Below are 286,226 nucleotides of genomic sequence, written 5' to 3' on the forward strand. Positions count from 1 at the left end.
ACAAGGTCTATCTGATGCGACGTCTGTTTAATTTGAAGATGAGCGAAGGTGCGTCTATTGCTAATCATATCAATGAATTCAATGTGATCGTTAGTCAATTGAGTTTAGTTGATATTGACTTTGAAGATGAGGTATGTGCTTTGATTCTATTATCTTCATTGCACGATAGTTGGAATACTACATTACTTATTTGTTAGTAATTCCTGCGGGTCAACAAGTTTGACGTTTGATGGTATTCGAGATTTGATTTTAAGTGAGGATATCCGTAGAAGAGAATCTGACGAATATGTATCTACCGCTTTAGTAGGTGAAAATAGAGGAAGAACCGATACTCGTGGCGGTAGAAGTAGTATGAGCTCGAATAGACGCAGTCGATCTAGGACTGGTGGTGCTGTCTATTAGAACCGTGGCAAGAGGGGGCATCTTAGAAGGAATTGCTTAAAGCTGAAAAACGAAACGGGTAAGGAAATTAGAGTTGAATCTACAGATAATGTTGCAATTGTAGCCGATAATTCCGATGGTGTCGATAGGGTCTTGTCCGTCATCGAGAATTCGTCATTTGACGGATGGATTATGGATTCCGGTTGTTCTTTTCATGCTACACCAAACAGGAACTGGTTTGCTACTTATCGGTGCACGGATAGTAGTAAAGTGCGGTTGGGGAACAATGCTGAATGCGATGTTGTAGGTGTTGGTGATGTTAAAATCAGGGTGCATGATGGTATTGTGAGGACATTGACCGGAGTAAGATACGTTCCAGAATTGAAAAAAAAATTAATTTCCTTGGGTGCTCTAGATTCATTTGGATGCAGGTATTCTTCACAAGGTGGAGTTCTGAAGATTGTTCGAGGTGCTCTGGTGATAATGAAAGGAATCAAGCATGGTGGCATGTATGAACTTCAAGGTGAGACATTGACAGGTTTCGCTCCGGAGACGTCGGTATACATTCGAGGGTCTAACGATTGCTCGAGGAAGACTTGGGTAATCGTGCCGAAGCACGAGTTTGATGTTGTTGTCAAGAATACACGATCGAGAGCTTTGATTGAGACGGAAACCGGTAAGTCGATCAAGCATGTGCGAACCGACAAGAGCATGGAGTTCTACTCGAAGCTGGTAAATAAATTCTGCATGATAAAGGGCATAGTGAAACACCGCACTAGTGCCAGTAGACCACAACAGTTTGCGGAATTGATGAGTAGAACATTACTAGAGATGGCCCGTAAAATGATCTCTAGTGCTGGTATGGCTAGAAGAGTTCTAGCGGATGCGCTTCGTATGGCGAGCTACCCGATAAACGGATCTCCATCGATTGCGATCGGATTTCGGACTCTCGAAGAAGTGTGCTCGGGTAACGTTGCTGATTATTCTATTTTTAGAATGTTTGGTTACTCGTGTTATTATCGAGTAAGTGATGGTAAGCTCGATGTGAGGGCAAAGTGCATATTCCATGGCTATGCACGAGGTGAGCGGGGCTATCAATTGTGGTGCTCAAATATAAATTCACCTGTTCGCAACGGAAAAGTTACATTTGACGAGTCTTCAGTACTTCAGGCTAGGAGTGTTTATGGCAGTATAAATACGGATCCGGACGGTGTTCGGCTTGAAGTGGAGTTGCAACCGTAAACTCCTAAGGTAGCGGATACTAGCACGATAATCGACACAGATGGTGCTTGTAGCGAGGTGGAGCCTGTAGAGCCAATAGTTGCTGTTATTGCTAATATTGACAAGGTACGTATTCGATCTCCCGACGGATATAGATGCAACGGTGGTTTTGCTTTATTTGCGATTAAGGAGGTTGTGTCAGAATGTCCTTGTAGAGCGGTTAAAGGTGCATGTTTAGTTGGTATTTTGATGAGATTCACGGTTATGGCGAAGTTCGAGCGCGACTTGAACTTGAATGATATCTGTGGCGGTTGAGCCCATTGGGGCTGTTGGGGAAGTAGCAGATGATGTTCGGATTATAGCGAAGCGATTATGACTTGACTCAAACGTCGAGCCAATGTGGAAATTGTTAGAAATATGTCTTGAGTTTGAGCTTGAAGCGAAATTATAAATATTTCAAATTGAACATTTTACGAACATCCAAAATCGAGCAAACTATAATATCTTGCGTTGAATAACTTTTGGCAAGATTGGATAAAGTTTGAAATCTACTAAACCTATTGCACATTGAAATCCACGGTTTGATCGTGAACAAGAAGGAAAAAGAAAAGGGAATCTACGTTGGAGAGTTGGGCAATTTTTTGAAAAGTCCAGCTTGGACTTGGTCAAAGAAGAAAATGGATAAGTCCAAGCTTTGAAGTGGTTGACCGAATATTACATGAAGTTATCTTTTCTGGTTTCATGTGAAGTTATCTTTTCTGGTTTCACGAATTGACATATATGTATATATGCTCGTGGTTGGAGGATGATTATGGGCATGCAAAGAATTCTCCGTGAGTTGTGCGCCGTTGTTGATCGTACGAAGTCTTGAAGCGCCGATTTATGATCGAGTGCTTGGCAAGGGTTTTCTTCGTGGGTTTTGTTCGCGGAATTACATCAAGAATTCAAGTGTCGAAGCCGATTAAATCTTGAGGTTAGATTTGTGTTAATTCCTTTGCGAGATTGAGAAATTATTTCGTTAGGAATTTGGGGGCTAAACATTGTGTGCGTTCTTGAATGTAATTGGGGCTGGGAAACACCGAGAGTGTTTGAATTACTCGAGTTTGGTCTGTAATCTCCGTATATCGCTCGTTCTATAGTGGAATTCGTTGTTGCTCTCCCCGTGGACGTAGGTCTCTACAACCGAACCACGTACATCTGGTGTCCGATTTATTTTCTTGTTCTGTCTATTTTATTGTTCGATTACTTGTTTCGCGCAATAGGTATGGTGTCCAAATCCTTGACACATAATTTAGTAGTTTTTTTTTTTTTCGTGTCGGCAATATGAAGTATCCGGACCGTTCGACCCAATCAAATGTCGCGATCTTTCAACGCTCTTAGGCTGCCTGGAAGTGGCCTTGCCCGCATGTTTCCCCTTCAAATATGGGCCCTCCCAAAGCTTAGGCACCTCGACTTGTCCGACAATTACCTAACCAGTGAGTTACCTCTTTGTCTCCAAAACCCCACCAAGGGACAATCAAGAAAACCAAACTTGACCGCACTATTGTCCTTTCAAGAAGACTTTGATTCTTCGTATCTATAATTAAGTGCACCGCTGTCCTAGGGCCATTGCGCTCGACCGAAAAAAACATGGAGTTCTACCACACCCTGTGTCTTCTGTTTCCCTTTCTGTACAAATATTGCTCGACCTCCCTTTCACAACAGCACAGTCGTGTCATCCTGTCCAAGGCAATGCCTTACTTCAGTTCAGCAATTCTTTCATAGTCCAAACTGATATGTACCTGTACTGTGATCCAAAGACGACTAGATGGGAGAACGGCCTCGAATGCTGCTTGTGGGACGGCGTCACCTGTGACAATGTAACGGGTAATGTTATCGGCCTCGATCTTTCATTCAGCTGTCTTCAGGGCACCCTCCGTTCTGACAGCTCACTCTTTGGGCTTCGACATCTTCAGAGCCTCAACCTTGGTGTTAACAATTTCCTTACCTCACCCATTTTGCCCGAACTAAGTGTGTTCACTGAACTGAGGCACCTCAATCTCACTGACTCGAACTTTTCAGGTCTAGTTCCTACCGAAATTTCTTACCTTACTAAACTTGTTTTACTTGATCTCTCTGTGAACTTTAATGGTAAAACCACAATTGTCCCTAGTCTTAGGATCGCAAATACGGATTTCAAAGTCCTTGTTCAAAATTTGACAGAGTTGAGGGTACTTAAACTTGATCTAGTAGACATGTCTGCTGTTTCACCTAGTTCCTTCGTGAATCTGTCATCATCCTTGACCGTCTTCAGTGCATCTATGTGCCAATTACGAGGGGAACTTCTACCAAACATTTTCCGCTTTCCAAACCTCCTTGATCTCGATTTGCAAGTCAATGATATCATGGTTTCTTTTCCGAAGTCTAACTGGAGCAAGTCTGTTGAATCCTTAGCCCTCTTGGATACAAGCATCTCAGGCAAAATACCTGATTCAATCAGTGAATTGAAGAATTTAAAAATTCTGGATCTCAGCAACTGCAAATTGATTGGATCGATTCCCTCATCCCTTGCGAATTTAACAGAATTGACCAGGTTGGACCTTTCTTCTAATAATTTTACCGGTGTTTTAGACTTCAGAGTCTTTTCAACACTGAAAAATCTTCAAGTCCTTAGTCTTACAGTAGAGCTAAATCTAGATTACAACAATATGAACTACATATTTCCAGAGCTTGAGACTTTGGCATTGTCTTCCTGCAATTTGACCCAGTTTCCACTTTTTCCGAAATCTTCAAGAAAGCTAAGAAGATTGGATCTCTCCAAAAACAAGATCAGCGGTCGGATACCGAGATGGTTTTGGGATTTGGGGAAAGACACTATTGTCTCTTGATATTTCTAGTAACCTTATTGAGGGAGATATACCACAATTTCCCTGGAAAGAGTTGGTCATTGTTGAACTTAGTGATAACTTATTCCAGGGACAGCTTCCAACTCCACCACTTCCCATATTCATCTTTTGGGCCAGCCAAAACGGCTTCAGTGGAGAGATTCCATCTTCCTTTTGCAAATTAAGCTCCCTTAGATATCTACGCTTGGCTAATAACAATCACTCTGGCTCTATTCCTCATTGTTTGGGAAACTTAACCGAGCTCTCTGAACTAGACTTGGGTGCAAATAAGTTTGAAGGGACATTACTGCAGTCTTTGGACAATTGTTCATCATTGTGGCAGCTAAACGTAAGTTACAACAAAATCAATGATACTTTTCCAAAGTGGTTGCTAGAAGCACCCTCATTGTGGAGTGTCGATCTGCAGTTCAATGAATTCCATGGCCAAATCGATCCTCCAACTGCTCCATTTCTTCCCCCCACCCTTCAGAGTTTTTCCATAGCTAACAATAAATTTGAAGGTCCTCTTCCAATTCCACCACCCTTGACTCTATTCTATTCCATTGCAAACAACAATTTTAGTGGAGAGATTTCGCATTTGATATGCAATGTCACTGAGTTTGTAATGCTTGACTTGTCCAATAATAGTTTGATGGGCACCTTGCCAGAGTGTTTGATGAGCTTTAGCAAAGATCTCTCTGTGCTCAACCTTCGAATGAACATGATTCAGGGTGTGATCCTCGGAAAAATTGCTCGGGACAGCAGCTTAAGGACACTTGACTTCAGTCAGAATCGATTTGAAGGGACATTGCCACGATCCTTACTTCAATGTAAAAGCTTGGAAGTTTTGGATCTCAGCAACAACAGAATGGAGGATACGTTCCCTGATTGGTTGGAAATGCTTCCCAAGCTACAAGTCCTTGTTTTGAGGTCCAACAAGTTCCATGGCTTTGTGAGGAGTCCTAGAGCAGCTCGCCCATTTCCTGAATTGTGCATTTTCGACCTGTCCAACAACAATTTCAGCGGTCCATTACCTATTAGATATATTATGAAGCTCACTGCCATGATGAATCGGGAAAAAGGGCAGGGAAAGCTGCAATACATGGGAGGCTATGGTTATCAAGATTCAGTCATGGTGACCATGAAAGGATTGGAGATACGCCTGGTGAAAATTTTAACTATATTCACAAATATCGACTTATCGAGCAACCATTTTGTTGGGGAGCTTCCCATGGAGATTGGAAGCCTGAAGTCACTCAAAGGGCTAAACATTTCTCACAACAATCTTACAGGCTATATCCCTCTATCTACTAGGAACTTGACTGATCTTGAATGGCTAGACCTCTCTTCGAACCAGTTCATCGGAAGGATTCCTCAAGAACTAGCGAATTTGACATCTCTTGCATTCTTGAACCTCTCGGAGAATCGGCTCATCGGACCTATTCCCCCGGGACCGCAATTCACCACATTCAAGAGCGACTCGTTCGCCGGTAATCCTGGATTATGCGGATTTCCATTGCCGGAGACATGCGAGAGCGGTTCACGGGAAACTCCACCGGAAACCATCCTGCAGGAGAATGATACAGAGCATGGAGGCTGGTTTGAGTGGAGAACCATATTGATGGGTTATGGGTGTGGAACCGTGGCTGGAATTTCTCTGGGATACATCATTATCGATTCCGGGAAACTCGAACGGCTTGCGGGATTGTTTGACGGGAAAGGAGCTAAAATGAGAAGGAAGTCAAAGAGGAATGCTCGGAGATCTTACCAAAGATGAGAGTCTGGACTATTTGTTCTTTGTATTGTGAGATGAAGAATAAATCCGTTGAAACTTTCATAAGACGGATAATATGCTTATTACTTTGGCCTTTTCACTATTCCGAGTGTACTCTCATCTGAAATATTTTTCTTTATGAACAAAATAATCTTTCCAAATTTCGTGACTCGTGCATTTTAAAATTTATTTAATGTTGGAAAAACCTAATGGTCACAAATTATAGAAATAGACACGTGATTTGCGCATAATATAAATGTTTTTTTTAAGTTGTTGACATCTAATTTTGGCGGTCTCGTAGTTTTATTTTTTCGCAAAATGTACTATGTCAAATTTTTTAATTATGCATCTTTTCTTGTTTATTGCAAAATAGAAAAGCAAAAAAAATATATATAAAATGATAAATCAAAAAATCGGATCTGGCCGAGCGACTTGAATCCACGTGGTCCAGCTGGGCCGTTTTCTTTTCTTGCGCAGTCTTTTCTCTTTCCATCAGCCCACTTTCCTTTTTGCACTAGCCCAAATAGGCGCATGACTCTCTTCCCCCCAACTCAACTCACGTGGCCATGTTTCACCCATATTACTTTAGGGGCGAGCATATGTAGGAACCTATCCGTTTTCAGGTTCCAAAATTGAGGAATCTATTCCAACATGGAGGTTACAAGTTCCACTTCCTAAAACCTAGAACCTACAACCTGGATTCTAGATCCTGAAATAATTTTTTGTATTTTTTGGGTATATGTCTTTACACTATCCTACAATATTCTATGGCGTCCAATGATGAGTATATAATCCGATCCAGTGGGTTGGTTTCATATTCTAAATATAACTTGTATGAAACCCGAAACTGTTCATCTCTACTTCCCCTTAGTGGTTGTAGTGTTTACTCTTATTTTACTTAACTAAAAATAAAAAAATAAAATAAAATAAATTAGTAGGTTCCCGGGTATCTTAGAACCGACTATAGAACCACCGACGGGGTAAGTTCCAGGTTTCAGGGTATAATAAGTAGGTTCCACCTGTTTCGAGGGGTAGGTTCCGGGTTTCAAGTAGGAATCTGAACCTGTTCACCATTATATCACTTCACATCACTCTCTCTTTCTCTCTCAACTCAACTCACGTGGCCTCCGGTAGACGACCACTGGCTAGAGAGAGATCAACGACCAACACTCCCTCCCGATGATCTTTCATTCCCCATCATCTTCCATCGACGCCTCATTACCGACGTCTCTTAGCATCCCCGTTGCAGTCCCGAGGTCCCGCTGTCCTCCACCGATTTGTGATCGAGCGATCTATAGTCCCTCATGATCACGGGCGTTCAACGCTGCCAAGCCATCGTGCGGTGCCTGCCAACCAACTACCGTGCCAAGGGTTCTTCCGAAATGATCTGATGATCACCTCGCCGAGAGTCTCAATGTGGCCAGCCGTCGCTGCTTCACGCCCCCGCTGTCCACCTTCCGATCGCAACCGACGGCGCGCTTTGCACTAGGTAGGCCATATCCCATGCTGTTTGCCATCTGGTCTTGCCGTCGTGGGGAGTCACGACATAGATGACGTTGCAAAGTCTGCGTATGTAGAGATCTCGTTGGAACGTTGGGCGAGGAAGATGATGTCAGTTTCTGGGCGGAGTCTATTTGGTCTGAGTATTGGTCTTTTGGGCCGCGTGAGAAAGATAGGCTTACTGGCTTAGTGAGTTTTGGTTGCTAATCTGGGCTTGTCAATTTTGGGCCAGCTTAAAGCTGGCCGGGCCTGGTCTCTATATTTGGGGGGCCTATTGCGGTCCCTCTTGTTGTTTTTTTTTTTTTAAGAATTCGGACTGGGCTCATGTCTCTAGCCCAGTCGGAGCGAGAACCCTGGCCGTGGAGGCCTGGGTTCTGTTCTATCCGGGTCGGGTACGGAAGCTCAACCCCGCCCGCTTTTATCAAGTAAATAATTCTAAAAATTCTCAAAAAAAAAATATCCCAAAATATTCATACAATCCCTGAAAACTAGAAAAATGGCTTTTTTTTTTATTGCCTTTTAAAGCCTAATTTGAAGTTTTTAGGCTCAAGATTGGTGATGATTGTAGATCGATGTCCGGTTCGGTCTGATAAATGTGTATTCGATCCATGTATGGGAATTGTTTTCTTAAAATATCGTCATTATAGATTTGATTTGCATGTGTACATTCCAGTCTAATATTTGGCATATTTTACCTGATTAAGTGTAACATGGCACTATCTTTTGAAAAATTGCATGTTAAACTACTTTCCTAAGAGCTAGGTAAAAGGTTACACGGGTAATTACACAAAATGACAGAAAAATATTATGCATGATCATTTAACACTGATTAGATACCTAGTAGGCTTTAAAATCATATGCAGAATGTGTGGTCACTAATCAACTGTTTGTTTTTTTTTGCATTGTGAGATGAAAAATAAGTCCGTTGAAACTCTCATAAGACAGATGCTATGCTTATTATTTTGGCTTTTTCACTATTTGAGTGTACTCTCATTTGAAATATTTCTTTATGTAAAATATAATCTTTCCAAATTTCACAACCCATGCACTTTCACATTCATTTAATGTTGGAAAAATCGAACGCTCCAAAGCATAGAAATAGGCACGTGATTCGCGCACAATATAAATGTTATCTTAGGCTTTTTGCGAAAAATTCAGTAAATAATTTTCAGAACAGAAGAAGGCAAAATGAAAAGTAGAGTTTGCCATTAATTTATTTTATTTATATATCATTGGATTTATTCATAATAATTTTTCTATCCATAGTTTTTGCAAAACTATTTGTTATGGACTCTTTTCGATTACGGACATAAAATCTACTTTTTACGATCATTCAACCAGAAAAAAAAAAAATTTCACGTGGACAAGCCAATAGAGAGAGAGAGAGAGAGAGAGAGAGAGAGAGAGAGCAATTTCATTACAATTACAACGAGACACAACACAAAGCAAAAGGACACTTTTAGTGCCAAATATTGTGTACGAAGATTACTTTGGTGTCAAAAGTTTCAGCCATTGTATCCCGCTAGTGGCCACCCTCGACCATACCTAGGCGAGGGCCGGCGACCCTGGTCCAGGCCCTTGCTTATGGCTGGCGAGGGTCATTGACCCCTGTCGGGGACTCGGCGACCCCGGTGGCCATGCCCTACCCATTGCCGGCGATGGTGGGGCGATGACGGCGAGGGTTACAGCAACCTTCGCCTCTCGATCTTTTTTTTTTATTTAGTTTTTTGTTAATTTTTTTAGCTTATTTCAATTTATTTTAAATAAAGTTTTTATTTTAAATTTTTATGTAAATTTTATTTTTTTAAAATCTAATTATATTTTTTAAATTTTTTTGCTGAATTTTGAAGTCCACGTGGAACCCATGTGGACTTCATCTTTTTAAAATACCAATTAAAATTCAAAAATTAATTAAAAATGCCACGTATTTTTTTTATTGAAAATTCTCGCTGGGGACACCAAAGTGATTATTTTGTGGCCGACTTGGCACTAAAGTGATCCGATTAAAAATTTTGGCACTAAAGTAATCTCCGTACACAACTTTTGGCACTAAATGTGTTCTTCTCGCCTCAGCACAAGCTCTTGAAAAGGAACAAACAAAACAATCAAACACTTTAGAATGGAAAATACACATTCAGACTTAGAAACATAATAAATATAGCAGCACCCTGCAGCTCCGCTCGGTGTCGAGACAGCGCGACGGCAGATGGCACAATTAAGAGTGCGAACAAGACGACCAGCCGAATGACCGGATCAGAGAGCCCAAGATGCCCTCACGGAAGGAGTTGAATTGCTGGCGGATGGAGAACCGGTTAGCCTTGGCGTTCCCTATGTGGGCCAAGTACACGATGGCCTCCGAGGCTGAAGCTCCCGCCGTCAACGGAGCCAAACATGGCCTGCACCATTTTGCACATTTTCCTAATTTGAGAGCTCCATTGGTTTTATCAGTATGGAGTTGTACATTTCATGCCTAATTCTTTAGGACAACTTATGTCACCAAGGAGGACATACTGCATTTGCATGTTCCTATATCCTTTAAAAGAATTCTTGAATTAGAATCAGGAGTTATGTTAGTTCAGAGCACCACAACTTGTATAGTACAACTACATATATTCTAAGAAAAATGATTCCTCCCGAACACATAATTTAGTGTATCGAAGATGACCAGGACAATTCTGCTGTTTTACGCGGCACTCCTCATGATGTGGAAGATAGAGAGCGGCAGTGAGAGGACGAGGTAGGCACCGACGACAGAATTAGCGACTACAAAAAACTGTTCCATAACTGTTAAAGATGAGGTCAGTCTTACTATTAAAGAGTGTCGCAATCACTTAAATTGCCAATGCAACTCGAACGGAAAAACAAAAAGGAGTTAAAAGCTTACGTGAATGTCGGGAGTTCATCATACTTAGCGCGGAATCTAATGAACCGAGTGAAGAAAGGGAGCGTCTCGTCCATCGTCCCCATGGCTATGGTGCTTTCAAGGGTACAGATGAACGCGACTTTCCTCAGAATAAAATCGAGAACCACCACTCCTTTGTTGACACCGCTCCTCGTGACGGAGGCTCTCGCTACCTCTCTGGCTTCAACTCCTCCCGCCTTCATTTTTTCTCCTCTCCTGTTCTTTTGAAGGACGAAATATGATCGACCGGTGTGTCGGCAGCATTCTAGGTTGGAGAGAACACTTAAAAAGAGCTCAAAGCTTGAAATATGCACGGATACAAGTAGGGCTCGTGGCCACCTCTGTATATATGCCATGAAATGTTGACAAAAGGGTCTGTAGTAGGTTTGGTTAATGATCAAACAACAACTAGAGTCCCCGCGCGATGAAGTGTCTGTATCGATTTCTGCCGAAATTTCCCTTTTACTGGCTTACATCTATTAATGAGCATATGCAATTTCCTTATATGGCTTCTAGATAAAAACACATTCATCCCTGCCCACTTCGACCTATTGTAGGTTGATAATACTTCCAGTATGGAATTAAAATTCAAAAGTCAATATATACTGCAATTGCAGGAAAAAGTATAAAAAAAAGTCCTAAATAAAAGTTATCGATAATTAAATCATCCGGCAGCCGGCGAGGGTTGCCAGCCACCCTCGCCGACCAAACTGTAATTTTCAGAAAAAAGAAGAAGAAATAACGAACTGAATTGGTATCCATGCGAAAAGGTTTAGGATTAAATTTGTCCAATTGAAAGGTTTAGGCATGGAAGCTAGTGCAATCCTTTCTTTAGCCTAAACAATTGCGAATTATTGGTCGATTGGAGCTCCCTTTATCGGCTGGAATGGGAAATACGCCTCCATACATTAAACATCAAATTGGTATACAATCCACGATTTTACATATATCTTTTCAGATATGTCGTCTCTATCGTTCTTGACGTGTATAATTATATTTTTGGTACGTCAATGGCGGAAAATTCCAAATCGATAATAACGAAAACGTTTTGCTTGAATGAAATTCTATAAAAACCAAGGCATCATGCAAAGGTCTTTGGATATTATTTTTTTTTTTTTTTTTGGGTCTTTGGATAATACTTTTAGAGAGTTGCTAGCACGACAGTTTGTGAGTCTTGTCGATTATTTCGACAACACGACCTCTCAATTAATGGTTACTTTATGCAAAACATGTGGTGATGGTATGTGAATTTACAATTGAATTGTATCGTTCCTGACAATACTGTCAAGAAAGTATTTTCCTTAATTTTTTTTTTATCATCATAAGATCAGATCCATAATGCAAAAAAGCGCCACATCTTTCAATTTCAGGGAAGGGGAGAGAAAGAGGACAAAATTTCCCAATAGACCCACCGTTTTACAAGTCGTGGCAGCATTGGCTACCTTAAGGAATTCAAATGATTTGGGCAACCTTAGTGGATCCGACGGTCGAGGTTCGAGGGTTTGTCAACGTAGTTAATCTGCCACGTCAAAGGATTATGTTAAGAAAAAAAAAAAACCCTAAGAAAGAGACAGTGCCGCCATTTGCCGACGAGGAAGCAACCGAACTGGGAACTACTTGGGGACGTGCAATTGGACGCCGACAGAAAAGTTGAAGCACCCAAAATCCCAATGTTTAGATTTTAATTGGGGTTTTCTTATTTTGACTAATCACATGCGCCTAAAGCTCCTAAGTTGGCGTGTGGGCCCTTGTCCCCCTCTCCGCCCGCTTGATGCCACGACAGGAGACAGCTACGTGGCAGCGTCCCATTGGTGGCTGGAGCTGACAAATGAGGGGATTGGTTACCAATTACGATGACTTCTTCCTACGGTCAAGCTCGAAAAGCCCATGCAAATCAAGATGTGAAAGACCGCGTAGTTTCCTTCCGCAGGTCTATTCTTATCTAGTAGTTGTCCATCGATATGATGCACATGCTTCGATCATAAATAATTAAGAGTCTATCGTCATGGCAATCTTGTTTCGAAGAGAGCTTTTGCTTGCACTTCTATCTAAGCGCTCGATCTTTTACGTGACTATCGGATATACGAGACTTGACGCGAACGCACTTTAAATCGATCTTGTCCTTGATAAGATCGCTCTGATTTGTTTGAGATTCGGTTTGGCCGTATCGCTTATTTCTAGAGCTTGGTTTATCCTATGATTAGCCGCATCAATAATTTGATGCAAAATTAGTGAGAGTGGAACATTGGATGCAAGATTTGAAGTTCTGAAATCTAGGTACTTTGACAAAAACATGAGAAAGCAGGGCCTAGATCTGAGGCAAATAGAGACTTTTGGCACATGATTATGTTGAATTATCTTAGCCTAAAATATTTAGGAGAATTAGGTGGGCATGGACCGGTCCACATCAAAAAATATATTATGTGATTTATTTTCATTCGTTGCTTTACGCACTATAGTCTAAATGAGGAAGTGGGATGAGATGCCTACTTAGTTGTTCTGATCAATAGTTGGGCCATACTTATCTTAACCCTAAATTCACGGGCTCAACCATCAATGTCGTTTGCCATCATAAGACCATACAATTCCAGCTGTTCACAAGTGTGATCTTTGGTGTCACCCCCAGAAAAGAAAGCCAAAACCAAACATGTCTTCAGAGGGTGTATGTATGATCTTATGGAGAGATATGTTTTCCGCCACGTTGTCTGCGTAGCAACCACAATAATACTCAATAGTCACGTAAGCATCCACGTCGACATTTCTCTTCTCAACACATCAAACCGTTTCAGCGATTCACCTAGGCAATTTGTCTTCTATCGAATCTCAAGTTGACTTATGTTAGGGTTAACACAACAACCTAGAGGAGGTGAATATATCGTCTAAAAGCTTAAGCAATTTTTTTTTCTTTTTGCAGAATATAACAAGTATAACTTGATAGTTGCAGGAACAAATTAAAAGTACTAAACAAGCTAGTGCTGCTGTCAGGAATATATAGACAATAATAAACATATAGAAAATAATACACCTCAATTTGTAGTAGTTCGATTTTATCTCCAAACCTACGTCCACTTTCCAAGCTAACAGCCTTAAATCAGTTGGAATTCATTAGTAATTCTAAAAAATGTTACATCCCTCAAGTATTGTCTCAATAACACAATAAATCACACTACCAAAACGCAAGTACTGTCATCACACTTGTACAAATACTGTCATCACACTTGTACAAATTTCTTATCACTGAATAACAAGTAATGAAGACTCTACAACGAAGAGAATATCAAACAGACAGTAGCATAGCTTGTGCAAGACATAAATAGACGATAATAACAGCGTAAGCTTTTTCAAATTTCCATCCAATCCCTTCGAGCTGCTATGATAATCTTTATATAGAGGTTCCTCCTCCAATCCAACCATTGGAAACACTTCTCAAGAGTTAAGAGCCTTTGGGAATTGACTGGAGCAATTGCCGAGATTTAGGCCACTTCGCTCCTATCGGCAAAAGTAAGGTTTTCCAGAAATAGTCTGCTGATAATGTTATGTCAACTATTCATTTTGACTTTTGACCAAAACCATCAACTTTGCTTTGACTCAACTCTACTTCTCCTGCAATGGTTTCCGACCTTTTTACCGGCTATATCTTCAGTTAAACGGCCATCCTTGAGATGGAAGGATGATCGGCACCTTCTAGGAGTTGTTCTTGTCAACTGTCAGTCGGTGTTGTTCATCGCATTCATTCCAGAATGACTTGCGATATATATGATCTAATGGTCTTCCTGAGCATATCAATATCCAAATGCTTTACTTTGATGGTCACCTGATCTTGGTACCTCCATGTCCTTACGAACCTCTCGTCGTATCAGACTCGGTCTCCTCTTGTCAAGGTCCTCATGCTTGTGAACATTTTCGCTGGACTTTGCGGTGACCAGCAATATTACAACGGTCTTCCTGAAATGATCACATCTTCGTCGTAATGAACATCCGCATTAATCAAGTAGATATCAAGCCAAGGGAAATTTTGGAATCATTCAAATGTCATAGGGAGTTTTCCCAACAACTTCTTCAACGACATCTTGCGCTTGAGGGGATGTAGGAGATATTTTGGATACTGCACTTGATTTTCCATATCTCTTGTGAGGTTGCATATATCCAGGAGACTTTCCGTATCTCGCTTTGATCGCATCTCACGGTCTCATTTCTTTGTACTGAACTAAAGGGGTGGAGTCGGCTAGGCACTCGAGAACTAACTCACAATAAGACTGCGAAAGGAGCGGGGGAAACTTCTTTCCCCGACTCCATTCCAAACAAACACGCCCGATGAAGCAACGTGAAAGACCGGCGGCACGTAATCTCATGAATGAACCCGTAATCGGACATAACACATGGGCGAAAAGAATTCCGTCCTGAGAGACCTGCGAACTATCAACTGCGTCTTGTCCTTCCCAGTTTTACTTGTTCGTCGTTGGCCGGAGCGTCGACAGAGCTAAACAATCCGACGCCGGTTCAAGCCACGGGGACGGTTGAGCTCGCTGATCTCGGGCGGGCCAAGGGTCTTACCTGAGCCCGTAGTTCTGGCCCCAAACAAGTTGATTTAGCCCTATACGTGAGGGTACAGATTTGGTCCAAGCCCTAAGACCCAAATGGCTTGCGAGAACCGTGAGAAGGACGGAGAAAAGGAAAGCCGAATGGATGAAAAAGCCGAAGCCGGAAAGGCCATGGACTTCGTGAACGATAGGATTGTCGAGGAGATTCCAATCGTAACTCTGAACCACAAAAAAAAGGTTCCCTCCATAGTGATATGGAATTTTCGCATCTGCAACTTAAGTTGTGTATTAAACTTTGTGCATGCTGTTTTGGAGAAGTCAACAGAGGCAGTTTACCTAGGACAGTTCCAATAAGATGGGAGTGCAGGAAAAGTCATCAAAAATTTTATTTTTTTAATAACTTTTCTGTCTTTTTTTTTCCCCTTTTTTTGAGGGTTTGGTCTGGCAAACTCATGTAGGCCGAAATCCTAAAAAAATAAAAAAAAATAGAAAAAAAATTACTAAGAAAATAAAAATAATCTAAAAATTCAAAAATATTAAGTTTTATTAAAAAATTATCACGTCAGCGCCGGCAAGTCAATGGACTGAATTGGCATAGTTGCAAAAGATTTAGGACTCAATCGATAAAAAAAAAATTTAGTACTTGAATCGACATAATTATAATAGATTTTATGACTTTTTTGGTAATTCTCCTTGAGAGTGCATGGTGAATGTAACTGGTTTGACATTTGAGCACTGCGTGTTCGTAGTACAAGGATCTTTTGCTTTCTAAGTTGAATGCTTGTTAGTCAAAAAGAGAAGAAAGGGCTGGACGGTTGGTCCATGACCTTTTCCCTTACGATGGGTTGGAAATTTTTGGGGTCGAACATCACCCAATTAAAGTGTCATAAAGACCACGACTTCTGTAGCGCGTACTGATCCAAAACTCAACAGAGATGAAGCCCCAGAAGACCTTGACGTCAAAGCTATGCCTGTTTTTCACTCTCCAAGCAAGCTAGGTACGCAACTGACTCTTTATCCATGCGAGGAGGTGATTTTGGATTAGCTCCTGGGACCTCGGGTCGTGATGGATGTGTACAAGCTCCATCCTTATATGCATGCTGGTTGAATTTCTTTATTTTTTTGGCCAGTATGCTGGTGTAAATTCTAATCGAATCATAAAACTGCGAAATTTAAAGGTTGCATGAGTAGAAAATTTTGCTTGTCGGAAAATCATTACCATAAGTTTTAAAAATCAAACACTTAAAATTACATCCGCCATTTTCCTCACTTGAAAATCCATTGTGGCATTGTTTTAGCATTAAATCATCCCACGTGAAGGGATTTCCAGCAAAAAATTTATCGGTGTAACTTAAGTGAGATGCTTTTAAAACTTATGAAAAAATTATGCTATTGTTAGTGTCCTTATCCCTTCCAATTTTATCGAGCAAGGGATGGTCGGGAAGCCATGAGATTCTAGCGATGTCACGACATTTAAGTTGAATGCTTGTCAGTTAAAAAAAGAAAAAGGCTGGACAGTTGGTCCATGACGATGGGTTGGAAATTTTTAGGGCCGAACATCGCCCAATTAAAGTGTCATAAAGACCATGACTTCCCATGAATCACTGTAGCGCGTGCGGTGCTGATCCAAAACGCAACACAGATGAAGCCCGGGAAGACCTTGACTTCTCGATGGACGTGCACAAAGTTCCATTCATTCATGCATGCTGGTTTAAGGTTTCATTTGTTTCGTGAAAGATACGACGAGGGAGTCATTTTTCAAGAAAATGACGATATTCTTCGGTGTTTGGCTGAAACTTAAAAAATTATTTGGAAAATATTTTACGCCGTTTAGTATGAAAAGTCTAATTTGATCTTCTGCGTCATCATTCGGTCGAAAATTATTCATGGTCCACAGCTCCCGTTTTCGAAGAAAATGACGATATTCTCCGGTGTTTGGCAGAAACTTGAAAAATGATCTGGAAAATATTTTATGCTGTTTGGTATGAAAAGTCCAATTTGATTTTCCGCGTTGTCATTTGGTCGAAAATTATCCACGGTCCACGGCCGAGGCCATCATCGATAATTTTTTGTAACTAAAAATAATATCTGAATTTTTCAATAATGTTTTATGTATTTTTTTTTAATTTTTTTCTTTTCTCTCTACCTTTGCTGGTCCGGACACATGTGAGGCGTTGGGGAGGTGGAGCCTCACCCGAGGCCAGCAACCATAAGAAGAAGAAGAAAGAAAATAAGAAATAAGAAAACGAATAAATGGAAAAATTAAAAAAAATTCCGATTTTTTTAAATAGTTAAAAAGAAAACAAATGTGAAGAGTGGAGGGAAGAAAGTTCCCACTTTTGAAGGTGTATTTTCCATGAGTGAAAAATATTTTCCTTGACTATCTTATTTTTCATGAACCAAACGCCGGACAATCTATTTTTTATGAAACAAACGGGGCCATTTCTTTTTTGGCCAATCGAATCATAAAACTAGCAAATTTAGAGATTGCATGAGTATAATATTTCGTTTGTCGGAAAATTACTTCCATAACTTTTAAAAACTAAGCAGCTAAATTTACATCGGCGATTTTCAACATCAACATCGGCATCAACATCACCTTTATCCCAAACTAGTTGGGGTCGACGGTCGATGAACTCAAAAATTTAAAAAAAAATAAAAGCAAGACCGATTGAGGGAAAAGAAATAATTACATCGGCGATTTTCCTCACTTGAAAATCCATCGTGGCATTAATTTAATTTTAAATCATTCTACGTGGCTCATCGGAAAGGGCTTAAGTACACTCCAAGTGCCATAAGTTGTGTACGGCGCTCACTTTAGTGCCAAAACTTTCAAATCGATCACTTTAGTGCTAAGTTTTTGTAACTTCGATTACTTAAGTACCAACTTCTTCTAAAACGATCACTTTAGTGCCAAAGCTAACATGACTTGCCGAAAATTCGACACGTGGTATTTTTTTTTATTAATATTTGAGATGACGTGGCTGGTGAATTTGACACTAAAGTGATCGTTTTTAAAAGAAGTTGGCACTTAAGTGATCGAAGTTACCAAAACTTAGCACTAAAGTGATCGTTTTGAAAGGTTTGGCACTGAAGTGATCGAAATTACAAATACTTAGCACTAAAGTGATCGATTTGAAAGTTTTGGCACTAAAGTGAGCGCCGTACACAACTTATGGCACATGGGGTGTACTTAAGCCCATCGGAAAGTAATGTCACTTAGGAGTCTCCAGCACGAAAATTATCGATGTAACTTAAGTGATTTGCTTTCAATAATTATGACAATTAGATGTTCACTTAAAAAGCAATTGCATAAAGTGAGGGCAATATGAAAAATTATGATATTGTTAGTGTCCTTATCCCTTCCAATTTTATCGAGCAATTGGTGGTTAAAAGCCATGAGATTCGAGAGATGTCACGACATCTCACTCGAGATTTTATCTGCAGCCATCGCTAGTTTTATTTTGTATGGTGTCCCAATGAACTTGAAATATAACTTCTTTCAAGTTAGTTAGAGCAGCTCGTGGGACATAAGAGCTAATTTTGTTTGCATTGAGCAATCAAACAGGTTATTAGCTCATGGGAAATAAGGGTACTTGCTATCACAACTCTGAAATCGTGGTCACGTAGTCCGGGAAAAGTACACTAGAAGTGCCATAACTTTTGTACGGCGTTCACTTGAGTGCCATAACTTTCAAAATGTTCATTTAAGTGCAATAACTTTCAAAAATTGTTCACTTGAGTGCTATGTTGACGTGGATACCGGAAAAGCCGACGTGGCAGCTGGAAAGCTGACGTGGCACGCCAGAAAGCCGACGTGGCTCGTCGAAAAGATGACGTGGCACGCTGGAAAAGTTACTGTAGCACTCAAGTGAACAATTTTGTCAAATGTAGCATTCAAGTGAACGATTTTTGAAGGTTATGGCACTTAAGTGAACGTTTTGAAAGTTATGGCACTCCAGTGAACGTCGTACACAAGTTATGACACTTTTAATGTACTTTTCCCCACGTAGTTCAAAATAAGTTGTTAGCTTTTTCCAATGATTTTTTTTACAATATAAAGTATTCAGGCCATTCGACTCAAACAAATGTCACGAACGCATACAATTCGAGCGAGATCATTTCGAATATAAGACGTTATGATGGAGGCCGTCGAATTTAAATTAAGTGTTTAGCCATTGAGCCGATAATCCAATGTTTTGAAACAAAGTGATTTGATTAAGACGAAATCTACGACCAAATTAGGTTATATCCGAACAAACATTCTTGATATTAGATGTGAAGTCCATTAGGATTAGGCCACCTCGATGGAGACCAAAGTGAAGTAGACATGGGTTCCACAGCAAGATTCAAACGCAGGAAAGTGTTGTCGCCGGAGGCTGAGGCGAACGATCATTCTCGTGCAGACGGTTCATGCAATGCAAGTGTGAATTGGATCCGCACTAAAAACCATAGGGCCCCAACGCCTGGTGTCTTGTACGGGGAGAGACCTTGGTGATGGTCATACGAGAGTTTAAAATTAGTCGATTGAAGACTTCCAAGTCGTTATGGGGAATTGCTCTCCGCAAAAGTTATTTCTTTTTGGATTGCCCTTCTCTCTATATATAATGACAGCAAACTCAGGCTTTCCCCTTCCCAAGCAAAAGAAGAGATCATCTCTCTCTCTCTCTCCCTCTCTCTCTGTATAAAGCATGAAGATATTCCATTGGATTCGCTTTAATCCTGTAAGCGAAACTGGTGGCCAGCTGATGACCGCAGCAGCCACATGGATGGTTATTGCGGTAGCTCTCTCCCACAACTTCCATGCCCTCGCCACCGGAACAGAGGTAGATGTTCTTCTTCGCGGCGGATGGTGGCCTCACCACGTTACGAGCAACACTTCCTTGTCGGAATGCGAGTGGCGCGGCATTTCGTGCGACCACTCTGGTAGTGTCGCCGAAATAAACTTGCCACTAGGATGCTGCTACGGCTGCTTGGTTGGAATTAATTTGACCAGCATGGATTTCTCTCTGCTCCCGAATCTCGCCTTTCTGGGGCTATCTTATAACTGCTTCTGCAGTATCATTCCCCTCCAAATATGTGCACTCCCAAAGCTCAGGCACCTCAACTTGTCCCACAATTACCTAACTGGTGAGTTACCTATTTGTCTCCGAAACCTCACCATGCTAGAAGCCATTGATATTCAGAGTAATAATATCAGTAGTCGCATCCCTCCTGAATTGGCAAATCTGAAGAAGCTATGGTACCTAGATCTCAGTTTCAATTTGCTTCTTGGCCCTATCCCTCCGACTCTTGGTCTCTTGTCTAATTTGATGCATCTCGATTTGGGGGGAAACCTTTTGAATGGCTCAATTCCCATGGAAATAGGGAAGTTGACAAACTTAGCATATTTGAGCATGGAAGGTAATGAATTCAATGGATCTATCCCGTCAACAATAGGTAATTTGAAGAGCCTGATTGAGTTGAAGCTGAGCTCAAACTCCTTCACTGGCCCTATTCCTTAGGAAATATGGAAGTTGACAAACTTAGCATATCCGAGCATGGAAGATAATGAATTCAATGGATCTATCCCATCAGCAATAGGTAATTTGAAGAGCTTGATTGAGTTGAGGCTGCGCTCAAACTCCTTCAGCGGCCCTATTCCTCTGGAAATAGGGAAGTTGACAAACTTAGCATAACTAAGCATGGAAGGTAACGAATTCAATGGATCTATCCCGTCAGCAATAGGTAATTTGAAGAGCCTGATTGAGTTGAGGCTGCGCTCAAACTCCTTCATTGGCCCTATTCCTCGGGAAATATGGAAGTTGACAAACTTAGCACATCTGAGCATGGAAGGTAACGAATTCAATGGATCTATCCCGTTGGCAATAGGTAATTTGAAGAGCTTGATTGAGTTGAGGCTGCGCTCAAACTCCTTCACCGGTCCTATTCCTCCGGAAATATGGAAGTTGACAAACCTAGCATATCCGAGCATGGAAGGTAACGAATTCAGTGGATCTATCCCGTCAGCAATAGTTAATTTGAAGAGCCTAATTGAGTTGAGGCTGGGCTTAAACTTCTTCACTGGTACTATTCCTCTGGAAATATGGAAGTTGACAAACTTAGCATATCTGAGTATGGAAGGTAACAAATTCGGTGGATCTATCCCATCAGCAATAGGTAATTTGAAGAGCCTGATTGAGTTGAGGCTGCGCTCAAACTCCTTTAGTGGCCCTATTCCTTCATCTCTAGCACATTTAACTAGCTTGAGGGTTCTAGATTTTGGTAGCAATGAATTTGACAGTGCTATTCCATCAAAATTAGGAAATTTGAAGAGTCTCACTCATCTCAATTTGAGCTCTAACTACTTCTCCGAAAAAATCTCTCATGAACTTTGGAGTTTGGTCATGTTAAACTATCTTGATCTTCATAATAATTCTCTTCACTGTTCAATTCCCAATTTTAAAAAGCTTTTCAGCTTAGAGTACATTGATTTGTCGTGCAATCATCTCACGGGGAAAATTCCAATTAATCTGTTCAATGTCCGTGAAAGAGATTTCCACGGCAATGAAGGTTTGGGAGGGACTGATGGTTCTAGAAGAACGTCAACGGTTACGCTAATGGTGGAATTGATACCGCTGATGGCTATACCAGTCATTTCCTTTTTGGTTCTTGCTTATGGGTTCATATTTCAATGTAGAGGGAAGAGCATGCAATCAGAGACAATAGAAAAAAATGGAGATTTTTTGTCAATCTGGAATTATGATGGGAGAATTGCATATGAAGACATAATCAATGCTACAGAAGGTTTTGACATTAAATATTACATTGGGACCGGCGGTTACGGTAGTGTCTATAGAGCACAATTGCCCAATGGGAAAATCGTGGCATTGAAGAAACTTCACCGTCTTGAAGCAGAGGACCCACCCATCATTTGACGAGAGCTTCCAGAATGAAGTGAAACACTTAACTGAAGTACGACATAGAAGCATAATTAAGCTCCATGGTTTTTGCTTACACAGGCGAAGCATGTTCTTGGTTTATGAATACATGGAAAGGGGGAGTCTATTTTGTGCTTTGAGAGATGAAGTTGAAGCGGTGGAGCTAGACTGGTCTAAAAGACTCAATATTGTTTGGGATATGGCACATGCCTTGTCTTACCTGCATCACGATTGCGCTCGACCAATTATTCATCGAGACATATCTAGCAACAACATTTTGCTCGACAACAAAATCCAGGCTTTCCTATCAGATTTCGGCACGGCAAGACTCCTAGAACCTAATTTCTCATCGAATCTCACTGCAAATATCGCAGGCACTCGTGGATATATAGCACCGGGTGATCAACAATCCTCCATGCCTTTCTAGAATGTTATAACTAGAGGTACAAAGCTAGAACGGTACACTTTACCTGCCATGTGGTAAACAACACCGTTGATGCTCTATCATGCTTACGAAATTCACCGTTCGATAGTGCAAGATATAATTGAGAACTTGGTTTCGAGCCTCTCATAATTCTTCAACTTTTTGTTCTGTTTTTCAGAGCTCACTTACACTTTGGTCATCAATGAGAAGTGTGACGTATATAGCTTTGGAGTGGTAGCAATGGAAACAATCATGGGTGAGCATCCGGCCGATATCATCTTGATATTGTCGACGCTCTTTAGAGAAGATATTATGCTACATCAAATATTAGACCCGCGCTTGCCAATCCCAAGAGAGAATTCTACTGCAAGAAGTATCGTTCTAGTAGTTTCTCTAGCGCTCGCTTGCTTAAGTAGCGATCCAAAGTCTCGACCCACGATGAAACAAGTTTCGGAAACTTTTCGAGCTCCAAAACTAGCGTTGCCCAAGCCCTTCCATTCCATCTCGCTTGCGCAGCTCCAAAAAAATAATCAAGGAGTATGGTGGGAAGGTGGATCAAGAGAAGCATCGTCAAGTCTACAAGAAGAGCAAGGACCATGAAGTACTTGCCTCAATACAAGCAGTAAGTTTCCATGGAATGAAGAGTTGATTGATAAAATGATGATGTAAATTGGTGAACGCGATTGAGGATACGAAGGATTGGGCTTGTATCATTTAAGTCATGTCAAACTTATTTTAAACTAGCTAGGTTAGAATTTACCTAAGTAGCAATAAGGAGCGAGAAGCATTTCTCGGACAGTCATTTATTTACAATTTTTTTTTTGTCTTTTCAGTAAGATCGGTATGCATGATAATTGAGAATATGTTGTTGTGGCCATGAAGATTGGGGTACCTAAGTATATTCACCACGTATTATTTCGGATACTTTCTGTTTAGTAGGCTTCCTCGTCAATTAAAGAAAGGCCAATTGACCAACGCCTTCTTTACGATGGATCAAGATCCGACATCACGGGAACAAACAAAAGAGCACGATTACGCTAGACGAACCGTGTCTAGTGGTCCAACGATCAATGCATGTCCGAAGACGTTGACTTGTTGACTTTTGAGGTGCGTACTCGACAAAGGCCTTGACTTCTTGACTTTGTCGTGCTGGCTCAAATTCTAAGTGAATCATCATTATTCAACCGTGAAGTTTACGATGGAGGGGCTGCCACTTCGCAATCACGATGTCGCGGAATCATTCAACATGGTTAGCTGGTAGTTAATGCCATGTAGGAATTTCTGGCAAGAAAAATCCCTGACATAACTTAAATGATCGTTTGAAAAAATCACCGTACTAATATGAGGATCGTACAAAAGCTAAAACATTATTAGCATCCTTATCCCATCCAATTTTATTGAGTAAATGCTGATATGAAGCCACAAAATTCGAGTGATGTCACAACATTTGACTTGAGACTTTATCTGTATGAGTTGCCATCGTTGATTTGATTTTGCATGGTGTTCGATTGAGCTGATGCTAATTTGCGGATTGAACTTGAAATTTAACTTCTGTCAAGCTAGTTTGAGTAGCTTGTATGATATAAGAGCTAATTTGTTGATATCGAGCAATCAAAGACATGCGGCAGGTGATGTAACATCATGATATAGAATTTAACGTTGGAGGAGCTCCCGATTCTGTAACGTCGGAAGTAATACAGATCCTAGAAACAAGAAGTCGTCGGCTTGAAATGTCATTCACATATTCTCTCTCTCTTTTTTTCATATTAAAAAAAGAAAAGAAAAATTTGGGTGCATAAATTTATTCCAAAATAATAAGACCCAAATGGCTTGCAAGAACAGCGAGGAGGACGGAGAAAAGGAAAGCCGAATGGATGAAGAAGCCTAAGCCGGAAAGGCCACGGACTTCGTGAACGATAGGATTGTTGAGGAGATTCTAATCGTAACTTCGAACCACAAAAAAAGACTTCATGAACGATAGGATTGTCGAGGAGATTCCAATCGTAACTCTGAACCACAAAAAAAAAAGGTTCCCTCCATGTTGATATAGAATTTTCCATGGCATTTGCAACTTAAGTCGTGTATTAAACTTTGTGCATACTATTTTGGAGAAGTCAACAGAGGTAGTTTACCTAGGACAGTTCCAATAAGATGGGAGTGCAGGGAAATTTATCAAAAAAGTCATAAATCTATTACAATTATGCCAATTTAATCACAAATTTTTTTTGCTGATTGAGTCTTAAACCTTTTACAATTGTGCCATTTCAGTCAATTTGGTTGGATCGCGCCGATGTGGCAATTTTTTAGAATAGTATTATAATATTTATGAATTTTTTTATAAATTTTATTTTTTAATAACTTTTCTGTCTTTTTTTCCTTTTTTTGAGGGTTTGGTTTGACAAACTCCTATCGGCCGAAATCCTAAAAAAATAAAAAACAGAAAAAATTACTAAGAAAATAAAAATAATCTAAAAATTCAAAAATATTAAGTTTTATTAAAAAATTATCATGTCGGCGTCGGTAGGCCAATGACTGAATTGGCATAGTTGCAAAAAGTTTAGGACTCAATCGATTAAAAAAAATTTTGGACTGAATCAACATAATTACAATAGATTTTATGACTTTTTTGGTAATTCTCCCCGAGAGTGCATGGTGAATGTAATTGGTTTGACATTTGAGCACTGCGTGTTGGTATTACAAGGATCTTTTGCTTTCTAAGTTGAATGCTTGTTAGTCAAAAAGAGAAGAAAAGGCTGGACGGTTGGTCCATGACCTTTTCCCTTACGATGGGTTGGAAATTTTTAGGGTCGAACATCACCCAATTAAAGTGTCACAAAGACCATGACTTCCCATGAGTCACTGTAGCGCGTACTGATAAAAAACTCAACAGAGATGAAGCCCCAGAAGACCTTGACGTCAAAGCTATGCCTGTTTTTCACTCTCCAAGCAAGCCAGGTACGCAACTGACTCTTTATCCATGGGAGTAGGTGATTTTGGTTAATGCTCCTGAGATCTCTGGTCGTGATGGATGTGTACAAGCTCCATCCTTATATGCATGCTGGTTGAATTTCCTTATTTTTTTGGCCTGTATGCTGGTGTAAATTCTAATCGAATCGTAGAACTGCGAAATTTAAAGGTTGCATGAGTAGAATATCTTGCTTGTCGGAAAATCATTACCATAAGTTTTAAAAATCGAACACTTAAAATTACATCAGCCATTTTTCTCACTTGAAAATCCATTGTGGCATTGATTTAGCATTAAATCATCCCACGTGAAGGGATTTCCAGCAAAAAAATTATCGGCGTAACTTAAGTGATATGCTTTTAAAACTTATGAAAATTAAATCCTCGCTTAAAAAGTCATCACATCGAAGTGAGCACAACACAAAAATTATGCTATTGTTAGTGTCCTTATCCTTTCCAATTTTATCGACCAACGGATGGTTGGGAAGCCATGAGATTCGAGCGATGTGACGATAGTTAAGTTGAATGCTTGTCAGTCAAAAAAAAGAAAAAGGCTGGACAGTTGGTCCATGACCCTTTCCCTTACGATGGGTTGGAAATTTTTAGGGCCGAACATCAACCAATTATTGTGACATAAAGACCATGACTTCCCATGAATCACCGTAGCGCGTGCGGTACTGATCCAAAACGCAACACAGATGAAGCCCGGGAAGACCTTGACTTCTCGATGGACGTGCTCAAAGTTCCATTCATTCATGCACGCTGGTTTAAGATTTCATTTGTTTTGTGAAAAATATGACGAGGGAGTCGTTTTTCAAGAAAATGATAATATTCTTCGGTATTTGGCTGAAACTTGAAAAATTATTTGAAAAATATTTTACGCTATTTGGTATGAAAAGTCTAATTTGATTTTCTACGTCGTCATTCGCTTGAAAATTATCCATGGTCCACGGCTCACGTTTTCAAAGAAAATGATGATATTCTCCGGTGTTTGGCAGAAACCTTAACAATGATCTAGAAAATATTTTACGCCGTTTGGTATGAAAAGTCCAATTTGATTTTCTGCGTCATCATTTGATTGAAAATTATCCATGGTCCATGGCTCCCGTTTTCTAAGAAAATGACGATATTCTCCGGTGTTTGGCAGAAACCTTAACAATGATCTGGAAAATATTTTATGCCGTTTGGTATGAAAAGTCCAATTTGATTTTCCGCATCGTCATTTGGTCGAAAATTATCCACAGCCCACGGCCGACGCCATCATGTATAATTTTTTGTAAATAAAAATAATACCTGAATTTTTCAATAATGTTTTATGTATTTTTTTAATTTTTTATCTTTTCTCTCTACCACTGTTGGTCCGGACATAGGTGAGGCGTTGGGGAGGTGGAGCCTCACCCGAGGCTAGCGACCATAAGAAGAAGAAGAAGAAGAAGAAGAAGAAGAAGAAGAAGAAAGAAAATAAGAAATAAGAAAACGAATAAAATGAAAAATTAAAAGAATTCGAATTTTTTTAAAATAATTAAAAAGAAAAGAAATGTGAAGAGTGGAGGGAAGAAAGTTCCCACGTTTGAAGGTGTATTTTCTATGAGTGAAAAATATTTTCCTTGACTATCTTATTTTTCATGAACCAAACACTGGAAAATCCATAAAACATTTTTCTAAAAGTTATTTTTTACGAAACAAACGGAACCGTTTTTTTTTTTTTTTGCCAATCGAATCATAAAACTAGCAAATTTAGAGATTTCATGAGTATAATATTTCGTTTGTCAGAAAATTACTGCCATAACTTTTAAAAACCAAACAACTAAATTTACATTGGCGATTTTCAACATCAACATCACCTTTATCCCAAACTAGTTGGGGTCGGCTGTCATGAACTCAAAAATAAATAAAATAAAAACAAGACCGATTGAGGGAAAAGAAAAAATTACATCGGCGATTTTCCTTAAATGAAAATCCATCGTGGCATTAATTTAATTTTAAATCATTCTACGTGGCTCACCGAAAAGTAATGTCACTTAGGAATCTCCAGCAAGAAAATTATCGATGTAACTTAAGTGATTTGCTTTCAATAATTACGAAAATTAAATGTTCGCTTAAAAAGTTATCGCATAAGGTGAGGCCAATATGAAAAGTTATGATATCGTTAGTGTCCTTATCCCCTCCAATTTTATCGAGCAAGCGGTGGCCGAAAGCCATGAGATTCGAGCGATGTCACGACATCTCACTCGAGATTTTATCTGCAGCCATCGCTGGTTTTATTTTGTATGGTGTCCCTCTGAACTTGAAATATAACTTCTATCAAGTTAGTTAGAGCAGCTCATGGGATATAAGAGCTAATTTTGTTTGCATTGAGCAATCAAACAGGTTATTAGGTCACGGGACATAAGGGTACTTGCTTTCACAACTCCAAAATCCGGGACACGTAGTCCAAAATAAGTTGTTAGCTTTTTCCAGTGTTTTTTTTTTGACAATATAAAGTATTCGGGCCATTCGACTCAAACAAATGTCACGAACGCATACAATTCGAGCGAGATCATTTCGAATATAAGACGTTATGATGGAAGCCGCCGAATTTAAATTAAGTGTTTAGCCACTCAGCCGATAATCCGATGTTTTGAAACAAAGTGATTTGATTAAGACGAAATCTATGACCAAATTAGGTTATATCCAAAAAAACATTCTTGATATTAGATGTGAAGTCCATTAGGATTAGGCCACCTCGATGGAGACCAAAGTGAAGTAGACATTGGTTCCACCGCAAGATTCAAACGCAGCAAAGTGTTGTCGTGGGAGGCCGAGGCGAACGATCATTCTTGTGCAGATGGTTCATGCAATGCAAGTGTGAATTGGATCTGCACTAAAAACCATTGGGCCCCAACGCCTGGTGTCTCGTACGGGGAGAGACCTCGGTGACGGTGACACGAGAGTTTAAAATTAGTCGATTGAAGACTTCCAAGTCGTTATGCTGAATTGCTCTCCGCAAAAGTTATTTCTTTTTGGATTGCCCTTCTCTCTATATATAATGACAGCAAACTCAGGCTTTCCCCTTCCCAAGCAAAAGAAGATCTCTCTCTCAAGCATGAAGATATTCCATATGAGTCGCTTGAATCCTGTAAGCGAACCCGTTGGCCAGCTGATGACCACAGCAGCCACATGGATGGTTATTGTGCTAGCTCTCTCCCACAACTTCCCGGCCCTTGCCACCGGAACAGAGACAGATGCTCTTCTTTACAGCGGATGGTGGCCTGACTACGTTACGAGCAACACTTCCTTGTCGAAATGCGAGTGGCGCGGCATTTCGTGCGACGATTCCAAAAGCATCGTCGGCATAAAATTTCCACCAGCAGTCTGGTACGACCGGTACGACTGCTCGGTTGGAAGTAATTTGAGTAGCATGGATTTCTCTCTGCTCCCGAATCTCGCCTTTCTTGGGCTGTCTTATAACAGCTTCTGCGGTATCATTCCCCTCCAAATATGTGCACTCCCAAAGCTCAGGCACCTCAACTTGTCCTACAATTACCTAACTGGTGAGTTACCTATTTGTCTCCAAAACCTCGCCATGCTAGAAGTCATTGATATTCAGAGGAATAATATTAGTAGCCGCATCCCTCCCGAATTGGGAAATCTGAAGAAGCTTTGGTACCTAGATCTCAGTTTCAATTTGCTTCTTGGCCATATCCCTTCGACTCTTGGTCTCTTGTCTAATTTGATGCATCTCTATTTGGGAGGAAACTATTTCGATGGCTCTATTCCTCTGGAAATAGGGAAGTTGACAAACTTAGCATATCTGAACATGGAAGGTAACAAATTCAGTGGATCTATCCCGTCAGCAATAGGTAATTTGAAGAGCCTGATTGAGTTGAGGCTGGGCTTAAACTCCTTCACTGGCCCTATTCCTCGTGAAATAGGGAAGTTGACAAACTTAGCATATCTGAGCATGGAAGAGAACGAATTCAGTGGATGTATCCCATTAGCAATAGGTAATTTGAAGAGCCTGATTGAGTTGAGGCTAGGCTTAAACTCCTTCACTAGTCCTATTCCTTCATCTCTAGCACATTTAACTAGCTTGAGGGTTCTAGATTTAGGTAACAATGAATTCGACGGTGCTATTCCATCGGAATTGGGAAATTTGAAGAGTCTCACCTATCTAGATTTGAGCTTCAACAACTTCTCTGGAAAAATCCCTCATGAACTTGGGAGTTTGGTCATGTTAAACTATCTCGATCTTCATAATAATTCTCTTCACGGTTCAATTCCCAATTTTAAAAAGCTTTCCAATTTAGATCACATTGATTTGTCGTACAATCATCTCACGGGAAAAATTCCAATTAATCTGGGCAATGTTCCTTATGGAGTTTTCTCCGACAATGAAGGTTTGGAATGGACTGATGGTTCTAGAAGAACGTCTAGGGTTATGCTAATGGCGGGCTTTATACCACTGATGGCTGTACTAGTCATTTCCTGTTTGGTTCTTGCTTATTGGTTCATATTTCGAAGTAGAGTGAAGAGCAAGCAACCAGAGACAATAGAAAAAAATGGAGATTTTTTGTCAATCTGGAATTATGATGGGAGAATTGCATATGAAGACATAATCAATGCAACAGAAGATTTTGACATTAAATATTGCATCGGGACCGGCGGTTACGGTAGTGTCTATAGAGCACAATTGCCCAATGGGAAAATCGTGGCATTGAAGAAACTTCACCGTCTTCAAGCAGAGGACCCATCATTTGACAAGAGCTTCCGGAACGAAGTGAAACACTTGACTGAAGTACGACATAGAAGCATAATTAAGCTCCATGGTTTTTGCTTACACAAGCGATGCATGTTCTTGGTTTATGAATACATGGAAAGGGGGAGTCTATTTTGTGCTTTGAGAGATGAAGTTGAAGCGGTGGAGCTAGATTGGTCTAAAAGACTCAATATTGTTTGGGATATGGCACATGCCTTGTCTTACCTGCATCACGATTGCGCTCGACCAATTATTCATCGAGACATATCTAGCAACAACATTTTGCTCGATAACAAAATGCAGGCTTTCCTATCAGATTTCGGCACGGCAAGACTCCTAGAACCTAATTTCTCATCGAATCTCACTGCAAATATCGCAGGCACTCGTGGATATATAGCACCGGGTGAGCAACAATCCTCCATGCTTTTCTAGAATGTTATAACTAGAGGTACAAAGCTAAAACGGTACACTTTACCTGCCATGTGGTAAACAACACCGTTGATGCTCCATCATGCTTACGAAATTCACCGTTCAATAGTGCACTAGATATAATTGAGAACTTGGTTTTGAGCCTCACATAATTCTTCAACTTTTTGTTCTGTTTTTCAGAGCTCGCTTACACTTTGGTCATCAATGAGAAGTGCGACGTATATAGCTTTGGAGTGGTAGCAATGGAAACAATCATGGGTGAGCATCCGGCCGATATCATCTTGATATTGTCGACGCTCTTTAGAGAAGATATTATGCTACATCAGATATTAGACCCGCGCTTGCCAATCCCAAGAGAGAATTCTACTGCAAGAAGTATCGTTCTAGTAGTTTCTCTAGCGCTTGCTTGCTTAAGTAGCGATCCAAAGTCTCGACCCACGATGAAACAAGTTTCGGAAACTTTTCGAGCTCCAAAACTAGCGTTGCCCCAACCCTTCCATTCCATCTCGCTTGCGCAGCTCCAAAAAAATAATCAAGGAGTATGGTGGGAAGGTGGATCAAGAGAAGCATCGTCAAGCCTACAAGAAGAGCAAGGACCATTGAATGAAGAGTCGATTGATAAAATGATGGTGTAAATTGGTGAACGCGATTGAGGATACGAAGGATAGGGCTTGTGTCATTTAAGTCTTGTCAAACTTATTTTAAACTAGCTAGGTTAGAAATTACCTAAGTAGCAATAAGATGCGAGAAGCATTTCTCGGACAGTGATTTATTTTCATTTTGTTTTTTTGTCTTTTCTGTAAGATCGGTATGCATGATAATTGAGAATATGTTGTTGTGGCCATGAAGATTAGGGTACATAAGTAGTATATATTCACCACGTATTATTTCGGATACTTTCTGTTTAGTAGGCTTCCTCGTCAATTAAAGACAGGCCAATTGACCAACGTCTTCTTTACGATGGATTAAGATCCGACATCACGAGAACAAACAAAAGAGCACGATTACTCTAGACGAACCGTGTCTAGTGGTCCAACGATCAATACATGTCCGAAGACGTTGACTTGTTGACTTTGGAGGTGCGTACTCGACAAAGGCCTTGACTTCTTGACTTTGTCGTGCTGGCTCAAATTCTAAGTGAATCATCATTATTCAACCGTGAAGTTTACGATGGAGGGGCTGCCACTTCTCAATCACGATGTTGCGGAATCATTCGACATGGTTAGCTGGTAGTTAATGCCATGTAGGAATTTCTGGCAAGAAAAATCTCCGACATAACTTAAATGATTGTTTGAAAAAATCACCATCCTAATATGAGCGTCGTACAAAAGCTAAACATTATTAGCATCCTTATCCCATCCAGTTTTATCGAGTAAATGCTGATATGAAGCCGCAAAATTCGAGCGATGTCACAACATTCGACTTGAGACTTTATTTGTATGAGTTGCCATTGTTGATTTGATTTTGCATGGTGTCCGATTGAGCTGCTGCTAATTTGCGGATTGAACTTGAAATTTAACTTCTGTCGAGCTAGTTAGAGTAGCTTGTATGATATAAGAGCTAATTTGTAGACATCGAGTAATCAAAGGCATGTGGCAGGAGATGTAACATTATGATATAGAATTTAACGGTGAAGGAGCTCCCGATTACGTAACGTTGGAAGTAATACAGATCCAAGAACCAAGAAGTCGTCGGCTTGAAATGTCATTCACATATTCTCTCTCTCGCTTTTTTCATATTAAAAAAAGAGGGAAAAATTTGGATGCATAAATTTATTCCGGAATAATAAGACCCAAATGGCTTGGAAGAACAGTGAGGAGGACGGAGAAAAGGAAAGCCGAATGGATGAAGAAGCCGAAGCCGGAAAGGCCACGGACTTCGTGAACGATAGGATTGTGGAGGAGATTCCAATCGTAACTCTGAACCACAAAAAAGACTTCATGAACGATAGGATTGTCGAGGAGATTCCAATTGTAACTCTGAACCACAAAAAGAAGGCTCCCTCCATATTGTTATAGAATTTTCCATGGCATCTGCAAGTTAAGTCGTGTATTAAAGTTTGTGCATACTATTTTGGGAAAGTCAACAGGGGCAGTTTACCTAGGACAGTTCCAATAAAATGGGAGTGCAGGGAAATTTATGAAAAAAGGCATAAATCTATTGTAATTATGTCAATTTAATCACAAAATTTTTTTTTTTGCCGATTGAATCTTAAACCTTTTACAATTGTACCATTTCAGTCCATTTGGTTGGATTAGCACCGATGTGGCAATTTTTAAGAATAGTATTTTAATATTTTTGAATTTTTTTATAAAATTTATTTTTTAATAACTTTTCTGTCTTTTTTTTTTCCCTTTTTTGAGGGTTTGGTCCGGCAAACTCCCGTCGGCTGAAATCCTAAAAAAAACAAAGCAGAAAAAATTAATAAGAAAATAAAATAATCTAAAAATTTAAAAATATTAAGTTTTATTAAAAACTTATCACGTCGGCGCCGGCAGGCCAATGGACTGAATTGGCACGGTTGCAAAAGATTTAGGGCTCAATCGATAAAAAAAAAAAGTTTCAGACTTAATTGACACAATTACGATAGATTTTATGATTTTTTCGGTAATTCTCCTTGAGAGTACATGGTGAATGTAATTGGTTTGACATTTGAGCACTGCGTGTTGGTGTTACTAGGATCTTTTGCTTTCTAAGTTGAATGCTTGTTAGTCAAAAAGAGAAGAAAAGGCTGGACGGTTGGTCCATGACCTTTTCCCTTACGATGGGTTGGAAATTCTTAGGGTCGAACATCACCCAATTAAAGTGTCATGAAGACCATGACTTCCCACGAGTCACTGTAGCGCGTACTGATCCAAAACTCAACACAGATGAAGCCCGGGAAGACCTTGGCTTCTTGATGGACGTGCACAAAGTTCCATTCATTCGTGCCCGCTGCTTTCATTTGTTTTGTGAAAAATATGACGAGGGAGTCATTTTTCACGAAAATGATGATATTCTTCGGTATTTGGTTGAAACCTGAAAAATGATCTGGAAAATATTTTATGCCGTTTGGTATGAAAAGTCTAATTTGATTTTCTATGTCGTCATTCGGCCAAAAACTATCCACGGTCCACGGCTCATTTTCTAAGAAAATGACAATATTCTCCGGTGTTTGGCAAAAACCTTAACAATGATTTGGAAAATATTTTACGCCGTTTGGTATGATAAGTCCAATTTGATTTTCTGCGTCGTCATTTGGTCAAAAATTATCCACGGTCCACGGCCAACACCATCGTGGATAATTCTTTGTAAATAAAAATAATATCTGAATTTTTCAATAATGTTTTATGTATTTTTTTAATTTTTTTTCTTTTCTCTCTACCTCTGCTGGTCCAGCCACAGGCGAGGCGTTGGGGAGGTGGAGCCTCACCCGAGGCCAGCGACCACAAGAAGAAGAAGAAGAAGAAGAAGAAGAAGAAGAAGAATAAAGAAAATAAGAAATAAGAAAATGAATAAAAGGAAAAATTAAAAGAATTCTGATTTTTTAAAAATAATTAAAAGGAAAAGAAATGTGAAGAGTGGGGGCAAGAAAGTTCCCACTTTTGAAGGTGTATTTTCCATGAGTGAAAAATATTTTCCATGACTATCTTATTTTTCATGAATCAAATGGCGGAAAATCCATAAAACATTTTTCTAGAAGTTATTTTTTCCGAAACAAACGGTGCCATTTTTTTGTTTTGCCAATCGAATCATAAAACTAGCAAATTTAGAGATTGCATGAGTATAATATTTCGTTTGTCGGAAAATTACCGCCATAACTTTTAAAAACCAAACAGCTAAATTTACATCGGCGATTTTCAACATCAACATCACCTTTATCCCAAACTAGTTGGGGTCGGCGGTCGATGAACCCAAATATAAATAAAATAAAAGTAAGACCGATTGAGGGAAAAGAAATAATTATATCAGCGATTTTCCTTACTTGAAAATCCATCGTGGCATTAATTTAATTTTAAATCATTCTTCGTGGCCCATCGGAAAGTAATGTCACTTAGGAATCTCCAGTAAGAAAATTATCAATGTAACTTAAGTGATTTGCTTTCAATAATTATGACAATTAGATGTTCGCTTAAAAAGTAATTGCATAAAGTGAGGGCAATATGAAAAATTATGATATTGTTAGTGTCCTTATCCCCTCCAATTTTATCAAGCAAGCGGTGGTTAAAAGCCATGAGATTCGAGAGACGTCACGACATCTCACTCGAGATTTTATCTACAGCCATCGCTGGTTTTATTTTGTATGGTGTCCCAATGAAGTTGAAATATGACTTCTATCAAGTTAGTTAGAGCAGCTTGTGGGATATAAGAGCTAATTTTGTATGCGTTGAGCAATCAAACAGGTTATTAGCTCACGGGACACAAGGGTACTTGCTATCACAACTCCGAAATCCTGGACATGTAGTCCAAAATAAGTTGTTAGCTTTTTCCGGTGATTTTTTGAGAATATAAAGCATGTCACGAATGCATATAATTCGCGCGAGATTATTTCCAATATGAGACGTTATGATGGAACCCGTTGAATTTAAATTACGTGTTTGGCCACTTAGCAGATAATCCGATGTTTTGAAACAAAATGATTTGATTAAGACGGAATCTATGACCGAATTTGGTTTGATCACAGAGCCCTTTTCCGAACAAACATTCTTGATATTAGATGTGAAGTCCATTAGGCCACCTCGATGGAGACCAAAGTGAAGTAAACATGGGTTCCATCCATAGCAAGATTCAAACGCAAGAAAGTGTTGTCGTGGGAGACAGAGGCGGATGATCATTCTTGTGCACATGGTTCATGCAATGCAACTGCAGGTGCGAATTGGATCCGCACTAAAAAACCATAGGGCCCCAACGCCTGGTGTCTCGTACGAGGAGAGAATTTGGTGACGGTGACACGAGAGTTTAAAATTAGTCGATTGAAGACTTCCAAGTCGTTATGCTGAATTGCTCATTGCCCTTCTCTCCATATATAATGACAGCAAACTCAGGCATTCCACTTCCCAAGCAAAAGAGGAGATCTTCTCTCTCTCTCTCTCTCTCTCTCTCTCTAAGCATGAAGATGTTCCATGTGATTCGTTTGAATCCTGTAAGCGAAACCGTTGGCCAGCTGATGACTGCAGCAGCCACATGGATGGTTATTGTGCTAGCTCTCTCCCACAACTTCCCAGCCCTTGCCACCGGAACAGAGGCACATGCTCTTCTTCGCAGCGGATGGTGGCCTGACTACGTTACGAGCAACACTTCCATGTCGTATTGTGAGTGGCCTGGCATTTCGTTTGACGATTCCAAGAAGCATAGCCGAAATAAACTTACCACCGGGAGTCCGCTACGACTGCTGGGTTGGAGGTAATTCGAGCAGCATGGATTTCTCTCTGCTCCCGAATTTAGCCTCTATTTGGCTGTCTGATAATGTCCTCACCGGTATCATTTCCCTTCAAATACGTGCACTCCCAAAGCTCAGGCACATCGGCTTGTCCATCAACGAACTTACAAGTGAGTTACCTCTTCGTCTCCAAAACCACACCTTGCTAGAAGTTCTTGACTTACATAGTAATTATATTCCCTCCCGAATTGGGAAATCTACGGAGGCTGATTCATCTGTATCTCAGTTCCAACGCGCTTCATGGCCCTATCCCTGCAACGCTAGGGAAAATGAAGAGCTTGACGCATCTCTATTTGCAAGCGAACGACTTCCATGGAGCTATTCCTCTGGAAATAGGGTACCTGACAAACTTGAAATATCTAATTATGGAAAAGAACCAATATGGTTGATCTATGCCGTCGGAAATAGGTAATTTGAAGGGCTTAATTGGGTTGGGAATGAGCTCAAACTCCTTCACTGGACCCATTCCATCGGAAATTGGAGGTTTGAAGAGTCTCGCTCATGTAGATTTGAGCAATAACAACTTCTCTGGAGAAATCCCTCTTCAACTCGGGGAGTTTGGTCGTGTTAAGCTATCTCAATCTTCGGAATAATTCTCTGCAGGGTTCAGTTCCCAGTTTCAAGATGATTTTCTACTTGACTTACACCGATTTTTCGAACAATCATCTCACGGGAAGAATTCTAGATAATTTGTTCGACGTTCCTCATAGAAATTTCAGTGGCAACGAACTTTTGGAAAATACTGCCATGAGAACAGAGGTAGATGCTCTTTGTGGCAGTGGCTGGTGGCCCTCCAATGTTACGAACAACAGTTCCGAAACACATTGCACGTGGTTTGGCATTTCATGTGACGATTCTGGAAGCATCGTCAAAATAAACATACCACAACCAGCCCGTTATGACTATGGTGTCGCCCCTAATTTGGGTAGCATGAATTTTTCTGTCCTCTTGAATCTCGCCTTTCTTGGGCTGTCTAATGACGACCTCAGAGGTATCATTCCCCTTCAAGTATGTGCGCTCCTGAAGCTCAGGCACCTCAACTTGTCCCACAATCACCTAACCAGCGAGTTACCTCTTTGTCTCCAAAACCTCGCCATGTTAGAAGTCATTGACATTCATGCTAATCTACTCTATAGTTCTATCCCTCCAGAATTGGGAAATCTGAAGAGGTTGATCCACCTAGACCTCAATTTCAATGCGCTTCGTGGCACGATCCTTTTGACTCTTGGTCATTTAGATTATATCGACTTGTCGTATAATCGTCTCACAGGAAAAATTCCAGATAATCTGGCCCATGTTTGTTATGGAGCTTTCAAAGGCAATGAAGGTTTGTAAAGGCTAATTGTTCTGAAAGAATGGCTAGGATTATACTTATGGTACTTATACCACTGATGGCTATATTAGTTCTTGGGCCTTTGATATTACTTCGACGGAGAACGAAGAGCATGTGATCAAAGAAAGCAACAAAAAATGGAGATTTCTTGTCAATATGGAACTATGATGGGACAATTGCATATGAAGACATAATCAATGCAATGGAAGACTTTGACATTAAATTTTGCATTGGAACCGGTGGATATGGCAATGTCTATAGAGCCCAATTACCTAATGGGAAAATTGTGGCATTGAAGAAACTTCACCGTCTTGAAGCAGAGGACCCATCTTTTGACATGGGCTTTAGAAATGAAGTGAAACACCTAATATAAGTATGACATAGAAGCATAATTAAGCTCCATGGTTTTTGCTTACACAAGCGATGCATGTTCTTGGTTTATGAGTATATGGAAAGGGGGAGTCTATTTTGTGCTTTGGGAAATGATGTTGAATCAGTGGAATTAGAATGGTCTAAAAGACTCAATATTGTTTGGGATATGGCACATGCTTTGTCTTACCTGCACCACGACTGCACTTAGCCAATTATTCATCGTGACATATCTAGCAACAACATTTTGCTCGAAAACAAAATGTAGGCTTTCCTATCAGACTTCGGCACGGCAAGACTTCTAGAACCTAATTTCTCATCTAATCTCACTGCATATATCGCAGGCACTCGGGGATATATAGCACCAGGTGAGCAACTCTAAAATGTTATTACTAGAGGCACATACCTAAATCGAATACTTTACTCCCTATGTGATAAGCAACAACTTTGATGCCTCATCATTTTTACAAATTCATCATTCGGTATTGTACTAGTTAACCTTGAGAACTTAGTTTTGAGCCTCATCTAACTTACAAACTTTTTGTTCTTTTTCTTAGAGCTCGCTTACACTTGGATCAATAATGAGAAATGCGATGTATATAGCTTTGGAATGGTAGCAATGGAAATCATAATGGGTGAGCATCCAGGTGAGACGATCTTAATGCTGTCGACACTCTTCAGAAAAGATATTATGCTGCATCAAATATTAGACCCGCGCTTGCCAATCCCAAGAGAGAATTCTGTTGCAAAAAATATCGTTCTGATAGTTTTTCTGATGTTTGCTTGCTTATGGAGTGATCCAAAGTCACAACCCATAGTGAAACAAGTCTCGAAAGCTTTTCTAGCTCCAAAACTAGCGTTGGCCAAACCCTTCCATTTAATCTCGCTTGCACAGCTCCAAGAAATGAACCGAGGAGTACGGTGGGAAGGTGGATCCAAGGAAAATTCGTCAAGCCTGCAAGGAGAGCAAGGACCATGAAGTACTTGTCCGAAAAAGAAATCAAATAAAATTCCAACAAGGGAAGAGTACAAGATGATTCTGCAAGCCGGTAAATGTGGTTGAGGATACAAAGGATACGGATTCTGCAATTTTTCTCCTTTCAGTGAGATCCGAATGCAATGATGAGTGATAATGTGTTGTTGTGGCTAGGAAAATTCGGCTACATAAGGATATTCATCACCTATTATTCCGGATCATTTCTATTTAGTTGAAGGCTTGCTAGTCAATTAAAGACGGCAAATTGACAAACATTTTACTTTACGATGGCTAAAGATCTGACATCACGAAAACAACACAAGACCGCGATTACTCTCGACGAACCTTGTCCAGTGGTCGCACGATCAATACATGTCCGAAGACCTTGACTGGTTGACTTTTGAGGTGCCCAGTCGACGAAGACGTTGACTTCTGGAATTTGTCCAACTTCCATGTGGTAGCTGATTCAAACCACAATTACTCGAGTTACGTAGACGGACCTTGTTTTATCGGTCCAACAACCAATAACTGACCAAAGGCCGTGGCTTGTTGACCTTTGAAGAGCATCCTCGACGGAGACCTCGACCTTTCGAATTTGTCCAGCTTCCATGTGTAAGCTGGTTCAAATTCCGATTAAATCATCATTAATTGACCTTGAAATTTACGACGGAGGGACTGCCATTTGGCAATCACGGCGCTGCGTAATCAGAGTACGTCCATAGTAAAGAGACGATCATATAAATCAATATTTGTCTTGAAGTTATGTAATGATGAGCACAACGTTTAAACTAATCAGAGTTGACGAACACAAAGAATTTAGTCATAAATTATTCAGCTTGACTTGCCGGAAAATTATTGCGACATCGGAGTTTAGGCAAGAAATCCACCTATGTAACTGAAGTGATATGCTTGAAAAAAAATTATGACAGTTAAATGAATATGCGATGGAATAACGCCTTCAAAGTGATAGTACATATTGATGATTATGGAGTACAAATTCAACAATGATGTAGAACAATTGGCGTGTAATTTTTTGGAAAAACGTGATCGTAGAAATCAGGTAGATTTCATTGATTTGGGACTGGCGACTTCGGATTGCGCTCAAATTTGATCGGTTGAAGCGAAACGACCTTCTAATCAATACTCCCAGCTTTGCTGTGACGTACAATGGAACGATGGATTTTTGCGTTTCGGAGTCGTCTAGATAGGTTTTCGAGCAGTTTTCTATTTTAGGCAACTTTGCGATATATCCGATCACGATATTTGATTTGAAGTCTGTTGATTTAGATTTGATTCTTATTTGATTAGGACTAGATTAGATTCGTATTTAATTTCTTAAAGGGGTCCTATCTATATAAAGGACGCCCACCCTATGTAATCAACATAATTTCAATCAATTTTCAGTATATCCTTAGAAAAGAGTTTCCTGTTACTATTCCTTTGCGTCAAACAATTAAGTACTTTTGAAGTTTGGTAATAAAGTTTCGATGGTGCTCATATTATAGGGGGCCACTAACAAAGGGTGGAGAAACGGCAAGGCCCGCTCTTATATATTCATTAAACTCAGCCCTCCTACTTCCCACCAAAAAGAAGAGGTCCTCTCTCTTGAAAGCATGAAGATATTCCACATGATTCATTTGAGTCCTATAAGCAATCCCGTCGTCGGCTTGCATGTTCGCAAGTTGATGACCGCAGCTACATGGATCCTTATTGCGCTACCTCTCTCCCGTAGCTACCCTGCCCTTGCCACCGGAACAGAGGCAGATGCTCTTCGTCGCACTGGGTGGTGGCTTGACTTCCTTACGAGCCACACTTCCGCGTCACATTGCACGTGGCCTGGCATTTCGTGCGATGATTCCGGAAGCGTCATCGAAATAAATATACAACGACGAGTCTACCACGCAACTAATTTGAGCAATGTGGATTTCTCTGTGCTCCGCACTCTCGCCTCTCTTCGGTTGTCTCATAATTACCTCCACGGTATCATTCCCCTCCAAATATGTGTACTCCCAAAGCTCAGGCACCTCGACATTTCCCGCAATTACCTAACTGGTGAGTTACCTATTTGTCTCCCAAACCTTGCCATGCTAGAAGTCATTGATATTCAGAGTAATAATATCAGTAGTTGCATCCCTCCTGAATTGGGAAATCTGAAGAAGCTATGGTACCTAGATCTCAGTTTCAATTTGCTTCTTGGCCCTATCCCTCCGACTCTTGGTCTCTTGTCTAATTTGATGCATCTCGATTTGGGGAGAAACCTTTTCAATGGCTCTATTCCTATGGAAATAGGGAAGTTGACAAACTTAGCATACTTGAGCATGGAAGGTAATGAATTCAGTGGATCTATCCCGTCATCAATAGGTAATTTGAAGAGCCTGATTGAGTCGAGGCTGCGCTTAAACTCCTTCAATGGCTCTATTCCTTTGGAAATAGGGAAGTTGACAAACTTAGCATATCCGAGCATGCAAGGTAACGAATTCTGTGGATCTATCCCGTCAGCAATAGGTAATTTGAAGAGCCCGATTGAGTTGAGGCTGTGCTCAAACTCCTTCACCGGCCCTATTCCTCTAGAAATAGGGAAGTTGACAAACTTAGCATATCCGAGCATGGAAGAAAACGAATTCGGTGGATCTATCCCATCAGCAATAGGTAATTTGAAGAGCCTGATTGAGTTGAGGTTGCGCTCGAACTCCTTCACTAGCCTTGTTCCTTCATCTCTAGCACATTTAACTAGCTTGAGGGTTCTAGATTTACGTAACAACGAATTCGATGGAGCTATTCCATTGAAATTAGGAAATTTGAAGAGTCTCACTCATCTCGATTTGAGCTCTAACTACTTCTCCGGAAAAATTCCTCATGAACTTGGGAGTTTGGTCATGTTAAACTATCTCGATCTTCATAATAATTCTCTTCACGGTTCAATTCCCAATTTTAAAAAGCTTTTCAGCTTAGAGTACATTGATTTGTCATGCAATCATCTCACGGGGGAAATTCCAATTAATCTGTTCAATGTCCGTGAAAGAGATTTCCATAGCAATAGTTTGGGAGGGACTGATGGTTCAAGAAGAGCGTCCACGGTTACGCTAATGGTGGGATTGATACCGCTGATGGCTATACCAGTCATTTCCTGTTTGGTTCTTGCTTATGGGCTCATATTTCGACGTAGAGTGAAGAGCATGCAACCAGAGACAATAGAAAAAAATGGAAATTTTTTGTCAATCTGGAATTATGATGGGAGAATTGCATATGAAGACATAATCAATGCAACAGAAGATTTTGACATTAAATGTTACGTCGAGACCGGCGGTTACGGTAGTGTCTATAGAGCACAATTGCCCAATGGGAAAATTGTGGCATTGAAGAAACTTCACCGTCTTGAAGCAGAGGACCCATCATTTGACAAGAGCTTCCGGAACGAAGTGAAACACTTGACTGAAGTACGACATAGAAGCATAATTAAGCTCCATGGTTTTTGCTTACACAAGCGATGCATGTTCTTGGTTTATGAATACATGGAAAGGGGGAGTCTATTTTGTGCTTTGAGAGATGAAGTTGAAGCGGTGGAGCTAGACTGGTCTAAAAGACTCAATATTGTTTGGGATATGGCACATGCCTTGTCTTACCTGCATCACGATTGCGCTCGACCAATTATTCATCGAGACATATCTAGCAACAATATTTTGCTCGATAACAAAATGCAGGCTTTCCTATCAGATTTCGGCACGGCAAGACTCCTAGAACCTAATTTCTCATCGAATCTCACCGCAAATATCGTAGGCACTCATGGATATATAGCACCGGGTGAGCAACAATCCTCCATGCTTTTCTAGAATGTTATAACTAGAGGTACAAAGCTAGAACGGTACACTTTACCTGCCATGTGGTAAACAACACCGTTGATGCTCCATCATGCTTATGAAATTCACCGTTCGATAGTGCACTAGATATAAATGACAACTTGGTTTTGAACCTCACATAATTCTTCAACTTTTTGTTCTATTTTTCAGAGCTCGCTTATACTTTGGTCATCAATGAGAAGTGCGACGTATACAGCTTTGGAGTGGTAGCAATGGAAACAATCATGGGTGGGCATCCGGCCGATATCATCTTGATATTGTCGACGCTCTTTAGAGAAGATATTATGCTACATCGGATATTAGACCCGCGCTTGCCAATCCCAAGAGAGAAGTCTACCGCAAGAAGTATCGTTCTAGTAGTTGCTCTAGCACTTGCTTGCTTAAGTAGCAATCCAAAGTCTCGACCCACGATGAAACAAGTTTCGGAAACTTTTCGAGCTCCAAAACTAGCGTTGCCCCAGCCCTTCCATTCCATCTCGCTTGCGCAGCTCCAAAAAAATAATCAAGGAGTATGGTGGGAAGGTGGATCAAGAGAAGCATCGTCAAGCCTACAAGAAGAGCAAGGACCATGTAGTACTTGCCCCAATACAAGCAATAAGTTTCCATGGAATGAAGAGTCGATTGATAAAATGATGGTGTAAATTGGTGAACGCGATTGAGGATACGAAGGATGGGGCTTGTGTCATTTAAGTCATGTCAATCTTATTTTAAATTAGCTAGGTAGAATTTACCTAAGTAGTAAAAAGGGGAGGAATTTCAAAAAAAATATTTTTTTTTTTAAAAAAAAGAAAAAAAAAAAAAAAAAAAAATTTTTGAAAAAAAAAAAAAAAAAAAAAAAAAAAAAAAAAAATATTTTTAAAGACAGGCCAATTGGCCAACGTTCTTTGTGATGGAAGATCCGACATCACGGAACAGCGAAAGACCACATACTCTACACAAATTTTAGGGGCAAAAAAAAAAACTGTCGAGAGTTGCTTTGTTTGTGGTGCGTCGGAAAGACCTCGACTTTGCTTGTGGTGAATTGATTTATTATTACGGTGGTTTACGATGGAGGGCCGCCACTTATCCGGTGTCGCCACTCAACATGTTCCTGTAGTTAATGATTAGGAATTTTGGAAGAATAAATGTTTGAAAATATCGTACTAGTATGACTTGTACAAAAGCTAAAACATTTGCGTCCTTATCCCATCCAGTTTTATCTAGTAAATGTTAATATGAAGCAGCCAAATTCGACCATGTGACAACATTCGACTTGAGACTTTATCTGTATGAGTTGCCACCGTTGATTTGATTTTGCATGGTGTCCGATTGAGCTGATGCTAATTTGCGGATTGAACTTGAAATTTAACTTCTGTCAAGCTAGTTAGAGTACCTTGTATGATATAACAGCTAATTTGTTGACATCGAGTAATCAAAGGCATGCGGTAGGAGATGTAACATCATGATATAGAATTTAACGGTGAAGGAGCTCCTAATGCTGTAACGTCGGAAGTAAAACAGATCCAAAACCAAGAACTTGTCGGCTTGAAATGTCATTCACATATTCTCTCTCTTTTTTCATATTAAAAAAAAAGAAAAGAAAAATTTGGGTGAATAAATTTATTCCAGAATACTAAGATGAAACGACCGAAATCCATTTAGCCTGTCTTAATGAATGAATCTGCCATGGAAATGCAAAAGACATTCCATCATCCACCGGCCTATGGCAAGGCTCGGCTTCGCTCGCCTAGGCCGATTGCTAATTTCGAATGTACTTGTTTTGTAAGAGGAAAATGTTTTCCTTAATTCCTTTATTTTTCATGAAACGAAAAAATATTTTTCTAAAAGTTATTTTTCGCGAAACGAACGAAGCATTAACAAGCTCGGTTTTTCTTGAGTTTCTTGGTTTGGACGGTGCCATTCCATTGGAAAAAAGAGATTTTGACCCAAAAGTCAACCCACATGAAACCCCAAGAAGACCTTGACTTCTTGATGGGTGTGTACAAGTTCCATCCATACATGCCTGCTGGTTTAGATTGGTTTAAATTCTAATTCAATCATAAAAGTGCCAGAATTAGAGATTGTATGAGTAGAATATTTTGCTTGTTGGGAAAATTAGTGCCGTAACTTTTAAAATCCGAACACCTAAAATTACATTGGCGATTTCCTTACTTTGGAATCCATTGTGGCGTTTATTTAATATGAATTATTCTACATGGCTCCCCAGAAAGTAATGTCACCTAGGAATTTCCAGCAAGAAAATTATGGATGTAACTTAAGTGATATGCTTTTAAAAATTATTGACGATTAAATGTTTGCTTAAAACGTTATAGCATCAAAGTGAGCACAATACAAAAATTATGATATTGTTAGTGTCCTTATCCCCTCCAATGTTATCAAGCAAGCGAGATTCGAACAATTGTCACAATATTTGACTTGAGATTTTATCTATAACCTTGGCAGATTTTATTTGGTATGGTGTCCAAATCCTTGACACATAAGTTAGTAGATTTTTTTTTTTTTTTTTTTGGTCGGCAATACAAAGTATCCGGACCGTTCGACCCAATCAAATGTCGCGATCTTTCAACGCTCTTAGGCTGCCTGCAAGTGGCCTCGCCCGTATGTTTCCCCTTCAAATATGGGCCCTCCCAAAGCTTAGGCACCTCGACTTGTCCGACAATTACCTAACCAGTGAGTTACCTCTTTGTCTCCAAAACCCCACCAAGGGACAATCAAGAAAACCAAACTTGACCGCACTATTGTCCTTTCAAGAAGACTTTGATTCTTCGCATCTATAATTAAGTGCACCGCTGTCCTAGAGCCATTGCGCTCGACCAAAAAAAACATGGAGTTCTACCACACCCTGTGTCTTCTGTTTTCCCTTTCTGCACGAGTATTGCTCGACCTCCCTTTCACAACAGCACAGTCATGTCATCCTGCCCAAAGCAATGCCTTACTTCAGTTCAGCAATTCTTTCACAGTCCAAACTGATATGTACCCGTACTGTGATCCAAAGATGACTAGATGGGAGAACGGCCTGGACTGCTGCTTGTGGGACGGCGTCACCTGTGACAATGTAACGGGTAATGTTATCGGCCTCGATCTTTCATTCAGCTGTCTTCAGGGCACCCTCTGTTCTGACAGCTCACTCTTTGCGCTTCGCCATCTTCACAGCCTCAACCTTGGTGGTAACAATTTCCTTGCCTCACCCATTTTGCCCGAACTAAGTGTTTTTGCTGAACTGAGGGACCTCGATCTCACTTACTCGAATTTTTCAGGTCTAGTTCCTACCGAAATTTCTTACCTTTCTAAACTTGTTTTACTTGATCTCTCTATGAACTTTAATGGTGCATATGTGACACACGGTCTTAGGATTGAAAATACGGATTTCAAAGTGCTTGTTCAGAATTTGACAGAGTTGAGGGTACTCAAACTTGATCTAGTAGACATGTCCGCTGTTTCGCCTAGTTCCTTCGTGAATCTGTCATCCTCCTTGACCGTCTTCAGTGCGTCTAGCTGCCATTTACAAGGGGAACTTCCGCCCAACATTTTCCGCTTGCCAAACCTCCTTGATCTCTATTTGCAATCCAATGATATCATGGTTTCTTTTCCGAAGTCCAACTGGAGCAAGTCTGTTGAATCCTTAACCCTCTCGTATACAAACATCTCAGGCAAAATACCTGATTCAATCAGTGAATTGAAGAATTTAAAAACTCTGGCTCTCAGTAACTGCAAATTGATAGGTTCGGTTCCCTCATGCCTTGTGAATTTAACAGAATTGACCAGGTTGGACCTTTCAGGCAATGAATTAACAGGTCATCCCCCGTCATTCGTTGGAAAGCTTGAACAACTTGTCCATTTAGACCTTTCTTCTATTAATTTTACTGGTGTTTTAGACATCAGAGTCTTTTCAACACTGAAAAATCTGCAAGTCCTTCGTCTTACAGTAGAGCTAAATCTAGATTCCAACAATATGAACTCCATATTTCCAGAGCTTGAGACTTTGGCATTGTCTTCCTGCAACTTGACCCAGTTTCCACTTTTTCTGAAATCTTCAAGAAAGCTAAGAGAGCTGGATCTCTCCAAAAACAAGATCAGCGGTCGGGTACCGAGATGGTTTTGGAATTTGGGGAAAGATACACTATCGATTCTTGATATTTCTAGTAACCTTATTGAGGGAGATATACCACGATCTCCCTGGAAAGAGTTGGCGGATGTCGATCTTAGTGATAACTTATTCCAGGGACCGCTTCCAATTCCACCACTCCCCATATTCTTCTTTTCGGCCAGCCAAAACAGCTTCAGTGGAGAGATTCCATCTTCCTTTTGCAAATTAAGCTCCCTTAGTTATCTACTCTTGGCTAATAACAATCTCTCTGGCTCTATTCCTAATTGTTTGGGAAACTTAACCGAGCTCTCTGAACTAGACTTGGGTGCAAATAAGTTTGAAGGAAGATTACCGCCGTCTTTGGAAAATTGCACATCATTGTCGCAGCTAAACGTAAGTTACAACAAAATCAATGATACTTTTCCGAGGTGGTTGCTAGAAGCACCCTCATTGCAGGTCATCGATCTGCAGTTCAATGAATTCCATGGCCAAATCGATCCTCCAACTGCTCCATTTCTTCCCTCCACCCTTGGGAGTTTTTCCATAGCTAACAATAAATTTGAAGGTCCTCTTCCAATTCCACCACCCACCACTCAATTCTATTCCATTGCAAACAACAATTTTAGTGGAGAGATTTCGCATTTGATATGCAATGCCACTGAGCTCGTAGTCCTTGACTTGTCCAATAATAGTTTGATGGGCACCTTGCCAGAGTGTTTGATGAGCTTTAGCAAAGATCTCTCTGTGCTCAACCTTCGAATGAATATGATTCAGGGTGTGATCCCTGGAAAAATTGCTCGGGACAGCAAGTTAAGGACACTTGACTTCAGTCGGAATCGATTTGAAGGGACATTGCCGCGATCCTTACTTCAATGTAAAAGTTTGGAAGTTTTGGATCTCAGCAACAATAGAATGAAGGATACGTTCCCTGATTGGTTGGAAACTCTTCCCAAGCTACAAGTCCTTGTTTTGCGGTCCAACAAGCTCCATGGCTTTGTGAGGAGTCCTAGAGCAGCTCGCCCATTTCCTGAATTGCGCATTTTCGACCTGTCCAACAACAATTTCAGCGGTCCGTTACCTGTTAGATATATTATGAAGCTCACTGCCATAATGAATCGGGAAAAAGGGCAGGGAAAGCTGCAGTACATGGGAGGCTATGGTTATCAAGATTCAGTCATGGTGACCATGAAAGGACAGGAGAGACGTCTGGTGAAAATTTTAACTATATTCACGAGTATCGACTTATCGAGCAACCATTTTGTTGGGGAGCTTCCAATGGATATTGGAAGCCTAAAGTCACTCAAAGGGCTAAACTTTTCTCACAACAATCTAACAGGCTATATCCCTCCATCTACTGGGAACTTGATTGATCTTGAATGGCTAGACCTCTCTTCAAACAGGTTCACCGGAAGGATTCCTCGAGAACTAGCGGATTTGACATCTCTTGGATTCTTGAACCTCTCGGAGAATCGGCTCATCGGACCTATTCCCCGGGGACCGCAATTCAACACATTCAAGAATGACTCGTTCGTTGAGAATCCTGGATTATGCGGATTTCCATTGCCAGAGACATGCGAGAACGGTTCATGGGAAACTCCACCGGAAACCATCCAGCAGGAGAATGCTACTGAGCATGGAGGCTGGTTTGAGTGGAGAACCATATTGATGGGTTATGGGTGTGGAACTGTGGCTGGAATCTCTCTAGGATACATCATTATCGATTCTAGGAAACTCGAAAGGCTTGCGAGATCGTTCGACAGGAAAGGCGCTAAAATGAGAAGGAAGTCGAGGAGGAATGCTCGGAGATCTTACCAAAGATGAGAGTCTGGACTGTTTGTTCTTTGCATTGTGAGATGAAGAATAAGTCTATTGAAGCTCTCATAAGACAGATAATATGCTTATTACTTTGGCCTTTTCACTATTCTGAGTGTACTCTCGTTTGAAATATTTCTTTATGAATAATATAATCTTTCCAAATTTCGCAACTCATGCACTTTAACATTCTTTTAACGTTGGAAAAACCGGTCATTCCAAAATATAAAAATAGACATGTGATTTGCGCATTATATAAATGTTATCTTAGGCTTTTTGCGGAAAAGTCAGTAAATAATTTTCAGAATAGAAGAAGGCACAAAGAAAAGTAGAGTTTGCCACTAATTTATTTTATTTGTCTATCATTGGATTTATTCATGATAATATTTCTTTCCATAGTTTTTGCAAATTTATTTGTTATGGACTCTTTCCGATTACTAGACATAAAATCTACTTTTTACCATTACTCGACCAAAGAGGAAAAAAAAAAAAAGCGCTTTTCCCTGGACGAAGCCAAGAGAGAGAGAGAGAGAGAGAGAGAGAGAGAGAGAGAGCAATTGCATTACAATTACAACGACACACAGCACAAGCTCTTGAAAAACGAACAAACAAAACAACCACACACTTTAGAATGGAAAATACGCATTCTGACTTAGAAACATAAGGTATGGCAGCATCATGTAGCTCCTGCTCAACGTCGAGACAGCGCGATGGCGGACAGCAGGATTAGGAGCACGAACACGATGACTTCGCCAAACGACCCGATCAGAGAGCCCGAGATGCGCTTGCGGAAGGAGTTGAATTGCTGGCAAGATAGAGAACTAGTTAGCCTTGGTGTTCCCTTTGTGGGCCAAGTACGCGATAGCAGCCGACGCCAAAGCTCCCGCCGTAAACAGCGCCAACATCGCCTGCACTATTTTGCACATTTTCCTAATTTGAGAGCTCCATTAGTTTTATCAGTATGGAGTTGTGCATTTAATGCCTAATTCTTTAGGACAACTATATGTCGTCAACAAAAACATACTGCATTTGCATGTTCCTATATGCATCTAATGAAATCTTGAATTACAATCGGGAGATATGCTAGTTCTGAGCACCACAACTTGTATAGTGAAACTACAAATGTTGTAAGAAAAACGGTTCCTTATGCTCGGCATAATTCACCGTGTCGAAGATGACCAGGACAATTATGCTGGCTTGCGCGGCACTCCTAATGATGTGGAAGATAGAGAGCGGTAGCAAGAGGACGAGGTAGGCACTGTTTCTTCTTCTTCTTCCTTTTACTTGGCTGTGGATTGGGAAAGGTTATGTTACTGCTCAAGTTATCTGTACTTTTTGTGGCAATATAGACAGGTTTATAAGCTCATATAAGAGGAAGGCAATGTGCATGACTGTGGTGGATTATAGGGAACTTTGGAACTTTGACAGAAGTTCCCATGCATGGAGACTCGAGAGAATACAACCATATGTTTCTCCTCTGTCCACATAAATCTTACATGTTTCCTCCAAACAGTGAACCAATTATCTAGATCGGACCCCATCGTGGATCGAGTTGAGCACTACTATATTATGTATGATAATGGATTTCAACTTGTCTAGACCCAAATCATCATAAATCAACTGAATTATTATCACGAATGCTCGCAGTTTTTCTGTTCACATGTATTTAGTAAGGCTTCATAACATGGTGGTTGGAGAGGTCATTCTGAATGAGAGATGCCGTGACGGAATCTATCGTATTTAAATTAAACGTTTAATCACTCACCTAACAGTTTGAGGTTTAAAACAAAATGATTTGATGAAGATGAAAGTTATCACTAAATTATTATGGCCTTAGAGTCCTCTTACGAACAATAGTTTTTTTTTTTTTAATATTAGATGCAAAGTCCATTACGCCCTCTATCACACCAAACTAAAGTAACATGTGTTACACCAACAAATTAAACTTAGAAAAGTACCTTCTTGTGTCAGCTCGTGAGGAGACCTTTTTGCTGGCTTCGACCTCGTTGGCCTGAACTTGAACCCAAGAGACATAAATAATAGGGAGAATTCGAATAAAGGTCCAAAGTGGATCTTATTTTAAATAAGGACCCGATCAAAGGCATTCTCGTCCATTATTTATTTATTTGTTTATCTCTTTTTTCTTTTCTTTTTTCCCGTTTGTTCTTATTTTAAATAAGGGCCCGCCAAATGCATTCTCGTCAATTATTTATTTATCTATCTGTTTTTTCTTTTCTTTTTCCCCATTTGTTTTTTCTTTGTCATGGCCGGTGTTGACGCCTAAATTTTGATTAATCTATTTTTTGCATAAAAATTATAAAAAATCATCTCACATATTTATTTTTAGCGTACATTGCATTGGCATATAATCGGGCAATCAGAACACTTAATTTAGCATGCGTCTAGACTAGGCACGGGATGGAAAAATACACCGAGAAGATTTGAAACTTCAAGGACTGTATTGCAAATACTTAAAATTTCGGGGACTGTATTGCAAATACTTGGAACTTCGGGGACCGTATTGCAAATACCAAAAGAAGATGAAGAAGGGAAGATGATGAAGGGAAGATAATGAAAAGAAGATGAAGAAGGGAAGATGATGAAGGGAAGATAATGAAGGGAAGATGAAAATGGAAGGTGAAGAAATGAAGATGAAGAAGGGAAGATGAAAATGGAAGGTGAAGAAATGAAGATGAAGAAGAGAAGATGAAAATGGAAGGTGAAGAAATGAAGGTGAAGAATGAAGGATGAAGAACTTTGCCTATAAAAGAGAGAGCTCTTGAGAAGAGTTTTAGAAGGGGGGAAAGTGGAAGAGAATTGAGAGAGAGAGTAGAAGAGAATTGAGAGAGTTTTTTAGGAAGAGTGGAAGAGAATTGAGAGAGTTTTGAGAGAGTTTTTGAGAGGAATTTTTAGAGAGGAAAAAGAGAGTTCTTGAGAAAAATCAGAAGAGAAAATTCGAGAGTGAAGAAAGAGTTTTAGTCGAGCATCATCTTCGACAAGTCCCGACACATATTTCACCTCTCGCCACCCAACAACGCCATTGCTTGCCATTTTCGACCACAGCCGCGTTCTTCCAGCTCCGAGATCTTGAAGGGAACTATAACGTGTATGTGAGTAAGATTTTGTGTAATAGAAGGTAATCCTTTCCATCTCGATCTACAAAAATGTAATCGTTTGGTTTGAACATTTGTTTGTTTATTTTAGACATGCCACGTGTTCCAAAATTTAGCATTATTACGTGTTAATTTATTTTTGTAAATACTCGTGATTGGCTGCGTTTTCTTTCTTTCTAAATTATCCATTGTGTATATCGCACAAAGTTCCATGTTTTACATTCCCATAAAAAAGAAGAAAAAACCAAAAAATTGCATCTTTGAATTTCAAGTAAAATCCATCAAAATTGCCAAATCAAATATTTTTCATGAAAATGGTACCGAAAGGGCGTTAGAGAAATCTGACGTAACCAAATCCCCGAATTCAAAATCTACGGTTCGCGGAAATAAGATAGTTTTCTCCCGCTATTTTATTTAGGTTTCTAATCAACCTACCGAAAATGATTAGTGGCGACTCCAAATTCAAAACACATTGCATGTTAATTATTTGAACCTTAAGTTGCGATTTGGTATGGACTGGGGAGAGTTCGAGTTAGGTTAGTTAATTAATTAACCCGATAATCCATTAGCCCGAAAATTAACTCGTTTATTTTTTGTATGTCGCGACAGCTTGGCGACTCCACTGGGGACCCAAAGAGGACTTAGGCCAGATAATTTCATGAAAAAGGAATCACTTGATTTGGCAAACTTTGGTTGAATTCTCATTCTTAGGTGTTAAATGTTTTTGCAGATTGGGAGTTATAAGGGGAGGAGTGATTGGCTAACCCTTTGTTTTGCAGGCTTGGTGAATTGGAATTGTGATTTAACTTTTGAATCATTGAAGCGGTGTTTGCCTTTAATTGTTGTGCATGATTTATAGTATTTGCACTACACTGCACACAACCCGTGATAGGACCCGGGTCACACTAATAGTTTTAAGATGGTATTTAGATGTTTCTTTAACCTTGGCGGTAAGGTTTTGCTAAAGGTTATCCCATCTAGATCCCGAAAATTTTTTCAAAAAATGGCTCAAGGGTCGTTCTCATACACGTGAGGCTACGATGCATGAGAATTGCCCTTGTCGACCGAACCAAGCCGAAGTGATTGGACCCGACTAGTCATGACTATTGTACGCGAGGCTGCGACAAGTCATGATGACTGTGCGCGAGGCTGCGACATGTCGTTTCATTCATCATTTCACTTTGCAAAAGCCTTTTGGATAGATAGAATAAGATTTAAACTCACGATTCATGCGCATGTCTTTGTGATTGACATTTTCTTCCTATGAACGGTAATTTCTTATCTCTTGTACCCTGTTATCTCATTTTTATTTTGGGCCGGTCCATGGTTTAGGTTGATTGTTTAGAAGTTTCATTGTCTTATTTCCAATTTCGTACTTTGCTTCCGCAGCTTTTACAATTTCATCAGTTGTCCTCAATTCTGATTTGGCTTATTCCTGTTGTGCGATTTTTACTAAATTCTACGATCGAGCTTTGAGTAAGTGCCAAACATGAAAGTTGTAGACCTATGTTTCAACTAATATCTTACAAAATTTCAGAATTAAATTCATAATTTAAGATGGCCTTTCGTTTTTTCAACAACATGCGGTTATAACAGTTTTCTGAACATGATTTTTTTTGGAAAGACACATTAAACTGATTTGATCCGCGCATTTCTAGTCCGATTGGCCAACATAAAAGTTGTTCATCACCTTCTCAACTACAAGCTCGTAAAATTTGGACATGTTTTGATCAACGTGCGAATTAATACGAATTTTTTCGTAAAAGCGGACAAACTGAAAATTACATGTTTCAATCCTTTGGTCATAATCACTTTGTTCGTTTGAGTCTAGAGGGATGTCATGGGCCGGCTCGCTATTCTTGCTCCATGTACTCATTTTGGGTTTGTTACTGCGTACAGGTAATTTATCATAGATCCTCCACATATTACTCGATCGGTCGCGAAGAAGATGGCCGACATCAGCACTACCGTCGGTGCTGCCCCGGACGAGAAACTTGGCTCATTGACCGAGCGCTTTGAAGGGATGATGTCTCGAAAGATGGAGGAAATGATGGCCGCCTTCACCGCCAAACTTCAATCATCCACCACCAGCCCGCCGCTAACCATTCTGCTCTAATTCCTCCCCGCGGACAACTCCGGTAAAGCCTTGGAAGCTGCTCCCTATCAGACAATGCCGCTAGAAGATGTGATCATCACAAGCGTGAGCTCGAGCATGCCACCCGTAGTCCCAATCCCTCAAGCCAGCCCCGTGGCCCTCGGATTGAATGGTGATGCGGCCAAGCTGTTGGCCCAAATGGAACAGAGGATCCGAGAGGTTGAGGGGACTCACAACATACCCCGGATTGACCTGTCTATCTTTTCAAAGGTCACAGTGCCGGAGAAGTTCAAGATGCCCGACTTCGAGAAGTATGATGGGACTTCCAACCCGGTTCGAAGCATGTCCGGAGTTGTCACAAATGTCAGATTCATGGTGACAAGATTAATGTCCCTCCGAACGAGTTGCATCGATTATCCGAACCATGGCCGTTTTCTATGTGGAGCATTGACGTTATCGGCCCTATCAACCCTAAAACATCCAATGGCCATCGATTCATCTTGGTGGCGATTGACTATTTCTCCAAATGGATCGAAGCCGCATCCTATTTAGCGATCACGGCACGAAATATCGTGAAATTTATCCGCCGGGATATCATTGTTCGATACGGTTCACTTGAAGCCATAATCACTGACAATGGCTCGAACTTAAACAACAAGCCGATGGACGAATTGTTCAAGTTCAAGCATCCGAACTCTTCCACATATCGTCCTCAGATGAATGGAGCAAGAGAAGCCGCCAATAAGAACATTAAGAAAATCTTAGCAAAGACGGCTGAAAATTATCGCGATTGGCATGAGAGGTTGCCATTTGCACTTATGGCGTATCGAACCTCGATCCGGACATCTACTGGGGCAACCCCGTATTCTCTTGTATATGGAGCAGAGGCTGTTCTACCAGTTGAAGTGGAAATTCCTTCCTTACGTATACTGTCTCAAGGCGAGCTAACGGAAGCTGAATGGATCCAAGAAAGGGTGAGCCAATTGAATATGATCGATGAAAAGAGACTTAAGGTTATATGTCATGGCCGGTGTTATCAGCAGAGGGTTGCTAATTCATTCAACAAAAAAGTTCGGCCTCGATATTTTCAGATCAATGACCTGGTCTTGCGAAAATTGCTGCCAATAGTCCCGCTCCCGGAAGGGAAGTTTGCTCCAAACTATGGTGGTCCATATATAGTAAAGAAGGTGCTCCCTGGTGGTGCTTTGATTCTAGCCGAGATGGATGGTCGTGTCTTTACCAATCCAGTCAATTCGATCTTTGTAAAAAAATATTATACTTGATTTACTCTCATGTTGTCATAATCAAGTTATAATATTAAGACAGATTCACGAGTTGTTCACATTCGGGCATTCGTTTGCCGAGAGATTGTTTCAAATGGGGGTTTCTCCGGCCCAATTGAATTGACCATCGGGAGCGTGAGATTTACATATCCATAAAGTAAAGGGGTTATCTTGCAAAAAAAATATGACGACCAAGATAAAATCTACCAACATATGGAAGAAGGAATAATGCGAAAACAAAACGCAAATGAGCAAAAACTTGCATCCATTTCATTCAGCGGGAAACCTTACAAACAGATCATCGGGGTGGGAACGTAAAGCCAAACCGAGCCCTAATGAGCATCACAAAAGAGTTCAACCGACTCTCCATACGGTTGATACTCCGCCTACACCGATCGCTCCGAGAATCGAGATCCGCCAACTTAAAGAGGAGGAGCTCACATTTCTCTTTAAGCTTGGCTACCTTGTCCTCGTGATACTCGACAGCAAATTCCAAGTCATGGATCAGCATTCTCCCGCGGGCTATATCCAGGGTCGGATCGTCCAGCCTTTCTTCCAGCCATGTGCATTGGAATTTCAAAACAATATTGAGCGAATCGCGCTCAAAGATGGTCCGGGACATGGCCAAACGTTCCACCAAGTTCCCCCTCTCACGAATTAGCAGTGAGACTTGATCATTACCGTAGTCAAGGGCCTTCTTATAATTGTCGGCTACAAGATCGGCCAACATCAAGTTGTCCGACCAATCCCGATAGCGAGCTCTCACAAGATGAGCCAAAGTAACATCTTGATGAGCATGATTGTAAGCCTCCGGGAAGTTAGTAAAGAGGGTAGGGAAGATCCTATATTCCTCTTCTAGCTTGGTACCTTTAATAGAAGCAGTGTCCATATCCGTAAACATAAGACGGATTTCAGCTTCGGTCTCTGGATAGTTGGCTATATAAGAGTAACCCTGGCCTAGGAGATTATAAAGTTTCTCCCATTTGGCCAAAACCTCAGCCGAGAAGACGTGTGCGGGGAGGGAGGCCATTGTTGCTGAAGCTGCTAAAAAAGAGTGGATGCGAAAGAGTGCTTAGAAGGTTGGAGATGAAGATATGAAAGCGATAATCTTCTCGGCGTTAAATCCTAATTTAAAGGGCAGAAAAAGTCATAGCAATAATTATTGTGGGGGCCGAGTTAATTATCCGGGTAAAACTACGGACGTTTCGTCCGTGAATCATGGATCTACCATCTTGAGGCTCACGAATTCGAAAAAGTTGCGAAATGACTTAAAGGTTCCGCCATATTAAAGGAGGGACAAGCATACTGCAGAAAAGATTTGAGGGTCCCACCATGTCAGAAGGAAATGAAAAAGACAGAACGAGAAACACGAAATCTTGGGAGAAGCACCGGCTTGGTGGTTTTCATCCACGTTAAAAGAGAGGCTCTGGAACATACATGTTTACTCAAAAGAATTTGGAGAGAGTAAGCATACAGCGGAGAGTAGAGTGAACAAAAGGCAGTAAGAGGTATTTCAATCCAACATGTTTAGAAGCTACCAGCACTTACTGGGGGCAACCAACCTAGATATCCCCGAGAGCGAACTGCTGGATTCCGAGGCCGGATCCGGCACCGAAGCAGTAAAACCCAACTCCCTTGGCGGTGAAATTCAAGATCTCGACCGCAACAACAATAGCAGCAGACCGGTTGATCATCCCTACAAGTTTCCGAGCAACGGCGGAAGCTCAAGCTCAAAGAGTCGACTCGCTCACGGTGAAAACAAAGTGGGAAATCCGTCGCTAGTGTTAGCAAGTAACACTACCCAATTCGAGTATCAATCAGAAGATTACTTTGATGATGAGCTCACCACCTTGATCAGCCGGTTCGGAGGTGAAGGACCTCCCGAGTTGTGATCCGAAGCAAGTGATTATGGATCCTTGAACAACGATCGTTGGTGTATGATCCAAGACAAAATCGATCGATCATTGGAATGGCCAGCAAGAGAGGTGGAACCAATCTCGCATGAATACTTCTTTAATTCCATGTATAGTTCCCCTGCGTGGGATATTTTTTACTTTCTAGCTGTCTAGAATTTGCCTAGAGTTAAAGGGCGAATTTTCTCCTCCCTTATCAAATGCGTGAGTTCCTTGTTAAGCTAGGCCCGTAGCAAATCAATTTGTGGATGATGCCTCCGAACGCCCGTAAAGAGAGATTCCGAATAGCCTTACTTGGGAGAATACGAGTAAAAGACCAAGCGGGCTCAAAGATGGGTACCTTCGTATCGTCCCAATTGGCTCTCGGTCATTTCAAACTCTAAATTATGCTTATTTTATTCTCGACAGGGGATTGCCAACTGTTTTGAGAACAATATAGCAAAAAGCGAACCAACCGTGGACGCTAACATCACCACAACCTAGTGGTTGGGGGAATGACAATGGTCCGAGGCGTTCCGGGTTCGATCCCGGGATTTGGCATCAATGTACAAAGACTAATAAAAAAAACCTTTTTTTTTGCTTGGCGATCCGATATCGGTTGAAGTTTTGGCCCGGATGGTTACGTAACCTGGAGAAATAACATTCGGGACATACAATCCGATCCAGATGAGTTGATCTTTTCAATTCAAAGTTCACAAGAAATTCGTACAAGGGTAAAGCAAGATCGTTTCAACTCGTTTAGAACATGAGAACGTACATTGACGCTTTCCCTTTTGATTTTTAGGGTCATTGCCTTTTCGGGATAGGGAAGTATCCATTCTCCCCGAAAAATTAATGAAATAAGAAATTCTTGGAGCCTTTGACAATCTCATGTCTCGAACCGGATAATGAATTTTTGCAACTCATTTGCATGAGCAGGGGCAACTCCCAATCCACGCCCCTAAGAAGTTTCTTATGTGCTTGCGAATTCTGTCCACCAAGATAAAAAGTTGCTGCATTTTATATGCTCAAAAACACTCATACATTGCATAGTTTGCGCATGACTGTTCCTCATGTTTAATTTACCAACTCTGAATAAGGAACATGAACTACATAAGATACATCGAATGTATGGAATGGGGCAGGGCGGGATGATGAAAGGCAATCCTTTCCCAAACACGTCCCATTTTTTCGGGGAGAGTTGAACGGTGGCTAAGTTCCGCATTTCACAAGGTAAAAGGTTTTCTCGCAAAAGGTACGATAGCCGAAATGATCAGAGGCATTCAGTTCTCTATCCCAAACACTACGGGTGATCCATTGATTACCCCTTTTGAACGGTGGTTTCATTTCTTTACCCCTGTTAAGAACCACCCCACATTGGGATCCAGACGGGTTAATTCTAGCAGCAACACGAGGTAAATGGTTAGAAATTTTCTTGCTCGGACTAACATTAATCTTCGGGTGTTTCTTTGCATTTATACTCGAATTTTAATTCAAGTGCCTTAGGATGATGAAGAGCATTCACTTCTCTATCCTATACACTTCATTCTTTGCATAGCCCACTTGAGCCCGCAAATTCATTTCTTAAACCCCCGTTGGTGATCATTTGCTCATTCCAAAGACGAAGATAGCATTTTCCCAAGGATTAGAATTGGAGATGGTCGGGTCAACAGAGAATTCCCGAATGGACTCATTTCTTGTATGCTAGATTTTTTATGTTTACATAATTTTTCTTTGTAAATGTTTATGTTTGTTGTAATTCCTGGTTCAAAATCATGGGATTGTAAAAAAAAGGAGAGGCAAACTTAGCTTAAAGGAGAAGGGCCCGCTCTCGAAAAAAAAAAACAAAAAAAGCAAAATAAAGAGATGTCAAAGAGCTCTCAAAGAAAAAGGAAAAGAAATCTCTTCTCGAAAAAAAGAAAAAAAAAAAAGGAAAATGAGAGTCGGGAGTAAGAAAAGCAAAGGCTGATCTCATATGAAAATTTCAAGCATAGGAAAAGCAAAGTGCCTACCAAAAGTAAGGCCAATGTACATTCATTTGTAAAGTACTTCTGAATTTTGAATGTACATTTTTGCATGTTAAGTTGTAAATTCCATGTACATGTTTGTATTGTGTCTCTTGCAAATCCTTGACAAACACTTGTTGTGAAGAAGACTCCCCAAGAAATCGGTTTGCAAAGTGCAATTTTCAGTAGAAAACTACCATCCCTCATTCAATGATGGTATTCTTTCAGAAGACATTTCCAGAAGACCAAGATCGGTGACTAGTCAACGATGATCACCAACGTCAAGCCCCTTCTCATTTAATTTCTGAGCCAAAACGAGCCTTTTCGTTCCTCGGTCCCCAATCCTAGCCTACGTTATAACCCTCCAAAGTCTCTTTCGATTAGGGCACTTGAGTTAACGTAGAGTTAAATGATTTTAAGCATCACTCGAAGAAGTTCGAGCAAGATTATTTCTCTCTCATTTTTGCGGGATTCTTGACTTGTAAATCCGGAGCAGATGATGAAGAAATTCATTTCAGCAAGCCTTGACTCAATTAGAGTCCCCTTTGTAAACCTTTGACCTAGCCCTCATTACGGTCCTAATCAAAACCTCCAGATCGGCTCGGTCGTATCAATTGCGAGATTACTTGGATCTTTATCGAATGCGATGATGGAAAGATTGAGTGATTTCTCTTGAATCCTGCTAGACGGGATTAATAGCTTTTCTCGAGAGTGAGAGAAAGCCCTTTCGGACTGAAGTCCCCCCATTCAGCTCACATTCGAGGTATTCGTAATGTGAGAACTTCCCTAGATAAAATTGGTAATGCAAACTTGACGGAATGGTTATGCATGAACCATAGTATGAGTGATTGCATTATACTCATTGTTGAATATGTTTGTGTGTGTTACCTCTGACATTCTATGATAGGTAATACATTCCCGATGTTCGAGTTCCCTCCCAAGGTCTCGAAATTCATCCAGGGATTATTGAATGAGCAAGTTTTGTTGGCAAATGCCTACCAGGTACGATACGAGCAACTGCTTTCGTTCCTTGATTAATCGTTTGGAGAACCCGGGTAAGTTTTTCGAACCCCTTTTCAAATTAACAACTCTTCTGATGATAGTTGTTATGATTCAATTCGGGCAATATGCCCCTTTTGTACTTATCGATTCCATTCGATGGTGCTCCTATCAAATATTGTTCAATTCGGGCAATATGCCTCTTTTCTCAGGACGTGAAGACATATGCACTGGCGATCTTGACATCTTATCAAATCATAACGACGTAGCTCTTATGGTTTCAATCTCAGGACATGAAGACATATGCACCGGCGATCTTGACATCTTATCAAATCATAACGACGTAGCTCTTATGGTTTCAATCTCGGGACGTGAAGACATATGCACCGGCGATCTTGACATCTTATCAAATCATAACGACGTAGCTCTTATGATTTCGGTTTCAGATCACGAAGACGTATGCACTGGTGATCTTGACCTTTAGTCGGCTCATAATGACATAGCTCTTATGATTTTCGGCTCCTTTATCAAATCATGAAGACATAAGCGCCCATGATTTTGATCCAAACCAAATCATAACGACGTAGCTCTTATGATTTTGGTTCCCCTTTATCGAATCGTGAAGACATATGCACTGGCGATTTCGACATTTAATCAACTCACAACGATGTAGCTCTTGTGAACTTGATTTCACTTCTTTCGACTCACAACGACGTAGCTCTTGTGATCTCAAACGACACACATATCTTGCGTTGTCTTGCATTAGGGAGAAGTCTCTGATAACAGATAGGCCAAATACCTTAAAATCCTTGCATCCGCAAAAAGAAGCTTGGAAATTAAGAGAACCATTAGCTTACGAGAAATTTGGTAAAACAGGTATTCTTGTATGCGATCCATGTGCGAGTTTCTCTAACATGAAAAAGGGAAATTATGACACGTGTTATTTACGGTCTTGCATATCATGCATCACTTCATTACATAAAAAATGGGATTAAAACTCCCGCCAAAAAGTTCATCCATAATTTGCACTATCAAAATTTAGGATTCAATTTTGTCTTTGAGCGGAACCTCTACGAGCCTCCACTCAAAGAGGGGCAGCTGTTGACGCCTAAATTTTGATTAATCTATTTTTGCATAAAAATTATAAAAAATCATCTCACATATTTATTTTTAGCGTACATTGCATTGGCATATAATCGGGCAATCAGAACACTTAATTTAGCATGCGTCTAGACTAGGCACGGGATGGAAAAATACACCGAGAAGATTTGAAACTTCAAGGACTGTATTGCAAATACTTAAAATTTCAGGGACCTGTATTGCAAATACTTGGAACTTCGGGGACCTGTATTGCAAATACCAAAAGAAGATGAAGAAGGGAAGATGATGAAGGGAAGATAATGAAAAGAAGATGAAGAAGGGAAGATGATGAAGGGAAGATAATGAAGGGAAGATGAAAATGGAAGGTGAAGAAATGAAGATGAAGAAGGGAAGATGAAAATGGAAGGTGAAGAAATGAAGATGAAGAAGAGAAGATGAAAATGGAAGGTGAAGAAATGAAGGTGAAGAATGAAGGATGAAGAACTTTGCCTATAAAAGAGAGAGCTCTTGAGAAGAGTTTTAGAAGGGGGGAAAGTGGAAGAGAATTGAGAGAGAGAGTAGAAGAGAATTGAGAGAGTTTTTTAGGAAGAGTGGAAGAGAATTGAGAGAGTTTTGAGAGAGTTTTTGAGAGGAATTTTTAGAGAGGAAAAAGAGAGTTCTTGAGAAAAATCAGAAGAGAAAATTCGAGAGTGAAGAAAAGAGTTTTAGTCGAGCATCATCTTCGACAAGTCCCGACACATATTTCACCTCTCGCCACCCAACAACGCCATTGCTTGCCATTTTCGACCACAGCCGCGTTCTTCCAGCTCCGAGATCTTGAAGGGAACTATAACGTGTATGTGAGTAAGATTTTGTGTAATAGAAGGTAATCCTTTCCATCTCGATCTACAAAAATGTAATCGTTTGGTTTGAACATTTGTTTGTTTATTTTAGACATGCCACGTGTTCCAAAATTTAGCATTATTACGTGTTAATTTATTTTTGTAAATACTCGTGATTGGCTGCGTTTTCTTTCTTTCTAAATTATCCATTGTGTATATCGCACAAAGTTCCATGTTTTACATTCCCATAAAAAAGAAGAAAAAACCAAAAAATTGCATCTTTGAATTTCAAGTAAAATCCATCAAAATTGCCAAATCAAATATTTTTCATGAAAATGGTACCGAAAGGGCGTTAGAGAAATCGACGTAACCAAATCCCCCGAATTCAAAATCTCCGGTTCGCGGAAATAAGATAGTTTTCTCCCGCTATTTTATTTAGGTTTCTAATCAACCTACCGAAAATGATTAGTGGCGACTCCAAATTCAAAACACATTGCATGTTAATTATTTGAACCTTAAGTTGCGATTTGGTATGGACTGGGGAGAGTTCGAGTTAGGTTAGTTAATTAATTAACCTGATAATCCATTAGCCCGAAAATTAACTCGTTTATTTTTTGTATGTCGCGACAGCCGGCAAGGGCGAAGAAGACCGAATAGTAACAACAAGAGCAAAATCCAAAAATGAAAAAAATAGTGAGGATAGTTTTGGAAGAAAAACAAACATTTAACCCTAGAAATGGGTTTTTGACAATTGGCTAAATACTGAACCAAATGCCTCATTTTGTTTTCCCATTGAGCTTTGGAGGCTTAAAAAAGCTCCTTGAAAAAGTTTGACCAAACACAGCCTAAACAAGACCCTGTTTCTGGGACTACAACAAAAGAAGAGGTGGCCCCTGGTGAGCATAATCTGCAACATGTCCTTAGTTTTAAAGCGTTTAACCACTTAGCCAAAAATTCAAGGTTAGACGAATGACATTGCACGTCCGACTTAAGTTCGGGGACCATGAATGGGAAGTTCCCCTTTTAAAAATAAGAGCACTTGATTAATTAATTCTAATAAAGTACACCCGCATTTCTCTATAAAAGGGAGATTCTACATGGTATTTCTTGTCTACTTACGTAAAACACAAATGGTCAAACAGTTACAAATACAAAGACTTGACCGATGCTCCCGAAACACTTTTTAATTTTCAAATCATATGAGGTTAAACTTAAACATACTTAACGAAAAAATATTTAATTTTCAAAGCATCTATTGTGCCTATCACGAGGATAGTCAGCACTTAGTACAATATCCGCGTTTTTAGTTGTCTATCACAACTAAGTTGTGGACGAGGAGGACCTCGTTTGGGCCTTTGTGAATAAAATCGTGGTGGTCGCTTTGACTATCCAAGGCACAACTATGACAAGGACAAGGCTCATGTTGACACAATATTTCATAGAACATTTTCACATAATTTAGAGACTAAATTAAGCAATGTCAAAAGTTCCATAATCATATTGAACAAAATCATTCATCTTGATATTAGATGTGAAGTCCATTGTGCCCGTCGATGGAGAATTAAGTGAAGTAACATGCATTACACAACAAGATTCAACCACGTGAGACCCGAGGTGACCAATCAATTCTTGCACGTGTGAACTGGATCCGCACTACGCCTGACGGGGGCACGAGGCGGCTTCAATTAGTTAATTGAAGACTTGCAAGTCGTCACATTGAATTGCTCTCCACGAAGTTTTATTCTAATTGGATTCCCCCGTGGTTGGCTTGCATGTTCGCAAGCTGATGACCGCAGCAGCTACATGGATCCTTATTGCGCTACCTCTCTCCCATAGCTACGCTGCCCTTGCCACCAAAACAGAGGCAGATCCTCTTCGTCGCAGCGGGTGGTGGCCTAACCCCCATCCCATAGAACATTGCATGTTTCCGGAAGAGTCGTCAAGATAAACGCAACACAATAAGGCTGACACGACTACGCGGTCGAATGCGATTTAAGCAGAGCATGGATTTCTCCCCGCTCTCGAATCTGGTCTTTCTTGGGCCGCATAACTGTTTCTGCACTAGTATCTTTCCCCTTCAAGTATGTGCACTCCCAAAACTCAGGCACCTCAACTTGTCCCACAATCACATAATCGGAATGAGTTCCTTCTTTGTCTCCGAGACCTCCCTGTGTTAGAAGTCATTGACATTCACAGCAAAGCAATCAGAAGTCCTATCCCTTCCGTATTGGGAAATTTAAAGAGCCTGATCCACCTAGATCTGAGTTTCAATGCGCTTTGGGGGGCGATCAATCCGACTGTTGGTCACATAAATTGCATTGATTTGTCGCATAATTATCTCATGGGAAAAATTCTAGATAATCTGGCCCATGTTCCATATTAAGCTTTCATAGGCAATGAAGGTTTGGAAAAGTTTGACGGCTCCATCAATATGTCTAGGATTGTACTCATTACAATACTTATAGCACTGATGGCTATAACATTCATTCTTTTTCGTTGGTTTTGGGGCTTTTCATAATACTCCGGCGAAGAACAAAGAGCATGCAATTAGAGACAACAACATAAAATGGAAATTTCTTGTCAATATGGAATTAAGAGAGACAATGGCATATGAAGACATAATCAATGCAACTAGAAGCCTTTGACATTAAATACTGTGTTAGAACTGGCGGATACGATAGTGTCTATAAAGAGCAATTATCGAATGGGAAAATCATGGCGTTGAAAAAACTTCACCGTCTTGAACCCCATGACCCATCTTTGGACAAAAGCTTTCAAAATGAAGTGAAGCACTTGACAGAAGTCCGACATAGAAGCATAATCGAGTTCCATGTCACAAGCGATGCATGTTCTTGATTTATGAGTACATAGAAATAGGGAGTCTATTCTATGCTTTGAGAGATGGCGTGGAGGCGGTGGAACTAGATTGGTCTAAAAGACTCAACATTGTCTAGGATGTGGCACACGCCTTGTGTCATCTGCACCATGTTTGTGATCTGCCAATCATTCATTGGGACATATCTTGTGGAATGTTATTACTGCAGGCACAAAGCTAAATCAATATATTTAATGACCCCCCAACCCAAACCCTCCCCCAAAATAGGTGATAACTTGTTGATGCTTCATCATGCTTACATATTTACCATTTGATAACGCACTAACATTGAAACTTGGTTTGAGCCTCTCTCGCTATGACTTTTCTCCTTTTTTTTTCCCCTTGCTACTTTGCATTAATGAGAAATGCGATGTCCACGGCTTTGGAGTGATAGCAACGGAAATAATAATGGGTGAGCATCCGGGTGATATCATCTAAAAATGACACTCTTCAAAGAAGATATTGTGCTACATCAAATATCAGACCCGCGCTTTCCAATTCCAAGAGAGAATTTTGTCACAAGAAGCATCGTTCTAGCAATTTCTTTGGCCCTTGCTCGCTTAAGTAGTGATTCAAAGTCGCGACTCGCAATGAAACAAGTTTCGGAAGCTTTTCAAGCTCCAAAACTAGCGTTACCGAAGCCCTTGCATTCAATCTCGCTCGCAACTCCAAGAAAATAATCAAGGAGTATTCCCTTGGCATGAGTCAATTTCTTGGTTTCGTCCGCTCATATTGTTTCTGTGGATTATTCCCCGTTTAAAAATAGTGATGTTGTTTTTAGGCTCCTTTTTGTTTCACTATTGTAAAGCATTTTCCTAAAAATTGATTGCTAATATCACTTACATAAATAAATGAACAAAAAATATTTTTCTAATTCATGAAAATATTTAGATATAAACTGTTATCGATAATGGAAACGTTCTTTATAGACTGATTATTTAAAGAGTTATAAGCAATTATTTAAAAAAAAATATTTAAAATCGCTGATTTTTGAAGAAAGAAATGGAGTTAAAGAGTCTGTGTCCCTTTCCCTTACAAAAAAAAAATAGTAGTGTCCTTTGACACGCCCGCATAGGTGTCTAGCTTCACCGAAAGCAAAAGAAGGGTCACCTATGATGAGCATCATATGCAAAATGTCCTATAGTTATACTGACTACTAATAGCTTTCTCCTACTACAATTCAATTGTTGCAGCACCAGCACCTTCTAATAAGTTTAGGCTTGGCTAATTTAAGTCAGTGTAAATCAAGTCATTAACCAAGTTGACACAGCCCATTTGATTAAACAGGTCGAATGGGTCAGATTCGGGTTACACAGCTCAAAGCCAGCAAAGGAAAAAAAAAAAAAAAAAAAAAAAAAAAAAAAAAAAAAAAAAAAAAAATAAAAAAAAATAAAAAAATATAAACCCCCAACCAAAAAAAAAAAAAAAAAAAAAAAAAAAAAAAAAAAAAAAAAAAATGTAAAAGATTTAGCACTTTTTTTTTACAATTTTCCCAACAACTCCGCCACCGACTTTTATGATTTCAGCCATGGGTGAAATTCAATGGCACTAAGAATATTCCTCACTTCATGTAACCCCACCAATAGACAATCAAGAAAAACAAAATTGACCGCTGTTTTGTCGTTTCAAGAAGACAAGAAGACATTGACTGTCAACATCTATAATTAAAGTGCGCCTTTCGAGAGCTTTTAAAAGCTTTCTTTCCCTTTTCATTGTACTTGAGCATCATCCTTCTCTCTTGCTCGAACAAAGGAGCATTCACACTCACGAGAAACTACTCGCACTGGGACCTAATCTACATCGCACCCGCAGCAATAACTCTTTTATAACATGGAATACAGAGACCCATGAGCAGCTGTCCTAGAACCGTTGCGCTCGACTAAAGAACATGGAGTTCTACCAGACCCTGTGTCTTCTCGTTTCCCTCTCTGCACAAGCATTGCTCGACTTCCCTTTCACAACAGCACAGTCATGTCATCCTGTCCAAAGCAATGCCTTACTTCAGTTCAGCAATTCTCTCACAGTGCAAACTGATATGTACCCGCACTGTGATCCGAAGACGACTAGATGGGAGAACGGCCTGGACTGCTGCTTGTGGGACGGCGTCGCCTGTGACAATGTGACGGGTAATGTTATCGGCCTTGATCTTTCATTCAGCTGTCTTCAAGGAACCCTCCATTCTGACAGCTCACTCTTTGCGCTTCGCCATCTTCAGAGCCTCAACCTTGGTGCTAACAATTTCCTTACCTCACCCATTTTGCCCGAACTAAGTGTGTTCACTGAACTGAGGCACCTCAATCTCACTTACTCGAACTTTTCAGGTCTAGTTCCTACCGAAATTTCTTACCTTTCTAAACTTGTTTTACTTGATCTCTCTCAAACCTTCAATGGTACAACTACATATGTCCCATCAGGTCTTAGGATCGAAAATACGGATTTCAAAGTGCTTGTTCAGAATTTGACAGAGTTGAGGGTACTCAAACTTGATCTAGTAGACATGTCCGCTGTTTCGCCTAGTTCCTTCGTGAATCTGTCATCCTCCTTGACCGTCTTCAGTGCGTCTAGCTGCAATTTACAAGGGGAACTTCCGCCCAACATTTTCCGCTTGCCAAACCTCCTTGATCTCGATTTGCAATCCAATGATATCATGGTTTCTTTTCCGAAGTCCAACTGGAGCAAGTCTGTTGAATCCTTAACCCTCTCGTATACAAACATCTCAGGCAAAATACCTGATTCAATCAGTGAATTGAAGAATTTAAAAACTCTGGCTCTCCGTAGCTGCATATTGATTGGATCGATTCCCTCATCCCTTGTGAATTTAACAGAATTGACCAGGTTGGACCTTTGGCACAATGAATTAACGGGTCATCCCCCGTCATTTGTTGGAAAGCTTGAACGACTCATCCATTTAGACCTTTCTTATAATAATTTTATTGGTGTTTTAGACTTCAGTGTCTTTTCAACACTGAAAAATCTGCAAGTCCTTCGTCTTACAGTAGGCCTAAATCTAGATTCCAACAATATGAACTACATATTTTCAGAGCTTGAGATTTTGGAGTTGTCTTCCTGTAACTTGATCGAGTTTCCGTCTTTTCTGAAATCTTCAAGAAAGCTAAGAAAATTGGATCTGTCCAAAAACAAGATCAGCGGTCGGATACCGAGATGGTTTTGGGATTTGGGGAAAGATACACTATCGTCTCTTGATATTTCTAGTAACCTTATTGAGGGAGATATACCACAATTTCCCTGGAAAGAGTTGGTCTTTGTTGAACTTAGGGATAACTTATTCCAGGGACCGCTTCCAACTCCACCACTCCCTACGTTCCTTCTTTTCGGCCAGCTACAACGGCTTCAGTGGAGAGATTCCATCTTCCTTTTGCAAATTAAGCTCCCTTAATCTTCTACGATTGGCTAATAACAATCTCTCTGGCTCTATTCCACATTGTTTGGGAAACTTAACCGAGCTCTATGTACTAGACTTGGGTGCAAATAAGTTTGAAGGGACATTACCGCGGTCTTTGGACAATTGTGCATCACTGGGGCAGCTAAACGTCAGTTACAACAAAATCAATGATACTTTTCCGAAGTGGTTGCTAGAAGCAGAATTATTGACGAGCTTCAATCTGTAGTTCAACGAATTCCATGGCCAAATCGATCCTCCAACCGATCCATTTCTTCGCCCCAGCCTTCGGAGTTTTTCCATAGCTAACAATAAATTTGAAGGTCCTCTTCCAATTCCATCACCCTTGACTCTATTCTATTCCATTGCAAACAACAATTTTAGTGGAGAGATTTCGCATTTGATATGCAATGTCACTGACCTCGTAATGCTTGACTTGTCCAATAATAGTTTGATGGGCACCTTGCCGAGTGTTTGATGGCTTTAGCAAGACTCTCTGTGCTCAACCTTCGAATGAACATGATTCAGGGTGTGATCCCTGGAAAAATTGCTCGGGACAGCAGCTTAAGGACACTTGACTTCAGTCAGAATCGATTTGAAGGGACATTGCCACGATCCTTACTTCAATGTAAGAGTTTGGAAGTTTTGGATCTCAGCAACAACACAATGGAGGATACGTTCCCTGATTGGTTGGAAACGCTTCCCAAGCTACAAGTCCTTGTTTTGAGATCCAACAAGTTCCATGGCTTTGTGAGGAGTCCTAGAGCAGCTCGCCCATTTCCTGAATTGCGCATTTTCGACTTGTCCAACAACAATTTCAGCGGTCCGTTACCTATTAGATATATTATGAAGCTCACTGCCATGATGAATCGGGAAAAAGGGCGGGGACAGCTGCAGTACATGGGAGGCTATGGTTATCAAGATTCAGTCATGGTGACCATGAAAGGATTGGAGATACGCCTGGTGAAAATTTTAACAATATTCACGAGTATCGACTTATCGAGCAACCATTTTGTTGGGGGGCTTCCCATGGATATTGGAAGCCTGAAGTCACTCAAAGGGCTAAACATTTCTCACAACAATCTTACAGGCTATATCCCTCCATCTACTGGGAACTTGACCGATCTCGAATCGCTAGACCTCTCTTCAAACCGGTTCACCGGAAGGATTCCTCAAGAACTAGCGGATTTGACATCTCTTGCATTCTTGAACCTCTCGGAGAATCGACTCATCGGACCTATTCCCCCGGGACCGCAATTCACCACATTCAAGAGCGACTCGTTCGCCGGGAATCTTGGATTATGCGGATTTCCATTGCCGGAGACATGCAAGAGCGGTTCATGGGAAACTCCACCGTAAACCATCCTCGGAGAGAATGATACAGAGCATGGAGGCTGGTTTGAGTGGAGAACCATATTAATGGGTTATGGGTGTGGAACCGTGGCTGGAATCTCTCTGGGATACATTGTTATCGATTCTAGGAAACTCGAACGGCTTGTAGGATTGTTTGACGGGAAAGGAGCTAAAATGAGAAGGAAGTCAAAGAGGAATGCTCGGAGATCTTACCAAAGATGAGAGTCTGGACTGTTTGTTCTTTGCATTGTGAGATAAAGAATAAGTCTGTTGAAACTTTCATAAGATAGATAATATGCTTATTACTTTGGCCTTTTCACTATTCTGAGTGTACCCTCATTTGAAATATTTTTCTTTATGAACAAAATAATCTTTCCAAATTTCGTGGCTCATGCATTTTAACATTTATTTAATGTTGGAAAAACCGAATGGTCACAAACTATAGAAATAGACATGTGATCCGCGCATAATATAAATGTTTTTTTTTAAGTTGTTGACATCTAATTTTGGCGGTCTTGTAGTTTTATTTTTTCTCAAAATAAACTATGTCAAATTTGTTAATTATGCATCTTTTCTTGTTTATTGCAAAATAGAAAAGCAAAAATATATATAATGATAAATAAAAAAATCGGATCGGGCGGAGCGACTTGAATCCACGTGGTCCAGTTGGGCCGTTTTCTTTTCTTGAGCAGGCTTTTCTCTTTCTATCAGCCCACTTTCCTTTTTGCACTAGCCCAAATAGGCCCATGACTCTCTTTCCCCCCAACTCAACTCACGTGGCCATGTTTCACTCATATCACTTTAGGGGTGAGCATAATTTCATGATAGAATCGGGAACTTGAAATCGGAATATATAGGAACCTGTCCATTTTCGGGTTTCAAAATTGAGGAACTTGTTCCAACATGTAGGTTACAAGTTCCACTTCCTAGAATCTAGAACTTGCAACCTAGACTCTAGATCCTCAAATAATTTTTTATGTTTTTTGGGTATATGTCTTCGCACGATCCTACAATATTCTATGGCGTCCAATGATAAGTATACAATCTAATCCAATGAGAAGGTTTCAAATTCTAAATATAACCCGTATGAAACCCGAAACCGTTCATCTCTACTTCCCTTTAGTGGTTGTAGCGTTCATTCTCATTTACTTAACTAAAAATGAAAAAAAAATAGTAGATTCCCGGGTATCCTAGAACCGACTCTAGAACCAGTAACATGGTAAGTTTCGGGTTTTAGGGTATAATGAGTAGGTTCCACCTGTTTCGACGGGCGGGTTTCAAATTCCAAGTAGGAATCTGAAACCGCTTACCACTATATCACTTCACATCACTCTCTTTCCCCCTCAACTCAACTCACGTGGCCTCCGGTAGACGACCACCAGCCGCAGAGAGATCGGCGATCGACACTCCCTCCCGAGGATCTTTCATTCGTCGTCGTCTTCCATCGACGCCTCATTACCGACGTCTCTTAGCATCCCTATTGTGGTCTCGGGGTCCCGCTATCCTCCGCCGATTTGTGATCGAGCCATCTATAGTCACTCATGATCACGGGCGTTCGACGCAGCCAAGCCATCATGCGGTGCCTGCTGACCAACTACCGTGCCAAGGGTTCTTCCGAAATGATCTGATGATCACCTCGCCGAGGGTCTCGATGTGGCCAGCCGTCGCTGCTTCACTCCCCCGCTGTCCACCTTCCGATCGTAACCGACAGCGCACTTCGCACTAGGTAGGCCATATCCCATGTAACTCAATCTTGCTCCCTTACATGGCCATATGTTCTTCGCTTGCTGTTTGCCATCTGGTCTTGCCGTCGTGGGGAGTCACGGCTGGTCGCCAGTGGGAGGCGCGGTTGAGCCATCGATGGGAGTTCGTTTGGTGTTGGCTGGGGGTCGGAAACGTCTTGACATAGATGTGCGTAGAGATCTCGTTGGGACGTTGGGCGAGGAAGATGACTTGGCGGGTCAGTTTCTGGGCGGAGTCTATTTGGTCTGACTATTGGTCTTTTGGGCCGCGTGAGAAAGATAGGCTTACTGGCTAAGTGAGTCTTGGTTGCTAATCTGGGCTTGTAAATTTTGGGCCGGCTTAAGGGCTGGCCAGGCCTGGTCTATCTATTTGGGGGGCCTGTTTGGGTCCCTCTTGTTGTTTTTTTTTTTTTAAAGAATTCGGACTGGGCTCATGTCTCTAGCCCAATCGGAGCGAGAACCCGGGCCGTGGAGTCCTGGGTTCTGTTCTATCCGGGTCGGGTACGGAAGCCCAACCCCGCCCACTTTTATCAAGTAAATAATTCTAAACATTCTCAAAAAAAAAAAATCCAAAAATATTCATACAATCCCTGAAAACTAGAAAAAAAAATTTTATTGCCTTTTAAAGCCTAATTTGAAGTTTTTAGGCTCGGGATTGGTGATTATTGCATATCGATATCCAGTTTGGTCCGATAAATGTGTATTTGATCCATGCATGGGAATTTTTTTCTTAAAATATCGTCATTATAGATTTGATTTGCATGTATACATTCCAGTCTAATATTTGGCATATTTTACCTGATTACGTGTAACACGGCACTATCTTTTGAAAAATTGCATGTTAAACCGCTTTCCTAGGAGCTAGGTAAAAAGATTACACGGGTAATTGCACGAAATGACAGAAAAATATTATGCATGATCATTTAGCATTGATTAGATATCTGGTAGGCTTTAAAATCATATGCAGAATGTGTGGTCACTAATCGACTGTTTTTTTTTTTTTGCATTGTGAGATGAAGAATAAGTCTGTTAAAACTCTCATAAGACAGATGATATGCTTATTATTTTGGCTTTTTCACTATTTGAGTGTACTCTCATTTGAAATATTTCTTTATGTAAAATATAATCTTTCCAAATTTCGCAACCCATGCAATTTCACATTCATTTAATGTTGGAAAAACCGAACGTCCCAAAGCATAGAAATAGACACGTGATTCACACACAATATAAATGTTATCTTAGGCTTTTTGTGGAAAAGTCGGTAAATAATTTTCAGAACAGAAGAAGGTAAAATGAAAAGTAGAGTTTGCCATTAATTTATTTTATTTATATATCATTGGATTTATTCATAATAATTTTTCTTTCCATAGTTTTTGCAAAACTATTTGTTATGGACTCTTTTTGATTACGGACATAAAATCTACTTTTTACGATCATTCGACCAGAGAAAAAAAAAAAAAAAAAACCTTTTCACGTGGACAAGCCAATAGAGAGAGAGAGAGAGAGAGAGAGAGAGCAATTGCATTACAATTACAACAAGACACAACACAAAGCAAAAGGACACTTTTAGTGTCAAATATTATGTATGGAGATTACTTTGGTATCAAAAATTTCAGCCATTGTATCCCGCTAGTGCCCGCCCTCGACCATACCTAGGCGAGGGCCGGCGACCCTCGCCCAGGCCCTTGCTTATGGCTAGCGAGGGTCATCGACCCCTGTCCGGGGCTCGACGACCCCGGTGGCCATGCCCCACCCATTGCCGGCAATGGTGGGGCAACGACGGCAAGGGTTACAACAACCTTCACCTCCCGATTCTTTTTTTTATTTAGTTTTTTGTTAAGTTTTTTAGCTTATTTCAATTTATTTTAAATAAAGTTTTTATTTTAAAATTTTTATGTCAATTTTTATTTTTTTTAAATACAATTATATATTTTTTAATTTTTTTGTTGAATTTTGAAGTCCACGTGGAACCCATGTGGACTTCATCTTTTTAAAATACCAATTAAAATTCAAAAATTAATTAAAAATGCCATGTATTTTTTTTACTGAAAATTCTCGCCGAGGACACCAAAATGATTATTTTGTGGCCGACTTGGCACTAAAGTGATCCGATTGAAACTTTTGGCACTAAAGTGATCCGATTTAAACTTTTGGCACTAAAGTAATCTCCGTACACAACTTTTGGCACTAAATGTGTCCTTCTACCCACAACACAAGCTCTTGAAAAGGAACAAACAAAACAATCAAACACTTTAGAATGGAAAATACACATTCAGACTTAGAAACATAATAAATATAATAGCACCCCGCAGCTCCGCTCGGCGTCGAGACAGCGCGACGGCGGACGGCATGATTAAGAGTGCGAACAAGACAACCAGCCGAATGACCCGATCAGAGAGCCCGAGATGCCCTCACAGAAGGAGTTGAATTGCTGGCAGATGGAGAACCAATTAGCCTTGGCGTTCCCTATGTGGGCCAAGAACACGATAGCCGCCGAGGCCGAAGCTCCCACCGTCGATGGAGCCAAACATCGCCCGCACCATTTTGCACATTTTCCTAATTTGACAGCGCCATTGGTTTTATCAGCATGGAGTTGTGCATTTCATGCCTAATTCTTTAGGACAACTTATGTCACCAAGGAGGACATACTGCATTTGCATGTTCCTATATCCTTTAAAAGAATTCTTGAATTAGAATCAGGAGTTATGCTAATTCAGAGCACCACAACCTGTATAATACAACTACATATATTCTAAGAAAAATGATTCCTCCCGATCACATAATTTAGTGTATCGAAGATGACCAGGACAATTCTGCTGTTTTGCGCAGCACTCCTCATGATGTGGAAGATAGAGAGCGGCGGTGAGAGGACGAGGTAGGCACCGACGACAGAATTAGCGACTACAAAAAAACTGTTCCATAACCGTTAAAGTTGAGGTCAGTCTTACTATTAAAGAGTGTCGCAATCACTTAAAATTGCCAATGCAACTCGAACGAAAAAACAAAAGGAGTTAAAAGCTTACGTGAATGTCGGGAGTTCATCATACTTAGCGCGGAATCTAATGAACCGAGTGAAGAAAGGGAGCGTCTCGTCCGTCGTCCCCATGGCTATGGCGCTTTCAAGGGTACAGACGAACGCGACTTTCCTCGGAACAAAATCGAGAACCACCACTCCTTTGTCGACACCGCTCCTCGTGACGGAGGCTCTCGCTACCTCTCCGGCTTCAACTCCTCCCGCCTTCATTTTTTCTCCTCTCCTGTTCTTTCGAAGGACGAAATATGATCGACCGGTGTGTCGGCAGCATTCTAGGTTGGAGAGAACACTTAAAAAGAGCTCAAAGCTTGAAATATGAAATATGCACGGATACAAGTAGGGCTCGTGACCACCTCTATATATATGCCATGAAAAGTTGACAAAAGGGTCTGTAGTAGGTTTGGTTAATGATCAAACAGCAACTAGAGTCCCCAAGCGATGAAAGTGTCTGTATCGATTTCTGCCGAAATTTCCCTTTTACTGGCTTACATCAATTAATGAGCATATGCAATTTCCTTATATGGCTTCTAGATAAAAACACATTTCCCTGCAATTGCACATCATGAATTGAAAAAACAGCGTTCCAATCCCCCTTCATTCATTAATTTATAATCCATTCAATACTTTGTAATTGTTTGATTTTAGTTTTAAATTGTCAATCATCTCTAGCATAAATCTCGATTGATTTCTTGAATTCTTCCACGTAGTATTACATGTTATATAGATCCCCAACAATACAGCCACTATGCACAATAGTTCATATTGAAATTGAAACAAGGGTAAATTTCAAAGAAGGGGCTGAAGTGCCTCCATTTTCTTAAATAAGGGCCTAGAATTGACATTATTTTAAATAAGAGCCTAAAGTGCCCTCATTATCTCAAACAAGGGCCTAAAGTGACCTTATCGGTCTCAAAAAGGGCTTGACTCATCGGTAGTAGGGGCATTTGGGTCATTTAGTATTTGTTAGTATTTTTAATATCTTTTATTTTTTTTCCTTTTTCAATTTTCCAAATTATAAAAAAAAATTAACAATAGCCCCCTCCCCTTTGTATCTCCTTTTTTACCGCTAATTTTTTTAGTTTTTAATATAATTGAACTAAAAATTAGGTTAAAATCATGTTTTGTGAAAATGCCCTTGATCGACTAGAATATTTGGTTGGCCGACAAGGTCAGACCCCTATTTGAAATAGACATGACCACTTCAAGTCTTTATTTGAGACAAAAAGAGCACTTGATACCCTTATTTGAATAATGACCAATTCAGACCTTTATTTGAAAAAATCAGAACACTTGGAGCCCTTATTTGGAGTCTTCCCTTGAAAGAATACTACTTTAAGCCAAATTTAATATGAGATGGCCTGTTTTTTTTTTTTTTTTTTTAAGAATGAAGTTGATCACGGATATATCCCAATAGTAGGTGAAGGCAAGTCTTTGTTTATTGTGATCGAGATTTAATTTCCTACTAAAATGTTGTGTGAATATAGTTGAAAATAAGGATATGAGTAAAATTCTATATTTGGGAAAGGTTAATTTATTTTTGAAACTTTGACAGAAGTTCACCTGCATGGAGACTCGAGAGAATAGAACTATATGTTTCTCCCCTGTCCACATAAATCTTACATGTTTCCTCCAAACAGTGAACCAATTATCTAGATCGGACCCATCATAGATCAAGTTGAGCACCATTATGGATGATAATGGATTTCAACTTGTTTAGACCCAAATCATCATAAATCAACTTAATTATTATCAGGAATGCTCACAATTTTCCTGTTCACATGTATCTAGTAAAGCTTCATAACAAGGTGGCTGGCGAGGTCATTCTGAATGTAAAATACCGTGACGAAATCTATCATATTTAAATTAAATGTTTAATCACTCACCCAATAGTTTGAGGTTTTAAAACAAAATGATTTGATGAAGATGAAAGTTATCACTAAATTATTATGGTCTTAGAGTCCTCTTCCGAACAATCATTTTTTTTTATTATATTAGATGCAAAGTCCATTAGTTCCTCTATCCAAACCAAACTAAAGTAACATGTGTTACAGCACACAAATTAAAATAGAAAAGTACCTTCTCGTATCAACCTGTGGGGAGAACTTTTCGTTATCATGCTGGCTTCGGACCTGGATGTCCTGAACTTGAACCCAAGAGAACATAAATAACGGGTAAAATTTTAAATAAGGATTCAAAGTTGATCTTATTTTAAATAAGGGCTTGATCAAAGGCATTCTCGTCAATTATTTATTTATTTCTTTTTTATTTTCTTTTTTCCCTTTTTTTTTCTTTGTTATGGCTAGCGAGGGCGAAGAAGCCCGACCAGTGACAACAAGAGCGAAATCCAAAAATGAAAAAAATAGTGAGGATAGTTTTGGAAGGGAAAAAAAAACATTTAACCCTAGAAATGGGTTTTCAACATTTGGCCAAATACTGAACCAAATGCCTCATTTTTTTTTCCCAATGAGTTTTGGAGGCTAAACAAAAGCTCCTTGAAAAAGCTCAACCAAACACAGCCTAAACAAGATCGTGTTTCTCGGACTACAACAAAAGAAGAGGTGACCCATGGTGAGCATAATCTGCAACATATCTTTAGTTTTAAAGCGTTTGACCACTTAGCCAAAAATTCAAGGTTAGACGGATGTTAGGACCGAATTATTTGGATCACAGAGTCCCCATCCGAACAAAATCATTCATCTTGATATTAGATGTGAAGTCCACTGCGCCCGTCGATGGAGAATTAAGTGAAGTAACACGTGTTGCACAACAAGATTCAAACACGAGAGACCCGAGATGACCAATCAATTCTTGCGCGTGTGAATTGGATCCGCAACTACGCCTGACGGGGACACGAGGCGACTTCAATTAGTTAATTGAAGACTTGCAAGTCGTCACACTGAATTGCTCTCCACGAAGTTTTATCCTAATTGGATCGTCCTTCCTATATTAGTCTTAACAAAAAGGAAAAAAAGAATGAAGATATTCCACATGATTCATTTGAATCCTGTAAGCAATCCCGTGGTCGGCTTGCATGTTCGCAAGCTGATGGCCGCAGTTGCTATATGGATCCTTATTGCGCTACCTCTCTCCCATAGCTACTCGGCCCTTGCATGCCACCAAAACAGAGGCAGATGCTCTTCGCCGCAGTGGGTGGTGGCCTGACCTCCATCCCATAGAACATTGCATGTGGCCCGGCATTACGTGCGACGATTCCGGAATAGTTGTCAAGATAAACGCAGCACAACAAGGCCAACACGACTACAAGGTCGAATGTGATTTGAGCAGCATGGATTTCTCCTTGCTCTCGAATCTGGTCTTTCTTGGGCCGCATAACTATTTCTGCACTAATATCTTTCCCCTTCAAGTGTGTGCACTCCCAAAGCTCGGGCACCTCAACTTGTCCCGCAATCACATCATCGGTATGAGTTCCCTCTTTGTCTCCAAAACCTCACCGTGTTAGAAGTCATTGATCCACCTAGATCTGAGTTCCAATGCGCTTTGGGGGATGATCCCTCCGACTCTTGGTCACATAAATTGCATGAACTTGTCGCATAATTATCTCACGGGAAAAATTCCAGATAATTTGGCCCATGTTCCATATGAAGTTTTCATAGGCAATGAAGGTTTGGAAAAGATTGACAGCTCCATGAAAATATCTAGGATTGTACTCATGACAATACTTACAGCACTGATGGTTAATATTCATTTTTTTTTTTGTTTTGGGGCTTTTGATAATACTTCGACGAAGAACAAAGAGCATGCGATCAAAGACAAAAACAAAAAAAATGAAAATTTCTTGTCAGTATGGAATTGCGATGGGGCAATGGCATATGAAGACATAATCAATGCAACGGAAGACTTTGACATTAAATGGTGCATTGGAATTGGCGGATACAGTAGTGTCTATAGAGCACAATTACCGAATGGGAAAATCGTGGCATTGAAGAAACTTTACCGTCTTGAAGCAAATGACCCATCTTTGGAAAAGAGCTTTCGAAATGAAGTGAAGCAATTGACAGAAATACGACATAGAAGCATAACTAATGCACCGTGGTTTTTGCTTACACAAGCGATCCATATTCTTGGTTTATGAGTACATGGAAAGGGAGAGTCTATTCTGTGTTTTGAGAGATGACGTGGAGGTAGTGGAACTAGATATGGTCTAAAAGACTCAATATTGTCTGGGATATGGCACATGCCTTGTCTTACCTGCACCATGATTGCGATCGGCCAATCATTCATCGAGACATATCTAGCAACAACATTTTGCTTGACAACAAAATGAAGGCTTTCCTATCCGATTTCGGCACGGCAAGACTCCTAAAACCTAATTTCTCATCTAATTTTACTACAAATATTGCAGGAACTCAAGGATATATAGCACCAGGTGAGAAACAATTGTCCATATTCTTCGTGAAATGTTATTACACAAAATGGAAATTCTACAAACCGGGTTTCCTCCGAACTGCTAAAAGAAAAGATCAAATAGAAGAAGATTTATTCCCTTGGCATGAGTCAAATTATTGGTTTCGTCCATTCATATTGTTCCTGCAAATTATTCCCCAGCTAAAAATAGTGACGTTGATTTTAGGCTTCTTTTTATTTAACGGTTGTAAAGCATTTTCTTGAAAATTAATGGCTCATATCGCTTACATAAATAAATGAACAAAAAATATATTTTTTATCCACGGAAATATTTAGATACAAATTGTTGTCGATAACGAAAAAATTCTTTATCAACTGATTATTGAAATAGCTACAAGCAATCAATTTTAGAAAAATATAATTAAAATCGCTGATTTTTCGATAAAGAAAATGAGCTAAAGAGTCGGGCCCTTTGACATGTCGGTGTAGGTGTCTAGCTTCACCGAAAGCGAAAGAAGGGTCACCTATGATGAGCATCATCCGCAACATGTCCTTAGATATACTGATTACTAATAGCTTTCTCCTACTGCAACTCAATTGTTGCAGCACCAGCACCTTCTAATAAGTTTAGGCTTTGCTTATTTAGGTCAATGTAAATCAAGTCATTAGCCAAGTTGACACGGCCCATTTGATTAAACGGGTCGAATTCGGGTTACACGGCTTGAAGTAATTGAGGGTGATGAATCTCTCTCGATGGGCAGATATAAGGAAGAGAACACTTCCAAGCTCGAGCGAGCGAGGCGTTTAATCAGGTCTACTAATATTGCCATTTCATTGAAGGAATTGTATCACTTGCATTTCGCAAGTATAATTTGGCCAATTTGACAAGCTTGACGGTCAGATTGATGAAATGATGCTGCAATTTTGGGAAAGCGGTCGAGAAAAGGGAAGAAGACTTCCGCATCGGCAATCGTACTACACGCTGGATGCCATATTGCAAGAGAAAAAGCACCTCAAAAATCCAACTTTATTTGTTAGCACCAACTTGTCAGTGGCCACCTCGAGTAACCCCCACCAAGAGAAAATCAAGAAAACCAAACAAAAAAAAAAAACTTGACCCCAGTTTTGTCGTTTCAAGAAGACTTTTGATTCTCAGCATCTCTATAATTAAGTGCGCCTTCCGAGCGCTTTCGAAAGCTTTTCTTTCCCTTCTCCATCCATCGTACTTGGACGGCACATCATCCTTCTCTCTCTTGCTCGCACTCCCTGGGACCTAAATCTACATCTTTTATAACCCCTCAAGGCAATAAAGGGCGAGTGAGAGCGACCCATGAGCAGCAGCTGTCGACATGGGATTCTACCAGTACCAGACCCACCTGTTGTGTCTTCTCGTTTCCGTTTCTGCACAAGCATTGCTCGACTACACTTTCACAACAGCACAGTCGTGTCATCCCGTCCAAAGTAATGCCTTACTTCAGCTCAGCAATTCTCTCACAGTCAAAACTGATATGAACCCGCACTGTAATCCGAAGACGACTAGATGGGAGAACGGCCTGGACTGCTGCTTGTGGGACGGCGTCGCCTGCGACAATGTGACGGGTAATGTCATCGGCCTCGATCTTTCATTCAGCTGTCTTCAGGGCACCCTCCATTCCGGCAGCTCAGTCTTTGCGCTTCGCCATCTTGAGAGCCTCAACCTTGGTGTCAACAATTTCCTTGCCTCGCCCATTTTGCCCGAACTAAGCGTGTTTACTGAACTGAGGCACCTCAATCTCACATACTCGAATTTTTCAGGCCTAGTTCCTACCGAAATTTCTTACCTTTCGAAACTTGTTTTACTTGATCTCTCAAAACTTTAATGGTACATATGGTCTTAGGATCGAAAATACGGATTTCAAAGTGCTTGTTCAGAATTTGACGGAGTTGAGGGTACTTAAACTTGATCTAGTAGACATGTCCGCTGTTTCGCCTAGTTCCTTCGTGAATCTGTCATCATCCTTGACCGTCTTCAGAGCGTCTATGTGCCAATTACGAGGGGAACTTCCGCCCAACATTTTCCGCTTTCCAAACCTCCTTGATCTCGATTTGCAAGTCAATGATATCATGGTTTCTTTTCCGAAGTCTAACTGGAGCAAGTCCGTTGAATCCTTAGCCCTCTCGTATACAAGCATCTCAGGCAAAATACCTGATTCAATCAGTGAATTGAAGAATTTAAAATTTCTGTATCTCGATAACTGCAAATTGATTGGATCGATTCCCTCATTCCTTGCGAATTTAACAGAATTGACCAGGTTGGACCTTTCTTCTAATAATTTTACCGGTGTTTTAGACTTCAGAGTCTTTTCAACACTGAAAAATCTTCAAGTCCTTAGTCTTACAGTAGAGCTAAATCTAGATTACAACAGTGTGAATTATACATATCCAGAGCTTGAGACTTTGGCATTGTCTTCCTGTAACTTGATCAAGTTTCCATTCTTTCTGAACTCTTCAAGAAAGCTAAGAAAATTGGATCTCTCCAAAAACAAGATCAGCGGTTGGATACCACAATTTCCCTGGAAAAAGTTGTTCTTTGTTGAACTTAGTGATAACTTATTCCAGGGACAGCTTCCAACTCCACCACTCTCTACATTCTTCCTTTCGGCCAGCCAAAACAGCTTCAGTGGAGAGATTCCATCTTCCTTTTGCAAATTAAGCTCCCTTAATTATCTACGCTTGGCTAATAACAATCTCTCTGGCTCTATTCCACATTGTTTGGGAAACTTAACAGAGCTCTATGAACTAGACTTGGGTGCAAATAAGTTTGAAGGGACATTACCGCGGTCTTTGGACAATTGTGCATCATTGGGTTGGCTAAACGTCAGCTACAATAAATTTGAAGGTCCTCTTCCAATTCCACCACCCACCACTCTATTCTATTCCATAGCAAACAACAATTTTAGTGGAGAGATTTCCCATTTGATATGCAATGTCACTGAGATCGTAATGCTTGACTTGTCCAATAATAGTTTGATGGGCACCTTGCCAGAGTGTTTGATGAGCTTTAGCAAGATCTCTCTGTGCTCAACCTTCGAATGAACATGATTCAGGGTGTGATCCCTGGAAAAATTGCTCGGGACAGCAAGTTAAGGACACTTGACTTCAGTCGGAATTGATTTGAAGGGACATTGCCACGATCCTTACTTCAATGTAAAAGTTTGGAAGTTTTGGATCTCAGCAACAATAGAATGAAGGATACGTTCCCTGATTGGTTGGAAACGCTTCCCAAGCTACAAGTCCTTGTTTTGAGGTCCAACATGTTCCATGCCTTTGTGAGGAGTCCTAGAGCAGCTCGCCCATTTCCTGAATTGCGCATTTTCGACCTGTCCAGCAACAATTTTTGTTGTAATATAACGCACGGAAACTAACCCAGATCTTGCAAATAAATCAATGCGAAAAGCACAGAAATATAAACGAGGAACGATAAAGGACACCAGAGATTACGTGGTTCGGTCTAAATATCGGTACTTACATCCACAGGAGAGCCAGCAAGAACAATCCACTATAATCGGAGAATCGGAATTACAATCGCTCAATACGCTCGTGTTTCCCGCACCTAGATTATACCCAAACCCAAAGTGTTCACAAATAAATAACTTAATTGGATATAATAATAAAACTCGCGTACAATTGAAATACCAGATTCTCGTGTTCTTTCTCTGCGGCGCGCTTCTACTGTGCGGCTTTCTTTTCCTTTTTAAAGAACAAGGTCAGAGTTAGAGAGTGGCCTTTTAAGTGGTCAACAAACCTAACTTTTGATTGGGACCCACTTATTCAAGATAGAAGTGGACGAGCCTTCTGCCAAGATTTCTCATTCTTCCTCACAAATAGATAAGCATAAAATAAGTGATCCCCTTATTTTGTCTTGTAGCGCCTGTGATGTCCTGATTTTCCTGTCATTTCGAGATCTTTGACCGTAAGATATCCGTTGAAGTATTTCGGTTATATCTCGCTCGGATCCGATCAATCGCGAGTTAACTAACCGAAGGGGAAAGGCTAATGCGTGACGAGATACGTGGACCTAGGAAATTCATTTCGAAAATGGCATTTTGACCATAAGGGTCGTTGAGGGAATATTTAGAGCCGAGGTCGATCTGAGAACGATTAAGGGATTCATTGCTAGTGTTATACGATTGGGACGCGGGTGATACCGCATAACCAACGTATGATTTGCGAATTTCCCTAAATCGATTTATGACGATCGCGGCCGTTGGGGCTAGTAATAGACCCTTGCGATTTCATGACAACCAAGATAGCCGTGATTTGAATTTTTCTAAATGTGATGAGAATCACAGAGTCGAGACGCGTAATGTCCGCAAAAGCCGCCCGTTAGTTCGAGATAAATTGAAATTACGGACGACGAGAAATCGATCACGAAATGGGATCTCAGAAATGGAAAAAAAAAATGGAAATGAAGATTTGTTAAAAAAAAAAAAAAGAATGAGTTTAGATTGAACGACGCCTAGTCGGGAATGAAAATCAGTGAAAAATGGATTTTCGGACGAAGGGTGTGAAAAGACGATTTTGCCCCTGGAGCTTCGACCCTATTTTTATTAATCGGACAAGGGAATTATTGTCATTTGATTATTCCTTTTATATCAGCAGAAATTAGAGGGGCAAAGTTGGAAGGAAAGTGAGATATTATGTGTATAATGACAAATGTCATTAATCCATGGAGCTCAATTAATGAGCTTGACACCTAAGAGGATTTGGATGAGAATAAGCCATCTTCTTCTTCAACCTTCTGGTTACTCACGTGCAAGAGCAGATCAGCACCACCATCACCTCCATTTTCTCCTTCCTTCACTCCCTCACGCACAGGAACAGTTTACCCGACCAGTTCTGATCGCCAACTTCCCGGCCGTCCAACCTTCCAAACGTCGACAACCAGCCAGTAAGCCACCTACCACTGCGAAGATCAGCCTGTTGTCGAACTTTTCCAAGTGGAAGTGCACCGTTTGAGCCACTGTGGAATTCAGGGCGGCCAATCTCCCGCGAGTCGCCGGAAACTGACTCAACCAGAGGTAGGCTGCTGTTGGTATTTCATTGGACCACCAAACGGACGAATTTTGAGCTCAAATTTTGGTGACGTTTAGTAGACATGTATATGATGTTGCTGTAAATTTTTGGTCGAAAAAGAATGATATCTTGACCTTGAACCACTGTTGTGTTCAAAGGAGCAGAAACTGTCCAATGGCGGATCAGAAGGAATTAGCGCCAAACGAGGACCAACTGGTGTCGCCTTGAGCCAAAATTTTCGGTGAGGCCCCTTAATACATATAAATTAGTGTTAGCAAGGATATTGATGGATAAATTGAAGGATTAGGCTGAGTTGTGGACTGTTTCAGCTGGATTGAAACATAACAGGGGGTACCCTGTTTCGGTTCTGTTCTTGCTGAGTTAGAGGGGGCTGTTTGTGATGGAATTGAGATGTAATTTGATCCTTGAGCCATGTTAGGGTGTGGAGTGATATGTTGAGGAAGTGTATGATCGATGATTTGGCGTTTAGGCGAAGGAATATTGATGAATTGATTGATTTCCTCTAGGTTGCTAGCTGCCCTGTTCTGAAATTGTGGGAGCCGAGGTGTTTAAGGGCTAGGAAAGAAGTGTTTTGCTGATTAAGCTTAAGGTAAGAAAGTTCTTATACCTTGGCTAGAACGATTGGGTTCAATTGGGTGAATACGATGAGGATTGTGCGAATTTTTGTGAGTTACGGTGATGTTGTTTGATATATGATTTCGCGTTGTGCCAATTGCTTAAAGACTCATTGAATAGCCTTAATATGTATTGATTGCCTCTTGCTTGTTGAAAATTTATGTTCTCACATGCCTTTTATTGTTAGCTCTATGTGTGAGCTATATTTGAACTTGAAGTCATGATTATGATGAATTGCTGGCATGCTTGAAAAATTGTGGTACCCCGATGCGTAAAGACGCGGGGTGGAAATGGCCATCGTCTTGATGCGTAAGTGACGCGGGACGGAAATTATGATGTGTCGACACGAGTCTGAGATGATTTTGAAAACCCGAGACGTTTTACGTGGGTTTTATCGATGAGACGGTCTGATGCGTAAATACGCGGACCTAGCCCGAGGCGTTTCACACGCGGGCTTGAGTCGAATGAAGGTGGAAAGAAAGGAAGGCGTGGCTTGGTTTGGTTATGGGCATCGTCTTAAGTAAATGATGAGACATATTGCTATGATTGAGTAATTGATACTTATTGTTATGCATGTGCTTTGTATGGTTGTTGTATGCATCACGTTACTATGCATATTGAGCTTATGTTGTTTTTGCTCGAATGAACTGTCGGTCTAACCTAGGGATAGGACTTGCCTTACCGAGATGTAAATCTCACCCCGTCGTGGGACCTTTCTTTTTCGGATCCTAGAAATTGAAGATGTTGCCTGTCCGATTGGGTGAATCCCAAGAAATGACTAGGTACATTGAGGAGTTTCCTGAAGGCGGAGATGTAGTATATATTAGAAGGACGACTGTGGTATGGGTAGATGAGCCTGGAGCATCTTATAAGCCTCATAGGTTCGAGGCATGGTTTCGTAGAGTAAACGGGGTCGTATCCGAACAATTAAGGCCCCAAGATGTGCCAGAAGGGGTTGTACCTTCTTGGTGCCACCCTACCAGGGATGAGATAGAAGTCGAAGTGTCCACTGTAGGTTCAAGGAATATACCCGAAAAAGAACCAGTGAGAGAGGAAAATATAGAAGTAATAGAGATTTCGGATTCAGAAGACGATGAGATGGACGAGGATTCAATCGAAGTGCAGTTGGAGTCTTCCTCTGAGTATGTTCCCGACGAGGACGCGAGCCAAGCCGAGGACACTAGTACTTTCTAGAGTCTCCGCTGTTGGTCGACTTTGATGCTACTTTTTGTTGGAGACGGTGTTAGGTTAGGGCCTGGTGGTTTCATTTTTGGTTTGCCGTCTTGTCTCCGTGACCTCAGTTGTGTATATTGTTAGTTTTTTTTTTTTTTTTTTGTGGTATCGTTTGTACGGACATGTATGTATTTATCTATTTGCATTTTTTTTTTATGGATAAAGTCTTTTAGTTTCCCCGTATCTCATTAAGTGGATGTAGTGAGACGATGGACTGGAGTTGGGTTTATTTTCTTTCGCTTCTCGGATTGCGAGTTTCCTTTCATTCGCCGTACATGAAGAGTATCCTGGGATAGCACTTACGGCGTGTTATGGATGTACGTGCTCGTAAGGGAAGCGGGGCGTCACAGCGCCAATAACAATTTTGGAGTAGGAAGAAGAAGATCTCCGTTGCACGCGTACGCGAGGATTTGTTTTTCCTTTAATGAACCGATTTAACAAATCGGTACTTATCCGTAAACAATTTTAAAAACTCGAGACATATTTAACAATTTCAGCGGTCCGTTACCTGTTAGATATATTATGAACCTCACCGCCATGATGAATCGGGAAAAAGGGTGGGGAAAGCTGCAGTACATGGGAGGCTTGGGTTATCAAGATTCAGTTATAGTGACCATGAAAGGACTGGAGTTACGTCTGGTGAAAATTCTAACTGTATTCACAAGTATTGACTTATCGAGCAACCATTTTGTTGAGGAGCTTCCAATGGATGTTGGAAGCCTGAAGTCACTCAAAGGGCTAAACTTTTCTCACAACAATTTAACAGGCTATATCCCTCCATCTCCTGGAAACTTGACTGATCTCGAATGGCTAGACCTCTCTTCAAACAAGTTCACCGGAAGGATTCCTCGAGAACTAGCGGATTTGACATCTCTTGCATTCTTGAACCTCTCGGAGAATCGGCTCACCGGCCATATTCCCCGGGGACCGCAATTCAACACATTCAAGAATGACTTGTTCGCCGAGAATTCTGGATTATGCGGATTTCCATTGCCAAAGACATGCAAGAACAGTTCACGGGAAACTCCACCAGAAACCATCCTGCAGGAGAATGATACAGAGCATGGAGGCTGGTTTGAGTGGAGAACCATATTGATGGGTTATGGGTGTGGAACTGTAGCTGGAATCTCTCTAGGATACATCATTATCGATTCCAAGAAACTTGAACGGCTTGCGAGATCGTTTGACAGGAAAGGAGCTAAAATGAGAAGGAAGTCGAGGAGGAATGCTCGGAGATCTTACCAAAGATGAGAGTCTCAACTGTTTGTTCTTTGCATTGTGAGATGAAGAATAAGTCTATCGAACCTCTCGTAAGACAGATAATAAGCTTATTACTTTGGCCTTTTCACTATTCGGAGTGTACTCTCATTTGAAATATTTCTTTATGAATAACATAATCTTTCCAAATTTCACAACTCATGCACTTGAACATTCTTTTAACGTTGGAAAAACCGGTCATTCCAAAATATAAAAATAGACACGTGATTTGCACATAATATAAATGTTATCTTAGGCTTTTTGCAGAAAAGTCAGTAAATAATTTTCAGAATAGAAGAAGGCACAAAGAAAAGTAGAGCTCGCCACTAATTTTTTTTATTTGTCTATCATTGGATTTATTCATGATAATTTTTCTTTCCATAGTTTTTGCAAATTTATTTGTTATGGACTCTTTCCGATTACCAGACATAAAATCTACTTTTTACCATTACTCGACCAAAGAGGAAAAAAAAAAGCGCTTTTCCCATGGACGAGCCTGGACGATTGACAGAGATCGACATGAGAGAGAGAGAGAGAGAGAGAGAGAGAGAGAGAGAGAGAGAGAGAGAGAAGAGCAATTGCATTACAATTACAACGACACAGAGCACAAGCTCTTGAAAAACAAACAAACAAAACAATCGCACACTTTAGAATGGAAAATACGCATTCAGACTTAGAAACATAAGGTATGGCAGCATCGTGTAGCTCCTGCTCAACGTCGAGACAGCGCGATGGCAGACAGCAGGATTAGGAGCACGAACCCGACGACTTCACCAAACGACCCGATCAGAGAGCCCGAGATGCGCTTGCGGAAGGAGTTGAATTGCTGGCAAGATAGAGAACCAGTTAGCCTTGGTGTTCCCTTAGTGGGCCAAGTACGTGATAGCAGCCGATGCCAAAGCTCCGGCCGTAAACAGCGCCAACATCGCTTGCACTATTTTGCACATTTTCCTAGTTTGAGAGCTCCATTAGTTTTATCAGTATGGAGTTGTGCATTCAATGCCTAATTCTTTAGGACAACCATATGTCGTCAACAAAAACATACTGCATTTGCATGTTCCTATATGCATCTAATGAAATCTTGAATTACAACCAGGAGATATGCTAGTTCAGAGCACCACAACTTGTATAGTAAAACTACAAATGTTGTAAGAAAAATGGTTCCTTCTGCTCGGCATAATTTACCGTGTCGAAGATGACCAGGACAATTATGCTGGATTGCGCAGCACTCCTCATGATGTGGAAGATAGAGAGCAGCATTGAGAGGACAAGGTAGGCGCTGTTTTTTCTTCTTCTTCTTCTTCTTCTTCTTCTTCTTTTTACTTGGCTGTGGGTTGGGAAAGGTTATATTACTGCTCAAGTTGTCTGTGCTTTTTGTGGAAATATAGACATGTTATAAGCTCTTATAAGAAGGAAGGCAATATACTTTGACAGAAGTTCACGTGCATGGAGACCCGAGAGAATAAAACCATATGTTTCTCCTCTGTCCACATAAATCTTACATGTTTCCTCCAAACAGTGAACCAATTATCTAGATCGGACCCATCATAGATCGAGTTGAGCACTACTATATTATGGATGATAATGGATTTCAACTTGTCTAGACCCAAATCATCATAAATCAACATAATTATTAGCACGAATGCTCGCAATTTTCCTGTTCACATGTATCTAGTAAAGCTTCATGACAGGGTGGCTGGAGAGGTCATTTTGAATATGAGATACCGTGACGAAATCCATCGCATTTAAATTAAACGTTTAATCACTCACCCAACAGTTTGAGGTTTTAAAATAAAATGATTTGATGAAGATGAAAGTTATCACTAAATTATTATGGTCTTAGAGTCCTTTTACGAACAATCATTTTTTTCATATTAGATGCAAAGTCCATTACGCCCTCTATCCACACCAAACTAAAGTAACATGTGTTACACCAACAAATTAAACATAGAAAAGTACCTTCTTGTATCAACCTGTGAGGAGACCTTTTTGCTGGCTTCGACCTCGATGGCCTGAACTTGAACCCAAGAGACATAAATAATAGGGAGAATTTCAAATAAAGGTCCAAAGTGGATCTTATTTTAAATAAGGACCCGACCAAAGGCATTCTCATCCATTATTTATTTATTTGTTTATCTCTTTTTTCGTTTCTTTTTTCCCATTTGTTCTTATTTTAAATAAGGGCCTACCAAAGGCATTCTCATCAATTATTTATTTATCTATCTATTTTTTTCTTTTCTTTTTCCCCATTTGTTTTTTCTTTGTCACGGCCGGTGAGGGCGAAGAAGACCGAACAGTAACAACAAGAGCAAAATCCAAAAACAAAAAAAGTAGTGAGGATAGTTTTGGAAGAAAAAAAAAACATTTAACCCTAGAAATGGATTTTCGAAATTTGGCCAAATGCTAAACCAAATGACTCATTTTTTGGAGGCTAAAAAAAGCTCCTTGAAAAAGTTCAACCAAACACAGCCTAAACAAGACCCTGTTTCTCGGACTACAACAAAAGAAGAGGTGACCCATGGTGAGCATAATCTGCAACATGTCCTTAGTTTTAAAGCGTTTGACCACTTAGCCAAAAATTGAAGGTTAGACGAAAGTTAGGACCGAATTATTTGGATGACAGAGTCCCCATTCGAACAATGTGAAGCCCATTGTGCCCGTCGATGGAGAATTAAGTGAAGTAACATGCGTTACCCAACAAGATTCAACCACGGGAGACCCAAGGTGACCAATCAATTCTTGCGCGTGTGAACTGGATCCGCACTACGCCTGACGGGGACACGAGGCGGCATCAATTAGTTAATTGAAGACTTGCAAGTCGCCACGTTGAATTGCTCTCCACGAAGTTTTATTCTAATTGGATTCCCCCGTGGTTGGCTTGCATGTTCGCAAGCTGATGACCGCAGCAGCTACATGGATCCTTATTGCGCTACCTCTCTCCCATAGCTACCCTGCCCTTGCTACCAAAACAGAGGCAGATGCTCTTCGTCGCAGCGGGTGGTGGCCTAACCCCCATCCCATAGAACATTGCATGTTTCCGGAAGAGTCGTCAAGATAAACGCAACACAACAAGGCCGACACGACTACGAGGTCGAATGCGATTTGAGCAGGGCATGGATTTCTCCCCGCTCTCGAATCTGGTCTTTTCTTGGGCCGCATAACTGTTTCTGCACTAGTATCTTTCCCCTTCAAGTATGTGCACTCCCAAAACTCAGGCACCTCAACTTGTCCCACAATCACATAATCGGAATGAGTTCCCTCTTTGTCTCCAAGACCTCACTGTGTTAGAAGTCATTGACATTCACAGCAAAGCAATCAGAAGTCCTATCCCTCCCGTATTGGGAAATTTAAAGAGCCTGATCCACCTAGATCTGAGTTTCAATGCGCTTTGGGGGACGATCCGTCCGACTGTTGGTCACATAAATTGCATTGATTTGTCGCATAATTATCTCATGGGAAAAATTCTAGATAATCTGGCCCATGTTCCATATTAAGCTTTCATAGGCAATGAAGGTTTGGAAAAGTTTGACGGCTCCATGAATATGTCAAGGATTGAACTCATTACAATACTTATAGCACTGATGGCTATAACATTCATTCTTTTTCTTTGGTTTTGGGGCTTTTGATAATACTTCGACGAAGAACGAAGAGCATGCAATTAGAGACAACAACATAAAATGGAAATTTCTTGTCAATATGGAATTAAGAGAGACAATGGCATATGAAGACATAATCAATGCAACTAGAAGCCTTTGACATTAAATACTGTGTTGGAACTGGCGGATACAACAGTGTCTATAAAGAGCAATTATCAAATGGGAAAATCGTGGCGTTGAAAAAACTTCGTCGTCTTGAACCCCATGACCCATCTTTGGACAAAAGCTTTCAAAATGAAGTGAAGCACTTGACAGAAGTCCGACATAGAAGCATAATCGAGTTCCATGTCACAAGCGATGCATGTTCTTGATTTATGAGTACATAGAAATAGGGAGTCTATTCTATGCTTTGAGAGATGGCGTGGAGGCGGTGGAACTAGATTGGTCTAAAAGACTCAACATTGTCTAGGATGTGGCACAGGCCTTGTGTCATCTGCACCATGTTTGCGATCTGCCAATCATTCATTGGGACATATCTTGTGGAATGTTATTACTGCAGGCACAAAGCTAAATCAATATATTTAACGACCCCCCCAACCCAAACCCTCCCCCAAAACAGGTGATAACTTGTTGACGCTTCATCATGCTTACATATTTGCCATTTGATAACGCACTAACATTGAAAACTTGGTTTCGAGCCTCATCTCGCTATGAACTTTTCATCCTTTTTTTTTTCCCAAAGCTTGCATACACTTTGGTCAATAATGAGAAATGCGATGTACACGGCTTTGGAGTAATAGCAACGGAAATAATAATGGGTGAGCATCCGGGTGATATCATCTAAAAATGACACTCTTCAGAGAAGATATTGTGCTACATCAAATATCAGACCCGCGCTTTCCAATTCCAAGAGAGAATTTTGTCACAAGAAGCATCGTCCTGGCAATTTCTTTGGCCCTTGCTCGCTTAAGTAGTGATTCAAAGTCGCGACTCGCAATGAAACAAGTTTTGGAAGCTTTTCAAGCTCCAGAACTGGCGTTGCCGAAGCCCTTGCATTCAATCTCGCTCGCAGCTCCAAGAAAATAATTAAGGAGTATTCCCTTGGCATGAGTCAATTTCCTGGTTTCGTCCGCTCATATTGTTCCTATGGATTATTCCCCGTTTAAAAATAGTGACGTTGTTTTTAGCCTCCTTTTTGTTTCACTATTGTAAAGCATTTTTCTAAAAATTAATTGCTCATATCGCTTACATAAATAAATGAACAAAAAATATTTTTCTCATTCATGAAAATATTTAGATACGAATTGTTATCGATAACGGAAACGTTCTTTATAGACTAATTATTTAAAGAGTTACAAGCAATTATTTTAAAAAAATATTTAAAATCGCTGATTTTTCGAGAAAGAAATGAAGCTAAAGAGTCGTGTCCCCTTCCCTTACCAAAAAAAAAAAATAGTCGTGTCCTTTGACACGCCAGCATAGGTGTCTAGCTTCACTGAAAGCAAAAGAAGGGTCACCTATGATGAGCATCATATGCAACATGTCCTATAGCTATACTGACTACTAATAGCTTTCTCCTACTACAATTCAATTGTTGCAGCACCAGCACCTTCTAATAAGTTTAGGCTTGGCTAATTTAGGTCAATGTAAATCAAGTCATTAACCAAGTTGACACATCCCATTTGATTAAACAGGTCAAATGGGTCAAATTCGGGTTACACGGCTTGAAGCCAGCAAAGGAAAAAAAAAAAAAAAAAAAAAAATTAGATTTTTCAAATAAAAACATTTATAAATTATAAAAGATTATCCACGTTAGGGCGGACGGTGCCACGTAGGGCTATTAACATCCACTGTCGGCGATTTTCGGCGAATAGGATTGAATCGGTATAAAGTGAAAAAGTTTATGACTAAATTGACAGACTTAAAAGGTTTAAGACTGAATTGACAAAAGTGTAAAAGATTTAGCACTTTTTTTTTTTTACAATTTTCCCAACAAGTCCTCCACCGACTTTTATGCTTTCAGCCATGGATGAAATTCAATGGCACTAAGAATATTCCACACCTCATGTAACCCCACCAAGAAACAATCAAGAAAACCAAAATTGACCGCTGTTTTGTCGTTTCAAGAAGACAAGAAGACATTGACTCCCAAGTCCCAACATCTATAATTAAAGTGCGCCTTTCGAGAGCTTTTAAAAGCTTTCTTTCCCTTTTCATTGTACTTGGGCATCATCCTCCTCTTTTGCTCGAATAAAGGAGCATTCACACTAACCTACTCGCACAGGGACCTAATCTACATCGCACCCGCAGCAATAACTCCTTTATAACATGGAATACAGTGACCCATGAACAGCTGTCCTAGAACCATTGCGCTCGACTAAAGAACATGGAGTTCTACCAGACCCTGTGTCTTCTCGTTTCCCTCTCTGCACAAGCATTGCTCGACTTCCCTTTCACAACAGCACAGTCATGTCATCCTGTCCAAAGCAATGCCTTACTTCAGTTCAGCAATTCTCTCACAGTGAAAACTGATATGTACCCGGACTGTGATCCGAAGACGACTAGATGGGAGAACGGCCTGGACTGCTGCTTGTGGGACGGCGTCGCCTGTGACAATGTGACGGGTAATGTTATCGGCCTTGATCTTTCATTCAGCTGTCTTCAAGGAACCCTCCATCCTGACAGCTCACTCTTTGCGCTTCGCCATCTTCAGAGCCTCAACCTTGGTGCTAACAATTTCCTTACCTCACCCATTTTGCCCGAACTAAGTGTGTTCACTGAACTGAGGCACCTCAATCTCACTTACTCGAATTTTTCAGGTCTAGTTCCTACCAAAATTTCTTACCTTTCTAAACTTGTTTTACTTGATCTCTCTCAAACCTTTAATGGTACAACTACATATGTGCCATCAGGTCTTAGGATCGAAAATACGGATTTCAAAGTGCTTGTTCAGAATTTGACAGAGTTGAGGGTACTCAAACTTGATCTAGTAGACATGTCCGCTGTTTCGCCTAGTTCCTTCGTGAATCTGTCATCCTCCTTGACCGTCTTCAGTGCGTCTAGCTGCAATTTACAAGGGGAACTTCCGCCCAACATTTTCCGCTTGCCAAACCTCCTTGATCTCGATTTGCAATCCAATGATATCATGGTTTCTTTTCCGAAGTCTAACTGGAGCAAGTCTGTTGAATCCTTAACCCTCTCGTATACAAACATCTCAGGCAAAATACCTGATTCAATCAGTGAACTGAAGAATTTAAAAACTCTGGCTCTCCGTAGCTGCATATTGATTGGATCGATTCCCTCATCCCTTGTGAATTTAACAGAATTGACCAGGTTGGACCTTTGGAACAATGAATTAACGGGTCATCCCCCGTCATTTGTTGGAAAGCTTGAACGACTCATCCATTTAGACCTTTTTTATAATAATTTTATTGGTGTTTTAGACTTCAGAGTCTTTTCAACACTGAAAAATCTGCAATTCCTTGGTCTTACCGTAGAGCTAAATCTAGATTCCAACAGTACGAACTACATATTTTCAGAGCTTGAGATTTTGGAGTTGTCTTCCTGTAACTTGATCGAGTTTCCGTCTTTTCTGAACTCTTCAAGAAAGCTAAGACAATTGGGTCTCTCCAAAAACAAGATCAGCGGTCGGATACCGAGATGGTTTTGGGATTTGGCGAAAGATACACTATCGATTCTTGATATTTCTAGTAACCTTATTGAGGGAGACATACCACAATTTCCCTGGAAAGAGTTGGCCGTTGTCGATCTTAGTGATAACTTATTCCAGGGACCGCTGCCAACTCCACCACTCCCTACGTTCTTCTTTTCGGCCAGCTACAACCGCTTCAGTGGAGAGATTCCATCTTCCTTTTGCAAATTAAGCTCCCTCAGACTTCTACGATTGGCTAATAACAATCTCTCTGGCTCTATTCCACATTGTTTGGGAAACTTAACCGAGCTCTCTGTACTAGACTTGGGTGCAAATAAGTTTGAAGGGACATTACCGCGGTCTTTGAACAATTGTGCATTACTGGGGCAGCTAAACGTCAGTTACAACAAAATCAATGATACTTTTCCGAAGTGGTTGCTAGAAGCAGAATTTTTGTCGAGCTTCGATCTGCAGTTCAACGAATTCCATGGCCAAATCGATCCTCCAACCAATCCATTTCTTCGCCCCAGCCTTCGGAGTTTTTCCATAGCTAACAATCGATTTGAAGGGACATTGCCACGATCCTTACTTCAATGTAAGAGTTTGGAAGTTTTGGATCTCAGCAACAACACAATGGAGGATACGTTCCCTGATTGGTTGGAAACGCTTCCCAAGCTACAAGTCCTTGTTTTGAGATCCAACAAGTTCCATGGCTTTGTGAGGAGTCCGAGAGCAGCTCGCCCATTTCCTGAATTGCGCATTTTCGACCTGTCCAACAACAATTTCAGCGGTCCGTTACCTGTTAGATATATTATGAAGCTCACTGCCATGATGAATCGGGAAAAAGGGCGGGGACAGCTGCAGTACATGGGAGGCTATGATTATCAAGATTCAGTCACGGTGACCATGAAAGGATTGGAGATACGCTTGGTGAAAATTTTAACAATATTCACGAGTATCGACTTATCGAGCAATCATTTTGTTGGGGGGCTTCCTATGGATATTGGAAGCCTGAAGTCACTCAAAGGGCTAAACATTTCTCACAACAATCTTACAGGCTATATCCCTCCATCTACCGGGAACTTGACCGATCTCGAATGGCTAGACCTCTCTTCGAACCAGTTCACCGGAAGGATTCCTCAAGAACTAGCGGATTTGACATCTCTTGCATTCTTGAACCTCTCGGAGAATCGGCTCATCGGACCTATTCCACCGGGACCGCAATTCAACACATTCAAGAGCGACTCGTTCATTGGGAATCTTGGATTATGCGGATTTCCATTGCCAGAGACATGCAAGAGCGGTTCATTGGAAACTCCACCGTAAACCATCCTCGGGAGAATGATACAGAGCATGGAGGCTGGTTTGAGTGGAGAACCATATTAATTGGTTATGGGTGTGGAACCGTGGCTGGAATCTCTCTGGGATACATCATTATCGATTCCGGGAAACTCGAACGGCTTGCGGGATTGTTTGACGGGATAGGAGCTAAAATGAGAAGGAAGTCAAAGAGGAATGCTCGGAGATCTTACCAAAGATGAGAGTCTGGACTGTTTGTTCTTTGCATTGTGAGATGAAGAGTAAGTCTGTTGAAACTTTCATAAGACAAATAATATGCTTATTACTTTGGCCTTTTCACTATTCCGAGTGTACCCTCATCTGAAATATTTTTCTTTATGAACAAAATAATCTTTCCAAATTTCGTGGCTCATGCATTTTAACATTTGTTTAATGTTGGAAAAACCGAATGGTCACAAACTATAGAAATAGACACGTGATTCGCGCATAATATAAATGTTTTTTTTAAGTTGTTGACATCTAATTTTGGTGGTCTTGTAGTTTTATTTTTTCTCAAAATAAACAATGTCAAATTTGTTAATTATGCATCTTTTCTTGTTTATTGCAAAATAGAAAAGCAAATATATATAATGATAAATAAAAAAAATCGAATCGGGCAGAGCGACTTGAATCCACGTGGTCCAGCTGGGCCGTTTTCTTTTCTTGAGCAGGCTTTTCTCTTTCTATCAGCCCACTTTCCTTTTTGCACTAGCCCAAATAGGCCCATGACTCTCTTTCCCCCCAACTCAACTCACGTGGCCATGTTTCACTCATATCACTTTAGGGGTGAGCATAATTTCATGATAGAATCGGGAACTTGAAATCGGAATATATAGGAACCTGTCCATTTTCGGGTTCCAAAATTGAGGAACCTGTTCCAATATGTAGGTTACAAGTTCCACTTCCTAGAATCTAGAACTTGCAACCTAGACTCTAGATCCTCAAATAATTTTTTGTGTTTTTTGGGTATATGTCTTTGCACGATCCTATAATATTCTATGGCGTCCAATAATAAGTATACAATCTGATCCAATGAGAAGGTTTCAAATTCTAAATATAACTTGTATGAAACCCGAAACCGCTCATCTCTACTTCCCTTTAGTGGTTGTAGCGTTCATTCTCATTTTACTTAATTAAAAATGAAAAAAAAAATTAGTAGATTCCCTGGTACCCTAGAACCGACTCTAGAACCAGTAACATGGTAAGTTTCGGGTTCTAGGGTATAACGAGTAGGTTCCACCTATTTCGACGGGCGGGTTTCGGGTTCCAAGTAGGAATCTGAAACCGCTTACCACTATATCACTTCACATCACTCTCTCTTTCCCCCTCAACTCAACTTACGTGGCCTCCGGTAGACGACCACCAGCCGGAGAGAGATCAGCGATCGACACTCCCTCCCGAGGATCTTTCATTCGTCGTCGTCTTCCATCGACGCCTCATTACCGACGTCTCTTAGCATCCCTATTGTGGTCTCGGGGTCCCGCTGTCCTCCGCCGATTTGTGATCGAGCCATCTATAGTCCCTCATGATCACGGGCGTTCGACGCAGCCGAGCCATCACGCGGTGCCTGCCGACCAACTACCGTGCTAAGGGTTCTTCTGAAATGATCTGATGATCACCTCGCCGAGAGTCTCAATGTGGCCAGCCGTCGCTGCTTCACGCCCCCGCTGTCCACCTTCCGATCGTAACCGACGGCGCGCTTTGCACTAGGTAGGCCATATCCCATGTAACTCAATCTTTCTCCCTTACATGGCCATATGTTCTTCGCTTGCTGTTTGCCGTCTGGTCTTGCCGTCGTGGGGAGTCGCGGCTGGTCGCCAGTGGGAGGCGCGGTTGAGCCATCGACGGGAGTTCATTTGGTGTTGGCTCGGGGTCGGAAACGTCTTGACATAGATGACGTTGCAAAGTCTGCGTATGGAGAGATCTCGTTGGAACGTTGGGCGAGGAAGATGACTCGGTGGGTCAATTTCTGGGCGGAGTCTATTTGGTCTGAGTATTGGTCTTTTGGGCCGCGTGAGAAGGATAGGCTTACTGGCTTAGTGAGTCTTGGTTGCTAATCTGGGCTTGTCAATTTTGGGCCAACTTAAGGCTGGCCGGGCCTGGTCTCTCTATTTGGAGGGCCTATTTCGGTCCCTCTTGTTGTTTTTTTTTTTAGAATTCGGACTGGGCTCATGTCTCTAGCCCAGTCGGAGCGAGAACCCTGGCCGTGGAGGCCTGGGTTCTGTTCTATCCGGGTCGGGTACGGAAGCTCAACCCCGCCCACTTTTATCAAGTAAATAATTCTAAAAATTCTCAAAAAAAAAAAAAAAGAAATCCCAAAATATTCATACAATCCCTGAAAACTAGAAAAATACCTTTTTATTATTATTGCCTTTTAAAGCCTAATTTGAAGTTTTTAGGCTCAAGATTGGTGATGATTGTAGATCGATGTCCAGTTCGGTCTGATAAATGTGTATTCGATCCATGTATGGGAATTGTTTTCTTAAAATATCGTCATTACAAATTTGATTTGCATGTGTACATTCCAGTCTAATATTTGGCATATTTTACCTGATTAAGTGTAACATGGCACTATCTTTTGAAAAATTGCATGTTAAACTGTTTTCCTAAGAGTTAGGTAAAAGGTTACACGGGTAATTGCACGAAATGACAGAAAAATATTATACATGATCATTTAACACTGATTAGATACCTAGTAGGCTTTAAAATCATATGCAGAATGTGTGGTCACTAATCGATTGTTTGTTTTTTTTGCATTGTGAGATGAAGAATAAGTCTGTCGAAACTCTCATAAGACAGATGATATGCTTATTATTTTGGCTTTTTCACTATTTGAGTGTACTCTCATTTGAAATATTTCTTTATGTAAAATATAATCTTTCCAAATTTCGCAACCCATGCACTTTCACATTCATTTAATGTTGGAAAAATCAAACGTTCCAAAGCATAGAAACAGACACGTGATTCGCGCACAATATAAATGTTATTTTAGGCTCTTTGCGGAAAAGTCGGTAAATAATTTTCAGAACAGAAGAAGGCAAAACGAAAAGTAGAGTTTGCCATTAATTTATTTTATTTATATATCATTGGATTTATTCATAATAATTTTTCTTTCCATAGTTTTTGCAAAACTATTTGTTATGGACTCTTTTCGATTACGGACATAAAATCTACTTTTTAAGATCATTTGACTAGAAAAAAAAAAAAACCTTTTCACATGGACAAGCTGATAAGAGAGAGAGAGAGAGAGAGAGAGAGAGAGAGAGAGAGAGAGAGAGAGAGAGAGAGAGCAATTGCATTACAATTACAACGAGACACAACACAAAGCAAAAGGACACTTTTAGTGCCAAATATTATGTACGGAGATTACTTTGGTGTCAAAAGTTTCAGCCATTGTATCCCGCTAGTGGCCGCCCTCGACCATACCTAGGCGAGGGCCAGCGACCCTCGCCCGGGCCCTTGCTTATGGTTGGTGAGGGTCACCGACCCCTGTCCGGGGCTCGGCGACCTCGGTGGCCATGCCCCACCCATTGCCGGCGATGGTGGGGCGACGACGGCGAGGGTTACAGCGACCTTCGCCTCCCGATCTTTTTTTTTTATTTAGTTTTTTGTTAAGTTTTTTTAGCTAATTTCAATTTATTTTAAATAAAGTTTTTATTTTAAAATTTTTATGTCAATTTTTATTTTTTTAAAATCTAATTATATTTTTTTAATTTTTTTGGCGAATTTTGAAGTCCACGTGGAGCCCATGTGGACTTCATCTTTTTAAAATACCAATTAAAATTCAAAAATTAATTAAAAATGCCACGTATTTTTTTTACTGAAAATTCTCGCCGGGGACACCAAAGTAATTATTTTGTGGCTGACTTGGCACTAAAGTGATCCAATTGAAACTTTTGGCACTAAAGTAATCTCCGTACACAACTTTTGGCACTAAATGTGTCCTTCCGCCCACAGCACTAGCTCTTGAAAAGGAACAAACAAAACAATCAAACACTTTAGAATGGAAAATACACATTCAGACTTAGAAACATAATAAATATAGCAGCACCCTACAACTCCGCTCGGTGTCGAGACAGCGCGACGGCGGACGGCACGATTAAGAGTGCGAACAAGACGACCGGCCGAATGACCGGATCAGAGAGCCCGAGATGCCCTCATAGAAGGAGTTGAATTGCTGGCAGATGGAGAACCTGTCGCGACCTAAAAATTTAGAAAATTTTCAAGGCTAATGGATTATTAGGTTCATTATTTAACTAACCTAACTCGGACTCTCCCAAGTCCATACCAAATCGCAACTTGAGGTTCAATTGATTAACATGCAATGTATTTCAATTTTGGAGCCGCCACTAATCATTTATGGTAGGTCGATTAGAAACCTAAATAAAATAGCGGGAGAACTATTTTATTCCTACGAACCAGAGATTAAGAGTTCGGGGACTTGATTACGCCAGATTACTCTAACGCCCTTTCGGTACCATTTTATTTCATGAAAAATCATTTAAGAAGGCAACATTAATTGATTTTAACCTAAGTCACTAACAAAGGTTATCATGCAGGTGCACAATCAATTAATGAACATCCAGAAGTCAATATAATCAAGGGAGCATGCGCTACACAAGATGGTTCTTTTTTTCAATTTTCGATTTTTACATGAATGCATGAGAGACTACACTATATGCAATGGCATGAATTAAATGCAAGACTAAACTAGATTACATGCAAACCAAATGAATGCACAAGTAGGACCATGATTAAATTAAATACGTGACACGGGTATTAATTAAAATGAAGACATGCAATTCTAATATGCAATTTAAACTAAAATGCAACCTAGTATGACATGGCAATAAATAATGACATGGCAAAGATGACGTAGCATAGATAACATGACATGTATGACGTGGCAAGGATGACGTGGCATGGATGACGTGGCATGGATGACGTGACAAGGATGAATGATTTTTTTTTAATATTTTCGGATGAATTAATTTCCTAAAATAGAATTATGTCAAAACAATTTTATCTTGCATATTTTAGAGTTTATATTGACCTAAACCCTAGTATATTGAAGATATATTATTTTAAACATAAGATTCTATTTAAACATGCAATTTCTATTCTAAGATGCAATCTAACCTAAATATTTACAAAAAGGATTAGATATGCAATTATCTACATGATGTTATTGTTAAAAGATATGCAATTTTTAAATTTGGAAAATGGATGAATGCAAATCTTTTAGAATTTTCGAGATTACATCATGCGACGGATATATTGTAAAAAAGATACGACAACCGAGCAATTCAAATCAATTTGGGAAAGTGAATATGCCAATCAATTCAATCAAGAAAGTGGATATATCAATCAAGTTTTGGAATATTCGCGAATATTTGAGTCAATCTTTAATTCGTAATCTTACGATTAACGATTAAACCCAAATCCTTGCCTAATCGAGTATTCCATCAATAATCCTAAAGATAGACGTTCTCGATCGTGTGACAAGTTGCGGATTAGGAAAGAAAATTTTCCTAATCAACCTGTATTTTGAAAAAAGATATCCACTTTGGTGCAATATACAAGATATGCTAATAAATCATAAAATAAGCAAGTGAATATATCAAAGTTCAAGATAGGAAATTTACCTTAAACAAATTGTTTTGCCAAGATTTGCTCTCCTAATTCGAACTACCGAATCTTGACGACCAAGCTTGGATCGATCGCCTAGGCCAGGAGGCACACTCGGCTTGGGAATCCTCGGAATAGCCACGAGTTTGGGATTCTTTAGAACGACAACACTTCACGGCTAGGCTCGGGAATGCTCTTGCGTTCGTCCTTCAATTCGGCAACCACGAACTTGCAGATTCGTGAATAGTGGATGGCTTCGAACAATCAAATCCACGAGCTGGCAAATTCCAGCAGCGCGTGATCCAAAAGAAATGTCCAGGAATGTGCCTTTTCGAGCTTATTTTGTTGCCGAACCTCACCCAGATGAACTAGCACAAGTAAGGGAAGGGTTAGACCACAAAATCACGGTGAAACAAAAGCTGGATCACCTCTAACAAGGGCTGATCAGTAGCATTTTCCGAACTAGGCAGCAACTCAATGCAAACGGTGTTGGTTCCGGTGGTGATGGGCGGTTTGGTTGCTGAATATGGGCGAAACACCAGGCTGCAGCGGCTGAAAGGTGATCGATCAGTGAACCAGAGCGGCTGCGGAGATGGTGAAACGGCGATGGATAGCAGAGGAAAAAGGGCGGTTCAGCTCGTGATCGTCCAAGGGGGAGGTCTCGGTCAAAGATGTGATGTTGCCGAGATCTCTTAGCTCTCTCTCTTCTTGATGCGCTGGAATAGTGAAAGCCCCCCCCTTGCAAAGCATTGTGAACGATCCTTTTATAGGCTCAGGAACCTGAGCCACTTGAGGAAAAGAAATCCCTCGTAGAATATTTTTCTTCAAAATATACTTTCCCTTGAACAATCCCCTCTCTGACCCCGTCAGTCATATGTCACGATTTTTTCCTTTATATGCAGCGTAGCTTAAGGAAAAAGAGCCAATTTTTATCCACTTGTGGGACATATTTTTTATTCTTTTCCTTATTTTCCTTTTCCTGTTCAAACTTTTCCCTGCTGTGGACGTGTAAGAAGAATCTCCTATATTGTTTTGTCACTTCCTTCTTTGACTTTTCTGCATGAAGATCCTCCACGAATAAAAGCTAGATTTATTTTCTTGTCCAACCGTGAGTTCAAGCATGTGTCTCATGAGCCGTGAACATGCAATTTTTGGTCCTGTGACTTAATCCAATTGGTTCGGTTAAGCTTAATGCCCTTTCAATTAATTCCACTTACCGTCCGTGAAGTTTGAATGCAAAATGTGATGTGATAAATGCTAAACACTAAAACGCGGAATATATATAAAAACGATTTAATTAATTTTTGGTAGGGACTAAACTTAGTCCCTATTTTTAAAATGCAATTAATGACTAAATCAATAGTCGAAATTTAGGTGTCAACAGAACCAGTTAGCCTTGGCGTTCCCTATGTGGGCCAAGTACACGATAGCCGCTGAGGCCGAAGCTCCCGCCGTCAACGGAGCCAAACATCGCCCGCACCATTTTGCACATTTTCCTAATTTGAGAGCTCCATTGGTTTTATCAGTACGGAGTTGTGCATTTCATGCCTAATTCTTTAGGACAACTTATGTCACCAAGGAGGACATACTGCATTTGCATGTTCCTATATCCTTTAAAAGAATTCTTGAATTAGAATCAGGAGTTATGTTAGTTCAGAGCACCACAAACTGTATAGTACAACTACATATATTCTAAGAAAAATGATTCCTCCCGATCACATAATTTAGTGTATCGAAGATGACCAGGACAATTCTGCTGTTTTGCGCGGCACTCCTCATGATGTGGAAGATAGAGAGCGGCAGTGAGAGGACGAGGTAGGCACTGACGATAGAATTAGCGACTACAAAAAAACTGTTCCATAACCGTTAAAGATGAGGTCAGTCTTACTATTAAAGAGTGTCGCAATCACTTAAATTGCCAATGCAACTCGAACGGAAAAACAAAAAGGAGTTAAAAGCTTACGTGAATGTCGGGAGTTCATCATACTTAGTGCGGAATTTGATGAACCGAGTGAAGAAAGGGAGCGTCTTGTCCGTCGTCCCCATGGCTATGGCACTTTCAAGGGTACAGACGAACGCGACTTTCCTCAGAATAAAATCGAGAACCACCACTCCTTTGTTGACACCGCTCCTCGTGACGGAGGCTCTCGCTACCTCTCCGGCTTCAACTCCTCCCGCCTTCATTTTTTCTCCTCTCCTGTTCTTTCGAAGGACGAAATATGATCAACCGGTGTGTCGGCAGCATTCTAGGTTGGAGAGAACACTTAAAAAGAGCTCAAAGCTTGACATATGCACGGATACAAGTAGGGCTCGTGACCACCTCTATATATATGCCATGAAATGTTGACAAAAGGGTCTGTAGTAGGTTTGGTTAATGATCAAACAACAACTAGAGTCCCCACGCGATGAAGTGTCTGTATCGATTTCTCCCGAAATTTCCCTTTTACTGGCTTCCATCTATTAATGAGCATATGCAATTTCCTTATATGGCTTCTAGATAAAAACACATTCATCCCTGCCCACTTCGACCTATTGTAGGTTGATAATACTTCCAGTATAGAATTAAAATTCAAAAGTCAATATATACTGCAATTGCAGGAAAAAGTATCAAAAAAGTCCTAAATAAAAGTTATCGATAATTAAATCATCCAGCGGTCGGCGAGGGTTGCCGGCCACCCTCGCCGACCAAACCGTAAGTTTCAGAAAAAAGAAGAAGAAATAACGAACCGAACTGGTATCCATGCGAAAAGGTTTATGACTAAATTTGTCCAATTGAAAGGTTTAGGCATGGAAGCTAGTGTAATCCTTTCTTTAGCCTAAACAATTGCGAATTATTGGTCGATTGGAGCTCCCTTTATCGGCTGGAATGGGAAATACGCCTCCATACATTAAACATCAAATTGGTATACGATCCACGATTTTACATATATCTTTTCGGATATGTCATCTCTATCGTTCTTGACATGTATAATTATATTTTTGGTACATCAATGGTGGAAAATTCCAAATCGATAATAACGAAAACGTTTTGCTTGAATGAAATTCTATAAAAACCAAGGCATCATGCAAAGGTCTTTGGATATTATTTTTTTTTTTTTTTGGGTCTTTGGATAATACTTTTAGAGAGTTGCTAGCCTAACAGTTTGACAATCTTGTCGGTTATTTCTGACGACATGATCTCTCAATTAATGGTTACTTTATGCAGAACATGTGATGATGGTATGTGAATTTACAATTGAATTGTATCGTTCCTGACAATACTATCAAGAAAGTATTTTCCTTGATTTTTTTTTATCATCATAAGATCAGATCCATAATGCAGAAAAGCGCCACACCTTTCATTTTCAGGGAAGGGGTGAGAAAGAGGACAAAATTTCCCAATAGACCCACCGTTTTACAAGTCGTGGCAGCATTGGCTACCTTAAGGAATTCAAATGATTTGGGCAACCTTAGTGGATCCGACGGACGAGGTTCGAGGGTTTGTCAACGTATTTAATCTGCCACGTCAAAGGATTATGTTAAAGAAAAAAAAAAAACCCTAAGAAAGAGACAGTGCCGCCATTTGCCGACGGGGAAGCAACCGAACTGGGAACTACTTGGGGACGTGCAATTGGACGCCGACAGCAAAGTTGAAGCACCCTCTCTGCCCGCTTGATGCCACGACAGGAGACAGCTACGTGGCGGCGTCCCATTGGTGGCTGGAGCTGACAAATGAGGGATTGGTTACCAATTACGATGTCTTCTTCCTACGGTCAAGCTCGAAAAGCCCATGCAAATCAAGATGTGAAAGACCGCGTAGTTTCGTTCCGTAGGTCTATTCTTATTTAGTAGTTGTCCATCGATATGATGCACATGCTTCGATCATGAATAATAAAGAGTCTATCATCATCGCAATCTTGTTTCGAAGAGAGTTTTTGCTTGCGCTTCTATCTAAGAGCTCGATCTTTTACGTGACTGTCGGATATACGAAACTTGACACAAACGCACTTTAAATCGATCTTGTCCTTAATAAGATCGCTATGATTTGTTTGAGATTCGGTTTGGCCGTATCGCTTATTTCTAGAGCTTGGGTTATCCTATGATTAGTTGCATCATTAATTTGATGCAAAATTAGTGAGAGTGGAACATTGGATGCAAGATTTGAAGTTCTGAAATCTAGATACTTTGACAAAACATGAGAAAGCAATGCCTAGATCTAAGGCAAATAGAGACTTTTGGCACATGATTATGTTGAATTATCTTAGCCTAAGATATTTAGGAGAATTAGGTGGGCATGGACCGGTCCACATCGAAAAATATATTATGTGATTTATTTTCATTCGTTGCTTTACGCACCATAATCTAAATGAGGAAGTGAGATAAGATATCTACTTAGTTGTTTTGATCAATAGTTGGGCTATATTTATCTTAACCCTAAATTCACGGGCTCAACCATCAATGTCGTCTGCCATCATAAGACCATACAATACCAACTGTTCACAAGTGTGATCTTTGGTGTCACCCCCAGAAAAGAAAGCCAAAATCAAACATGTCTTCAAAGGGTGTATGTATGATCTTATGGAGAGGTATGTTTTCCACCATGTTGTCCGCGTAGCAGCCACAATAATACTCAACAGTCACGTAAGCATCCACGTCAACATTTCTCTTCTCAACACATCAAACCATTTCAGCGATTCACCTAGGCAATTTGTCTTTTACCGAAACTCAAGTTGACTTATGTTAGGGTCAACACAACAACCTAGAAGAGGTGAATATATTGTCTAAAACCTTAAGCAATTTTTTTTTTTTTTTTGCAGAATATAACAAGTATAACTTGATAGTTGCAGAAACAAATTAAAAGTACTAAACAAGCTAGTGCTGCTGTCAGGCATATATAGACAAAATAAACATATAGAAAGTAATACACCTCAATTTGTAGTAGTTCGATTTTATCTCCAAACTTACGTTCACTTTCCAAGCTAGTAGTCTTAAATCGGTTGGAATTCATTAGTAATTCTGAAAAATGTTACAGCCCTCAGGTATTGTTTCGATAACACAATAAATCACACTACCAGAACGCGAGTACTGTCATCATACTTGCACAAATTTCTTATCACTGAATAACAAGCAACAAAGACTCTACAACGAATAGAATATTAAACAGATAGTAGCATAGCTTGTACAAGACATAAATAGACGATAATAAGAGCGTAAGCTTTTTCAAATTTCCATCCAATCCCTTCGAGCTGCTATGATAATCTTTATATAGAGGTTCCTCCTCCAATCCAACCATTGGAAACACTTCTCAAGAGTTAAGAGCCTTTGGGAATTGACTGGAGCAATTGCCGAGATTTAGGCCACTTCGCTCCTATCGGCAAAAGTAAGGTTTTCCAAAAATAGAGTCCGCTGAAAATGTTATGTCAACTATTCATTTTGACTTTTGACCAAAACTATCAACTTTGCTTTGACTCAACTTTACTTCTCTTGCAATGGATTCCCAGCTTGTTAGCGGCTATATCTTCAGTTGAACGGCCATCCTTGAGATGGAAGGATGATCAGCACCTTCTAGGAGTTGTTCTTGTCAACTGTCAGTCGGTGTTGTTCATTGCATTCATTCCAGAACGACTTGCGATATATATGATCTAATGGTCTTCCTGAGCATATCAGTATCCAAATGCTTTACTTTGATGGTCACCTGATCTTGGTACCTCTATGTCCTTAACGAACCTCTCGTCATATCAGACTCGGTCTCCTCTTGTCAAGGTCCTCATGCTTGTGAACATTTTTGCTGAACTTTGCGGTGACCAGCAATATTACGACAGTCTTCCTGAAATGATCGCATCTTCGTCGTAATGAACATCCGCATTAATCAAGTATATATATTAAGCCAAGGGAAATTTTGGAATTATTCAAATGTCGTAGGGAGATTTCCCAACAACTTCTTCAACGACATCTTGAGCTTGAGGGGATGTAGGAGGTATTTTGGATATTGCACTTGATTTTCCATATCTCTTGTGAGGTTGCATATATCTAGGAGACTTTCCGTATCTCGCTTTGATCGCATCTCACGGTCTCATTTCTTTGTACTGAACTAAAGGGGTGGAGTCGGCTAGGCACTCGAGAACTAACTCACAGTAAGACTGCGAAAGGAGAGGGGGAAACTTCTTTCCCCGACTCCATTCCTAACAAACACGCCCGATGAAGCAACGTGAAAGACCGGCGGCACGTAATCTCATGAATAAACACGCAATCGGACATAATGCATGGGCGAAAAGAATTCCGTCCCGAGAGACCTGCGAATTGTCAACTGCGTCTTGTCCTTCCCAGTTTTGCTCGTTCGTCGTTGGCCAGAGCGTTGACAGAGCTAAACAATCTGACGCCGGTTCAAGCCTTGGGGACGGTTGAGCTCGATGATCTCGGGCGGGCCAAGGGTCTTACCCGAGCCCGAAGTTCTGGCCCCAAACAAGTTGATTGAGCCGCCTACGTGAGGGTACAGATTTGGTCCAAGCCCTAAGACCCAAATGGCTTGTGAGAACCGCGAGGAGGATGGAGAAAAGGAAAGCCGAATGGATGAAGAAGCCGAAGCTGGAAAGGCCACGGACTTCGTCAACGATAGGATTGTCAAGGAGATTCCAATCGTAACTCTGAACCACAAAAAAAAGGTTCCCTCCATATTGATATGGAATTTTCCATGGCATCTGCAACTTAAGTCGTGTATTAAACTTTGTGCATACTATTTTGGAGAAGTCAACAGAGGCAGTTTACCAAGGGCAGTTCCAATAAGATGGGAGCGCAAGGGAAGTTACCAAAAAAGTCATAAACCTATTGTAATTATGTCAATTTATTCTTAAACATTTTTTTTTTGCTGATTGAGTCTTAAATCTTTTGCAATTGTGTCATTTCAGTCCATTTGGCTGAATCAGTCTTGATGTGGCAATTTTTTAGTATAGTATCTTAACATTTTGAATTTTTTTTATAAATTTTATTTTTTTAATAACTTTTCTGTCTTTTTTTTTTTCCTTTTTTAATAACCGATAGTACTGGTTCTCAATTTTAGAAAAAGGCTGGACAGTTGGTCCATGACCTTTTCCCTTCCGATGGGCTGGAAATTTTTAGGGCCGAACATCAACCAATTAAAGTGACATAAAGACCATGACTTCCCATGAATCACCGTAGCGCGCGCGGTACTGATCCAAAACGCAACACGGATGAAGCCCGGGAAGACCTTGACTTCTCGATGGACGTGCTCAAAGTTCCATTCATTCATGCACGCTGGTTTAAGGTTTCATTTGTTTAGTGAAAAATACGATGAGGGAGTCGTTTTTCAAGAAAATAATAATATTCTCTGGTGTTTGGCTGAAACCTAAGAAATGATTTGGAAAATATTTTACGCCGTTTGGTATGAAAAGTCCAATTTGATTTTTTGCATCGTCATTTAGTCGAAAATTATCCATGGTCCACGACCGACGCTATCGTGGATAATTTTTTGTAAATAAAAATAATATCTGAATTTTTCAGTAATGTTTTATGTATTTTTTAAAATTTTCTTTTCTTTTCTCTCTACCTTTGCTGGTCCGGCCACAGACGAGACGTTGGGGAGGTGGAGCCTCACCCGAGGCCAAGCGACCATAAGAAGAAGAAGAAGAAAGAAAGAAAATAAGAAATAAGAAAACGAATAAAAGGAAAAAATAAAAGAATTCGTATTTTTTTAAATAAATAAAAAGAAAAGAAATGTGAAGAGTGAAGGGAAGAAAGTTCCCACTTTTGAAGGTGTATTTTCCATGAGTGAAAAATATTTTCCTTAACTATCTTATTTTTCATGAATCAAACGCTGGAGAATTGGTAAAAAAATTTTCTAGAAGTTATTTTTTACGAAACAAACAGTGCCATTTTTTTTTATTTTGCCAATCGAATCATAAAACTAGCAAATTTAGAGATTGCATGAGTCTAATATTTCGTTTGTCGGAAAATTACTGCCATAACTTTTAAAAACCGAACAGCTAAATTTGCATCGGCGATTTTCAACATCAACATCGACATCGACATCAATATCAACATCACTTTTATCCCAAACTAGTTGGGGTCGGCGGTCGACGAATCCAAAAATAAATAAAATAAAAGCAAGACCGATTGAGGGAAAAGAAAAAATTACATCGGCGATTTTCCTTACCTGAAAATCCATCGTGGCATTAATTTAATTTTAAATCATTCTACGTGGCTCACCGGGAAGTAATGTCACTTAGGAATCTCCAGCAAGAAAATTATCGATGTAACTTAAGTGATTTGCTTTCAATAATTACGACAATTAAATGTTTGCTTAAAAAGTTATCGCATAAGGTGAGGCCAATATGAAAAGTTATGATATTGTTAGTGTCCTTATCTCCTTCAATTTTATCGAGCAATCGGTGGCCGAAAGCCATGAGATTCGAGCGATTTCATGACATCTCACTCGAGATTTTATCTGCAGCCATCGCTGGTTTTATTTTGTATGGTGTCCCACTGAACTCGAAATATAACTTCTATCAAGTTAGTTAGAGCAGCTCGTGGGATATAAGAGCTAATTTTGTTTGCATTGAGCAATCAAACAGGTTATTAGGTCACGGGACATAAGGGTACTTGCTATCACAACTCCGAAATCCAGGACACGTAGTCCAAAATAAGTTGTTAGCTTTTATCGGTGATTTTTTTGACAATATAAAGTATTCGGGCCATTCGACTCAAACAAATGTCACGAACGCATACAATTCGAGCGAGGTCATTTCGAATATAAGACGTTATGATGGAAGCCGCCAAATTTAAATTAAGTGTTTAGCCACTCAACTGATAATCCGATGTTTTGAAACAAAGTGATTTGATTAAGACGAAATCTATGACCGAATTAGGTTATATCCGAACAAACATTCTCGATATTAGATGTGAAGTCCATTAGGATTAGGCCACCTCGATGGAGACCAAAGTGAAGTAGACATTGGTTCCACAGCAAGATTCAAACGCAGGAAAGTGTTGTCGTGGGAGGCCGAGGCGAACGATCATTCTTGTGCAGACGGTTCATGCAATGCAAGTGTGAATTGGATCCGCACTAAAAACCATTGGGCCCCAACGCCTGGTGTCTCGTACGGGGAGAGACCTCGGTGACGGTGACACAAGAGTTTAAAATTAGTCGATTGAAGACTTCCAAGTCGTTATGGTGAATTGCTCTCCGCAAAAGTTATTTCTTTTTGGATTGCCCTTCTCTCTATATATAATGACAGCAAACTCAGGCTTTCCCCTTCCCAAGCAAAAGAAGAGATCATATATATATATATATATCTCTCTCTTCCCAAGCAAAAGAAGAGATCATATCTCTCTCTCTCTCTCTCTCTCTCTCTCTCTCTCAAGCATGAAGATATTCCATATGATTCGCTTGAATCCTGTAAGCGAACTCGTTGGCCAGCTGATGACCGCAGCAGCCACATGGATGGTTATTGCGCTAGCTCTCTCCCACAACTTCCCGGCCCTTGCCACCGGAATAAAGACAGATGCTCTTCTTCACAGTGGATGGTGGCCTGACTACGTTACGAGCAACACTTCCCTGTTGAAATGCGAGTGGCGCGGCATTTCGTGCGACGATTCCAAAAGCATCGTCGGCATAAAATTTCCACCAGCAGTCTGGTACGACTGGCACGACTGCTCGGTTGGAAGCAGTTTGAGCAGTATGGATTTCTCTCTGCTCCCGAATCTCGCCTTTTTGGGGCTGTCTTATAATAGCTTCTGCGGTATCATTCCCCTCCAAATATGTGCACTCCCAAAGCTCAGGCACCTCAACTTGTCCCACAATTACCTAACTGGTGAGTTACCTATTTGTCTCAGAAACCTCACCATGCTAGAAGTCATTGATATTCAGAGGAATAATATCAGTAGCCGCATCCCTCCCGAATTGGGAAATCTGAAGAAGCTATGGTACCTAGATCTCAGTTTCAATTTGCTTCTTGGCCATATCCCTCCGACTCTTGGTCTCTTGTCTAATTTGATGCATCTCTATTTGGCAGGAAACTATTTCAATGGCTCTATTCCTTTGGAAATAGGGAAGTTGACAAACTTAGCATATCTGAGCATGGAAGGTAATGAATTCAATAGATCTATCCCGTCAGTAATAGGTAATTTGAAGAGCCTGATTGAGTTGAGGCTGGGCTTAAACTCCTTCACTGGCCCTATTCCTCTGGAACTAGGGAAGTTGACAAACTTAGCATATCTGAGCATGGAAGAGAACGAATTCAGTGGATGTATCCCATCAGCAATAGGTAATTTGAAGAGCCTGATTGAGTTGAGGCTGCACTTAAACTCCTTCACTGGCCTTATTCCTTCATCTCTAGCACATTTAACTAGCTTGAGGGTTCTAGATTTAGGTAACAATGAATTCGACAGTGCTATTCCATTGGAATTGGGAAATTTGAAGAGTCTCATCAATCTAGATTTGAACTTCAACAACTTCTCTGGAAAAATCCCTCATGAACTTGGGAGTTTGGTCATGTTGAACTATCTCAATCTTCATAATAATTCTCTTTGCGGTTCAATTCCCAATTTTAAAAAGCTTTCCAGCTTAGATTACATTGATTTGTCGTACAATCATCTCACGGGAAAAATTCCAAATAATTTGGGCAATGTTCGTTATGGAGATTTCTACGGCAATGAAGGTTTGCGAGGGACTGATGGTTCTAGAAGAATGTCTATGGTTACGCCAATGGTGGAATTTATACCGCTGATGGGCTATACCAGCCATTTCTTGTTTGGTTCTTGCTTATGGGTTCATATTTCGACGTAGAGTGAAGAGCATGCAATCAAAGACAACAGAAAAAAATGGATATTTTTTGTCAATCTGGAATTATGATGGGAGAATTGCATATGAAGACATAATCAATGCAACAAAAGATTTTGACATTAAATACTGCATCGGAACCGGCGGTTACGGTAGTGTCTATAGAGCACAATTGCCCAACAGGAAAATCGTGGCATTGAAGAAACTTCACCGTCTTGAAGCAGAGGACCCATCATTTGACAAGAGCTTCCGAAACAAAGTGAAACACTTGACTGAAGTACGACATAGAAGCATAATTAAGCTCCATGGTTTTTGCTTACACAAGCGATGCATGTTCTTGGTTTATGAATACATGGAAAGGGGGAGTCTATTTTGTGCTTTGAGAGATGAAGTTGAAGCGGTGGAGCTAGACTGGTCTAAAAGACTCAATATTGTTTGGAATATGGCACATGCCTTGTCTTACCTGCATCACGATTGCGCTTGACCAATTATTCATCGAGACATATCTAGCAACAACATTTTGCTCGATAACAAAATGCAAGCTTTCCTATCAAATTTCGGCACGGCAAGACTCCTAGAACCTAATTTCTCATCGAATCTCACTGCAAATATCGCAGGCACTCATGGATATATAGCACCGGGTGAGCAACAATCCTCCATGCTTTTCTAGAATGTTACAACTAGAGGTACAAAGGTAGAACGGTACACTTTACCTGCCATGTGGTAAACAACGTCGTTGACACTCTATCATGCTTACGAAATTCATCGTTTGATAGTGCACTAGATATCATTGAGAACTTGGTTTCAAGCCTCACATAATTCTTCAACTTTTTGTTCTGTTTTTCAGAGCTCGCTTACACTTTGGTCATCAATGAAAAGTGCGATGTATACAGCTTTGGAGTGGTAGCAATGGAAACAATCATGGGTGCGCATCCAGCAGACATCATCTTGATATTGTCGACCCTCTTTAGAGAAGATATTATGCTACATCAGATATTAGACCCGCGCTTGCCAATCCCAAGAGAGAATTCCACCGCAAGAAGTATCGTTCTGGCAGTTTCTCTAGCGCTTGCTTGCTTAAGTAGCGATCCAAAGTCTCGACCCACGATGAAACAAGTTTCGGAAACTTTTCCAGCTCTAAAACTAGCGTTGCCCCAGCCCTTCCATTCCATCTCGCTTGCGCAGCTCCAAAAAAATAATCAAGCAGTATGGTGGGAAGGTGGATCAAGGGAAGCATCGTCAAGCCTACAAGAAGAGCAAGGACCATGAAGTACTTGCCCCAATACAAGCAATAAGTTTCCATGGAATGAAGAGTCGATTGATAAAATGATGGTGTAAATTGGTGAACGCGATTGAGGATACGAAGGATAGGGCTTGTGTCATTTAAGTCATGTCAAACTTATTTTAAACTAGCTAGGTTAGAATTTACCTAAGTAGCAATAAGGAGCGAGAAGCATTTCTCAGACAGCCATTTATTTTCATTTTTTTTTTTTGTCTTTTCAGTAAGATCGGGATGCATGATAAGTAAGAATATGTTGTTGTGGCCCTGAAAATTAGGGTCCATAAGTACATTCACCATGTATTATTTCGGATACTTTCTGTTTAGTAGGCTTCCTCGTCAATTACAGACAGGCCAATTGACCAACGTCTTCTTTACGATGGATCAAGATCCGACATCGCGAGAACAAGCAAAAGACCGCGATTACTCTAGACGAACCGTGTCTAGTGGTCCAACGATCAATACATGTCCGAAGACGTTGACTTGTTGACTTTTGGGGTGCGTACTCGACAAAGGCCTTGACTTCTTGACTTTGTCGTGCTGGCTCAAATTCTAAGTAAATCATCATTATTCAACCGTGAAGTTTACGATGGAGGGGCTGCCACTTCGCAATCACGATGTCGCGGAATCATTCAACAGCTGGTAGTTAATGCCATGTAGGAATATCTGGCAAGAAAAATCCCCGGCATAACTTAAATGATCGTTTGAAAAAAATCACCGTACTAATATGAGCGTCGTACAAAAGCTAAAACATTATTAGCATCCTTATCCCATCCAGTTTTATTGAGTAAATGCTGATATGAAGCCACGAAATTCAAGCAATGTCACAACATTTGACTTGAGACTTTATCTGTATGAGTTGCCATCGTTGATTTGATTTTGCATGGTGTCCGATTGAGCTGATGCTAATTTGCGGATTGAACTTGAAATTTAACTTCTGTCAAACTAGTTAGAGTAGCTTGTATGATATAAGAGCTAATTTGTTGACATCGAGTAATCAAAGGCATGCGGCAGGAGATGTAACATCATGATATAGAATTTAACGGTGAAGGAGCTCCTGATTCCGTAACGTCGGAAGTAATACAGATCCAAGAACCAAGAAGTCGTCGGCTTGAAATGTCATTCACATATTCTCTCTCTCTTTTTTTCATATTAAAAAAAGAGAGAAAAATTTGGGTGCATAAATTTATTCTAGAATAATAAGACCCAAATGGCTTGGAAGAACAGCAAGGAGGACGGAGAAAAGGAAAGCCGAATGGATGAAGAAGCCGAAGCCGGAAAGGCCACGAACTTCGTGAACGATAGGATTGTCGTGGAGATTCCAATCGTAACTCTGAACCACATAAAAGACTTCATGAACGATGAGATTGTCGAGGAGATTCCAATCGTAACTCTGAACCACAAAAAAGAGGTTCCCTCCATATTGATATAGAATTTTCCATGGCATCTGCAACTTAAGTCGTGTATTAAACTTTGTGCATACTATTTTGGAGAAGTCAACAGAGGCAGTTTACCTAGGACAGTTCCAATAAGATGGGAGTTCAGGAAAAGTTATCAAAAAAGTCATAAATCTATTGTAATTATGTCAATTTAATCATAATTTTTTTAACCGATTAAATCTTAAACCTTTTACAATTGTGCCATTTCAGTCTATTTGGTTGGATCGGCGCTGATGTGGCAATTTTTTAGTATAGTATTTTAACACTTTTGAATTTTTTTATAAATTTTATTTTTTAAATAACTTTTCTTTCTTTCTTTTTTCCCTTTTTTTAGGGTTTGGTCCGGCAACCTCCCGTCGGTCGAAACCCTAAAAAAAAAAAAAAAACAAAAAAAAACACAGAAAAAATTACTAAGAAAATAAAAATAATCTAAAAAATCAAAAATATTAAGTTTTATTAAAAAATTATCATATCAGCGTCGGCAGGCCAATGGACTGAATTGGCACAGTTGTAAAAATTTTAGGACTCAATTAATTAAAAAAGAATTTAGGACTAAATCAACACAATTACAATAGATTTTATGACTTTTTTAGTAATTCTCCTTGAGAGTGCATGGTGAATGTAATTGGTTTGACATTTGAGCACTGCGTGTTGGTATTACAAGGATCTTTTGCTTTCTAAGTTGAATGCTTGTTAGTCAAAAAGAGAAGAAAAGGCTGGACGGTTGGTCCATGACCTTTTCCCTTACGATGGGTTGGAAATTTTTAGGGTCGAACATCACCCAATTAAAGTGTCATAAAGACCATGACTACTGTAGCGCGTACTGATCCAAAACTCAACACAGATGAAGCCCCAGAAGACCTTGACGTCAAAGCTATGCTTGTTTTTCACTCTCCAAGCAAGTCAGGTACGCAACCGACTCTTTATCCATACGAGTAGGTGATTTTGGATTTGCTCCTGGGATCCCGGGTCGTGATGGATGTGTACAAGCTCCATCCTTATATGCATGCTGGTTGAATTTCCTTATTTTTTTGGCCTGTATGCTGGTGTAAATTGTAATTGAATCATAGAACTGCGAAATTTAAAGGTTGTATGAGTAGAATATTTTGCTTGTCGGAAAATCATTACCATAAGTTTTAAAAATCAAACACTTAAAATTACATCTGCCATTTTTCTCACTTGAAAATCCATTGTGGCATTGATTTAGCATTAAATCATCCCACGTGAAGGGATTTCCAACAAAAAATTTATCGGTGTAACTTAAGTGATATGTTTTTAAAACTTATGAAAATTAAATCCTCGCTTAAAAAGTCATCACATCAAAGTAAGTACAATACAAAAATTATGCTATTGTTAGTGTCCTTATCCTTTCCAATTTTATCGACCAAGGGATGGTTGGGCAGCCATGAGATTCGAGCAATGTGACGATAGTTAAGTTGAATGCTTGTCAGTCAAAAAAAATAAAAAGGCTGGACAGTTGGTCCATGACCCTTTCCCTTACGATGGGTTGGAAATTTTTAGGGCCGAACATCAACCAATTATTGTGACATAAAGACCATGACTTCCCATGAATCACCGTAGCGCGTGCGGTACTGATCCAAAATGCAACACAGATGAAGCCCGGGAAGACCTTGACTTCCCGATGGACGTGCTCAAAGTTCCATTCATTCATGCACGCTGGTTTAAGATTTCATTTGTTTTGTGAAAAATATGATGAGGGAGTCGTTTTTCAAGAAAATGATAATATTCTTCGGTATTTGACTGAAACTTGAAAAATGATTTGAAAAATATTTTACGCTATTTGGTATGAAAAGTCTAATTTGATTTTCTACGTCGTCATTCGATCGAAAATTATCCACGGTCCATGGCTCGCGTTTTCGAAGAAAATGACGATATTCTCCGGTGTTTGGCAGAAACCTTAACAATGATCTGGAAAATATTTTACGCCGTTTGGTATGAAAAGTCCAATTTGATTTTCTGCGTCATCATTTGATCGAAAATTATCCACGGTCCACGGCTCACGTTTTCTAAGAAAATGACAATATTCTCCGGTGTTTGGCAGAAACCTTAACAATGATCTGGAAAATATTTTACGCCGTTTGGTATGAAAAGTCCAATTTGATTTTCCGCATCGTCATTTGGTCGAAAATTATCCACAGTCCACGGCCGACGCCATCATGTATAATTTTTTGTAAATAAAAATAACACCTGAATTTTTCAATAATGTTTTATGTATTTTTTTAATTTTTTATCTTTTCTCTCTACCACTGTTGGTCCGGACATAGGTGAGGCGTTGGGGAGGTGGAGCCTCACCCGAGGCTAGCGACCATAAGAAGAAGAAGAAGAAAGAAAATAAGAAATAAGAAAACGAATAAAAGGAAAATTTAAAAGAATTCGGATTTTTTTAAAATAATTAAAAAGAAAAGAAATGTGAAGAGTGGAGGGAAGAAAGTTCCCACGTTTGAAGGTGTATTTTCTATGAGTGAAAAATATTTTCCTTGACTATCTTATTTTTCATGAACCAAACACTGGAAAATCCATAAAACATTTTTCTAAAAGTTATTTTTTACGAAACAAACGGAGCCATTATTTTTTTTTTTTTGCCAATCGAATCATAAAACTAGCAAATTTAGAGATTGCATCAGTATAATATTTCGTTTGTCAGAAAATTACTGCCATAACTTTTAAAAACCAAACAACTAAATTTACATTGGCGATTTTCAATGTCAACATCACCTTTATCCCAAACTAGTTGGGGTCGGCTGTCATGAACTCAAAAATAAATAAAATAAAACAAGACCGATTGAGGGAAAAGAAAAAATTACATCCGCGATTTTCCTTAAATGAAAATCCATCGTGGCATTAATTTAATTTTAAATCATTCTACGTGGCTCACCAAAAAGTAATGTCACTTAGGAATCTCCAGCAAGAAAATTATTGATGTAACTCAAGTGATTTGCTTTCAATAATTACAACAATTAAATGTGCGCTTAAAAAGTTATCGCATAAGGTGAGGTCAATATGAAAAGTTATAATATTGTTAGTGTCCTTATCCCCTCCAATTTTATCGAGCAAGCGGTGGCCGAAAGCCATGAGATTCGAGAGACGTCACGACATCTCACTCAAGATTTTATCTGCAGCCATCGCTGGTTTTATTTTGTATGGTGTCCCACTGAACTTGAAATATAACTTCTATCAAGTTAGTTAGAGCAGCTCGTGGGATATAAGAGCTAATTTTGTTTGCATTGAGCAATCAAACAGGTTATTAGGTCACCGGACATAAGGGTACTTGCTATCACAACTCCGAAATCCAGGACACGTAGTCCAAAAAAAGTTGTTAGCTTTTCCAGTGATATTTTTGACAATATAAAGTATTCGGGCCATTCAACTCAAACAAATGTCACGAACGCATACAATTCGAGCGAGATCATTTCGAATATAAGACGTTATGATGGAAACCGCCGAATTTAAATTAAGTGTTTAGCCACTCAGCCGATAATCCGATGTTTTGAAACAAAGTGATTTGATTAAGACGAAATCTATGACCGAATTAGGTTATATCCGAACAAACATTCTTGATATTAGATGTGAAGTCCATTAGGATTAGGCCACCTTGATGGAGACCAAAGTGAAGTAGACATTGGTTCCACAGCAAGATTCAAAAGCAGGAAAGTGTTGTCGTGGAAGGCCGAGGTGAACGATCATTCTTGTGCAGACGGTTCATGCAGTGCAAGTGTGAATTGGATCCGCACTAAAAACCATTGGGCCCCAATGCCTGGTGTCTTGTACGGGGAGAGACCTCGGTGACGGTGACACGAGAGTTTAAAATTAGTCGATTGAAGACTTCCAAGTCGTTATGGTGAATTGCTCTCCGCAAAAGTTATTTCTTTTTGGATTGCCCTTCTCTCTATATATAATGACAGCAAACTCAGGCTTTCCCCTTCCCAAGCGAAAGAAGAGATCATCTCTCTCTCTCTCTCTCTCTCCGCCTTCCCAAGCAAAAGAAGAGATCATCTCTCTCTCTCTCTCTCTCTCTCTCTCTCTCTCTCTAAAGCATGAAGATATTCCATATGATTCGCTTGAATCCTGTAAGTGAACCCGTTGGCCAACTGATGACCGCAGCAGCCACATGGATGGTTATTGTGCTAGCTCTCTCCCACAACTTCTCGGCCCTTGCCACCAGAACAGAGACAGATGCTCTTCTTCGCAGCGGATGGTGGCCTGACTATGTTACGAGCAACACTTCCCTGTCGCAATGCGAGTGGCGCGGCATTTCGTGCGACGATTCCAAAAGCATCGTCGACATAAAATTACCACCAGCAGTCTGGTTCAACTGCTCGGTTGGAAGAAATTTGAGCAGCATGGATTTCTCTCTGCTCCCGAATCTCGCCTTTCTTGGGCTGTCTTATAACAGCTTCTACGGTATCATTCCCCTCCAAATATGTGCACTCCCAAAGCTCAGGCACCTCAACTTGTCCCACAATTACCTAACTGGTGAGTTACCTATTTGTCTCCGAAACCTCACCATGCTAGAAGTCATTGATATTCAGAGTAATCATATCAGTAATCGCATCCCTCCTGAATTGGGAAATCTGAAGAAGCTATGGTACCTAGATCTCAGTTTCAATTTGCTTCTTGGCCATATCCCTCCGACTCTTGGTCTCTTGTCTAATTTGATGCATCTCTATTTGGGAGGAAACCATTTCAATGGCTCTATTCCTATGGAAATAGGGAAGTTGACAAACTTAGCATATCTGAGCATGGAAGGTAACGAATTCAATGGATCTATCCCGTCGGCAATAGGTAATTTGAAGAGCCTGATTGAGTTGAGGCTGCACTCAAACTCCTTCATTGGCCCTATTCCTCTGGAACTATGGAAGTTGACAAACTTAGCATATCTAAGCATGGAAGAGAACAAATTTAGTGGATGTATCCCATCAGCAATAGGTAATTTGAAGAGCTTGATTGAGTTGAGACTGCGCTTAAACTCCCTCGGTGGCCCTATTCCTTCATCTCTAGCACATTTAACTAGCTTGAGGGTTCTAGATTTTGGTAGCAATGAATTCGACGGTGCTATTCCATCGAAATTAGGAAATTTGAAGAGTCTCACTCATCTCGATTTGAGCTCTAACTACTTCTCCGGAAAAATCCCTCATGAACTTGGGAGTTTGGTCATGTTAAACTATCTCGATCTTCATAATAATTCTCTTCACGGTTCAATTCCCAATTTTAGAAAGCTTTCTAGCTTAGATCACATTGATTTGTCGTACAATCATCTCACGGGAAAAATTCCAATTAATCTGGCCAATGTTCATTATGGAGTTTTCTTCGACAATGAAGGTTTGGAATGGAATGATGGTTCTAGAAGAACGTCTAGGGTTACGCTAATGGTGGTATTTATACCGCTGATGGCTATACCAGTCATTTCCTGTTTGGTTCTTGCTTATGGGTTCATATTTCGACGTAGAGTGAAGAGAATGCAACCAGAGACAATAGAAAAAAATGGAGATTTTTTGTCAATCTGGAATTATGATGGGAGAATTGCATATGAAGACATAATCAATGCTACAGAAGATTTTGACATTAAATATTGCATCGGGACCGGCGGTTACGGTAGTGTCTATAGAGCACAATTGCCCAATGGGAAAATCGTGGCATTGAAGAAACTTCACCGTCTTGAAGCAGAGGACCCATCATTTGACAAGAGCTTCCAGAACGAAGTGAAACACTTGACTGAAGTACGACATAGAAGCATAATTAAGCTCCATGGTTTTTGCTTACACAAGCGATGCATGTTCTTGGTTTATGAATACATGGAAAGGGGGAGTCTATTTTGTGCTTTGAGAGATGAAGTTGAAGCGGTGGAGCTAGACTGGTCTAAAAGACTCAGTATTGTTTGGGATATGGCACATGCCTTGTCTTACCTGCATCACGATTGCGCTCGACCAATTATTCATCGAGACATATCTAGCAACAACATTTTGCTCGATAACAAAATGCAGGCTTTCCTATCAGATTTCGGCACGGCAAGACTCCTAGAACCTAATTTCTCATCGAATCTCACTGCAAATATCGTAGGCACTCATGGATATATAGCACCGGGTGAGCAACAATCCTCCATGCTTTTCTAGAATGTTATAACTAGAGGTACAAAGCTAGAACGGTACACTTTACCTGCCACGTGGTAAACAACACCGTTGATGCTCCATCATGCTTACGAAATTCACCGTTCGATAGTGCACTAGATATAAATGACAACTTGGTTTTGAACCTCACATAATTCTTCAACTTTTTGTTCTGTTTTTCAGAGCTCGCTTATACTTTGGTCATCAATGAGAAGTGCGACGTATACAGCTTTGGAGTGGTAGCAATGGAAACAATCATGGGTGAGCATCCGGCCGATATCATCTTGATATTGTCGACGCTCTTTAGAGAAGATATTATGCTACATCAGATATTAGACCCGCACTTGCCAATCCCAAGAGAGAATTCTACCGCAAGAAGTATCGTTCTCGTAATTTCTCTAGCGCTTGCTTGCTTAAGTAGCGATCCAAAGTCTCGACCCATGATGAAACAAGTTTCGGAAACTTTTCGAGCTCCAAAACTAGCGTTGCCCCAACCCTTCCATTCCATCTCGCTTGCGCAGCTCCAAAAAAATAATCAAGGATTATGGTGGGAAGGTGGATCAAGAGAAGCATCGTCAAGCCTACAAGAAGAGCAAGGACCATTGAATGACGAGTCGATTCATAAAATGATGGTGTAAATTGGTGAACACGATATAGGATACGAATGATAGGGCTTGTGTCATTTAAGTCATGTCAAACTTATTTTAAACTAGCTATGTTAGAAATTACCTAAGTAGCAATAAGGAGCGAGAAGCATTTCTCGGACAGTCATTTATTTTCATTTTGTTTTTTTGTCTTTTCTATAAGATCGGTATGCATGATAATTGAGAATATGTCTTTGTGGCCATGAAGATTTGGGTACATAAGTGTATTCACCACTTATTATTTCGGATACTTTCTGTTTAGTAGGCTTCCTCGTCAACTAAAGACAGGCCAATTGACCAACGTCTTCTTTACGATGGATCAAGATCCGACATCACGAGAACAAACAAAAGAGCACGATTACTCTAGACGAACCGTGTCTAGTGGTCCAACGATCAATACATGTCCGAAGACGTTGACTTGTTGACTTTTGAGGTGCGTACTCGACAAAGGCCTTGACTTCTTGACTTTGTCGTGCTGGCTCAAATTCTAACTGAATCATCATTATTCAACCGTGAAGTTTACGATGGAGGGGCTGCTACTTCTCAATCACGATGTTGCGGAATCATTCGACATGGTTAGCTGGTAGTTAATGCCATGTAGGAATTTCTGCAAGAAAAATCTTAAATGATTGTTTGAAAAAATCACCGTCCTAATATGAGCGTTGTGCAAAAGCTAAACATTATTAGCATCCTTATCCCATTCAGTTTTATCGAGTAAATGCTGATATGAAGCCGCAAAATTCGAGCGATGTCACAACATTCGACTTGAGACTTTATTTGTATGAGTTGCCATCGTTGATTTTGATTTTGCATGGTGTACGATTGAGCTGCTGCTAATTTGCGGATTGAACTTGAAATTTAACTTCTGTCGAGCTAGTTAGAGTAGCTTGTATGATATAAGAGCTAATTTGTAGACATCGAGTAATCAAAGGCATGCGGCAGGAGATGTAACATTATGATATAGAATTTAACGGTGAAGGAGCTCCTGATTCCGTAACGTTGGAAGTAATACAGATCCAAGAACCAAGAAGTCGTCGGCTTGAAATGTCATTCACATATTCTCTCTCTCTTTTTTCATATTAAAAAAAGAGAGAAAAATTTGGGTGCATAAATTTATTCCAGAATAATAAGACCCAAATGGCTTGGAAGAACAGCGAGGAGGACGGAGAAAAGGAAAGCCGAATGGATGAAGAAGCCGAAGCCGGAAAGGCCATGGACTTCGTGAACGATAGGATTGTGGAGGAGATTCCAATCGTAACTCTGAACCACAAAAAAGACTTCATGAACGATAGGATTGTTGAGGAGATTCCAATTGTAACTCTGAACCACAAAAAGAAGGTTCCCTCCATATTGTTATAGAATTTTCCATGGCATCTGCAACTTAAGTCGTGTATTAAACTTTGTGCATACTATTTTGGAGAAATCAACAGGGCCAGTTTACCTAGGATAGTTCCAATAAAATGGGAGTGTAGGGAAATTTATCAAAAAGGCATAAATCTATTGTAATTATGTCAATTTAATCACAATTTTTTTTTTGCCGATTGAGTCTTAAACCTTTTACAATTGTACCATTTCAGTCCATTTGGCTGGATTAGCACCGATGTGGCAATTTTTAAGAATAGTATTTTAATATTTTTGATTTTTTTATAAATTTTATTTTTTAATAACTTTTCTGTCTTTTTTTTTCCTTTTTTTGAGGGTTTGGTCCGGCAAACTCCTGTCGGCGAAAATCCTAAAAAAATAAAAAGTAGAAAAAATTACTAAGAAAATAAAATAATCTAAAAATTTAAAAATATTAAGTTTTATTAAAAAATGATCACGTCAGCGGCGGCAGGCCAATGAACTGAATTGGCACATTTGCAAAAGATTTAGGGCTCAATTGATAAAAAAAAAGTTTCAGACTTAATTGACACAATTACGATAGATTTTATGATTTTTTCGGTAATTCTCCTTGAGAGTACATGGTGAATGTAATTGGTTTGACATTTGAGCACTGCGTGTTGGTATTACAAGGATCTTTTGCTTTCTAAGTTGAATGCTTGTTAGTCAAAAAGAGAAGAAAAGGCTGGACGGTTGGTCCATGACCTTTTCCCTTACGATGGGTTGGAATTCTTAGGGTCGAACATCACCCAATTAAAGTGTCATAAAGACCATGACTTCCCATGAGTCACTGTAGCGCGTACTGATCCAAAACTCAACACAGATGAAGCCCGGGAAGACCTTGGCTTCTTGATGGACGTGCACAAAGTTCCATTCATTCGTGCCCGCTGCTTTCATTTGTTTCGTGAAAAATATGACGAGGGAGTCATTTTTCACGAAAATGATGATATTCTTCGGTATTTGGTTGAAACCTGAAAAATGATCTGGAAAATATTTTATGTCGTTTGGTATGAAAAGTCTAATTTGATTTTCTATGTCATCATTCGGCCGAAAACTATCCACGGTCCACAGCCCATTTTCTAAGAAAATGACAATATTCTCCGGTGTTTGGCAGAAACCTTAACAATGATCTGGAAAATATTTTACGCCGTTTGGTATGAAAAGTCCAATTTGATTTTCTTCGTTGTCATTTGGTAAAAAATTATCCACGGTCCACGGCCAACGCCATCGTGGATAATTCTTTGTAAATAAAAATAATATCTGAATTTTTCAATAATGTTTTATGTATTTTTTTAATTTTTTTTCTTTTCTCTCTACCTCTGCTGGTCCAGCCACAGGCGAGGCGTTGGGGAGGTGTAGCCTCACCCGAGGCCAGCGACCACAAGAAGAAGAAGAAGAAGAAGAAGAAGAAGAAGAAGAAAGAAAATAAGAAATAAGAAAATGAATAAAAGGAAAAATTAAAAGAATTCTGATTTTTTAAAAATAATTAAAAGGAAAAGAAATGTGAAGAGTGGGGGCAAGAAAGTTCCCACTTTTGAAGGTGTATTTTCCATGAGTGAAAAATAGTTTCCATGACTATCTTATTTTTCATGAATCAAATGGCGGAAAATCCATAAAGCATTTTTCTAGAAGTTATTTTTTCTGAAACAAACGGAGCCATTTTTTTGTTTTGCCAATCGAATCATAAAACTAGCAAATTTAGAGATTGCATGAGTATAATATTTCGTTTGTCGGAAAATTACCGCCATAACTTTTAAAAACCGAACAGCTAAATTTACATCGGCGATTTTCAACATCACCTTTATCCCAAACTAGTTGGGGTCGGCGGTCGATGAACCCAAATATAAATAAAATAAAAGTAAGATCGATTGAGAGAAAAGAAATAATTACATCGGCAATTTTCCTTACTTGAAAATCCATCGTGCCATTAATTTAATTTTAAATCATTCTTCGTGGCTCATCGGAAAGTAATGTCACTTAGGAATCTCCAGTAAGAAAATTATCAATGTAACTTAAGTGATTTGCTTTCAATAATTATGACAATTAGATGTTTGCTTAAAAAGTAATTGCATAAAGTGAGGGCAATATGAAAAATTATGATATTGTTAGTGTCCTTATCCCCTCCAATTTTATCAAGCAAGCGGTGGTTAAAAGCCATGAGATTCGAGAGACGTCACGACATCTCACTCGAGATTTTATCTGCAGCCATCGCTGGTTTTATTTTGTATGGTGTCCCAATGAAGTTGAAATATAACTTCTATCAAGTTAGTTAGAGCAGCTTGTGGGATATAAGAGCTAATTTTGTTTGCGTTGAGCAATCAAACAGGTTATTAGCTCACGGGACACAAGGGTACTTGCTATCACAACTCCGAAATCCTGGACACGTAGTCCAAAATAAGTTGTTAGCTTTTTCCGGTGATTTTTTGAGAATATAAAGCATGTCACGAACGCATATAATTCGCGCGAGATTATTTCCAATATGAGACGTTATGATGGAACCTGTCGAATTTAAATTACGTGTTTGGCCACTTAGCAGATAATCCGATGTTTTGAAACAAAATGATTTGATTAAGACGGAATCTATGACCGAATTTGGTTTGATCACAGAGCCCTTTTCTGAACAAACATTCTTGATATTAGATGTGAAGTCCGTTAGGCCACCTCGATGGAGACCAAAGTGAAGTAAACATGGGTTCCATCCATAGCAAGATTCAAACGCAAGAAAGTGTTGTCGTGGGAGACAGAGGCGGATGATCATTCTTGTGCACACGGTTCATGCAATGCAACTGCAGGTGCGAATTGGATCCGCACTAAAAACCATAGGGCCCCAACGCTTGGTGTCTCGTATGGGGAGAGAATTTGGTGACGGTGACACGAGAGTTTAAAATTAGTCGATTGAAGACTTCCAAGTCGTTATGCTGAATTGCTCATTGCCCTTCTCTCCATATATAATGACAGCAAACTCAGGCATTCCACTTCCCAAGCAAAAGAGGAGATCCTCTCTCTCTCTCTCTCTCTCTCTCTCTCTCTCTCTCTCTCTCTCTCTCTAAAGCATGAAGATGTTCCATGTGATTCGCTTGAATCCTGTAAGCGAAACCGTTGGCCAGCTGATGACTGCAGCAGCCACATGGATGGTTATTGTGCTAGCTCTCTCCCACGACTTCCCAGCCCTTGCCACCGGAACAGAGGCACATGCTCTTCTTCGCAGCGGATGGTGGCCTGACTACGTTACGAGCAACACTTCCATGTCGTATTGTGAGTGGCCTGGCATTTCGTTTGACGATTCCAAGAAGCATAGCCGAAATAAACTTACCACCGGGAGTCCGCTACGACTGCTGGGTTGGAGGTAATTCGAGCAGCATGGATTTCTCTCTGCTCCCGAATTTAGCCTCTATTTGGCTGTCTGATAATTTCCTCACCGGTATCATTTCCCTTCAAATACGTGCACTCCCAAAGCTCAGGCACATCGACTTGTCCATCAACGAACTTACAAGTGAGTTACCTCTTCGTCTCCAAAACCACACCACGCTAGAAGTTCTTGACTTACATAGTAATTATATTCCCTCCCGAATTGGGAAATCTACGGAGGCTGATTCATCTGTATCTCAGTTCCAACGCGCTTCATGGCCCTATCCCTGCAACGCTAGGGAAAATGAAGAGCTTGACGCATCTCTATTTGCAAGCGAACGACTTCCATGGAGCTATTCCTCTGGAAATAGGGTACCTGACAAACTTGAAATATCTAATTATGGAAAAGAACCAATATGATTGATCTATGCCGTCGGGAATAGGTAATTTGAAGGGCTTAATTGGGTTGGGAATGAGCTCAAACTCCTTCACTGGCCCCATTCCATCGGAAATTGGAGGTTTGAAGAGTCTCGCTCATGTAGATTTGAGCAATAACTTCTCTGGAGAAATCCCTCTTCAACTCGGGGAGTTTGGTCGTGTTAAGCTATCTCAATCTTCGGAATAATTCTCTGCAGGGTTCAGTTCCCAGTTTCAAGATGATTTTCTACTTGACTTACACCGATTTTTCGAACAATCATCTCACGGGAAGAATTCTAGATAATTTGTTCGACGTTCCTCATAGAAATTTCAGTGGCAACGAACTTTTGGAAAATACTGCCATGAGAACAGAGGTAGATGCTCTTTGTGGCAGTGGCTGGTGGCCCTCCAATGTTACGAACAACAGTTCCGAAACACATTGCACGTGGTTTGGCATTTCATGTGACGATTCTGGAAGCATCGTCAAAATGAACATACCACAACCAGCCCGTTATGACTATGGTGTCGCCCCTAATTTGGGTAGCATGAATTTTTCTGTCCTCTTGAATCTCGCCTTTCTTGGGCTGTCTAATGACGACCTCAGAGGTATCATTCCCCTTCAAGTATGTGCGCTCCTGAAGCTCAGGCACCTCAACTTGTCCCACAATCACCTAACCAGCGAGTTACCTCTTTGTCTCCAAAACCTCGCCATGTTAGAAGTCATTGACATTCATGCTAATCTACTCTATAGTTCTATCCCTCCAGAATTGGGAAATCTGAAGAGGTTGATCCACCTAGACCTCAATTTCAACGCGCTTCGTGGCACGATCCTTTTGACTCTTGGTCATTTAGATTATATCGACTTGTCGTATAATCGTCTCACAGGAAAAATTCCGGATAATCTGGCCCATGTTTGTTATGGAGCTTTCAAAGGCAATGAAGGTTTGTAAAGGCTAATTGTTCTGAAAGAATGGCTAGGATTATACTTATGGTACTTATACCACTGATGGCTATATTAGTTCTTGGGCCTTTGATATTACTTCGACGGAGAACGAAGAGCATGCGATCAAAGAAAGCAACAAAAAATGGAGATTTCTTGTCAATATGGAACTATGATGGTACAATGGCATATGAAGACATAATCAATGCAATGGAAGACTTTGACATTAAATATTGCATTGGAACCGGTGGATATGGCAATGTCTATAGAGCACAATTACCTAATGGGAAAATTGTGGCATTGAAGAAACTCCACTGTCTTGAAGCAGAGGACCCATCTTTTGACATGGGCTTCAGAAATGAAGTGAAACACCTAATATAAGTATGACATAGAAGCATAATTAAGCTCCATGGTTTTTGCTTACTCAAGCGATGCATGTTCTTGGTTTATGAGTATATGGAAAGGGGGAGTCTATGTCGCGACCTAAAAATTCTAAAAATTTATAGGCTAATGGATTATCGGGTTAATTATTTAACTAACCTAACTCGGACTCTCCCAAGTCCATACCAAATCGCAACTTAAGGTTCAATTGATTAACATGCAATATATTTGAATTTTGGAGCCGCCACTAATCATTTATGGTAGGTCGATTAGAAACCTAAATAAAATAGCGGGAGAACTATTTTATTCCTACGAACCGGAGATTAAGAGTTCGGGGACTTGATTACGCCAGATTACTCTAACGCCCTTTCGGTACCATTTTATCTCGTGAAAAATCATTTGAGAAGGCAACATTAATTGATTTTAACCTAAGTCACTAACAAAGGTTATCATGCGGGTGCACAATCAATTCCGAACATCCGAAATCAATATAATCCGGGAGCATGCGCCCACGAGATGGTTCTTTTATTTTTGGTTTTTTATATGAATGCATGAAAAACTATACTATATGCAATGCAATGTTGCAAATTAAATTAATATGCAAGTGAGACCGTGGTTTAATTAAATTAACTACGTGACATGTAAATTAATTAAAACCTAGACATGCAATTCCAATACGCAATATAAGCTAAAATGCAACCTAATCTGACATGGCAAAGATGACGTGGCATGGATGAATGAATTTTTTTATATTTTCGGATGAATTAATTTCCTAAAATAGAACTATGCCAAAACAATATTTATCTTGTATATTTTAAAGTTTAAATTGACCTAAACCCTAATATATTAAGATAGATTATTTGACATAAAATTCTATTTAAACATGCAATTTCTATCCTAAAATGCAATATAATCTAATTATTTAAAAAAATTAGATATGCAATATCTACATGATGTTATTTTTTAAAAGATGCAATTTTCAAATATGCAAAGTGAATGAATGCAATTTTTTTAGAATTTTCAAGATTAGATCACGCGACGGATATATTCTAAAAGATATGACAAGAAAGTGAATATGCCAATCAATGTCAATCAAGAAAGTGGATATATCAATCAAGTTTTGAAATATTTCGCGAATATTTGAGTCAATCTTTAATTCGTAATCTTACGATTAACGATTAAACCCAAATCCTTGCCTAATCGGGTATTCCATCAATAATCCTAAAGATGGACTTTCTCGATCATTTGGCAAGTTGCGGATTAGGAAAAATTCCTAATCAACCTATATTTTAAAAGATATCCACTTTGATGCAAATATGCAAGATATGTAAAATATGACAAGATATGATATAAGGCAAGTAAGTATTCTGATTCTAAAAATCAGAATTTTTACCTTATTCGAAGATCGACTTTCCAAATTTGAACCAATATCGAATAGGCTCGATCTTAAACCGGCTTGCGGATCAAGCTTTGCGGATGGGTGATCGGCTCGAGGTCGATATTGGACAATGGCAAGGCTGGTCTCGTAAGGACGTGTAGTCTCGGTACGGTGACAGATTTTACTTCTCAATGGGGCTGTCTTGCTATGGGGTGGTGGACCGTAGCTTCGCGACATCCATGAAGCAGGTGTTGGGAGATGATTTGCTTCGCTGGACTTATTGGAGTGATTTCACCACACCTAGACAAAAATCAAAAGAAAACAAATCAACGCCTCAGGCTAGAATTTGACATATATGGGTTTGGCAATTGGCTGTTCTTTACTCTGTTGTTCTTTTTTTTTTAAATTTTTTTTAATTCTTTTGTCTTCGAGTGCTCAGATGTGATTCAGAGAGAGAAACGAAAGTAGACAAAATTATCTAAAGAATTGAGAACTCCCTCTGATGTGGCTTTATGGCGAACGTGAGTTCTTCCTCTTGGACCCCTCTCTCTCCATTGAATCACCTTTGGACTTTCTAATTCACCTGCAGGTTGGGACACGGGAAACAAAATATCAAATAAGAAAACCCCTTTTTATTCCTTTTACCTCCCTTTTGATCCCCTCACATGCCTCTTATCTTGGGTTCTTTTACCCAACGTGATTCCTCCAGAGAAAGAAGAAAAGGAGCCTTTTTTCTCTCTAGATGTTCACGTCTTTTTCCTTTGCGTTGGCCTTCTTCCAGTGTATTCTTCTTTGGTGTCTTTTGGACGTTCTCTTCTGACTTTTTGTGCCTTTGATTCATGTACTCTTCCCTGGTCAATAGATCTTGGGACCTGCAAAAAGAAAAGAAATCTGTGCTCTCCCTTCACAATTCTGGACGAAGAATGAAGAGTACCCCCTGATAATGCCGTGTATTATCATATCCATTGGCCTCCTCTCGAATGTGAACCCTACGTGTGTATTTATAATGGTGAGCCAGGGTTTACGTTTTATTTTCATTATTTGCAAAATTGTCCCTCAACTTGTGATAATCACAATCTGATCCAGAGACAAAATATTCATCCATGAAGCCTCCTTTTTTTTTAATTAATGGACATTTTTAATTAAAAGGATTTTCCCAAATTCAACAGTAAATGGGCTGATTTAAGCTCAAAATTATTCCAATAGCCTTGTTAATTTTCGACACACACTCCTTCTTGATTGCCGAAAAATCCAAACGAAGCCTAGTCCGGTCCTCTGTCAAATTGAGCTCAATTGCTTTGCCTCTGGCTTGAATGCAATGATATGCATGACTGAGAAAATATAAATATGCAGTGCATGAGAAATTAATTTTTGTGAGAACTATGATAATTCTCATTTTATACTTAAATGAATGATTTACTAAAAATCAAAATTTAGGTGTCAACAGCTGCCCCTCTTTGAGTGGAGGCTCGTAGAGGTTTCGCTCAAAGACAAAATTGAAACCTAAATTTTGCAAATGCAAATGATAAAATATGAGTTTTGGTGGGAGTTTTAATCCCATTTTCTAATGCAAAGGAAGTGATGCATGATATGCAAGACTATAAAAACATGTGCCAAAACTTCTCTTTTTTCCATATTAGAGAAATCGCACGATCGCATACGAGGATACTGTATTACGGATACCTCATAACGCTAATGACTCCCTTAATTTCCAAGTTTCGATGCGAGGATCTTAAGGTGCGGCCCATCCGTTACCGAGATTTTCCCCGATGCGAGACGACGCAAGATTTGTGTGTCCTTCGAGATCACAAGAGCTACGTCGTTGTGACTCGAAAGAAGTGAAATCAAGTTCACAAAATGTCAAAATCGCCAGTGCATATGTCTTCACGATTTGACAAAAGGGAACCAAAATCATAAGAGCTACGTCATTATGATTTGGTTTGATCAAAATCATGGGTGCTTATGTCGTCATGATTTGATAAAAGAGCCGAGAATCATAAGAGCTATGTCATTATGAGTCGACTAAAGGTCAAGATCACCAGTGCATATGTCTACGTGATTCGAGACCGAAACCATAAGAGCTACGTCGTTATGATTTGATAAGATGTCAAGATCGCCGGTGCATATGTCTACACGATCTGAGACCGGAATCATAAGAGCTACGTCGTTATGATTTGATAAGATGTCAAGATCGCCGGTGCATATGTCTACACGACTTGACAAGAGAGGCATATTGCCTGATTTGAACAATATTTGAGAGGAGTACCACTGAATAGAATCAATAGGTACGAAAGAGGCATATTGCCTGAATTAAATCATAACAACTACCATCAGAAGAGTTGTTAATTTGAAAAGAGATTCGGAAAACTTACTGGGTTCTCCAAACGAATGATCGGGGAATGAGTCAAGTTGACTTTATCATACTCGAATGATCATGGGTACTGATGCCCATCTATTATCCGAGGTTTCCGTTAGATGCGAAACATCGCTTGATAAGTGTATTGTTGAAAACATGCTTTCCGAGATCACAAGAGCGAATTGAGATTATGAATCGAGAAAAAAAAATATTCGGATCACAAGAGCAAGTCGAGATTATGAACTGAATAAATATTAAAGCCACAAGAGCAAATCGAGATTATGACTTTCGAAAAAATATTCGGATCACAAGAGCAAATCGAGATTATGAACTGAATAAATATTAAAGCCACAAGAGCAAATCGAGATTATGGACTGGAAAAATATTCGGATCACAAGAGCAAATCGAGATTATGATCTGAAAAATATTAAAGTCACAAGAGCAAATCGAGATTATGACTTTAATAAGGGAGATCAAGAACATGAGAGCATACGTCGTCATGATTTGATAAATGGGTCGAACCACAAGAGCGTACGTCGTTATGGTTTGACAAAGATCGGGACCGCAAGAGCATACGTCGTTGCGATTTGATAAAGGATGTGTCACTCGAAATGAATCAAGACAACCACTAAAGAGGCGTGCTCGAGATGAGTCGCGACAATACACAAAGGTGGTGCACCCGAGATGAGTCAATACACAAAAGAAATGCGATGACTCAAGTCAATAGAGCCATCGGTGTGTTTGAAAAGTCGGAAAACATACCTGAATCTTCGGCGATGATTGAGGAATAGACGGGTGATGTATCATACCCGATTAAAATGATCATGTGCACAAAACCAATGCAAATGCAACATCATATGCCAGTAAAACTTGTTTACTCGCTTGCATTACAAAACTTCACCGGGGAATTTTATCAATAATGAAACCTGTCTGGTCCTTTTAACAAAACATAATCGCATTAAATGATGAACCTATTGTCGGAAAAGACTTTTACTCACTCCCATGGAAGGGTTCAGGTTGAAGAGATACTTACCTGAGGGTTTGAAAGATTACCCGACGGGCCTTTGCTAGCAGAACTTGCTCATTCAATAATCCTTGGATGAATTTCGAGACCTTGGGAGGGAACTCGAACATCGGCAATGCATTACCTATCATACAATGTCAGAGGTAACATATGCAAACATATTCAACAATGAGTTCATGCAAAACTATTCTATCGAGCTTGCAATGATTAGAAATGACATGTGTATAATGCAATGACTCATATTATGGTTCATGCATAACCATTATATCAAGTTCGCATTACCAATTCTGTCCAAGGAGGTTCTCACATTATGAATACCTCAAATGTGAGCTGAATGGGGACTTATCCGAAAGGGCTTTCTCTCACTCTCGAGAAAAGCTTTTCATCCCGATTGCGGGATTCAAGAAAATCACTCAACCTTACCATCATCGCATTCGACAAGGATCCAAGTAATCTCGCAATTGATACGACCAAGCCGATGGAGGTCTTGATTAGGATCGTAATGAGGGCTAGGTCAAAGGTTTACAAAGGGGACTCTAGTTGAGTCAAGGTTGCTGAAATGAATTTCTTAGCTATCCGCTCCGGGTTTACAAGTCAAGAACCCTGCAAAAATGAGAGAGAAATAATCTTGCTCGAACTTCTTCGAGCGATGCTTAAAATCATTTAACTCTACATTAACTCAAGCGCCCTAATCAGAAGAGACTTTGGAGGGTTGTAACGTAGGTTAGGATTGGGGACTGAAGAACGAAAAGGCTCATTTTGGCTCAGAAGACGTATGAGAAAGGCTTGATGTTGGTGATCATTGCTGACTTGTCACCGATCTTGACCTTCAGGAACAGTCTTCAAAGGAAACCATTGTGTTGAGAGATGGTAGTTTTCTCGAGAATTGTACTTTGCAAACCAACCTCTCGGGAGTCCTTTTTCAAATCAAACTCCATTGGGGATTTACAAGAAACAACATGCAAACATATCGAAATTTACAAACTACATACAAAAATGTACACTTGAAAATTCAAAAGTATTATACAAATGAACAAGAATTTGAATGGACATTGGCCTTGCTTTTGGTAGGCACTTTTCTTTTTTTAATGCCCGGGATTTCCTTATGGGATCAGCCTTTGCTTTTCTTACTCCCGACTCCCATTTTTCTCTTTTTTTTTTTTTTTTCAAGAGAGAGCTTGTTCTTTTTCGAAGAGATTTCCCCTCTTTTTTTTTGAATTTTTCTGCTCTTTTTTTTTTTGGGAGTGGACCCTTTTCTTTCAGGCTGAATTTGCTTCCTTCTTTTTTTTTTTTTCAAATCCCATGATTCGGACAATCCCATGATTTGAAATTACAACAATATAAGTATTTACAAACAAAAATTATGCCGACCATCACAAGAAAAATCTAGCATGAGTTCATTTGAGAATTGTCTGTCGACTTGACCTTCTCAACTCTGCTTCTTTGGGAAAATGCCATCTTCGCCATTGGAATGAGTAAATGATCACCAACAAGGGTTTAGGAAATGAATTTACAGGCTCAAGTGGGCTATGCAAATGGTATAGTGTATAGGATAGAGAAATGAATGCTCTTCGTCATCCTAAGGCACTTGAATTAAGTTCGAGTAAAATGCAAAGAAACACCCGAAGATTAATGTTAGTCTGAGCAAGAAAATTTCTAACCATTTACCTCGTATTGCTGCTGGAATTAACTCGTCTGGACCCCGATGTGGGGTGATTCTTGACAGGGGTAAAGAAATGAGACCGCCGTTCAAAGAGGTTAATCAATGGTTAACCTGTAGAGAACTGAATGCCTCTGTCATTTCGGTTATCGTACCTTTTGCGAGAAAACCCTTTGCCTTGTGAATGCGGAACCTAGCTACAGCTCAACTCACTCGGGATTATAACGCGGGACATGTGTAGAAATGGCTTGCCTTTCATCATCCTGTCATACCCCATTCTGTACATTCGATGCATCATATATAGCTTACACTCCCTATTCAGAGTTGGTAAATTAAACATGAAGAACAATTATGCACAAATTATGAAAAGAGTGAGCATTTTTGGGATGCAAAATCATATTTCATGAAAATCTCATGCACTTTGTTAAAGAACAAACTATGCAAGTATGAAAGTAAATTCTTGTGGATGGGGGATTTGAGTTGCCCCAGAACATGTCAATGGGTCAAATCAAGGAGTTTACTCCTTGGGTCGAGGACCAGCTCATTTCCATCTATGCCCCAAAACATACATGAACGAGTTGAGTGAAAACTTGATGCTCCGGTTGCTCCCTTTCAATGGTGATCGCGTCATGGTCGGTCGCATGTTCCTGAACCGCATAAGAAGAAAATGCGTGAATGGGATATTAAAAAGTGAATGGAATGAGAGATGCCCCAATTGTTGATTTGCTTTTGTGGTAGCAATTAAAGGCGCGCTTCTTGACTTGGCACCTACAAGGAGAAAAATAGAGGGTCATTTAAAAAAAAAAATGATCAAGCCTGACAAGAAATACTCTCTTTTGAGATCGGGCCGCCATGGCTTTGCCCCACTTTGTCAACCGACTTGGCGTGTTGAAGGATCGGTTGAGGGCGAATCATGGATCAGCCTTGACTAGCGATGGGCTGGAATATGTGTCCCAATGTATTTCTTACGTTGGGCTTGTCTCGATCTTTCTATCAAGCTGAATTGCGGCCATGTTGGATGTTTTCTTTTATGGGACCGACCCTCGATGGCCGTCGATGCCCCTTGTTTCATGCTTAGTAGAACCGTGGTCCTGAATCATCTTCTACTGGACATGCCATTCTCAAAAGTATTAGACCAGCTTGATATCTTCATTTGCTAATATGATGTGATCGAAGAGTCGATCGAGGCACCGGTCGGGAATTGCCCCAAAGATCACCATTGGGCCGATCAAAGGCTGACCAAAAACAACATCGATTGATGCAGGGATTATCGACGGCTGGTTGTTATCACTTGATCGTCGGGGATTATTGAACATTTAATCAATCAGTAGCTCTAACACCTTATGGGAAAAGATTGATGGCGAAGCATGTATCCACATCAATGGGCGATGGTCTGGGATTGGCCAAAGACTTCTAGCCTGCTCGACATTCATGTGCACGGCCATCCATGCATTGATTGGGCCGATGCGCGGTTGCAATTAATAATCTGCCCATTGCCCCTGAATCAATTATAGGAAATTGCATAAAAAGGTTTATTTTGAACCATGTACGGACGAGTGATCTTCGATGGATCATGGTTACCTACAAAAGATATGGAACGAATGAGTATGTGTCTTGAAGGAAGATCGGTCCATGATTCACTTAATTTGTCCGGCTTTGTTTTCCCATTTTTATGCGAAATCATGATACTTTCCTTATGAAATACAATGTGATTTTTTTGGAAAAATTTTCTTGTACATTAATAACCTTGAAAAAATGTGATAAAATCCTTTGACATTTGAAAAATTTCCTGAAGGATTTTTCTTCTTTTACCACAATGAATTCCTAGGATCAAAATTATCCAGAAAAATCTTGTACTCATTGAGGCATTAAGGAAATCCACGATAAAATCTCTTGTCGTTCAAAAAAAAAAAAAATTCCTAAAGGAAATCTTTCTATCAATTTGATTTTTTTTTGAAAAAGGACCATGATGTAAAGTTCAAAATATGACTAACACCTAACATGGACCAACCAAAAATATAGTAAATATGAGATAAAGTTAGAGACCTTACTTTACCTGTGGAAAATAAAATGCCAATCACATGCACATGGATCGTGAGGTTAATCCTATTCTAACTATCCTAAAGGCTGACAAATTGAAGTGAAAGACTTACGACAAGGCGACAATCTCGCGCACATAATCCAGATTAATCATGATCCCACGATGTAACCAAGATTAGTTTCGGCTTCTCGAGTTAAAAATTATAACCCCGCTTGAATCTTACCAAGCGGAGTTCTAACTTTTGAAACTCATTTTTGAAAAGAGAGCCGGGATCGAATTCGGACTAACTTTCAACCGTGATCTCACGGAGAACGTTAGGATCCAATCTCGATACCATCCTAAAACTAGTGGCCCGGGTTTGACCACGGGTAGTGTGTGGTGTAGTGCTAAAGCAATTAATTATGCACAACAATTAAATCCAATCATTGCTTCAAAAAGTGCATAATTAAACAAAGAATTTCCCAACACCAAAACCTGCAAAACAAGAGGTTAGCCAAACACTCCACCCTTATAACTCCCATCGCAAAACCATTTAACACATGGTTAGGGACTTACGGAGTCCAATTGCCAAACAAAAATACGATTTTTCATGAGATTATCGGCCTAAGTCCACTAAGGTTCCTTTAAATTTTTTCGAAATAAAAGTGATTAATTAATAAATTTTTTTAAAAAAAAAAATTTTTTTAAATTATTATTTTTTTTCCCAAGTGAGTCGCTAAGTTGTCGCGACCTAAAAATTCTAAAAATTTATAGGCTAATGGATTATCGAGTTAATTATTTAACTAACCTAACTCGGACTCTCCCAAGTCCATACCAAATCGCAACTTAAGGTTCAATTGATTAACATGCAATATATTTGAATTTTGGAGCCGCCACTAATCATTTATGGTAGGTCGATTAGAAACCTAAATAAAATAGCGGGAGAACTATTTTATTCCTACGAACCAGAGATTAAGAGTTCGGGGACTTGATTACGCCAGATTACTCTAACGCCCTTTCGGTACCATTTTATCTCGTGAAAAATCATTTGAGAAGGCAACATTAATTGATTTTAACCTAAGTCACTAACAAAGGTTATCATGCGGGTGCACAATCAATTATCGAACATCCAGAAATCAATATAATCCAGGGAGCATGCGCCACACGAGATGGTTCTTTTATTTTTGGTTTTTTATATGAATGCATGAAAAACTATACTATATGCAATGCAATGTTGCAAATTAAATTAATATGCAAGTGAGACCGTGGTTTAATTAAATTAACTACGTGACATGTAAATTAATTAAAACCTAGACATGCAATTCCAATACGCAATATAAGCTAAAATGCAACCTAATCTGACATGGCAAAGATGACGTGGCATGGATGAATGAATTTTTTTATATTTTCGGATGAATTAATTTCCTAAAATAGAACTATGCCAAAACAATATTTATCTTGTATATTTTAAAGTTTAAATTGACCTAAACCCTAATATATTAAGATAGATTATTTGACATAAAATTCTATTTAAACATGCAATTTCTATCCTAAAATGCAATATAATCTAATTATTTAAAAAAATTAGATATGCAATATCTACATGATGTTATTTTTTAAAAGATGCAATTTTCAAATATGCAAAGTGAATGAATGCAATTTTTTTAGAATTTTCAAGATTAGATCACGCGACGGATATATTCTAAAAGATATGACAAGAAAGTGAATATGCCAATCAATGTCAATCAAGAAAGTGGATATATCAATCAAGTTTTGAAATATTTCGCGAATATTTGAGTCAATCTTTAATTGTAATCTTACGATTAACGATTAAACCCAAATCCTTGCCTAATCGGGTATTCCATCAATAATCCTAAAGATGGACTTTTCGATCATTTGGCAAGTTGCGGATTAGGAAAATTCCTAATCAACCTATATTTTAAAAGATATCCACTTTGATGCAAATATGCAAGATATGTAAAATATGACAAGATATGATATAAGGCAAGTAAGTATTCGATTCTAAAAATCAGAATTTTTACCTTATTCAAGATCGACTTTCCAAATTTGAACCAATATCGAATAGGCTCGATCTTAAACCGGCTTGCGGATCAAGCTTTGGGATGGGTGATCGGCTCGAGGTCGATATTGGACAATGGCAAGGCTGGTCTCGTAAGGACGTGTAGTCTCGGTACGGTGACAGATTTTACTTCTCAATGGGGCTGTCTTGCTATGGGGTGGTGGACCGTAGCTTCGCGACATCCATGAAGCAGGTGTTGGGAGATGATTTGCTTCGCTGGACTTATTGGAGTGATTTCACCACACCTAGACAAAATCAAAAGAAAACAAATCAACGCCTCAGGCTAGAATTTGACTATATGGGTTTGGCAATTGGCTGTTCTTTACTCTGTTGTTCTTTTTTTTAATTTTTTTAATTCTTTTGTCTTCGAGTGCTCAGATGTGATTCAGAGAGAGAAACGAAAGTAGACAAAATTATCTAAAGAATTGAGAACTCCCTCTGATGTGGCTTTATGGCGAACGTGAGTTCTTCCTCTTGACCCCTCTCTCTCCATTGAATCACCTTTGGACTTTCTAATTCACCTGCAGGTTGGGACACGGGAAACAAAATATCAAATAAGAAAACCCCTTTTATTCCTTTTACCCCCTTTTGATCCCCTCCATGCCTCTTATCTTGGGTTCTTTTACCCAACGTGATTCCTCCAGAGAAAGAAGAAAAGGGCCTTTTTTCTCTCTAGATGTTCACGTCTTTTTCCTTGCGTTGGCCTTCTTCCAGTGTATTCTTCTTTGGTGTCTTTTGGACGTTCTCTTCTGACTTTTTGTGCCTTTGATTCATGTACTCTTCCCTGGTCAATAGATCTTGGGACCTGCAAAAAGAAAAGAAATCTGGCCCCTTCACAATTCTGGACGAAGAATGAAGAGTACCCCTGATAATGCCGTGTATTATCATATCCATTGGCCTCCTCTCGAATGTGAACCCTACGTGTGTATTTATAATGGTGAGCCAGGGTTTACGTTTTATTTTCATTATTTGCAAAATTGTCCCTCAACTTGTGATAATCACAATCGATCCGAGACAAAATATTCATCCATGAAGCCTTTTTTTTAATTAATGGACATTTTTAATTAAAAGGATTTTCCCAAATTCAACAGTAAATGGGCTGATTTAAGCTCAAAATTATTCCAATAGCCTTGTTAATTTTCGACACACACTCCTTCTTGATTGCCGAAAAATCCAAACGAAGCCTAGTCCAGTCCTTTCTCAAATTGAGCTCAATTGCTTTGCCTCTGGCCTGAATGCAATGATATGCATGACCGAAAATATAAATATGCAGGGCATGAGAAATTAATTTTTGTGAGAACTATGATAATTCTCATTTTATACTTAAATGAATGATTTACTAAAAATCAAAATTTAGGTGTCAACAGTCTATTTTGTGCTTTGGGAAATGATGTTGAATCAGTGGAATTAGAATGGTCTAAAAGACTCAATATTGTTTGGGATATGGCACATGCCTTGTCTTACTTGCACCACGATTGCGCTTAGCCAATTATTCATCGTGACATATCTAGCAACAACATTTTGCTCAAAAACAAAATGTAGGCTTTCCTATCAGACTTCAGCACGGCAAGACTTCTAGAACCTAATTTCTCATCTAATCTCACTGCATATATCGTAGGCACTCGGGGATATATAGCACCAGGTGAGCAACTCTAAAATGTTATTACTAGAGGCACATAGCTAAATCGAATACTTTACTCCCTATGTGATAAGCAACAACTTTGATGCGTCGTCATTTTTACAAATTCATCATTCGGTATTGTACTAGTTAACCTTGAGAACTTAGTATTGAGCCTCATCTAACTTACAAACTTTTTGTTCTTTTTCTTAGAGCTCGCTTACACTTGGATCATTAATGAGAAATGCGATGGATATAGCTTTGGAATGGTAGCAATGGAAATCATAATGGGTGAGCATCCAGGTGAGACGATCTTAATGCTGTCGACACTCTTCAGAAAAGATATTATGCTGCATCAAATATTAGACCCGCGCTTGCCAATCCCAAGAGAGAATTCTGTTGCAAAAAATATCGTTCTGATAGTTTTTCTGATGTTTGCTTGCTTATGGAGTGATCCAAAGTCACAACCCATAGTGAAACAAGTCTCGAAAGCTTTTCTAGCTCCAAAACTAGCGTTGGCCAAGTCCTTCCATTTAATCTCGCTTGCACAGCTCCAAGAAATGAATCGAGGAGTATGGTGGGAAGGTGGATCCACGGAAAATTCGTCAAGCCTGCAAGGAGAGCAAGGACCATGAAGTACTTGTCCGAAAAAGAAATCAAATAAAATTCCAACAAGTGAAGAGTACAAGATGATTCTGCAAGCCGGTAAATGTGGTTGAGGATACAAAGGATACGGATTCTGCAATTTTTGTCCTTTCAGTGAGATCCGAATGCAATGATGAGTGATAATGTGTTGTTGTGGCTAGGAAAATTAGGCTACATAAGGATATTCATCACGTATTTTTCCGTATGATTTCTATTTAGTTGAAGGCTTGCTAGTCAATTAAAGACGGCAAATTGACAAACATTTTACTTTACGATGGCTAAAGATCTGACATCACGAAAACAACACAAGACCGCGATTACTCTCGACGAACCTTGTCCAGTGGTCGCACGATCAATACATGTCCGAAGACCTTGACTGGTTGACTTTTGAGGTGCACAGTCGGCGAAGACCTTGACTTCTGGAATTTGTCCAACTTCCATGTGGTAGCTGATTCAAACCACAGTTACTCGAGTTATGTAGACGGACCTTGTCTTATTGGTCCAACAACCAATAACTGACCAAAGGCCGTGGCTTGTTGACCTTTGAACAGCATCCTCGACGGAGACCTCGACTTTTCGAATTTGTCCAGCTTCCATGTGTAAGCTGGTTCAAATTCCGATTAAATCATCATTAATTGACCTTGAAATTTACGACGGAGGGACTGCCATTTGGCAATCACGGCGCTGCGTAATCAGAGTACGTCCATAGTAAAGAGACGATCATATAAATCAATATTTGTCTTGAAGTTATGTAATGATGAGCACAACGTTTAAACTAATCAGAGTTGACGAACACAAGGAATTTAGTCATAAATTATTCAGCCTGACTTGCTGGAAAATTATTGCGACATTGGAGTTTAGGCAAGAAATCCACCTATGTAACTGAAGTGATATGCTTGAAAAAAAATTATGACAGTTAAATGAATATGCGATGGAATAACGCCTTCAAAGTGATAGTACATATTGATGATTATGGAGCACAAATTCAACAATGATGTAGAACAAGCGGCGTGTGATTTTTTGGAAAAACGTGATCGTCAGAAATCGGGTAGATTTCATTGATTTGGGACTGGCGACTTTGGATTGCGCTCAAATTTGATCGGTTGAAGCGAAACGACCTTCTAATCAATACTCCTAGCTTTGCTGTGACGTACAATGGAACGATGGATTTTTGCGTTTCGGAGTCGTCTAGATAGGTTTTCGAGCAGTTTTCTATTTTAGGCAACTTTGCGATATATCCGATCGCGATATTTGATTTGAAGTCCGTTGATTTAGATTTGATTCTTATTTGATTAGGACTAGATTAGATTCGTATTTAATTTCTTAAAGGGGTCCTATCTATATAAAGGACGCCCACCCTATGTAATCAACATAATTTCAATCAATTTTCAGTATATCCTTAGAAAAGAGTTTCCTGTTACTATTCCTCTGCATCAAACAATTAAGTACTTTTGAAGTTTGGTAATAAAGTTTCGATGGTGCTCATATTATAGGGGGCCACTAACAAAGGGTGGAGAAACGGCAAGGCCCTATTTCTTTGGATTGCTGTTATATATTCATTAAACTCAGCCCTCCCTGTCGCGACCTAAAATTTTAGGCTAACAGATTATCGGGTCAATTAAATCAACAAACCTAATTCAGACCCTCCCAAGTCCTACCGAATCGCAACTTAGGTTTATTCATGAAAAAAAATTCAATTGGAACCGCCACTAATCATTTAAGGTAGGTTGATTAGAAACCTATATAAAATAGCGGGAGAACTATTTTATCTCTATGAACCAAAGAGATTGGGTTCGGGGACTTGGTTACGTTAATTAAAAATTAACGCCCTTTCGGTACCAATTTCATGAAAAAACCTTTCCAATTGATGTGAATTTGATGATTGGGAAAATGTGACATGAAGACCATATATTATGCGCCCAGATGATGATTTTTTTTTGGTATTTTCGATAATAAAAGAAAACATTCAAAAGCAATCAAAAATCTGAACAAAATTAAACAAAAATGCCCATAATATACCTTTAATTTCCGATTTTTCGAAAATCCTCTCATTTCCAAAGATTTGGGCTAGAGCGAGATTTTATCCGCTACATCCTCGAGGATTCGAGCCAGTATGCGGATACGCGTATAGAAAAACAACATCCCTTTTGCCAAAGGGCGTAACATGAATTTCTATACTAAATCACCATCCCATTCCACGAGATCGTGGCTAAGGCGTGTGATTTATTTTTTCGACGGGTCTAGGCACAAAGGGGAGCATATATTATGGACATGTTTGTTTAAAATTGTGCAAATTTTATAACAATCAAAAGCAAACAAACAACATGACAAAAATAAAATAAAAATGAGTCAATTGAAATTGAAATTTCAAAAATTTAGAGGGGTGGCCGAAATTGTGAGATTGGGGATCCACCTTTCCTCATCCAAAAACTCAATCTATTTTTAATTTGAGAAATTATCTTTGAGATTTGAAAATTTAATTTTAGATAATCCTCATAAAAAAAAAGATAGAGATTCAATCCAACCAAACCTTATCTCTAATCAAATGTGTTCAGAAAATTCACCAGAGATAAGATAAGATAACATCCAAATCGTTCCGCATGTGGTAAAGATAACGACTAGATAAAAAAAAATGTATCCATGAGTAAAAAATTATCTAACTTAGCCAACTATCACATCTGAATTTTTCAGAAACATATATGGAGTGCCTGAACTTAAAAAAAAAAACAATCTTGCCTTATCTACAAAAAGATTCACATCTTTAGAAATCAAGCAATTATCTTTTGACGTTTTGAAAAATATTTTCAGATAATCGCTAAATTTGAAAAAAAGATATGTTCCGTCAAAGCGAGCGAGCTTATCCGCAAGACATTAAGATATGCTAGATAATGTTCAAATTAAGAAAACGAAATATCCGTATCAAAATAAGAATTTATCTATAGTGCCTCAACATAGGCAAAATATCCAGTCAAGATATATGATCAACCAATTTAAGCAAAGAATTCAAAATATTTTGATGATGAGAGTCGTTACCTGATTTGGTTAAATTGCATTGCCAAATTTGAATCTCGGATGGGCTTGCGGACAACCTTGCACATGGGACTCTCATGCGACGATGATGAGATTCTGGATTGGCGAAGGTGCTTGATGTTTCGTGGAGGCTTTACGGTGGACCTACAATAGTAAGGAGCGACACGAAAATAAGTGCGCTGGAATTCCTTGTGTGCCCTTCGACTGAGTTTCCTTCATGGACTTCTTCCAACTTTAACTCACGATTAGTGCTTGAGAAAACTCCCCGATTATTGTTCAAGGAAGATGCCTGTGGCAATCAAAAGAACAATTTAAGAAAACGAAATGGTGAGACCATAAAGCAAAATCCAAATAAACGGCTAAAGATGAACATCCCCATTTGGTCAAGCCAAACTTTTCATATTGAAACTCTTCTTCTTCATCCATGTGGCACTTGGTAGTGTTCTTTTTTCAATCAGCCCACATCTTCGTGAACCATAGGCCACCGATTACGATTCTCGCTGCTTCGTTTGAGATAACGTCGAACGCGACGATAAAGTTACTGGGTACATGAGAGGGAGCACCGCCAGAAAATTTATCACAAACTCGGGAATTCACTGGATCCATCGTTACATCGCCCATGTCGCTTGGGTCTCTCTTGTGACCAAACGACGGTCCAAGGGGAGTGACGTGTGCTAGAACTGGTCAGACCATGGCGAGAATTGTGAGCATCACTGAGTAACCTGCCAAAGAAGATAGAACGTGATGGAAACATAGCCCGTTACCGTAGGTGAGTAACTCGACTGGGTTAGAGCAAATTAGCAAAGGTATCACCGTTGAAGCCCACGGCGGACTACTTGATCGTCTGAGCACATCGCAGCGTCAGGAGGGGTCTGGTAGTCGCCAACTAAGATTGACGACTCGATGCTGGGATGCCTCGTAGCGATGCTTGTGATGAGGTTACGGGTCTCAGAGAGGGACAAATATTCAAGCAAGTGAGGGTTGTCGGTTCAGCTGGAGGTGTTCACTAATCTTGCGAGGGTGATCACTGCATTCCACCAAAGAGAAACATAGATATATAAAAAGCTCAAACAAATAATCAAATCATTGGTGTTCTCGTGCACTTCAGGAGTGCTCAGAAAGTCTGCATGGCAATTGTCCAGTGCGGGTCATATGGATCTGCAAGTGTCACCAAGTGGATTTCTTCTAGGACCTCCAAAGATCTAATTGTGGCGAACTTTTCTGGAGCAATCCAACGCGATCTTCCCTTGTGGGCACAGCAGCTGGTCTGGTCACGCTAGGATCAACACCCGCTATCGAAATAATGCCGACGCTAGGCCTGCAAGGCGAAGGAATAGGCTGCACCGCGTGAGACCGGCTTTGATGCACAAATGTTATTGGCGAAGGAACTTTCTCGACCGATCTGCAAGAGAGATAAAAAAACAAACGAAAAAGTCTCCCCTTTTGTCTTCTTCCTCATGGATCTCCTCCCTCAAGGCTAATCTCTTTCTTCACTACGTTCTCCACTATAGAGGATCAGAGCTCTCTTGTGCATGGCTGGGTGTCCTCTCCAATGTCTCCTCTCTCTCTTTTGCTGATGATCACCCTCGTAAGGCCGTGTATTTTCAGTATCGTGGCCCTCTCTTAAACCCTAGGCTTAGCACTCTATTTATAGACTAAGGGTTTTCTAGTCCTAGTTGAAGTAGGACTCATTATCGACCGTCGGATTAAAAATTCTGATTTTCGAGAGTCCGATCTCATTAAAACTCTTCAATAATTTTGGCCACAAGAGGGATTGTCATGGGCTAGCCCAATTTCATGCTCTTACGGGCTTGATTATGCATTCTCGGGCTCAAATTGGGCTTTAATTAATTAAATAAATAATTAATTAAAAGCCTTTAACAATTAGGCGAGCAAAGTGAGCTGAATTAAACTTGAAAATAAGCCCAAGCCCTCTTAGAATTTTTGGCACACTCTCTAGCCTTAGTCAAAAATTTCAGACTAAGTTTGGTCCAATCGTTATGTTTAATTAAGCTCTATTGACTCAACTTTGCAATAACACATGACTGATGAAAAATAAATATGCGATGCGTGGGGAATTAATTTTTGGTGAGAACTATAACTAATTCTCATTTTATGCTTGAAATGAATGATTTAATAAAAATCAAAATTTAGGTGTCAACACTCCCAGTTCCCAACAAAAAGAAGAGGTCCTCTCTCTTGAAAGCATGAAGATATTCCACATGATTCATTTGAGTCCTATAAGCAATCCCGTCGTCGGCTTGCATGTTCGCAAGCTGATGACCGCAGCTACATGGATCCTTATTGCGCTACCTCTCTCCTGTAGCTACCCTGCCCTTGCCACCGGAACAGAGGCAGATGCTCTTCGTCGCACTGGGTGGTGGCTTGACTTCCTTATGAGCCACACTTCCGCGTCGCATTGCACGTGGCCTGGCATTTCGTGCAACGATTCCGGAAGCGTCATCGAAATAAATATACAACGACGAGTCTACCACGCAACTAATTTGAGCAATGTGGATTTCTCTGCGCTCCGCAATCTCGCCTCTCTTCGGTTGTCTGATAATTACCTCCACGGTATCATTCCCCTCCAAATATGTGTACTCCCAAAGCTCAGGCACCTCGACATGTCCCGCAATTACCTAACTGGTGAGTTACCTATTTGTCTCCCAAACCTTACCATGCTAGAAGTCATTGATATTCAGAGTAATAATATCAGTAGTCGCATCCCTCCTGAATTGGGAAATCTGAAGAAGCTATGGTACCTAGATCTCGGTTTCAATTTGCTTCTTGGCCCTATCCCTCCGACTCTTGGTCTCTTGTCTAATTTGATGCATCTCGATTTGGGGAGAAACCTTTTCAATGGCTCTATTCCTCTGGAAATAGGGAAGTTGACAAACTTAGCATACCCGAGCATGGAAGGTAATGAATTCAATGGATCTATCCCGTCATCAATAGGTAATTTGAAGAGCCTAATTGAGTTGAGGCTGCGCTTAAACTCCTTCAATGGCTCTATTCCTCTGGAAATAGGGAAGTTGACAAACTTAGCATATCCGAGCATGCAAGGTAACGAATTCTATGGATCTATCCCGTCAGCAATAGGTAATTTGAAGAGCTTGATTGAGTTGAGGCCGTGCTCAAACTCCTTCACCGGCCCTATTCCTCCGGAAATAGGGAAGTTGACAAACTTAGCATATCCGAGCATGGAAGAAAACGAATTTAGTGGATCTATCCCATCAGCAATAGGTAATTTGAAGAGCCCGATTGAGTTGAGGCCGTGCTCAAACTCCTTCACCGGCCCTGTTCCTTCATCTCTAGCACATTTAACTAGCTTGAGGGTTCTAGATTTACGTAACAATGAATTCGACGGAGCTATTCCATTGAAATTAGGAAATTTGAAGAGTCTCACTCATCTCGATTTGAGCTCTAACTACTTCTCCGGAAAAATTCCTCATGAACTTGGGAGTTTGGTCATGTTAAACTATCTCGATCTTCATAATAATTCTCTTCACGGTTCAATTCCCAATTTTAAAAAGCTTTTCAGCTTAGAGTACATTGATTTGTCGTGCAATCATCTCACGGGGGAAATTCCAATTAATCTGTTCAATGTCCGTGAAAGAGATTTCCATAGCCATAGTTTGGGAGGGACTGATGGTTCTAGAAGAGCGTCCACGGTTACGCTAATGGTGGGATTGATACCGCTGATGGCTATACCAGTCATTTCCTGTTTGGTTCTTGCTTATGGGCTCATATTTCGACGTAGAGTGAAGAGCATGCAACCAGAGACAATAGAAAAAAATGGAGATTTTTTGTCAATCTGGAATTATGATGGGAGAATTGCATATGAAGACATAATCAATGCAACAGAAGATTTTGACATTAAATATTGCGTCGGGACCGGCGATTACGGTAGTGTCTATAGAGCACAATTGCCCAATGGGAAAATCGTGGCATTGAAGAAACTTCACCGTCTTGAAGCAGAGGACCCATCATTTGACAAGAGCTTCCGGAACAAAGTGAAACACTTGATTGAAGTACGACATAGAAGCATAATTAAGCTCCATGGTTTTTGCTTACACAAGCGATGCATGTTCTTGGTTTATGAATACATGGAAAGGGGGAGTCTATTTTGTGCTTTGAGAGATGAAGTTGAAGCGGTGGAGCTAGATTGGTCTAAAAGACTCAATATTGTTTGGGATATGGCACATGCCTTGTCTTACCCGCATCACGATTGCGCTCGACCAATTATTCATCGAGACATATCTAGCAACAACATTTTGCTCGATAACAAAATGCAGGCTTTCCTATCGGATTTCGGCACGGCAAGACTCCTAGAACCTAATTTCTCATCGAATCTCACTGCAAATATCGCAGGCACTCATGGATATATAGCACTGGGTGAGCGACAATCCTCCATGCTTTTCTAGAATGTTATAACTAGAGGTACAAAGCTAGAACGGTACACTTTACCTGCCACGTGGTAAACAACACCGTTGATGCTCCATCATGCTTACGAAATTCACCGTTCGATAGTGCACTAGATATAAATGACAACTTGGTTTTGAGCCTCACATAATTCTTCAACTTTTTGTTCTGTTTTTCAGAGCTCGCTTATACTTTGGTCATCAATGAGAAGTGCGACGTATACAGCTTTGGAGTGGTAGCAATGGAAACAATCATGGGTGGGCATCCGGCCGATATCATCTTGATATTGTCGACGCTCTTTAGAGAAGATATTATGCTACATCATATATTAGACCCACGCTTGCCAATCCCAAGAGAGAATTCTACCGCAAGAAGTATCGTTCTGGTAGTTGCTCTAGCACTTGCTTGCTTAAGTAGCAATCCAAAGTCTCGACCCACGATGAAACAAGTTTCGGAAACTTTTCGAGCTCCAAAACTAGCGTTGCCCCAGCCCTTCCATTCCATCTCGCTTGCGCAGCTCCAAAAAAATAATCAAGGAGTATGGTGGGAAGGTGGATCAAGAGAAGCATCGTCAAGCCTACAAGAAGAGCAAGGACCATGAAGTACTTGCCCCAATACAAGCAATAAGTTTCCATGGAATGAAGAGTCGATCGATAAAATGATGGTGTAAATTGGTGAACGCGATTGAGGATATGAAGGATGAGGCTTGTGTCATTTAAGTCATGTCAAACTTATTTTAAATTAGCTAGGTTAGAATTTACCTAAGTAGCAATAAGGAGCGAGAAGCATTTCTCGGACAGTCATTTATTTTCATTTTTTTTTTGTCTTTTCAGTCAGATCGGAATGCATGATAAGTGAGAAATGAGAATGTGTTGTTGTGGCCATGAAAATTAGCTTACATAAGTATATTCACCACGTATTATTTCGGATACTTTCTGTTTGGTAGGCTTCCTTGTGAATTAAAGACGGGCCAATTGACCACCGTCTTCTTTACAATGGATCAAGATCCGACATCATGAGAACAGCAAAAGGCCACGATTACTCTAGACGAACCGTGTCCAGTGGTCCAACGATCAATACATGTCCGAAGACGTTGACTTGTTGACTTTTGTGGTGCGTACTCGGCAAAGACCTTGACTTCTTGACTTTGTCGTGCTGGCTCAAATTCTAAGTGAATCATTATTATTCAACCGTGAAGTTTACGATGGAGGGGCCGCCACTTCGCAATCACGATGTCGCGGAATCACTCAACATGGTTCGCTGGTAGTTAATGCCATGTAGGAATTTCTGGCAAGAAAATCTCCGACATAACTTAAATGATCGTTTGAAAAAATCATCATACTAGTATGAGCGTTGTACAAAAGCTAAAACATTATTAGCGTCCTTATCCCATCCAGTTTTATCGAGTAAATGCTGATATGAAGCCGCAAAATTCGACCGATGTGACAACATTCGACTTGAGACTTTATCTGTATGAGTTGCCACCGTTGATTTGATTTTGCATGGTGTTCGATTGAGCTGATGCTAATTTGCGGATTGAACTTGAAATTTAACTTATGTCAAGCTAGTTAGAGTAGCTTGTATGATATAATAGCTAATTTGTTGACATCGAGTAATCAAAGGCATGCGGCAAGAGATGTAACATCATGATATAGAATTTAACGGTGAAGGAGCTCCCGATGCTGTAACATCGGAAGTAATACAGATCCAAAACCAAGAACTCGTCGGCTTGAAATGTCATTCACATTTTCTCTCTCTCTCTCTTTTTCATATTAAAAAAAAGAAAAGAAAAATTTGGGTGAATAAATTTATTCCACATGAAACCCCAAGAAGACCTTGACTTCTTGATGGGTGTGTACAAGTTCCATCCATACATGCCTGCTGGTTTAGATTGGTTTAAATTCTAATTCAATCATAAAAGTGCCAGAATTAGAGATTGTATGAGTAGAATATTTTGCTTGTTGGGAAAATTAGTGCCGTAACTTTTAAAATCCGAACACCTAAAATTACATTGGCGATTTCCTTACTTTGGAATCCATTGTGGCGTTTATTTAATATGAATTATTCCACATGGCTCCCCGGAAAGTAATGTCACCTAGGAATTTCCAGCAAGAAAATTATGGATGTAACTTAAGTGATATGCTTTTAAAAATTATTGACGATTAAATGTTTGCTTAAAACGTTATCGCATCAAAGTGAGCACAATACAAAAATTACGATATTGTTAGTGTCCTTATCCCCTCTAATGTTATCAAGCAAGCGAGATTCGAACGATTGTCACAATATTTGACTTGAGATTTTATCTATAGCCTTGGCCGATTTTATTTGGTATGGTGTCCAAATCCTTGACACATAAGTTAGTAGATTTTTTTTTTTTTTTTGGTCGGCAATACAAAGTATCCGGACCGTTCGACCCAATCAAATGTCGCGATCTTTCAACGCTCTTAGGCTGCCTGCAAGTGGCCTCGCCCGTATGTTTCCCCTTCAAATATGGGCCCTCCCAAAGCTTAGGCACCTCGACTTGTCCGACAATTACCTAACCAGTGAGTTACCTCTTTGTCTCCAAAACCCCACCAAGGGACAATCAAGAAAACCAAACTTGACCGCACTATTGTCCTTTCAAGAAGACTTTGATTCTTCGCATCTATAATTAAGTGCACCGCTATCCTAGAGCCATTGCGCTCGACCGAAAAAAACATGGAGTTCTACCACACCCTGTGTCTTCTGTTTTCCCTTTCTGCACGAGTATTGCTCGACCTCCCTTTCACAACAGCACAGTCATGTCATCCTGCCCAAAGCAACGCCTTACTTCAGTTCAGCAATTCTTTCACAGTCCAAACTGATATGTACCTGCTCTGTGATCCAAAGACGACTGGATGGGAGAACGGCCTGGACTGCTGCTTGTGGGACGGCGTCACCTGTGACAATGTAACGGGTAATGTTATCGGCCTCGATCTTTCATTCAGCTGTCTTCAGGGCACCCTCCGTTCTGACAGCTCACTCTTTGCGCTTCGCCATCTTCACAGCCTCAACCTTGGTGGTAACAATTTCCTTGCCTCACCCATTTTGCCCGAACTAAGTGTTTTTGCTGAACTGAGGGACCTCGATCTCACTCACTCGAATTTTTCAGGTCTAGTTCCTACCGAAATTTCTTACCTTTCTAAACTTGTTTTACTTGATCTCTCTCAAAACTTTAATGGTGCATATGGTCTTAGGATCGAAAATACGGATTTCAAAGTGCTTGTTCAGAATTTGACAGAGTTGAGGGTACTTAAACTTGATCAGGTAGACATGTCTGCTGTTTCGCCTAGTTCCTTCGTGAATCTGTCATCCTCCTTGACCGTCTTCAGTGCGTCTATGTGCGATTTACATGGGGAACTTCCGCCCAACATTTTCCGCTTGCCAAACCTCCTTGATCTCGATTTGCAATTCAATGATATCATGGTTTCTTTTCCAATGTCTAACTGGAGCAAGTCTGTTGAATCCTTAACCCTCTCGTATACAAGCATCTCAGGCAAAATACCTGATTCAATCAGTGAATTGAAGAATTTAAAAATTCTGGATCTCAGCAACTGCAAATTGATTGGATCGATTCCCTCATCCCTTGCGAATTTAACAGAATTGACCAGGTTGGACCTTTCAGGCAATGAATTAACAGGTTATCCCCCGTCATTCGTTGGAAAGCATGAACAACTTGTCCATTTAGACCTTTCTTCTAATAATTTTACTGGTGTTTTAGACTTCAGAGTCTTTTCAACACTGAAAAATCTGCAAGTCCTTAGGCTAACAGTAGAGCTAAATCTAGATTACAACAATATGAACTACATATTTCCAGAGCTTGAGACTTTGGCATTGTCTTCCTGCAACTTGACCCAGTTTCCACTTTTTCTGAAATCTTCAAGAAAGCTAGGAGAGTTGGATCTCTCCAAAAACAAGATCAGCGGTCGGGTACCGAGATGGTTTTGGAATTTGGGGAAAGACACACTATTTTCTCTTGATATTTCTAGTAACCTTATTGAGGGGGATATACCACAATTTCCCTGGAAAGAGTTGGCCGTTGTCGATCTTAGTGATAACTTATTCCAGGGACCGCTTCCAACTCCACCACTTCCCATAATCTTCTTTTCGGCCGGCCAAAACAGCTTCAGTGGAGAGATTCCATCTTCCTTTTGCAAATTAAGCTCCCTTAGTTATCTACTCTTGGCTAATAACAATCTCTCTGGCTCTATTCCTCATTGTTTGGGAAACTTAACCTTGCTCTCTGAACTAGACTTGGGTGCAAATAAGTTTGAAGGGACATTACTGCCTTTACGCAATTGTGCATCGTTGGAGCAGCTAAACGTAAGTTACAACAAAATCAATGATACTTTTCCGAAGTGGTTGCTAGAAGTACCCTCATTGTGGAGCGTCGATCTGCAGTTCAATGAATTCCATGGCCAAATAGATCCTCCAACTGCTCCATTTCTTGCCTCCACCCTTGGGAGTTTTTCCATAGCTAACAATAAATTTGAAGGTCCTCTTCCAATTCCACCACCTACCACTCTATTCTATTCCATTGCAAACAACAATTTTATTGGAGAGATTTCCCATTTGATATGCAATGCCACTGAGCTCGTAGTCCTTGACTTGTCCAATAATAATTTGATGGGCACCTTGCCAGAGTGTTTGATGAGCTTTAGCAAAGATCTCTCTGTGCTCAACCTTCGAATGAACATGATTCAGGGTGTGATCCCTGGAAAAATTGCTCGGGACAGCAAGTTAAGGACACTTGACTTCAGTTGGAATCGATTTGAAGGGACATTGCCACGATCCTTACTTCAATGTAAAAGTTTGGAAGTTTTGGATCTAAGCAACAATAGAATGGAGGATACGTTCCCTGATTGGCTGGAAACGCTTCCCAAGCTACAAGTCCTTGTTTTGAGGTCCAACATGTTCCATGGCTTTGTGGGGAGTCCTAGAGCAGCTCGCCCATTTCCTGAATTGCGCATTTTCGACCTGTCCAGCAACAATTTCAGCGGTCCGTTACCTGTTAGATATATTATGAAGCTCACTACCATGATGAATCGGGATCAAGGGCGGGGAAAGCTGCAGTACATGGGAGGCAATGGTTATCAAGACTCAGTCATGTTGACCATGAAAGGACTGGAGATACGTCTGGTGAAAATTCTAACTATATTCACGAGTATCGACTTATCGAACAACCATTTTGGTGGGGAGATTCCCATGGATATTGGAAGCCTGAAGTCACTCAAAGGGCTAAACTTTTCTCACAACAATCTTACAGGCTATATCCCTCCATCTACTGGGAACTTGACTGATCTCGAATGGCTAGACCTCTCTTCAAACCAGTTCATCGGAAAGATTCCTCGAGAACTAGCGGATTTGACATCTCTTGCATTCTTGAACCTCTCGGAGAATCGGCTCATTGGACCTATTCCCCTAGGACCGCAATTCAACACATTCAAGAGCGACTCATTCGTTGGGAATCCTGGATTATGCGGATTTCCATTGCCAGAGACATGTAAGAGCGGTTCACGAGAAACTCCACCACTAAGCATCCTGCAGGAGAATGATACAGAGCATGGAGGCTGGTTTGAGTGGAGAGCCATGTTGATGGGTTATGGGTGTGGAACTGTGGCTGGAATCTCTCTAGGATACATTGTTCTCGATTCCAGGAAACTCGAACGGATTGCGGGATTGTTCGACGGGGAAGGAGCTAAAATGAGAAGGAAGTCGAGGAGGAATGCACGTAGATCTTACCAAAGATAAGAATCTCGACTGTTTGTTCTTTGCATTGTGAGATGAAGAATAAGTCCGTTAAAACTCTCATAAGACAGATGATATGCTTATTATTTTAGCTTTTTCACTATTTGAGTGTACTCTCATTTGAAATATTTCTTTATGTAAAATATAATCTGTCCAAATTTCGCAACCCATGCACTTTCACATTCATTTAATGTTAGAAAAATCGAACGTTCCAAAGCATAGAAATAGACACGTGATTCGCGCACAATATAAATGTTATCTTAGGCTTTTTGCGGAAAAGTCGGTAAATAATTTTCAGATCAGAAGAAGGCAAAACGAAAAGTAGAGTTTGCCATTAATTTATTTTATTTATATATCATTGGATTTATTCATAATAATTTTTCTTTCCATAGTTTTTGCAAAACTATTTGTTATGGACTCTTTTCGATTACAAACATAAAATCTACTTTTTACGATCATTCGACCAGAAAAAAAAAAAAACCTTTTCACGTGGACAAGCCAAAAAGAGAGGGGGAGAGAGAGAGAGAGAGAGAGAGAGAGAGAGAGAGCAATTGCATTACAATTACAACGAGACACAACACAAAGCAAAAGGACACTTTTAGTGCCAAATATCATGTACGGAGATCACTTTGGTGTTAAAAGTTTTAGCCACCGTATCCCGCTAGTGGCCGCCCTCGACCATACCCGGGCAAGGGCCGGCGACCCTTGCCCGATCTGGGGAGGGCCTGTAGGCCCTCGCTTATGGCCGGCGAGGGTCACCAACCCCTATCCCGGGCTCGGCAACCTCGATGGCCATGCTCCACCCATTGCCGGCAATGGTAGGGCGACGGCGACGAGGGTTACAGCAACCTTCACCTCCCAATCTTTTTTTTATATAGTTTTTGTTAATTTTTTTAGCTTATTTCAATTTATTTTAAATAAATTTTTATTTTAAAATTTTTATGTTAATTTTTATTTTTTTAAAATCTAATTATATTTTTTTAATTTTTTTACTGAATTTTGAAGTCCACGTGGAACCCATGTGGATGTCATTTTTTTTAAATACCAATTAAAATTTGAAAATTAATTAAAAATGCCACGTATTTTTTTTACTGAAAATTCTCGCCGAAAACACCAAAGTGATCATTTTGTGGCCGACTTGGCACTAAAGTGATCCGATTGAAACTTTTGGCACTAAAGTAATCTCCGTACACAACTATTGACACTAAAAGTGTCCTTCTGCCCACAGCACAAGCTCTTGAAAAGGAACAAACAAAACAAGCAAACACTTTAGAATGGAAAATACACATTCAGACTTAGAAACATAACAAATATAACAGCACCCTGCAGCTCCGCTCAACGTCGAGACAGCACGACGGCGAACGGCACGATTAAGAGTGCGAACAAGACGACCAGCCGAATGACCCGATTAGAGAGCCCGAGATGCCCTCACAGAAGGAGTTGAATTGCTGGCAGATGGAGAGCCAGTTAGCCTTGGCGTTCCCTATGTGGGCCAAGTACACGATAGCCGCTGAGGCCGAAGCTCCCGCCGTCAACGGAGCCAAACATCGCCTGCACCATTTTGCACATTTTCCTAATTTGAGAGCTCCATTGGTTTTATCAGTATGGAGTTGTGCATTTCATGCCTAATTCTTTAGGACAACTTATGTCACCAAGGAGGACATACTGTATAATACAACTACATATATTCCAAGAAAAATGATTCCTCCCGATCACATAATTTAGTGTATCGAAGATGACCAGGACAATTTTGCTGTTTTGCGCGGCACTCCTCATGATGTGGAAGATAGAGAGCGGCAGTGAGAGGACGAGGTAGGCACCGACGACAGAATTAGCGACTACAAAAAAACTGTTCCATAACCGTTAAAGTTGAGGTCAGTCTTACTATTAAAGAGTGTCGCAATCACTTAAATTGCCAATGCAACTCGAACGAAAAAACAAAAGGAGTTAAAAGCTTACGTGAATGTCGGGAGTTCATCATACTTAGCGCGGAATCTGATGAACCGAGTGAAGAAAGGGAGCGTCTCGTCCGTCGTCCCCATGGCTATGGCGCTTTCAAGGGTACAAACGAACGCGACTTTCCTCAGAATAAAATCGAGAACCACCACTCCTTTGTTGACACTGCTCCTCGTGACGGAGGCTCTCGCTATCTCTCCGGCTTCAACTCCTCCTGCCTTCATTTTTTCTCCTCTCCTGTTCTTTCGAAGGACGAAATATGATCGACCGGTGTGTCGGCAGCATTCTAGGTTGGAGAGAACACTTAAAAAGAGCTCAAAACTTGAAATATGCACGGATACAAGTAGGGCTCGTGACCACTTCTATATATGCCATGAAAAGTTGACAAAAAGGTCTGTAGTAGGTTTGGTTAATGATCAAACAGCAACTAGAGTCCCCATGCGATGAAAGTGTCTGTATCGATTTCTGCCGAAATTTCCCTTTTACTGGCTCACATCAATTAATGAGCATATGCAATTTCCTTATATGGCTTCTAGATAAAAACACATTTCCCTGCAATTGCACATCATGAATTGAAAAAACAGCGTTCCAATCCCCCTTCATTCATTAATTTATAATCCATTCAATACTTTGTAATTATTTGATTTTAGTTTTAAGTTGTCAATCATCTCTAGCATAAATCTCGATTGATTTCTTGAATTCTTCCACGTAGTATTACATGTTATATAGATCCCCAACAATACAGCCACTATGCACAATAGTTCATATTGAAATTGAAACAAGGGTAAATTTCAAAGAAGAGGCTGAAGTGCCTCCATTTTCTTAAATAAGGGCCTAGAATTGACATTGTTTCAAATAAGAGCCTAAAGTGCCATCATTATCTCAAACAAGGACCTGAAGTGACCTTATCGGTCTCAAAAAGGGCTTGACTCATCGGTAGTAGGGGCATTTGGGTCATTTAGTATTTGTTAGTATTTTTAATATCTTTTATTTTTTTTCCTTTTTCAATTTTCCAAATTATAAAAAAAAAATAACAATAGCCCCCTCCCGCCTGCATCTCCTTTTTTTCTGCTAATTTTTTTAGTTTTTAATATAATTGAACTAAAAATTAGGTTAAAATCATGTTTTGTGAAAATGCCCTTGATCAACTAGAATATTTGGTTGGCCGACAAGGTCAGACCCCTATTTGAAACAGGCATGACTACTTTAGGCCTTTATTTGAGATAAAAAGAGCACTTAATGCCCTTATTTGAAATAATGACCAATTCAGACCCTTATTTGAAAAAATCAGGACACTTGGGGCCCTTATTTGGAGTTTTCCCTTGAAACAATACTACTTTAAGCCAAATTTAATATGAGATGGCCTGCTTTTTTTTTTTTTTTTTAAGAACGAAGCCGATCACGGATATATCCCAATAGTAGGTGAAGGCAAGTCTTTGTTTATTGTGATCGAGATTTAATTTCCTACTAAAATGTTGTGTGAATATAGTTGAAAATGAGGATATGAGTAAAATTCTATATTTGGGAAAGGTTAATTTATTTTTGAAACTTTGACAGAAGTTCACCTGCATGGAGACTCGAGAGAATAGAAGTATTTGTTTCTCCCCTGTCCACATAAATCTTACATGTTTCCTCCAAACAGTGAACCAATTATCTAGATCGGACCCATCATAGATCGAGTTGAGCACCATTATGGATGATAATGGATTTCAACTTGTTTAGACCCAAATCATCATAAATCAACTTAATTATTATTAGGAATGCTCGCAATTTTCCTGTTCACATGTATCTAGTAAAGCTTCATGACAAGGTGGCTGGCGAGGTCATTCTGAATGTAAAATACCGTGACGAAATCTATCATATTTGAATTAAATGTTTAATCACTCACCCAATAGTTTGAGGTTTTAAAACAAAATGATTTGATGAAGATGAAAGTTATCACTAATTTATTATGGTCTTAGAGTCCTCTTCCGAACAATCATTTTTTTTTTTTTATATTAGATGCAAAGTCCATTAGTCCCTCTATCCAAACCAAACTAAAGTAACATGTGTTACAACACACAAATTAAAATAGAAAAGTACCTTCTCGTATCAACCTGTGGGGAGAACTTTTCGTTATCATGCTGGCTTCGGACCTGGATGTCCTGAACTTGAACCCAAGAGAATATAAATAACGGGTAAAATTTCAAATAAGGATTCAAAGTTGATCTTATTTTAAATAAGGGCTTGATCAAAGGCATTCTCGTCAATTATTTATTTATTTCTTTTTTATTTTCTTTTTTCCCATTTGTTTTTTTCTTTGTTATGGCCAGCGAGGGCGAAGAAGTCCGACCAGTGACAACAAGAGCGAAATCCAAAAATGAAAAAAAATAGTGAGGATAGTTTTGGAAGGGAAAAAAAAAACATTTAACCTTAGAAATGGGTTTTCAACATTTGGCCAAATACTGAACCAAATGCCTCATTTTTTTTTTCCAATGAGCTTTGGAGGCTAAACAAAAGCTCCTTGAAAAAGCTCAACCAAACACAGCCTAAACAAGATCGTGTTTCTCGGACTACAACAAAAGAAGAGGTGACCCTTGGTGAGCATAATCTGCAACATATCTTTAGTTTTAAAGCGTTTGACCACTTAGCCAAAAATTCAAGGTTAGACGAATGTTGGGACCGAATTATTTGGATCACAGAGTCCCCATCCGAACAAAATCATTCATCTTGATATTAGATGTGAAGTCCACTGCGCCCGTCGATGGAGAATTAAGTGAAGTAACACGTGTTGCACAACAAGATTCAAACACGAGAGACCCGAGATGACCAATCAATTCTTGCGCGTGTGAATTGGATCCGCAACTACGCCTGACGGGGACACGAGGCGACTTCAATTAGTTAATTGAAGACTTGCAAGTCGTCACACTGAATTGCTCTCCACGAAGTTTTATCCTAATTGGATCGTCCTTCCTATATTAGTCTTAACAAAAAGAAAAAAAAGAATGAAGATATTCCACATGATTCATTTGAATCCTGTAAGCAATCCCGTGGTCGGCTTGCATGTTCGCAAGCTGATGGCCGCAGTTGCTACATGGATCCTTATTGCGCTACCTCTCTCCCATAGCTACCCTGCCCTTGCATGCCACCAAAACAGAGGCAGATGCTCTTCACCGCAGTGGGTGGTGGCCTGACCTCCATCCCATAGAACATTGCATGTGGCCCGGCATTACGTGCGACGATTCCGGAATAGTTGTCAAGATAAACGCAGCACAACAAGGCCAACACGACTACAAGGTCGAATGTGATTTGAGCAGCATGGATTTCTCCTTGCTCTCGAATCTGGTCTTTCTTGGGCCGCATAACTGTTTCTGCACTAATATCTTTCCCCTTCAAGTGTGTGCACTCCCAAAGCTCGGGCACCTCAACTTGTCCCGCAATCACATCATCGGTATGAGTTCCCTCTTTGTCTCCAAAACCTCACCGTGTTAGAAGTCATTGATCCACCTAGATCTGAGTTCCAATGCGCTTTGGGGGATGATCCCTCTGACTCTTGGTCACATAAATTGCATGACCTTGTCGCATAATTATCTCACGGGAAAAATTCCAGATAATTTGGCCCATGTTCCATATGAAGTTTTCATAGGCAATGAAGGTTTGGAAAAGATTGACTCCATGAAATATCTAGGATTGTACTCATGACAATGTTTTGGGGCTTTCGATAATACTTCGACGAAGAACAAAGAGCATGCGATCAAAGACAAAAACCCAAAAAAAAATGAAAATTTCTTGTCAGTATGGAATTGCGATGGGGCAATGGCATATGAAGACATAATCAATGCAACGGAAGACTTTGACATTAAATGGTGCGTTGGAACTGGCGGATACAGTAGTGTCTATAGAGCACAATTACCGAATGGGAAAATCGTGGCATTGAAGAAACTTCACCGTCTTGAAGCAAATGACCCATCTTTGGAAAAGAGCTTTCGAAATGAAGTGAAGCAATTGACAGAAGTACGACATAAAAGCATAACTAAGCACCGTGGTTTTTGCTTACACAAGCGATCCATATTCTTGGTTTATGAGTACATGGAAAGGGAGAGTCTATTTTGTGCTTTGAGAGATGACGTGGAGGCAGTGGAACTAGATATGGTCTAAAAGACTCGATATTGTCTGGGGATATGGCACATGCCTTGTCTTACCTGCACCATGATTGCAATTGGCCAATCATTCATCGAGACATATCTAGCAACAACATTTTGCTCAACAACAAAATGAAGGCTTTCCTATTCGATTTCGGCACGGCAAGACTCCTAAAACCTAATTTCTCATCTAATTTTACTACAAATATTGCAGGAACTCAAGGATATATAGCACCAGGTGAGAAACAATTGTCCATATTCTTGTGAAATGTTATTACACAAAATGGAAATTCTACAAACCGGGTTTCCTCCGAGCTGCTAAAAGAAAAGATCAAATAGAAGAAGATTTATTCCCTTGGCATGAGTCAAATTCTTGGTTTCGTCCATTCATATTGTTCCTGCAAATTATTCCCCTGTTAAAAATAGTGACGTTGATTTTAGACTTCTTTTTATTTAACGGTTGTAAAGCATTTTCTTGAAAATTAATGGCTCATATTGCTTACATAAATAAATGAACAAAAAATATCTTTTTTATCCACGGAAATATTTAGATATAAATTGTTGTCGGTAACAAAAAAATTCTTTATCAACTGATTATTGAAATAGCTACAAGCAATCAATTTTAGAAAAATATAATTAAAATCGCTGATTTTTCGATAAAGAAACAGAGCTAAAGAGTCGGGCCGTTTGACACGTTGGTGTAGGTGTCTAGCTTCACCGAAAGCGAAAGAAGGGTCACCTATGATGAGCATCATCCGCAACATGTCCTTAGATATACTGATTACTAATAGCTTTCTCCTACTGCAACTCAATTGTTGCAGCACCAGCACCTTCTAATAAGTTTAGGCTTGGCTAATTTAGGTCAATGTAAATCAAGTCATTAGCCAAGTCAACACGGCCCATTTGATTAAACGGGTCGAACGGGTCGAATTCAGGTTACACGGCTTGAAGTAATTGAGGGTGATGAATCTCTCTCGATGGGCAGATATAAGGAAGAGAACACTTCCAAGCTCAAGCGAGCGAGGCGTTTATTCAGGTCTACTAATATTGCCATTTCATTGAAGGAATTGTATCACTTGCATTTCGCAAGTATAATTTGGCCAATTTGACAAGCTTGACGGTCAGATTGATGAAATGATGCTGCAATTTTGGGAAAGCGGTCGAGAAAACGGAAGAAGACTTCCGCATCGGCAATCGTATTACACGCTGGATGCCATATTGCAAGAGAAAAAGCACCACAAAAATCCAACTTTATTTGTTAGCACCAACTTGTCAGTGGCCACCTCGAGTAACCCCCACCAAGAGAAAATCAAGAAAACCAAACTTGACCCCAGTTTTGTCGTTTCAAGAAGACTTTTGATTCTCAGCATCTCTATAATTAAGTGCGCCTTCCGAGCGCTTTCGAAAGCTTTTCTTTCCCTTCTCCATCCATCGTACTTGGACGGCACATCATCCTTCTCTCTCTTCCTCGCACTCCCTGGGACCTAAATCTACATCTTTTATAACCCCTCAAGGCAATAAAGGGCGAGTGAGAGCGACCCATGAGCAGCAGCTGTCGACATGGAATTCTACCAGTACCAGACCCACCTGTTGTGTCTTCTCGTTTCCCTTTCTGCACAAGCACTGCTTGACTTCACTTTCACAACAGCACAGTCGTGTCATCCCGTCCAAAGGAATGCCTTACTTCAGCTCAGCAATTCTCTCACAGTCAAAACTGATGCGTACCCGCACTGTGATCCGAAGACGACTAGATGGGAGAACGGCCTGGACTGCTGCTTGTGGGACGGCGTCGCCTGCGACAATGTGACGGGTAATGTCATCGGCCTCGATCTTTCATTCAGCTGTCTTCAGGGCACCCTCCATTCTGGCAGCTCACTCTTTGCCCTTCGTCATCTTCAGAGCGTCAACCTTGGTGTCAACAATTTCCTTGCCTCGCCCATTTTGCCCGAACTAAGCGTGTTTGCTGAACTGAGGCACCTCAATCTCACATACTCGAATTTTTCAGGCCTAGTTCCTACCGAAATTTCTTACCTTTCTAAACTTGTTTTACTTGATCTCTCTCAAAACTTTAATGGTGCATATGGTCTTAGGATCGAAAATACGGATTTCAAAGTGCTTGTTCAGAATTTGACAGAGTTGAGGGTACTTAAACTTGATCTACTAGACATGTCCGCTGTTTCGCCTAGTTCCTTCGTGAATCTGTCATCATCCTTGACCGTCTTTAGCGCGTCTATGTGCCAATTACGAGGGGAACTTCCACCAAACATTTTCCGCTTTCCAAACCTCCTTGATCTCGATTTGCAAGTCAATGATATCATGGTTTCTTTTCCGAAGTCTAACTAGAGCAAGTCTGTTGAATCCTTAGCCCTCTCGTATACAAGCATCTCAGGCAAAATACCTGATTCAATCAGTGAATTGAAGAATTTAAAAATTCTGGATCTCAGCAACTGCAAATTGATTGGATCGATTCCCTCATCCCTTGTGAATTTAACAGAATTGACCAGGTTGGACCTTTCTTCTAATAATTTTACCGGTGTTTTATTCTTCAGTGTCTTTTCAACACCGTAAAATCTTCAAGTCCTTAGTCTTACAGTAGAGCTAAATCTAGGTTACAACAGTGTGAATTATACATATCCAGAGCTTGAGACTTTGGCATTGTCTTCCTGTAACTTGATCAAGTTTCCATTCTTTCCGAACTCTTCAAGAAAGCTAAGAAGATTGGATCTCTCCAAAAACAAGATCAGCGGTCGGATACCACAATTTCCCCTGGAAAAGTTGTTCTTTGTTGAACTTAGTGATAACTTATTCCAGGGACCGCTTCCAACTCCACCACTCTCTACGTTCTTCTTTTCGGCCAGCCAAAACGGCTTCAGTGGAGAGATTCCATCTTCCTTTTGCAAATTAAGCTCCCTTAATTATCTACGCTTGGCTAATAACAATCTCTCTGGCTCTATTCCACATTGTTTGGGAAACTTAACAGAGCTCTATGAACTAGACTTGGGTGCAAATAAGTTTGAAGGGACATTACCACGGTCTTTGGACAATTGTGCATCATTGGGTTGGCTAAACGTCAGCAACAATAAATTTGAAGGTCCTCTTCCAATTCCACCACCCACCACTCTATTCTATTCCATAGCAAACAACAATTTTAGTGGAGAGATTTCGCATTTGATATGCAATGTCACTGAGCTCCTAATGCTTGACTTGTCCAATAATAATTTGATGGGCACCTTCGAATGAACATGATTCAGGGTGTGATCCCTGGAAAAATTGCTCGGGACAGCAACTTAAGGACACTTGACTTCAGTCGGAATCGATTTGAAGGGACATTGCCACGATCCTTGCTTCAATGTAAAAGTTTGGAAGTTTTGGATCTCAGCAACAACAGAACGGAGGATACGTTCCCTGATTGGTTGGAAACGCTTCCCAAGCTACAAGTCCTTGTTTTGAGGTCCAACAAGTTCCATGGCTTTGTGAGGAGTCCTAGAGCAGCTCGCCCATTTCCTGAATTGCGCATTTTTGACCTGTCCAACAACAATTTCAGCGGTCCGTTACCTGTTAGATATATTATGAAGCTCACTTGCCATGATGAATCGGGAAAAAGGGTGGGGAAAGCTGCAGTCCATGGGAGTCTTGGGTTATCAAGATTCAGTCATTGTGACCATGAAAGGACTAGAGACACGTCTGGTGAAAATTCTAACTATATTCACAAGTATCGACTTATCGAGCAACCATTTTGTTGGGGGGCTTCCCATGGATATTGGAAGCCTGAAGTCACTCAAAGGGCTAAACTTTTCTCACAACAATCTTACAGGCTATATTCCTCCATCTACTGGGAACTTGACCGATCTTGAATGGCTAGACCTCTCTTCAAACAAGTTCATCGGAAGGATTCCTCAAGAACTAGTGGATTTGACATCTCTTGCATTCTTGAACCTCTTGGAGAATCGGCTCATCGGACTTATTCCCCGAGGACCACAATTCAACACATTCAAGAATGACTTGTTCGCCGAGAATCCTGGATTATGCGGATTTCCATTGCCAAAGACATGCAAGAACAGTTCACGGGAAACTCCATCAGAAACCATCATGCAGGAGAATGATACAAAGCATGGAGGCTGGTTTGAGTGGAGAACCATATTGATGGGTTATGGGTGTGGAACTGTGGTTGGAATCACTCTAGGATATGTCCTTATCGATTCCAAGAAACTCGAATGGCTTGCGAGATCGTTTGACAGGAAAGGAGCTAAAATGAGAAGGAAGTCGAGGAGGAATGCTCGAAGATCTTACCAAAGATGAGAGTCTCGATTGTTTGTACTTTGCATTGTGAGATGAAGAATAAATCTGTTGAAACTCTCATAAGACAGATAATATGCTTATTACTTTGGCCTTTTCACTATTCGGAGTGTACTCTCGTTTGAAATATTTCTTTATGAATAAGATAACCTTTCCAAATTTCGCAACTCATGCACTTTAACATTCTATTAATGTTGGAAAAACCGGTCATTCCAAAATATAAAAATAGACACGTGATTTGCGCATAATATAAATGTTATCTTAGGCTTTTTGGGAAAAGTTAGTAAATAATTTTCAGAATAGAAGAAGGCAAAAAGAAAAGTAGAGCTTGCCACTAATTTATTTTATTTGTCTATCATTGGATTTATTCATGATAATTTTTCTTTTCATAGTTTTTGCAAATTTATTTGTTATGAACTCTTTCCGATTACCAGACATAAAATCTACTTTTTACCATTACTCGACCAATGAGGGGAAAAAAAAGCGCTTTTCCCGTGGACGAGCTTGGACGATTGACAGAGATCGACATCGAGCGAGCAAGAGAGAGAGAGAGAGCAATTGCATTACACTTACAACGACACACAGCACAAGCTCTTGAAAAACAAACAAACAAAACAATCACACACTTTAGAATGGAAAATACGCATTCAGACTTAGAAACATAAGGTATGGCAGCATCATGTAGCTCCTGCTCAACGTCGAGACAGCGCGATGGCAGACAGCAGTAGTAGGAGCACGAACACGACGACTTCACCAAATGACCCGATCAAAGAGCCCGAGATGCGCTTGCGGAAGGAGTTGAATTGCTGGCAAGATAGAGAACCAGTTAGCCTTGGTGTTCCCTTTGTGGGCCAAGTACGCGATAGCAGCCGACACCAAAGCTCCCGCCGTCAACAGCGCCAACATCGCCTGCACTATTTTGCACATTTTCCTAATTTGAGAGCTCCATTAGTTTTATCAGTATGGAGTTGGGCATTTAATGCCTAATTCTTTAGGACAACTATGTGTCGTCAACAAAAACATACTGCATTTGTACGTTCCTATATGCATGTAATGAAATATTGAATTACAACCAGGAGATATGCTAGTTCAGAGCACCACAACTTGTATAGTAAAACAACAAATGTTGTAAGAAAAATGGTTCCTTCTGCTCGGCATAATTTACCGTGTCGAAGATGACCAGGACAATTATGCTGGATCGCGCGGCACTCCTCATGATGTGGAAGATAGAGAGCGGCAGCGAGAGGACGAGGTAGGCTTTGTCTTTCCTTCTTCTTCTTCTTTTTACTTGGCTGTGGGTTGGGAAAGGTTATATTACTGCTCAAGTTGTCTGTGCTTTTTGTGGCAATATAGACAAGTTTATAAGCTCTTATAAGAGGAAGGCAATGTGCATGATTGTGGTGGATTATAGCGAACTTTGGAACTTTGACAGAAGTTCACATGCATGGAGACCCGAGAGAATAAAACCATATGTTTCTCCTCTGTCCACATAAATCTTACATGTTTCCTCCAAACAATGAACCAATTATCTAGATCGGACCCCATCATAGATCGAGTGGAGCACTATTATATTATGGATGATAATGGATTTCAACTTGTCTAGACCCAAATCATCATAAATCAACTTAATTATTAGCACGAATGCTCACAATTTTCCTGTTCACATGTGTCTAGTAAAGCTTCATGACAGGGTGGCTGGAGAGGTCATTTTGAATGTGAGATACCGTGACGGAATCTATCATATTTAAATTAAACGTTTAATCACTCACCCAACAGTTTGAGGTTTTAAAACAAAATGATTTGATGAAGATGAAAGTTATCACTAAATTATTATGGTCTTAGAGTCCTCTTACGAACAATAATTTTTTTTTATTTTTTAATTTATATTAGATGCAAAGTCCATTACGCCCTCTATCCACACTAAACTAAAGTGACATGTGTTACACCAACAAATTAAACATAGAAAAGTACCTTCTTGTATCAACCTGTGAGGAGACCTTTTTGCTGGCTTCGACCTCGATGGCCTGAACTTGAACCCAAGAGACATAAATAATAGCGAGAATTTCAAATAAAGGCCCAAAATGGATCTTATTTTAAATAAGGACTTGACCAAAGGCATTCTCTCTTATTATTTATTTATTTGTTTATCTCTTTTTTCTTTTCTTTTTTCCCATTTGTTCTTATTTTAAATAAGGGCCTGCCAAAGGCATTCTTGTCAATTATTTATTTATCTATCTATTTTTTCTTTTCTTTTTCCCCATTTGTTTTTTCTTTGTCACGGTCGGCGAGGGCGAAGAAGACCGAATAGTAACAACAAGAGCAAAATCCAAAAACGAAAAAAGTAGTGAGGATAGTTGTCGCAACTCGGGGTGTGCAACCGGACCGGGTAGACCCGAAAATCGGACCGGAGCACCCGAAAAATCAGTCCGGTTTCCGGTTCTCATTAGAATAGGACCGGTTCTCGATTCCAAAAATTTGGAACCGGTTTAAACCGGTCCGGTTTCTGGTTCCTAGTAAAAACCCACCCGAAATTGGACCGGTTTAAGCAAAGTAAGAAAAAAACCCTAATATATAATAATAGTCTTAGACTTGCCGTTTGTTTGACTTTATTCTCTGTTCTTGTTGCCGCCTCACTCTCTCTATACACTACGCAGCAAACTAGCAACCCTTTCTCCTTGATCGTGTTGGTCACGGATTTACGCAAGTGCCAAGTGTAAAGGTAGGTTGTTGAATTGGATGGTTTGATTTTTTTTTTTTCCTTCATGTAGTGAATGGCTTTGGCGTTTTCTTCCCCTCAATGAATGTGTTTAGCAATTTGCTGTTCAAGAATCTGTCTTTTCACTTTTCATAATTAGATGGACCTAAAACCAAAAAGGGTGTGTGTGATACAATATTGAATATAAAGTCTGAAGAAGAGCTTGTTGTTCGAATGGCTGCGATGGCGCCACCGAGGTCATCCCTTAAGGCTTCCACTATAAAAGTCGGTTGGACTACGGGTTTTAAAATATTTTGCTCCATGTGCAGTCCATTTCCTTGTTGGTTGATCTCTTGGTTTTAATTGATTTGTAAAGAAGTCAAATTCATTAACGAGAAAGAAGAGAACAAAAAGAACCTATGCATATCTTATTGTTGCATTCTTGCAAGTCTTATTGTTAAGCACAACTTTGAAAAATAGTATTTGTGACACTCACTATGCTAGGTAGTAAATGAGCTACTCTGGTATAAAAATGCACGAATTCCTTCTTCCTCTTGTCTTTGAACAAGTACCTATCACAATATATTGTTGTTTAGTGTTTACGAACATTATTAATAGGAAAAGCCTGAGAAGTGAGTCAGCCATTTAGATAACCTTTTGTGGACTTCACATAGTGCAATTGAAAATATTAGGATCACACAAAATGCTCCTTGGTCCTACATTGTTGTGTAATTTATTTTCAATAGAAGCAATATTGTACTAATTATTTTTGTCTTTGTCATATTGATATGCAGTTGATGGATCAAGATATGTCAACAGAAGTGGATGGACGCGATGAAATGAGTCCACTCATGGAATTATCATTCCATGGAGCTGAAGAAGTGGCATCTGCGACCGCCGGTACGATAAACAAGGTGAGGGTACCTAGTTCCTGTCCTCCACTTGGTAAAAAGCGAGTTAATCAATCGGAGGTGTGGGATAACTTTTCGAAAATCTTAGATGAGAAGACAAAAAAAACAAGGGTAAAGTGCAATCACTGTGGGGATGACTATGCGTATACCGTTGATAATGGTACGTCTTCAATGCAGAAGCACTTGAGAAAGTGCAAGAAGTATCCCAATGCGGATAAGAGGCAAATGCTATTTGCGCCACGTAATAAGGATGTGGCTACCGAGGCAAAAGGAGATACTGGTTGTGGTAGTATTTTGACGACATGGAAGTTTGATCAAGAACGTTGTAGACGCATGCTTGCTCGGATGATCATAATTGATGAACAACCTTTTTCCACGGTTGAGCGCGTCGGTTTTCGTGATTTTGTCACTGAATTGCAACCTCTCTTCCAACATTTGTCACGATTTACAATTGCTAGAGATTGCATGAAATTATATCTGAGCGAAAGAAATTGTTTGAAAACTTACTTTGGTAAGCTTAACTCTAGGATTGCACTCACGACTGATATGTGGAGTTCCATTCAAAACTTGAACTATCTATGTCTCACTACACATTTTATTAATGATAATTGGAAGTTGCATAAAAGAATCATCAATTTTGTGGTAATGCATAGTCACAAGGGTAGAGAAATTGGGAAAATGGTGGAGAAATGTATTTATGAGTGGGGTATAGAAAAAAAAGTATCCACGATAGCAGTGGACAATGCTAGTTCCAATGATGTGGCAGTTGGATATTTGAAGGACAAATTTTCAAGAAAAATTATTGATCTTGAATGGTGAGGTTTTGCATATGAGGTGTACTGCTCATATATTGAACTTAATTGTAAGGGATGGATTGCATGAGGTGCGTGATTCTATTGCACGTATCCGAAACGTAGTTAGGTACATAAGAAGTTCTCCCATGAGAGCCAAAGTATTCCAATCTTGTATTGAGAGTGAAAGGATCACATACAAGGGTTCGGTATGTCTTGATGTTGCCACTAGATGGAACTCCACTCATCTTATGCTAGAAACCGCCATAAAGTTTAGAAAAGCTTTTGAAAGGATGGAAGAAGACGATTCATCTTTCGCAAGGGAGCTTGACACTGATTCTCCAAAAAATGAAGATTGGGAAAATGCCACCATTCTTTCTAAATTTCTGAAACAGTTTTATGATGCCACCAAATGGATGTCGGGGAGTTCATATGTTACTTCAAATGATTATTTTGAGGGGATAGCTCTTTTGTATAAATATTTGAACGATGCGGCGAATTCTTTGGATCCTAAGCTTCATGCTATGGGTACAAAAATGAAAGAGAAGTTTGACAAATATTATGGGAGTTTGGATAAAGTAAATATGATGGTGTTGATTGCGGTTGCGTTGGATCCTACAAAAAAATTGACTTATGTGAAGTTCTGTTATGGACAAATGTATGACGATGAAGCAAAAATTGATGAGATGCATAATAACGTGAAGCATGCCTTGGAGCATTTGTTTGCATTTTATGAGCAATCTTTCATTGGTTCTTCTAGTAACCGAAGTACTGGAAATGTTGGCGGTTCAAGTGTGAGTAGTAGTGGCAGTGGTTCTAATGCTGATGACAATGAAGGTAACAATGAATATGACATCCAAGCTTGGCGAAAAAGCTTCCTTCATGCGAAGAAAAAAGTGTTTGATGACAAAAAATCTGAGCTCGATCGGTATCTTGAAGCTGAAAGTGAAGATGTCCTTAATCTGGACCTTTTGATGTGGTGGAAGAGTACTGGGTCAAAATATAAAATTTTATCTTTGATAGCTAGGGATGTTTTATCTATTCCCGTGACTACTGTTGCTTTAGAGTCGGCTTTTAGTACATCGGGCCGTGTGCTTGACAGCTTTCGAAGTTCTTTGACTCCTAGAGTTGTGGAGGGTCTAATTTGCACTCAAGATTGGTTTGCACTCAAGATTGGTTGAGAGCTGTTCATGTGCCGATTAATATTGAAGAGTGCATTGAAAATGCGGAGAAGTTTGAGTCGGGTAAGGGTCGTGTATATTTCTTTCTTTCTTATAATTCATTCACATCTCTATATATTGGATGAATATTTATTCAATCTCTTTTTGGTTTTTAGATTTGGATTGTCTTACCGAGGACATTATCATTACTAAATAGACTTCATTTGTGGAAACTTTGATTTTGCGGTGAGTAAATATATTTCTATTAATGATTCATTGTTTTTGTCTTTTGGTAGGTTGGTTGGAATTTTTTGCCAAGTCTGCATTGTATTACTAACATACATATGCCGACATCCAATCATCTATTAATGATGATGCGTTCATTTAGCTAACTCATAGCTTGTTTATATGTTTATTGCAGCGAGTCTACCACTACTAGCACTCTCGTGGCTTAAGCTGGACATGGACCCTAGATCAATTTTGATGTAGTCCTCGATTGTTGTTGGCCATCCATCCTATCTCTCTCCATGACATTTTCCATCATCTTGGATCAAAGAACTTTTTTAATTTATTTTACTTGGAGATGGGATAGATAGATAGATAGATGAGTTTAATTTACTATTATGAATTTTCAATTTTACCATGTACTTTTAGCGATAATGTCTTAATTGTGAAAGTAGCTTATCTCTAGTTGCTCAACAATTCTGAACCCTCCTCGAGGTTCATTCAAAGCAAAATGTGGGAGGATATTTCTTTTTCTATTGAGGATGCTTGGGTATAGTAATGATGAAACAATGACCTCGGTTGTGCCTTCATTGCTTAAAGTAGGCTTCGGGGAATTTATTGAAGCAACAACAACTATCCTGGAAATACTTGATAGTAGTTGTGATTTTTGGCGAATATTGATTTTTATTATCCATCTTTTACTTTGAATCGTTTTATTGCTATTATTATTTTGCTAAAAAAATAAAACTAGACCCTTACCAAAAAAAAAAAAAAAAACTAGACAAGGAACAAAAGAAAAATAGGTTCTCGGGTAGACCACGAAACCGGACCGAAAAAAAGGGTAGGTTCCAAAACCGGTCCCAAGACAAATGGGGCGGGTTCCGGGTTCCAAAAAATAGGAACCTGTCATAACAGGGTAGGTTTCGGATTCTAGGTCCGGAACCTACCCACCCCGGAACCGATCACCCCTAGTCGCGACCTCGCCTTCGGCATCCCCCGAGGGTCCGGTGGGTTTAGAGGTATTGCCATCGGTCAATGGCGTCGACTCTCCCAAGTCCTATCTCGCGTGACATTAGATTTCTTTTTATTGATTAACATATTAAAATGCTATTAAGAGTCGCCACTAGTCTATTGGGGTCAGCTAGAAACCAATCGAGACACGGGAGGGTTATCTCGATTCCTATGCAACCAGAGCTTCTAGGTTCGGGGACTCGTTTACGCTAACTAGATAATTAGCGCCCTTTCGGTACCTAACCGGTTGATATTCCCTAAGATGACCACACATTCTGCATATCATTTTAAACTTATCAGATATCTAACTAGTGATAAATGATCATGCATAATGTCTTTTCTGTCATTTCTTGCAATTACCTATTTATCCTTAACTTAACGTATAGAAAAAGCGATTAACAGACAATTTTTCAAAAGACAGTGTTATAATAAACACTTAATCAGGTAAATATACCAAATAAAGATCAGGATAAGCACATGCAAACCAAATCTATGATGGTGATATTTTAACAAACAATTTCGACTCGAACGTCGAATTACAATAGTATCGGATCGAATTGGACATCGGTCTTCAATCAAACGCTAATCCGAAGCTTGAAAATTCACATTAAGGGTAAAAAGGTCATGAAAATTAATTTTTTAACTTTATCAAATTTTTCTGATTTTTTTGGAATTTTTATTTTTATTTTTTGAATTTTTTTATTTTTAATTAATTTTTAATTAATATTTTATTAAAGGGAACAGGGCCTGGGTCGGGCTCTCAGACCCGGGCCTGGATCAGGCCGTCGGACCTGATCACGCCCGAGAAAAAGGACCTGAATCGGGCCTGATTGACACAAAAGAAAATGGCCCAAACACGGGCTCAGGCCCACTTTTTTTTTTTTTACCGAACTGGGTCTAAAATCCTTTCTGGCCCAACTCCCAGCCGCCCATAACAGCCCATCTCCCGAGCAAAACAACCCAGGCCCAAAAACCTTTATTCTCTACCTCAGAAGCCCGTCCGCCCAGCCCAAATCTCTCTTCAGTTTTCTTGGGCCAACCCATCCATACAGCCAATACCAGCCAACAAAAAACAGAATGGCCCTCCTGTTACTGTTCATCATCTTCTCCATGGTGCGTCTGCAACGATCTCGGTACTTGCAGCCGTGACCAAAACTCGACGCCGCTGGTCTTCGCTCGCCCGCGTCGCCGCACCGCCAGGACTCGCCCGTCGCTCCGCTGCCAAGTCGAGCCTGCCGGACCTCCTGGACGCCGGTTCTGTTCACCGAGCTCCGAGAGCGCGACGCCGAGATCCGCCCCGTCGTACCACTACCTATCGACGTCCCCGACTGCCGCTCGTCATCTGCAGACACCAACAACTACTACCAGAACCTGTTTGCCTTCCCGCTCGCCCGAACATGTGATCCGCCTACCTTGCAAGGTGCCACGGATCTGATCCTGCATCGGCTTTTCTGTTCACGTTTGCGTCGTCGTGGGTTCGAGCTCGAGTGCCATCCCGGCTGCACACGCGTCGAGACTGATAAGATGTCGCCTCACTTCTTGCGCATTCCCGTACCATCAACTCAGCCAGACTCGCTTGCTCTCCTGTGTCGCTTTCCTCCGACTTGGGTTTCTTCTCCTTTCACCACTACTAAACGCCCTTGCGCCAGCTACCACAGCTTCCCCAACGACCAAGATCAACGTTTTAGGCACTGCAGTACCAGACTCTAACTAGACTTGACTGTACCCATATCTCTTCTCGCCTCCAACATGACTCAGTCCCCATTAAAACGTCACCCATTGTCAACGACCTCTGTGTGATTGATGCCAACGACGCCTTATTCACAGAAAAACCTCAAGCAGACCACGCTTTACTTTGGCGACACCATCCTTGGCAACCAAGCTAAGAAAAAAGGGGGGAGGGACTACCCTACAGACTTGAACTCATGCAAGAACCAACCAGAGTACAACAGGTTTTGGTTTAGCTCAGGGGATATGGAACAACAAAGAGAAGACTTTGGGTTACCTGGTTGAACAACGGTATGGCGGCGGTGAACGGCCGAGGTAGCTGGTCGAGATGGCGAGGTAGTGGTCGGCGAAGGAGACGTTGCCTATCTCTCGGTCTCTCCTTACTTTGCTCTCTCAAGCTTCTCGTGTATCCCTCCTTCTTCCTCTGACCGAACCGAACCCAAGCCTCCCTCGCCGATAGACCTGCTCTCACCCTTCCCCTCATCATTTTCTTTCCTTTCGCTTTTGCTCGCGCCGAACGAACCCCTCCAGCTCTCCCTCCCTTTTTCTCTATTTCCTCTTCATTTTTGGTCGTTGAACTCACCAACCAGTAGCCTGCCCTCCTCTCCTCTCCTTTTTATGCTCATTCTGCCTCCTTCCCCAAGCTAGCTTCGTGCGGATGGGCGTAAATTCCGCCTGATGTGGACGGGGTTTGGTGGAAGACCACGTGAGGTGTGCGGTGAAAATGTGACTGACATGAGAGTGTGCAGAATGTGAGTGCACGGGAGAGTGAGGGAGAGGGTGGGCTGAGGAGAAATCAAAAAGGGGAGATGGGCTGAAGAAAATAAAAAGGCAAGATGGGCCGTCCGGAGGTAAAAAGGGAACATGGGCTGAGGAGGAGAATTGCCCAATTGGGCTGCGCGTGGGTGGGCCCGAGCTTTGTCTGCGGGAAAAGTAGAGAAAACGTGGGCCGAGCTTCGCTTGAGCGGGCTTGACTGGCCCGATCCGATTTTTTTTATTTTTTTTAATTCGCTTCATATATATTTTTACTTTTTCTATTTTTCAATAAGACAAAAATAAATTAGACGTACTCTTATTTAACGAATAATAATAATAATAATAATAATAATAATATGGGATTGCCAAAATTAGGTGTCAACAATAGTTTTGAAAGGAAAAAAAAAAAGAACATTTAACCCTAGAAATGGATTTTCGACATTTGGCCAAATGTTGAACCAAATGCCTCATTTTGTTTTCCCATTGAGCTTTGGAGGCTAAAAAAAAGCTCCTATAAAAAGTTCAACCAACACAGCCTAAACAAGACCCTGTTTCTCGAACTACAACAAAAGAAGAGATGACCCATGGTGAGCATAATCTGCAACATGTCCTTAGTTTTAAAGCGTTTGACCACTTAGCCAAAAATTGAAGGTTAGACGAAAGTTAGGACCGAATTCTTTGGATGACAGAGTCCCCATTCGAACAAAATCATTCATCTTGATATTAGATGTGAAGTCCATTGTGCCCCGTCGATGGAGAATTAAGTGAAGTAACATGCGTTACACAACAAGATTCAACCTCGTGAGACCCGAGGTGACCAATCAATTCTTGCGCGTGTGAACTGGTTCCGCACTACGCCTGACGGGGACACGAGGCGGCTTCAATTAGTTAATTGAAGATTCGCAAGTCGCCACGTTGAATTGCTCTCCACGAACTTTTATTCTAATTGGATTTCCCCGTGGTTGGCTTGCATGTTCGCAAGCTGATGACCGCAGCTGCCATATGGATCCTTATTGCGCTACCTCTCTCCCACAGCTACCAAAACAGAGGCAGATGCTCTTCGTCGCAGCGGGTGGTGGCCTAATCCCCATCCCATAGAACATTGCATGTTTCCGGAAGAGTCGTCAAGATAAACGCAACACAACAAGGCCGACACGACTACGAGGTCGAATGCGATTTGAGCAGGGCATGGATTTCGCCCCGCTCTCGAATCTGGTCTTTCTTGGGCCGCATAACTGTTTCTGCACTAGTATCTTCCCCCTTCAAGTATGTGCACTCCCAAGACTCAGGTACCTCAACTTGTCCCACAATCACATAATCGGAATGAGTTCCCTCTTTGTCTCCAAGACCTCACTGTGTTAGAAGTCATTGACATTCACGGCAAAGCAATCAGAAGTCCTATCCCTCCCGTATTGGGAAATTTAAAGAGCCTGATCCACCTAGATTTGAGTTTCAATGCGCTTTGGGGGGCAATCCGTCCGACTGTTGGTCACATAAATTGCATTGATTTGTCGCATAATTATCTCATGGGAAAAATTCTAGATAATCTCGCCCATGTTCCATATTAAGCTTTCATAGGCAATGAAAGTTTGGAAAAGTTTGCGGCTCCATGAATATGTCAAGGATTGAACTCATTACAATACTTATAGCACTGATGGCTATAACATTCATTCTTTTTCGTTGGTTTTGGGGCTTTTGATAATACTTCGACGAAGAACGAAGAGCATGCAATAAGAGACAACAACATAAATGGAAATTTCTTGCCAATATGGAATTAAGAGAGACAATGGCATATGAAGACAAAATCAATGCAACTAGAAGCCCTTGACATTAAATACTGTGTTGGAACTGGCGGATAAAGCAGTGTCTATAAAGAGCAATTATCGAATGGGAAAATTGTGGCATTGAAAAAACTTCGTTATCTTGAACCACATGGCCATCTTTGGACAAAAGCTTTCAAAATGAAGTGAAGCACTTGACAGAAATCCGGCATAGAAGCATAATCAAGCTCCATGTCACAAGCTATGCATGTTCTTGATTTATGAGTACATAGAAATAGGGAGTCTATTCTATGCTTTGAGAGATGGCATGGAGGCGGTGGAACTAGATTGGTCTAAAAGACTCAACATTGTCTAGGATGTGGCACAGGCCTTGTGTCATCTGCACCATGTTTGCGTTCTGCCAATCATTCATTGGGACATATCTTGTGGAATGCTATTACTGCAGGCACACGGCTAAATCAATATATTTAACGACCCCCCAACCCAAACCCTCCCCCCAAAACAGGTGATAACTTGTTGATGCTTCATCATGCTTACATATTTACCATTTGATAACGCACTAACATTGAAAACTTGGTTTCGAGCCTCATCTCGCTATGAACTTTTCATCCTTTTTTTTTTTCCCAGCGCTTGCATACACTTTGGTCATTAATGAGAAATGCGATGTACACAGCTTTGGAGTGATAGCAACGGAAATAATAATGGGTGAGCATCCGGGTGATATCATCTGAAAATGACACTCTTCGGAGAAGATATTGTGCTACATCAAATATCAGACCCGCGTTTTCCAATTCCAAGAGAGAATTTTGCCACAAGAAGCATCGTTCTGGCAATTTCTTTGGCCCTTGCTCGCTTAAGTAGCGATCCAAAGTCGTGACTCGCAATGAAACAAGTTTCGGAAGCTTTTCAAGCTCCGGAACTAGCATTGCCGAAGCGCTTGCATTCAATCTCGCTCGCAACTCCAAGAAAATAATCAAGGAGTATTCCCTTGGCATGAGTCAATTTCCTAGTTTCGTCCACTCATATTGTTCCTACGGATTATTCCCCGTTTAAAAATAGTGACGTTGTTTTTAGGCTCCTTTTTGTTTCACTGTTGTAAAGTATTTTCCTAAAAATTGATCGCTAATATCGCTTACATAAATAAATGAACAAAAAATATTTTTCTAATTCATGAAAATATTTAGATATAAACTGTTATCGATAATGGAAACGTTCTTTATAGACTGATTATTTAAAGAGTTATAAGCAATTATTTAAAAAAAATATTTAAAATCGCTGATTTTTCGAGAAAGAAATGGAGTTAAAGAGTCTGTGTCCCTTTCCCTTACCAAAAAAAAAAAAAAAGAGTCGTGTCCTTTGACACGCCAGCATAGGTGTCTAGCTTCACTGAAAGCAAAAGAAGGGTCACCTATGATGAGCATCATATGCAACATGTCCTATAGTTATACTGACTACTAATAGTTTTCTCCTACTACAATTCAATTGTTGCAGCACCAGCACCTTCTAATAAGTTTAGGCTTGGCTAATTTAGGTCAATGTAAATCAAGTCATTAACCAAGTTGACACATCCCATTTGATTAAACAGGTCAAATGGGTCAAATTTGGGTTACACGGCTTGAAGCCAACAAAGGAAAAAACAAAACAAAATTAGATTTTTCAAATAAAAATATTTAAAAATTATTAAAGATTATTCACGTCAGGGCGGACGGTACCACGTAGGGCTATTGACATCCACTGTCAGCAATTTTCGATGAATAGGATTGAATCGGTATAAAGTGAAAAAGCTTAAGACTGAATTGACAAAAGCGTAAAAGATTTAGCACTTTTTTTTTTACAATTTTCCCAACAAGTCCTCCACCGACTTTTATGCTTTCAGCCATGGATGAAATTCAATGGCACTAAGAATATTCCACACCTCATGTAACCCCACCAAGAAACTATCAAGAAAACCAAAATTGACCGCTGTTTTGTCGTTTCAAGAAGACAAGAAGACATTGACTCCCATGTCCCAACATCTATAATTAAAGTGCGCCTTTCGAGAGCTTTTAAAAGCTTTCTTTCCCTTTTCATTGTACTTGAGCATCATCCTTCGCACTCACGAGAAAATATTCGCACTGGGACCTAATCTACATCGCACCCGCAGCAATAACTCCTTTATAACATGGAATACAGTGACCCATGAGCAGCTGTCCTAGAACCGTTGCGCTCGACTAAAGAACATGGAGTTCTACCAGACCCTGTGTCTTCTCGTTTCCCTCTCTGCACAAGCATTGCTCGACCTCCCTTTCACAACAGCACAGTCATGTCATCCTGTCCAAAGCAATGCCTTACTTCAGTTCAGCAATTCTCTCACAGTGAAAACTGATATGTACCCACACTGTGATCCGAAGACGACTAGATGGGAGAACGGCCAGGACTGCTGCTTGTGGGACGGCGTCGCCTGTGACAATGTGACGGGTAATGTTATCGGCCTTGATCTTTCATTCAGCTGTCTTCAGGGAACCCTCCATCCTGACAGCTCACTCTTTGCGCTTCGCCATCTTCAGAGCCTCAACCTTGGTGCTAACAATTTCCTTACCTCACCCATTTTGCCCGAACTAAGTGTGTTCACTGATCTGAGGCACCTCAATCTCACTTACTCGAATTTTTCAGGTCTAGTTCCTACCGAAATTTCTTACCTTTCTAAACTTGTTTTACTTGATCTCTCTCAAACCTTTAATGGTACAAGTACATATGCCCCATCAGGTCTTAGGATCGAAAATACGGATTTCAAAGTGCTTGTTCAGAATTTGACAGAGTTGAGGGTACTCAAACTTGATCTAGTAGACATGTCCGCTGTTTCGCCTAGTTCCTTCGTGAATCTGTCATCCTCCTTGACCATCTTCAGTGCGTCTAGCTGCCATTTACAAGGGGAACTTCCGCCCAACATTTTCAGCTTGCCAAACCTCCTTGATCTCGATTTGCAATCCAACGATATCACGGTTTCTTTTCCGAAGTCCAACTGGAGCAAGTCTGTTGAATCCTTAACCCTCTCGTATACAAACATCTCAGGCAAAATACCTGATTCAATCAGTGAATTGAAGAATTTAAAAACTCTGGCTCTCCGTAGCTGCATGTTGATTGGATCGATTCCCTCATCCCTTGTGAATTTAACAGAATTGACCAGGTTGGACCTTTGGAACAATGAATTAACGGGTCATCCCCCGTCATTTGTTGGAAAGCTTGAACGACTCATCCATTTAGACCTTTTTTATAATAATTTTATTGGTGTTTTAGACTTCAGAGTCTTTTCAACACTGAAAAATCTGCAATTCCTTGGTCTTACAGTAGAGCTAAATCTAGATTCCAACAGTACGAACTACATATTTTCAGAGCTTGAGATTTTGGAGTTGTCTTCCTGTAACTTGATCGAGTTTCCGTCTTTTCTGAACTCTTCAAGAAAGCTAAGACAATTGAATCTCTCCAAAAACAAGATCAGCGGTCGGATACCGAGATGGTTTTGGGATTTGGCGAAAGATACACTATCGATTCTTGATATTTCTAGTAACCTTATTGAGGGAGACATACCACAATTTCCCTGGAAAGAGTTGGCCGTTGTCGATCTTAGTGATAACTTATTCCAGGGACCGCTGCCAACTCCACCACTCCCTACGTTCTTCTTTTCGGCCAGCTACAACCGCTTCAGTGGAGAGATTCCATCTTCCTTTTGCAAATTAAGCTCCCTCAGACTTCTACGATTGGCTAATAACAATCTCTCTGGCTCTATTCCACATTGTTTGGGAAACTTAACCGAGCTCTCTGTACTAGACTTGGGTGCAAATAAGTTTGAAGGGACATTACCGCGGTCTTTGAACAATTGTGCATTACTGGGGCAGCTAAACGTCAGTTACAACAAAATCAATGATACTTTTCCGAAGTGGTTGCTAGAAGCAGAATTTTTGTCGAGCTTTGATCTGCAGTTCAACGAATTCCATGGCCAAATCGATCCTCCAACCGATCCATTTCTTCGCCCCAGCCTTCGGAGTTTTTCCATAGCTAACATAATTTGAATCGATTTGAAGGGACATTGCCACGATCCTTACTTCAATGTAAGAGTTTGGAAGTTTTGGATCTCAGCAACAACACAATGGAGGATACGTTCCCTGATTGGTTGGAAACGCTTCCCAAGCTACAAGTCCTTGTTTTGAGATCCAACAAGTTCCATGGCTTTGTGAGGAGTCCGAGAGCAGCTCGCCCATTTCCTGAATTGCGCATTTTCGACCTGTCCAACAACAATTTCAGCGGTCCGTTACCTGTTAGATATATTATGAAGCTCATTGCCATGATGAATCGGGAAAAAGGGCGGGGACAGCTGCAGTACATGGGAGGCTATGGTTATCAAGATTCAGTCACGGTGACCATGAAAGGATTGGAGATACGCCTGGTGAAAATTTTAACAATATTCACGAGTATCGACTTATCGAGCAATCATTTTGTTGGGGGGCTTCCCATGGATATTGGAAGCCTGAAGTCACTCAAAGGGCTAAACATTTCTCACAACAATCTTACAGGCTATATCCCTCCATCTATCGGGAACTTGAGCGATCTCGAATGGCTAGACCTCTCTTCGAACCAGTTCACCGGAAGGATTCCTCAAGAACTAGCGGATTTGACATCTCTTGCATTCTTGAACCTCTCGGAGAATCGGCTCATCGGACCTATTCCACCGGGACCGCAATTCAACACATTCAAGAGCGACTCGTTCGATGGGAATCTTGGATTATGCGGATTTCCATTGCCGGAGACATGCAAGAGCGGTTCACGGGAAACTCCACCAGAAACCATCCTGCCGGAGAATGATACAGAGCATGGAGGCTGGTTTGAGTGGAGAACCATATTAATTGGTTATGGGTGTGGAACCGTGGCTGGAATCTCTCTGGGATACATCATTATCGATTCCAAGAAACTCGAACGGCTTGTAGGATTGTTTGACGGGATAGGAGCTAAAATGAGAAGGAAGTCAAAGAGGAATGCTCGGAGATCTTACCAAAGATGAGAGTCTTGACTGTTTGTTCTTTGCATTGTGAGATGAAGAGTAAGTCTGTTGAAACTTTCATAAGACAGATAATATGCTTATTACTTTGGCCTTTTCACTATTCCGAGTGTACCCTCATCCGAAATATTTTTCTTTATGAACAAAATAATCTTTCCAAATTTCGTGGCTCATGCATTTTAACATTTATTTAATGTTGGAAAAACCGAATGGTCACAAACTATAGAAATAGACACGTGATTCGCGCATAATATAAATGTTTTTTTTTAAGTTGTTGACATCTAATTTTGGCGGTCTTGTAGTTTTATTTTTTCTCAAAATAAACAATGTCAAATTTGTTAATTATGCATCTTTTCTTGTTTATTACAAAATAGAAAAGCAAATATATATAATGATAAATAAAAAAAATCGAATCGGGCGGAGCAACTTGAATCCACGTGGTCCAGTTGGGCCGTTTTCTTTTCTTGAGCAGGCTTTTCTCTTTCTATCAGCCCACTTTCCTTTTTGCACTAGCCCAAATAGGCCCATGACTCTCTTTCCCCCCAACTCAACTCACGTGGCCATGTTTCACTCATATCACTTTAGGGGTGAGCATAATTTCATGATAGAATCGGGAACCTGAAATCGGAATATATAGGAACTTGTCCATTTTCGGGTTCCAAAATTGAGGAACTTGTTCCAATATGTAGGTTACAAGTTCCACTTCCTAGAATCTAGAACTTGCAACCTAGACTCTAGATCCTCAAATAATTTTTTGTGTTTTTTGGGTATATGTCTTCGCACGATCCTACAATATTCTATGGCGTCCAATAATAAGTATACAATCTGATCCAATGAGAAGGTTTCAAATTCTAAATATAACCCGTATGAAACCCGAAACCGCTCATATCTACTTCCCTTTAGTGGTTGTAGCGTTCATTCTCATTTTACTTAACTAAAAATGAAAAAAAAAATTAGTAGATTCCCAGGTACCCTAGAACCGACTCTAGAACCAAGAACATGGTAAGTTTCGGGTTCTAGGGTATAATGAGTAGGTTCCACCTATTTCGACGGGCGGGTTTCGGGTTCCAAGTAGGAACCTGAAACCGCTTACCACTATATCACTTCACATCACTCTCTCTTTCCCCCTCAACTCAACTTACGTGGCCTCCGGTAGACGACCACCAGCCCGAGAGAGATCGGCGATCGACACTCCCTCCCGAGGATCTTTCATTCGTCGTCGTCTTCCATCGACGCCTCATTACCGACGTCTCTTAGCATCCCTATTGTGGTCTCGGGGTCCCGCTATCCTCCGCCGATTTGTGATCGAGCCATCTATAGTCCCTCATGATCACGGGCGTTCGACGCAGCCAAGCCATCATGCGGTGCCTGCCGACCAACTACCGTGCCAAGGGTTCTTCCGAAATGATCTGATGATCACCTCGCCGAGGGTCTCGATGTGGCCAGCCGTCGCTGCTTCACTCCCCCGCTGTCCACCTTCCGATCGTAACCGACAGCGCACTTCGCACTAGGTAGGCCATATCCCATGTAACTCAATCTTTCTCCCTTACATGGCCATATGTTCTTCGCTTGCTGTTTGCCATCTGGTCTTGCCGTCGTGGGGAGTCACGGCTGGTCGCCAGTGGGAGGCGCGGTTGAGCCATCGACGGGAGTTCGTTTGGTGTTGGCTGGGGGTCGGAAACGTCTTGACATAGATGTGCGTAGAGATCTCGTTTGGACGTTGGGCGAGGAAGATGACTTGGCGGGTCAGTTTCTGGGCGGAGTCTATTTGGTCTGACTATTGGTCTTTTGGGCCGCGTGAGAAAGATAGGCTTACTGGCTAAGTGAGTCTTGGTTGCTAATCTGGCCTGGTCTATCTATTTGGGGGGCCTGTTTCTATCCCTCTTGTTTTTTTTATTTTTCAAGAATTCGGACTGGGCTCATGTCTCTAGCCCAGTCGGAGCGAGAACCCAGGCCGTGGAGGCCTAGGTTCTGTTCTATCCGGGTCGGGTACGGAAGCCCAACCCCACCCGCTTTTATCAAGTAAATAATTCTAAAAATTCTCTCAAAAAAAAAAAAAAGAAATCCCAAAATATTCATACAATCCCTGAAAACTAGAAAAATGGCTTTTTTTTATTGCCTTTTAAAGCCTAATTTGAAGTTTTTAGGCTCAAGATTGGTGATTATCGCAAATCGATGCCCAGTTCGGCATGATATATGTGTATTCGATCCATGTATGGGGATTGTTTCCTTAAAATATCGTCATTATAGATTTGATTTGCATGTGTACATTCCAGTCTAATATTTGGCATATTTTACCTGATTAAGTGTAACACGGCACTATCTTTTGAAAAATTGCATGTTAAACTGCTTTCCTAGGAGGTAGGTAAAAGGTTACACGGGTAATTACACAAAATGACAGAAAAATATTATACATGATCATTTAACACTGATTAGATACCTAGTAGGCTTTAAAATCATACGCAGAATGTGTGATCACTTTAGGGAATATTAATTGATTAGGTATTAAAAGGGTGCTAATTACCTAATTAGCCTAAATAAGTCTCTAGTCTTAAAAGCTCTGGTTGTGTAGGAATTGAGGTGGCACTCCCATATCTCAATTGATTTCTATCCGACTCCAATAGGCTAGTATCGGCTTCGAGTAACTTTTTAGGTTACTAATCGAAGAAACGAAATTCAACGTCCAGCGAGGTAGGATTTGGGAGATTTCACGCCTAAACTAATAGGCAATACCTCTAAATCCGCTGAACCTCTAAGAAAGGCGAAAGGCAGTTTGCGACATAAGTTTTAGCGGAAAAGCCGGCAAATAATTTCCAGACCAGAAGAAGGCAAAACCAAAAGTGGAGTTTGCCATTAATCTATTTTATTTATCGATGCTTGGATTTATTCATGATAATTTTTCTTTCATTGCTTCTGCAAATGTATTTGTTATGGACTTTTTTCGATTGCCGGACATGAAATCCACTTTTTACGATTATTAGACATAAGCTTTTCACGTGGACGAGCCTCGACGATTGATCGAAAGAGAGAGAGGGAGATCAATTGCATTACAATTACAACGACACACAGCACAAGCTCTTGAAAAGGAACAAGCAAAACAATCACACACTTTAGAATGGAAAATACGCATTCAGACTTAGAAACATAATAAATATAGCAGCATCATGCAGCTCCCGCTCAACGTCGGGACAGCGCGATGGCAGACAGCAGGATTAGGAGCATGAGCACTACGACTCCGCCGAACGACCCGATCAGAGAGCCCGAGATGCGCTCGCAAAAGGAGTTGAATTGCTGGCAGATAGAGAACCAGTTAGCCTTGGTGTTCCCTTTGTGGGCCAAGTACACGATGGCAGCCGAGGCCGAAGCTCCTGCCGTCAACAGCGCCAACATTGCCTGCACCGTTTTGCACATTGTTCTAATTGGATGAGTTCATTTTGTTTACCAGTACGGAATTTCATGCCTAACTCTTTAGGACAATATGTGTCATCAAGAAGGACATACTGCATGTGCATGTTCCTATATCGTTTCGATGAAATCTTGAATTATAATCAGGAGATATGCTAGTTCAGAGCACCACAACCTGTATAGTACAACTACGAATGTTCTCAGAAAAATAGTTCCTTCCGATCGACATAATTTACCACGTCGAAGATGACCAAGACAATTCTGCTGTTTTGCGCTGCACTCCTCATGATGTGGAAGATGGACAGCGGCAGTGAGAGGACGAGGTAGGCGCCGACAACAGAATTAGCGACCACGAAAAAACTGTTTCATAACCATTAAAGACGAGGTCAGTCGTATTGTTGAAGAGTGTCGCAGTCACTTAAATTGCCAATGCAACTCGAACGGAAAAACTAAAGGAGTTAAAAAGCTTACGTGAATGTCGGGAGGTCATCATACTTAGCGCGGAATCTGATGAACCGAGTGAAGAAAGGGAGCGTCTCGTCCGTCGTCCCCATGGCTATTGCGCTTCCAAGGGTACAAATGAACGCCACTATCCTCAGAATGAAATCGAGAACCGCCACTCCTTTGTTGACACCACTCCTCGCGACGGAGGCTCTTGCTACCTCTCCGGCTTCCACTCCGCCCGCCTTCATTTTTTTCTCCTCTCCTCTTCGTTTGAAGGATGAAATATTATCGATCGATGTATCGGCAGCTCTCTAGGGTTCGAGAGAACACTTAAAAGAGCTCAAAGCTTGAAATATGCACGGATACAACTAGGGCTCATGACCACCGCTATATATACGCCATGAAGAGTTGACAAAAGGGCCAGTAGTAGGTTTGGTTAATGATCAAACAGCAACTAGAGTCCCCATGCGATGAAGTGTCTGTAACATGACCGTACCGACTAAAGATGAGCTTAGAGGGCATTTTTTAAGAGCTTACCTGCCCGTACTAGCTCAATTATATTGGGGCAATAGGGCATAGAAGCTAAAATAACTAATTCGTCGCGTCATCATGTCTTCCAACTCCATTGTTATGAACCCTAAATGGAAAAAGTGGATTCTAAACAAAAAAGGTAAGATACGTGAATCCACAGCTCGGTACAAATATAGCATGTTCTTCTTATCATTGCTGCCTGAATGCGATTCTACATGTTTCTCGCTGAGTGGAGATTGCAAAGATTGGAGCAGTTGGTAGTTCTATTGACATTGCAGCTGCGTTTGATGGGTCGTTGTGTTATTGTTGTTGTAGGCCTTGGAGGCTTCATTTGAGTGATATGAACAAATCCACTTGAATGAGATGTGCCCTCTTTGCTTCTTGAGATTTAAGTCCGATAGGGGCAGGTAACATTTTTCAGAGCAACGGCGGAGATACTGTGCGAGGAAGAGGGATCTTCGCCCCAATAGGGAGACGAATTCCGGAGTCATTTATGTTCACATTACGAAGCATTCATGACATTCTTAGCTAGTGAGCAAGAGAATATTTTTCAGCTTCGTTTGGCAATCAGGTGTATTTTGTTGAGATTTGACATTTCACAGAAGAAAATATGATTTGGTTGGTCGAGGTGAACTTGTTAAAATTTATCGTTATGGACTCAATTGAGAGGGCATGCATCGAGCGTGTACACTTGGTAAATTTTCTCAAATAGATTCGATATTCTCCCCAATTGGGTATACATCTCAAAGTTCAGATTTCACGTTGTAGTTGCCAGGCCAAGACCAAGTCTGCCCCTAATTCACTATTCCTAGAATGCATTCAAGCATTCAATGACGATTGTTACGTCTCTTTACAGAACCGAGTTTAATACCCCTGGAACTGTTGGCCTATAATGTTCCCACTGTCGCCAAACATGGGAATTTTGTTAAAACCAGGGTCTAGAGTCTTGTTAAGAGGTACTTACATCAGAACCCCTCCGCACCTGCCACTGCACAGTCTCTTGATATGGATTTACCGACTCCATTCACAAGGCCTGAGAACATGTCTCAGGCTCTTCCTTCGCAGGAACCAAACAAAAACTTCATTCTCACCACAAATTTTTCTCTAGCGTTCTAAAATCATCTGATCGATGACATTCTATATCCTTGGTAGAGGCTAAAAGCAAACCGGGGCACATACTGCGACCCTCTTTGTACATTCCTTCTGGATGTTTCCTAAAATACGTCGAATGAAATCAGTAGGCCATAGGTCATTTAAGAAAGGCACAGTTGCATCTGGTTGCTCGAAAAAAATTCCCCTCGTGATGAAGCAAAAGAAGTCAGGGACGGTTTTACATAGCAATTTTTGATCATTTTCTTGAAGCGAATCCACTTCCTGAAAGAAGCCGTGATAGGAAACCTGCATTGCCCTTGTCATCCACCTTGACCCCTGGTTTGTTTAAAGTGCTTATGATAGACCATTGAGCGTCAAAGTCCGGTTCATAACCGATTCTTTGCATGGCTCGCACGAGGTCAGATGCCTTTTCGGAATTATTCTCGCAGCAGTATCTGTTTATCACAAGTCGATACATCTCTCTGGTTGGGAGTTCACCGACCCTTGTCATGGACACCAGCAGCTTCTCTGCCTCCGCAGTTTCTCCAACATCGCAACATTTTCGTATGAGTCCGGCCCACACCTGCATGCTCGGTCTCAAGTCCCTACTCAGCATCTCAGCATGAACATCCAATGCTTGCTGCAATTCATCATTTCTGCAGAAACCACATGCCAGAGAATCGTAGCAGGAAGAAGTAGGAATGCTCCTTCTCTTCACCATTATGTTCACAAGATGAACTGCCTTCTTCATTTTCCCTTGACGAGACAACTGCTTGACGAGACCATCATAAATGACACCATCAGGAACTAAATTTTTCTCTACCATCCGGTCCACAAACTTTTCTGCTTCACCAAGCTTACCATGAGAAAGGAGCCCTTTAACCACAGCATTTTGAATGGTTGAATGAGTGATCCAGCCTCTAGATTCCAGTTCTTGACTCAACCATATGCACATTCCAGGATCCGATAATTCACTTGAGCAGGTAATGATACTCCTCAAACTGCGCTTACTCGGAGCCAGTTCCTTGGAGATCATGATGGATAGATAATGCAAAGAACTGGATAAATCCTTAATTTTAGAAAATCCATCCACAAGAAAATTGTAGGTGACTTCATCTGGCTGCAATTTCTTCTCTTGCAGCTCATCCAAAATTTTCTTCACAAGAAAGATATTTCCAGATGAGAAAGCATAGAAAATGAGAATGTTATAGACAATGAGGCCATGAGAGTTGCTTGGTCCCAGCAGAAGATTTTTAAGGTTTAATACCGCATGGGCCTGTCCTCCTAAGCACATCAGGCGCACCATCATCCTAAAACTGGAAAGAGAGAGGCTCAAATTTCTTCTAATCATATAAGCAAGTACCTCCTCAACTTTCCTTAAGTTGTTTGATTGACAAATACCCCACACCATTATAGCACAAGCTTCAGCATGTGGACCCACTCCCTTAGAGGATAGATCCCAAAATAAATTTGATGCTTCTTTTAATTCACCTGCCATAAGATAACCCTTTAGTAAAGCACAATGAGAAGAAAGTGACAAGGAAGAATCATCTCTCGGCACAGCCTCATTTACACCAATTGCTTCAGTAAACCTTTTTGCTTTGCAAAGAATAGGAATTAACAAAACTGACGCATCTGGATGAGGGACAAGTCTCTTGGCTTGCATGGTATCAAATATACTCAAGGCTTCTAAGTACTTTTTTTCCCCACAAAATCCCCTTATAAGTTGACTATATGCCGTATCCTCTATTAAGCAACCCCTCTGATGCATTTCTTTCACAAGTGCATATGCAATGGTACTTAAACCCGCATCACAGAGTTTCTCAAGGAAGACGTCGACAACATTATAGGCAGGGAAGGCCATAACTGAGCTTTCGAAAAGCTCCAGTGCTTCACTGATCAATGCATTCTGGCTGAGACAACCAACAAGAGCACTTAGGTCTTTCAGTCCTGGAACCCACTTAGATTCTCTAACAAGATCCAAGCAACCGCTGAGTTCTCTAAGAAATCCTTTCTCAGAAAGACTTCTGATAAAGATGTTATAAGTCTCATTCTCAATCACTAAGCCTCTTTCCTGCATCCCATCCAAAATAATCCTAGCCTTTTGTCTCCATCCTCTCTTGCTGTAAAGTTGGGCAAGCAAATTAAGAGTGTCTGCATCTAACTGTATAATAGATCTAGGCATTTTCTCCAGAAGACAATCTATACATTTGAAAGTAGGATAAGATGTACAAATCCCCTTGACTAAAGCCGATAGGACGGACAGAGACAAATTTTGCCCCCATTGAACCATTTCATCAACCAACCTCAATCCGTATTTAAGATTTCCATGCCTGCAGTGTTTCATTATAAGCGAGTTAAAATCGGGAAGAAAAGCGTCATCGAGGATCCCATTTATTCTTTTGTCAAACTCATCAATATCTGCATCCAAATAAAGTCCATTGCCAAGACTATCGTAGAACTCTGTCCTTGAAAATCTGGCATCACTGTCTCTCTTCAACTTCACATCTAGTGGACCGAATCCCAACATAGTGAAAGCCTTTGAAAGTGGATCCTCAGTAGAAGAAAGCTGAATTAGATGAAGTTTCATCATTCTGTCAACAACAGTCCTAACTTCATCAAATTTTCTAGCTTTACAATACCCTGCCAAGAAAATTTTGTAAGTTAAAAAATTGGGTGTTGCGCATCCCTCTATCATCTCATCAAGAATATGACATGCATGTTCCCACATACCCTCTTTAAAGATTGCACTAATCAGAGCATTATACGAACATATATCTGGTTTAAGACCTCTTCCCAATACTTCTGACAAATAAACAAGAGCACCTTTCAAATTCCCTTCACGACAGCACCAACCTATTAACATTCCAAAGGTTATTTCATCAGGCTTGAAACCTAACTGCTCCAATTCAAGTCTAAACAGGTTGGCCCTCTCTGAGCCAGAATTCCAACAGAGAGCACTTATCATCCTATTGCCAGCTTGAACATCCGGTGCACAGTTCAACTCAAGAAAGAAACTAAGGAGATCTTCAAAGTCTCTCTTCTCACAATATGCACAAACAATTTCAAATAGAACTGAGCTGCAAGGCTCATATCCACAACCAGCAGCCTTCTTGACAAGATTTCTCGCTTCTGGAATTTTGCCTTCTTCACAGAGTAATTTGACAGCAGCACCAAAGTTTACTTTGCTGAGCATCAAAGCTAATTCCACTGTCTATTAAATTAAGAGAAACCCTCAGAGCCAAGTGAGGTTTCTTCCTTCTAACTAAAAGTTCTATAAGTGAATAATAACAAGAGCGAGCTGGTACCAAACCTTGGCTTGACATTTTATCAAGCAGGTAGAGGCTCCTCTCGAAATCACCAACTCCAGCGTACCTCTCAATCAAGTCACTGAATATTTCTTGACTATCCAACGGAATTCCTCGGCTTTCAATATCCCGCAGCAACAACTCAGCTTCTCTAAGTAGCCCAACCCGCGTGAGCATCGACCCCATGAGTTCGTATGCTCGAGGTAGATGCTCAAACCCCTCACTCCGTCCCATCGGAAACTTGAAAACTTCCCATAAAGACTCCACCTTTTCGACTCCAACCTCAACCTTTTCAAACTCGGACGTAAACCCCGACAGTATTCGGAGCACATCCTGAGGTTCGAGCTCAGAAGCTCTAAGCAACCCACGGGCAGTGTCGGGTATCACATCGAAAATCTCGAAAAGAAGGTCCTTGAGAGAAGCATCGCCACGGGTCTTCACTTTCGTCGGGCTCTTCTCCTCTAACAGATGAGCACACCTGGATAAAACTGATCCCGCAATGCCTCGGAAACTTGAAGAGGACTGGTCGTCTGGAGACGGTGATCGAGGAGCGTCATCAGCGAGAGTATGAACAGCGGCGAAGCGATGGTTAGTGAGAGAGAAGAGAGGAAGAAGCTGCTTGATGTGGGAACGGGAGAGAGCGGCGCGTTGGAGCATGAAACACCGCCAAACTGATGTCAATGGCCAATGGGGATCACTTCCGCAGCGCCATGAATCAATGCCAACAAGTTTTGAACTTTTCTTGTTAAAAGTAACGTAGTATTTTGTCGCCTGATTTTTAATGTTTGATTTGAGAGTCAAAGTAAAACATTATTAAAGAAAGAATTTTTTTCACTAAAACCAGATTCAAATGTGATTAACAAAATATTAAAGACGCTTATTAATAAGACTCATCGCAATTAATAATGCCATAAGAAAATTTGAGCTAATTTTAAGTATCAATCTCAACCTTAAACAAAAATAAGAGTCAAAGTAAATCAATGCCAAGTGTGAAGGCATTGTTATACAAACAACATAGGATTCAATCACCTGACTTTATGCCGACAATTGCACGATGATTGGGTCAAACGCTCTGAAATTGGCGAAGAATTCTACAATTTCGAAATGTACCAACTTCAAAAAGGACAAGCTAGATCTTGGGAGGAGGTCCGACCCAACTTTACGAAGATCGTTCGGCCCATCGACCAAGCAACGCCGAGCCCTCGACTTTGGGCTCACCGGGGGGTCCGATCCTTCTTAGGCATTTCTTCGCAGCGCTTGGCCTCGATCCAAGTCGGCTGGCTGGAGTAGACCCGGCCCAGCCCTGCGGATCAAGATAATCCAGATGAGAATCCCCGCAGTGTGAGAGAGAGAGAGAGAGAGAGAGAGAGAGAGAGAGATGTTTAATGTGCAACTCCAAAGTTTTGTCAGGGGCGAAGCAGAGGACATCTTGGCAATGTCATATGCGAGATTGATGCAGATGTTGGAGGGTGAGCAGACCATTAGCAAGTGATGGATCGCCTTCTGGATCTACCCAAGCACCCCCACACGGATGTGTGTGGTCACCATCGTACCCGATCCAAGTTCATCGAGCTCCCTCATTGATGAAACACCGGTTACCCCATGTCTCGTGCCTCTCGAGAATTTTTCACCGAAAAAACACTTTACCTCACACGTCGGCACTTCCGAGCAAATCTCAGACGTTCGAGGCACACCAGAAAACTTTGCATGCTGTTCAGAATCGCTCATGATTGAAGCCGCCGCAGCGCCTCCGAATTCGGAAGCTCGAAGCCGCCTGGCTAGCAACAAAAATTGATTTCTGAGTTTTGAAAACAACATAGTCGCCACCGAACGGTTTAGATAAATCTTCAAGGCAATGCGCTTCGCTAGGTATTTGAGCGAATACGAAAGCAACAATATGTTATGTTATGGGTCATAAATTCTTAAAGGATTGGATCAAAGGCAGTCATTGATCATTTCTCATAGCCAATATTGCTTCATTAATTTTTTTTCGTTTCTTTTTCATGGGTATGAGTACAGGAAGTTCAGCTCCTGGCTACATGGAGGCTCATGAAATACCTTGCAAAACTCATTAACCGGCCGACCCTACGCCTTTAGTCTATGAAAGTGGGCTTTATCTGGAGACTGGAATCCCTTGCCTGCAGTCGATGGTATCTGAACGAGCGACCTCCCATTCCTGAATTGAAATCTCTTAGTCTTGAACCAATCTCACCTAACACTACAGTTGGTTTTCATCAATTTCAGGCGTGAAAAGAAAGATTTTTTGGGGGCACCATATATGCCCTACGGTTTGTAAATGAGAAAGGACTGCACTTGGGTTCCGTGCTTGTCCAAAGGGACGACGTCCATGTGCAATTAACACCCGCGGATCATGTCTGTCAATCACCGAATTCTCTCATTGAATGCCCGTTTTCGCTAATACTTGGCTGATTTTAATGCACTTCCACAGCAAGCGGGACTCGCGACAATTACAGCTGATGAAGAGGGACCACAGGGACAGTGGAACATGAGCATGATCTTGTATTTTTGGCGATTTTAATCAACATGTATTTATTGCTCCGACCGAAATGAAACATGTGATTACTGTTATTTATCCGATTGTCGTAAGGACATCGTGTCGTTTTTTTTTTTTTCTTTTTCCTGATTGGTTACTGGAGATTGAGGGTGTAGGGTCAATAAGAAAGACGACCACATTCGAATAGAATCCAAACAGTCATATTGGGAACGAAATTGAGACCATAGTTACTAGGAAATATTAAGTAAAAATCGACATTCGGTATGTGAATCACTTTTACACAAAAGCTTCCACATGAGCTGTTAGATTGCGTGAATCCATCGTGATGTAATGACTCATGTGAAGTGGACAAACATAAAGCGAGAGTTTTTAGTGGTTTTGCTTGTCTTTTTTGCTGCAGAATTTCAAGGACTAAGCTGAAAATTTTGCATAGGAAATTAGAGGGAAAAAAAAAAAAACACTACGAGCCATTGCATTTCCTTTTCTTTGGTGAATAAGGCTAAGTTCCAAACAAATCAGAACTTTTCACCTGGGATAAAAATATCATAACTTTTCAAACGATCTAAAAAAACCCACCAACTTCCATTTGAGGGACAAGAATACCCATGATTAATATTTTTGACGTTGAGATTATCACACATCGATTGTGAAAATAGTTGGTGGTCAATTTATAAGTATAAAGGAAAGTCTCGTTCTTTGACAATGACACATGAGCAGTTGAAAAAAAGAAATGCATCATTTAAACCAAAAGACAACATAGGATACGTTAACATTAACTAGAGAAACATAATTTCTCGTCATTTGAGAAGGCAAGAAAAAAGTTTTTTTTTTTTTTTCGACTGTTCTCCTGGACTTTGCTAATGGGTAAACAAGTTCAGTAGGACCATACCAAGACGGCCAAATCTGACCCGAAGACCCTCCTTTTATCTGACTCAAGTGCAGTCATTGCAGAGAGATTTTATCCTTTTCTGTGGATTCTAATCATGAACCGGAACCCAAAAAAAAAAAAAAGTGTAAAAAGACACGGTGCACCGACTAATAATTGAGCATAAAGTGTAGTAGACCTATAAAAGAGACAGACTCGAAAGAGAAATAGTCGTGAGTTCTTCAATTTTCCAGCTATTCAATAGCCTTTGGAAGAGTCTCGATTTGCCTAGCACAAACTCAGCTTCCCATGAGATATGAGCGGGAAGACCGTATATATTAGTAATGTCGCGAATGACTTCGAATTATCGTAATCGGTAAAATTCACGTGAGATTTATCATGTTTAATGGCCCAATAGTAGGTTCTTTAGATTCAACGTCAATTATGATCCAACCTCGAGTCGTGATTTGCGAAAAGAACTCGGGTAGCTAATTTGTAAGCTAAAAATCTCCCTGCCCCAGCAAATTTCACTACGCTTACAAGGTTTGGATTCGAGCCTGCATCGTTTGCCACAGTCGCTAGCACAGAGAGTAGCATGACATGAATGTGATAGAGAGAGGCGCATGTGATTTTTTCTGCAGTCTTGATACATGAGCAGTTGAATGGTCCCAAGCACTTCAGAAGACGTCAAGAACTTCCTGTCAGTCGTGATGTTGACGAGCCTCTATTTATTCTCCTCCACCTTCCCTCCTCATCTTCCACAAGCACATGCATTTTCCTCGGCGACGTTCTCTCCTTTTCCAAAAAGGTCGAGTTTTAATCTCTTTCGTATACACAGAGTCCTGTTCTTGCTTCAGTTAAATTCCATGTCAACAAAAGCAAAAACATCTCATGAGAATCGTGTCTCGGTGCAGGGCAAAAAGAGATGGTTTCTCTAGGATTCCTGGCGGTCGGCTTGCTCTTGCAATTCGTGCCGGTGTCCCTCGCATACGGATATTACGGCGGGTGGACGAATGCTCATGCCACCTTCTATGGAGGAAGCGATGCTTCTGGAACAATGGGTACGCGTTACGTGGATCAAGTTAATTTAAGTAACTCGATATGCTTAAGCCATCAAGTTAGAAATTTTCATGCATTGTTGTTTGTGTGAATAGGAGGAGCTTGTGGGTACGGGAACTTGTACAGCCAAGGGTACGGCACAAACACAGCTGCACTAAGCACTGCACTGTTCAACAATGGGTTGAGCTGCGGCGCGTGCTTTGAGCTCCGGTGCGCGAACGACCCGCAATGGTGCCTCCCGGGCTCCATTGTGGTCACGGCAACCAACTTCTGCCCTCCGGGAGGGTGGTGCGACCCTCCTCAACACCACTTCGACCTCTCCCAGCCAGTCTTCCAGCACATCGCGCAGTACAGGGCCGGGATCGTTCCCGTGGTCTACCGAAGGTATAGCCTAGACATTATTTGCTTGCTTCCTGTTGTGAGGTCTCATACGTGTGTGCACAAATCATGCTAATTCTTAGGTAGCAAAAATTATAGTCGAATCTAGCGCTAAATCAATTCGTTCGGGTTCAAAATTTGACTTTCCCTCAGCAGAAGCAAAAATATTGCGCTCTACATATACAGTTGTACTACCAAATAATATACTAGGACCCTACTTGGAGTCCTACCCATTATTTCTCAATCGATGCATTTAATACCAAGGAGTCGAGACGAATGTTCCCCTCAAATAATTCAATACGGATCCCTCCGTGCTTTGTCGGGGCTAATTGCGCTTCTTTCGCGACGTGTGCTTCTTTGCAGAGTGAGGTGCAGGAGAAGCGGAGGGATCCGGTTCACCGTCAACGGCCACTCTTACTTCAACCTCGTGCTTGTAACCAATGTTGGCGGAGCTGGGGACGTGCACTCCGTGTCCATCAAAGGATCGAGGACCCGGTGGCAACCCATGTCGAGAAATTGGGGACAGAACTGGCAAAGCAACTCTTACCTCAACGGACAGAGCCTCTCTTTTCTAGTCACCGCCAGCGACGGCCGGAGCGTCGTGTCCTACAATGTCGCCCCCTCTAGTTGGTCCTTTGGCCAGACTTATTCTGGAGGCCAATTCCGATACTAAGTATCGAACCCGTGTGCACAACTTATTACTAGCAGAAGTTGTGCACTACATTTTTAGTTCGAAAATCCAACTTGGATTTCTATGCTCTTTTCTTTTTTTCCTGCGGCCCGTCGGTGATCGTTTCGAACCGAGCACGAATTCGATCAGCAAGTTGAAGTTGAAAGACTGAATGAAGTCTCTAAGGAATTGGTGATTGAATCATTGTAGGGTTAGTATACATGTGAGGGAAAGTCCTGGTCAAGTGCTTTTTTTTGCTTGCTGAGTTTAGGCTGCTTCTGTAATCCAAAATGTCCTGCTGAATGGATAAAAGCCCTCATGGTTTTATTGGGCATGAATATCATCTTGGCTTGTTAGTCTTCCTCTCTCTTTTTCCTATCACTTCTGAATCCCAAACAATTCAATTAGGTAGCATATGGGATCTCAATCAAGAGCATACAAGAAATTTAGCAAGACATCTCATATAAAGTTCAGTTATTTCGAAATCATGAGTCAAGACATGGTATCGAGAGCCACCTTCGGGAGACAAGCAATACGTATGACTTGGTCGGGTCTGAAGAATCTTGTGATCATCACGAAGTCGACCTCACGACATCTTTATCAAGAGCCAGCTTCGGATACTTCTATCATGCTAGGGAGAATTAGAAACCCAGACTTAATATAATTCAAGCCGTTCTCTCAACTCAAATCCCTTAACGATCTTCAAGAAATCAATTCATTGCACGAACTACCGGCTTTAGTTAAGAGATGAAGCAAAGATGGCAACCACACGCATCTTTGGCAAGATCTACAACGAGTTGAGCCGAGTGCAAAGCAAACCCCACAAACTTCTAGAATGAATGCTCGAAAAGTGATGCAGCATCACTCCCCCACTGAACGAGAAACCAACGTGCCATGTCCGTGCTGAGTTGGACATAGCTGAAAACGTATCATCGACCAAGACATGGTTCAATTAATACAAGTAAAACGGGACTGAGTGATGCACATTAATGGTGAAGATGTGCAGATATAGAGGGATTGATTATCAGTTTCGTTTCTAGAGAATGAAGTTCCGTTTTTCGCTTTATCGAAATAAGAAATGTCTGGTCTAATTTGGTGAGTTAGCAAAATTAAAATGAGTAGTGAAACAGTTACTTCCATTTCATCTTTTCCACATCTTGCTCGTACAAGAATGTCCGCTTCTTCTTTGTTTTGTTTCACTGCCGAGGACACTCTTAGGTAAGTTCAGTTGTCGGCAGATACTTTTCCTTAGACTCACACAACTTGGCAAAAGCCAAGACCCAATCATTCTTGCTTTGCGATTCCGCACCAACCATTGGGATGTGGTTGACACTCCTTTACAACAGGATAGCACATGTATCCCGCTCCGGCGGGGGAGCCACCCTGGTGGGGGGTTTCTAAGAGGGCAACGCCCCTGGACATCAGAGAGTTTTTACTATTTAAGCCCATAATTTTTCATTAATAGTTTGAGTTTGTGCTCTTGAATAGCTATTGCTATATATACTCTTTTTCGTTTGTAATTGAGTGCTATAACGAGAGATGTAGAGTGCTAATTATAGTGGAATCATTTGCTGAACATATCTCTAGTTTAAGGGTGAATTAGGATAAAATCTCGAGTCATAATTTTCTCTTTCTCACTCGTTTTACTTCACCATGATTGTACGCCAATCCTAACACCAATGAGCTTAGTGTTGTACTGTTGCTCGTGAACCCAAGGCCCTACGCGGCAGTCCAATGACGAAGGAATAATTCGGCAACAAAAAGGTGACATCCTCTTTTGTGAAGTTAAGGATTTGAGTTGTATCGTGAGCAAACTTCTTACCGGCTTGTGCCTTAGGCATTTGTTACCTCAGGCACTTATTACATCGTGCGGAAAGACTTCTTAACTTTTGATACGTTGCGTGTGAATAGATTAAGTAGTTATGACTCAAAACGAACATCTCAACATTGATTTGTAGGGATCAAAGATCTTTAAGGGAAGACAAGGGAATTGAATGAACAGATGAGTTGGGTCTCCGAGGGATCATTTATTAAATGACATGTGGAGCAGAATTGACGATGTGCATGCATTATGTTCATGACTAGCTCTTTGATAGCTTGTCGTTTTGAGTCGGTCAACATCAATCGCACGAGATTTTAACACAAGTCAGAGATCAAACCATCGATGGAGATGCATGGCTGCATTCTTAATAGCTAGTAATAGACAGTAAGAAGATCACCGAAAATTCCAAATAAGATCCTGAACTGCTCTCATTTTCTCAAATAAGGGCATGATGTGGATCTTATTTCAAATAAGAGTCTAAAATGCCCTCATGCCTAATCAAGCGTATTTTCCTATTTGACATTTTTTGATTCTTTTCCTTTTTTTTTTCTTTCTCTATTTCTTTTTTTCCCCCTTTAAGAAAGGGAATGGCCACCGGCGAGGGCCGGGCCACCTCGTCGCCCATAGGTCTTCCTTGCAATAGTCGAGAACGGCCTCCCTTGGGCGAGGCTAGGGTGGTGACCTCACCTTCGCCTCGCCCAATTGAGGCCACCCTCCACGACCATAGGCGAGGGCCAACCTCACCTAATCTGGAGAGGGATGTGAGGGCTAACCTCGACGGTGGCTGGTCATCACCAAAGATCGGCCGTCAGCCAGGAAGGAAAAAAAAAAAGGGAAAAGAAGTAAAGGAAAAAAAATATAAAAGATGAAAATACCCTTGATCGAGCTCTTCTTTGAAACAATGAGAGCATTTGAGGCTCTTATTTGAAATAAAATTCATTTCATACCCTTATTTGAGAAAAATGAGGGTACTTCAGCTTTTATTTGAAATTTTTCCACAAAACTTTAAATACAAGTGAAGAGGGTCATGTAAGAATTTTAGATATAATTTTGGTTTACTTTTTCCTCATTCTAGATATAATTTAGATTTGTCATCGAGTGTTCTAAGGTGCTTTTTTTAGCACATAGTTTCCTTGCGGCGTAAAGGTGAATTCTCATTTTAACTTTTGTGACGAGGAAAACCATCTTACATAATCAATTTTAGATTATGGGGAAAGGGGATAAAATGCAGTCACAAGTTAGCACCATTATTAACTTTGATTTTTCAAGTCTCAACTTGGTATTACAGAAAAGAAAAAGAAAAAGATTCCATGGCCTATATGAATCAAATAGATTGATGTAAAGTTTCATTAGGAGAACTCCATGATAGGACCCGTATAAGTTACAGTTCGGTTAATATTGATCTACGCGACCTATATAGATCATGTATAATTTTTCATATAAAGGAGGGTTTTTAAAATAGGAAAATGTTTTCTTGACGGTAATGTCAAAGACAATACAATCTCAAATGTAGATTCACATCTTGTTACTATGTGTTTTGCATAAAGCATTTATTAATTGGGAGATCGTGTGGTTAGAAATAACCGACAGTATTATCAGATTGTCAGACTAGCAGCTCCATTTAAAATAATATCATTTTGACACCAGTTGACTTCTTAAATGAGGTTCGATGTAGAATACAGATTTTTTTCATTTCCTTTCTATTTTCACTTCTCTCCTATCATTTGTTTACTTATTTTTTGGACAATGATTTATCTCCTTTTCACTTAAGAATGATGTATATATCTAAGATATTTTGTAGGACAAAGTCCGTCGTTGCCATAAAAGGGTTAAATAAACGGATCCGGATCGCCTAACATTGGGATTTTTGTGACATGGGCGACATTACTCAAATCAGGTTATCCAAATGAAAATGGATGGCCTGATTTGAGCCACGTTTGGGATTCAAAATTTTTCAAACCCCAAAAAATTTTCCACCCACATTTTTTCCCTCCCTTTCAACACATGACGTGACTCAAATCAAGTCATCCATTTTCATTTGGATGGCCTGATTTGAGTAATGCCATGCATATCATGGAAATCCCAATATTATGCGATGCAAACCCTAAACAAACTTGGTTATGTAGAGGAAATGTCATGATTACGTTGTTTAGTATTCCTTATATTGGTTAATCATATACGTTTTAAGCATGAAGTCAATTGTTTAGCTAAGCTTAGCTTACGTATGTCTATACATACATTATCATATATCCATTGAGGTCGCGCGACCCTTTAGCGGCGGTCGCCGAAGAGAGAAATTGATCCCGACCATCAAAATGCTCAAGGGAAAAAGAGAAGAAAATTAGCATCCGTTTGTTATGCAAAAAATGAATGATTTGAAAAAAATTTTCCTAAAAATTATCGCTTGTATCGCTTTATAAAAAGGAATGAACAAAAAATATTTTCATCATCCATTAAAATATTTAGACATAAATTGTTGTCGCGAATGAAAAGATTTTTTATTGGCTAATTATTTCAAATGACACAAGCAATCATTTTTAGGAAATTTTTTTTCGAACCATCAATTTTCACGAAATAAATGAAGCCTTGTAATTTATTAATTCTCGCAGAAATAATCAATTAATAGTTGTTCGTTTCAACCGTCCAACCCTAGAAGAATAGAATACAATATTGGGTTGTGGTCATCATAACATACCAATATTGGGTTCAATACAGTCTATATCCTATAGATGGATTTATGTACATGAATTTCATGATGCTTATCACGTCTTTCGATGCGTATTCAAATTTTAAAATCAGTATCTCAACTAAACAACAAGAGGATTTCCCACACAAAATCCGAAACTCTTCCAACTAGTGAATAGTCGTCGACTCGTTTAATTGCACTGACAATCTCACATTGATCAAGCTTCATTCATCATCTTCAAGCTAATCATTATCAGGTTTGAAACCATCTTTACGCCCCCACGAAATTTGAATTACTCAACAAGAATGACAAGACCTAAATGGAAACAAATTAAATTACTCAACACTAGTGGAGAGGCATGAAATTACATTGAGATTATGCTTTTCAATTATCAGTCACATGAAATCTAACTTTAGTTGGAGGAAAGACAACAAAAGAGAATTTGATAATCATGTACAAAAAGAAAATCTCCATCGAGTCTCCAAGAATATAAAAAGAAAATCTCCATTACTGTGTCCCAAAGAACGTAAAAAAAGACTATATGCCATTAATTAGACCATACCGTGAATTCGGAAGAGTCGAACTACGGACCAGCGGGAACCGGCGCAACATAAACCAACCACCTCGCTCGAAGAGGGACCCGGCAAAGCGGGCAATGCAGGGTTCTCCAATTCGAGAGCCATTGCCTGATGCAACTTTCGTGGTACCAATGGTTGCACGCCTTGATCACACAACACTCCTCTCCTTCCTCAAAGCTCTCCAGGCAAATCGCGCACCCATCGATATTGTACTTCGCCACATCAACACGATGCCGCTCGATGATGCGATCAAAGAGAGCCCTAGTCGATCGGCCACGGAGCCACATAAGGAGAAGGGCGAGGCCAATCAGGACGAGCATATAGGTGAGAAGGCCGCATGCTAGCGACTTCATGAACACCGGCGAAAATTGGGAATCAGGAAGAGGCGACGGAGATGCCGAGGAAGGCATGACCTGTTTGTTTCGTCTTTGAGTTGGAAGAGAACTGGTGTGCGCCTTTGAGCTTTGATCGAATCAAATGTTTTGGTCTTTTTTGGGAAGACGAAGATTCAAGTCGGATTAGGATAATGTCAATTAAGTTTTGAACTGGCGGCGTTGGACGGTAGAAGTCCAGTTGCAGAACAATGCCAAAATAGGCATGTAAATACCAGTAGGGTTTGAATCTCAAACATTGTCCTCAATAATTTCAATGTGTGGGAAAATTACAAAAGAAAATTATATACCTATTGTACTTATGTCAATTCAATCATAAATCTTTCAATTGTTCCAATTAAGACCATCTAACTAATTTTGATAGGAAAACATGCCACGTCAGTGCCGGTCGTCCTATATGGCCACCAGAGCTGACGTGGACAACTTTTTAAGTTTTTTGTGAATTTTCTTTTCTTTTCTATTGAGATTTTTTTCCTTTTTTTTTTTTTCCTCTTTTGCTGGTGGCCAGTCTTAGGCTATAGCTGGAGAGGACTGAGCGAGGTCACCCTTGCCCAATTTGGTGAGGGCTGCCTTCACTGGCCACAAGCAAGGGATGGACTCGCTTGGGCCAAGGTGATCCTCAAGGTGACCCTCGCCACTGGCAAGGGCAGCCCTTGCCGACATTCGGTTAAAAATAAAAACAAAAAATTTTCAAAAATTTCATAATATTATTAAAAAAAAGAAAGAGTCCACATCAGCTGTTGTCGTGCCACGAGCCTTTCTTACTGTGAAAAGGGATGACAAATGCAGAAGAGCAAACCCTAAAATGTCGAACATTTATCTTTTACGAAAAGCTAAAGCGAGGCGGACTATTCCAAGAATGGAAATTTCGAAATGTACTTTTTGTTTTCCATTTAACTGGGTTTTGTAAAGGGAAATGCCGCTGGTGTGCAATTACCCCACGATTCAGACCAGGTACAGCAGCGAGCAATGCAAAGCCCAAGCTACACTCAGCCTCGCCGAGACCTGCCTCTCCATGCAAGCCCTCACGCTCCTGCCTCCACGACCACCCATGAATATGATCCTCGCCAAGATGGTCCCTTCATGGGGGTCTCGGCCTCCGGCAACTTGCAGTACGCGCAGTACCTGTTCGACCGAAATCCTCACCCCAAACGCCTTCTTCCAATGGCTGCTGCCCGGACATGTTGATGTCATTGGATGAACTATCTGTCACCAGCTTGACCAAGCACGTTCTTTATGCGCCTTAGAGAAGACGCATTGTTGGGTTTTACCAATTTCCGATTTTCCTCATCTCCCCTCTTTGTTAGGATTTAGCGCACAAACCACGAACAAAGTAAAGCGAAAAAAACGAAAAAAGGAAATCGAGACACAATATTTAACCCAATTCACTTTTAAACTAAGACTACATTCAGCAGAAAAATTCACTATAATTAGCATCTCGCACCTCTCGGTTAAATCCCTCAAGTACAAAAGGAAGAGATAATATATAGTAGCTATTTATGGGCCCAAATCCAAGTAGAACACCCGTGCTTTTGTGTCCATAGAGAGTATAAACCACATCCCAACATCCTCTCATTTGGTTAATACTTCACATGCATCTTTAGACCCAACTCAGTTGCACACTATTCATATTTTTCTGCACTCACTACCTTTGTCAAAAGTAAGCAAGACCCCGTGCTTTCCCTAGTCAAAAGTGAGCGGGACCTTGTGCTTTCCTATCGAAGGGAGTATGAACACATCCCAACACTCTCAATATTCGCTACATTAATTGTGCGAGTTGATAGACCTAAAAGATTTATTTTTCCTCTCCGTCATGCTACTTTCAGATTTCTTTGAACTTAATCGAGCAATCGTAATACGTGTGTATACTCTGTTTTAATGGAGTTTCAAGTTTCGTTGGGTTATTAGATGTTGCAAGGAAGCAAAAACACCGACTTTATCCAATGCTTCATGAACTGACGTTGAGAATCGAGGTCAAAAGCAACCCAGCGTTGGGTCGAAGCAATCAAATACTCTGCGAAGTATTGTCTCACTTCTATTGATATGCAAAATTCACATCCTCAAGGGATTTGCTCGACTTATTATCCTTCTATTCGCTGAAATTCTTTGTACATTGCCAAAAATCGGTGAAAGAACTGCAACAAAGTTTGGTTTTTCGTATGCCATTCTTGTTCCATTCTTCACTCTCGACTCTGCCACTCTCTAAACTTTCTCTCTACGGTCAGGGGAGTCTAAGTCAAACTGCGATAGGTGGGATAGTTTAGGCGCTCCAACGATCCAAGGAAGCCTAAATGATCGGCCCGCTGTTGCACGTAAGTCAAGCAAAGTTGGTCCTGAGATATGCACGCTAGCGGTAAAACAAGAAAGTCGAAGAGCTTCTACCATTCAAATCCTCTACTTACCATGGCCATGAATTAAATGTGGAATTGCGAGTTTATCTCTCAGGCAGGAGTTCTTGACGTTTCGCCCTCAGGAGGCCCGATCGATGGCGAGATCCCAATACGTGTTTATCGTTGCAACCCCAGAGCTGGCCATGTGATGATCTTCCACATTACCCTGTTCTTATAACAACCGCATGGATTTTGCTGAAGTAGGCAATGAGCGATTTTCAGAATCCTGCTATATAGAGTTGATAAATAATCAGACCAGTAAAAAACATGTTCAAAACAAGACATGCACTTTGATAGGATAGGATGTTAGGCGATTCGAAAAATCTGGGCATAGGCTTTGGACTAACGGTGGCTGAAACCGCTTGGGAATATAGTAACAGCTCGTAATATCCTACTGGTAAGTTGATCTGCCGAGAAGAAATCAGGTAGTGTTACCTGCAACATCGGCGTAGCGAAATCAAACACATAGAAAAAGCACTCTGAATCAAGGAAGAAGCGGCTCAAACAGTGTATGATGTTGAGAGGGTAGGATGTTATGCAAATCAAAATCACAACCTAGAGTCCCTTAGTCTCGTTAGCTACCGAATCAAGGCTTTCTCCGGTTATCTCACTTTCAAATGCGATAATACGAGATTGTATGATTGGAGCAGTTTCTTCCAATCTTACGACAACCAACTGGAGGGGAACTAATTCTGTCATTGCCTTATAGCTCATTGTTCTTGGTCCATGCCTTACATTTGAGGAGGGTGGTGCGGCCCTCCTCAACTCCGCTTCGACCTCTCCCAGCCGGTCTTCCAGCGCATCGCGCAGTACAGGGCCGGGATCGTTCCCGTGGTCTACCGAAGGTATAGCCTAGACATTATTTGCTTGCCTCCTGTTGTGAGGTCTCATATGTGTGTGCGCACAAATCATGCTACTTCTTAGGTAGTAAAAATTATAGTCGAATCTAGCGTTAAATCAATTCGTTCGGGTTCGAATTTTGGCTTTCCCTCAGCGGAAGCAAAAATATTGCGCTCTTCATAGACAGTAGTACTACCAAATAATATACTAGGACCCTACTTGGAGTCCTACCCATTATTTGTCAATCGATGCATTTAATGCCAAGGAGTTTAGACAAATGTTCCACTCAAATAATTCAATACGGATCCCTCTGCACTTTGTCGGCGCTAATCGCACTTCTTTCGCAACGGGTACTTCTTTGCAGAGTGAGGTGCAGGAGAAGCGGAGGGATCCGATTCACCATCAACGGCCACTCTTACTTCAACCTCGTGCTCGTAACCAATGTTGGTGGAGCCGGGGGTTACGAGCACTCTGTGTCCATCAAAGGATCGAGGACCCGGTAGCGACCCATGTCGAGAAATTGCGGACAGAGCTGGCAGAGTGACTTTTACCTCAACGGACAGAGCCTCTCTTTCCTAGTCACCGCCAGTGATGACCGGAGCATCGTGTCCGACAATGTAGCCCCCTCTAGTTGGTCCTTCAGCCAGACTTATTCTGGAGGCCACTTCCACTACTAATTTGAACCCGTGGACCCAACTCTTTACTAGCACAAGTTGTGCACTACATTTTTAGCTCGAAAATCGAACTTGGATTTCTATGTTCCTTTTTTTTTTTTTTTCTTGTGGCCTGTCGGTGATCGTTTCAAACCGAGCACGAATTCAATCAGCATGTTGAAGTTGAAAGACTCAATGAATTCTCTAAGGAATTGGTGATTGAATCATTGTAGGGTTAGTGTACATGTGAGGGAAAGTCACGTCTTTGGCAAGATCGATAGCGAGTTGAGCCGAGTGCAAAGCAAACCCTCAAACTTTGAAAATGAACGATCGAGAAGTGATGCAATCCACTCTCCCACTGAAAGAGAAACCAACGTGCCATGTCTTTACTAAGTTGGACATAGCAGAAAATCTATCATCGACCAAGACATGGTTCAATTAACACAAGTGGGACTGAGTGACGCACACCCGGCCCAATCTTAATGTACTTGAATCGTGAAGTACTGCTTGTACACTTCCATTTGCAGTATAGTACACACCGAGACCGACTTCGTTTTTGGTTCATCTGAAACAAAGATGTACAGATCTAGAGGGATTGATCATCAGTGTCGTTTCCAGAGAATGAGGTTGTTTTTTTTTTTTTTTTTTCGCTTTATTGAAATAGGAAATGTCCCCGTCTAATTTGATAAGTTAGCGAACTAAAATGCGTAGGGAAACAGTTACTTCCATTTCACCTTGTCCACTCTTGCTCGTACAAGAATGTCCGGTTCTTCTTTGTTTCACCTCACGGCCGAATACACTCTTAGGTAAGTTCAGTTGTCGGCAGATATTTTACCTTAGAATCACAAAATTTGGCATCCAAGACCCAATGATTCTTGCGTTGTGATGCCGTACCAACGAGCTTGTTGTTGTACTGTTGCCCGTGAACCCAAGGCCCTCGGCCTCAAATATATCACACAACGCAAGCGGGGTAGTCCAAATATCAAGGGGTAATCCCCTGATAAAAGGGTCACGTCGATAGAAATATATTACATAATTCTGTGGATTAATCTAGTTATCTTGATCGATTGTAATTTCCGTTCTAATATTATGTTACTATACGATTAAAGCCTGTAGATAAGTTCTTTCATAACTCATTAATAAAATGCAGAAATTCCACAATTTTATTATCCGTTTTATTCTTATCATCGTCTTTTATGAAGTTACTGGTTTGAGCTATATCGCGAGCAAACTTCTTACCGGTTTGTGCCTTGGGGTATTTTCTATTTGGTGTGAAGAAACTTGTTGACTTTTGACATGCCGTGTGAATAGATGGAGTAGTCGTGGTCCAAACCGAACATCTCGTTGTGAGTGTTGGAGCCTTGTAACGTATAGAGGGATAGTTGAACTAGTTGCTCTACTCCCCACCCTTTTCACTTATCAAAATAGGCTCCTCATGTATTAAAAGACGTATACATCATTATTTATATTAAGCACCGTTTATACATACTTAGAGTCGGTATGGTAACACCCCTCGAAAAGTGTTTCTATCCCAAAAGTGTTCCCGAAACACTTTTGGAACGTAAACGCGTATGGTTGAAAAATACTCCAAAAGTGTTCCGGGAACACTTTTGAAGCCAAAAAAAAGAAACAAAAAAAACTTGTTTCTGGATTTTGGAACACTTTTTAGAAACAACTCGACGGCGAGCTTGTGCAAGCCACGGCTACCCGTCGTCGGTCGTTGGCCGCCGCCGGTCGCCATTGGTCGCTATTCATCGCGGCCGAGGCCGCCGCCGCCGCCGGTTGTAGATCCTTCCTTTTGGTGAAAAAATGTTTTTTTTTATACTTGTCAAACGCGTTTCTGTCCCCAAAAATCGTAACCAAGAACAGAAACACAAAAAAATGTTTCTGTTCCAAATATGTTTTGAGGAACAGAAACATTACCATACATACCTTTAGTGCCACGATTCCCCCTTATACACTCAAGGTTCGCCTATCTCCACATCGCTCCTATACCCAAAAGCCTGCATCTACAAAAGTCGAGCCATACTCTACAGTCGGCCATCGCGCACACCTACTCATCGATGTCATCGTCCCTGTCGAATCCCCTAAACGGACCAATCATCTCGCCGCCGATGTTAAGTTACTAAGCGACATGTCAATAGGGAATGCATTTTAGGAGACCCATGTCAACCCACATTGTGGAACTATATTTAGTAAGCATTAACGTTGATTTGAGTATGGGTGCATCTTCAAGAGTACCCTCAAAATATATAGGAGCTCCATAGCGCGATACTGGTAGGACATCCATCTTGTCTATCCCAAAAAAATAATAATAATAAAGAGATGTATCGAGGCTCAATAAATAAAATCTCTAAATCTAATGTAGGAGTTCACTAACCACTCCACCTGAATAACAAGGAATTCATGCAATACATAAATGCATGGGCATACATCTTTTATGACACACTCTGTTGTGTGATGAATTTCATTAGATACAAACGAATGACATATTATATCATGATACGCCAATATCATCAAGTGTTCTATCAATGTGAATATATGCATACACATGAACATGCACTATCATTTTTACTTTCCCTTCCGAACTCTTCCAGGGCATCCAAGATTGCACAATATGGGCATCTCAACTCCGAAGTATCCCGATCACACAGCAGGGCATTCCCAACTCATGGATGTCTCAAAACTCTAGAGGCATCCTGAAACTTTCGAGGCATCGTTACCATTATGTGGTCAACGGAATACTTTAATTATGTTATACATATTCATCATGCAAAATGGTGCTTATGAAATACAAACACGGTGACTTTTCATGCATCACAGTAATTACCACGTCTTCTTGTTCTCATGTCACCAAGGAATACTTTAAAATCAACATATTCAGAATAAAAATAATAAACACTTTTCCTCGAAACCAATTAATACCTTTATCATGCTTTCTCTCTCTCGTATATGGCCATTCGACGAGCTTCCTCTTCCATCGATGACTTCCTGCTACATTAAAAGCCCCATTCTCTTTCTTTCTTGTTTTTCTTTTTATTTGACTATGACTTCGACCATCTATGGCATGATTTTCCCTCGATGGTCTCCTCCTTTCATTTATGGAAGTTGGCTTTCATCGATGACATTTTTATTTTCCTTTTCTCTTTCTTAATCGATGGTTTACAGCCACCATTATGCCATATTGTTATTATTTTGTTTTTGTAAAAACAGTAACTCGTCAATTATAACCCAAAAACAAAAAAATTTACAGCCCGAAAATATAGAAAGCTCCTTAACTTGTTTTCAACACTAAGAAATTGACAACGCAGTTATTTTCGGGCTTTCTCCATCAAATATACTGCTGATTCTTGTGGAATGCACTGATACACCTCCGCTGCATACAAAAATCACCAATTCAAGTAAAACGAACATAACTTTCCACCACCCAATCACTGTGACCTTCTCGTACTTTTCATCAAAATTCACACAAAAATCAACGACCATCGAACAACCAATCCAAGAGCACTAAGTATATCATTCTAACTTAGTGCTTAAAGTTTTCACTTACCTCGAAGGGAACTTGAAAAAGGCTTTTACCACCTTGAAGATTATTAAAGGATGAAGTCTTTGGAGGAAAACTTCTTCAAGAGTGTTAAGTTTGTGAGAGTTACGGCCAAAGTGCAAATGGTCCTCCGATATTACCAAAGTAAAAATAGTGAGGGTGAGATTGTTCTCGAGGTAAAATTACAAGTGCCATAAATTTCTTTAGTGTTTGGCCAAGTGTAAGAAGTGTTGGTGACTCATATGAAGAGGAGTAGTGCCTTTGTCTCCATAGAACAATTGCTCTTGCATGCCATTAGACACCTAAATGTCTTGACCCCACTTAATACAAGTGTCCTCTCTCAAGTGGCAAGTAGTCCACTAGGTGTCTTAATGAGGTGAAAATATGAAGATGAAACGGTGAAAAAGTGGAGCTTCCTGCGTAGGTGAGTGGCTTCCAGTTAGAGCAACTAAACACTAGTAGCATTGGTTAAAAAAATAGATGATAAATCCATGTCTCCTTAAATATACTAAAATGATGGGTAAATGATATCGGATGTTACGAAAATATTGATTTAATAAATTTGAAATACAAAAATCACTAAATGTAACCTTCGAGAAAATGTTCTTTCTCAACGACAATCCAAAATTTGCCGTGAACAAATAAATTGACAACCATTAATTTAATCGAGTCTAAGACAATTACTAATAAGGAAAATCATTCACAAAATTTACCACCCTACTACGACTCATCTGAATTATAAGCTAAATGATATTTAGCTTTATATTCTAAATACCATTACCGAATACAAAAATTTCAGAATGTTGCACGGAAGACCAATGAAAAAACGGCGATCAAGGCGACTTCCGCGCAAAGCCACTTGCCTACCTTCTTATGTAAAATGTAAAGGATGCGGGCATTAGTATATGTAAGGATGCTTAAGCTTCAATTTTGAAGGTAAATCTCAAAGAACCTAGATAAAAGGATAAATAAAGAATGAAACATAACCTCACATTGCTTTAAGCATAGAAAAGGAAAATGGGTGATTTTCGTCCTATTCAACTAGTAAATAGGTAATTCCTAAGTTTTTTTTTTTTTTTTGGTTGAAAAGTAATTCCTGAGATTGAAATTCCCAAAAAGTATCACTTCTAAATTCATGACGTATTCTGGTTCTATTTTGCTTATCCCGGCCACGCCAGCCATGGGCGACGTGGGAGTTGATTTCTTAGGGGCTATATCATCTTTTACAATGAAGTGATTTTCTTCGTATTCAACTGGTAAATAAGTAACCCCTAAGATTGAAATTTCCAGAAATTATCACTTTTAAATTCGTGACGTATTCTAGTTATGTTTTGCTTATCTTCTATGTTGCTCAAACTCATCTTATCCTCGCAAGCTTCTTTTATAAAGAACTGATAAAATTGTTTATTTATGAGAAGTTTGGAAAGAAAACATAAAGGCCGATATTATTGTTTGTGCCATCATCAATAGAGCAATTTAGAGTGGATCTGCACCTCGCAGCTCTGCTGAATTGCGGATTCTTCACCATTTACGGCTTGGCTCATCATGTTCGTCAACATCATGGGCCTCTTAATGGAGATTGCATGCGTAGCCATTTACCTTTGTTATGTTGACAACAATACAAAGGTATGATTCCTTCCTTCATTTCTTTGATGTTTACTGTCAAAATTACTAATGCCCGAATCTTTTTCCTTTCACAGAAGAAGGTAGCCTACTTAGGCTTCCTCGGATCGCTCTAGGCTTCATTTCTTTGACATTTACTTTCAAAATAACTAATGCCATCCTTTTTTTTTTTTTTGGCCAAAAAGGTGGCCTACATAGGCACTGTAGGCTTCATTGGATCGTTGGAGCACTTAAACTAAGCCTTTTCTAGGGATCACTTGTTTGAATCACCCGGATCGTAGAAAGGGGAAGTCTTTAGAGAGAAGCTTTAATCTGTAAAGTTTGTTCAGAGTCCAGCTTCGTAGAGCTAAATGCTAAGGCACTCGAGTTCTTTCTTACCTAAATAAACTATTTTCTTAATATATGCATATATATACACACACACACATTTTTCTTGCTTGCGACCAAAAAAAAATTCGACCACCTATTCAGAAATCAACCCTCGCCACCGTATTGTTCTAATACATTGTGGTTGCTGAATCATCTGGTTCTAACTTAATTATGTGTTTTATTTACTTTCGACCGAAAAAAAATAAAAAATGATCGACCATTGGTCTTTATTAGAATTTTAAGGTCTGAAGGCCCAGATCGGTCACATATGAAGAAGCAAAAGACATGCCTGGAAACCCGATCTGGACCGAGGGAATCAATACGGGCTGGACCGGGCTTTCGGGCTTGTGGTTTTTTCCCACCAACCTCTGGTGTGGAGATAGTAGTGTTGATATACACCGAAGATCAGCCTAGATTGTTCCAAATCGGAGAGCTCGCCGGACTCAGTCGCGGTGGGGGTGGTGCGCCATCACAAAGGAACCTTCACTAATGGCTTTGCATGCTCGGTTTAAGCCGGATCAGCCGCGGCAGCCGAAACCCTAGCCCTCCTTTGCTGCCTGCAGTTCTTGGAGGAAGAGCTTGATCGAGATGTGCTTCGTGTGAGAAACGTGGAAGTACAAACTGATTGTAACTTTGCTACTGAAGTGTATCCTTTTTGGGGAAGCGAAGCCCATGGGACGTCCGGGCTTGGATGGATGACCGCAAAGCAAAGCTGGCCCAACTTGATTATGTGAGTGAGCCTGACACGTTGCCCGAGAGAGGCAAGGCAAAGCGGCAAAAAGAACTTCCTCCAAATTGGCTGTTTTATCCCCAAAATTCTATGATGGATATAGGGAAAATTACTAAAAAAGTCTTCAATCTATTGCACTTATGCCAATTTAGTCCTAAAATTTTCAATTGTGCCAATTTGATCCTAAACTTTTTAATTATTTGCCAGACTAGTCCTAAACATTTTCATGAATTATCAATTTAGTTCTTTCAACAAATTACTCAAATAATAGATTTAGGACTAAATTGGCGAAATTTCAAAAGATTTAGGACTAAATTGGCGTAATTGAAAAGTTTAGGATTGAATTGCAAATTGTCGAAAATTTTGGGACTGAATTGGCATAATTGAAAGATTTAGATTAAATTGGCACAAGTGTAATAGGTTTATGACTTTTTGGGTAATTTTCCCGATGGATATTTATAGACAAACTTCCTTCGAGCTAATGAAATTTCAGCTATATATACCGTTCGGAAATAATTGGATTTATTCTTTAGTTTCCTATCTTTCATAAGTATGTGAAATAAAATGCACTACAATTTTTCTTAGAAGCGAAATTGATACTTTGCTCTATTGACCTGTTAATGAGAAACAAATTTGATGTACAAACAATTGATCATCCGTAAATATTGAATGACAAAAGAGAAAAAAAAATCACTAAAACAGATAAATTATAGATAAACCATTCATCCTACATTGGATTATATCCCTTTTGCAGAAAAGGAAATTAAATTTTTTCTTCCCTTTTTTTTTTGGGACTTTTTCTTACCATTTTTGCAAGCACGAATGGTAATTTGTATACAAAAATTATAGACAAAAAACTTGCCTTGTGTAACATATGGAAAATTTATCCAATCAGTCGTAAACTTGTTATGCGGATGTCAACAATCATAAACTTTTCAGTTTTGCCAATTAAGTCCAAAACATTTGTGTGAAATTCTACTATAATCATTTCAACCAATTTTCATTGGTAATCGATGACGTGGCATGTGTCTTGTAGAACAACCACCGATAACCGAATAGCCACATCAGCAATTTTCGATGAAATTAGTCAAAAGGATTACATTAAAATTTCGCACAAAAAACCCAATTGGAAAAATTAGAAAATTTAGGATAGAATTGAAATTCGCACAACATAATATAGGGGCCTATTTTCTCTGACTTGACTCAACTTGACTTACTTGACTCAGCGGTTAGAGTATCGCTTTCGTACGGGGAGAGTCATTGGTTCAAATCCATTTTCACGTAACATTTTGCAGCAATTAATGGGAATCATGAAAGGGATCAATAAACTTGCGACGAAATATCTGTAAAATAATTACTAATTCGTTTGGCATTTATTAATGTTTTATCCGTAAGTGGCTCATTGAACCAATTCCAAAGCAGTCTAGAATTATGTGTAGAAATTAAAGTCGACAATAAATCTCTAAAACAAATGTTTTTAGATTCAAGGTTTGAGTGTCAGAACTAATACTCTTTTCCGTTAATTATAGTACTTTTTTTAACTTCGAGACTTATTCGAATAATCAAATATCGTCATTTTGCTTCCGAAATTAGAGGTACGACAGGAAAAAAACAACACAAGGTTTATTTGGTTTGTCGTCTTTCTTCATTTACCAAAGTATCGACAATCGCCTTCATTCAAAGAAAATATTAGGAAGAATCAAGGCTTCATTTGTTTGACAAATGAATGATCTAGAAAATATTTTCCTAAAAAAAATTGCTTGCTTTGCTTAAAATAAATAGTCGATGAAACATAATTTACTATCAAGAACAATTATGTTTAAATATTTTTATGGATGATAAAAAATTGTTCATTTATTTTTTCAAGCGATACAAGAGATTATTTTTGGAAAAATATTTTTCAAATAATTCATTTTTGGGGAGACAAATGCATTTTAATTATATATATGTAAATTCAAAAATCAAATGGTTATCCATGAGTTTTACCACATACATGGCCAAATCCGTTCGCTTATATAAAATTTGGATTCTGGTGAATCTGGGGCTCTCCGTGCTTCATTGCTCGTTCTTGAAGGAGATTCCATCAAGGATCTCAATTTTGACCAGTGCAAAAGAAAAAATCAAGAGAGGGGAGAGCAATTTGGCAATGCTCGCATGGTCTTGATGCATAGAAGCTTATAATGTATCTAACGTCGAATTCCGTGGGTCTAACGTGGCTGAGTCGATTGGCTTCGTGTGCGTCGATTGAGACTGCACACTAATAAGCTTCACCGAGAGGCCAGTTTATAGTAAATCTGGTGTAGTGCAGATGATCTTAAGAACTAGTGAATATCCACATTCTGTCCTGATCGCGAGTATGTTTCATCACAGGATGGCAATTAAACGACGCGTGCGTTTATAAGTTCGTACTAGTCTTCGCAGAGTGAGGTGCAGGAGAAGCGGAGGGATCCGCTTCGCTGTCAACGGCCACTTCTACTTCAACCTCGTGCTCATAACCGACGGTGGCAGAGCCGGGGATGTTCACTCCGTGTCCATCAAAGGATTGAGGAGGCGGTGGCACCTCATGTCGAGCAACTGGGGGCTGAAATAGCAGAGCAATTCTTACCTCAACGGACAAAGCCTCTCTTTCCTAGTCACCACCAAAGACGTCCGGAGCATCTTGTCCTGCAACATCACCCCTACTGGTTGCTCACTTCGGCCAGACTTATTCCGGAGGCCAATTCCAACACTACTTATTGAAGCTGCGCGCACAACTTCGCACAACTGTTAACTAGCACAAGTTGTGCACTAGGTTTTAAGAGCGAAAATCCAAATTAAGCTTCTATGTTCTTTTTTCTTTTCCTGTGGCCTATTACAGATTGTTTCGAACCGAGCAGGAATTCGACAAGTCTATAAGGTTGTTCTGGCCTTGGTGCTCTACATGATTGAATCATTGTAAGGGTCAGTATACATGTGAGGGAAAGTCCTGGTCAGGTTGCAACTTACAAAGAGTCAAATGGCCTCCAAGGTAAATATTCCTAAGCCGAAAGTTTTCGCCTGAATGTCAATGTCAAAGGGGTGCAATGGAGGAGCAACTTCCTAGTGGCATGTCAGGCCGGTGCGAGTTGATTTGGACGGATCAAAGACGTACAATTGAATTAAGATGAACAGATGAGAAGGTCGTCCATACGGATTCGTTTTGATTCACCTTTCCACATACAATTCATTCGAGTCGGGTTGGTTCCAGTTTCAGGCTCCTGAAGGAGGGGCCAAGAGATACCAGGAAGATCTCGGGTTTACATTCGCTTTCGGATCTTTGTAATCCATCACTTCCGTATCCGGATCCGCTGATTCTCTCACGGTAGCCTTCATTTGAGGAGCAGCATCATCCCACACGAACGAAAAACTTGCTAGGGTTCACCCTACGAGTTCAAGCGCATTACCAGGAGAGATGCAGAGAACGGGAAACGTCAGAACAAGGAGAACCGCGGGCCAACGAGATGGAGACCGAGCCATCGTCTTCGAAGACACCGCTAGGGTTTTTTTTCAGACTGATGGTGAATATTTTTGTGGACCAACAATGTAACAGCACGACAGGCTTTTAGGTTTTCGGGGATGTCCATTTCTGCAATTTGTTGTTTTGGCATTTTTGACACGTACAAGGCAAGGGGGCATCTGTGGCATCTGTTAAGGCTTAAAATGGTGATTCATATGGTAGTTTGCACCTCTTCAAGATCAACTGTAGAAAAACACAACATTTTCATCTTTTTAGCAAGATTTGCCGGACATTGTCGGGTGATGCTAATTAGGCTCCTTTCTCACTCATAAATTAACTGTTTTTTGCTCAAACTAAATTAAACGGGATCCGGGCTTAGTTGGGCCAACTCGAACCGGGCATAAACATTTGGACGCGGGCAGACTGCGAGGCCCATGAACTGTCATGGGACCAAGGTCAAAAGATAGACAATACTCGTGATCGGATGGGTTTGAAAAACCAATAATGTTTGTAGACATTAGTATTGGGTAATGTCAAGACATTTCATGAAATTTGGTTTTACAAATGGCATATATTGTTGATAAATTGGGACTGGACGGTTCGAGACACGGAGGGGTACATATTGTCACTTTCCTTAAAAGTATGTTAGAAAAAGCTTCGACATTGTTATAATAAAATCGTAGAATGATGTTACCATAATGTTCTAGAGTATTCTTAAGGGCAGTTGATATGGTAATTGCTCCGTATTCTAGAACTCTCTTATTTAATGTCGGTATTTGGTTAGATTGGGAGATGTATTGTTAGCCTTTAGATCAAGAGAGGATCAACGGTCGTAATGAGAGGCCCTTTAGTATAGATAAAGCTGTCCTTTCCCCTCATTTGTATGGATTCATCATTTGAAGAAATATAAACATTCTCTCCCAGAGCTTCTCTCTCTAAAGACATTTTTGCGCTCCCTCAAAAGTCTGCGCGCATGACTACTTCAATTGTATTATAACCAAGAATTTTGAAAGTAAATGTCATACCTTTGTAATCAAGAATTTTGAAAGCCAATAGGCCAACTTCTTCTGCGAAAGGACGTACATGTCAAAGAAATGAAGGAAGGAATCATATCTTTGTATTGTTGTCAATATAATAAAGGTAAATGGCTACATATGCAATCTCCATTAAGAGGCCCATGATGTTTTGGGGAGACAGTACTAAATGAACAAGATGAGCAGGGTAATCCATCCCAATTCATGCTATTTTATTCACCTTTCAACATAGACAATATGAGTTTCAGATTTCTAGAGGAGGGGCCAAGAGTTACGCAAGAGATCTCGGGTTACCATTCGTTTTCAGAACAGCACATGCGGTTCCGAAAGCGATTGTGGCGTGGTGGTATACCACTAGCAGGAATATGGAAGAGTACATCCCAAAGGAGGCGAGTCCCGCGAAGAAACAAGAGCCCACCTTCTCCTGCGAAAGGAGAAGATGGCCATTAGTAATTTTAGAGGTGAAAGGTACCCCGAAGTTAGTGGTAAAGCTACAGTCAAAGAAATGAATTGCCTTTATATTTGGATGGGCGTAGTAAAAATAGATGATCGCATACGACATCTCCGATGAGATGCCCACAATGTTCAAGGTCACGAAATGCGTGTCCAGATTTACATAGCCGCACATGATGAAGAACGCAGAGTTGACAAGATACTGATCTACCCCGATTTGCTCCACTGATTGATTATTCAGTATTCGTCCAAAGGTTGGACTGCATAGAAATAACTGTAATGTTAGCCTTTACCTTTTAAACTGCTATTCAGATTGTTCCTTCTTTTTGTTTAGTTGCTCTCTCTCTGTGTGGTCGTAACGTACATGGGTCTGGGTTTGAAAATCAAACTTCATCCCACCCCCTGCCCCTTTGTAACCATTGGGCTGTCTGCTCAGGGTTCCTATGTCATCTCTTGATATTTGCTATTATCTAAGTCTTTCCCTCTAATCATCAAGTCAAGTCAGACATGAGAACAGAAAAAGCACAGGAAGATGTCAAGATAGACTTACAAGGAGCGACGAAGAAACCAAAGGCCAACATGCAACCTGTTGAAGGAGAGAAACAGAGTTAGCAAGGGCGAGAAATCAAGAGAGAGGATGAGGAATCAAGAATGCGAAACACTTACCGACGAATCCAACAACTTCAGTGACGGTCACCATTGTCCTTCACCGAGCAAGCTAAAGCAAGAAACAAAGAAAAAGAAAGGTTAGTGCATGACACACAGAGACAGAGAGGAAGAAGAGTGTGCATAGAGAGACAAAGTGCAAGCCTACAAGAGAGAGAGCAAGAGAATGTGTGCACGAAGAGAGAAGAGAGGGAGGAAGAGAATGTGCGCGCAGGAAGAGAGAAGAGAGGAAAATAGTGCGTACCGGTTGAGAGCTCGGAGGAGGGAGATGGAGGAGGAGGGAGATCGTTAGTAACTTTTTTTTTTTTTTTTTTAAACGGAAATCTGTAATTTCCTGACGGATACAGTTATAAGAACCTGAAGTTCGTTTTAAATATGTTTCTTGTAAAAAACCAATCACAGCCCAACATTGCGATAACCTGAAGTTCCATACCTTTTGCCCCCGAAAACCACCGGGCCTTGCTGGCTGTCCAATGGGCGGGCCTTGTCTGGGCGGCCCAAGTCCGCCCAGTGATCAGCGCCCCTTCTCTCTCTCCACTTCGCTTGTAGAGATGCCAAGAAATAAATGGTCCCTAGCTCGGCAACTCTTCCCTAGCAAAGCTGGTGGGGTTCCCGCGCGTTTTACTTTTGAAAATTCTCTGCTTTTCAATTATTTTTGCGTTCTCGCACCAGCTTCTAATTCGCATCTTTGAATGGTCTTTTCAAGAGATAGATATATGAAATCAGAGCAGTAAAAGTAATTAAACATTCCAAATTGTTGAAGTTTGATCTTTATGATTGTGGGTTCATGGTATTTTGCCTTAATGCAGGCTTGGTCGGATGCCAATAATCTACCATCTGGTCGATCTCACCTATGCGACGTAATGTGGAGAACCTTTGCAAATTTTAGCTTCAGGTATTCTTTGTTCTATACAGCATGTATCAAGCATTAAATCTCCTACTAACTGTTGTGGGGATCTTTGGATAATTGTCGATTGCAGTTCTATTACTTGTTCATTCTTAACCGTTATGGGGCTATATTTTTGGTTGACTTGCATATTCTTTTCAAGACAATGTATTCACTTGTTTTTTAATCATCTGCTAGTTGCTCCTTTAGCCACGCTAACACCGGAGGCCAATTCCGATACTAATCATCGAAGCCGCATGCACAACTTTTAACTAGCACAAGTCATGCACTAGGTTTTAAGAGCGAAAATCCGACTTAAGCTTCTATGTTCTTTTCCCCTTTTCCTGTGGCCCATTGCAAACTGTTTCGAATCGAGCAGGAATTCGACAAGTCTCTAAGGTTGTTCTGGCCTCGGTGCCCTTCCTGATCGAATCATTGTGAGGGTCAATATACATGTACGGGAAGGTCCTAGTCAAGTGCTTTTTTCGGCTTGCTGAGTGTAGGCTGCTTCTGTAATCCAAAATGTCCAGCTAAATGAGTTAAAAACCATCATGGTTTCGTTAGGCAGGAATATAATCTCGGCTTGTTGATAATAGACGATGGAAGATGGAAACCCCATGCATGGCCAGCACCATTTATAGGGAGTTGAGCGAGGTGCACTCTCAAACTTCGAAAATGAATGCTCTGAAAGCGAAAACCTACATCGTCGAAGACATGACTCAATTGATTACAAGTGAAACCCGATTGAGAGACGCACAAGTTGTGCGGCACAACCTACCAATTTGATGCTTCCCTTCTTTTGATTTCACAAAAATGTCCAGTTTTCTCGTTATTTTACTTCGCAGCCTAGTACGCTGTTATTAGGTGAGTTCCGTTGTCGGCGGATGTTTTTGATAGAATCCCTCCTCTTTTGCAAGTCAAGATCGGCTAAAAATAAAAGTAAGTTGCAAACTTATCCCAAGAGTCAGATGGCCCTAATGAAATATTCCTAAGCCCTAAATTTTAACTGGAATGCCAATGTCAAAGGGGTTGAATGAAGAAGCAACTTCCTAGAGGCATGTCAGGCCAGTGCCGGTTGATTTGGACAGATCAAAGATGTACAATGGAATTAAAATGAACAGATGAGAAGGTCATCCATCTCCGATGCGTTTTCATTCACCTTTCCAACGTACAATTCATTCGAGTCACGTTTTGAATTTCAGACTCCTGGAGGTGGAGGGAGGCAATAGATACGCAGGAGATCTCGGATTAACATTCGCTATTGGATCTTCGTAACCCATCACTTCCATATCTGGATCCGCTGATTCTCTCGCACTAGTCTTCAGTTGAGCAGCAGCATTGTCGGGACCTCCTCCACGATTCGCCGCGCGTCCTTGCGAATCGGAAATGAGTGCGTGAGTTCAAAACCACGACCTCCAAGCAACATCATATGCCACACACGAATAAAAAAATGTTGCTAGGGTTCTTTCATACTACGAGTTCGAGCGCATTACCGAGGGAGATGCAGAGAGAGAGAGAGGGAGAGAGGGAGGAGCGTCAGAACAAGAAGAACCGAGGGGGAACGAGATGGAGACCAAGCCATTGTCTTCGAATCCATTGTTAGGGTTTGTTTTCAGGCTGATGATGTGTGTTTTCGTGGACCAAGAATGTGACGCACGACAGGCTTCTTAGGTTATGGGGGATGTCCATTTCTGCCAAGCTCTCTTTTTTTTTTTTTTGTGCATTTTTTTGACACGTACAAGGAAAGGAGACATCTGTTAAGGCTTATATAACGGTGATTCATGTGGTAGTATCTTCAAGATTGTCTGCAAAAAAAAAAAACAAAACATGTCATCTTTAGCAAGAATTTCCGGACATTGTTGTGTTAATTAGGCTCCTTTTCTTAAGGATATACAGAGCATTAATCAATCTTAGTGGGTCGGGCCTAGCTCAACTTTGTTAGTCATGAACCAACTAAAACGCAATCTGGGATTAGATGGGCCGATGGTAGGCCGACTCGAGTCCGACATAGACATTTCGGCCCGGGATGGCCTGCGAGGCCCATGAACTATCATGAGACCGAGGTCGAAGATCGACACTGCTCATGATCGGATGGATTTGAAAAAGAAATAATGTCTGCAGACATTAGTGTTGGGTAATGTCAAGACAACTCATGAAATTTGAGTTTTACGATTGATATGCTTTGTTGATAAATTGGGACTATATGGTTCGAGATAGGACAGATATATATAGTCATTTTCCTTAAAATTATTTATAAAAAAAAAAGTTCAGTGTTGTTATAATAAAAGCGTAGAACGATGTTACTGTAATATTACGTTAATTGTATTATAGACAATAATTGCTTATGTTCTCCAATAGGACGAGATTTTGTAGAAATATTGTATCCGATAAATGGATTTTCACTAATTTATGTTATCTAATGAAAAATCACAACAATGTTATTTTTTTTTTCCATTGGTACGAAACCAAATAATCATATTTTGTTCATAAGTTGTTGATTGATTAAATAAAAGACGTAAATTAAGTATAGAATTGAAGTACTTTTACGTGAGCACGATACTTCATGTGTTCCATATGAGTATTATTTGGTTTTGTTAAGTAGAGCAAACATGCGGCAGACATAAGTCTTATCTAGAATCACGTAACGGTTGTATTCTATAATCAAGTACGGGTATTTAACTGACAAGATGACATGTCAAACCGTCAATGAAATAGTTAAATGAGTGGCTCTATTTGACACCGAATAGAGTCTATTGCTTCACTTGACTTTATAAAGTCACTTGCTTAATTGATCTTACCATTACTTTTTCGACCTAAATATCTTTTAATGAAAATATGGGGTTTAATCAAAAGCCTTACAAAGGCGGATTGTGCTGAGCAGAACAGCAAGAGGATTTGCCTGGCAAGAAAAGGTGCTGTCGCTATTGGCCAACATGCACCGTGGAAAAGGGTCCCATTGCCTTGGCGAAGGAGAGCCACAAGAGAGCTTCACCTCCTTTTAGGATTTTGAAACTTCTCAGGAGTCTCGCGCATAAGATATTGTAATAAAGGTAACAAGTTCACATCATGAGTGTCTCAGTCACTGAAGAAAACCGAGGGAAGGGCCCCCATCTAATTTGAGCGGCTGAAATTCTTCGGTAACTACTTTGGACTGAACTTATCTCGACAGCTAATGGAAGTACGAGATGATGGTTCAAAAGGGTTTCTCGATAGGTGAAAAGTGGGTTCAGAAACAAGGACAGATCATCACACTGTGCAACCCTCGAAAGATTTGGTCGAGTGGTGAACCGTTCGGTCCAGATGATGGCATCTGCGAGGGTAGAGCCTTACTCGATACGTACTAACAGGCGAGCTCATGTGCATTCTCGAGAATTTTATCGGACTTTGAGATTTCGCAGAAAGAAAAGGAAGGAAGAGCGATAGGCGGAAAAGCCAAGAAGTAAGTTTGGAGGGCATCACGTGATTTGGTGGCCCATGAACAGCTCATGGTTTGCTGGTTGCATGTCGATACAAACTGGTGGGATGCGAGTTTCCCCTCGTCCTTAAGCGACCAAAAACATCTGAACTTACTTCTGTCACGATGAAACCCATCTGTTTTCTTGATCTTGATTGATCGAATCCTGCACGTTGATCGAATAAAAGACATGAAGTCAAAGCATAAATGACATGAAGTCCCGCTTTGATTCAGACGACACGCCGCTCGTGTTGAGTATGTTGTGTTCTTTCAATCTATGAAATGCAGAAGCGAGTTATGTATCTGCAGATTGTAATATACGCTTCCCTCAGATTCCAAACAAAAGCAGTTGAAAGAACAGTAGAGAGAGATAGAGCCTGTAAAAGACAGCATCTTTAGACTACAACTTTGATGTACATCACGGTAAAACTTGAGTACAATACAATTCTAACATTATTTTTTTATAGCTCTCTTTATTTCACATCTAGTACGTACTTGAACTCACCAAATCACTATGCTGACATAGAAAAAAGAGGCGGCCCGCTTTTACTATCGACTAAACAAAAGAAGGGGGAGGATCATCATTTTGGAACTTATGCTAAGAAGTCTCTTTCAATCGACATGGGAAAGAATCGCCTTCCTTTTCCTTTCTCAGAACGGCTTCAGGATAGATCCTCAGAAATGAGGACGGTGAATCGATAAGATCTTGCGGGTCGCACAGCTGATTTTTCGATTCACCAGTCGAGCACAACAGATTTTCACAATGCCAGTTGATGACCAAGCCTCCGAATTACCGATTATGAGCTCTCTTGGAAGTTGAGCGATCGAGACAGCGCAGCTGGATTTGCTTGTAACACAGAAGAAGCTTCGACCGCGTGGTTCTTTTCGTCTCTCTTAGACTGGAAGGCCTTAAAGAGTACTCCCCTGCCAGCCGAATCAGAAGCCTCGTTTTTTATCCCGAGAGTCGCCCATATCGAGCTCTTTGCAGCTTCTCCAGGATCATCAATCCTTAATGTCTTTGGAATCCACAAGGATCTCTCAGGATTGGCTTCCTTTTGTGGCTCCTCTTCAGTGGAGTAGTTTGGTTTCACGATTTTCTCATCCCTGGAGTGTTTCCCCAAGGTCGGAGAATTAGGTCCAGAGCACGTGGCACTGTGGTTCGGAGAAGTTGGCTGGGCAACCCAAGGAATGTTCCAAGCCCCTGGCACACCGCAACTCCAATAAGCTGGCCCAGGGTAGAACGGCACGGCAAAACCAGGTGGACAGAAAGTCTGCGGGCCAGGGGATATTTGTGGGCTCCATGGAGCAGAATTCCATGCATAAGGCCAAGGAGCCCCCGGAAAGCATGGTAGCTGAGGAGGAAAACCCTGACAATTCGGCATCACAATTTCTTTGGTTCCATTTTTACTCTCCGCATGGTTGGAATTCACTGAGGTGGCTGAAGATCCATTCACATTGTCAACCCCGCTTCTCGCACTTCCACAAGTGCTTGGAATTATCACTCCTTCAGGTTTATGGAATCCATTTTTCCTGCAGTTATGCATTGCCTTATCAGCCAAATGCAAAACCGAAGCCATGGATTCACATAGAGGTGTATCTGACCCGAAGGTGAGGACAGTGCCATTAGGTTTCAATGGTGGGTGATGGACCCCGTTAGGGAAATCCGTCCGTACACTTTGCAGGGCTTCGGAAACGGCTAGATGACGGTAATGAGAAGCGGAGTTCTTGTTCTTGCGGCGGCCCGCACCCACGGGAACGTTCCTCATGGTCCCACCGGCTGTCCAGTATCTCTGGCAGTTCTTACAGAAGTGTCGGGGCTGGTTCACGTTGTAATTGTTGTAGTAACAGAATTTGGTGTCCATGCTATTACATCGAGGGCAAGGAAGTATCTTGTCAGGCTTCTTGAGCACCTTATCTTGCGAATTGCTCGTGTCGCTCTGCTCCTCTTCTGATTTGGATGCCTTTGGAATGGTGCTCTCCTTGTCGACTGACGGTGTCCTAGGGTTCTCATTTGTCACCGATATTGCGTCCTGGTTTGTGCCCTCCTCGAGATTCACAAACTGAGCTCCATTTTCCAGCTTGGCTATAGCTGATTTTTCATCCTGTGTTTCCTATATAGAGAGGAAAACATCTGTTTACACAACCTAACCAAATATTTAATGTTCAAACCAAACAACTCCACTGCAACAGGGGAACAGACCAAGAATGGTATGATAGCATTTATGGACAAAACTAATTCCAAAAGGAAGCCAACTCAAGGCACAGCCATACAAGCACTAAACTTAAATCAGCAAAGGACCAAACTGTATGTAAGATTGGCAATTGCTAAATTAAGCAAAAACTAGTGAATTGGATATTCTGAGCAATCTCAATAGTGCGAATAACGAAATCCAGACAGATGGTTTTCAGATATATAAATGTCCCTATTTTTCTGCAATTGTTTTAGAAGTTGAATATGCAACAGGTAAATGGCGGATTTCTTTGAAAGATTGAAGTTGATGGGTTGTCGTGGGGAATAAATTGATGACTGGATTCGAGGTCTTCGCCTGGCTTCAAAGAGCCACGACAAGCAACTTTTAGGAAAAGATCAAGAAAAAGAGAGGGCCTTGATCCAACAGGTAGCAGCATCCAGCACCCACTACCCAGGTTATTAAGAACAATCACCAGAGACCCTTCTGGATGTTTTAACAGAAGAACAGGCTGTGATTCGTCTTGTCAAGGAATAAAGAAAGGAGGAAACAATCAGAGCTAAACCATATCAACTTCAGAGCTCAATCATTTGTCTGGGAATTAAATTGGCCTAGAAAGAGATGATTGGAATTGTGAAACACAGAGATCAGAGCCAGCTCACAAACATGAACTTGCAAGGAGCATGCAACTATTTAGCAGCTGATCCTTACTCGCACAAAAGCAAAAGCCCCAAGCGCCAGCAAATTAACCTAATCTTCTACTTGGTCTCCAACCATCAATACAAGAAAAGATCCACCAACCAGAACCCCTCCCGACATGAACATCCTCGAACTTCCTCCATAATGAATAACTCAGTTTCAACTCCTTATTCGAATAGACAAATCTCAGTTCATTCAGAATCAAGGAACACCCCACCCCCCCCCCCACCCCCACCCCCAAAATTTCAAGATTCATTTCCGCCAAAAAATCCAGCATCAATGCAAAAGCATGTCAACCCAAGTCAACAAGAAGAACGAAGGCTGACCCAATTCAAGTTCTCAAAGGCTGAGCATTCAGGGGAAAAATCACAGACCAACCCGTACCTTATTATCACGGTCTTCTTCCTCTTCTCCTCCTCCTCTCTTCTCCTCCTTCTCCTTCTCCTCCTTCTTCTTTGTCGTCCCTGCCTATATTCTCGTCAAGCGAAGGAGGATCTGTGCTTGGAATCTGACCAGTGTCGATGGCGCCCACCACATCCCCAGGAGGGATATCAGGCAAGGAGATCGTCTTCCCGAAGAGCTTGATCGCCGGGTCTTTTGCTTCCCCCGACATTTCTGCTCGCGCTTTGTCTTTTTCCCCTCCCAAAATAAAAAGGAAAAGACCCAACAAGAAAAAATGGCAACTTTTCAGACACACAGACAGACAGAGAGAGGAAGAGGAGGAGGGGGGAGAGTTGAGTGGACTCGGGGATTGATTGTGGGCGTTTTGATCCGTTTAATGAGGTCGGGGTGCCACGTCATCGACTGGGGAGAATTCTCAGCCACAAGTTCTTTGTGGCCTTCAAGGATCTCTTTCCCCTCCCCGCTTTTCCTTTTTTGATGATTCTCTCTTTCAATCCTACTCAGCACTTTCCCCGTCCATTTTCCGGGAAAATTTATATTTTGCCCTCCATCCTATTTGTCGTAATTTGCCTCCTAACCTTTTTGAAAATTGGTGGCCATGTTGCCCTAACCGTCGACTTTAGCCCCAAAAAAAAATTAATTAATTAAATCTCATGACATATTTGATCGCGTGACTACACGCGATTTGTCTTGAAAGCCAAATTGGTCACCAAAAAACAAAAATACCGATAAAAAATATTTCTTAAAATTATATGCCGATTTTTCTTTTAACATCGGTTCCAATCAAATTCTCAACGAAATTTCTAGACCAGATGTGTACAATAAATCTTCCATCAATTATTCCGTCACATGTCGTTGTGAGATTGTGGCTTCAAGCAAAATTCGATAAGAGTCAACGAACCTATTTCAAAAAATTGAGGGGGCACTTTGCAAAAATTTGAAACGTGGAGGGGCAGTTGCAACAATCCTAAAAACTCGGGGACAACAAATGGGTAATTGCCCTTTTCACTTGTGTATTCCTATTAAAAAAAAAAAAATTTACATGCTCTTTGTGGAATCTTCACGAGTACTTTGGGCAGAGAAATCTGCAAATCTTTTAGTAGAAAGGCAGAAAAGCCCATCGCATCGAGTCCACGTCAACATCGAGGGCCACGTAACCTCGTGGGGGCTGGGACTCCACCACCTGCCACGTCGGATCCGTATTCTCCATAGGTGGGCCCCGCACCCCGGGAAAAGAAGTAAAGTGAGACACCCCACCACCAACCCTTATCATCACCATGACCTCACACGCTTATCGTTGATCGCACGTGTAAGGGCATCGTGCGCCTAAAAAAAAAAAAAGAAGGGAGAAAAAGCACAAAAGAATCTGCTACTAGTGGCTGAGGATTTTCCCTTGTGCGAGGCGCACAATCTGCCGAGAAGCCGACACGTGTTCGTTGCGCGCAAAACAAGGTGGACCCTACGAATGGGGAGCAAAACTCAGATAATATAGATTATGTCATAAAGTGCCTACAAAACGTGACCAAAACGAGTCCTCTTTTACTTTTTTCAGAGAGATGGACCGTATCATTTTCTAATAACCTCCCTGTCATCGCGGACCTCTGTTTTTCTCCTTCCCCCTCCCCAAAAAAAAAAAATTTGTTTATAACATAAGTCGGGAAAAATGTTTTTCGAAAAATCATCGGTGTAAATTGTGTCTAAATATTTATTTAAACGATGAAAATATTTTTCGTTTATTTGTTGGTAAATAATATCAATCATCATTTTTTTTAAAAAATATTTTTAATTTGTTTATTTTTCCCGAAACAAATTGAGCCTAACAAAAAGCGCACGGTCATCTTGCACCATCTTAAGGGGACGCGTTTGGTAATGTTTATGATTCTCTTTTCTTTTTTTATTCTTTTGTTTCTCGAGACAAAAGAAAAGAGCAAAAATCTCGTTTGGAAATGTGAATTGATTTTTTTTTTTGTTTTCGGGAACAAATTTATGCTCTCGGGAATAGAAATGAGAAGTAAAAAAAATATCTTTTTGTTATCAAGAAAAAAGAGAAATAATGTCCTTTTAAAAAAACAAACTCAATGTAACTCGTTTTTATAATCATGATTCCACCACTACTTTCACCAATAGTCGGTCATCACTGCCTCCATTGACATTTCTATTATTTTTTTCATTTTAGTATTAAAATTTTATATAGTTATTAAATACGTTCTTTTGCTCGGAAACTCTTTTCGTGAAGAGAATCTTATATTCTTAGTAAAAATGGTTTATGACTTGCATTAAAATGTGGGGGTGGAGGGGTGACACGTGCTATCGCGTACTTGAGCAACCCGCGGATGGAATCATATCGACAATCTATCTTCAGTGGATGACTTGGAAGAATCGAAGGTGCTTAGATCACGAATCTCGTAAAGATTCCACGAGCGTTTTTTTTTTTTCGAGAAACGAATTATTTTTAAAAAAATCGCTTAAATCACTTATAATGAATAACACGAAATAAAATTTTCATCGTTCATAAAGTTATTAAGATATAATTTTTTTCTCGATAACAAAAACATTATTTATTGAGTGCGATGAATGGTATTTTGCATGATATTTTCTAAATCGTATCGAGCACACTCACATGATCTTAACATCCACGAAATTAACATAAATTGTAGATCCTAGCCAGGTCGGCCTTCGCTTGTGAATAGTCGTCGGCCTTCGCCGAGGCCCGGCGACCCGTGGAGGGAGAAGGAAAACAAAGAACATTAAAACATTTTAATAATCATTTTCTTGAAACGATTATTAAATTGCCTACGTTATTGTCAAGTTATATACCATATAAGACGATTGACGTCCTTAACCGTAATCTCCTGTCAAAATTCGCCGGAAAGACTAAAATGATAATTCGTCAAAAAGTTGAGACTCGGTTGGTATAATTGAAAGCTTATATATAAATTGACACAATTACAATAGTTTTACTACGTTTTCGGCATTTTTTTCCCTTGACCATCCATAGAGTGCCCGAAAAATAAAAAAAAAAACATTATTCTCATTGGGATTGTAATTGATTGGGTGTAGGTGTGACGCGGTACTCTTAAGAATAGGGAACCTAATATTGTCTTTTTATATAAAATTCCACCTTTTTATCGGAATTTATTGAAGCCTACTGCTCCCTCTTCTTCTTTTTGCCAGCCTATTGTTTTTTGCCAAAAAAAAAAATTATCCATTTTACATAAAAAGATAGATACCTAAATTCAAGATAAAATACAAATCTCACAAAACAAGTAAATCTCAAAGATAAACTAGTTTGGTACAGTTGCAAAGACTTACCCATTCCACAAAAAAGAGCATGTCATAGCATCAAAGCATAATTGGCGGCCAATCGCCGAATATTGCATCAACATCCGTGATAAGCACACGTCTAGATTTCTCTCTCTAATAGCTACGATTTTTCCAATAGGCGATGCGCGCCTAAGTTCGGCATCCCTAGCAACATCACCATGTAAAGATAACGGCAACATCAATAGGTAAAATGGATACAGAAAACGTCTTGTAAATCACAGATTTATTTCGAGAGGGAAATAGAAGAGCACCCAAATCAATATCTAACTCAATATCGAGAGAGAAGACTTGCAAACAGATACCAAATGATTACAAAGTCACTTTCAAATGAGCCGAACGCTAAAGAGCGTCGTAGACTTGTAAAACGCTCGACTATATAGAGCAAGCACCAAAGTCGGAGCGAGAGAGCAAATCCGGAAGAGATATTCTTCGAGATGCCCGCGCTTCGAACTTGTAAGCTCAAATGCACAACATTGTCTACTTTTCGACGGAGTTGGACCAAGCAAGCAGATTCGGAAGAGGATATTCTTTCGAGGCACTCGCGTGTCGAACTTGAGAGCTCAAATGCATAGCAATGTCTACTTTCGATGATGATAGGACTAAGCAAAATCCAAATTTACTAGGAATGGGACGGTAGAAAAATGTTTTTTTCTCTAATTTGTGTCATGCCGTGTCGAGATTTATTTAATATGCGAAAAGAAGGGAGAAGAAAGGAAGTACACCTTTGTGAATCGACAAAGATAAAATTTTGCCAAAAATGTCAAAGTTTCTTCTATCTTCTAAAGCATCTTCGGTTCACATAGGATGGCGACTCCAAGAAACTAAATAAGCCTATCGCGGCACCCCTTTTAACGACGTTCAAATCGGCCGGCCGTGGCAGCACGAAATTCTGCACCATGCAGCATACGAGAGCACAATTGCCTATACGAACTTTCATTGCAATTCGAATTCGGTCCCCGTAAACCCAGATTTTTTTAAGGACATCGCGTATGATAGTATGGACCGTCAAGACGGGGAAGATCCATGCCGCTCCGATCACTGTAACGTGTTGCTGGGAAAGCTCGGTCTCATGTCACGGTGCAAATAAATTTAGATCTTGTTGGCTTTCAAACTTTAGAGATGTGGGTCATCTTCCCAAGGCGGCCGCCGCCGCCGCCGTGGCGTTAAACTCTTTGAGCAGCCTCCCTTTTGGTCTGCGTGGTTGCCCAAAACGGCGTCCGTTCAATGTCGCTTTCGATGGATTTGGATTTTTCGTGGGGTTAATCATGACACCGAAACTTCCTTCCGGGGTTCACCTCGTTTGACCAAAAATTCTCAAGAGCAATCCGCGCAATCAAGTGACGTGGCCGACCTGCAAAGACGCACCCTTCTTCTAACTCGTTCTTGCCGAGAAAGCTAAGGTTATTTCCACACGTGGTTGGGAAATTTTCTTGCATATTGCTAATTCATTTTATTTTATTTTTTTGGTCGAATATTGCTAATTCATATAATTAGGTAGGGTTTCGATAATTTTCGTGATTTGCGCAGGTCATGGTTTCACGGTCTAAAACTCATCTGGGGCCACAATAAGACTGCATGCGGAATCCATGAAAAGCTCCCTACAGCCCAATACCTAAATAAGAATTTGTGGGTACGACTTAGAAAGGTATCCTCACGCATGATCCATGAACTGGTTCCAATTGGAGAAAGTTTGTTTTTTTTTTTTTTTTTTTTTTTTTTCAAATGGAGAAAGTTCAAAGCCCTCTTAATAAAGGGTTCCGTGAACAAGTGTCGGCTCCGTTGAAATTAGATCATCGATAGAAGGAAAAATTTGTAGTAGTTGAGGTAAAATTATAACAAAAAAAAAGTCATAAATTTATTGTGCGGCGGCCAATTCGGTCATAAACTTATCGATTTGACTAATTCAATCATAAACATCTTGACGATTTTCAAGGTTCCCAATATATTCTAAACTACGGTATTGATTTTTTTGTGGGAAAAGTGTCGAAAAAATCCTAAACTATTGCATTTGTGCCAATTAAGTCTTAAACTTTTTAATTGTGCCGATTTAGTCATTAACCTTTTGACCTTAAGTCAATCCGGTCCTTGGGACTAATTTTGGCAAGATATTGCTAACGTGGATGCCGGTTGTTTACGTAGCACGACTAACATTGACATGGACATTTTTAAATAAACATTTTAAATAATTTTGTATTTTTATTTTTTTTTTTCCTTTCTTTTTGTTTCTATCTTTTTTTTCCTCTTTCCTGGTGATCGGGACGGCCATAGGCGGCTAGGGCTGGCCTCGCTACGGCGAGGGCGACCCTCGCCCAAGCAAAGTCGACTGTCGCTTGTGGCGAAGAGGCCGGCAGAAAGAGGATAAAAAAATTATAAAAAAAAAGGCAGAAACAAAAAGAAAGGAAAAAGAAATTAAAAATTAAAAATTAAGAATTTTCAAAATAATGAAAATATCATTAAAAAGATGTTTACGTTAGTGCTAGCCGTACCACGTCGGCCGGTTGATGACCACATCAGCAATATCCAATCAAAATTAGATGGAACGACAGAATTGACTCGAAATCAAAAGATTTGGGACTAAATTGATATCGATGAAATATGTTTAGGACCTTTCTAACACTTTCCACGATTTTTTGACACTATCATAATCAGTAATTTTAAAATTGTGAATGCTACGTTTTTTTATATAATTTAACAAATGACCCGAAGACATTCACGACTGACCAACGAAACTGCCAACGCATGGAGCATCTCAAAGTTCTTTCACAAGGGAAGTTTTTTTTTTTTCCTCCCGAAAATTCCTTTATTAAAATAACCAAGGAAAATAAGAAGTCTCCATCAGCCGTGCTTCCTTAAGCATGCTTAACACGGTTATTAATCTTGTCTCGTGAATTGATTCTAGTTCGATTAGTCCCAACCTAAACTTGCTAACTTTAGTTTTAGCAAATATGTTAACAATATTGAAAGTTCCATTCGATGTTTAGGATTATCATTTTAGATATTTAAGATCTACGTATATACGATGTTCTATTTCATTAGCTTATCTTTTTCCCAATTTAAATTAAGATATTCTCTAGTGTGTTCGAGATATGATAAATATACATTTTATTCGCTAGTGTGTTCGAGATATGATAAAACATACATTTTGTTTTCTGGTAAGACAAATTACCTCCTTCAATCGATGATATAATCACGAGGTTTTTTTTTTTTTTAAGGTTTTGTGCTCGAGAGCATGTTTGCGAGTTTTACTCGTGTTGTTATTACTGTGAATTACAATTCGCGTTACCTTCTTTTCCACCGTACCGTATGATATCGGATCAAGTTAGTCATGAGAACACGAGACATGACATATTCTCAAACCGTAACACATATTTTTTTTGTAGTTTTCCCTTTCTTTCTTTTTTGGCCGGAATTACATTTTTAATCTCAGTAAGTGCGTTAAAATCGTTTATGTATATTTTTCCCTACGAGATTAATATACCGATGGTGGAATAATTAATACAACTCCGAAATAATAATATAAATATTTTTTGGTAGAACGAAATAATAAATTGATTGAGAGTAGAAACAAATCTTTTAAGGAGATAATAATGCAAAACGCGAGCCTCTTCTCCTTGTCCTCTCCCCATTTTCTTGGTTCTCTTTCCGCGTGTTGAACCTGTCAAGCCGGCATTTAACCATTTCATACTTCAGCGAGAAAGTTCTCTTTTTTCAGCAGTTTTGTTTGGTCTCTTTCGTTCTTTGACAATTGTTCAATACTCGTAACTCTCAATTAAGCTCCATTCTTCTTCTTCTTCTTCTATGGGATTCGCTTGGCCCAATTCGCTTTGACCCGCCGACGGTTTGACAATCTTCAAGGATCGAGCAATCGAAAGATGAATCCTTTGCGTGTTTGACGAGGTGGGTCGATCCAAATCCCGATCCTTTTTCTGTGTTCGATCCAGATTTCGAAGCTTGTTTCATACAAATCATCGGGTTCTTCGGATATCATTTGTTTTTTCCGGTTCTGGGTGCAATTTGAGATGGTCTATCTCCCTAGCTCGAACTCAGCTAAGCTCGTTGACCAGTTGGCGCTCATGGCGAGTTCTGCGAACTCGGTCGATTCGTTCCTCAAATCGAGGATGAGCAAAGCTAGTTATCTTTCCCAGAGGAATAGGAAATTGCTCAATTCGGCGGCAAGTCGCTCGAATTCGCCGTCGTCTTGCCAGCACCGTGGATCTCGGTCGGCTGCGGTGGATGTCGTTATTCTGATTGCTGTTGTTGGTGCTTGCGGGTTTCTCCTGTTCCCGTATGCGAAGTTCATAGCCGTTCACCTGATCGAGAACGTGGGCCCGATCACGAGCGTGGTCAAGGAGGAGTTTTCTGAGGCTCCGTTGATTTATGGATCGATAGGACTTAGCGTGTGCTGCGCCGCTTTCGCTATGTTGGCGTTGGTGGCATGTTTGGATCGGAAATGTGGGAACCCAAATTGCCGGGGACTGAGGAAGGCGGCTGAGTTCGATATTCAGCTGGAGACGGAGGAGTGCATTAAGAACTCGACTGCGAAGGAAGATTCAGAGAGGATGCTCTTTGAATTGCCGACTAACCAGCACCGAGAACTTGAAGCGGAATTGAAGAAGATGGCGCCGCCGAATGGGAGGGCTGTTCTTGTTTTTAGAGCGAGGTGCGGCTGTTCTGTTGGTAGATTGGAAGTTCCGGGGCCGAAGAAGCCACGAAAGATCAAGAAATAGGAATGGTTTTGGTCTGGGTTGGGGAAACTATATAGCACAGAGTAATCATAACAGAGAAGGGGCTTTTATGATCAGCCTTGTATGAATAATAATTTGGGAATATTTATCTCAGTGCAAATACTTGTGAGGACTATACACACCTAATGATTACGCTTTCTTCCATCAGCTTATATGTGAACAAAGCCACCTATCGATTGATTTACCTTTTAGTGACCAAAAGTACCTTTCTTTTGATGGCCCTCACAGGTAGTGCCTTAATAATCTATATGCAGCTTATCATTGATGCAGCACCCTGGACTTTAGGTTTTGTTAATCTTTCAGTATCTCAAGTGCTTTCTTTTTTAGTGGAGCGTGATGTATAAAACGTGAAGATAATTACTGAAGTTGTTAGTGCATGGCGAAAAGGCATCTCCACCAATCCTTATAGTCATACATCTCAAAATCTTTCCAGCATCTGCTAAAATTTAATAACGGAGCTTTATGATGCACCTTTGATTCATAATGAATAGCATTAGCAACATATCAAGGTTAATCAGTTGAGTTGCTGGAGTTAATGTGATTACTGAAGTATGTGCATCTTATTGCTGCTGCGGTATTATTTGAAAAGCATATGAAAGGCTCATCGTCAGCATTTAGCTGTTATGATCATATTACTACATGGGCAACACATCCCTTCCCCGCATGATGCCCTTGCACCGACTTGTGCACTATCGTGGGTTACTTCAGTTAGAGAACTTGTGAAGACTTCCGTCTGTATTGCAGTCTGGCAGTGATCAACTGTATTTGTTTGTCACCAAACTATGCACTTTCAGTATCAGTATAATGACATATCGAGATCTAAGCGCGCAAATGTTGATTACAATCTTAGAGAACTTGTGGTGATCTTGCATGTACTACAATCTACCACTGATATAACATCATTTTTCTTTGATGTTATGAGATTAAGCACTTTCAATCATTTTATTTCAGTGTATTTGCATATCAAGATCTGATCAAACTGATATGATATTGATGTGAAATGATTTTAAATGTAAGTTTTTTCAGTGCAGCAATACGCTAGTTGTCTGTGGGTTATGACTAGTTTCCCTATGGTTCCTATAAATTCTGAGCATTATTCCATTGCTTCAGTTATAATATTTTATCAAGGATTATCGGGAGCAGCACCTTTGGTTTTTCTGCTAAAAGATTGAGTAATCCTAGTTATACGTACTGTACGCCAGGCAGAGTCCGCTACCGACTTTGTCTATGCTGTTATTTTCGGAGTTATTGTTTTTGTAGATGCATTTGCCATGCTGAAGTTCACATTGCTTATGCCCTATGTTAACTGTTGGTTTTCCATAAGGTGTTTGCGTATTTTCTGATTATTTGGCATGCTTAGAGTTCCTTGTCTAGGTTATCCTCTCATCATAGACAATTAGCCCTGTTAGGTTTCTAGTTTACTTGCCACATTAAGTTTGACCAAAATGCCGGGGCTTTTTGACTATGCTGTCTTTGTGGAGCAAAAGCAACATGACAAATGCATAGTGATGAAGCAATGTCAATTCGCCGTAGAGGCCGTTAAGAATAAAAGGAGGTAATATTGTCGTATTTCTACTGGCAATTGAAATTCTCTGCTACTGGGTTGTTGGAAATATATTAGAATGCGATGGAATGGCCTTAAGGCTTTTGAGAAAGCCTCATCAAGGCGCCAGATCCGTACTGCAGTCCAACCTCTTTTTATCTTGGGATGCAAGGCAGTTTTAGAACGCCAACGGAAGAGTTTTTAAGGCAAAGGAGATGGAAAATGTTGGGTTTGGTTTGCTGGCTGAATCATCTGGTTACTCAACTGGCTTTTTGTTTGTAACGTGTGCCTCATGAATTCGCATCTTAAAACTATCGTCTTGTTTATCTTTTTGTGCTGTCGGCCCTAGCTGATATTTTTCCAGCTGCTGGTCTTGAACTGTATCAGTTAGCAACTTTAGAGTAGATGTTGTGTAGACGGGGGGAAGATGGAATATGCCTCTTGCATGAAGTACAGAGGCGATTTAAAGTTACTGAATGAGCTAATGATAAAGCTTAGGAAACTTAGATGTGCCTTGGCCAAATCATCCATTCTAAGGTTACTTGTCTTGCTCATTTCGTAATTGCGTCTGGTTCAAACTTTTTGAGCCTGCGAGGTGCATTAGTGCCTTCCAACAGAATTCATGCTTCTGGGAAGTCTTTTTCTTAGATTTTATTGCTGTTTCTGTTCATGTCGTCTTAATTGCTCAGTTTCTTGCTGAGAACTAAGGCAGTGGTTGTAGCGTTTTTTACAGTCCTCTGCACTGCATCATGGAACTAACATTTTCACTCCCTATTTTCTTCCGGGCGGTGCCTTCCAGTTTTTCTGCCGATAACGAAACGTCCTGATGCTTTCAGATTGCTCGGTTAATCCCTAGTCAATGAGGTTCAATGCGGTAGTGCCCTGTTCCTAACTTCGTTGCGTAATTATCAAAGCACATGAGTTTGTGCGTTTGGGGATGATCCAAGAAGATAGACAGGTCAGTTGATTCAAACTTGGATCTTGCGCGAAGTTGATGGAGACAGCTTCGTCATTCGAACGAACCCTCAAGATCACTCTTCACTGTTAGCTCGTTGTATGATGCAATCAATTAATAAAGCTTGTGCAAGGTGTCTTGCCCGCTGTTAGTAAGCCTTTTAAGCACATCATATAGTTGGTGATCATCCTGAAACTCCGCAAGCGATCCAAATCGCGCATGTGTGTATATTTCTCAGAAAGACGATCAGTTATCCAAACTGAAACCCGCCATTTATATGATGCTTAGGGTGAGAGACTGTTCCTTAACTGACAGTTCCAAGTAATGTCGATTGTAATTTGCTCAAAACCTCCCTGGAGGGAGCTGTTAATTGGATAGATGAGTCCAGATCCGGTTCCAGAAATAGTCTATTCAAGTACTGTTTTCAAGACGGAGGCTTTGGAGGATCATATGGGCGGCTTATAAACTGGAAGAACTGCAATAACAGAGCTTACAGCACCAAAAACGAAACGAAAAACAAAAGGAACAAGATTATTCTTTGTTGTGCTGTTGACGGCTAGTTGTTTTCTGGGGCCTTGATCAAATTGTTAATGAATTGACGGTCGTTCTTGTCTATCCGTGAGCTTCAAGATTGAAGTATGTGGTTGCAGAGTGATCTTTCAACCACTATGATCAAACCCAGATGACATGAATGATAATTTAATTTAATTTGCATGCCAATTATGTAGCATTGTACAAGTTATTGAATCTTGCCTTCACTGGATGTAGCCAGAACTGCGTGTTGCTGTCAAAAGCAAAGCGTACATAACATATATTTGCATACTTTGCATGTTGACTCCAAAAAAAGCATGCATAAAGTAAACAACAATTCCCTTTTTCCAGAAAAAGTGGAAAGAGAAAAGTCCTTAAGATTGAAATTTAATTGGAGAGAGGCATGTTTGTTGTCAAGAGACTGGGAATAATTGGAATGCTGGTGACCTAATGAGCCTGCCTTCTCTGAATGAGATGCTGTCGAGCTTCGTTTGGCACCATTTGAGCTGGGAAGAGGAGATTGTGGACATGTGGAGGACTCTTGAAACGAGGCTCAAGTCAACGAGCGTGAGCAGAATCTCTTTCCTCTGAGACTCTTCAAGAGGGCCAATCTCTGTTCTCTTCTTCAACCAGCACCTCTTCTTCCCTTGCAAATCCTTCAACCCTAGTGTCTTCTGCATGAACCAAAAAACAATCTTTACCAACTCATTTTTCGAGCTCTCCAGTTTGCGTTGCGCGAATAGGAAAGAGACGAGCTTTGTTGCAAGTCACTTCTCTTCGAGAGAAGACTGGAAATGCAGGCGTTACATCGGGATCACTTATGCTCGACACGAGGAGTTTTAATCATGCTGTCGGGGCGTGTTTTGGTAATAAAAATGGTTGCACCGGAGAGAACGAAATTCGAAATTGAACATTCACCTTGCGGTGCGTCTGATTTAGATCAGCAAGAAGTTGGATATCTCTAGGGTCTTCAACAGGTGAATAGCTCCACAAGGAGCTCTTGAGCTTCCACCAAGTCTTGTCATTGTCGTGATCGGTCTTGACGAAAATATAGAAGGCCCTTATGCACTTCTCTATGGCTTTGGAAACTGGTTTCAGGTCCATGGCTGCTTCTTCTGCTCCTACCCTTCTTCCCGCTGAAATCACTTGGAGGGACATGGTAAGAAAATACCCAAAATTTTGATATTTTATATGAGTCGAGTACAACCTTCAATCGTAACACCCGGCATGAAAGATAATGTACTTCGCACGAGATCTTGATCGCCAGAGAAACCATCAATCTTCAATTACTTAGCTGTGTAAAAGGGTCTTTCCGCGATTTGTAGGTTTCTCAAGAGGACAGTGAGTTTCATCAATAATGTTCGTCATAAAGATCTCATCAGGAAGGTTAGAAAACGTAAGTCATTTGCAGCAAGAGGCATTCCAACCCACAGATTTTTATTTTAAATTTTTTAGCTCGATGTGATTATAATATTGTAGAATTTCAAAAGGATAAACATACACGATTTTTTTGGGAAGAAGGTCAAATGAAGACTGAGATATAACTCTTTAAAGAACTTGCTAGATTAGGAGTGAGATAATGAAAGGACCCCCTTCCTCTCAATTTAGAGATGGAAAATGAGCCCGTTAGTTAAAGTGTCGCTTTTGGCTCTTCCTGAAAAACAGAAAACAAAGTTCATCTACATGCAAGATGCAAACTTCCCCAAGCAATTCAAAGAATGTCCACGTCAGTCTCGTCATGTATAAACTTTGCTTGAACAACACATTATGTTGTACCTGTTAATTCAGGGACCTGGAGGAGACTCTTGAGAGAAAACCTTGCTTGGACATATTTCCAGCATCTCTTCCCTTCACACCTCTCATCTTCCAAGAACCTTTCCAACAGGACTTGGAATTTTTGGAATTCACCCACCAGATTGTGGTGAGATACTGAGGCGGATTGGAGAGAGGAGGTTGGAGACTGAGCGAGGTCTTGGACCTTCTGGTGGTGGTGGTTGAGAGCCTCCCATGACAGGCATGCTTGAGCCACATAGACCAGCTCGAAGTCACCTTGTAAGCTTCTCAAGAGTCTATGCTTCAGGAGCTTGGTCAGTGAGAATTGAGGGATGGTGAAATTGGCTGACTCGATGCTCTGCAATGGCGATCCAGCAGTCCCCGTTTCCTTTTGCAGCATTGCACCTGCAGAATGACGCCCATTTGACTTACTCGATCAATAGTCGATATCGAAAAAAAAAGGGGGAAATTTAAGCAACCCTTTGTCTTGTTCATCAATCAAAACTATGGAGTTGATCTTGAATCAGCAGTATTTCTGATCCAAGTTCTAGTTAGCTTGCTAATACAGATCCGAAGTCACTTTGTCACCGACGGACTTCGTTCAGTCTGATGTGATATGTTGAAAATGTGTGAGATTTGACGATCTCCTTTCTGTTGTGCATGGGATGCATATAAAAGAAAGACTGCATAACATGAGGGGATATTATTCTTATGCGATGTGATAGTGAGAAAACGTACTGATTCCGCAGGTCCTTTCGTGATTGAGGATGTCGAACCATCCCATGCGCTCGGCGTACGTCCCGTAGAAGGGATCGGCCTCGATTGTTTGGTTGGCATCGGGAACTTCTCTAAGCATTGACAATGGCGGAACACGAGTCCCATAGGTCGAAGGTGAATACCGATTTACATCGGCGTCTTCTTCCAATGTCTCTGCCAAAACAGCAGAGTCTACTGGTTCCGAGGCCAAAAGGGGCGAATCGACGCTCGGAATCAGACACTCGTCCATAAAGAAACCTTGTTCTGTTGCCAAGTTCAACATTAAAAAGGAAGACACATGCTCATTCAAGTTCACTCCAACATCAGGACTAGACAAAGTGGGCGTGTCCTCATTGTTATCCACATTCAAGTCATCTCGACATGCATCAACAACAATACAAGGTTCGACTTCGAGCTCCTCTATAGCATCTTCGAAGAGAACTTGCTCTTCTTCGACATCCACATATTTTCCAGGGGTAAACTCTGCTTCCAGCTTGCAAGTCACAGCTGACGCTGCAACTGAGAAAAAAGACAGGGAATCCTGAGCACTTTCATAGGAGATCTCCAAAACTTCATGATGCTTAATCTCTTGATCATCGTTTTGATAGTCACCGCCTCTATCGGACCAAAAACAATAGAAGACAGCGCATTTAGCTGAACCATAGAGATGACTCGCGAGAAACAGAGCTCTTCTGAGCAAGGGAAGGAGGATGAAAGACAAGGCACAATCAAACAGAGTCTTGAGAAGGAGAAAAACCCAGCACGCAACAAGAAAGAAAGGGTGGACAAAGAAGCTCAAATAAAACCACTTCCGAAACCCATTTGGGATCAGGGTTGATTCAATCAGTAACCAAAGAGAGCAATAAAAAGCCATTTCTCTAGCTAATTAACTCATCCACTGGATCGATCTCCCGAGGGAGTTCCTCCATTCTTGATTCTCGAAGACCATAGGCTCATGGAGGTTCTTGATTCGTACTTTTCAAGCAGACAAAGGCGGTACTAAATACAAGCCGGCCGATGCCTTGACAAAAGCAATGAAAATTTGGAAGTCATCAGCTTCATGAGTTTAGACTATAATGTGATTTGGCTTCTGGCGAGTCATGGTCGTGCAGGAATTGAGTAATTTACTTGGCACTTACTTGACAAGGAAGTCAAGTCTTGGCGGGGAATACGCATGCGGTGCATGTCTTGGCTAGCCCTTTCAGGGACTATATTTAAATGTTCCACCACTTGTTTGCTTACTCGGATCTTATCTATAGCACGGGCGACTGTAGATAAGTACGTTTCGTCTGCGAGAGCTGCAATATGTCACAGTCCCAAACTTGGGGACCAACCTGGTTTACGCGATCGCTGTCTTCGTGAACGAGTTGTACGTGACCAGAGCTGTGTCTGACCCACCGGCTGATGTTAATATAGATAGCCAGTGCACAAATACTAGCTCTTCAACCAGATTCATGAGTAGCGACTCCGAAGAGCAGAAGAAGAAGCTCGAGCGTGGATTTCCCAAGACTCATGAGTTTTTGCTAAACGCTATACACAGCTTCGAACAAACCGTACTACTGTGTAGACCACGAGGTTCGCATATGATTTGGACAGTTTTTAGCAAGAAACAGTAATGCTAATCTACTTTGAATACTGAGAGAATGGGCAGCTTCTTTCTGCTTGAAAGTAGCTCGTATGATTGAACCAGTCAACTAGTGTTATTTCATAGTTCCTTCTTGGTATTTACGGTAGAATTTGCTCGTAGAAGAGGAAAAGAAAATGAAGGTTAGGCATGCAAAGATCGTGGAGGGTTATAAGTCATGAGACTCGGGTCTTGGTCTTAAACCTCAAAACATTGGTAAGTCAACGGTATCTCTCTCCCTCTCTCCCCCGCCATGCACGCACAAATGAAGTGACACCCCAGGTCCCCAGTAATGTCCAACACTCTAGATTAACTTAGATTAACTTTTTCAAACAAGTTGAACTAAAAGAGAATAAAATACTGTAGACACGTAAAGAGATAGAATGGTCGGTAGAATTGCAATCAGCGGCGACGGCTGAAAGAGGAGAAAATTAGGGAAGTCAAGGTCAATCCCACGTAGATTTGACTTTCAAATGGCTGGGACACGACAAGCAAGAGAATGGCCACAACCCACACGTCGTTAGAGACCGATCACCATCTTTTGCCTTGTTTTTCGTCATGAAAGACAAATGCTGCGATTAGTGGGCGAGGAAGTTTCAGTGAAGTGGTGCAGATCAGACTTTTCGTATTCTTCCTGAACGGAGCCGTGGAGAATTGGTGAACTACCACGCTAATATTACTGGTGAATTTGAAAACTGACATAAATTAGTGAAAGAGAGAAAGAAACCACCTAGAGTACTATTTGGTTAAATTAAGACTAAGGTTTTCTTCTCAACTTCGACTCTTGCATAATTGTATAGCAATACATGGGTGATTCTAAATCCTAGGAGTACTCGAGACAGTTTAAAATCTTTGTAGTATAAACGAAATGATCCTACTTCCGTCATCGTCATTTTTAGACATACAGGAAGTATAGCATATGGGTTTTGGCCGCCGGATTGCCTGCATATCTATCCATGTGCTTCAAGCTATTTTGCCTAGTAATTTTGGGATCGTGCACCAACTAGGACAACATATTACTGAGCTAATAACCTCGCCCAAACCCTAGTTTAAAATCTTACAGGCCCTCCACCATCCACTAATAATACGCCAACCCTCTCAGTTGATCCCCAAATCTAACATCATTAACTTTGCAAAATTGGCGTTTCGATTTCTGGTTCCTACAAAAAGTATCTCTGGCAGGACCCCCAAAATAGGAGATCCCTTGAGAGATTGGTGACCTGGTAAATAAAGGTGTAAGAGAATGGCATCTCCATCAGTAATGAGCTGAGGCGAAGATTTCATAGGAATTATGATGCAGGAAAACAAAATCCTTGTCAACAGCAACGCATGTTACAGCTCGAAGCTACTTGATGGCTATGACAATAGGGGAGAGAGAGACAGAGACAGAGACAGAGACAGACACACAGACAGACAGAGACAGAGACAGAGACAGACGGACAGACAGAGACAGAGACAGAGACAGAGATTCAGAACCTCAGCTCTTACATTAGGAACAAACCATTCTTGTACTATACATAAACAGCAAGCAAATTCCTTAAATTATAGGCCACTGAGGATGGCAAGCCACGCAAGTTAGCAAGAACCTTATCAAAAAAAGCAGTCATGAAAGAGAACATCATGCTTACTCAAAACATCTTAACTAACGAATCAGTCATCATCTTCTTGGTTTTCTTCTTGGTTTTTTCTTTTGGTCAAACAGTCATCATCTTCACACACCACAAAACTCTCAGGATTGATTGTAATGCTCTTAGTGCAGTTGTCAGTTTTGTATATTCCTACAAGTCGATCCGCCAGCTCAAACATGTTGTTTCTGAGGCTGCACATGGCATAGAGATAACATGAATATGGTGAGTCGGGAGAACATTGTCATCCGAAATTTATTTAGACTATCTCCACACAATGTACCTTATGATAACGAACTGGGCATCCTTTGTCCGATCTTTCACATAATGTCCCACGATAGAAACATTTTTGAAGTCTGAGAAATTATAACACGTACAACTAAGCTTGGAACAGAGGCAAAATAAACAGCATGCCAGGAAAAGGAATGAACTCTGGAATGGGCACTGAGTACCTAGAGCAGCATCAATTTCGTCCATCACATATAGCGGAGTGGGTTTGTAGTGATGAAGGGCAAAGACAAGAGCTAATGAGCTGAGAGTCTGAAGATTCAGAAGGGCAATCGTCACACTAACACATAAAGCTTCATAAAATAAGGAGCAGAACAGCTATGTCCTCAAGTTACCTTTTCCCCGCCAGATAAGTTAGCAATATTCTTCCAGCTTTTCTTTGGTGGCCTGACACTGAAGACCACACCTTCAGAGAAGGGATCCAAAGAGTCAACCAATTCAAGTTCTGCATCACCTCCTAGTGTGATCATCTGTTTTTTATAAGATACAGATCAGAAGGAAAAGTACTACAGGTGCTCAGCACCTGACATAGTTTGGAAGCTAGTCTTTTACAAGTGCACAAAAAATTGAGCCCCAGTTATAGAATAGTCCAGGTAATTGGAAGCTGAACTAGAGAAGGCAAGAGATGTGAGAGCACTAGCATCATCCAGAACAATTAGTGCTAAGCATGCGTCAAGAAGAAGTTTATTAATGTGGAAAGATTGCATATTAAAGAGAAACTAAGAGAGCCATATATTTTCACGAACCTAAGCAGACACGTGCGGGCATTCGAGTTATCCCGTTATACAATTACTCAAATAGGGGAGAGAAGTAAGAACCTGGTACATCTCTTTTAATTTCAGAGATATTGTATTGAATCCTGCCATGAACTCATCTAACCTAATATGAAAATTCCAGTTAGAACTATTTCCATGTCAATATGCAACAAAAAAGACAATCATTCTTACCTCTTCTTTCTCCACTCATCATACTGTTTCTTTATGTCATCTCGTTGTTGAGTGATATGATTAAGATCATCAACTCGTTCACCATATAATGCAACTTTTTTCCTGTACCTGTACATGCACAGATATTTATATAGAAACTCTTCCAATGCATCTCATGGTGCAGAGGATATTGGGAGCAAGGAGAAAAAGTCCCTACTCTGAGATTGAATCGAGATTAGGACTCATTTCCTTGAGCTGTGCTTCTAGTAGTGCTACTATCTCAAGTGCCCTCCTCAAGTCACAAGTCTCGGTCAGAGTCTTATCAGTCAATGTAGCTTGAAGCTTTGCAGGATCCACTGAATCTTTGTGAATCCTACAAGAGACAAAATAGGATTTGAGAAACTATGCACTGCTCTGCCAACATCGAATTTCTTTTTCTACAAACCAACATACTGTTCCATATGTTTTGTAAGTGCAACTTGCAGGTCGTCAAGTCTTTTCTGGTAACTTTTTGCCTTCAACTCCAATTCTTTGTATTTATTCTTCATGTCTTGTAGGTTATAGGCAGAATCAACCTGCAGTAACAAGAAACCCCAATCATATGGCCCGCTCGTGGATGGCAGGAGCAGGAAGTGGAAAAGGTTTTGCCAAATGGTACCTCTGACGCCCGCAATTCATCCACAGACCTTTTCACTTTCTCATATTCAGATTTTGCTTTCTCCAAGACATCTCTATGTTGATCTATAAGCTAAAAGCAAGCACCCAAAGTAATGACATATCAACATCAACCAACAGCTGTAGGTTATCTTGTCTGGAGACGGCAAGGATTACCCTATGGCATATGCACAAAGAGAGAACAGACACAATAATACCTGCTGCGTGTCTTTGTAATTTTCTTGAACTTTAAATGCTTTCTGTTCTATTTCTCGGAAAGCAGTCCGTAACTTCTCCTTCTCCTCAACAAGTCTCTCTTTCTCCTTTTTCGCCTCCTCAAGCCCTTTGGTTAATTCCTTTATCTTTTTGTTGCCAGACTCTATCTGGTTTTTGTGGCGATTTATATCTGTCTTGTGCTGATCAATATCCTGATAGTGGAAAGATAAATTCATATACTTTTCAATAAACTCATACAATATTCAAATGATGCAGGTTCTCACAGATTGAATCTTAGAGACCCTGGACTTCTGCGCTTTCATCTTTTCCCCCCCAGCATCTATTTTCTTCTGCAGCTCCGACGCCTGAAAACAGAAGTCATCACCACAAAGAGTAAGCAGTAAGACAAATCCAGTTAAAAGTACCACAGGCTAGTTTGTCTATGCCGTCTGTGGCATAATGATACACAGATCAGAGACAGCAGGCAACATTTAGTTGCACAACGATAAAAACAGCAAAGCTTATTAGAAGAACAATCATTTAAAAACCCACCATCTCCTTCAGTTTTTTGGATCCCGACATGATCCTACCAATCTCCTTTTCTTCATCGCGCATAATTTTCTTGAGCTCCTCAAGCCTATCAAGCTCCTCCTTCCCTGGCTTTGATGCTGCCTTCAAAGAATCAAGGTCTTTTTCGAGGTCGCTATGTGCGGAATGCATGCTGTCTATCTGTAAAGGAAGATATTTGTCCATAAGTAACAGTACATATAACAACAGCAACATGACTGAAACTAATAAGTACCTCCTTCTGGCACTTAGCCAACTCCATCTCCAGATCTGCAAGTGTTTTTTCAGAGGACTGGTGACGCCTCACAGCATCAGCTATTTGTTGTCGCAGATTGCTTAATTTATCAGACAAGGTACAAAGTTCATTCTCTGCATTTCTAATAGCTTCCACAGACAAATTTGTGCTTCGAATGCATGTACCCATCTTACCACCACGGGGTTTACTTCCCCCTCCACTCATGGTTCCAGATTTTTCAAAAAGTGCTCCTTCTAGTGTTACAACACGTCTAAATTCTCTATTTCCACTGTACGCAATGCGTGTTGCCTGAAAGTTCAACATAAGTGCAATTACATGACAGACCCTAAAGGACTAAGATATCTTTCTGAGAAAAATAAGCCTTGCCATATGAAAGTAAAATTATTTCCAATCTTGCGGCACTAACTTACAGGACCTTCATAGATTACTAATTAAGCCAAGAGACAAAGCCAAAAAAGTAAAATATTTAGACACGTCCACATGTGCAGATGTGTGCGGTTGTGCAAAAAAACCAAATCTCAGATACGTGAGATGTCACAACTTTATCATTACCTGATCAAGATTCTCTGCTACGACAGTATTTCCAAGTGCGGCATAAAAGGCAAGCTTCATTCTCTCATCTTGGACTTTGATTAGGTCAAATAGACGTGGAACACCTTCTGGAGTGCTTACCTTCTCCTTCAATTTGTGGAGAAGACCAACTTGCTTCTCCTTCATTAAGGGAAAACATAAGTTAAAAAAAATAAGCAATTTTGTAAAGCATGGTAGAAAATTACCCAACTATCAACACTTTCCTTCCCAACTCTGCAGTCCTACCAGCACACTCGAGGCCGAAGAAAAACTGGTTAAAGAAGAGTGACGCGTGTGCATTCAAGGTGATGAATACAGATTGAAGAAAGGAAACAGGGGGGTGAATAATCAATCTCAATGGGGTCAGGGAACTGGCGTATTGCCAAACTAGCAGCATCAGCTGGTTCAACCAGCACATAGTAAAGCAACAGTCGTCTAAAGTAGCATCTGAGAGACGAGGGTTAATAAGCAAATTGTACCAATATCATGAAAGTTGCAATGCCTAGTTTCTCTTTCCGTAGTAACTGAACACATGCTTGTGCCGCGCTTGTTGTTTCCACCACTATATAGTCAAGTCCTGGACAAGCCGTTGATATAGCAATATCGTACTTTGCTGCAAGATGTAAAGTCAGTTCAGCATCTGATCTGTTAAAGATTATTTAGCTTTTGGGGAGCAGACAAAACACAGCCTCAGAATCATTAGATGCATATCCATAATATGTGGGCCACCCACTTGGATATTGGCTCGTATCTTAAAGTCCCTGAGTCAAATTTCAACAGTAAAACAAGAATGAAGCCAAATATAAGTGGAGCAATAAACAACACTAACCATCAATAGCACCTAAGTCACCCATTCGCCCGTATATTCCCTCTATCTGATTTGACCGCTTGGCATGCAAAATCGCCTTCAAAACTGATCCTTCACTCTTCTCAGATTCCATAACAGACTTAAGTTGAGCAACCTTTTCTCTTGCAGCTTGCTCAAGAGGGATCAGTGTTTCTTGCTCTCTGATGCATTCCTACAGGTAGCTTAAAAGTTTGAGCAGTATGTGAAAAAGAACGAAAGAAATGCAATGGCAATCATGATACAAACTTGCTCCAATCTTCGAGCTTCTGAGACTTCCATCCTTTTCTTCTGGATATCCTCTTTGATATTGGCAATGTTTTCTGTTCTTCTTTTGATGTTTCCCTTGATGTCATCCATTTGCTTTTGAGCACCCTCAAAAGCAGAACGACCAGCTTCATGCTGTGAGAAATAAATATATAACTGAGCCAAAGGTTTACATACCAAAGCAAAATTGTTTCTTGAGCTCTTCTTTAATTGCTCAAAGCATAATAATTCATAGAACAAGACCTCACGGCAAGCAGGGGTATATTTCACACGTCATTTCCAATCCCCTTCCAGTAAGCTAAAAATGAAATTTCTTCTCAATGCAAGATGATTTTATTTCTCATCTCTTTGACTAACAACACTTGTACCTCCTACAGTCATTTAGCCGTCGTAGGGGCTTAAAGTCCAACTAGGAGATAGATATTTCTAGCAGCAATATCATCTACTGAACATGTAAGTGGATGGCACATCACCTTCTCATCAAGAAGCTTGCTCGCAGAACATGCCTCATCAAGTTTTCCCCTATGCTCGATCAGTTCTTTATCCCAAGGTTCTAATTCAGCACGAACTTTTCCAAGCTCAGAACGAAATTTCTCAGTTTCCACTGCTTGCCAAAACCATCAGAAGGTTCAAAGGGTTTAGGAAAGCTCAGCATGAAACTCCAATATACGATTGCAATAAGGGGTTGCATCTTCATAAAATAAGTACTCCATCTAACCCATTCTATTGCAGAATAAGAAATGGAGCATGTCCATCCAAGCAATGTTGGAGGGGAGGCTTTGCTTCTTAACCAATTAAATCACATTATGAATAAATTGGATGAAACTAACTTCATTTTAATAAGATTCAAGCTTAATCTAGACACTGTTGAGTGTCTCTCTCACGTGAATTTGATCCAACAAAAGTCGAAGTCAGTAAGTTTGATACTTAACCTGTCATTAAATAAGAAAGCTCATAAGAAAGAAGCTACAAGCTTTCCCAATTACAACTAAGTATATTATTGTTTAGACTGATTATCGTCCTTGAGTAACTTGGACACGAGAAAAAGAATTTATGAATATGCTCACAGCTCAGAAGAGCATTTGGAGATTGAACCAGAAAATTGTGCCATATGCAAGGTTCAACTAACAAAAAGTGAGAAATTACCTTGAAAGTTCTTTTCGACTTTCTCCATAATAGCTGCTTCATCAGACAACAGCTTTTCCAGTTTTGGAATATTGTCCTCAAGTTCTGGAATTGTCTTTGCTGAATCCTCACACGTCTTTTTTAAACCTTCAATCTTCAACATATCCTAAAAGAAGAAACAGGTGACATGCCAAATCATGCTTATTGTATGTGAACTATTTGTTTCCTACCTTTGCAAGTTTCTCCTCAACTTTCTTTATTTTTTGCTTCTTGTGCTTCAAATCTTCCCGATATTTGATATCTTGATTTTCAAACTCCTTGAACTCATCCTTACAGACTCGAAGGTTATTATCCAACTCCTGATCATCCATAGACAAACCCAATTGCACATATTCAGAAGAACCGACTGGGAAAAAAAGTTGCAGCAGTAATCACCACATTGCAATGAGTGATCACACTTCCTTTCTCATAACAAAAAACCAGCTATGTGGTGACTTCCTGTAGCAACTTCAACTTGTTAGTCAGATCCATGCGTAACATACCTCTTGTCTGTTCAAATATTTTTGGTGCACAGCCTCAAGCTCCTTCAGTGTCTTGTTGCTTTCTCCAATTTTCTCCCTAGAATAAACATCCCGAGACCCAACGCAAAAGTGTGAAATTTGGATACTGACACAAACACAATGAAGCAAACAGATATACCTTTGTCCATTCAAATTTTCTTCTAGGCTGGAGAGGTTTGCTTGCATTTCAATCATTTTGGTGTTGCTATCTTCATAAGCCAATTTTGTGGCTTTCTCTTGCCATTTCATCAGAGACAACTCCCTCAGCATGTAAGATTCTGCTTCATTCTTCACGTCCTATTGCAAAGGCAATAATAAAAACCAGTACCAACTTAAGACCACAAAACCTAAGATTTTATGTGTCCAAAGTATATTGTAATACCTCCAGGCTATCTCTTTCTTTCTCAGCCAGCTTCACCATTTGAACTACCCCGGATCTCTTCTCATTCAGTGACTCCAGCCTGCAACGACGATTATTGCACTTGTCATTGTCAGTCTGAACATTACTCATTGTGCGATGCCATGGGAAACAGACGAGTGGCTCAACATATTCAGCAAACAAAGGATAGAGGCGTAAGTTAGGTGATGGTAGCACATCCAATGTATTATTCTGTATAAAAATGGAACATTGCATCATCCTACTGTTCAACTTCATAGGTTATAGGCACTGACTTGCTATTCCACAGCACAAAGCCACAAATTATAGCCTATAGTCTATCGTTCAAAAGAGCACTTTCCTATTAAACATAAGGCAAGCCCATTTACACCTATGAACAAAGGTGCATCTAGAAAAATACACCATATGGAACCCCGTAAAATGTAAGATTGTGAGAGTGCTCTCTTATGTTGTCATTCAAGTTCCGAGATGAAGTACTCACTCTTTGAATGATTCATCTATTTTCTCGACGTACTTGTTGGTTCCAATAATGTCTTCAAGATACTCAAGAAAACCTTCGTCGTGAGGTCCTTGGGCCTTCGGCTTCATTAAGGAAATCTGCTCGACTTCACCCTGATGATAGCAAACATGAAGTCAGTTACGGTTTGCATTAACCTCAACCGCAACACTTTGTGACAGGATTGACCTGAAGAATCAAGAAACGGTTGTTGTCCAAGTCCACTCCTTTCCCTCTCAATAATTTAGTAACCTCTGTGAAGTTACTCGAGCGGTTATTAATGTAGTACTTGGAGGAGTTGTCTCGAAATGCAACCCGGCTTATTTCAAAATCACTTCCTGGAAGAACTTCATATCCACCATCATCCTGGAGTTTTGAAAATTGATTATATCAGGAACATATTAACACTGCGACTCCGCAACAAATCAACGCTCTAATTACTTATCTCTAATCGTCTGTGATTGGTGTAAAAAGTATCAGCTTATAAAGAAATATCAAGATTGGACCCAAAAAAAAAAAGAAATATCAAGAAACAAATACTGGCCCACACAATAATTCAGCATACTCACTGTTGCTTCTATCCAGAAGGGAAAGGACTTTGAGTAATAGATAAAACTAACAATCCTATCGTGCAATCTCTATTGGATATAAACATGGGGAGGGCAGATAGGGTACGAGATGGAAGTCTTTGTTACCAAATCCACAATTTCCTGAAAGTGAACGGAAACGCCAGCGCTGTCAAGATTCTGGTGATTAGTTGAGTTGTGGATAAGCTCCGAAACCTTGTTGAGCCTCATCTGCAGAGACAGGCCCAAATTTCCACAAATGCAAGATCACTTTAGCAATATGGTTGTCGAAAAGCTTTGTAAAATTCAGCTTTGAAGAGCACGCATCTGCAAATATACCTGCTTTGCTCTCTTCCCGAACACAAAAAGCATAGCATCTATCACGTTGCTCTTCCCGCTCCCATTCGGTCCCACTACAGCTGAAAAGCTCTGAAAAAATTCGAAAAGAACTCAATGGCCGTGTTTGCGAGCCACAGAACTCTTTTGCTCTTTGTCAAACGAATAAACATGGGTATTGAACAAAGGCGCGATCCTAATATCGCCAACAATGGGAATTCCTAAAAACTTTAGCTTTCACCAACATGCGCGAGGGCGAAACTCCAGTTTCTTCGCTACAAAACCAGCAAATTGCACAGTGAAAGAGCTCAGAACCCTAACCTTGTGAAAAGGGCCAACGCGCTGCTCGCCCGCGTAAGACTTGAAATTCCTCATCACCATCTCCTTGATAAACAGCCTCGGCGAGCCGTTCCCCCTCGACGGCTTCCGACCCGCCGAGGCCGGCTCGCGGGTCATCGCGTCGTCCCCATTTTCCATCCCCTGTTGCCTGGATTCGAGCTCGCCTGCCCTGCGCTGCTCCGCTAACCAATTAAAGCGCTCTCCAGTTCGTTCGGTATGCGTCGCAACCGATCTCCGAGGAAGAGAAACCAGCGATACGCAACTATGTCCGAATCCTATAGAATCTCTACACCCGATACAAGTGGGGTTTCGAGTGGAAGAATCGGCAAAATGGCGGGAAAGAGATCTGCTTTGAATTCTAGGCCAGCCAGCCAATGATTCGACCAGAAAAAGGGGAAAAAGGATCTTGACGGGATCGGGCTCAGAGGCCCAAATTGAATTTGGGCTTGCCCCCAACTTTTTGGGCAATGAAGAAGAGATCGTCCGTACGATCACCGACTCTGGGCTGAACAGTCTCAATTATGTCTTGAATTCCAATCGAGCCATCTTCATAAGAGTTTTCCCTTCTAATCTTCACAAAACACACGACGATGATAAGAACGGAATTTTCCTTCGGCCGGACCACGGTCGCCTGAAGCCGTTTTATCGGAGATTATGAGCTTTCTGATAAATTAGTAAATGTACCGGGCGATGCCACGTTCGAGCAGGGTAAAAATAAATTGGAATTTGACGTAGATATATTGCATCGAAAATCATGCTGCAAATGTTGAAGGAATTTCAATTAAAGGGAGGGATGGTTGTTGTCATTAACGTTACAGAACTCTCCTAAGGTAAAACCCATCGACTATTCGGGTTTCACGTGCTCATAACTTGAAGGGTTGATAAGTTTAATATATCCCAATAGATGTCGATTTCATTCAACGATTTTCGGACCAATGAGTAGCTATTACCCAAAGAAATAAGCATTGTGTTTGAGTCACATGACCCCCTACATATATTGCCTCTCAATTCACACACACACATACATATACATATATAAATGGCGCCCACTAGATTCATCCTTAGTGATAACAATTTCGCAATAAGAAACAAATGTTTCCACAAGCATTATTTCGGGGCCTCTCATTTGATTACACCTAAGTGCACATGACGCAATGGGACAAAGGGTCGATTTTTCTCACGCCTCGACCGAGTTATCATCTTTACCACTCTGCTCCTAGGGGCCTTTGATTATGCTAATGATGCCATGTTAAGGCTGCAAAAAATGTCGAGCGATCAAATCAAACGCTATTTCATCCGGATTCACGATGCTCAAATCAAAACGAGGATGTAAGAATGTGAAAAAAGAAAGAAAGAGAAAGGGTAAAAAAAAAAAAGGGGAGGAGGGGCACGGAGTTGTCATCTCAAACCATACAAAGGTGTCATTCTTTTCCACATTGAAATCCCTAGAAATTAGGAAAGATGTTGGTGGCGTGAGGTGCTGTGTCCTTATACTCCCATCTGCTCGTGAACAGTATTGCCACAGCTCACCATTGGGGACCATTCGTTCTGCCCCACCACCCATGGTTTTCCTTCTCTCTTCCGGGGAGAGAAACCCTAGTTGTCGTTGATTATGGTTTGCAGCTTTTTTTTCTTTCGATTTTCAGATATTTAGTTAACTTTCTGGGCGATGGAAATATATATGGTTCGTCAGAAATCATGGGGTGATTTCACTGATGCAAGAGCCTTGAGGTTGGGAAGTTGTCAAATTAAGCACAGATTTATCGTACGGATGTCAATTCAACTCTAAACTTTTCGATTAATTTTTTATCGATTCAATCATAAACATTCACGCGAAACTCCGATGTAGTCATTCTTACCAATTTTTATCGGATATCAATGACACAGCCGCTAACGACTGGACCGCCATGTCGGCGCCATCTGATGAAATTTGATCGAGCTAGCTAGATTAGAATTTAGGCTCAAAAAGTTTAGGGCTAAACTGGTAAAATTGAAAAGTTCAAGGCTGAATTGACATCCGTACGAAAAGTTTTGAACTGATCGGTAAATTTTTCCCATTTAGACTAAATCGCACTTACCTGGATTCTTTACCGAACAAGGAGTGTAAATTGAACCAGCTGGCGAATCTGTTACAACCATACAACATCCTCTTTTTTTCGTGCATAACGCTTGGAAAGCAGTCATTTGTCGGCTCGATAGCACATGCATGACCCACACATCTCTCTCTCCGAAAAGCGAAGAAAGGATGGGTAACATCGAGTTATAGAACCAAAAAGGGACAAGCTCTGGTTAACATGCATGAATGGTCCATGGTAAGTTAAAAGAAGGGACCATCTTCTTAAAGTGTAAAGAAGAACAACTATTCTCTAGCAACTACTATCTGCCATATATGTGTACCTTCTTAACACATTGAAAACCGTCGTTTTCTTTTTTCAGGAGGAGGGGTGTTGCTTCATCGTTTCGCATCTATTGTCGCGATGAAAGCCGACGGCTCATGTCCGAGAATCTATGGCGAGGACATTTACAAAATGCATGTGTGTATTTCTCAATACAGTAGAAATCTTCACGAAGCTTCCTACATTTAGTCCTATATGAAAAAATCGTGTCAGAATATGAGCTGGGTACAATCACGATCGTTAAGTCTCGCGAGACTCGATATCTTTGAGGGGTTTCTTGTCAATACGAACTCACGTGATTAGCGTTTGTGATCGAGTGAGTCTATATAAAGAAAATCGTCATTACATAACAATAAAAAAAGTCATTATCGAAGTCCACAGTGGACCCCTCAAAAAAAAAAAGTATGAAAAGAATGACTTCGGATTTATGCCGGAAACAACACAAAGTCGTATGACCGGTCGGTTTGGACGGATAAATACTTACGTATTAATCAACATCGGGGGAACAAAATGGTGTTAAATCCTACATCGTTTCGTTTTTCTTTTTAAAGAAACCCTTTACGACCGAGATGGGGTCGCCTTGCATGCTTTTTTTACCGCACGCTGCGGAAAAAAGCTGCCATGCATGCCTGAGCTCGACTCGGTCCGATTCCAGTTCTTCCTTTCTTTTCTTACCCTAGAAATTTGCCAAATTTGAGGTGATCTGATTTGAAGATCGATTTTTCATTTTTTTTGAAATCGAAATCTACCTTGTAGACAGGCTAATTCAATTTTTTTTTAAGGGGGTGGTTTCGTTAATTCTATTCCTTACAATGACAAACTTTTATCATGAGTTTACCGATCGACGAGAAGTAAAGGAGATATAAAGCAATTCGGATGTGCAGAAGTCATCCCTTAGTCAAGTGAAAATAAAAGTTAAAAGCGACGACGGAAACCTCATATCTGTAAAAAACAAACATCCTTATTGACATGACGAACTCGTACAATAAAATCACACAGTAAAAAGTTTCAAGATGAAAGAGTGACAAAAAGAGAATTAAAGTCATCTCGAAATGGCTCCGCAACCCCGATCGCAACCAGCGGGTCCGGTCCAATCCGATTTTGGGATTTTTTCCTGGAGGCCGGTGCTCACCCCCTATTTGGCACTCACCTCTCTCGGCTCATTCGCGAGTGTGGATGCAATGTTCGGCGTAAAAGGAATACAGTCATCGATAATTAAACCTTAGGCTATTGTTGAATGATATTCATCGCCTTTCTTCGCCTTGTTTCCTTTCTTTTTTTCTTTCTTTTTAGGTTAGGAAGGAGCAATCCTTTTTTAGGTGTAGAATTCCACATCCCTCGCCCTCTTAAACCTCATCTTCAAGCCTTGTACATTAGGTAATCCCCTTCTTTTCACAAGGCATTCTTGCAAAGAAAGAGTCAAGCCGAAGTGGTTCAAGCCTACGTGATCAATGCGAGCATAGGCCTTCGAATCTTAGAGGATTCAGGTCTGTCAATTTCGATTGAAAATAAGGGGCCAAATGCAGTACTTCTAAATGATCAAACCAACCTCAATCCTTAATACCTCAGATCTGTGGGCATGTAAAACCCAGAAAAGCAAAAAAAAAAAAAAACAAACCACTCGTCTTCTTTGCATATATATGTATATTTCTTTGGTTAAAAATCCCTTTCCTTGCCTTGAAAAATACGTAACCAACAGGCCACCAAGGAAGTCAGTGCAAACTCGACAGACTCCGGAACAACCTACGCGAAAGCCAAGGTCGACAGTCCTATGATTAATTTATATAGTTCTTAAATTAACAGCTTAAAACTGGAAACTTCTCCCACCTTTTCGTTTAACTATAAAGAAATGGTTAAGCGACCGGGAAGCGAAACCCCCCAACCCCCACACAACACGTGGAGCTCCGCCGCGGCCAGGAGGCGCCACGTGGAGGGAGTGTTTAACACGTGTCTGCGCTAACCACGTGTGTTTTCGCAGCCCTAATTCGCCGTGGTTACGTGCGAGGACCAGACGTCCGCGTCTTGCATGGCGGTGGACTGGACCCGAACTCCGGATGAAATCGGGGGCGCTATTATTAGCAGTGGCCGGGGCCTGGGTAATTTGAAGGGTTAAGGGAGGGGCATTTTGGGGAATACGCCCTCGTGAGCTGTCGCGGGGCCTTTCGTGTCAGAGAGCTTTAATGAGGACGGTTTCGCTCGTCACGGCAAAGCGACGTCGTTCGGGAAGAGGGATGGTGGGGGGAATCCGTTTGATGGGGGCGTCCCGGAGAATCCTCTCTAGCCGACAAAAATACCCATTGGAAATGTTAAGGAGGTTCGGGGGTGGGGGGTTCGTAAATGACCTTAACCTCTGCGGATTTCGATGGATTGACTCTGAGATAATGTCACCGGTTTGATTTTTTTGCCCTTACGTGACGAATGGGTTGTTATATAAGCTCCTCCTTTTCGGCTGTAGGTCATGTGGAATAGTTCAAAAAAGGAGGAGGAAATGGGTCATTAGGGGAAGCTCTTGGGATACAAGTCTCGCACGTCACGGGTCGGTCCGTAGGACCAGTAACTAGGGTTAGTTTTTTTTCCGGCATTCGAGGCGGGGAGGTCGTTTCGGGGATGAGAAAGGGAGAAAGGGTCGGACGTTGACGAGCCCCTCGCCGTAAGCTAGCAATGTGCCGCGAATTAGGAAGGTTTTTTTTTTTTTTGCCCCCTAAACGAGGTAACAAATGTTCATGATACAAGCCGGTCAGAAGTCTGATATCCATTGTGTATCCATTTGCTCGATCTGCTGGTGGTGGCTTCGCGAAAGATGCACGGTGTACATTTTTAGCTGGTTGTATAAGACAATGTCCGGATCGTATATGCCGGAATTTCGATTGATAAGGGGGCCGGCGAGTTCGAACTTACCCCGGTCGAAATTAGATGCGAGGCCGGGTAAAAGAAAGTAACCCCAAGAGAGTTTTTTTTTTTTTTTTACTAATTACGACGAGTGAAAGGACGATAGAAGGGTTAGGTCGGGTTGTACAGTGGAAAGCGGGTCCCGTGCCCCTTATACTGCAAAAGTTTTGATACGCCTCGACCCCCAAAAATCGAAAGGTGGGTTACGGTCCTCGGACAGAATCACTGGGCCCCCACGTCTCGCGCTTTGAATTTATTTTATTTAAAAAATAAAAAAAAAATCCAATGTTTTCCCACCCACCACCTCAGTGGGTCTTATCATTTATTCCCCGAGTCAACTCGGGACTTCACCGAGTCATGCTTGGACCAGTTCTTCCCCCCTGTGAAAAAACAGAACTCGGACCTCCTCCCTCATGATTATCGTCCAAGAACGACGCCTTTTTTTGTTAGGGCTTTTTAGATGGGCAGATAGGGTGGTGTGGTGTGGTGTGGTGTGGCGATAGCAACAGTGGTAGTGGCGGTAGTCGATGTCGGAGAGAGAGAAAAGACACAGCATATTTATTACACAACATCTAACCCCAGGTGGGGTTTCCCCCCGGCGACTTAACCATGGATTAGAAACCTCGGGTTAAAAAAGGGGCCGAAGCGGGTTAAGAAGCACAACCACAAAACCATAAGATTTTTTTTTTTATTATTGTTTTTATTATCAACAGTTCACACAACAGCCTTTCCTCTCCTCCTCCCCCATCATCATCATCTTCGTCGTCGTCCTCCTCTTCTTCTTCTTCTTCATCATCCTTCTTCTTCTTCTTCTTTCTTCTGTTCTTGCTCAACTTAAGACGCGAGAGAAGTTAATTATGCTTCTTGATCTCTCTCTATCTCTGTCTCTGCTAAATCCTGAAGCTCTTTAATGGATGGAGAAATGGGTTCTCTTCAAACCCTGACTTTGACTCTCCTTCATCATCGTCCTCTTCATTTTCCCTCAGCTTAAGCTTCTTTTGTTCTTCCGTGTCTTTTTTTTTTTTATATATATACTTTGAAACCCTAGATGTTAGAGCCATGGACATGACCCCGACCAACACATCCACCAACACCGCGAGCACCAAGTCCCCGGAGCCCGAGACCGAGACTCCTACCCGGATCCAGCCCCCCAAGCCCCTCTCCTTCACCAACGGCGTCCTCAAGCGCCACTCCCCCCACCGCCTCTGCGCCCCCGCGGGCTCCGTCGCCTACAAGGAATGCCTCAAGAACCACGCCGCCAGCCTGGGCGGCCACGCTCTCGACGGCTGCGGCGAGTTCATGCCCTCCCCGACCGCCAACCCCTCCGACCCCACCTCCCTCAAGTGCGCGGCCTGCGGCTGCCACCGCAACTTCCACCGCCGCGAGCCCGACGACCACGCCCTCACCGCCTCCGCCGTCATCGAGTACCAGCCCCACCACCGCCACCACCCGCCCCCGCCGCCCCCGCCCCCGCACCACCACCACCACCACCATCATCCGCCGCGCAGCCCCAACTCTGCCTCCCCGCCGCCGATCTCGTCCACCTACTATCCGTCCGCGCCGCACATGCTCCTCGCGCTCTCCACCGGCATCTCCGCCGGGCCCGAGAACGCCGCGGCTCCCCAGGGGGGCCCCCCGCCGTCCTCCACGGCCGCGATGGTGAGCCCGAGCAGCCACCACCCGGGCTCGCGAAAGCGGTTCCGGACGAAATTCAGCCAGCACCAGAAGGAGAGGATGTTTGAATTCGCTGAGCTAGTCGGGTGGAAGATGCAGAAACGGGACGAGGAGCTGGTCCAGAAGTTCTGCGCCGAGGTCGGCGTCGATCGGACCGTGTTCAAGGTATGGATGCACAACAACAAGAACACCTTCGGCAAGAGGGACGTCAATGGCGGTGGCAATAGCAACACCAACAGCCTCAACCTCGGTGACAACCCTACTATCACTACCACTCATCATAACGACAATGGTCTGAGCGACGACAACAAGAACCACCACCATCATGGCATGAGTAGCAACAACAACGACAACGACAACAGTAACGTCGTAATTGGCGGATTCAGCAGCGAGAACCACCCGACGTCGTCGGGTCATTACAACCACCATGAAAGTGGAGCTCATGCAGGCACTAATGGGTCTTCTTCTTCTTCCTGAATCTTGATCCCCTGAACCTGATCATATCTCTTCCTGATCCTGATCCTGATCCTTCCCTTTTCTTTTAGCAAGATAATAAGTATGTTTAGAGAGTTAGAGTAAGAACTTGGGGTTATTAATCAGTTGCTTCTTTTGTTTCCTTCTTTTTTTTTTTTTTTTGTCTCTAAATTTTCCTTTCTTCTGATTAATGGAATCCGCCTTGCTGAGGATAACCTGGAGAAAAAACATTCGATCCAAAGGGAATTTATTTTGCTTTCTAGTTGCAGTTCCTTTTCTCGATTTGCATTCGCGCTGATTTCTTTTCATCCTTATCTTATTCGTTTACTTTGGCGAATTCAACCTGTGTGTTGGGAATGTTTGGGTCGTGGGTGTCATGAAAGTTTACGCTGATGATGAAGCTGTCCAGTGAAGAAGACTCGAGACTGAAGAGGATAATATTAAATTTTCAGACAGTGGGTAGGATTTCCATGGCGAGAGAGAGAGAGAGAGAGAGAGAGAGAGATAAAGATATAAGATTAGATTAGAATATAGATTTCTTTTTCCTTGTCATCTGATCTTGTCCGAAAGATAGGAGCGAAAAGCGTTGGCGTACGTATGTGCCGTTCGGCGGTGGGATACGGGGCGGGTCGCCAAATCATATTCTAATCCCGCTCGAAGCAAAGCTTTAAAGCATCGCTTTGTTCTTTTCATCTTCTTAAAGAAATGGGTTTACGCTTCTTTTCCTCTTCAGATCTTCTTCCATCTCGGGAAACAGAACCGGGTCTGATCCGGTGGTTGAATGAAAGTTGGTGATTTTTTAACTTAAGATCACCAAGTGGGACAAACCCTAATCATTCTTATTTGCTCGTAAAGCTTAAGTTTTTTTTTTTTTTATCCCTTTTAACGCTTTCAGAAGAAACCCTAGCGTAGCCCTTAGCTTGAAGGATTACGCGGCAATGCGAAGGTAATCAATATCTTTAGTCCCGCTTAATGGATAGAGCTGGGAGTAGTTAAGGGTCGAGGGTTTGCAGTCTTCTCTGGTGCTTGCGCTATGATTTTCACTTGCCTTTAAAGGCAAGAAGCGAAGATGCGAACCAACCTCAACTTAACCATTAATAATTGCTTGATGATGATGATAATGATGTTTAATTAGGATTTTCGAGGGGGCACCTTGCTTGGGTTGTTTGCTGCTCCCACATGGGCATGTTTCTTGAAGTTTGGTGGGGGGGAATTGAATCCCGGGTCATAAGCCATGACAGACGAGGCATGGGTTGGGGTTATCTGCGCCCCATGAAACGCTGCGAGGTGAGAGGTTTAGATAGATATGGACATGACATGACCGCGAGGGGGTCTAATAATTACAGCAAACTAGCTAGGGATTCTGTGCAGAGGGTTGCAAGATTTTCCAACTTTCTTTTCGTTGTTTGGTCGGTCGGGTTCTGTAACACATTATCATAATATTATAATAATAATAAATGGAAGTTGGAAAATGTTACGGACAAGACAGGAGAATCATGCGTGGGAGGCAGGCCATCTTAACGTTAATCTTCGATGATTAGAAGGAGAGGGGTAAAACGTTTTTCGGTTTAGGCTCTTGCCGAGCAGCCCTAAATTCATCCGATGAAAGGGAAGACGCAATGATGAATGTGAGGATGAGGATAGAGGAGGAGGAGGAGTAGTTGTGCTGAAATAAATAAGAAAATGGCCCAACTCTGCCACGCATGTTAAATGTTGCAGGTTACTGTAATTACAGACTTCTATAGAGAGAGAAGAGAGAGAGAGAGAGAGAGTCTGTGTGTTGTATCAGCTCCGGTCCATGGACGTGTACAACACTCTGTCTCTCCTGTCTGCACAACAACTCTTCTTAGTTTTCAGGGGCAAAATATTTTGTCTGAACAATCCCATATTGTGTTCTTTGACTGCCAATGAGTCTCTTGGTGCTCAGAAATTTTTTCAAGTGGTAGTATTTCAAATTTTACACTGAAATACGTATCGGACTTCTTATACGCACGGATATAAGATTCTCTGATCTCTCTGAAGGGCGAAAATCGGCATGAAGAACAAAGGATCGAGGGGGCCGGCGGCTGGATAGGGTCCCCTCCCGGTAATCGATTGGCGTGTTCGAGTAATTCTTGCAAAGTGCATATTTATGATGTGTACTCCATTTCATGTGAACATTCTTGCGTTTGATATAATCTGAGTCGGGCTATGTCAAGTGGATTTACCATCCGACTTGCGTGCTCAGAGGGGAAAAGGAAAGAAAATCGGAAACACGGTAGGGAAGGGGTATCTATGTGCTAGATGATCGGTACAGTCAATTCTCCGATGATCACTCGAAATCTCCAGACGACCGACGCGGTGCGTCCAAACGCGCCAGTCGACCGCTCACTACTGATCCGGTCGCGCGAGGCGTACGGCTTAGAATCAAAGGAGGACTGTGGCCGCGCGCGTGCCCCCAACAGTAAGATAAGATTAGCAAGGGGGAGGGGGGGCGCACTATCAAATCACAATCACGAGACCGGCGACGCGACGATTAGCGAGCGTGGGATTATTGCTTGGGCGGGGGGTGGTTAAACTCCTTTAATCCATTATCTTGGAAGAAGCCAAACTTTTCAACTCTCGGCAAAACACTTGGGGGCTCGTGTCCCCACAAGCACTGTTCTAAGGGCACGATCGAGATCTTCTGATTAGAGAGGTTTGGAATCGAAAGTGGTGGGAATCGGGGGATATTGACGTCCGAGCTTTGTCAATTAGTTGTTCAATTGCGAATTTTTCCCAATTTTTATGTTCTTTTTTTTCTGGAGTATGGCTAGCTTTGATAGGCAAGTCCGTGGCTCACGCCAAACTCCCACCAAAAGTGCGCAAAGGAACAACTACAACTTAGACTGGTTTTGGCTAAAGACTAGAGAGACACTGAGCCTATCTAGTGGGCTAAAGCTAGGAACTAACTTTCATGCATTATTACCATGACATTTGTCTATAAAAAAAAAATAATAATTTTTCCTTTTGCGAAACCCGAAAAATATAAAGGAAAATAAAATAAAATATTTCGAGCCTTTGTGCGTGCGCGCTCGCGCACGGGGGGGTGACCAATCCTACTTCTTGGTGCGTATTCTCTGCACCACAGTGTCGCTTCTTTAAGCATGATATGACCCTTCAAGAAGGGCAATTCACGATAATTCCCCCCCCGCGCCCACAATTTAAAAAAAAAAAAAGAATTTTTTCCATTTGGGTTTTTTTCGTGGTTTGATTATACTGCGAAAAGATAATCTTGGGTCTCCCTATTTTGTGGATTTTGAGGTTGTGATTGGTTGGTTTTCGGTGGTCAGAAGTCATTAGATAATGATCTCAATTAGCTACCGACATCATCTTCCTCAATCGAATTTAGTGCCATTTGACTTTAAAACAATAAAAAAAAAAATATTCCCTTTCGGGGGAGATTACTAAATTTTCCTTGGATTACATGTCAAATCAACTATTCCGCTCAGACCCTTTTTCATTAATTTTTTCATCCGCTCTTCAAAACGAGAAGCGGCAAAAAAAAAATAAAAGAAAAATAAAAAAAGGAATTTAACAAATTGAGATGGTGATGGAACCCGACACAGAACGCGAAGTCATACATAATAGTAGTAGTACAGCGGGGCTGGCCATGTGGAGGTCACCAGACAAGGCCAAATTTTCCTCAGGACACATTAGCATGAATGATGCTAACGAATGATCGATCCTTCTCCTCCCCACCTCCCTCCATCTTCTTTTTCACTTGTTTATTTATTTGAGGAATGAAAGTAATGGTTGGGATGATGTGAAAAGTCACCCGTTTCGATTGCAATGTATGGGGAAGCCTACACGCAATCAACTTTGCTCATAGGATTCCTTCTCCTTCTCCTTCTCCTTCTTCTTTCTTTTTTTTTACACACCAAATTGGCAATTACAGCTATGGGGTCATTATTGAAAGCCCCTGCTATCTTGATGCGGGCACTTTGTCCAAATTCACCACACAAAAACACAAAAAAAAAAGCAAATTGATTCACACACACACACACACACAAATTCAAGGGGTTAAACACCATTAAAAGTTCCATAAACCTTCCAAATTCACAACAAGAGCGAAAATATTTAAGGGGTAAACACCATGGAAAGTTTTTAAAACCAATACCCCAAATTGATTTCCGTCTCACGATAAAAATAAATAAATAAAAATAAAAATTCGATACTAGGTAACCCACGACGCACGTACCCGGAAACCGGTTTTCGAGTCGGTGAAAAACCTCAACCCCGACTGATATTCGCGGCCCCGAATCTACCTCTCGTCGGGATCGCATGGAGTGTCCAGACAGAACTGAATGTGGGATACGGCAAATCTGACGTGAAAAATCCGGCCGCATTAATATGCGCGCATTTTTAATAAGACGCTAGTGGAGGGTAGATTTCGACGGGTGATGCCGGTTCGAAATTTGTTTTAGATGTTATGGGGGTCCCATCCCAGTTTTGGCTTTTTTTAATGATGTGAGCTCAAAATTTAGGACGACAACAAAGGGAAACCACTAATCGAAGTGGCCTAAGTCGAACCGTAATTCCCAAAGTGGGTAATCACAAGCTCTCGACATTTAAAGAAAGCTCCAACAAGTGGAGAGCAAAAGCGCGAGAACCGGACTTCCCTTTATGGGTTTCATAATCGTCCCGGACACGTTCTTCTCTTCTTCTTTTTTCCCCCTTTGCAGTTTCCATTTTCAGATTGTGAATAATTAGGGCTTTTTTAAGGATCATGTTTTTTTTATTTATTGAGAAATGTAAGACGCTAATCGCATGATTTGTAATCTTTTAAGGCAAGAAAAAAAAAAATTTGCTAGCGCCAAACTCCTGGCACTTGCCTTTTGAAGTAGGGTACTTTCAACCGTTGACCGGGACATTAGGCATATTATTTAAGCAGTTTGACCAGATGGTTGATAGTGTAACATAATGATAAATATAGTGTTAGTCCACGTTGCTCCTTTGCTTTTTTCCTTTAACTTTTGTTCCGCGTGGTCCATACTATTTTTTTAAGGCCTAATTCCCTTATAAAAAAAAAACAACTTTAAGTCCAGTCTCCCCCCAAATTTTTTTTATTTACGCCCTCGACTTTCATTGTAATCCCAAATCTACCCACATCGCCACTGGTTTATTCAAAATTATCAACATCGCTACGTCAGGGCTAGTTAAAAGCCAGCATCTTCGTTAATACCTTCACCTTTACCTTTGTATGGACCCACGGTAGCCTTCCGATGTTGATAATCTTGAAAAAAAAACTAGTAGTGATTTTGGATGAGTAAGCGAATTCGGGACTAGAGCGCAAGTTTATGATTTTGTAGACAAGAAAAATGTGATAAGTGCACCGCAAATCTTAAAACTTGTCGCGAAAGTGCGATTTATTCCTAAAACTTTCAGAAATTGCAATCAAGTTTTTTTATTAACACCTCCAATTGTTTAACCGAATATTCTAATGTGACATTCTCAAATTAATTTATCTCTCATATGTGGCATTTTTAAATTATTTTATTGTTCAAATTTTATTTAAATTAGATTTAAAAACTAAAATTTTATCAAAAAACTAAAAAAAAAGGGGGGGGAATGGAGGGTCTTGTCGATGGGTGTTGCTGCCGCTCAACACTGGAGGGGCCAATGGAGGTCGTCGGCCCTAGGCAAGGGTGGCTAGCCCCACGTGAAGGCCGGCTTGGGACCGGCAAGCCTTGCTTGGGGCTGGCGAGGGCTAGTTATCCTTGCCCAAGTGTGGCAATCGCTGGCCATCCTTACCGACAGTCGGCAACCTCCGCTGGCCCTCCAGTAACAGGCGGCGGCGCCCCATTGGCAAGGCCATGCATTCCTTTTTTTTTTTTTTCGTTTGTTTAATATAAAAATTGCAGCTTTTTTCTTTAATTTTTTATTTAACCTAAATAAGATTCGAAGAAAAATAATAATAATGCCATGTAGGGGAGAGAAATTAACTCGAAATTGCCACGTCGACATTTTCTGTTAAAAGACTTGATCGTGTTAATAGAAGGACTTGATTACGCTAACTTGATAAGTTTTGATATTTGATTACAATTTTTTGAAAGTTTTGGGGCTCATTTGCACTTTTATGACAAATTCCAGGACTTCTCATTCACTCATCCCATCCTTAATCGAGGGTGAGCTACATTTATTCTCTGTCGTGGACCTTATTCTCATCGTATCACGAGCGAATATGACGTCACTCAATTTATCATCGCATGGAAAGGAATATAATTAAGAACGTGGAAGCCAATAAATATCTTCACAAGCCCTGACCCCTGAGTCCTCCTCTTGATAATCCAATTGAATGGCAACAAAACTCTCTTTTGTTCCTCGCTAAAAAAGCTCGCACTCTCTTCAATACGAAAAGCGACCATCTAAGTTCCGGACGAGGAAATCCCAATCGACTAAAGCCCGGGGAGAGGAGGACCACGCAATAATTCACAAGGGGAATAAAGTTTTCGAGCATATGGTAATGTGGTCCAAGCTACATGTCCACCCACAGATCTTACGATCCCCATCGATCGACTCGTCGTGCATGCCCTAAAAAAAAAAAATTTATCTTCGTTCACCGATCAAATTGAACCACGAATTAGAATGCAATTTGGCAACGACACGCATCATCCCCACTTGACCTTTGTTCTTAATATTCGCGCACGCATTTGCCTCGCCTCTTGATTGTGCCCGACCTGCTTCGATCGCTGTGAATAAAACCTCGTTCGATCCTTTTCATGGCGCGCTTAATCGGAATTGGACTTTCCGGGGCACGTCGAGGAGTATATTAATCACGCGAAATATACGAAATGCGATCCGTCATGGATCATTGGTCCCCCATTACAGAGATTTTGGTCTGGGAGAGGAGTCTAGCATCAGGAAGAGACTGACCCTCGATCAATTAGTGATGTCAGGGGGGCGATTTTTCATATGGTCAGGGACTTTAATGTTTCACGAGAGGAGGGGGGTGGGGGCATTAATTGAACGTGACGAAAGATCAAACTGTGAGAAGGGGTTAGTTCGTGTGAGTCCATTGAATATCAAACACGCAAAGTTTTCAACTCATCATGATTTAATTTTTAGTTTTTTTTTTTGGATAAAAAAATTTAAAGAAGAAGAAGAAAACAAAAAATGAGAAAATCCATCATGTGGTGAGAGGAAAAAAATTGTCCAAAAAGTCATAAACCTTTTGTATTTGTCCCAATTCAATCTTAAAATCTTTCAATCGTATCCATTTTTTTTTTTCGGAATTATGCCAATTTCATCAAAACTTCATTGTATTTGTGTCAATCTAGTCCATCCGGTCAATTTTGGCCAAAAATTATCGACATGGACGCATGCCATTCTACGTGACCATCACCGGAGTTGACGTGGATATTTTTTAAATAAATTTTAATATATATTTTTTCTGGTTTTTGAGAGAGGGCATCACAGTCCTTGCCCAGGTTTGGCGAGGGTCCCCCCCCTTCACGAAAAAATCAAAAGAGAAAAAACATGTTGAAAAATTATTAATTTTTTTTAAAAAAATATCCAAGCTAATGTTGGCAAGAGCCACATAGGATGATCGGTATTTGTGTTAGCGATTTCTAATCAAAATTGGCCGGATGGAGTGAATTGATATAAATACAAAAGGTTTAGAATTAGATTGACATAATTAAAAAGTTTTGAATTGAATTAAGATCAATACAAAAAATTTAGGTCTTTTTGAAAAATTTTATCTGTGGAGAGACAAGTGGTGGGAGCGAAAGAAATTGGCTAGCCGATTCTGGGAAATTAAAGTGGCCCGAATTGTTGATTAGTCGCCAAGTCAAGCACGTGGCGGGTCGATTCGGGGAGGGTCAACACGAGCCATGTGAGAGAGAGACCCACTGGCACGAGTCTGGTCACTGGTCATGTTCCGTTTCAAGGTAATGTCACTGGACCTAACCTAAAAAGTTACAACGATTTCTTACCTAAATCTGGTTTTTCCCTTGGCTGTTTGGTCGTATTGTTTTGTCATTACCAATGTTTTTTTTGCAGAGCTCACATGGGGAATTCCTGATTCACATGAAGTCATCTGATCTGCCTATACGACCATGTCGTGGATCCACGGCCGTTCGATTCTAAGTTCGTGTTCTTAGGGAAATCTAACGATGGGCGCGGCCGTAGGATTAAGCAATGGGCCAGTTTTGATTGCCGAATTGGGAAAAGCTTATGGGTTACGTGATGTCACTGAGCTTCAGTCACACATTTGAGTAGATGAGCCATTTTTTACACCGCTGAAGAGCTTGTCACTTTACTCGACCGATTTGGAATGAATTAGGGTTAATTTACGTAGCACTTCCCGAACAAAAAACGGGTTGAAACTTGGATCCACGAAAAAACAAAGAACATCAGCTGGGTCGGAGCGCCCATGTCCTATGTTCGGGCGCCGCATCTGAAAGGATGGGACCTAGAGTCCGAGGTCGAGGCTGTTGGGGGCCCCTATGGGATGCCGAGTTCCGGGTCTAGGGTTTGGATTTTTATTTTTATTTTTTGGGTCGGAGTTCGAACGCTATTAAAGTCAAGTCTAATTGTCTATTTTCTTGAGATCCAGCACGTCTACATAAAAAAAAACTTGACCCCATAATTTCGTCCATCATCGGAGTCTAAGCTTATTACATTCCCTCTTCGCAGGCCTCGACGTAGTGGATCAGCGGATCTTTCCATCACAACATAGCGAGAACAAGTCCATGACCACCTTGGCAAACATCCTGGGCTTCGGCCCATTTACGCATTCGTGGATCTCTTTGATTGTGGTACCTCCATTTGATGGCAACGATCCCAGCTAGCTAAGCTGCACATTTTAACCAAAGACTTCATCGATGTCCATAACGCGGGTAGTTGATAGAGATTGCATAATATATTTTAGAATGGAAAAAAGCAAACTCAAATCTTGAGGACCGATGAGAATAAGACAATTCTATAATTCGGTCGATTCGATCACATAGGTAAGACCAAAGGGATTCGATCGATTTCATTCTCCGGAAAAACCGAAGTCGAGTTACCAAACTTTCGGTTCACGCACGAGAAAAGACGGAAACCAAAGTAGTGGTGCCGGAAAAAGGTTTTCGGTAGCAATAACCAAAATTTCTAGGAGGGCTAATCATCTCCTACCTCAACAAAATTAAGGGCAAAACGTCTTTCAACCTAAAGATAGCCCCACCTAAGAGACCTATAATTTACATCGTCTTGTCAATGCCGCTTTTCCAATTTCTTCCCAAATCCAAAAGAGACTTCCATAGATGATAGAATAGAATAGAACCGAACCTTCTCTCTCCCTCTGCTTGTCATCCTTTGATTTTACATCCCAAAGGACTGCCATCATAGCCATTGTTGGGCGGCTAAAGGAGCGGGGTAAAAAAAAGGAGGTCGGTAACTTTGTCAAAACCGAAAAGCAAATCAAAAGGCTCGAATCTAATCTGGTCAAACCTATTATTCTTATCCTCGTCACTCATTATCTTACCTCGTGAAATCGGCCTCACTTAAGCACGCATCAAGAATTCCACGCCATATCCTTAACAGAGATATCTCTCCCCCCGAAACGACCTGAAAAATTACGCATCTTGTTTTTCTGTTTTCTTACCATGGTCGCTCTATTTACGACATTTTCCATTCTTTGTTTAGGGGGATCAACTAGTCAAGTGTCACAAGCCGACACACTCTTGGACGTGGAATAGCCCGTGCGATGCCTGGTGAGCCGAAAACACCAGGTCAGCCTTCTTTCCATAGTTGTCCTTAAGAATAGTACAATGAATCGAATCCACGCATATGATTGAACCACGTCAAGTTTAGTTTGTGCATCCAATCACTCGAGCGAAATATACAACCCACTTTGGTACAACATCTAGTTTCAGCTTGCCATGACCTCCTCATCGGGAGAGCGGCATTAGTTTCCGATTAGTTTGTGCACGGGAAGCCAACCTGCCTTCAGAGCTTATCAGAGTGCTAAAACTCCTAGCACAAACGCCCTGACTCCACTCTTGTGGATCAGTTGTATTCCTCCCTTCCGCATCACTCACTCTTCACCCCCAACGCCACAAAACTCAACTCACAAAGGGTGGTTCGTGAGCACAGGAGAATTCCGTCCATGACACAGGCCAGCAAAAGAAGTAGCGCGCCTTGACCTTTTAATCACCTTTCTTTGAAAGCGCTAATGAGGAGGTTTCCCATCTTAACCACCAAGCGCATTATTCATCCGGCCCGGGTGGGCCTTCAAAGCAGTCGACGTGACTTGTGCTTAATCATGTTATGGTACACTCAGAACATTGTGGGAGGCATCGATGTAATCTTTCCTCTCTACTTCGCCCTCGAAATCGGCTAAGTTTCGAGTGCAGTCCCTTCGAGGAGGTTGGAATTGCCCACAAACGATCATGCCATCTGCGGAAATTGACCGCCCCTCGCACTAACGAGTCTATTTTTTGGTTGCCAGCGTAAAAGATGATCTTTGCATCTCCTTAAATAGGGTTTGTTAACGAGTGCCCTCATTGTACTTTTTAGCATATTTAATGAAATATAGTTTCACTTTCTAAGTATTTGTAATATTCTTCTCTCTCTCTCTCCCTCTTTCCTGTTAATGAAAGTTGTCTTAGCAACCTGAGCTGCATCTACAAGATATATCGAATGGGGTTGAAGTATTCTAATCATAAGATAAATCGTTGGATAGAGTTGGTATATTTGTTGGGTTGGTAAGCAATGCAAACTAAGGTTGGCAACTCAAGCTCCGTTTGTTTCATGAACATTTGGAATATATCTTCCTAAGACCAATCGCTATAATTGTTTGAAATAATTAGTAAATAAAAAATATTTTCATTATCGGAAATATATCAATATGATTGGCGAATAAGGTGATCCGTAATTTTTCCATCAGAAATATACAAACGCAAAAAAAAAAAAAAAAGAGTCTTTCAATATGTCAATGGTTTTGTATAGTTAATATAGATAATTAATAGATCAAATCTCGTTGTAGCAATTGAGGTGAAGCAGTTCCTCAAACACATATTGAAAGAAGTTACGTAACTATATGGATAGGTTCGTTTACCGCCAATTTTTTTAAAAAAAAAGCCATATACATTCACTTATTCGATGGTTGACATGCATGCTTGAAGTTACTTTTACAATCAACGTCTTTTGTATGAGTATTGAGTAGGTAAATTATTTTTTGAAAAAATTTCAAATAAGGGTATGAAGTGCCTTTATTTCTTAAATAAGAGCTCGAAGTGAATTTTATTTCAAATAAGGGCATAACCGAAAGGCATAGAATATAGAGCTGCAAAAGCTTGACTTGGCTAGAGGGGAAGGTCGGAGTTCACACCCGCTTTCATTTCATATGGATAGACTGCCCTTCCGTCCTTTACTTTTTTACAATGTTTTCCTTTTTTTTTTTTTTTTCTATTTCCTTTTTCTTTTTCTTTTTCTTTTCCTTTTCCTTTTTCCCTTTTCCCTCCCCGGCCATCGTTGGACTCGGGCAAAGGCGGCTCGACATCCCCTAGCCAGGGCTTCCCTTGCCCAATACCGGCGAGGAAAGCCCTCGCTAGCCTAGGCGAGGGTGGCCATCGCCCAGGGCCGGCAATGGCCGAGGGAGGGGTGAGGAAAAAGAAAAAGAAAAAGAAAAAGGAAAAGAAAAAAAAGGAAAAAAGGAAAAAATTGCAAAAAAGTAAAAAACGGAAATGCTCTTCGACCAGGTCCTTCTTTGAAATAATAAGAGCACTTTAGACCTTTATTTGAAACAAAATCCACTTCGGACTCTTATTTGATAAATCGAGGGCACTCCAGGCCTTTATTTGAAAGTTTTCCTTTTTTCTTATATGAGGAGTGGACTCAATAAATGCTTCAACTTTTTTCCTCGGGAATTTATCAGCGACATACCGGAGTTTCTCTAACTAACCATCAAAGTTTCAAAAAAGAAAAAAGGTTAATCAAAGGAGGAAATGTATGTTATCCTTGTACAGCTATACCATAAATGTAAGTCTGAATCCATTCATGTCAGAAAACTCCTCCCTCAATCCAACCCTTGCTCAATTCCAATGAGGGTGTATATTCGTGCAAAACATTAGGTTTTGAAGTCGTAAGTATCTGTTGACGTTATATGTGCACATACATATATTCTTATCGAGTGCACGGTGCGTATAGTATAGATACGACCTTATACGCATCCTGACACTTACCCGTGCTCTCTATACACATTAATAACGACCTCGTACGTGACATTGACAACCATACTAATTTTTCTCAAATTGCACAGCATAGAACCCTGATTCGCACATGCTAATGTCGACAACAAACGAGGAGTGCAGAGATTCACCATCATATTTGTTAAGAAGAACGGACATTCCTTGTCAATTTCACAGTAGATTAACACATAGTAAGCCTGTAGTTTGTAACGATACAACTTCTTACACGAGTCATATTCTGTTGATTGAACCCCCCCAAACCCCAGTAGAAGAAGAACATCATCATCTTCACGAGACAAGTTTGGTTGCTGAGAACGGAAACGACCCGTGCTGCACTACACAGCAATTTCATGCGTAAAACGAAATCCTAACTGCGACATCCATCATCTTTATAATCTGCCTTATGATTTCTCTATGTTCGAAAAGATCATCAAACAGGTTTTTCCGTTTATCCATTCCATCTCTGTTGTCATTACAAACAAGATTCCAATCAAGGCCAACAGCCCCAAAGCAAGCCGAAATCGAAAAGCCAAGAAAAAGAGAAAAAAAGCATAATCTCATTCATCCACATCCTCTCCAATCCAGGATGATCAATCCCCGAGAGTTTTGATCATGAGAAACGAATGAAACCTCCATCAAGTGATGATGCGCCTTAACCTAATTCCATTTGTCAATTTCTTTTAAACGAGACGACGCAAGATCTCGATCATGATCATCGGTCTCTATTGGTTATCGGCCACCACTAGCCTTTTGTGGAAACTCCGGTGGCAGCCACAGGCCGCACAGACAAGGGCGGCGCTGGTGCCTTGCTCGCCGCGAGCCATGAACTCCCTGCAACCGTCCACCGCGTGCCCTCCGATCGATTCTGCTTGGTTCTTCTCGCACTCCCCGTACCTTATTGTCTCCCCTCTCCTTCTCGAGCTCGCCGACGACCCTTTTACGACCACGACTTGAACCCTCTTCATCTCCTTACCGACTGCGTGTAGAGAGAGAGATAGCCCTAGATTGGGCCTAAAAGAGAGAGGTACTGGGGGGGTTTTATAGCACACACACACACACACACCATGTATCGGACGGAGTAGATCACTGACCACAGATTCTTGTAGAGTTGATGTTTTTCCCTTTAGTGGGTAAGCCCTAGAAAGAATGAAGGTCGTTGAGGAGGACTTTGGGTCATCCATGTCCGACTGCCGGTGATTTCATTCGTCATAGAAGACAGAATTATTGTTCCCCATGTAAAGCAAACCCCTCTCGAGCAAATTAATGATTGATTAATAGGTCACAACCCGCTTTGCCAATTCGAACAGCTTGCGCAGAAAAGATGTATGTATATCTAATTAGACTTACATGCACAAATCCATATTCTGCATAACTTTTCTTTTTGCCTTCAGTTTAATTTCCTGGCTCTGTATTAAAAGGAAAGTTCCAAATAAAGGCCTAAAATGCCCTCATTTTTTTTAAATAAGGGTATGAAATAGATCTTATTTCAAATAAAAATCCGAAGTGCCCTCATTATTTCAAAGAATTGTCTTTTTGTTTTGGTTGAAATATTGCTCGATATTCATAGAAATTCAAGAGTGGTTAAACAAAAGGTTCGATAAAAGAGAATCCAAATATAAAAGGTCCCAAAGAGGTTGGGGAAGGCTAGCGACCCAAAAAGAGGAAAAAGAGTTCGAACGATTAGCTTTGCCAAGATAACAGAGGTATTGTACTTGATGGATTTGCCATGAAAGTACCACCGTTGTCGTCGTCGATTCATACGGAACTCTTGGCACTAATTGAAGTCCTTATTAGGGTGTGGTTCGTACTCCCCAATGACAGGAAAGTACGTGGGCCCCGCTCACATTTTTTCATTAGTATTTTTGGTTTGGGCTCATGAATAATTGCTATTATATATACTCTTTTTATCTTGTAATTAAGGAATGCAACGAGAAGTGTGAGGTACTAATTATAGTGGAATCTTCTACTGGACGTAATCTTAGTTTAAGGGTGAACCAAGATAAAATCTCATGTTTCGATTTCTCTTTCTCATTGTTGTATGCTTCACTTTGCTATGATTATGCACTGAATCCTAAAGTTGTTCGAGCCGAGGAGAGAGAGCGTGGTGTAGTTAGAAACCGATCGTGTTAAGATTGTGAATGAACCGTTGGGAAGACACACGTGCAATAGGAGTTGGAGTCGCCGATAGAAGAGGCTCGTAAGTCCATCTCTGTGGTCCACTGTTGTTGATCAGCAAACAAAGTGGCGGATTGGGTCGCAAAGAAGGGTCTGATCAAGAGTATTTTCGTCATTTTCATTTTTTTGAAAAATTTCTTTTTTTTTTGTTTTTTTTTCGTCTTTTTTGCTGGTGGCCGGCCACTCGCGAGGCTGCCCTTGATCATCGAGGGCTCGCCGACCGAAACAGAGAGAGAGAGAGAGAGAGAGAGAGAGAGAGAGATAGATGGGAAAAATGAAAAGAGAAAAGCAAAAAATGAATTTTTTTAAAGAAATTAAATTACGAAAATGGCCTTGGTCAGGTTCTTCTTTGAAACAACCAAAGCACTTCATGCCCTTATTTGAGAAAATGAGAGCACTTTGGACTCTTATTTGGAATTTTCCCTTGATCAAGGAAGGAGGGGGGTTAAGGTGGCCCATGAACTCCACCTACAAAAGAGAGAGCTTTGTGGGGTTCATTGAAACGATGCCCTTAGCGATTCTCTTTGGTTGATCTTGCTGGACGTGAAACCCGCCCGGTTCCATGATCTGTTCCATTATCCCTTTCTTGAGAATTTGCATGCAAGCTGGTCACGACTCAAACCATTATTCACACAAAAGAAGGAAGAAGAAAGAGGGTCATATCTCAAGCTGTTCAAGAGCCAACTACATCATATGCAGATCACAGGCCCAGCCCAAAAGTCAACATCTAGTTCCAGAAGCCTCTCGAGCCCATCATCGGAAGCGAGGAAATCCCATCAGAAGCGTCTTTCGAACTCCAAGCCCCGAACCTGATGAACGTGCGTTCTTAGGAAAATCTCGCTTGAAATCTGCATGCGAGAGGGTTCACGATACATGCCAAGAAGGGACAATAACATAGAGGGTTCCTGAACTTTTGCCTGATACCAATGCGGTTTCTGAATTTTAATATGTTTTATGTGATTCATAAACTTTTAATTTGTTTAATATGGTCCATGAACTATATAAAACTGTTCAATGTAGTCCTTCCATTAATATAAAATCAGAGATAATAACAAACATTTTCATATGGTCCAAAGAATAAATTATACATATATCAAAAGTTTAAGGACTATATTGAACAAGCTAAAAGTTTAGGGACCACATTGCACATTTAGCTAAAGTTCGGGACCATATTGAACAAATTAAAAATTTGGAGATGACACATATTGGGTCTATATTCATGAACCATTCGTATCAATTTCCCCTGCCAAGAACATGCACGTAATAATAACTGAGTTGTTCTAAGTATTACCGATATAAACATCTGCTGTAACAATCAGTTAATAATAACTTAGCTGCGTGCATGTCCTCATTCATCTTGCCTGTAGCAAATATCAAAGCAAAGTGTTGTATCGCGCCAAGACCCGGTCATCAATGCGTATGAATACAAGTAAGCTTCTCCTCCTCCTCCTCCTTTAGTCAAAATTGAGGGCTAGCAACGCGGCCATTCCCCATTTCTCTCTTCAAAGATTTCTAGAAAGGAATGTTCTTATGTTTGGCTGATGGGATGTGACCAACGTTGATTTCGTGATGCATGCACACTCCTCTTTGAATTTTCAGTAATGAAGAACGTAATCAGTCGCCGAGATCACCATCACCGCTACATGCAAAACTTTTCTCAAAACCGAATTTCCTCTTTTTTAAGATCTAATTCTCTAATAAATCACGACTCGTCGAGTATAAAAACAAGATCGGTCTAGCTGCAAGTCATATCGATTTAGTCTATTCCAATCCCAAAAATCGAACCACTCCGGGTTAGGGCTACCGGCACATGTCACTTAATTGATTCGTAGAGCTTGCGGGGTGCTTCACGAGCCTTTAAGTAGTCAAGTCTGTACGCCCTATCCTGGGGTTATAAAAAGGAAAATGAAGTGCCAATCTTGATCCTGTCCTTCCAATACTAAAATGATTGGACCTTCTTAGCATCGTAGTTTAACTTGCTTGTCTCACGCAATTTCCACAGCCCCAAATATGAAATACAAACATGGTGAATAAATTAAAAGGGCAGGCACGCCAGGCTTGATGTGCGACCAATAGTGGCACGATCGGATCAAGCTCGAGACAAATATTTAACTCCAAAAGGATAATTCAAGTATTCATGTCCGATTCTTTGGACTAGCCCACACGGTTTGAGTGGACGGCTGCATCGATTCAAATCCTATAAATTCCTTGTATACTCATATTGACAATTATTGTATCCCAATGTCAACTTCGTCGTACAACGTGAACATTCCTAGGTAATTTCGGAGACGACTATGATATTGAGTATGTGAATAAGATGTCGAGTTCGTATCAAACTCGGTGGAGTTCATGAGATCTTTCAGAGACAAGTACTGAATGGGAAGACAGAGCATTTAATCGGGGCAGTTGGTTTGCATCTCGTTGTCAGGTGTTCTTAATATGGAAACTTAAGCAAAGAAATAAACGATATCTTTTGCCTTTCTATAGCACTTTCGTGGGGGCAAATTCTCAAAAAACCCTAAATATTTTATATTTTTATCAATTCAGTCTTATTAATCGAAAATCACTGACATGGATGCCGTCCATCCTACGTGGCACCTCTAGTGCTGACGTGGATAATTTTTTAATTATATTAAATATTTTTCCGAATATTTTTATTTATTTTATCATGTTTTTCTTTTTTCTGTTTTTCTTTGTTTCTTTTTTTTCCCTTTCTTTTTTCCCTCTGGTGTTAGGCGAGGGCAGCCCCCTTGAGCCTAGAGCGAGGGACGTCCTTGCATGAGCAAGCGAGAACCAACCCCACGAGTCCTTGGCGAGGGTCGCCCTCGCTAGCTCCCGGCGGTCATCCTTGTCGGATTTGGTGAGGGGCGACCCTCACTTGACGTCAAAGGGAAAAAGGAAAAGAAAATAAAAAAGGAATAAATTAATAAAATATTAGAGAAAATATTTGAAATATCATTAAAAATTGTCCACGTCAGCACCGGTGGTGCCATGTAGGAAGGTCGACATCTATGTCAGCAATTTCCAACCAATATGACTGAATTGACAAAAAAGGGGAAAATGTTTAAGATTAAATCAACAAAATTAAAAGGTTTAAAATTGAATTGGCAAAAGTGCAAAAAGCTCGAGACTTTTTTTTTGTGGACAATTTTCCCCTTTCATGTAGGTGCCATGATTTCTACTATTTTCCTAGTAAGTAAAGTGCTAAATGGGTGAAGACAAAAAAAAAAGTGCTAAATGGGTTAATTTTGCTCTAATGAAGGTAAATTAAAAAAAAACAAGCTAATGTAATTAATTCATCTACCATCTCTCTTTTTGCTAATCTCTACTACATAAAAAGCCAGCTTTTTTGTGGATTTTTATTAGATCTATTGCGATCGTGAAGATTTTTTTTTCACACATTCACCATGGGATGGATAACATCCGTACTTCAAAATAATCGGGTAACTGAATTAATGCACGTGTTATTTATCTAACAATCAATGTGTGAAAAGTTTTAATATTGACCGGACACTATTGGTTACCGATCAAGTTCTTTCGAAGCAATAACGGTAGTGAATTTCGCTCCGCACCAATATGAAGATTTTGCTCTTTATCGGAGTAAAGCAACAATAACCATGTCCTTACACCGTGCCTCAAAATGAATGCTGTTTAGAGGAAGCATAGGCATATTAAAGAGTTGGGACATTCAACCGATGTTTTAGAGCGAAGTGCCAAAGCACTCATGGAGTGAAGCTTTTCATAAAACAGTCATTTTCATGAACAGATTACCAAGTGCAAATCCTAATTATATGTCCGGTTAGTGAACGCAGTAATAAGTTGTTCTTATTTGTTGTCTACTTTTTATAGAACCAAAACATTTTAACTCCTTGCATTATAGAAAAAGCAAATAGAATATCATACGCCGCGAAGAATTAAAATTCGATATCTTCAGGTGGTTACCTAACGGATCTTCTATTTCCATAAGCACGTATCTAGGCTATCCTTACTTTTGAAATTCAGAACTCATGCAATATGAAAGATGAATCAAGCATAGCACATTAGTACAATGGGTTAATATTACGAAAAATATTAAACTGGTATACTTGTGACAAATTTATCCCAAACTATTTTTTTTTATTCACAAAAAATCTCAAACCAAGACATCCGTAACAAATTTACCTCAAACTATTTTTTTGACCACCATAAACCATAAACTGGTATATCTAGGATAAATTTGCCATAAATTAATTATTTTGATCAAGAAAAATTTCAAACTGGTACACCTATGATAAATTTACCCTCCATTAAATTGGATTAATATCACCAAAAATTCTAATTTGATATACATGTGATAAATATAAGGTAAAAAACTCTAAACTATACACCCGTTAGCTGTAATGTGTTATTCAATTTAATAATAATTTTAAGATTTTTTATGATTAAAAAAATAATTTGAAATAAATTTATTTTAAATATATTAATTTAAAATTTTTCGTGATATTTACGGACAAAATTTTTGGGCCTTTGATGGCTGAATTGGTGGGAGAGACGATGGGACAGATGAGGACGATCACGGGGTCAAATCCCTCTGAAAGTGATGGCCCTTTTCTCGGTGCTTCATCAGCCGAATCTTAGAATTCCGGCTTTTATCTACATTTGTTTACTGATTAATTAATATGTTTTTCTCCCCCTTCTTCTGATCTTTTCTCAAAAGGACAAATAGTTTTATCCAAATGCGCACGTAGTAACACACACGACTTTCCTCACATTTAGAGGCCGACCTCGCTTGTCTTTTCAATGTGTTTTTTCCTCGTTTACAAGTTCGCAAACGTGCTGAACTCGTCCAATCTCAACGTTTTTTTTTTTCTCCTTAACTTGTGTTTTGCATGAAAAGGGCCATTGACTTGTCTAGTGATGAATTTTTCTAGGCATTCTAGAAAGTCTTTCATTACCAAAATATTACAATTATCTATGTCACAAGAACATGTAAAATGCCTTGAAAAAAAGGAAGTTTCTTCATTTAGCGATTTTACAAGTGCTTTAATGACACTTTTTGACAAAATTATTAGCTAGCTGTGTAGAAGGTGGTATATGCAATCTCCGTGTTGGATGCATGACTCCCATTCTCTCCCACAACTCTTTCTCTCTCTCTCTACAATCCGAGTGCTAGCCAGTGTGAGTGACGATCCTTGGGCAAGGCTTGGCTTAGGCGATCCCTTGATCCCCCAAGCCTTAGTCGCCGCACGGGGCTCGACTGGCCCTAGACACTAGGGTGAACTTTTTTTTTTCCTTTGGGGAGGGGGGTTATATAGGTTGTGTACCAAATTTGAATCTTGGCTTTATCTAGCTATCTCCCTCTTAAAGTGTCTCATATGGATTTGACAAAAAAAAAGCGTTTTATATGGATTAAAACTAAAGATTTGACGGCATATGAATGTACACATGTAGATTTACATATAATTTTTTCATAATTCTTTTATTTGAATTGCGAGTAACTTTGTTGGCGAGAAAGCGAAAAAAAAAAAAGGTTAGCCTCTTTTCGTTTTTATAATTCAAAACAAACGGACCACAGATCGTATGGTAGTACCAACTCATAATAAAAGGTAAGACAAGGAGAGAATCGACCCTCCATTGGAAGTCAAATCCGTCCCTGGGTAACCAAAGTCAATGAAGTGGGATTAGGGTTGATTAAGGGCCCGCATGAAAACACTTCGCATTTTTCATTTCTCTGCCAGAAATTGGTTAAGTCAATGAAGTGGGATTAGGGTTGACTAAAGTGCTTCTGTAATCGCCGTTTCCTTCACTTTAACCAATGATTTTAGCCAAGTCCACAAATTGGTGCACCTCCTCATGGAGCCAAGTGACGACATCCATCGACATCGCTCCATCCTAATCACTCCACAAGTAAACAAAAACTGCAAGCATAGTTTTCTTCAGAACGTGAAGGTGCATGCATACTTCTATTCATGATGATGTCAAAGCCGAGCGGTGCATTATCTTTTGTCGGGGAAAATTACCCAAAAAAATAAAATAAAAATCCTAAAACTCGATGGACTCGTGTCAATTCAATCCCAAGCTTTTTAATTTGACCAATTTAATCTTAAACTTTTTGAAATTCTTCCAATGTAATCCATCGGCCAATTTCGCCAGAAATCGCCCACGTGGACTACCATTGTTGATGTGGACAAAACATATGAACTTTTTTTTGATTTTATTTTAATTTAATTTAATTTAATTTTTTTTCCTTCTTCCTTCGCGGGTTGCCGGACCTCGGCAATGGTTGACGTGGACAAAACATATGAACTCTTGTCGAATCGGGCGAGGATGAGCCTTGCCCAAGGCCTACGAGGGTCGCCCTTGCCATATCCGGTGAGGTTGACCCTTATTCGAAGCTAGTGAGGCCGACCCTTGTCGTGCTTTGGCTAGGTCCCCTCTCGCCGATTCTAGCCTATGGCGGGTCATCGACCATCGCCGAGGCTTGATGACCGGCGGAGGTAGAAGGAAAAAGAAAAAGAAATAATAAAATATAAATAAATTAAAAATATATAATAAATAAAATAGATTTGTCCATGTTAGCGCCCATCATGTCAAGTAAGACAATTGATATCCACGTCTGCGATTTCTTGCTAAAATTAGTTGGATGGGCTACAAAGGCTAAACGTAAAAATACTCATGACTAAATTGACACAATTGAAATATTTAGTATTGAATTGTCACAAACGCAATAAATTTATGACTTTTTTTTTTTGGTAATTTTTCCAATTTTTATAGCTAGTAACTCGTGAGAAAAGAATGATTAGGTGAATGAAAGCTCCATGTACACATCATTAGGTACTTTAATCTACGAGACATGTTGGGCAATACCCAGAATCATCATCATACGAAACTCATCAATGTCAAAATCATCAGGACTCGAGTCAAACGAGTTTGTCCACATAGTCTCACAAAAGAGCCGAGATCCTCACAAGTATACGACAATGATGCATGATGATCATTGATAGATATATAGAATACATGATGTGGGCCTGTTCCTTCCTACACATAGTGGCTTTCGGAAGATCTAATTAGCTTACAAAAAATAGGGAGAATTGTCTTAAAAGTCATAAACCTATTGTATTTTTATTAATTTGATCATGAACTTTTGAATTTGCTAATTTAGTTCTAAATATTTTAGTATATTTTTAGTTGAGTCTATCCGGTTAATTTTGATTGGAATTCTCTTACGTAGACACCGGCCTTCTTACACAGCACGGACAACGTTGACGCTGATAATTTTTAATATTATTTTAATATTTTTGTGATTTTTTTTCCTTTCTTCTTCCTTTTATCGGTGGCTAGTCTCGTCTAGGTGAGGGTGAGCCCCAGCAAGGGCTCCCCTCACTCGGCCAGGCCTTGCTTGTGGAGGGCAAGGGTCGCCCTCACCCGGGCGAGGCCAACTCGCCTAGCCATGGTTGGTGGCTAGCTTTTGCCTGTGACTAGTGGCTAGCTAGCAAGAAAAGGAAGAAGAAAATAAAAGAAATGTAAAAAATTAGAAATAATAATAATAAATTAAAAGATATTAAAATATTATTAAAACATTCAATGTTTAAAGAGTTCAACAATTTCTTGCCAAAATTAGCTGGATGTACTTGATTGACAAAGTGCAAAAGCTCATAACTCAATTGACAAAATTGAGTCATGGGTTGCTCGTTGAGAAGCGTATCCGAGCGGAATCGGCGTCCATGGCGGAAACATTCACGTCAACAGAGGTTTGCTTTGCCGAAGAGAGGACTAAGTTTTCTAGTTAAGCAAAGTGCTGAATAATAGAAGTGATCTACTCCTTATTTTGTGAGCAATAGTGTAAAAAGCTCATGACTCAATTGAGCCCAAAGTCCATGGCCCATCCGTACGATCGAGGAATGCAAGGGAATTGCTCGGCTAAGAATATCAAGGTTGTCTATACTCCAAGAGAAGCAAATTGTTGTGCGAAGCGTATCCGAGCGGAATCGGCGTCCATGGCGGAAACCCTAGCTGTCAAAGAGGGCTTGCTTCGCTTGACGGAGAAAGAGTCGTTTGAAGAGAGAGAACTAAGTTTTCAAGTTAAGCAAAGTGATCCGAATAATAGAAGTGATCTGCGTGCTGCCTTATTTTGTGATAGCTTATCAGTAGTGGAGTACTTATCAACAGAAGCCCAAAGTCCATGGCCCATCCGTAATCTGATCGAGGAATGCAAGGGAATTCTGGCCCGGCTAAGAATATCAAGGTTGTCTATACTCCAAGAGAAGCAAATTGTTGTGCGAAGCGTATCCGAGCGGAATCGGCGTCCATGGCGGAAACCCTAGCTGTCAAAGAGGGCTTGCTTCGCTTGACGGAGAAAGAGTCGTCTAAAAAGAGAGAACTAAGTTTTCAAGTTAAGCAAAATGATCTGAATAATAGAAGTGATCCGCCGACTACCTTATTCTGTGATAGCTTATCAATAGTGGAGTACTTATCAACGGAAGCCCAAAGTCCATGGCCCATCCGTAATATGATCGAGGAATGCAAGGGAATTTTGGCCCGGCTAAGGAATATCAAGGTTGTCTATACTCCAAGAGAAGCAAATTGTTGTGCGAACTGGATAGCAAAGGCCCATAGATTAGGTCATCTCCCTCCTAGTTAGCTTTCTAAGCCTCCTCCAACTCCTTTGGGATTTACTTTGTCTAGAAGCTAGCTCTGTTTGTTTTTCCAGTACTGGAAGTTAGATGATAGTAAGTTCATTTTCGATAAAAAGAAAATTGACAACATTAAAAAGGTTTAGAATTAAATTAGAAAAATGCAATGGATTTAAGTTGTTCTGGACAATTTTCCTTACAAAGTTACAAGCTAGTGATAATTAATGGTCCCTATCCTCGATTCCAGCTAGCTGTCTAGCGTGTCTCATTGGGCCATGTGGTGCTTTTGGGAAACTTGTATTGTTGCAGTTAATAAACTTGTTCATCTTTTTTTCGGGCCATTCTTGGTTATTTTAACTTGTAAATGCTCAATTTGCAGATGGGGCACAGTTTTTGCAGGGGAAATGGAGGTTGGGGAGAGGATTGTGCAGCATGGAGTGATTGCTAAGGAACTGCCCCCATCAGAATGAGATTGGGAATTAGGTGGGGGTTTGTCTCTATTCTTTCATTTTGTCCTACATCTCATGTTGTTGCCTCCATTTGAATGTGGTTTTGAACGATAGGTGGTCAAGGCGCAACTCGATTATTATGAGGAAGAATCGTTCCGCTCGTTAAGAAAGCTGTTTCCTACCCGTCTCTCGTACTATCATTCCAAGACTAGAACGAACGAGAAGGAAGCGGCGAATAATGTGGATGCGAAATGAATGAATCATTTCGGTTGGATGTCGAAAGAAAACGACACGAGATAAGAGAGGGGTTGTCGGACGAATCCGTAGTAAAAATCTCGATGCCCGAAGTTTCATTTGAAGTAACAAAATTCGAGAGCCCGCCGTTTGAGGAGGGAGTTCGGAAGGGGCAAAGTGAAAGAAATTTCTTTTCAGATTGAAAACCAGACGATAAAACGTAAATTCAGAGAGCGGAAAGCGGAATCCATGCTTAAAAATTGTTCTTTACAAGCAGTTCTTCCCACAAGTCGATCATTCCTTTCACCTACGAGGACGTGGATCCATGTAGGATTCTTGTCATGTTACTCAATTTGGGGTTTGCTTTCTTTCGACTAACAAAAAGAAGTTTCCTTCATAGACAACGCGTTTGGAAAATAAAAGCAGGTGTGACAATGGAGGTCCCGATTTGCACGAGAATTCCAATGGAAGTCTCGTTTCTCTGCCGTCCATTAGCTGGTCTGAAAACCAGGTTATTGTCTCTTCCTAAAGTGGGCCGCATTGGTCATGAAAACGAGGTCTTGTTCCCAATGGAGTTCACGGCACTTCCCTTCCTTTTTTTTTTTTTTGTTGCTCTTTCTATATCATCGAAAAATCCACCTTAAATAGGCAAAACACTAGTTCGACGAAAATACACGGGCCATGTTTCTCTCCATCGGTCCCACCGAGGCCGGAGGAAACTCCGTTCAGCCGTCCGAATCACAACCATGGACATCATCCACCTTCACATGTAGTTTATTCTATCGCGATACAACCCTTTAAGGATTAGTACACGGATCGAAATCTAAGTATCGGCTTCGGTTTATGGAAAATCATGTGCGTGTCTTGCGGCACACCACTAATGTTCATGCCCAAAATAAAAAAAGAGAGAGAGAGAAAGAAATCGATAATCATCATGTCGTCCTTTTTCTTTTTCTCGAAATCGATAAATTTACTAAGTCAAGCTAATGCTATTTATGCTAAGACCGATATATTGAAATGGTAACTTCACTCCAATATATGGTAATTTCACAAACAAATTGTTGAAAAAGGTAATTTCATAAAAATTCCTCCAAATTCTTTAGGGAAATAAAACCAATTTTTCCTTGCGCGTCTTACTGTTTAATTGACCAGCTGGCCTCTGCCTCTGCCTCTGCCTCTGCCTCAGGGTCAGTTGGGTTCCCTCGTCGTCGCTTTGAAATATTCTTCGGGGGTAATAATGGCGATCTGTTCGACCTAAAACCTCCCCCGCCCCCCCGCCATCAAACCGTATGCGAAAATCAAAGACGTAAACTTTCCATTTTAACCACATCCCCTCTCTCTCTCTCTCTCTCCTCTATCTCTCTGGCTCGGGGCAAAAGCCGACCTCTCAGCTGATAAAAATCTTCATCGCTCTCTGCACTGACGCAGAACTCTGTTGAGGATGTTATGGCTCTCTCTAAGCAACCCAACCAAGGACTTGCACGAATCCCAGAAGTCGGTGACGCGTTCTTTTCTCCCCTTCTTAATCCTCGCTTTCATGCGGCTCCCGTCTTTTAATTAGGTGGACTCTCAACCTCCCGGGAATCGGATGCTGCATGCGAAGCTTTGAATTCCTTCCCACGGGTTTTAGTTCTCTCTCTCTCTCTCTCTCTCTTTCTCACTGGTGGAAGGTCCCATTCTGGGTGTGAAGATTTTTCAGCGCCTGTCATCGAGAGTTCCGTTGAACGCTGCTCTTGTTCTCAATCATGCTCTGCTTTTGCTTCGAGCTGAATTAAGAGATCGCGGCGATGGGGTTATATTGATGGGCTCGCCGAGGAGGGTTCGTCTCAACAACCCATTTAATTTGGCGAGGATGGGTCATCGAAGCGGGGTCGTGTACCGGAATCTGGTTCTGTTTGCTGGGTCTTTCTGGGTATACTTCACGTCCCTGTTCAGTACTCTGTTCTGCGTTGTCAACAAGTTCCTGAGGTAAGAAATCTTGAGTTTCATATTTTTCGTTTGATTTTCGACTCTGGGTAATAGCCTGTTCAACTCTGTTTTGGTTCATTCCTCGTTACTTGTCAGACACGAAGAAGATGGGATTCCTCACAAGAAATTGAATGAAAATCCAGATACAGGAGGACCAATTGCTGCTGCCACTCATGTTCAGGAAGATAACAACCCAATTTGTTCAGGGCCAGTGGAAGCAGCGGATGATGTTGCCGAATGCGAGGGCTCGTTGTTTGATAAAATTGCTGAAGAAAGCCCACCGAAGTTCTTGTCGTTCAAGTTTCCGACTTTTGAAGAATTCACTAAGGACAGTGCAAGTGGCGACGGTTCCACTTTCCGAGGAAAGAATTTCCTGTCTGAATCGCTTTCCGAGAATAATTTCAGAGAGGAAACAGAGGATTTGAGTTCGCCTGTGGAGGATTCGAGTATTGATTCCAGATTAGATTCTTTTTCTGACAAATTCAAGTGGGCTTTCGAGTTTTCGTCCAGAAAAGGCACTATCAAAGAGCTAGAGGAACCAGAATTTGTTCATGAAGAAAAATCTGCTCTTGCACAAGAGAATGTCAACACGGAAAACAGAGCACGGATCAAGGAGGGCTTTCTTTTGCAGGAAGAAGTACTAAAGGAGCTCAAGAGCAATTTGATTGATGATAAAGACGCTTCTGAGAAATTCCAGTCCCTTTTAGAGAAAGACTTGCTCTTTTCGGACACGGACTCTGACTCCATGAGCTCGAGCCATGATTTCTCGATCATGAGCCGCTTGTTGGATTCCAACAGCGATGATTTCTTTTCAGAGAGAGATCTCGATGAGGTTCGTGAGCATCAAGATGCGAACGTTGCCGACACCGAAGCCGATGACGAGGACTACGAGAGCATCACGGAAGAGCTCGAAGAGCTCGAACAGTCTGACAAACAATCTCATGACAAGGACCGTGAAAGTCCCACCAAGCTTGAAGAACCCAAGGGCATAGAGGGCGCAGAGGATAAGAGCCATGACAAACCCCGTTCTGAGGGCCCCTCCGAATCGAACGGCGAGAGCTCGAATTGTGACCTCTTGTGGGAGCATCAAGACTTGATAGAGCAGCTCAGGATGGAGCTGAAGAAGGTGAGAGCCACGGGCCTGCCCACGATCCTCGAAGACTGCGAGTCCCCCAAGATCACGGAGGACTTGAAGCCGTGGAAGATCGACGACAAGTTCCAGCGCGAAGAAAAGATGGGCGAGCTCCACAAGATCTACCGGAGCTACCGCGAGCGCATGCGCAAGTTTGACATCTTGAATTACCAGAAGATGTACGCACTAGGTCAGTCAGCTGAGTTCCTCAACAGTAAACATCTTCAGATTTCATTTTTCGTCTGGGTAAAATGTCCTAGTTTCACAGATTATCATGGCTGGGTTGATTCTGAGAAAGTGTGTGATCATGATAATGGGGGCGACACCTTGCCACCGATTTAGTCCATTTTCCAATCAATTGGCATGAATTACCCCTCCCCAACCAACACTCAGAAGTCTAATAGAAGTTAAAGTATTGAGAAGGACCCACTTGATCTCATTAGCTGGGCTGGGGCACTGGGGAAAAAAGCACGAGACCTTTCGGATCACAGACATTATGATGATGATAGCCACGTTATGTAGGACGTACGATGAAAAGGAATCGATTTTTTTAGAAACCCCTGCACATGTATACATCAGTATGAGAGCACTCATTGGCCCATCAGATCGGATGGTCTTTCTGGCTACACCGGTGGATCTTCCTGCCCAAAAGTTCATAACTTTTCCTATGAGTTGATGCCAGTGTTTCATTTCAGACAGATATAAGTAACACTTTACCATTTCATGTACAAGGATTGAAATCTACCCTCGATCTTTTCCGTCTTTTTCATGTTTCTTGCAGAAAAAGAATTAAGGTTAGTTAAAGGTGCACATCAATCTGGTCTATTGCAATTAAGCCTACATGAAAGTTTTCTGCTTTGGACCATCTATCTCATGGGAAACTGCTTTCTCTATTATGGAGTGGATTTTTCTCTCCTCTGCTCCTTAAATTAGCTTGCACAATTCAAAGGTTTCTAGAAAGTTTCCATGTCGAATGAATGACTTTTACGGCCAGAACCTTTCAAAAGTCCCGACTTTTCTTTTCCTAGGATGAGTTTTTGGTCATCAGCATATTCCCCTGTCTGGTCTTCTTTGTTGTTTGACGCACTCGTGGTCAATCAATGTTCAGACTTGAGAACTCTGCTTGTTTGGCATTCTGCAGGTTTTCTCCGGTCAAAGGACCCGCTTAAGTCACTCTCGAGCCACAAATCTACTGGCCCAGCGATCACGTCTCTTCTGTCGCAGAGCTTTAAGTTGTGCAGGGAGAAGAAATCGGAAAATGACCCGACCATGAAGTTCATGAGAGAATTGCATAGCGATTTGGAGATAGTGTATGTTGGGCAATTGTGCCTCTCTTGGGAATTTCTGAACTGGCAGTATGTGAGGGCTCTAGAGCTATGGGAGTCGGACCAGTATAATCTGCACTGGTACAACGAAGTTGCCGGAGAATTTCAACAGTTACAAGTGCTCATGCAGAGATTTCTGGAGAATGAACAGTTTGAAGGCCCAAGGGTGCAATATTATGTCAAGACTCGATGCCTTCTGCGCAATCTCCTGCAGGTCCCTGTAATTAGAGGTCAGCAAGAGCTACTTTTGTTAGGATTAATCCATTTTGAAGATAATTTGATTAAAATAGTTGGTTTCTCGATACAGGGGAATAATATTTACTATAAGCTAATTTTCAAATTGCAGAGGACAATTCGAAAAACAGAAGGATGGCGAGATTAAAAGGGAAAGGTGAGTACACTGTCAACAGCGACGATCTGATAGAGATCTTAGAAGAGTCTATAAGAATATTTTGGCGTTTCATCCGAGCAGACAAAGACTCGAGCACCGCTGCACAAAAGGATCGACACAGAGGCCAACCGGAACTTCAGAATCCTGCGGATTTGGAATTATTGACACAGGTCCAAGCGGTGCTTCAAAAGGTTAGGCGTTTAGCCCTTTTTGCAGTCCTGTAGATTCTTGTTTTTCCCTCACCAATTTCATCCAACAGCAGAAGTGATGTTTACTAGTTTCGAATTTTACTGAAACCCAGAAAGAGAAGAAACTGAAAGATCTCTTGAGGGGGGGAAACTGTGTGCTGCGAAAGTTTCAAAAGCATCAAGAAGAGACCTCCGACCAAGTCCTCTGCTTTTTTTCTCAAGTGGACATGAAGCTAGTGAGGAGGGTGTTAAACATGTCGAGATTAACGACTGACCAATTGGCTTGGTGTAGCAGCAAGCTGAGCAAGATTGTCTTCGTTCACCGGAGGATACACATAGAGCCCTCGTTGTTACTTTTCCCATGTTGATATATATAGCAGCATAGCAATTTTGTACAACTTTTGTAGCTAGATCTCTGATTGATATTAGTAGTTGAGCATAAGTTAGAAGTGTCTGCTGGAGAAAATTTTGCTACCCAATGTACAGCTTCTGTAAGGGCAATTAGGAAATCGATTCTTTCATTTGAGAGAAAAATGTTTCGTGAAAAGCGGCATCCTTTTCAGACCTTGTCTTCTCAACTCAGCAAATTCACTGCAACTTTGCACTCCGATTCAAGTCCCTCAGTGCGTATTCGAGCTCTACCTGGAAACGGTTTATAACTTGGTTCGATCTCTCTTCAACTTCGCACTCCAATTCGAGTACAAGTAGCTCGAATGCCTTCTAAGCTTCAAATATATTTTGATGGAGTTTGTTAGTCTCCTCTAATGCAGTGTTGAAGTTCAGGCTCACAGATTGTATTCAGCAGCATGTAGCATTGTAACCTCAGCTAGAGAATTGTTTAGCCGTCAGTCAATAGGTTGATGCTGCGCAGCTAAGACAGCTCTGGTCATTCTCTAGCCCCTTGCGTCCGTTGCGTAGCTAAGCGGTCACTTCATCTGTGACAGCCTTTCCCTATTTCTGATAAAGTTCGGTCATGCATGCTGCTCATTATCATAGATGCTCTCAGCGTGGCTATTACCGGAACTTTCATAGGCATGAAACTCAAATGTCGTATCTTCTGCCTCAAATTTCACTTCCTCTCTTAACAATATCATAATACCGATATAGGATCAAGATAATACCAGTGTGCTAAGGTTCTCTTAATGGTCGTTTTTGTTCGATCTGGCCCCTCAAAAACACATGTGTGCACTTTTTTCAGAATAGATATCTGTGACTAGAAAAGTCGATATCGATACATCTGCTCTGAATGCTCAAAAAGAGTTTAAATGCGCAATGTCTTGATAGTTCAGCTCTCTTGATACTTTGTTTGTGGTTGTTCATGGTTTATTTCTGGTCTAAAGTTGCTTGTCATCTGAAACTGAGCAAAGTGTAATAGGAGGAGATAACAAAGAGAAGAAGACTTTAAAACACATTACTAGGAAAATAATGACACTAACAAGTGTAACAGGAGCCTAGGACACTGTACATAAAACAGCATAGATGGATAACAATTTTTCCTGGGATAAGCTCCAAAGCA

The 286,226-nt window shown here is 40.7% G+C and overlaps 25 protein-coding genes, 2 long non-coding RNA genes and 11 pseudogenes across 29 annotated transcripts in view; 27 read left to right on the forward strand and 11 right to left on the reverse strand.

Annotated features, from left to right (window-relative positions):
• The first annotated feature begins 3,377 nt into the window (after nucleotides 1-3,377).
• On the forward strand, nucleotides 3,378-4,469 carry LOC125312943 (receptor-like protein Cf-9). The gene has a single exon (XM_048273038.1). It carries the CDS (start codon nucleotides 3,378-3,380, stop codon nucleotides 4,467-4,469), a length of 1,092 nt encoding a protein of 363 aa, XP_048128995.1.
• Nucleotides 4,470-5,100: 631 nt separating this feature from the next.
• Nucleotides 5,101-69,759, forward strand: LOC125312773 (receptor like protein 22-like). Its single transcript, XM_048272185.1, has 3 exons — nucleotides 5,101-6,245; nucleotides 7,820-7,824; nucleotides 69,598-69,759. Exon 1 carries the CDS (start codon nucleotides 5,119-5,121, stop codon nucleotides 6,241-6,243), a length of 1,125 nt encoding a protein of 374 aa, XP_048128142.1. The 5' UTR covers nucleotides 5,101-5,118; the 3' UTR covers nucleotides 6,244-6,245; nucleotides 7,820-7,824; nucleotides 69,598-69,759.
• Nucleotides 9,817-10,845, reverse strand: LOC115730714 (annotated as a pseudogene).
• Nucleotides 19,875-23,127, forward strand: LOC125312944 (annotated as a pseudogene).
• LOC125312945 (probable leucine-rich repeat receptor-like protein kinase At1g35710) lies at nucleotides 28,634-31,293 on the forward strand. Its single transcript, XM_048273039.1, has 2 exons — nucleotides 28,634-30,632; nucleotides 30,839-31,293. The coding sequence occupies exons 1-2, from the start codon at nucleotides 28,634-28,636 to the stop codon at nucleotides 31,291-31,293; spliced, it is 2,454 nt and encodes an 817-aa protein (XP_048128996.1).
• On the forward strand, nucleotides 35,748-38,758 carry LOC125312946 (annotated as a pseudogene).
• On the forward strand, nucleotides 40,369-43,258 carry LOC125312947 (probable leucine-rich repeat receptor-like protein kinase At1g35710). Its single transcript, XM_048273040.1, has 2 exons — nucleotides 40,369-42,556; nucleotides 42,763-43,258. The coding sequence occupies exons 1-2, from the start codon at nucleotides 40,369-40,371 to the stop codon at nucleotides 43,251-43,253; spliced, it is 2,679 nt and encodes an 892-aa protein (XP_048128997.1). The 3' UTR covers nucleotides 43,254-43,258.
• LOC115733366 (receptor-like protein Cf-9 homolog) lies at nucleotides 45,353-48,520 on the forward strand. Its single transcript, XM_030664023.2, has one exon. The coding sequence runs from the start codon at nucleotides 45,437-45,439 to the stop codon at nucleotides 48,518-48,520; it is 3,084 nt and encodes a 1,027-aa protein (XP_030519883.2). The 5' UTR covers nucleotides 45,353-45,436.
• LOC125312948 (receptor-like protein 9DC3) lies at nucleotides 66,585-69,455 on the forward strand. Its single transcript, XM_048273041.1, has 2 exons — nucleotides 66,585-67,955; nucleotides 68,547-69,455. The coding sequence occupies exons 1-2, from the start codon at nucleotides 66,585-66,587 to the stop codon at nucleotides 69,453-69,455; spliced, it is 2,280 nt and encodes a 759-aa protein (XP_048128998.1).
• Nucleotides 69,760-73,520: 3,761 nt separating the features above from the next.
• On the reverse strand, nucleotides 73,521-74,475 carry LOC115733675 (casparian strip membrane protein 3-like). The gene is made up of 2 exons (XM_030664306.2): nucleotides 74,215-74,475; nucleotides 73,521-74,103 (listed from the first exon to the last, which is right to left on the reverse strand). Exons 1-2 carry the CDS (start codon nucleotides 74,433-74,435, stop codon nucleotides 73,944-73,946), a joined length of 381 nt encoding a protein of 126 aa, XP_030520166.2. The 5' UTR covers nucleotides 74,436-74,475; the 3' UTR covers nucleotides 73,521-73,943.
• Nucleotides 74,476-77,730: 3,255 nt separating this feature from the next.
• LOC125312949 lies at nucleotides 77,731-79,246 on the forward strand (annotated as a pseudogene).
• A 6,805-nt stretch (nucleotides 79,247-86,051) lies between these two features.
• On the forward strand, nucleotides 86,052-86,806 carry LOC115732496 (receptor-like protein 9DC3). The gene has a single exon (XM_030663148.2). The coding sequence runs from the start codon at nucleotides 86,052-86,054 to the stop codon at nucleotides 86,763-86,765; it is 714 nt and encodes a 237-aa protein (XP_030519008.2). The 3' UTR covers nucleotides 86,766-86,806.
• Nucleotides 86,807-87,483: 677 nt separating this feature from the next.
• Nucleotides 87,484-103,229, reverse strand: LOC125312774 (annotated as a pseudogene).
• Nucleotides 103,230-107,485: 4,256 nt separating this feature from the next.
• LOC125312950 lies at nucleotides 107,486-113,028 on the forward strand (annotated as a pseudogene).
• Nucleotides 113,029-118,589: 5,561 nt separating this feature from the next.
• LOC125312951 (probable leucine-rich repeat receptor-like protein kinase At1g35710) lies at nucleotides 118,590-121,240 on the forward strand. The gene is made up of 2 exons (XM_048273042.1): nucleotides 118,590-120,579; nucleotides 120,786-121,240. Exons 1-2 carry the CDS (start codon nucleotides 118,590-118,592, stop codon nucleotides 121,238-121,240), a joined length of 2,445 nt encoding a protein of 814 aa, XP_048128999.1.
• A 4,439-nt stretch (nucleotides 121,241-125,679) lies between these two features.
• Nucleotides 125,680-140,483, forward strand: LOC115732380 (annotated as a pseudogene).
• Nucleotides 140,484-145,730: 5,247 nt separating this feature from the next.
• Nucleotides 145,731-148,640, forward strand: LOC125312952 (probable leucine-rich repeat receptor-like protein kinase At1g35710). Its single transcript, XM_048273043.1, has 2 exons — nucleotides 145,731-147,918; nucleotides 148,125-148,640. The coding sequence occupies exons 1-2, from the start codon at nucleotides 145,731-145,733 to the stop codon at nucleotides 148,544-148,546; spliced, it is 2,610 nt and encodes an 869-aa protein (XP_048129000.1). The 3' UTR covers nucleotides 148,547-148,640.
• Nucleotides 148,641-150,642: 2,002 nt separating this feature from the next.
• LOC125312953 (receptor-like protein 6) lies at nucleotides 150,643-151,201 on the forward strand. The gene is made up of 2 exons (XM_048273044.1): nucleotides 150,643-151,075; nucleotides 151,161-151,201. The coding sequence occupies exons 1-2, from the start codon at nucleotides 150,643-150,645 to the stop codon at nucleotides 151,199-151,201; spliced, it is 474 nt and encodes a 157-aa protein (XP_048129001.1).
• LOC125312772 (receptor-like protein 33) lies at nucleotides 150,812-153,887 on the forward strand. Its single transcript, XM_048272184.1, has 2 exons — nucleotides 150,812-151,596; nucleotides 151,669-153,887. Exons 1-2 carry the CDS (start codon nucleotides 151,237-151,239, stop codon nucleotides 153,712-153,714), a joined length of 2,406 nt encoding a protein of 801 aa, XP_048128141.1. The 5' UTR covers nucleotides 150,812-151,236; the 3' UTR covers nucleotides 153,715-153,887.
• Nucleotides 153,888-155,046: 1,159 nt separating this feature from the next.
• LOC125312775 lies at nucleotides 155,047-155,891 on the reverse strand (annotated as a pseudogene).
• A 3,292-nt stretch (nucleotides 155,892-159,183) lies between these two features.
• On the forward strand, nucleotides 159,184-160,055 carry LOC125312954 (annotated as a pseudogene).
• A 2,975-nt stretch (nucleotides 160,056-163,030) lies between these two features.
• Nucleotides 163,031-164,087, forward strand: LOC115730191 (receptor-like protein 49). The gene is made up of 2 exons (XM_048273045.1): nucleotides 163,031-163,475; nucleotides 163,603-164,087. The coding sequence occupies exons 1-2, from the start codon at nucleotides 163,031-163,033 to the stop codon at nucleotides 164,085-164,087; spliced, it is 930 nt and encodes a 309-aa protein (XP_048129002.1).
• A 579-nt stretch (nucleotides 164,088-164,666) lies between these two features.
• On the reverse strand, nucleotides 164,667-168,729 carry LOC115730189 (annotated as a pseudogene).
• Nucleotides 168,730-169,675: 946 nt separating this feature from the next.
• LOC125312776 lies at nucleotides 169,676-170,398 on the forward strand. The gene is made up of 3 exons (XR_007196826.1): nucleotides 169,676-169,725; nucleotides 169,818-169,887; nucleotides 170,063-170,398. It is a non-coding gene; the product is annotated as an uncharacterized LOC125312776 (long non-coding RNA).
• A 6,963-nt stretch (nucleotides 170,399-177,361) lies between these two features.
• On the forward strand, nucleotides 177,362-179,191 carry LOC115730188 (receptor-like protein Cf-9). Its single transcript, XM_030660788.2, has one exon. The coding sequence runs from the start codon at nucleotides 177,362-177,364 to the stop codon at nucleotides 179,189-179,191; it is 1,830 nt and encodes a 609-aa protein (XP_030516648.2).
• A 77-nt stretch (nucleotides 179,192-179,268) lies between these two features.
• Nucleotides 179,269-180,177, forward strand: LOC125312955 (receptor-like protein 33). The gene has a single exon (XM_048273046.1). It carries the CDS (start codon nucleotides 179,269-179,271, stop codon nucleotides 180,175-180,177), a length of 909 nt encoding a protein of 302 aa, XP_048129003.1.
• Nucleotides 180,178-183,085: 2,908 nt separating this feature from the next.
• On the reverse strand, nucleotides 183,086-184,527 carry LOC115732321 (casparian strip membrane protein 1-like). Its single transcript, XM_030662956.2, has 3 exons — nucleotides 184,051-184,527; nucleotides 183,816-183,939; nucleotides 183,086-183,567 (listed from the first exon to the last, which is right to left on the reverse strand). Exons 1-3 carry the CDS (start codon nucleotides 184,269-184,271, stop codon nucleotides 183,352-183,354), a joined length of 561 nt encoding a protein of 186 aa, XP_030518816.2. The 5' UTR covers nucleotides 184,272-184,527; the 3' UTR covers nucleotides 183,086-183,351.
• Nucleotides 184,528-185,600: 1,073 nt separating this feature from the next.
• LOC115730187 (pentatricopeptide repeat-containing protein At5g15280, mitochondrial) lies at nucleotides 185,601-189,611 on the reverse strand. The gene is given in 2 exon segments (XM_030660787.2): nucleotides 185,601-188,807; nucleotides 188,809-189,611. Coding segments are annotated over 2 exon segments (3,708 nt in total). The 3' UTR covers nucleotides 185,601-185,902.
• Nucleotides 189,612-192,993: 3,382 nt separating this feature from the next.
• LOC115727188 (expansin-A10-like) lies at nucleotides 192,994-194,773 on the forward strand. The gene is made up of 4 exons (XM_030657354.2): nucleotides 192,994-193,142; nucleotides 193,249-193,395; nucleotides 193,489-193,777; nucleotides 194,135-194,773. Exons 1-4 carry the CDS (start codon nucleotides 193,103-193,105, stop codon nucleotides 194,442-194,444), a joined length of 786 nt encoding a protein of 261 aa, XP_030513214.1. The 5' UTR covers nucleotides 192,994-193,102; the 3' UTR covers nucleotides 194,445-194,773.
• A 6,062-nt stretch (nucleotides 194,774-200,835) lies between these two features.
• Nucleotides 200,836-203,921, forward strand: LOC115727174 (annotated as a pseudogene).
• Nucleotides 203,922-203,998: 77 nt separating this feature from the next.
• Nucleotides 203,999-217,119, forward strand: LOC125312831. The gene is made up of 3 exons (XR_007196890.1): nucleotides 203,999-204,042; nucleotides 213,008-213,030; nucleotides 217,048-217,119. It is a non-coding gene; the product is annotated as an uncharacterized LOC125312831 (long non-coding RNA).
• A 3,295-nt stretch (nucleotides 217,120-220,414) lies between these two features.
• Nucleotides 220,415-223,679, reverse strand: LOC115727181 (cyclic dof factor 2). Its single transcript, XM_030657348.2, is given in 3 exon segments — nucleotides 220,415-222,147; nucleotides 223,309-223,339; nucleotides 223,341-223,679. Coding segments are annotated over 3 exon segments (1,542 nt in total). The 5' UTR covers nucleotides 223,538-223,679; the 3' UTR covers nucleotides 220,415-220,833.
• Nucleotides 223,680-230,220: 6,541 nt separating this feature from the next.
• Nucleotides 230,221-231,542, forward strand: LOC115727183 (uncharacterized protein At5g19025). The gene has a single exon (XM_030657351.2). The coding sequence runs from the start codon at nucleotides 230,670-230,672 to the stop codon at nucleotides 231,375-231,377; it is 708 nt and encodes a 235-aa protein (XP_030513211.1). The 5' UTR covers nucleotides 230,221-230,669; the 3' UTR covers nucleotides 231,378-231,542.
• Nucleotides 231,543-234,581: 3,039 nt separating this feature from the next.
• On the reverse strand, nucleotides 234,582-238,129 carry LOC115727180. 3 transcript variants are annotated; one of them, XM_048272979.1, is made up of 5 exons: nucleotides 237,212-238,129; nucleotides 236,936-237,127; nucleotides 236,201-236,602; nucleotides 235,343-235,569; nucleotides 234,582-235,098 (listed from the first exon to the last, which is right to left on the reverse strand). In XM_048272979.1, exons 1-5 carry the CDS (start codon nucleotides 237,825-237,827, stop codon nucleotides 234,838-234,840), a joined length of 1,698 nt encoding a protein of 565 aa, XP_048128936.1. In that variant the 5' UTR covers nucleotides 237,828-238,129; the 3' UTR covers nucleotides 234,582-234,837. The 3 variants fall into 3 exon arrangements, with proteins under 3 accessions (XP_048128936.1, XP_048128934.1, XP_048128935.1); XM_048272977.1 differs by having other exon boundaries at nucleotides 236,936-238,129; XM_048272978.1 differs by having other exon boundaries at nucleotides 235,343-235,560; nucleotides 236,936-238,127.
• A 1,911-nt stretch (nucleotides 238,130-240,040) lies between these two features.
• LOC115727179 (structural maintenance of chromosomes protein 4) lies at nucleotides 240,041-248,968 on the reverse strand. Its single transcript, XM_030657344.2, has 28 exons — nucleotides 248,592-248,968; nucleotides 248,274-248,363; nucleotides 248,064-248,165; nucleotides 247,558-247,734; nucleotides 247,354-247,484; nucleotides 246,858-246,936; nucleotides 246,615-246,772; nucleotides 246,458-246,533; nucleotides 246,146-246,274; nucleotides 245,937-246,081; nucleotides 245,264-245,394; nucleotides 244,773-244,925; nucleotides 244,509-244,698; nucleotides 244,159-244,292; nucleotides 243,662-243,820; nucleotides 243,089-243,397; nucleotides 242,839-243,015; nucleotides 242,571-242,651; nucleotides 242,289-242,498; nucleotides 242,075-242,164; nucleotides 241,870-241,991; nucleotides 241,634-241,789; nucleotides 241,438-241,545; nucleotides 241,309-241,369; nucleotides 240,826-240,960; nucleotides 240,655-240,742; nucleotides 240,486-240,558; nucleotides 240,041-240,396 (listed from the first exon to the last, which is right to left on the reverse strand). Exons 1-28 carry the CDS (start codon nucleotides 248,745-248,747, stop codon nucleotides 240,228-240,230), a joined length of 3,789 nt encoding a protein of 1,262 aa, XP_030513204.1. The 5' UTR covers nucleotides 248,748-248,968; the 3' UTR covers nucleotides 240,041-240,227.
• A 5,617-nt stretch (nucleotides 248,969-254,585) lies between these two features.
• LOC115727182 (zinc-finger homeodomain protein 9-like) lies at nucleotides 254,586-256,201 on the forward strand. Its single transcript, XM_030657350.2, has one exon. The coding sequence runs from the start codon at nucleotides 254,954-254,956 to the stop codon at nucleotides 256,043-256,045; it is 1,092 nt and encodes a 363-aa protein (XP_030513210.2). The 5' UTR covers nucleotides 254,586-254,953; the 3' UTR covers nucleotides 256,046-256,201.
• A 24,698-nt stretch (nucleotides 256,202-280,899) lies between these two features.
• Nucleotides 280,900-285,318, forward strand: LOC115731105. Its single transcript, XM_030661731.2, has 5 exons — nucleotides 280,900-281,674; nucleotides 281,771-282,996; nucleotides 283,948-284,361; nucleotides 284,478-284,713; nucleotides 284,824-285,318. The coding sequence occupies exons 1-5, from the start codon at nucleotides 281,508-281,510 to the stop codon at nucleotides 285,076-285,078; spliced, it is 2,298 nt and encodes a 765-aa protein (XP_030517591.2). The 5' UTR covers nucleotides 280,900-281,507; the 3' UTR covers nucleotides 285,079-285,318.
• Nucleotides 285,319-286,110: 792 nt separating this feature from the next.
• LOC115727177 (protein FEZ) overlaps nucleotides 286,111-286,226 on the reverse strand; it is a 2,404-nt gene continuing 2,288 nt past the window's right edge. Inside the window, exon 3 of the mRNA XM_030657342.2 lies at nucleotides 286,111-286,226. This exon is cut by the window's right edge and continues 735 nt beyond it. The gene's annotated coding sequence lies outside the window, so the exon portion shown is untranslated.

The sequence above is a fragment of the Rhodamnia argentea genome, chromosome 11 (genome assembly GCF_020921035.1).
Source record: "Rhodamnia argentea isolate NSW1041297 chromosome 11, ASM2092103v1, whole genome shotgun sequence".
NCBI classification, from domain to species: domain Eukaryota; kingdom Viridiplantae; phylum Streptophyta; class Magnoliopsida; order Myrtales; family Myrtaceae; genus Rhodamnia; species Rhodamnia argentea.

Bases quoted from the DNA above. Each gene is read 5' to 3' on its own strand.
- LOC125312943 (XM_048273038.1), top strand. From the start codon at position 3,378: ATGTACCTGTACTGTGATCCAAAGACGACTAGATGGGAGAACGGCCTC.
- LOC125312773 (XM_048272185.1), top strand. From the start codon at position 5,119: ATGGGCACCTTGCCAGAGTGTTTGATGAGCTTTAGCAAAGATCTCTCT.
- LOC125312945 (XM_048273039.1), top strand. From the start codon at position 28,634: ATGACCACAGCAGCCACATGGATGGTTATTGTGCTAGCTCTCTCCCAC. The intron at 30,633-30,838 runs GTGAGCAACAAT...TCTGTTTTTCAG, and splicing joins TCGTGGATATATAGCACCGG to AGCTCGCTTACACTTTGGTC.
- LOC125312947 (XM_048273040.1), top strand. From the start codon at position 40,369: ATGAAGATATTCCACATGATTCATTTGAGTCCTATAAGCAATCCCGTC. The intron at 42,557-42,762 runs GTGAGCAACAAT...TCTATTTTTCAG, and splicing joins TCATGGATATATAGCACCGG to AGCTCGCTTATACTTTGGTC.
- LOC115733366 (XM_030664023.2), top strand. From the start codon at position 45,437: ATGGAGTTCTACCACACCCTGTGTCTTCTGTTTTCCCTTTCTGCACGA.
- LOC125312948 (XM_048273041.1), top strand. From the start codon at position 66,585: ATGGAGTTCTACCAGACCCTGTGTCTTCTCGTTTCCCTCTCTGCACAA. The intron at 67,956-68,546 runs GTCTTTGTTGAA...GTCCAATAATAG, and splicing joins AATTTCCCTGGAAAGAGTTG to TTTGATGGGCACCTTGCCGA.
- LOC115733675 (XM_030664306.2), bottom strand. From the start codon at position 74,435: ATGAAGGCGGGAGGAGTTGAAGCCGGAGAGGTAGCGAGAGCCTCCGTC. The intron at 74,104-74,214 runs GTAAGCTTTTAA...GTTATGGAACAG, and splicing joins GATGAACTCCCGACATTCAC to TTTTTTTGTAGTCGCTAATT.
- LOC115732496 (XM_030663148.2), top strand. From the start codon at position 86,052: ATGATGAATCGGGAAAAAGGGTGGGGAAAGCTGCAGTACATGGGAGGC.
- LOC125312951 (XM_048273042.1), top strand. From the start codon at position 118,590: ATGACCGCAGCAGCCACATGGATGGTTATTGTGCTAGCTCTCTCCCAC. The intron at 120,580-120,785 runs GTGAGCAACAAT...TCTGTTTTTCAG, and splicing joins TCATGGATATATAGCACCGG to AGCTCGCTTATACTTTGGTC.
- LOC125312952 (XM_048273043.1), top strand. From the start codon at position 145,731: ATGAAGATATTCCACATGATTCATTTGAGTCCTATAAGCAATCCCGTC. The intron at 147,919-148,124 runs GTGAGCGACAAT...TCTGTTTTTCAG, and splicing joins TCATGGATATATAGCACTGG to AGCTCGCTTATACTTTGGTC.
- LOC125312953 (XM_048273044.1), top strand. From the start codon at position 150,643: ATGGAGTTCTACCACACCCTGTGTCTTCTGTTTTCCCTTTCTGCACGA. The intron at 151,076-151,160 runs GTCTAGTTCCTA...ATATGGTCTTAG, and splicing joins CACTCACTCGAATTTTTCAG to GATCGAAAATACGGATTTCA.
- LOC125312772 (XM_048272184.1), top strand. From the start codon at position 151,237: ATGTCTGCTGTTTCGCCTAGTTCCTTCGTGAATCTGTCATCCTCCTTG. The intron at 151,597-151,668 runs TTAACAGGTTAT...TCTTCTAATAAT, and splicing joins TGGACCTTTCAGGCAATGAA to TTTACTGGTGTTTTAGACTT.
- LOC115730191 (XM_048273045.1), top strand. From the start codon at position 163,031: ATGATTCAGGGTGTGATCCCTGGAAAAATTGCTCGGGACAGCAACTTA. The intron at 163,476-163,602 runs GTGAAAATTCTA...ACAATCTTACAG, and splicing joins AAGGACTAGAGACACGTCTG to GCTATATTCCTCCATCTACT.
- LOC115730188 (XM_030660788.2), top strand. From the start codon at position 177,362: ATGGAGTTCTACCAGACCCTGTGTCTTCTCGTTTCCCTCTCTGCACAA.
- LOC125312955 (XM_048273046.1), top strand. From the start codon at position 179,269: ATGGAGGATACGTTCCCTGATTGGTTGGAAACGCTTCCCAAGCTACAA.
- LOC115732321 (XM_030662956.2), bottom strand. From the start codon at position 184,271: ATGAAGGCGGGCGGAGTGGAAGCCGGAGAGGTAGCAAGAGCCTCCGTC. The intron at 183,940-184,050 runs GTAAGCTTTTTA...GTTATGAAACAG, and splicing joins GATGACCTCCCGACATTCAC to TTTTTTCGTGGTCGCTAATT. The intron at 183,568-183,815 runs GTAAATTATGTC...AAAACGGTGCAG, and splicing joins TCTTGGTCATCTTCGACGTG to GCAATGTTGGCGCTGTTGAC.
- LOC115727188 (XM_030657354.2), top strand. From the start codon at position 193,103: ATGCATTTTCCTCGGCGACGTTCTCTCCTTTTCCAAAAAG. The intron at 193,143-193,248 runs GTCGAGTTTTAA...GTCTCGGTGCAG, and splicing joins TTCTCTCCTTTTCCAAAAAG to GGCAAAAAGAGATGGTTTCT. The intron at 193,396-193,488 runs GTACGCGTTACG...TTGTGTGAATAG, and splicing joins CGATGCTTCTGGAACAATGG to GAGGAGCTTGTGGGTACGGG.
- LOC115727183 (XM_030657351.2), top strand. From the start codon at position 230,670: ATGGTCTATCTCCCTAGCTCGAACTCAGCTAAGCTCGTTGACCAGTTG.
- LOC115727180 (XM_048272977.1), bottom strand. From the start codon at position 237,827: ATGGCTTTTTATTGCTCTCTTTGGTTACTGATTGAATCAACCCTGATC. The intron at 236,603-236,935 runs GTACGTTTTCTC...GTCATTCTGCAG, and splicing joins CGAAAGGACCTGCGGAATCA to GTGCAATGCTGCAAAAGGAA. The intron at 235,570-236,200 runs GTACAACATAAT...TGTCCCTCCAAG, and splicing joins CCAGGTCCCTGAATTAACAG to TGATTTCAGCGGGAAGAAGG.
- LOC115727179 (XM_030657344.2), bottom strand. From the start codon at position 248,747: ATGGAAAATGGGGACGACGCGATGACCCGCGAGCCGGCCTCGGCGGGT. The intron at 248,166-248,273 runs GTATATTTGCAG...CTGTCTCTGCAG, and splicing joins TCGGGAAGAGAGCAAAGCAG to ATGAGGCTCAACAAGGTTTC. The intron at 240,397-240,485 runs GTACATTGTGTG...TGCCATGTGCAG, and splicing joins GCCCAGTTCGTTATCATAAG to CCTCAGAAACAACATGTTTG.
- LOC115727182 (XM_030657350.2), top strand. From the start codon at position 254,954: ATGGACATGACCCCGACCAACACATCCACCAACACCGCGAGCACCAAG.
- LOC115731105 (XM_030661731.2), top strand. From the start codon at position 281,508: ATGGGCTCGCCGAGGAGGGTTCGTCTCAACAACCCATTTAATTTGGCG. The intron at 281,675-281,770 runs GTAAGAAATCTT...GTTACTTGTCAG, and splicing joins GTTGTCAACAAGTTCCTGAG to ACACGAAGAAGATGGGATTC. The intron at 284,714-284,823 runs GTTAGGCGTTTA...ACTGAAACCCAG, and splicing joins TCCAAGCGGTGCTTCAAAAG to AAAGAGAAGAAACTGAAAGA.